Below are 228,222 nucleotides of genomic sequence, written 5' to 3' on the forward strand. Positions count from 1 at the left end.
AACCAAAGAGTTTTTAGAAGTTTTACACTTTGTGGAATTTAATGTAAACCTAACAAAACACTATTCTTTGTAGAAATTCAGAAGGGATTCTTCTGGAACTACTACTGAAGTGCTTGAGAAGCACACAGAGACTTTAATTTTTGACTAGGATACAATATTTTTCTGGCAAACAAGAAGTATGTCAGAGTTTCAAACTTTTGAAGCTCAAATAGCACAGTGGGGAAATTGAGCTGTAGATGAACAGATTATTCAGATAACACAATATCTAAAATAGCTAAAATGTAATATTTAATATGATAATTTATACCTGTAACTAGAACTACTTCCAATTAGGAAAAAAAAAAAGAAGAAAAAAAAAAAGGTAAATAAATTCTTAGAAGAAACACGGGGGAAAACACCAAACATTCTTTAAGAGATTCAAGCTGACCAAGCAAAGGCAAGTAAAATTTCTGATTTTCATTTGATGTCAGCATAGGAACCTGCTGTATGCTGGTCAATATGACTGAAACACAAAATACCCTCCAGCAATAGAATCACCAGATAAAGAAATTTCATTGAGACAAATTATACTCCAGCACTAGGTGATTCTGTTGGACTTCATGCTCATGCTTCTGTCATTTACCCTCCACTCTGCATCCCCTCCTTATAGGTCCTGCACAGGTTCATTACAGAGGTCACAGCTGGCATTGCCAAAACCAAGATATGAGTACAAAAAGTATTTTTTAATAAGAGCTAATGCAAGCTCTGGTTTGGGAGAGAAATGCTGTTCTCTTTGTGACCTTTTGTCTTCTGCAGCAATTGCCTAAAAGAAGGATGAGTTATACAGTGACTGCCCTGAGACTGAACCAGCAAGGATGCTTTTGACAGTACAAGCCACTGTCAGCTCTCATTTCAAAAACTGAATTTCGAGAAAGACAGATTTGGCTTTTATGAGAGATGTCATTCTATTGAAACTAAATTTATTTTCAGAGGCTCCATAAACTGGCTGAGTGAAATCTTAACTGCATTAACTTTTTAAGATATATTCAAAAAACTGTATTTCATGGAACTGCTGCAAAACCCAGACTTAGTGCCTATAAATCATCTCCCAAAAAGGAATCCATTCTGACATTTTTTATTGAATGTAACTTAATAATAAACCCAGACTCTCCAGACTGCACATGGGATGCCCAGCTGTATTCGTCAGGATTCTCAATGCACTACCAGATTAGGATCTGGCATGACAAATTCAATTGGCTGCTTGTGGAGATTAGGGGACTACAGGTCATATTTTTTGTAAAACTATTAAACATTTAGCCTGATCTTTCCAGCAAGTCTCACCAAGGACAATCTACACTGTCATTAACTAAAAGGAAGCCCCTGTCGTATAAATCAGTTCATGCTTCAAAAAGTTTAAATATAGCATCTTATTCTCCAGAGTATGGAAATTCATTATTCTACCCATATATTATGGTGGAGCAGCAGCCTTGAGACATGCTCTTCAGAGACCCTTGTTTTTCTAAGCCCAGGGAATTCCTCAGGTATCAGCCAACAGCACCAAAAAAATGATATCTGAATGTCAATCATGGCCCACGTGCTTTTTCTAACTCAAGCATCTTTACTCTAAAGTGATTGGTCTTTTCCCTCTGGTGTCAGGTTGAGTGATGCTATAGCAGCTCTCTCAGTTGTGGTATTAACATTTTAAGTCAAGGCTCAACTCACATCTCCATCTGAGAGACAACATACGAGACCTTAGGCCTGCAAGCACTGCAGGGAAGTTTATTTTGATTCTAAAAATCCCCAGTGTTTTACAGATTGGAAGTAAACCAAGAGGCCACAAGTTAAAAATTCCTCCTATAGAACACAGAAATGTGCTGTTGAGATTTCAAATCAGCATTGCTCTGGGGAAGAATGCTGAAACTCTGCTGCTTTTTGGGAAAACCCTAGCAAGCACATTCCAATGGCATGTCCCAAACCTGACCAACAAAAATCCACTCCTCCCATATCCCAGTGACAGCTGCTTGCCCCTGCAGCTCTCACAGCAGAGCACATTTCTCCACAGAGATATGAGGCTGTGTGTTGACTATCCATGGGTCAAGACTGTGGATAGGAGCCTCAGGACTGCTAGCTTTCTTTTTCCTGTTTTTTCTGAGCAGCTGCAGCAGTCTGTGGTGGCAGCTGCAGCAAAAAGCTCCAAAAGTTTGGGTCACTTTCCTTGGTAACACTTCTAGCTGATGGTAGCAGCTGCAAGATGTTGCTCAACTGAGTGGGTCAGAGTTTTGCCACGGAGAAAATCAAAAGATTTTTGGACTACTTTTTTTCCACAGGTTGATAGTGGAGCCCTGGAAAAAGTTAAAGATAGAATCTAAAATGTTAAGCTTTGTGTTTTCCCAGATCAACTGCACCTGCGTAAGCACTATGATAAATTATATAATTGTTAGATGTGATGATTGTTCAGTAATTAAATATAATTATTATATAACCATAAGAAGAATAATGAGAAACTATGTTGGAAATTCAGAGGGGGGCTAAATCTATGTATACAATAGAACAATATAAGTTTAATAATTAACATGAAAGTTATATAATGTTGGAGTATAAAACATGATCATTTCGAATGTATGGTCGGAGTCAGATTTGGTTTGAATATACTCCTGGCACCCAGAGCTCTTAATAAAAAGCACCGCATATAATCCCCCGTGATTATGTGTTTTTGAACGCTAACAAGGTCACTCAAATCTACTTTTTAGCATGGCTGTAAGCATGCTAAAAAATAGATTTTAGCATCACTTATGTTGTTTCAAAAGAAAGTTTTCTTCTTGAACTGGTTCCCAAAAACAGGCATGTCCTAGAAATAGCTACATCATCTTTATAATATTTCTACTTTCTCAGGATATGGAAAGCATCAGAAAGAAGACTTCTGTTTTCACAAACACATAGATTGAATTTTGCATGTTCATATTTCACTCTAGTTTTTTTAATTCATTTCAATACTGAAGAAGCTATGCAGGAATCCAAGAGAAAAAAATCAAAATAACTTTTCCACTGCATAATCTCTGCAAATTTGAGGAGTTATGGAAAGTTAAGTGCAGTTAGAAATGTAAGAAACAAAAGCTAAGAACCCTTGTCATTTGCTTTATTTTGCTTAGGAAAGAGAAGGAACAATGTTTAGATTCTCTCTCCTCTCTTCTCTACCAAGTACAATTTTAAATTTCCACATTTTCAAGTGGTATGGCCAAAGCTGTAAAACCAATTGTCTCAAAAATGTCACAATAAAAAGATCTGAAAAAAAAACACCTCTATATAATATTGGATAGATCAAAGAAGTGTCTTTCTGCTTTAAATCATGTGAAATAGTGACAACTGAAATAGATGCCAGAGCCACAGAGTTGGTTGGCTGTAATTATTTATAGTGTTCTCTGAACCAGAAAGACAACATGGCCATAATCAGTGATAGTTGTAGAAGGCTGGAAAAAAAGGAAAACAAAAATAGTAGTTACCACTGAACAGGTTGTCGCAGTGCAGTGCTATGGGAACCTGGAAGAAAAATAGCACAACATTCTGAAAATCTCTAGTACTGAAATTCAAATTCCAATAATTAATCTTATTATTACTACAGCACTTCAAAACCATAGCATTTAGCATTCAAATTTCATTTTACAGGTGACATCATCAAAAATTAAGTCCCTAGTTAGAATTCTACCATTTAAAATCCACACTTTTAAAGAAACTTATTGAAGGAACCAATAGATACAAGAAAATAAAATATCTAAAATGGATGGTAATCTTACAATGTCATTCTACTTTAACAAGTTGTAAAAAGCATACAACAACAATTCACCTGGATGGCTTTTATGATTTGATTTCTGCTCACCTGTTATAAATGTGCATATAGGAAGGAAATCTTCCTCATCAAGTTTTCTGTGGGACAGGAAACCTCTTGAAGAGAGGAAAGGTAAGAAGAAACAACTCTTCTTTCTTCCTACACTCCCCCTAGCACCTGGAAATCTGGATTTACATCCCATTACACAGTCAGGAAACACACATAAATAAAAATAAGTGTTGGCAGGAAACAGGTTCACCTGGGTTTAAACTCTGTCACCCAATGTAAAACATATTAGACAGATTTTGGCTTCACTGCAGTCAGTGAAAATGTTCCCATGAATGTCAAAATGGGCAGGATTAATTTAATGTCATTCACTAGGATCACTGATGTCTACAGAGGCAAAGAGAAACTGTTCTCTAATATTTTTCTGTAAAACACAACCATAGTTGTGGTTTCTCACATAGATGCTGAATAAAAGAGAACTAGCTTTAAATATAATCCACATTCTTATTTACAACTTAATGAAAAAAAATTCACTTTTGGAGCTAAAATATTCCACACTTGCCTCAGTTGCACTGCGGGGTTTTTCCTGCAATTCTTTGACACATAGACATCAAAGCATTATGAATAATAGAGAAAAAGAGAAGATCATCTTCAAATTACAAGTGTATGAGGATATTATAAGAGTGACGTGAATCTGCTTATAACATTTAAAGGAGTAGAAAAATAATATTGACTCATGTCTTATTTCTCAGATCCCCAAGCTATTGTATATCATCCTGAGATTAGCCCAAGGAAAACAGATATACACTTTAAAATTATGATTTCTTTTTCTCAGTACAAGCGATCCTTGAAGAAAAAATTAACCATAAAAATGCAAAGTCTAAAAATTGTAAAAAGCAAATTGGAAGGAGGGCTGTACCTTGACTCCACTTCTAGTGCTTGGCCTCAGGGTCAAAAAGAAAGGCTGTTCTCCACCGGAAACCCCCAGTCTAACAGCAGCAACCCAACATTCTTCCATCCTATGGACATTACTCTGCCTTCCTGTTCTGCCAAGACCACCCAAACACATCTGAGCTTGTGACAAGGCATCTCTGAACCACACAGGATGGGAATGATTAACAAGCACTGCAGGGGTGGCTCCTGTGCAAGGACAACCTCCCTGAGCACCAGGAATCATCCAGATCCTCAAGCATGGAAAGAAGCAGGAAGGGAGATCACTGGGGCCAGCATAACCCAGCACTAGTCATGTTCTGCACACCCAAATAAGCTCATCCTAACCCCACCAGTGGGGTGCCTGCTGTGTCCTGGCCATTTCCCACATGTAGGCAACCTCAGAATTTGCCTTTTTTCCACTTTCCTCCCTCTGGTAAGCACCAGGTGGCACTTGCTCATCTGAATACTTTCGTACCAGGTCGCCAGGCCTGGTAAGGTCAGTACCCAACTTTTCACACCCAGGCCTTAAGGACCAGAGAGGGAGACTATTAATATTTTATGCACGCTGTGGCACTACACAGGATAAACAAAAAACACTACTAGTAGGTTCATAATGATACCTTGTGAAGGCTGACCTAGAACAGAGGTTAGACAGAATTAAAGAATAAAGTAGGGATTTATTAAAAGGCCTCAGTAGGCCTTTTAAGAGCTGTGCAGATATGTTTTGATGGCATAATTAAATCAACCTACTTGATCTCCTAAAAGACCTTACAATTTCCCCTTCTTTCACTTTGAAAACAGGAATAAAATCACCTCTGGCAGCCTGTTATATCCTCATTGAGCCCAGCATGCTGTACATGAGTTTCACAACATCACCCACCCCTCTGTGTACACAAAAAAGGGAAATTAGAATAGAATTGGGATGTAGTGCATGTGGGTGTTTTAGTCATGTTTTTGGACTGCACCACAATCTGTGCAGCCATGCCAGAAAGAGGAGGAAAAACTAAGTGCAGAAATCTATATTCCCTGTCCAGAAAAGGCACTGAAACAGTATTTGAAATCCCAGTGAAGACAAATACTTCATACATCACTACAATACATCTCCTAGTCATAAAGAGAATGACAATTGAAGAAAATTAGCTGAAAAATGCAAACAGCACTATCATCCATCCTTACCCTCTAACAGTAAACATCAAGTTTTTCCAAAAAAGAAAAAAAAGTGCATCAAAGCTGAAAGGCAGAAAACAAAGTAGACACTTAAATTAGAAATTATTTAAATTGAATTTTAAATGAAGAATGCCCAGAAGCTGGCCTGTTTATGATAAACCTCAGGGTTTCTGCTTGGCTGGATTCACATTAGCAGAGGAATGATAGCCTCATGTATTCACTAATCTATTACATTCCAGTTAGAAATGGAATATTGCATTAGCATGCAGAAGGGCACAAACCAGCACTACAGGGGAAATCAGTATTTCTGTGGTAAGCACCGGAGAATCACAGTGCACATCTGTATAAATAATGAGGTAAAGGGAAAAAATGAGCTTGCAGTGTTCTGAGGCTCATTTGCCTTGATTAGAATACTGACGTTCATTTTAACATGACAACTGTTCTGAACAGCCAACCAAAGGCCAATGTTCAGCACTGTTCTGTTAGAGGCTTCTCCTTCCTTCTCTCCCATTTCCCTAAAAACAAAAAAAAAAGATAAAATAATGCTCAGATATGCTGAAATCTTTCATCCATTCATGACTTCCAAGTTTCAGACACAATTCAAAGGGTTTACTGCAGCACTCAGTTTTAGATATATAGTTTACTCAGAGTTGTTCCAGTCTAATTTGCAGTTCAGCAGTGACATGAACTACCTGAAGCTTTTATTCTGAAGAGCAAAAAAAAAAAATTCAACTTTTGACAGCAGTATCTTTCCCTTGGAAAATGCTCTAAGAGATGTTAGCAGCAGATGGTCTAGCATGCTGATACAAGCTTTGTACCTATCTCTTCTCATCATCTTTAACAGAAACAAGCCAAAGATGCTCATTCCTGCATCATACATGTTTCTTATGCTGAAGTATTCCATTCCCCTCTAGTAAGCTCATATTTTTCCAAAAAGGTATCTAGAAATATTTATGCATTTCCTAGTTTTTGTGCCTTTGGAGCCAAAACTCTGCTGGCTTGGGCTAGACTCTTGAAGAAGACTGTACAGGAGGCACTAGGATACATTGGTGGGCAACTTTTCAACCATGTATTGTGCCCCAGAAAATTCTAGAATTAAGGGAACTAAGACTACGGATGAACACCAAATCTGGCCAATCATTTTGGCTGAAAACATATTTTGTGTTTAAAACCTTTTATTTTGACATCATTGAAATACTTGGAAGCATCTAATTCCTAAACACACTGAAATGTAAACACTTCAAAGCAAAAATATTTCTGAAATATAAGAGTTCTCAAAGACTAGTTTTGTTCAAAAAACACCCCACTGTCTCCCCTCAGCTATCTGATTTTTTCAGCAGAAAGTTAATTTTTCATTGGCCCCCTTGGGGATCTGAGGGAGAATTCAGAAAAAAATGAGAGAGGGGAGACAGGGAAAAATACTCAGGCCTCAAGGATTGCCTTGCCCATGTTGTGAATGTGTGGGGGAGTGGGTTGGAGACAAAGACAACCACTCCCCTGATGTCCATGTGGAGAGTTTATTCCTCAAGCCCCTCTTTATTAAGGGGGGGGTCTCAGAAACCCTGTCTGGATAGCTCACAGGTCTGATCTTTTATGCACCCCAGATCCTGGACCAGTGAGATGCTTAGGATGGAACAGAATTGGTTGAGATTCCTGTCTTTCAACCCAGAGGCTGGCTTTATGGAGCTGGCTGGGTTTCTTATTTATAGCCAAATGAATTGCCCAGTACAAGCCAGCTCGTACTGCGACATAATGTGACAGCACCATGCCAGTGAAGGCAGAGTGGAAAAGACCAAATAATGAGCTAGCCAGTATTGCAGCATTTCCAGAAAGAGAAACTGAAGAGTACATGGATCCCAAGACATAGGACCTAAATAAACATCCTGCTGACGGTCCAAGCAGAAAATCTGCTTTGCTCTTCGGTTCTAGGAACTTCACATCCTCTTTGTTCCCAGGATAAATCACTCCTCCTTTCATATAAATATTACAAAAGCAGAGATCCTCAATACATCAGCTAATATACATATGATGATGTATAATACATACTCAGATTACCCGAAATATTAGACCTAATGTGCAAATCCCAGAGAGGCAAGCAAACAGGAGATGCCTTGTTCAGAAGCCACTTCGCCAGCTGTCAGGAGGTATGTCAGTACCTCAGGCTGGTTCAGCCCACTGACTTGAAGGCAAAATGCTGACAGATTTATGTTATAGCAATCACTCTGTTATTAATAAATTTCAATCTGAAATACTTTCAAACAACATCATTTGAAGGGCTCAAAACCAAACAGAAATTATTTCATTTTCCCATACTTGAATATATGGCAGGTTAGCTACATTCAGTCTTGCCTGAAGGAGAAAGAGATATTAGCATAGCAAAAATCAGAGATTTTAACAAATCTATTAGAAGATTAGATCTGTTATTTTAGGAGGTATTTGGCCTCTCATGCATGTGTGGTTAGGCACTAAATGATTGTGGTTGAACAATGGTTCAAAAAGGCAATCTCCTAGTATAATTCTGCTGGATTAATGTGTACAGCATTCGCATTCAAATAGACAATCTGTGAGTGCTCAGTAAGGAGGTCTTTTTATACTGAACATCTTCATTTCAGTATTGGCAGAAAGGAAAGAGAATTGAATAACACCAGACATTTTAAATCCCAGTTCCCCGATCTACTTCAATTATCCCCTTATCACTTCTTGAAACTACAGTACCTGTTTTCTCAAAAACTTTGCAAGACTTAAGTTTAATTTGCCACCTCCACTGCTGGCTATTAAACTGTGCATACCCTACAGGGGTGTAATTAAGGAAGCATTAAGATTCTTTCACCAACGGACAGTTCATTTGTTGCTGCTGCACTCTTTTTTCAGGAGATTAACATCTTGGCAGCCCTTGTACATCCTAGAATCAATCTGCATCCCAAGGATGGAGGTTCAGGACTGAGCAGTTTATCTTCTCATTTCTCACTTATTACCACATCACTTGGCAGTGCTGCTGACCTTTCTCACCTTGGAAACAGGGGCCACACACTATTGGGACCATGGGAACAGGGACAAAATCCCTCTGAAATAATATACTAACGATAAAAATATTAACAGCACGACGATACCCTAAAAGTTCCAGTGTTAAAAGCAGGCTGTTATTGCATCCACTCTCCTACTTGCCTTCTTGTCTCCCACTAAAAGGTTAAGGTACTGATAATTGTGCATCCAGACACAGTTATTTGTAGTTACAAACAAAATACTACACTTTGTCTTCTGCTGGGAGCAGCAGTCCCTTCAGGAGGAAGTGCTGTCCCACTCTGTCCTGCAAAGAGGACCATCCCAGTTCAGAATCCTCCTGTGTGGCCCTACATTGGTATCAAAGGCACCGTGCATCCTGTTGTACCATTTAGACACTTCTGCCACGATCCTGAAGCAGAAACAGGATGCCTTTGGGAAAAGAAGGAAATTAAAGAACTGAATGAGCAAAACATTCGAAACTGCAACCATTAGGGAAGTAGCGATGGAATTAGCCTGAACTGATGGAATTCACTGCAGAAGATCCTTAAGGACACTTCAACCCCCTTGTGTACCCAGAGAGAGATTTGCTGCCATCACCACTGCTGGCTGTGCCTGCTGTGCATGGCTGAAAGAACCAGCATTAAAAAATCCACCAGGCAGCACCTGCAGCAAGAGAAGCTGGACAGTGTCAGGGCAGCTGTGAGGGAGAGCAGCAAAAACTCATCTATGACACTGCAGTTCCCTTACTCTTCCCATTCAGGTTTCTGCCATGCTTCCTACTCTTCTCCCCGTGCACCCAAACTCTACCTCCTCCCTTTTTCATCAAAAAAACAGCAATCTATTCACATTTCCCTTGAGGGAATCACACAGACCCCCACTTCCTGGGCTCTCACACAGCCCAATCCCCCTGCAGGGCAACCTTTTGGAAAAAGCAGCATGGCAGATATGACAGAGAACAATTCAGTAAAGGATGGAGCTCTGTGTACAAGTTGATAAACTTGAACTAAGTAATAAATTGCCCTGACTGATGAAGACATCACAAAAAATATTCTGAAAACCCACTCACTAAGTCACACATCCATGACTGTGCAGTAGCTAAATTAGCAGGCAAGTCAGTCTAGTAACAGCTACTTTGGGAAAAATATTAATTTTTATTTTAAAGAAGCAATGGTTGCGATGCATAGTTATTAACCCATTTTGATTTTAATGTGTCTATCATCTGAAAAATTACTTTCAAAAATACCTTGAAAATTAACCTTTCCTTCATTTTTATTCAATGAACAAAAACCCGAGGAGAACAGAGGGCAGAAGGTGATTTTAAAACAAAAAACATGTCAGCACTGATGTCACTACATATGATGAAATTGAATGTTGTTTATTTAAACCTTTTCTTGCCTATAGTTTGATCAAGTCGAAATCCCATGCGTAGCATACCCCAAAAACAGTTTTGAATGCCAGACAAATCATGCCAACTGAGTTAAAAAGAAATAGAGGGAGCAGATAAAGAAAGAAAACATCACAAACCTGACGTGTGAGCTGTTCTTTTCAATCAAGAAGTGGTTTCACAATTCCAGTTCACTTCCTTCTACTTCTTAACTTAGCAGGAATAAGAATTATCTTAGTGCAACCTCTGTAGCAACTTGGCTGAGCTCTCAGAAAAGCAGGAGAGACGGCCTAGAAGCACAGCCTTCTTTGCTATAGTGGCTTTATAGAGCATCAAAATACTTCTTGAAACAAGAGAACAACTTGGTTTTTATCCTCAGGTGGGCAGCTAAGAGCCAGTGAGTATTCTGTGAGGAAGCAAAAGGAATATGTGCACATATTCCCTGGCATTTCCTTAGTGGCATTTCAAAGGAGTTACAGAGGTATAGAATGCGTCAGATTGGAAGTGAACACATCTGACCCAACCACCCAGCTTATGAATAAATATTTACAGAGTCCTTCATCAAGCCATTACTAGCCTTAGATTATATAACCATCGAATGATAAGGAACAGCTCCACCAGCCATTATTTATCTTCTTTACTCAAAATTGTGCATACTATTTGCTCCAGGAGTATGAAAGCTTTAAATTAAAGCTGTGCTAATAATGAATAAAATGCCCTGTATTTCCTTCGATTAGCATCCTAAAAGAGATTCCTCTTAGCCTTTTGGCTAAGCCTCTTAGGAAACTTAATTCATTATTGTGAGAAATTGCAGAAACAAGTTATTTCTATAGAAATTCTCCTTTATATGCAGATAGACTTTATTGGATTTGTTTGAGGTTTTTTTCCCCCCTTGCTGCATTATAAATGCTAAACTGTGTGGAATACACATCATAAAGCACCAAGCAGTCTGCAAAATGTTTGCCAAATATCACACACTATGGACTGGGCACAATAGCACAGCAAGGACGGAAAGGAGAATGATGACATGGCATGAATAATACATCCTCACTTCTGTAATCTCAGTATTTGTTTTCCCTTTTACCAATGGATGTAAGGAAGAAAAAATTGTAGCATTTAGCAAGTCTATATTTTGGGTTGTGACTAATGTAAACCAAGCTGTTCTTTCCAGGGGGCTGGGAAATTAAAAAAAAAATTGTGAACCCCAAATAAAAGCAAACTGTCCTTCACCTAAAAAAAATTAACTAATTCACATATATGATCCTGGTCCCTGAAAAAATCATATTTGCCCTGAAGGGCTGGGATAAAGAGAGAGACCAGGCCTGTAAAGAGAAAAGGATCTCAGGGATTATTTCCTTAGGGGAAAAAAAAACCCAAACCATTTTGTCTGCTTTTTCACCTCAAAAACAACAAACAAAAAACCTCACAACAAGAACATTCCTCCAAATAAATAAAAAAAAAAAAAATCGAGAGTAGAAGCAATCACCCAGCATGGAAAATAAACTAAAATGCTGGAAAATTACCAAACAGATCAGAAAATAGCTTTATAATGGGAAATGTCAGGCAACCCTTGTAAAAACTGAAGCTTCCATTCCCACCTGTAATCACCAGCATTGCACTCTTAATAGGTAATCCGCAATTAGACACAGATGGTGATAGAGATGGTGCAATTTTCTTTTGATGCATGTGGTTATATATTTTGTTTAACTAAATGCTCAGGAAAATTAAGGGTGCTACTGGAGATTTCTCCTTTAGGTCTCCAAGATCACCTCTCAAATCAGAGGGCAAGACTTAACAGATGAAACACACAGTGTAAAGACAAACATTTAATAACAATAATCTGGATTATTTTAGAATTTTGCATTTCCTATTGTTCTAGTGAGTTCTGAGTGATGATAGAAAGTCTATTCAACATAAGCCTATTTTCTCAACAAATGACAAATGTATTTACTAAGAATTCTATTTTGGATAAAACACAAAGAAAAATGAAATAATTTTATGCAAAAGTGCAGGCTGAGAGGTAAAAGCAGAATTCTATTACTGAAAGAGAATTTAGTAGGGTATTTTAGAAAAGCCCTTTTCTGTTTTTAAAATAAATTGCATTGTGTTCAGAATGTTTCAAGGTGGTGTTTGGGTTGAAATCCAGACTTCAACAGGCTTGATATGTAAATATTAAGTTAAACCAACTTATTTTATTCCCCATAAAATTCCACTGAAAAAAAATCTTTTTCAATAATTTTTTTAAAGTTTTCTCCTCTTGATATCAAAGAATATTAAAATACACAGAGAGAACTTATTTAATACAGCTACCCTGTTTTCTATTTAACCATGAAAACATTGATTTGCTTCTTTGGCATTTAAAGGTGTCTTAACTACTTTAAGACCAATTTGCAAGTAGATTTTTCTGTTCATGAGAAGAGAAAACTAGTAAGGCATATGCACAAAGGTTCTCAAGGAGGGAAAGATGCCAGCAGCATGTTTTGAAAGCACAAAGATATGTCTTCTATCTTAATTAAATATCCGGGAAGAAAAAAATTGAAACATTTTCCCAGAGTAAGCAAGCAAGTGGACTCTGAACATCCTTGCCCTTATTACTTCTTTTTTAGTCTTTCTGTGAGCAAACAACTAATTAACATATTCAGAACAAAGAGCTAGAAACCTGACCTGACTGAAATTTCAATTCAATTCTGTTCCTTCACCATCACCAGCAAAATGAAGTTAGCTTCAGAAGAGGCAAATCATTATAACTGTTAAAAAAAATAAATTTTTTCCAGATATTGATGTCATATAGTTTAAGATAATAACAGTTTCTCCTGACAAAAGCCCCTAATCTTACACTACATTTTCCCAGAAATGAGAATAACTCACATGATGAAGAAACAAATTTAAAGAAAATTTATGATTACTAGGACTAGCTAATTTACTAGTCTTAAAACTGATCTCAGAATGGAGAAACATCTATGGAGTTACCAAACTTCAATTTCATAGATCTTGGTTAAGATCAGTCCCTTTTATCCACTAGACTTTGCACAATATATGTGACAGAATGTCTTTAGTCTCAAAATTCCTTTGACAATTTCGAATCAGTTTAGTGTCGCTGTGAACTCATGTTAGAGATGGACAAGACACACACCTCCTCAAGCAGCGAAGAAAGGTCCCTTTATTACCGATCCACAGCCTAAATTTATATCCTGTTCTAAAACATCACTCTGATTGGTTGGTACCTAGTTGTTACCCCCTTTGATTGGTTGGCACCTAGTGTTACCCCATTTGATTGGTTGATATCTAGTTGTTACCCTATTTGATTAGTTGGTATCTTAGTTGTTACCCAGTTTGATTGGTTGGTACCTAGTTGTTACCCCGTTTGATTGGTTGGCACCTAGTTGTTACCCTGTTTGATTGGTTGGCACTTAGTTGTTACCCTATTTGATTGGTTGGCACCTAGTGGTTACCCCCTTTGATTGGTTGGTACCTAGTTGTTACCCCCTTTGATTGGTTGGTATCTAGTTTTTACCCCATTTGATTGGTTGGTACCTAGTTGTTACCCCATTTGATTGGTTGATATCTAGTTGTTACCCCGTTTGATTGGTTGGTAACTAGTTGTTACCCCATTTGATTGGTTGGTACCTAGTTGTTACCCCCTTTGATTGGTTAGTTGGTTAGTCGTGGCACGTCCTGGCTCAAGTTTCTTTTTTTGGATAGGTTTGCATTCTTCTCTCAGCCATCCAGGATAGCTGTCACAGAAGGCTGATTTATTATTATATGTTACGTTACGTTATGTTACGTTACGTTACGTTATATCACAGAATCACAGAAATTCTAGGTTGGAAGAGACCTTTAAGATCATCGAGTCCAACCCATGTTCTAACACCTCAACTAGATCATGGCACCAAGTGCCACATCCAGTCTTTTTTTAAACTCTGCGAGGGATGGTGACTCTACCACCTCCCTTGGTAGATGATTCCAGTATTTGACCACTATCATATCATATCATATCATATCATATCATATCATATCATATCTTATCATATCTTATCATATCACTACATATTGTATTATATTATATATGAATACTATAGTGAAACTATACTAAAGAAAGAGAAAGGATACAACAGAAGGCTTAACAAGAATGAAAAATAAAAACATGTGTTTCCTTCCAGAGCCCCAACACAGCTGGCCATGATTGGCCATTAAGGTAAAACAATTCACATGGAACCAATGAAACATTCACCTGTTGGTAAACCATGCCCAAGCCACATTCCAAAGCAGCAAAACAGGGAGAAACTAATCAGATTATTACTGTTTGTATTTCTCTCTGAGGCTTCTCAGCTTCCCAGGAGAAAATCCTGGGCAAAGAGGATTTTTCAGAAAATATCACAGTGACAGGAAAATACCCTAGCCCCAGGTATCTTGTCTCTTAACATACATCATTATACCAGCCAAATCTGTAAGATTTACAAAAAACAGCTATCAGACTTTTAACCTGACAGCATTTGCTAAACAAAACCCCAGAGGCAGAGCTGCAACAGCATCAATTTGGATATTTTGTAGCTGTGGCAACTCTGAAAAAAGTTAATTCAAGCAGAAAACCAGACACTCTCAGATTATCATATTGCTTTAAGGATATTAAACTACATATGTGTATATATCTATAAAATGCATATATTTTTACATATATATATAAAATTGAGGGTTTTGTCTTATTTCCATTGTGATGTCTTACACCAATCTGGTTGTTGCAGTCAAAAACCTCTTTCTGACATAAACTTTCCTATCTAAAGGAAAATAGTTGGTTTCATACAGCTTTGGGTTTAATTAGGGAACCCTCTGGGACTTTTTTTTATCCAGAATGAAATGCCTTCTAGGCAACCCCAAGCATTAACATACTGAAAAGCCATGTCAGCCATGAAGAGCAATCAGCCTCAGCCATAAGGAAGAACATTGTGCAGAAATGCCCAGGCTCAGGCTGGGGGGCTGTAGAAGAGTCGTCATGAGTGTAAGTGAAAAAAAAACATGAGGGGAATGCTCCAGCTAATTACTGAAAGAGAGACCTGAGTAAGCAAAAAAGAAATTAAAGAGGCCATTCTCCACTCTCTTGGGACACATGCAGGCTAGTCATAAGCATGACACCAGTAATCCTCATGCCAGATTTCTTCAGATTATTATGCAGAATGAAGAGAGCAAAGGGAATACAGGCCCAAGTTTCAAAAAAAATTTTTTTCTGCAAGGATTACATCTGTAATGATATTTTAACAGTGGTTAAAGAGGACTATGCACTAACCAGAGATCAATTTGCTGGCTGAGACTTTGCTAAATATGTATTATGAGGACTGTTGAAGTATTGAATCCCTTCAACAGAGTATTAATCTGTGACACAACTTCCTGGAGACCCATTCCCAGAACCTGTTATAAGCAATAGTTCAGGTCCCCCAGTGTCAGACAGGTTTTCGATTCATTATTCATCTTTGTTATAAAAACTTCCAATGAAAACATTTTATTCTGTGAATTTAGGTCACAGGGAGGGAGGGAAGGAGGAACTGCATAAGAAAAACAAAGCAAAGTAACCCTAACCCTAACCTTCTTCCCAGGCATACCAGCTGAACTGAAATAAGTGTCCTCTTGGAAAAAGTGGGCACTAGGGAAGCATGGCAATGCAATAGCTCTTAAAAGAAAAAAAAAAAAAAATTATTCTAGATTTTTTTTTTAATGGAGAGTCCACACATGCAACACCAGAAATCTCCACTCTGATGGAGAGCCAGATAATGTCAGTCTGGGTTTCAAACTAGGGGCAAACCCACATCTCATTTATGCTTGATTTATGCCTCTTTTCTTTAGCCTGTTCTTCAAATGCAGGGACTGCTAATTGCTGATTTCATGGAAGAAAACCCCTCGATGTCTTTCCCAGGAGTCACACAGGATGAAGCAGAACAATGACTGCTCTAGCAACAAGTGAGAAAGCTCCTCTCAAAGAAGAACAAACAAGTTTTCCCCTCATTCACAACACAATCACTTACCACAGTTACAAAAAAAAAATAAAATTATCACATACAGTTCAGTATTGGCCAGCCTTTACAGTGGCATTGTAGAAAGACAAATATTAAATTTGCTGAATGTACTTTGAATAAGGAAAATCATTCAAAGGGAGAAAAGTTGACCTACAAAGAAGATTCATGCAAAACTCATTGATGTTGAAGGAGACAAAAAGAACTTCTCCACGTAGAGAGTGGCAGAGCACTGGAGCAGGGAGGTGTTGGAGTCTCTCTCTCTGGAGACATTCCAAATCCACCTGGATGTGTTCCTGTGTCACCTGCTTAAGGTGAGCCTGCCTTGGCAGGGGGGTTGAACTGGATGAACTGCAGAGGTCCCTTCCAACCCTACCTATTTTGTAATTCTGTGATTCTGTGATATTAACGGGATACTTTTATCTTAAGGGCAGTCTCTCTTACTCTTATAAAGTCCACAGAGCCTACAGCACAGTGCAGGGTGTGCCTGAACCTCAGCAGCCCACACATTGCCCTTTCTGGGCTGGTCACATGCAATGAAGGATGCCCAAATGCCCAGACAAGCACTGAAGATAGAGAGGCTATCTGATTAAACAAACCATTACAGATGAAACACACTTTAAAATGCACCAATTTATCTCCTGACTGCAGCTGCTATTTTTCACCTGGAAGCTGGGAAAAGATCAGGCTGTGGCCCCCAGCAGTCACAGAAGATGTATATTATTGGGAATATGCTTGGAATGACACTTATAGTCATACTTTCTCCAGAAAAGCACCTAATTTACAAACCAGATTTGATATTTCAGTTTATTAGTAATTCAGAGCACTCCTCCTAAACACCCATGTGGCCCTATGAGCCTTGATTACCTTTTTGATGCTAGATCTTCCTTGCAGAACTCTGAAATGAAAGTGATGAATGAGCTCCTGTCAGGTACCATTCCTGGGTGGCCTTGAATCCATTCAGTTATCTCTTACACTGCCAGCCCCGACAATGATGAACACAAGGCAGGTAGCTGACAACACCTCCACAGACTACAAAATAAATTAAAAAAAAAAAAAAAAAACAAACAAGCAAAAAGAAAGATAGATGGAATAAGGTATGATTGTCACCATTGGAGGCTTCGCTCACCCACACTGCCTTCAGAGGAGCTGCTTGGGGAGGGAATTATGGAGTCTGTTCATGCAGTTATATGGAACAGGATATCCAACATCCCTCAGCTCCATTCACTAAAGCTGAGCATTAGACTGCTCAGGTGCACTGCCTTTCTTTTGTCTCGTTACCTGTCTGTGGTTCACATTTATTGCTGACAGGGATTCCAATGGGTTTGTCACACAAACAGTGACCACAGAGCAGTCTGATGACACTTCTGTTTTCATGTGCCATGGATGTAACTCTGCTAGTCAAGGAAGAGTCTCCCAAAAGGATGAAGGCTAGGAAGAGCTGCTAGCCTGGATTGTTGCATTTACGGCAGAACAAAAAGCAGCCTGGTTTTCTCCCTAATCCTAACATGTAAAGAAAAGATTCTTACACAAGAAGTGCTCCTCTGGGGATTCTCTATTTTTTTTGTCTCCAGCAGTCACACATGCCTGGTTTTAGACCTTAAAACAAAATGCATGCCACTGCACTTCCATTCCAGAGCCACAAGAGCTTCACCCTAAAAAAAGTCTGTTTAAACCAGAAAGGTGTGAAAGAAAAACAGGGAGTTTTGCTTTTAAGCTAAAATCTTTTTCTGTGGCATCTTTTCATATTCCACCTCTAAAATGTATAAAATCTAAAACTTAGAATTCCTTTCCTCCCCACGTGTCTCTTCAGTGTTTTATTTTAAAAAGACCAATATGATTAATTCCTGTCCTCATCATGACTCAGATTTCCCATGCTCTCTCCTACATTTTGCACCACAGAAAACTTGTATTACACTGGGGAATAAGGAGCTGCAAAACAATTCCAGAACAAATACCTTTTCAAACAAATGCTTACACTCAGATGTTGCTCAGAACTCACTGCTTTCATAAAAAGTTTAATGAAATCCTTTTGTTCATTTTCCCAGAAGGGAGAGCTTTCATAATGTCGGGTTAATCCAATTGATACTAACACTTTAAACAAAGGCATTTACTTTTAATCAGCCAGTTGAGTTCTGCCTATAGCCACTGAAAAGAAACATCTGAAAAAAAATTCATCTTAGAAGTAACTTCATCTTAGAAACCTGCCTTTAGATGGGCAGATCCCTCAAAGTGCTTCTCTCTTGTCACTTACTATTGAAAGAGTGAAAGTATCAACTGTGGATGAGATATCAAAGTTTGGTTAATAGCAAGTGAGATATCAATGTAATGAGTAATATAGTGCGGAGGCCTTTCCTTTGTTTTCTCACATCTAAGTACCAAAACTAGAGCTGACTAGACACAAGGGAAAATTTATTCAGGAAACAACTGCCCCTTCATTAAAAATATTATTACAGCTCTTGAAAATTCTGTCTTAAAACAGAATGCACTGAAAGTAACAACTCTGCTTCTCCTGTTCATGTAGGATAGCACTTCAGGCATTGAAAGAAGCACAACACAGAAAATACTGCTGACAAAAAAATTTTGCAGAGGCAATGTAAAAGATTCAGTGGAAAAATTATCTGTACATTTGCAGCTTTGATTTTATTTCTTTTAATTATTATGTCAGTTTAATACAACAATATATACTGATTTAGATATACTTTATATGCAAGATATTGTCATCCTTGTGGCCTTACAAGTTCAATCCTCAATGCTTAGAAAAAATTTGCCATAATCTGTAAGGAACTTTTGTGTTTCCCGTAGGCAGCTCCCAGGCTGCTCAAGCCTGGGACAGACTGATCCTACAAATTACATTATTCTCTCCTATGTCCACAGCAGACACTCAGTTTTCTGCACACATATAAAATCATCTCTTATTTAAAGTGGGGAACAAGGGGAAAAGCAACAATCCACCAGATGGGTGCTGCTGAAAACATAGTACAGAGGCTGTTCACCACTGGATTAATATCTGGCAGACATTGCTCCAGAGAGAATACTGAGTGCTTCTGAGAGAATACTGAGAGAATACTCTCTTTATGGCAGAGGTAATCTTGGTGCTCAAACTGTAAGTGAAAGTAGTAAATAGAAATGCTAACTCTTTTTTTTCTAGTTGGAAGGCACAGGAGAAATGGCTCTGCTGCTAAGTTATTGGATGGAGTAGAATTAGAAAACCAAGTTAATTTCTGTTCTTTCAGCCTAAAAAAGGCAACCAATCAATATTTATATCTGTATCACCTGGAGAAAAAGAACATTATAAAAAAGAGTTACATTTAAAACAACTAAATCTTTACCTACACAAGGCAATATACTGCAAGCAGTTACTGGACTTGCCTGATCAGTAATAAGCAAACAGGGAAAAGGCAGGAAAAGGGAAAAATAAATTTTAAATATGAGGTTTTTGAAATGCTAGAACCATAAATAAATGTTAGGTGCTAATGACCTCAAAAATCACATCCAGTCCTGACACTCAGCATCTTGAAAATGAGTAATGGTTCTTTGGAGGTCCTCCCACAGGGCTAAATGTACAGACATCTCAATCTCTCCTGTCCAATTCCTGAACAAAAACACATCAGCAGATGCTGACAGGAGTAGAGAGCTGCAATTACACAAGAAAATTACACCTGCCTCAGACTGGTGGCACAGAGAAGCAGAGGAACACATTCAGGACTTCACCTTCAAGCCCGCCCAGCCCCTTCCCATGGTCCATCCAAGGCAGGGCTCCTCTCTCCCTGAGCTACTCCCCCCAACTGTGTCTCACAACTCCTCCTGGAGGCCTCCAACGTGGAAGAGTTCCTGACGCAACAGTATTTACCAGCGATCTACCATCATTGCCTTTGGAAAATATTTCCAAATATTTTATTCAAATTTCAGGGTATTTTATTTTATCCAAATTTCATTTGAAACAAAGCCAGAACAGAACTCACTTTTCTGTTCATTTTCCTATCAAACCAGTTATAAAGTTCTTTTACAATAAAAGACTGGCAGAGTGAGGCAGTGTTTCACTCCCAAGACAACACCAATGGGTTTTTCATACTCCCACACCATAACCTATGTGGTCTGAAGGATTGCTCTGACAAGCATACTGCAGAAACCCATATAAACTTTCCAACCACAAAGCTATGTAGTCTGGGATTCCTAAGAAATACAAAACCTTACAAATTCTAAAAAGAGAAGCTCTTTTTGGCCCTCAGGGAAGATTTTGTGCTCTGACAATCCACTGAGAGTGACTTCTTCTAAACTTGGGGCCAACTTAAGCCTTTATGTAATTCCCAGAGACAAATCAATGTTTGGTGTAAATATAGAATATAGGGATGAATGGTTGTTCCATCAGCATTTAAAAAATAAATCAGATTTCTCACTTCATACCTCAGAGCTATCTCTTAACATCATATCTTTTTGCAAAAATAGTCACTGAAGTCTGACTAATCCACACCTCTTTCCATCACCTTGCTATCTACTAGTGACAAATAAACTTCTTCATTTACAATTTTTCTGTGAAGTGTAGAGCTGATGTAAAATGAAAAACAAACTGTCAGTGTCAACACTGTAGATAAGAATTCATCATCTGATAGGACTCTTCTATTTGAGCTAATCAACTCACACTGACATCTTAAACTCTAAGAGTCTGACCCAAAAGCTTCCACAGCTTCCCCAAAATTATTCTAATCAATGGACCAGATTAATTAAAGAATGGAGAAAGATTCCCAGCTTGCTGATAAATTACAAGGATGATTCACTTCTGATACATGGGGTCAAGGGTTGGAGACAGACACACGACACACCAGTGGGTCACCAGCAAACAGAAATGCGTTTAATATGGATTTCCTGGGCTCAGGTAATGGGTTGGATGAGACCTCTCTGCCCAGCTCTCTGGCTAGTGGTTTATCTGCATCTAAGCTAGAACAGGGCTGGCTGAGGTCTTTGCTTGGGTTTGAATCCAACCTATCCCCACTGTAACTGGGGACTTGTTTTCTTCTAGGTTGGTTGAGTTTAGGGGGCAGCCTCAGATCAGCTGCAATGCGACAACACACTTTGAGGAGTACAAGCCTTTAAAAATGAAATTAATCCCAGCAAAGGAAAGGAGAAAAACCAAAGCTCTAGGAAGTGTCCTGCCAGTGCAGAAGAAGGGTAAGGACAAGAGTTATTTTTACTCATTTCCAACTGAATGCAACTCCCTCAGAGGGGGAAGTGTTTAAATGAAAACACAGGCTTGTAGCTCCTCCTGACAGGAACACATGGTGACTCTCTGCAGCATCCTAGTGTGTCAGCCATCCCACTATCCCTCATGCAAGGCCAAAGAGCAGCAAGAGCCACCAGCAATTCCACACCAGAAGCTGAGCCCCTGAAAGCTACAACCTGGGCTGTGCAGAGCTCCTTACACCTCTTTTACTTTTTGCAGATTGTATATTAGGCCTGAGAACCTGCTTCATTAGCCAGGCAATGATCTGCCCTTGTTTGGAACTCATTGGGCCTGCAAAGGTTAGTGTTCCTTTAAAAACTGCTCAGCAAGGGAAGATTTGGAGACTAAAAGGAAACTGTAAACTAGTTTGTTGTTGGTTTGGGAGATTTTGGGGGGTTTTGTCATGCTTTTATCCCCCCCTCATTACATGGAACTCTTCTGTCAGCAATTGCCATGTGTCTGATTGCTACTTATGCACACAGAGGTCTAACTACAGCACTCCTGCTGAGGAAAATCCCTTACATTAAAAAAAAAAAAAAAAAAAAAAAATACACCCACCCTAGACTCAGAACAAAGCTCTTGTTTAACTTGATGCCCAAAGTGCCCTTCTTTTCTCATCCTGTATGTGCTGCTGTTAACATCTAGCAGAGGAGCAGATATTTTAGGAATCACTTCAGAGTTAGTCCCACAATGACTGAAGACAAGTCAGAAGAAACATCCAGAAAGTAATAAGCCGTAAAAAGGGAAATGCACTGAGCTTGGTTCAGGACTTGTTCCTTTCAAATTTCTTTCATCACTTCTGTGGCTGGAAGCATGGCAGGGTGAGAACAGGAGAAGACTTTGTGCAACATTTGGAGGTGGTGATGGGTAATCCATATTGCCATCACTACTAACCTAAGGATAAAAGATTTAAAGAAATGGCAACACAGGGACTCAGGTGTGGGGGGTGTGAAAGGAAAAAAAAATCAGAAAGGACAGTGAGATTTATGTAAACCCTCTGGGAGTGCACTGGAAATTTCTGTGATGAAAAATTGAGATTGCTCTGAGTGAGACTTTATTGAAGAAAAAACTCAGTGTTGTGTAAAGGGAGAGAGGTTAGCTGGGTCACTTACCAGTCTGGCCTGATTTTCCCTGCTCTTTCCCTGAAAGTGCACGCATTGCCGTACAAGCCTCTGCACCTTGCTCTGAAGTGAAATATCATACGGATGGGAAAACCTTTTGGGATTTGATTAACATGTGCTGCTGTTAGTGTCAAAACCTAAGGCAGTATATGTATGCAAGGATGAAGGGGGAAAAAGACCCCAGCACAGAAGAGACTTAGCTTATGTGGAAGCAATTAGACAAATATGCCTCATTACAGAAGTCTGTGCTTCAGTTCAATACTGATACTTGCAGAAACAAGACTCAGCCCAACACCTGCTAAGCAAATGCAAGATAGTGTCCTTATATTCCTTCCATCATTTCAATACAGGCAGGTTTTATTCCCAGCCTTCATCCTGATTTGAGTGTAGTAGAAACATTTATCACTGTGGAAGATACAGAATTGAGTTCTGACTAGATATAGCTGCCACTGAGGATATAGAAAAGCAGAGAAACAGCATCATGAGCTATGAAAGCAATAATGGAACTTTGAAACCATAAGCCAAGCATGTCTGAATTTAGTTACTTAACAAATACATCCCCAGGACTCTCTTGTCTTCTGGTGTGTGTTTCATGTAGAAGCACATATTTAATGTTTCTTATATTTTCTCGCTGTGGATCATTTTTCTAGTCATGAGAGGAAGGTACACTTTGCACTGGTCCTTTTTCCTTTATGCCAGAAATTGTTGGAGATTTGAGTTAAAAAACAACAACATTTGGTGTAACACTGAGCAATTTTGATGCTCTTCTGCTATACACACCCACTTCCTGAGATGGCATGAAAGCATTTCATATCAAACAATGTCAAAACCAGAAACACCTATAACCACTATAAAAACTTTAAAGCTATTTGGCACTTAAAAGCAATTTGATCCCTTTGCTGCACTACTAGCCATTAGTGAGCTTGTCCAAAGAGAATCAATTTCATTTCCACTCTGCCTAACCTACTGAATCTCTCACTACACATTATTTTGGCCATAAATACTACATAAAGACAGTATGGTTGATGCCATGTCACTCTATGATAAGCATAAATCCACTTGCATACAAGTCAGCATGGGCTAGTTTTTCCCATGTATAGCTGGAGACTGCTTGTCATCTTCATTATTTGGCCTGAACTCATACAATGCTTAAAAGAAAGAAAGCCTTCCTTACCCTGGCTTGGAGAATAATGCTGATAGGAAGCTTGTTTCAACTGTTTGACAATGTCTACTGAAAAATCAGCACATCTCCCTCTTATTTCCTAGCAGTGTCTCAATCAAGCTGTGTCTAACAACTATAGTCCCAGTTTCCCAGAAGACTGTACAGCAGAAGACAATTTCTCAGAAGGTGGTCTCTGCAAGATGTATTAAATACATTTTCTTCTGACTTACTGCAGAAAAAACCACATATTTAGAAGTTCCTGTTTGTAGTCATTTATCTGATACACTTCCAGTAATGTCAAGTGTGATATAACAACACTATTAAACAAGTCCCAGTCATTAGTGTGATTCTGGGACTGCTGGATTCAGTAGCAGATGTCAGTAGAAGCAAATCTAATCCTTTTACACCGACTTCAATGGATTTGGCCTCTTACTGTTCTGAGAACTGGGTTTTGCAAAAAGCTTGGCCACCTTGTGTGACCCCATGGAACATGACCCCCATAGCCAGGCAATGCAGGAACCAAATTAGCAGGATTTACCCCACTTGTCCAGGAGATTTGCTTTCTAATACAAAGACTTTGAATGCAAATACAGGTTTCTCTGAGATACAATACTGCTCTTTTGAGGCACACCAAAAAGGTATTTTATAGACTCCATGTGGTAATTGGATGGATATATCTCTCCCAGCAACGTCTTAATTCTTTCAGCATGTAGTCATATAACAAAGGGCAATGGCTTCAAACTGGAAGATTGATTAAACATTAGGAAGAATTCCTTTACTGTGAGGATAGTGAGGCACGGGAACACATTGGCCCAGATAAGGTGTAGGTCTCATCCCTGGAAGTGTTCGAGGCCAGATTGGATGGAGCTCTGAACAACCTGGTCTAGTGTAAAGTATCCCTATCCACAGCAGTTTGAACTAGATGGCCTTTAAGGTGCCTGGCAACCCACAGCATTTAGTACTCCATGATCCAGCTGATTTCACTGGTACCTTTTACCACATGACTCCTATGAGGCTACTTTCCCTTTTCCAGGCAGATTGAGAAAAGCCAGGTAGAGGTTTAAGAAACAAAGCACCACTCCTATCTAGGAATCAATGTTTTGCAACAGTCCCAGCCAGGAGAAGAGAAACAGCTGAAAAACAACAATCAATCATGGTATCACGTAAAGAGAAACTAAAGGATAGTTTACCATAGACATAAACCAAAAATTGTGCTTTAGAGAGCCTTTTTTTTCTTTTTGTAAGTTGTAGCAATCAAATACAAATTTACACAAAGAGGCATCTCTGCCTAATTCACTGGGAGAAGACTGATTAGCACTGGGATGAAACAGGTTGGCTCAAAATCCCAACAATCTTTTGGTGGAGGGTCTAGGACTTCAAGGAAGGTTTGAAGATTAGAATGAGAGACACTTGGAAGAACATTCTGAAGACCCAGGACAGCATGTTAAAAAACACAAATGGTTAGAAATTCCTAGAATGTGGACTGTAACACTTTTGCTCTCTCTGTGACACAAGAGACTGGCTACCATGCATGAGGCAGTGTCGTAGACATCTTTTACGAAAAATCCTTTCTTTAGGATTTTTCCTCCTGAGAAGCTGAGAGGCCTCAGGAACAAAATGTAAACATTGATTATCTTCTGCTGTGGAATGTAACCGGTGGATCTTTGATTAGTCTATGTTGGTTGTTTTTAATTAATGGCTAATCACAGCTTAGCTGGCTCGGACAGTGAGTCTGAGACAGAAGCTTTTGTTATCATTTTTTCTTTTTTTATTTTTATCTAGCTTTTTGATGAAATCTTTTTTTTCCATTTTTAGTATAGTTTTAATGTAATATATATCATAAAATAATAAATCAAGCCTTCTGAAACATGCAGTCAGATCCTCATCTCTTCCCTCAACCTGAGATCCCTGTGAACGCCGTCATAAGTCAGGGCAATAAATACATTAGCAACACATCAACATTTGGAAGGGCTCTTTATTAAATTGTATTAATATATATGACTTGCTCAGAGTTGTGGTTTAATGTAAGTTTGGTTTTTAATTGGGGAGGGACTCCACGACCTTTGGTGCTTTTGCCCTTTGGTCTGCAGCATAGCTGGCTAAACCACGAAGGGGTTCCCTGTGGGGACCTGGCAGAACCAATCAGCTGCCTAGGTTGGAAGATTGGCCCCTGGTTAAACCACTTAAAAGAGCTGGATGTGCCTATATGAAAACACATTTAAGGATGGGCATGCCTGTGGGAAGCGCTCTTGGGGTCTGGCCTTTGAAGAGGTAAGTGGCCAAGCCAGGCCTGCGCAGCCACAAGGCCGGGTCAGGCCGGGCCTGGTTGGGCCAGCCCTGCATGGCCAGGTCGGCCTGTGGCTTGGCTGAGATTTCTGCCACCACTGGGCCGTGCCACCAGGACTGTCCCAGCACCATGATCACCCACACAGTTGGGTACCAGCCCTACATGGCCAAGGCAGCACAGTGGGGCTGCAGCTATCTCAGCATTGCTCACAAATGAATTTTGTTTACCCCAGGACCAGCACTAGGAGTGATCCCATGGCTGGGACTGTGCGGCTGAAATCGGTGTGACCCGCAGCCCTCAGCCAGTGCAGCACTGCACATCTGCAGATATCTCAGCATGATGACTTCCAATGAACTTTATTTGCTTACCTGCTTTTAGCCAGCTATGCTGCAGACCAAAGGGCAAAAGCAGCAGCAGCAGTTTTTCTTTCTTTCCAACACCCCACATGAAGGAAAGGCACAGGGGTGGCACTGGCATCCAGCACAACTTGCATGGTGCCAGCAGTGAAAGACACAGCAATTCCTCAGTTCCAGAGCCTGGATGAGATCAACCTTTCAACCCTGCAGAGCTCTATAAAAACTCTTTCAATCGATAAAGCTTCAGAATAAACAAACCTACGAACATCAATTCTCTCCTGAATCAGGAAAAGGAAAGGGTGAAGGCATGTAAAGAAAACAACATGGGACACTGAGGTCAGTGAAGAAGGAGCCAGATTCTAGATGGGAGTGGATTAAGGAGATACTATAGTTTTGGGCTGAAATTATTTTGTAAGGCTATGGTGAAGATGTATTTGATATATATTTTTCCCTGTAATTCATAGAATGCATTATAGTGTTCTAATCACAGCCATGAGCAGAAGCGCCAGTGTTGGAATAAGCAGATGTTGTAGTAGCTGTTATCCAATAAGAAGCTTGAACAGAAAGAGACGAGAGAGATGAGAAACTTTGCCCCAGGAAAATAAGGAAATCTCTGTTCCCAGAGATGGATGAAAAGAACTTTTGTTTTTACGCTAGTACAGCTCATGCTTAAAATAGCGCCCCAATAATTTGACACAGCCCATGAACTTTCCCTGTGAGAAGGCTGCAAACAACGGGAGGGACTTCACAATTGCAGATTACTGGGTGACTGTTATTTGTGGAAATTAAATGCCATGAGAGAACGGTTTCTTGTAGAGAAGTCTCCATGGCAAGAGAGACTCCTCTCCCTAAGAGAACTGAAGAAAAACTATTTTAGAGGTGGTAAACTGACTCAAAGTCCCAGGTTTTGTCTCTTTATGTTGTCAGTGGAAAGAAAAGAGAGTGATGGAGGAGGATAAGTGTTCTGAAAGTTTTATTCTGATTTCTTTTAATTTTTTCTTTTAGTTCTGTCAATAAAGTTTTCTTTATATCCATTAAAGTTTTGAGCCTGTTTTTCCCACCTCCTTCTAATCCATATCTCACAGCAGAAAAATTAGTAAATATATTCTAGTGGGTGCACTGGTGATTTGGTGAGCACTAAACCCACTACACTCAGTTCACACAGTTCTTTCACAGAGGGATATCATTAGCTTTTCTAGAGACACAAAATAGAGGGCATCCCTTGAACCTGAATCAGTCCAGCAACATAAGGATTTTTCCATTATCCACAATAATAATCCATTTTTTCCTGAAATCTCAAAGGCTACCACTTGCTGCTCAGCAGGCAATAATGGGAAACCTTTGTAACTTAACAAAGTCTTATGTGCATTTTCCATATTCTACATGATCCTCTACCAAGTTATATTCTTTTTTAAAGGCTGCAGCTTTCCAGTTACTGGCAAATTTTGATAACACCAGCCAATACCACTAAAGAAATATCTACCAAGGAAAACACAGACAAGCTAGTGAAGGAAGCTTACAAGGTCTCCTGAAGTACAATTCCAAGTCATGCTCTGGAGTCACATCACCAGCTCCTACCAATAAACCTGGCTGCAAATGGCTACAACTCCATGCTTCCCGACTCAAACCTTTTCAAAATGCCTTCGCTGTAAAGGGCTCTGGGGTTACCCAAGCTCGGGCAGGCAATGGACTGACTAGACATGAGCAAATTTAAGTCACTGGATGTGGTCCTTCAGTCTGCTATTTCTTTTGTTGCAGAGGATGAGACGCTGAAAAAAGCTCTTAGTGCTTCTCCCAGCAGGCAGACAGCCTTCAGCTGCAGGAGGCATTAACACCCTGCTATCCAAGGCAAGAAAGCATTAACAATTTACAGAGCTCTGTCCAGAGGCCTGGGGCTTCCTGCAGGGTTATGGCCCAGATCTTCCTTTTTTTCCTTTTTTTTTTACTATTTTACACATATCCTCTTCTTTTTCTAATCCTCCAGCAAGGAGTACTTTTGCGTGTGACCTCTATTTTTTGCAATGTCTAGAGAAATCTAAATAGAGATGTAGAAAAAAAGGCAATTATTGTCTTCACACAATATCAACAAGAAGAGTAAGAAGAGATAGATTTTTGGCTGAAAGCCAAAATGCAGTCCTACAATGCAGTCCTAGAACTGAGCCCAAAGCACAGGTGATTCCATAATATCATATCTACACATCAACATCATACTCTTGGTATAGGGAAAGTGTAATGATAATAAAAGTTTCTTCCTAATTCATTCTGGAGATATGGTTATTAGAGAAAGGGGATGCTCTTCTCTGGGTGGCTGTGAGACGGACAAGGACTCTCGGCATTATGCTGTGAGAATGTGGGTCAGTTGCATTACCTTAAGTGTCTGTAGTTTACACTTCTCAATTAGAAGTTAATCAAGATGTCATTATCAATAAAAATTGTTGGAATGACCTGTGGACTGTTTTTGTCTTGTAAATCTCCAGAGGCAGCTTGACTGAAGGAATGAAAGGAGAATGAGCTGAGGTAGGCTCGTGATAAATAGGAACAATTATCACACTTATTATCTGATAAATAATGTATTATGATTTGCCATTAATCCATGACAAAACACCTACTTCAGGTAAAAGCCTGCAGCATGACTTCCTTTTATGCTTCCCTACTTACTGCCTGGTATTTGCACTAAAAGAACATAAAAGGAATATTTACTTGGAAGCTGAGAGTTGTCTCTGAATCCTTGACCTTTTCAATGAGGGAGGATGAATTATGCCCCTCATAGAAGCAACAAATTGATTCTTCTGACTTGCTGCTGCATATTTAAGTATCAGAGCTCCATTAGAAGAAAAGGCTTTAAACAGTCTGTCTCTCTTGCTCAGAAAAGACTTCAAAGGGCTCCAGATATTGCAGAGATTATTCTCCTTTTCGTGGCTAAGTGCTCTAAGAGACAGGACAGGTGGACCAATATTTTCTAAATTCAGTGCCTGAGCAGCAGAAACCCAGACTCAGGAGCAGGACAGCCCACCCTGGATTTTCTCCAGTGTCTCCCATGTTTGCTGCTCCCTGACTTGTGCATCCTCCCCTCTGCCACAGACACAGATCAAGGTATTATATTGCACTTATAAAGGAAAGCAGCCCTGATACCCATTTTCCTTAGGGTACATCAGCTGCTGCTGCACAACCAGCTCACTTGTAATTGATGTGGGGATAAGGGGCACTGGGCTATAGCAGATTATTTCTCTTTGTACCCAATTTTATTCTGTCTGCATGTGTGAACTGAAGCTGTTTGCTTTCTAGAACTCTAGATGGACCCCTACTGAAAGTGCTCAGACTTTGCAGTTAAGGATCACCATTCATATTAGACAACCAATCTTAAGGGAACCAGCTGGACTAATATCAAACAAGTCAGTACTAAAGCCAGCACAGAACCAAACTGTGAAGTTCTGCTCCTGTCACAGTTATCTGGCATACAGATTTTTTAGAATTACATTTGCTTGAATGAAGTCAGCATTCTGAGCCTAAGCCCAGAGTAAGAATTAGGTAGAAGTGAGGCCATTTTGCCCTGTGTTGACTACTGAAGAAAGAAATCAGGAAGCTGAAGGCAGACAACTTTGCAAAAGCAGATTGGCCTGTCCTGGTTGAGAAAGACATTTCTTCTGTTGCTTGTAGGATTATTTTCACATTAAAATCCAGCTGGGGAAAATACTGAAGCAGAATGAAACAGACATTGCTAAAAGAAAAATGTGGTGAGGAGAAGACCTGGAAAAAAGGTCTTTTTCTGTTAGAGCACTTAAACCTGATCTGGTAGAGCACTAAAACATGAGCAGTTCCTACATAGGACACTCAGTGTCTGCAGGGAAGGTCTGTGCTTCACAGCTCACTCATTGATGGAGCTCAGCTGTAGCTGGGATCTGACAGCATCTCCTGAGAAATTTCTGTCACCCACACAGTCGAGCTGGGAAGTAAAGAGCATGAAAGCCTCTTTTTTTGGTGTTACATGCACACACACACAGAGGAAGCATAACAAAAATGCAAATTAAAGGCTAAAGTTGACTTTCATATAAAGATGATTAAGACAAATTTTTAAAAAGTATATGAAATAAGGAAGCAGGTGCTAGTCGTGCTAAACTGCTTAGGGTCACACAGTTTTTAAAGACACAGTAGAAAGAAGAGCTAGTGGAAATAACTTCCTAAAACTCTTTGAGAACAACCCCCTTCTTGAAGGACTGCAGGGCAGGAAATAAACTCTCCACCTTTAGGAAGGAAAACTTGAAAATTGAAAACACCAGAAAATAGAAACTTATATTACAGTAAGTGACATACGTGTGGCTGCAGCAACTTTGACATATATTGGGCAAAACCAGTAATAACAACCTGAACAGAAAAAATATATGAACAATGTTGCTCAGTAGGGGATGGGAGGTACCCAAACCCTTTTACTTTGCCATCAGGATTTCATCAGTTGCATTACCAAAAATATTCCCCATAATTCATTATGGTAGAAAGTATTAAGACACCAGACGTAAAAACTATAGAACTCTATCTCTTTATTTTTCTACCTCTCCTGTATAAGCCACTGAAAACCTTGGGATTATTTAAGTACTTTAATATCAATTTTCAATGTCAGACCAGGCCACAGCACTTCCACTTTTATCCTCAAAATTAATGATGCTGGAGAGCTGATAATGCTGTCATCACATGCTCAGCTAGCAAAGAGGTTGGAACATTCCCTCAGATACTTTGGTGTTAATTTGAAGTTTAATTCTAAATAGAATATTACCAGCAAAAGAAAATGAAAAGAAACTTGGATTATATAAACCTCCAAAATTATAGATTAGACTTGACGTTATCCTTTCTTACAATGGACTGAAAATTAGAAGAAACCTAAAATTAGAACCTTTTTTGTAAGACTGGAGCTTGCAGCAGCTCTCTGCTCCAGTATGCAATTCTAAAATGGGAGACATACCACTTGTTTAAATCATAATATTGTGTTGGAGAAACTATCATCAGATGCTAGCAGCTGGGCAATGGTAGGTGTTCCCTAGCTCAGCTGGATGTGACCCTCAAGACTGCAAACACTGAAGTAAAAAACAGGATTTGGTCTGATATGCCAGCATCCACCTGGTATACTCCTGACATCATCTCCTCAGCAACCCCATCAGCACAAGCTCCTCCAGTGACTTCAGGCTGAATTCCTGATTGCTCTTTTACTCTTACATGCTTGGACAGAACTAAATGAAAAATATCTATACAGATCTAGAAGCACTGCAGGTGACAATTTTGCAAGCCAATTGCACTTTTTGCTTCACTGCATTTTTCTTTCCCTGTGGTCTTTTAACCTGCATGTCAGCCAGTTTGCTCGGTGTTTAGCACAATGTGCAAAAGAGGACTTTGAAAAACTTCTGTCCAAGCATGGCAGCTTTCAAATAATGAAGGAATGTAAGACTTGCAAACAATATTTAATAAATATCTCGATTATTTAACTAACACATAAGGCCAAATAGAATAGATGTCGAGTGAGAGACACTGTACATTTGTGGGTTTCTCCCAGATTGCTGATGCAACACCAAACTTATACACTCCTAGTTTTCTGTGACAGCTTAACAGAAGAATCTTGAGATCTGTAAAGGGACAGAGGGAGAATGGAAGCTACAGCTCTGCCCCTGTTTGTTTTTAGGGACCAGTGGCCAAGATTGGCCTGCTGGCTCCTGAAAATCCACGATACGCAGGATGGTTCCCAGAGCCAAGGTGGCACCAGTGCCAAGTCGGGCTGGTTTGACAGTGCCAAGTGGCTCCTGCAATCTGCCATCCAGAAGCGGGGCAGGTGATATTGAAGTGAAGGGGAGACGACCATCCTTTAATGCATCAAACTCCCCTTTATTGATCCATCAGCAACTTTAAATAATAGTGTTAATGAACTTCATGCATATTCCAAAATCCAAGTTCACAATAGGCTAACAGAGAAAACTCTAACCACTCCTTTTGTTTTACAATATCTATAATTGTTTATTAAAAACAGAACCAGTGTTCCCACTGTGATATGAAAGGTTCCCAAAACTTCTATATCTGTTCCCAGGGTGCCATCTTTTCCCAGAGAGGGTGTTTTGCATGTTATGGGAAGACTGGCTGAGAAACTTATTGCTTACAAAGTGATGCATGAGAGAGCCTAATTGTTTATAGAAATCAGCCTGGGAACTGCTTTTGGAACTGCTTTGCAACTAGCATTTACTGTTCTCTCAACTGTATGCCTTCATGGCATTTTTCTTTAAACCATGCTTGAACTAAACTCTCCACAAGGTGAGTTTTGTTCACCAGGGAAAAGGGCCGTGGTTTGTGTTTGGGCCCTGTGGCCAGCAGTGGCCAGCTGCCGTGTGAAAATCCACGACACGCAGGATGGTTCCCAGAGCCAAGGTGGCACCAGTGCCAAGTCAGAGTGGTTTGATAGTACCAAGTGGCTCCTGCAATCTGCTATCCAGAAGCGGGGCAGGTGAGTTTTTTTTGCCAGGGAAAAGGGCAGTGGTTTGTGTTTGGGGGCCTGTGGCTTGGAGGGGCCACCTGGGTCTTGAAAATCCAGAATACGCAGGATGGTTCCCAGACCCAAGGTGGCACCTCTGCCAAGTCAGACTGGTTTTATACTACAAAATGGCTCGTGCAATCTGCCATCCAGAAGCGGGGCAGGTGAGTTTTGTTTGCCAGGGAAAAGGGCCAAGGTTGTTGTTTTGGGGCCTGTGACCGAGAGTGGCCGGCTGGCTCCTGAAAATCTTTGATATGCAGGATGTTTCCCAGACCCAAGGTGGCACCAGTGCCAAGGCTGGTTTGTTTGATAGTACCAAGTATCTCCTGCAATCTGCCATCCAGAAGCAGGGCAGATGTGTTTTGTTTGCCAGGGAAAAGGGACGAGGTTTGTGTTCGTGGGCCTGTGGCCGAGAGTGGCTGCTTGGCTCCTGAAATTCTTTGATATGCAGAATGGTTCCCAGATACAAGGTGGCAACACTGCCAAGTCGGGCTGGTTTGACAGTGCCAAGATTCTCCTGCAATCTGCCGTCCTGAAGCTGGGCAGGTGAGTTTTGTTTGCAAGGGAAAAGGGCCGTGGTTTGTGTTTGGGGGCCTGTGACAGAAAGTGGGCAGCTGGCTCCTGAAAATCTTTGATATTCACGATGGTTTCCAGACCCAAGGTGGCACCAATGCCAAGTCGGGCTGACTTGATAGTACAAAGTGGCTCCTGCAATCTGCCATCCAGAAGCGGGGAAGGTGGGTTTTTTGCCAGGGAAAAGGATCGAGGTTTGTTTTCGGGGTCCTGTGGCCAAGAGTGGCCACCTGGCTCCTGAAAATCTTTGATATGCAGGTTGGCTCCCAGACCCAAGGTGGCACCAGTGCCAATTCGTGATGGTTTGACAGTGCCAAGTGGCTCCTGCTTCTGACATCCAGAAGTGGGGCAGGTGAGTTTTTATTGCCAGGGAAAAAGCCCATGATTTGTGTTTGGGTGCCTATGTCCGGGAGTGGCAGTCTGGCTCCTGAAAATCCACGATACACAGGATGGTTCCCAGACCCAAGTTGGCAACACTGCCAAGTCGGGCCGGTTTGACAGTGCCAAGTGGCTCCTGCAGTCTGCCATCCAGTAGTGGGCAGGTGAGCTTTGTTTGCCAGTGCAAAGGGCCGAGGTTTTCGTTAGGGGGCTATGGCTGGGTGGGGCCAGCTGGCTCTTGAAATTCTTTGATATGCAGGATGGTTCCCAGAGCCAAGGTGGAACCAGCGCCAAATTGAGCTCGTTTGATAGTACCAAGGGACTCCTGCAATCTGCCATCCAGAAGCGAGGCAGGTGAGTTTTGTTTGCCAGGGAAAAGGGCCGTGGTTTGTGTTCGGGGTCCGGTGGTCGAGAGTGGCCGTCTGGCTCCTGACAATCCACGATACGCAGGATGGTTCCCAGACGCAAGGTGGGACGAGTGCCAAGTCAGGCTGGTTTGACGGTGTCAAGTGCCTCCTACAATCTGCCATGCAGAAGCGGGAAACGTGAGTTTTGTTTGCCAAGGAAAAGGGCTGTGGTTTGCATTTGGGGCCCAGCGGCTAAAAGTGGCCGGCTGGCACCTTAAAATCCACGATTCGCAGGATGTTTCCCAGACCCAAAGTTGCACCACCGCCAAGTCGGGCTGGTTTGACTGAACCAAGTGGCTTGTACAATCTGCCATCCAGGAGCGGGGCAGGTGAGTTTTGTTTGCCAGGGAAAAGTGTCTAGGTTTGTGTTTGGGGGCCTGTGGCCGAGAGTAGCCGGCTGGCTCCTAAAATTCCTTGATATGCAGGATGGTTCCCAGACCTATGGTGGCACGAGTGCCAAGTCGGGCTGGTTTGATAGTACCAAGTGGCTCCTGCAATCTGCCATCCAGAAGAGGGGCAGCTGAGTTTTGTTTGCAAGGCAAAAGGGACGTGGTTTGTGTTTGGGGGTCTGTGGCTGGGAGTGGCCGGCTGGCTCCTGAAAATCCACGATACGCAGGATGGTTCCCAGACCCAAGGTGGCACCAGTGCCAAGTCAGGCTGGTTTGATAGTACCAAGTGGCTCCTGCAATCTGCCATCCCAAAGCGGGGCAAGAGAGTTTTGTTTTCCAGTGAAAAGGTCCGAGGTTTGGGTTTGGAAGCACATGCCTGAGAGTGGCCAGATGGCTCCTGAAAATCTTTGATATGCAGGATGGTTCCCAGACCCAAGGTGGCAACACTACCAAGTCGGGCTGGTTTTATAGTACCAAGTGGCTCCTGCAATCTGCCATCCAGAAGCGGGACAGCTGGGTTTCCTTTGCCAGGCAAAAGGGCTGTGCTTTGTGTTTTGGGGGCTGTGGCCGAGCGTGGCCGGCTGGCTCCTGAAAATCCACGATACGCGGGATGGTTGCCAGACCCAAGGTGCAACCACTGCCAAGTCAGGCGGTTCGACAGTGTCAAGTGCCTCCTGCAATCTGCCATGCAGAAGCTATGCAGGTGAGTTTTGTTTGCCAGGGAAAAGTGCCGTTGTTTTTGTTTGGGGGCCTGTGGCAGGGAGTGGCTTGCTGGCGCCTTAAAATCCACGATTCGCAGGATGTTTGCCAGACCCAAGGTGGCACCAGTGCCAAGTCGGACTGGTTTGACAGTAGGAAGTGGGTCCTGCAATCTACCATCCAGGAGCAGGGCAGGTGAGTTTTGTTTGCCAGGGAAACAGCCCGAGGTTTGTGTCTGGGGGCCTATGGCCAGGTGTGGCGGGCTGGCTCCTGAAATTCCACGATGCTCAGGATGGTTCCTGGACCCTAGGTGGCAACACTGCCAAGTCGGGCTGGTTTTATAATAGCAAGTGTCTCCTGCAATCTGCCATCCAGAAGCGGGGCAGCTGATTTTTGTTTGCAAGGGAAAAGGGCCATGGTTTTTCTTTCGGGGCCTGTGGCTGAGAGTGGCCGGCTGGCTCCTTAAAATCTTTGATATGCAGGATGGCTCCCAGACCCAAGTGGCAACACTACCAAGTCGGGCTGGTTTGGCAGTTCCAAGTGGCTCCAGCTATCAGGCATCCAGAAGCGGGGCAGCTGAGTCTTGTTTGCCAGAGAAATGGCTGTTGTTTCTATTTGAGGGCCTGTTGCTGGGAGTGGCCGGCTGGCCCCTTTAAATCCACGGTATGCAAGAGAGTTCCCAGACCCAAGGTGGCACCTGTGCCAAATCAGTCTGTTTGATGGTACCAAGTGGCTCCTGCAATATGCCATCCAGAAGCGGGGCAGCTGACTTTTGTATTTCAGGGAAAAGGGCAATGCTTTTCTTTGGGGCCTGTGGCTGGAGTGGTTGGCTGGCTCCTGAAAATCTACGACACGCAGGATGGTTCCCAAACCCAAGGTGGCACCAGTGCCAATTCGGGCTGGATTTATAGTACCAAGTGGCTCCTGCAATCTGCTATCCAGAAGCGGGACAGCTGAGTTTTATTTGCCTTTGAAAAGGGCCGTTGTTTTTGTTTGGGAGCCGGTGGGAGGGAGTGGCTGGCTGGCTCCCGAAAATCCAAGTTACGCAGGATGCTTCCCAGACCCAAGATGGCACCAGCGCCAGTGTCGGGCTTGTTTGATAGTAGCAAGTGGCGCCTGCATTCTGCCATCCAGAAGAGGGGCAGGTGAGTTTTGTTTGCAAGGGAAACTGGCCGAGGTTTGTTTCTGGGGACCTATGGCCGGGAGTGGCCAGCTGGCTCCTGAAAATCTACGATACGCAGGATTATTCCCAGACCCAAGTTGGCACCAGTGCCAAGTCAGAATGGTTCGATAGTACCAAGTGGCTCCTGCAACCTGACATCCAGAAGCGGGGCATCTGAGTCTTGCTTGCCAGAGAAAAGGGCCGTGGTTTCTGTTTGAGGGCCTGTGGTTGGGAGTGGCCAGCTGGCCCCTTAAAATCCACGATATGCAAGAGAGTTCCAAGACCCAAGGAGGTACCTGTGCCAAATCGGTTTTTTTGATGGTACCAAGTGGCTCCTCCAATCTGCCATCCAGAAGCGGGGCAGCTGGGTTTTCTTTGCCAGAGAAAAGGACCATGGTTTGTGTTTGGGGGCCTGTGGCTGGGAGTGGCCAGCTGGCTCCTGAAAATCCACGATACGCAGGATGGTTCCCAGACGCAAGGTGGGACGAGTGCCTAGTTGGGCTGGTTTGACGGTGTCAAGTGCCACCTATTATCTGCCATGCAGAAACGGTAGAGATGAGTTTTGTTTGCCTGGGAAAAGGGCCGTGGTTTGTTTTGGGGGGCCTGTGGTGTGAAGTGGCTGGTTGGCTCCTTAAAATCCACGATTCGCAGGATGTTTCCCAACCCATGGTGGCAGCAGTGCCAAGTTGGTCTGGTTTGACAGTACTAAGTGGCTCCTGCAATCTGCCATCCAGAGGCAGGGCAGGTGAGTTTTGTTTGCAAGGGAAAACTGTCTAGGTTTTCATTCAGGGGCCTGAGGCCGTTAGTGGCCGGCTGGCTCCTAAAATTCTTTGATATGCAGGATGGTTCCCAGACCCATGATGGCACCAGTGCCAAGTTGGGCCGGTTTGATAGTACCAAGTGGCTCCTGCAATCTGCCATCCAGAAGCGGGCAGCTGAGTTTTGTTTGCAAGGCAAAAGGGCCGTGGTTTGTGTTTGGGGGGCTGTGGCTGGGTGTTGCCGGCAGGCTGCTTAAAATCCATGATACGCAGGAGAGTTCGCTGCTTAAAATCCATGATACGCGGGAGAGTTCCAAGAAGTAAGCTGGCACCAGTGCCAAGTTGGGCTGGTTTAATAGTAACAAGTGGACCCTGTAATCTGCCATCCACAAGTGGGGCAGCTGAGTTTTGTTTGCCAGGGAAAAGTGCCGTGGTTTGTGTTTGGGGGCCTGTGGCTGGGAGTGGCTGGCTGGCTCCTGAAAATCCACGATACGCAGGATGGTTCCCAGACCCATGGTGGCACCAGTGCCAAGTCGGGCTTTTTCGATATTACCAAGTGGCTCCTGCAATCTGCCATCCAGAAGCGGGGCAGCTGAGTTTAGTTTGCCAGGGAAAAGGGCCGTGGTTTGTGTTTGGGGGCCTGTGGCTGGGACTGGCCGGCTGGCTCCTGAAAATCCACGATACGCAGGATGGTTGCCAGACGCAAGGTGGCACCAGTGCCAATTCGGGCTGGATTTATAGTACCAAGTGGCTCCTGCAATCTGCCATCCAGAAGCGGGGCAGCTGAGCTTTGTTTGCAAGGGAAACGGAACGAGGTTTCTTTCTGGGGACCTATGTTCGGGAGTGGCCAGCTGGCTCCTGAAAATCCACGATAGGCAGGAGAGTTCCCAGACCCAAGGTGGCACCTGTGCCAAATTGGTCTGTTTGATGGTACAAAGCGGCTGCTGCAATCTGCTATCCAGAAGCGGGGCAGCTGAGTTTTGTTTGCCAGGGAAAAGGGCCGTGGTTTGTGTTTTGGGCCTGTGGCTGGGAGAGGCCGGCTGGCTCCTGAAAATCCACGATACGCAGGATGGTTGCAAGACCCAAGGTGGCACCAGTGCCAATTCAGGCTGGATTTATAGTACCAAGTGGCTCCTGCAATCTGCCATCCAGAAGAGGGGCAGGTGAGTTTTGTTTGCCAGGCAAAAGGGCCGTGGTTTGTGTTTTGGGGGCTGTGGCTGGGAGTTTCTGGCAAGCTCCTGAAAATCCACGTTACGCAGGATGGTTCCCAGAACCAAGGTGGCACCAGTGCCAAGTCAGGCTGGTTTTATAGTACCTCGTGGCTCCTGCCGTTTGCCATCCAGAAGCGGGACAGCTGAGTTTTGTTTGCAAGGACAAAGGGCCGTGGTTTGTGTTTGGGGGGCTGTGGCTGGGAGCGCCGGCTGGCTCCTGAAAATCCACGATACGCAGAATGTTTCCCAGACCCCTGGTGGCAACAGTACAAGTCGGGCTGGTTTGATAGTACCATGTGGCTCGTGCCATCTGCCATCCACAAGTGGGGCAGGTGAGTTTTGTTTGCCAGGGAAAAGGCCGTAGTTTGTGTTTTGGGGCCTGTGGCTGGGAGTGGCCGGCTGGCTCCTGAAATTCTCTGATATGCAGGATGGTTCCCAGACCCAAGTTGGCACCAGTGCCAAGTTAGGCTGGTTTGATAGTAGCAAGTGGCTCCTGCAATCTGCCATCCAGAAGCGGGGCAGCTGAGTTTTGTTTGCAAGGCAAAAGGGCCGTGGTTTGTGTTTGGGTGTCTGTGGCTGGGGGTTGCCTGCAGGCTGCTTAAAATCCATGATACTCGGGAGAGTTCGCTGCTTAAAATCCATGATACGCGGGAGAGATCCCAGAAGTAAGGTGGCACCAGTGCCAAGTGGGGCTGTTTAATAGTAACAAGTGGATCCTGCAATCTGCCATCCACAAGTGGGGCAGCTGAGTTTTGTTTGCCAGGGAAAAGTGCCGTGGTTTGTGTTTGGGGGCCTGTGCCTTGGAGTGGCCAGCTGGCTTCTGAAAATCCATGATACGCAGAATGTTTCCCAGACCCATTGTTGCAACAGTGCCAAGTCGGGCTGGTTTGATAGTACCAAGTGGCTCCTGCAATCTGTCATCCAGAAGCGGGGCATGTGAGTTTTGTTTGCAAGGTAAAAGGGCCGAGGTTTGTGTTTGGGGGCCTGTGGCCCAGAGTGGCCGGCTAGCTCCTGAAAATCCCCGATACGCAGGATAGTTCCCGGACCCAAGGTGGCACCAGTGCCAAGTCAGGCTGGTTTAATACTACCATGTGGCTCCTGCAATCTGCCGTCCAAAAGCCGGATAGGTGAGTTTTGTTTGCAAGGGAAACGGGCCGAGGTTTGTCTTTGGGTGCCTGTGGCCGAAAGTGGCCGGCTGGCTCCTGAAAATCTTCGTTACGCAGGATGGTTGCCAGACCCAAGTTGGCAACACTGCCAAGTCGGGCTGGTTTGGCAGTTCCAAGCGGCTACAGCAATCTGCCTTCCAGAAGCGGGGCAGCTGAGGTTTTTTTTCCAGGGAAAAGGGGCCTGGTTTGTGTTTGGGGGCCTGTGGCTGGGAGTGGCCGGCTGGCTCCTGAAAATCCACGATACGCAGGATGGTTCCCATACCCAAAGTGGCACCTGTGCCCAGTCGGGCTGGTTTGATAATACCAAGTGGCGCCTGCAATCTGCCATCCAGAAGCGGGGCAGGTGAGTTTTGTTTGCAAGGGAAACGGGCCGAAGTTTGTGTTTGGAGGACCATGGCCGAGAGTGGCCAGCTGGCTCCTGAAAATCTTTGATATGCCGGATAGTTCCCAGACCCAAGTGGCAACACTACCAAGTCGGGCTGGTTTGGCAGTTCCAAGTGGCTCCAGCTATCTGACATCCAGAAGCGGGGTAGGTGACTTTTGTTTGCCAGGCAAAAGGGCCGTGGTTTGTGTTTTGGGGGCTGTGGCTGGGAGTTGCCGGCAACTCCTGAAACTCTACGATACGCAGGATGGTTCCCAGACCCAAGGTGGCAACACTGCCAAGTCGGACTGGTTTTATAGTACCTCGTGGCTCCTGCCGTGTGCCATCCAGAAGCGGGGCAGGTGAGTTTTGTTTGCAAGGACAAAGGGCCGTGGTTTGTGTTTGGGGGGCTGTGGCTGGGAGCGCCGGCTGACTCCTGAAAATCCATGATACGCAGGATGTTTCCCAGACCCTTTGTTGCAACAGTGCCAAGTCGGGCTGGTTTGATAGTACCAAGTGGCTCGTGCCATCTGCCATCCACAAGTGGGGCAGGTGAGTTTTGTTTGCCAGGGAAACGGGCCGTGGTTTGTATTTTGGGGCATGTGGCCGGGAGTGGCCGGCTGGCTCCTGAAAATCCATGATACGCAGGATGGTTGCCAGACGCAAGGTGGCACCAGTGCCAAGTTGGGCTGGTTTGATAGTACCAAGTGGCTCCTGCAATCTGCCATCCAGAAGCGGGGCAGCTGAGTCTTGTTTGCCAGAGAAAAGGCCCGTGGTTTCTGTTTGAGGGCCTGTGGCTGGGAGTGGCCGGCTGGCCCTGTTTTGCGGAGAAAAGAAGAAACCTCACAACTTTATAAAAGTTGTAGAGCCCGGTATGTTTATTTACGGCGCGCGCCGGACGCAAGTCCCCCAACAAGACATGCGTACTTCTGAAGACCTCGGGTCTTCTTTTATCCCCCTTCCAAATGCATATGCATACAGTTTCACAATAAGTTCATACATATTCATTCCGTGTGACATTTAGCACCAGTTCTTCTTTATCAAAGGAATTTCTAAGTCGGGGGCAAATCGACCTTGTGGTCTTTTCTGTTTTTCTTTCTCTGTCTCCTTGCTGTCTCGGCATGCGAGTTCTTCCTTCAGCTTTGGCCTCAGACTTTTCACCTCTCTTAGACACTTCACCTAATTCAGAATGGATCTTTACTCTGTCTCATTCCCCCCTTTCCTAGGAAATAAGTAAATTCTTTTACTTAATGAAACCTTCACAACAGTAAGTGTCTTTTAGTGCTTCACCATGTGCTTTTGACAAAGATGTTAGTACAGCTATTCATTGTAGCATTCTCCAGTTCCAAATTAACAATATAATAGATAATCCTAAGCTTACCCCAACTAATAGTAGTAAAACTACAATGGGGTGGCACAACTTATTAAAGATTCCATTTGCAGTTGGTGACCACCCAAAGATCACATCCAATAATCTTAACAAAATTACATATACAGAGATTAGAATGGTTTCTACTAGACAGAATAACATCATTGCTATCAATTTGTACAGCAGCACAAGCAGTTCTCAAGCATACACCCTTTTCCAGTATATACAAGCACAGTTTTCTGGTCAGTGACTGGATGAATTTCAAAGTGACAAATACTCTGTTCAGTGTCCAAACACACATCCTGAGCATTAATAGTATTGCTTTCACAAATGAATCCCATCTGTTCTCTAGTAATGCAGGATTCCAAGTTTACTGTCTGCCACTTTCCATTCATCTTTTGTGCCCACACTCTATGTTCTGAAGGATAGAGTATTGTTTTTTCATGGTTTAATCCTAGGGCAATGATGGGATGGATAACATAAACAGTGGCATTATGTATGGAAGCACAAAGGCAGTTGCCACATTAGAAACAGGATCACAGGTTCACCATAGTCTGCCAGGATTGAAAGTTCCTTTCAAAATCAATTGCCTTATCCAACACAATTTCTTGAATTTCAGCTGGAAAATTACCTTCACCCCTTTCCCATATGATCAGAGCTGCTGTTGCTTGTATCCATAACTGTGCTTGTATACAACTGAAAGCTAAAGACACATTATCTTGTACTGTACTAAATGCTTCTACTATCAACTTGTGGTCTTGGTCCCCGGCCTTTTCATACTTCCTTACTTTGGCAGTACTTTTGAAATCTGTCACTGGCTAGTTTCTAATGCCAATAGAGATTACTATAAAGGCTGCTTCAATTTTGTTAGGCTACCTGCTGCAGTGGCCAGTTTATTCACTAGTATTTCTGAATCAATTCCATTTAAAACTCCTAATCTTGTCCCTAATATGCCAGTTAGATGTTTGTTATGGGGAACAGGAACTGCTTTCTGTTTATGACCATCCCTCCCTGCCAGAGGGATGTGCTGGGCTCACACTGCAAATTCAGACACACTTCACAAGTGTATCTGACAGAGGTTTAGGTCATATTTGAGGCAGATGTTTGTTCTGAAATGTAGAGACCTCAGGAATCTCCTTCCCCCTCCAGAGCACCTGATTTCCCAGATGTGTGGCAAGCAGGAATGTCTCTCCTGGTCTACGAAACCTCACCCACCTTGCCCCTAGCTTCAGGTCCAAGCCTCAAGTAAATAATGAAGGGGAAGTCTAAGAGAAGAGCCTAAATTCATTGCAGTTCCTCAGAAGAAACTGGGATCAGGTTTCTGCTACTTGAAACACTCAGCACAAAAGTGATGCTCAAAATCCTACAGCCTGCTGCTGAGCTCTGAGGGGGGGGTCTCTCTCTACCTCTTTTAAGCAGAATCCAACCACCTCAGACTGGGACAATCACTGATCCAAACCTCAGTAGGAAAAGGGATAGCTATAAATAAAGAAAATCACCTTTCTTGCTTGGGTTAATTTACCACCTGCAGTTCAGCACCCTTTACCAGCCATTGCCTGAGTGTTCAGCCAACTGGCTTGGAAAATGACCTAAGGAGCTGTTGTTCAGTCACCTTCTTTACTACGTTAGGTTCAAGTTTGGAGTTTGGGTAGGGTCTGAACTAGTATGGGGTGTATAAGGCCCTACTGTGGTAAAAAGTGCAGTGTCCACTTTGAATTCAAATGAAAGTCTGATAGTAATTCGAGCTCAAAGGCAGGTCACTTCTACAGGCTGTATCAAGGTGAAATTACACCAACAGTCTGATTCACTTAGGTTATCACAGACTTCCTGGTGTTCATATACACCGGGGAAGGTTCAGACACTAATTACATCTGGTCTCTCATAAGCTACCCTATTGATGACCTGGCACCCTACTTTGATTTCTTCTCCTCTGATTCCTTGAAGAGTCCACAGTTCCTGCTCTTGCCATTCTTGCTCCTCACATACCTGATTCTCGTGGATTACTACAGTAGATATGTTTAAATCTTTTATCTCAGAAGGTTTTCCTATGGATCCAGTATACTGATTAAATGCCAGGGACCAAGGCCATTTAGCATTACTTTGAACAGAGGTACTCTCAAGTTCTGAAACTTCAGTTATGATTACACACAATACAATTCTACAAACTAAAATATGAGCTACTCCCGACCGCAATGTACTCATTTTGCCCGAGTAAGTTTTAATCTCAGTTCATTGTCTCCTGGCATCACTCCTTAAGGGGTTTCTGGGCCTTCTTCACCCGAGAGTGATGGATCCAGGCATTCTGCTCCTTGATTTTGATTGCAGTGAAGGTGGTGAGAAGTACTCGCAGTGGTCTGTCCCACTGTGGTTCCGAAGTCTTCTCTGTAAGAGACTTAACATATACATCATCCCCAGGCTATCTAACTCCCTGCTCTGAGTTCCAGCCACATGTTTCTCAATTACTCTGAACTGTTTGCTTAATGCCACCATGTAGGTGGACATTCTGGACATTCCCTTTGTATTCTATATGGTCTTCTATAAGGCATTCCAAAAGGACTCAGCATTCCTTTAGCTCAAGGTTTAGTTTGAATTTGCAATAGTGCTAGTGGAAGAGCTTGGGCTAGGGTAGATTAACTTCTTGCCCCAGTCTTATGATTTGCTGCTTAATCAAATGATTCATTCTCTCCACCTGGCCGCTTGATTGGGGGTGGTATCGGGTGTGAAGTTCCTGATCTATGCCCAGATGGCTACTAATCTGTTGCACTATTTTGGAAATGAAATGTGATTCTTTATCTGAGGATATCGTGGCTGGAACTCTGAAGCGTGGTATTATTTCTTGTAAAAATAATCTGGTCACCTCTTGAGCTTTGACAGTTCTGGTGGGGAATGTTTCTGGCCACCCTGAAAATGTATCTATCAATACCAGTAAATACTGATACCCCCCTTTCCTTGGGAGTTCTGAAAAGTTAATTTGCCACTGCTGTACAGGCCCATGGCCTCTCCCAGTCTGACCGAGTTTTGGCCGGGGGCGTATTTTGGGGTTAGTCTGGAGGCAAGGATCACATTGTCGGCTTACCTGAGTGATAGTGGCATATAAATTCCTGACAACGATACAACGATTGTTTCAATCAGATGTGTGTTCTAGAAAGCCTGTGGAAATTACTGCTTCAAAGTCAACACTTCATTTCAATGCACTCTGTATCACTCGCAGCCTTGGTCATTTTGAGAAAGGAGCCACACTCTATAAAAGGCTTCTAAGTAGTTAGGCCCTAGTGTGTTTTCTAGTGCCCTTCCTTCACTAGTAACCACGAAAATGGGAAGGGATTACTAGCTCTCTTTCAATGGTAGCCCACCCCTTGCAGTTGTACGTCTCTTTTGGTTAGTATTATTGTCTTATGGCTTACCTTCGAGGAAAATCTGTACTTCACCCTTTGCTGCTTTCTTTGCCTCTCCATCCGCCAGCTCATTTCTTTCCTCCAATTTTAAGCTCACTCTCTAGTGTGCCTTAATATGCCTTTTCAGGTAGCTGAACTGCTTCCAGCAGCTGGATTGTCTCTTCTTTCCCTGTGAGGTCAGCAGTCCCCTCTCTTTCCAGATGGCTCCATGTGCATGTATGACTCCAAATGCATTCCTTGGGTCTATGTAGATGGTTATTCTCCTCCCTTTTGCCCTTTCCAGGGCACGGGTCAGGGCAATTATCTCAGCCTTCTGCGCAGAGGTACCTGTTGGTAAGGGTCCAGGCTCAATTACCTCTCTGCAGGTAGTCACCGTGAACTTTGCAATGTCGCTTTCCTGTCAGTGAACCAGGTCTCTGCATCGTCCGGAGGAGTGTCTCTTAAGTCTGGGCGGCGGGAGTAGGTAGCTTCGGTGGTCTCTAGGCAACTCTGGTGTCCATTGAGAAAGGAAGCTGAGTTGACAATATTAGTCACCACTATCTCTACATCGTCTTGCTCTACCATGATTGCCTGGTATTTCAGAAACCTCTGTGGTGAGAGCCAGTGGCCACCCTTTACTTCCAGTGCTGCGGACACTGTGTGGGACACTAGCACAGTCATTTTTGTCCCAGGGTAAACTTGCGTGCCTCTTGAATATTCAGCATGACCGCTGCTACAGCTCTGAGGCAACCTGGCCATCCTTTGGCTGTTACATCTAGTTGCTTAGAGAAGTAAGCAACTGCCTTTCAGTAAGGGTCCAAGTCCTGAGCCAATATTCCCTGGGCAATTCCTTGCGTGGGAAAAATAGAAAGAATGGTTTACTTACATCTGGAAGTTTCAAAGCTGGAGCTGACATGAGGGCACTCTCTCTAGCTGGCGAAAGGCCCATGTGGTGTCTTGTGTCCACTGGAGATCTCTGTTTCCATTGGCAATAAGAGCATAGAGGGGTCTGGCGAGCAGTTCATAATTATAAACCCACAGCTGGCACTACCCTGCCATGCCTAAGAGGGTTCGGAGTTCTTTCGTTGTCTGGGGTTTCAGGGTTTGGCATACAGCTTCCCTGCCTTAAAGTCTGCTGCTCAGCACTCACTTCTTACCCCAGGCAGATTACTTTCTGTTTCACTACCTGTGACTTTTTCTTTGAGACTCTGCGTCCTTGGAGTCCTAGGAAATTCAAAAGGCTTACTGTCCAGGCTTCTCTTGCTTCCCTCGTCCGAGGGGCTACTAGAAGATCGTCCACGTACTGCAACAGCCTCCTTTCCTCTTGTGGAGCTTCCCGGGACTCTGGGTCTTTGCAAGCTGTTCTCCAGTCGGAGTGGGGAATCTTGAAGCCTTCAGGCACATGGACTATGTGAGCTTGAGTTTGAATGCAAAAATTTCCTGGCTGGCTTCGTGGATAGGGAGGCAAAAGAAGGCATCTCTTAGGCCTAAAACAGTGAACCAGGTTAGCTCAGGTGTTAAACAAGTCAGTAAGGTATATGGATTTGCTACCACAGGGTATAAATTCTGTGTTATCTTATTGACAGCCTTTAATCCAGTACTATCAGTTATTGGGCTGATTCCTTCTTTATTTTCCTTTTGAGGGTACTACTCAGTTCTCACTAGTTGTGTTCTTTCCTCAAACTTGATGCTCATGGGGGAGCATCTTTCACTCTCCCTGGTACAGCAGAGGCCCATACCCTTGAAAACACTTGTTTACTTATTCTAATATCTCCTTACTAATGTCTTTCTTAATTTCAGTGTCTGTTAATGTTAAGCCTAACATCTTTATATCATTTGCCTCCAGAGTAACCTTTCTCATTTGAGAATGTTTAGCAAATTGAGCGAATTCTACAAAAGCTTTTAGGTACACACAGTACACATATTACTTTAAAGGTTTGCACAAGGATGCCTTCTCAGACTGGCCAGTTGTTCAGTTGTTCCCCACACTGCAACATAAACATTCTACACAGGTACTAAAGTTTTATTTAAAACTGAATATATGGCTCTTGTGTCAACAAAAATTCTTCCCTTTTGGGGAGGTCATCTTTACCCTTCCTCCCTTACTTTGGGAGGAGCCTTTAGCAAATCATATGTACTCATTTTGTGAACTGTGATTGCTTTGCATTTCAGCACGATAATCCTTGCCTGATTTCATACGTCGCTATCTTATGCTGCATGCTGAACAACATGTTTGATTTGCTTTCTCTTTGCCTTGTTTTCCCTTTTCAAGAAATCTGGGTGATTTCTTAAAACACAAAGACATTTCAGCATACAAAACTCTATCCCATTTATCCTCCTATTTTAAAACAGTACTAACAGCAATGAAGTATTATAAATCTTTTTATTTTCTGAGCTGCTCCTACTGGCAGCCTTCTCCCAGTGAGCCCCTCCCAAAAGGGGCTAATTTAGGAACCTTTTTGCTCTGGTCAGTTCTCATTATTTATTTCTCCTTGCCCTATCTCGCTTCCACTCAAACCTTTTTACAGACCTTCACAGTAGTTTCTCAACTTTCCTCCTATACACACAGCTCCAGGTGGCAGGTATCAGATGTGGTTCCCACACACAAGTTCTAAGACCTTAGGTTCTGAATCCGCTTGACCAGAAACCTCTAATTTACATGCGCCCTGACACTTATTAGAACAGCAAAACCAGTGTTTCTCATAAACACCGCACTGCAATAATAACTGCACATCCAGCTTTCGCTCACAGGCCATTCCCGTGTTCCCTGGGGAGACGGGGCAGCCAGAGCTGTCCCTGTGCCCAGGGGACAGCCACTGTCACCTCACACAGCATGCTAATCAAAAACGTGACATAGACACTATATTCTGAGCAAACAAAATATCAGTCTTTTCTAGTTCTCTTCTTGCACAATCTAATTAAGCCCTGTGTCTACTTACACTTGTTTTAGTGCTTTGCAAAAAGGCTGTGCTAGTCACAGCCGAAACTCTGATATGCCCTCAGACACAAACACTCGCACCCGCACCCCCCCTTTATCTCAAATTCGCTAGAGCCAAGGCTTGAATTGCTGTGAGGGGAGGGGAATTCTTGGAATTCCTTTAACTCTATCGTAATTAAGCATAAATCACCGTACTATAGTTCTCCTATGTAAAATGCCACTCTTGTTGCAACAAAATCTTAAAATCTCCACAAACACTACTATACAATCTGAGAATCAAATTACCACAATGCAGAGGAAGAAAATCACCACACAAAACCACTGGGAAAGGGCATATCTCTCAAAGTGCTCGCTTTTCTCAACACAACATAGCATACCATAATTCAGCATTTACTCACATCAATTTTCTTGGACACAATCAAAATCAAACATCCAAGGCAAAGGAACTCTCTGAGCTCATACTCATACTCATGGTTAAAATGTACCAGATCTACACAAATCACTACATTTAAACACGATAAATACCATCACTGACATTCTTCCACTCGCTTCTCTGCGGGGCACTTCTCTCCCTGCCCCTGTAGCCTGCTGCAGCCGGCGCCTCAGGCCTCAGTCAGCTGCTTCAAACACGGGTAGTACTGACCCCCCCGCACTGTAGATTTATTCTCTTTTATACACCATACACTTATACACTTGCACGATTAGAAACACAGCTCACCGACCACACAATGCACACATTAACCATACAGCAACACAGTGTCCGGACATCACACACACACAAACAAAACACACACGGGCTCAACAGTTCTGCTCTATCAGAACTATGAACCCCCAACCCACACATACACGGGTTCACCCGGCTCACCCCCAGAGCCTCTAGCGGTTCTGCTCTATCAGAACTATGAACCCCATCTCTAATACAGCTGCTCCATCAGCTATACCCAGACGTCTCTGGGTGGTTTACTCCCTTGCTCTCCTTTCCCTCCCCTGGGGGCCCCTCAGTACATACCGTACCTTCCTCCGCAGGCCAGCAGGTCCTTGTCTGTCCTCGCAGGTGGCAAGTTGAGAGGAGCGGAGCCCCACCAGGAAAAAATCCTAGGGCGCGCCTTGGAGGTCCGTCTATCCCCCCTGCCCCTGCGGGGATAGAGATCTCCTGGCTGGCTCGCCATAATGTTTTGCGGAGAAAAGAAGAAACCTCACAACTTTATAAAAGTTGTAAAGCCCGGTATGTTTATTTACGACGCGCGCCGGACGCAAGTCCCCCAACAAGGCATGCGTACTTCTGAAGACCTCGGGTCTTCTTTTATCCCCCTTCCAAATGCATATGCATACAGTTTCACAATAAGTTCATACATATTCATTCCGTGTGACATTTAGCACCAGTTCTTCTTTATCAAAGGAATTTCCAAGTCGGGGGCAAATCGACCTTGTGGTTTTTTCTGTTTTTCTTTCTCTGTCTCCTTGCTGTCTCGGCATGCGAGTTCTTCCTTCAGCTTTGGCCTCACAGACTTTTCACCTCTCTTAGACACTTCACCTAATTCAGAATGGATCTTTACTCTGTCTCAGGCCCCTTTAAATCCACGATATGCAAGAGAGTTCCCAGACCCAAGGTGGCACCAGTGCCAAATCGGTCTGTGTGATGGTACCAAGTGGCTTCTGCAATATGCCATCCAGAAGCAGGGCAGGTGAGTTTTGTTTTCCAGGGAAAAGGGCAGTGGTTTGTGTTTGGGGGCCTGTGCCTTGGAGTTGCCGGCTGGCTCCTGAAAATCCCCGATACACAGGATAGTTCCCGGACCCAAGGTGGCACCAGTGCCAAGTCAGGCTGGTTTAATACTACCATGTGGCTCCTGCAATCTGCCGTCCAAAAGCCGGGCAGGTGAGTTTTGTTTGCAAGGGAAACTGGCCGAGGTTTGTTTCTGGGGACCTACGGCCAGGAGTGGCCAGCTGGCTCCTGAAAATCTACGATACGCAGGATTGTTCCCAGACCCAAGTTGGCACCAGTGCCAAGTCAGAGTGGTTCGATAGTACCAAGTGGCTCCTGCAATCTGCCATCCAGAAGCGGGGCAGGTGAGTTTTGTTTGCAAGGCAAAAGGGCCGAGGTTTGTGTTTGGGGCCTATGGCTGGGAGAGGCCGGCTGGCGGCTGAAATTCTTTGGTATGGTTCCCAGACCCAAGATGGCACCAGTTCCAAGTTGGGCTGGTTGGATTGTTCCAAGTGGCTCCTGCAATCTGCCATCCAGAAGCGAGGCAGCTGAGGTTTTTTTGCAAGGGAAAAGGGACACGGTTTGTGTTTGGGGCCTGTGGCTGGGAGTGGCCGGCTGGCTCCGGAAATTCTTTGATACGCAGGATGGTTCCCAGACCCAAGGTGGCAACACTGCCAAATCGGTCTGTTCTATACTACCAAGTGGCTCCTGCAATCTGCCATCCACAAGCGGGGCAGGTGAGTTTTTTTGTCCAGGGAAAAGGGCCGTGGTTTCTGTTTGTGGGCCTCTGGCCGAGAGCAGCCGGCTGGGTCCTCAAAATCCACAATACGCAGGATGGTTCCCAGACCCAAGGTGGCACCAGTGCCAAGTTGGGCTGGTTTGATGGTACCAAGTGCCTCCTGCAATCTGCTATCCAGAAGCGAGGCAGCTGAGGGTTTTTTTGCAATGGAAAAGTGCCACAGTTTTTGTTTGGGGGCCTGTGGCTGGGAGTGGCTGGCTGGCTCTTGAAAATCCACGATACGCGGGATGGTTCCCTGACCCAATGTGACACCTGTGCCAAGTCGGGCTGGTTTTTTAGTACCAAGTGGCTCCTGCAATCTGCCATCCAGAGGCGGGGCAGCTGAGTTTTGTTTGCAAGGGAAAAGGGTCGAGGTTTTTGTTCGAGGGCCTGTGGCCGAGAGTGGCCGGCTGGCTCCTGAAATTCTTTGTTACACAGGATGGTTCCCAGACCCATGGTGGCATCAGTGCCAAGTCAGGCTGGTTTGATAGTACCAAGTGGCTCCTGCAATCTGCCATCCAGAAGCCCGGCAGCTGAGTTTTGTTTGCCAGGGAAAAGGGCCATGGTTTTTGTTTGGGGGCCTGTGGCCAAGAGTCGCCGGCTGGCTCCTGATAATCTTTCATATGCAGGATGTATCCTATGATGGTCCCCCTTGTACCTGGGGCCATGCTTGGAGCACATTTGCCTCCATTCATGCCTTGTGGGTCTTCATAGCCTGGCTGCACTGGAGATCCCTGTGGTTGAGGGTGAAGAATGGCCCCTCTAGGTATCATCTCTCATTCACCTTGTCGCTATAAAATTAGGACAATCAAATTTTCTGACAGCCTAGTAACACCCCAATGCACTTCATCAATCCTTCAAGAGGCTTGTGTCAAAACAAAATCATTGCTTGGGTTAACACTCTGGTTGAGAAAAGTCAGAATCTTTCCCTTGAGCAGGACTCAGACACAACATCTGCTGAAAAGGAAAAGATAAGTACAGACCTAATGCAGCTGCACACATAGATAGAAATATAGGATTTTCATGACACTCTTTTGTAATGATGCATCACAGAAAAACTAATCCCAGATATGTGCAGCACCTAACTGGGGAGAGAGAGCCTTGGACTTCTCTTTACTGACAAAAGTTATTGGAAAAAGTAGATGGAGAAGGGAGCAGCCTCTGCTTCTTGTGTTGAAGACAGCTGAAAGAAGCCTGATTAACCAGTTAAAATGTTAAACATTTGAGGATGTGAAAACTCTGTTTTCTGACAGGATGTGGCAATAATCAGACTGTTTGCATTGTCCTATGTAAATAGATGGGGTTGTCATCCTTGATCCTGCAGAACAGCAGCATATAAAGGCTTAGCTACATATATATAACATAAACCTTTGACCAAGACTGGGACTAAGATTAGAGGCAATCACACCCAGATTTTCCTCTGAGAAGGAGTTTGGAAAGCAAGGCAATCCTTTCCTGAACCTCATAAATCAGCACGATGGTCTCCTTGATAAACCCTGTCCAAGGGTTCCATTCTGCCCATGAGATCATGCAGAAACTGCCCTGGTGTCTTCTGCTCTGGTCTTCTAGTAATTACATTAGTAATCACATTAGCTCTAACTGCTGCTTCCCATTAACTACATGTATTACATCAACTGCTGTGTTTTACAGAATAATTTATCTGTTATGTCTATATTGTTTGCACCTTGAATCTGAGAGTATAGGCCAATCATCTCTGGAAGCCTAAACGTGATTATTCTATTATCTCTCCATTTTTAACAAGGCTTACCAGTGTAAGTACACACTCTCCTCCATAAGTATATTGAATAAGGTAGAAAAGTTGTCTCCTTTTCAGTGTGACTGTAAAAAAAAATGCATGGGATTTTATTTATAGAGTCATTGTTGTTGGGTTCATTTTTCATAGTGCTCTCTGCCTGTTTGTTATTGAAAACAAACTGGCAGAGCAGAGCAGAGCAGAGCAGCTGCTGGATCACAAACTGTGGAAAGCCTCTCACTTGGTGTTTGATGTGCTGTACCCCACATCTCCAAGATTCTAACTAAGCACCTTCCTTTGATTCATGCAGGTTGTTCTGTTTTGGTACTTTGTTCTGGACTTTGTAAAATTAAGAATCAAGCATGTAATTCATACAGGCTGTAGAGCTTGTTTTCATTAGGATAGGTTTTCATTTAAGACTTTGTATGATTCTATGCATATATTACATCCAAAATATATGCAGAGCTCTATGAACAGACTTGATTGCTTCTGTATGTGTAGAGAACACCTTACTAAAGCACAGGGGCACTACAACTGTAGCCACACAACCAGGATTTGGAAGACCTGCTTGCAAGCAGAATCAGCAGATGCCAACCTCTCACTGACCAAAAATTGTTTGACTGACAGACCCACTAGTTACTGCAGCACAAATTAGTGGTCTCAGATCTCCCTGGAGCTGCAGACAGCCTGTTTTCAGCAACTGAGCTGAAGTGATGTGTTCACACCACATGAAGGTGCAATCTTGCCCTCAGGTGTACCCCACTGCTTTGTAGTAAGAGCTTTTCATTGCTGTCTCACACTGTCCTCTGTGGCCAGGAAGGAAAGGAGTCTTTCCTCCTGAATCCTCTTACCTATCTCACACACCTGGAAGAAAGGAAGAAAGGCATCCAGCATTTCTGAATCAATTCCCCATAGACACTGCCTCCCACTGCAGGGCTGTGCTTCAAAGCTTAAAGGTTACGCCCATCCCATTTATTTTCTTCAAGAATGAAACTTTTTTTTATTGCTTTTTTTCCTGAGAAGAAAAATGACCTTTGATTGCAGAAAAATATACTTGTTGCACCATTACTGCTGAGGAGTCAAGTCCTCAGTGCTTTGAAGAGGTGAATGAACAGCTGGCCTCTTCTGCTGCCTCATTTTGTGCTGCTTACAATAGTTGCTTGCAGCTGCTCCTGATGCTTATGGTGCATATGCCAGCTAATGTACATTGTAATATTTCCTTTTATTTAAGAGAAAGATGCCTTTCCACCCAGAAGCCATTTAATATTCTTCACGAAAAAATGCCACAGTTCTCTATGTACCTATAGCTCCAGTTGTCCACAAAAAATATTTTAAAACATATAGTATGCCTTCTTTATTAAAGTAGTTAATGACCTTTTTTATGATACTTGATTTAACTGATGTAGTTCATTATTATTTTTGTTGCTCTGTTCAGAGATGTTCTTCCTACTCCAGATACATAAGATGTTTGGTCAATTAATTATTTTGAATACCCAAGTATTCTTTAATGTCTGTTCATATACTTGCATGTCTTTATTCATAAAATAAAGCCCTGACTACATAGGGGTGTGTGGGAATACTGTGTTTCTATATTCCTTGTCTTTATGTAACAAAAAATGGGCACTGGATCAATTAATAAGTCTGTGTGTTGTGATAACATGTTGTAAAAAGAAAATAATTGTATACTGTAAGGATATAGAGGCTGTGTTTGGCTTTGGCTTAATGATTAAAATTTTGAATAAACTTTTAAAGGTAACCCAGAGTATAGAGAGCATTTCACAAACAATAACAGCCTGGACATTCATGGCAGGTGTTAATCCTTCAATCCATCTGCTTTATAAAGGCAGGTGTCTGTATCAAAGCAGATGCCTGGAGAAACCCATGGGCTGCTGGAGTGTGTCAGGACTGGAGGTTCCTGCAGAGTAGAGTTACCCACTCCTACCACACATCTGCTGCAACCTCAGTTACAGCAGGGATTTTAAAGGAAATTTAAAGCCTGAGGTCAAAAAAATTTTATTATCTGCTCCCCAAAAATTACTTTTATTCTGTGCTTCAGTATCTTCTGCTCCCTCTCCCTATCCTGTATGATTGCCACACCAATGGAAAGGGCCCCTTCTCCAACTTGGATTCATAAAAGTGACAGTTCTACTCAACTATTTTTCTAGCTACTGTAACTCACATCAAATTTTAAATCATATTTTACTCAGGTCGGCCTTAAAAATCCTACTGGAGTTCTCTAAATGTACCTGCACAGATATCTATATATTCTGCTTTTCATGATGACATGATTTATTTTATATTTCATTTCTCCTTTTAGTTATGTCTCTCTTCTTTAATCTGGCTGGCAATTCCATGAAGCAAGCAAAGGGTAAAGAAGAAAAGTCTATTAGCTACAAAATGTGAAATAATACGTAAATATCTCAATTTAAAAATAATTTTCTTCCGTATGTCCTCCAAAGTGTGGATTCTGGAGAGCTTGACCTATTATTTTAGCTTACAGTTTAAAAGGAGACTTCTCTTGCCAGTTGCTGGATGGCCAAGAGTTCAAAATTTATTGACCAATGAGGAGAGCAATAGCATAAAGCAGCTTCAGGTGCCATGACCCTGTTTCAACAAAATGGATTCTTTTTGAGAAGCCCTAAGGATAATAAATTATATAGCAAAATAGACTCATTAAAACCCTGTGGCTGAAAAGAAAGGACCAGAAAGTGCTGTAATGATGATAGGTCATGTTTTTACTGTATAATGAGCACAGGTCAGGTAGTGGTGTCTAATTTACTTGGAACACAGTTTTTTGCATATTCAGAACTCACTTTCTCCACCAGGCTAAATACATGACTCCAAGACCTCCTGACCATTTAATCCCAGCAAAGTCCCATCACACCAATTACAATTAATTTGAGGACAAGGTCAAGAAAATAAACATACAAACAAAAATCAAGCAGGCACCGCTGCAGCTTTTCTGTGGTCTCTCTTGAAGAGGAAGGAGATAAATAGGGAAGGGCTACTAATGGACTAACAAAGTAAGCAATCTTAAATGTTTAGGAAATTTCCTAGAAGCCTATATAAAAATGCAAAAAGGAGAAACTGCTAACAGAGAGCACAATAAGGAGCTGCTTTCTTTCCAATATCAAGACTTGAGCACCAGTGCATAAGTGGAATGGGATGCATTTGATCTTCAGAGCCAGGGCAGCTGGAAAAAAGATAAATGCTGCAGTGGCTTGGCAGAGAGAGAACAGTTTGTGATGGCTTCACCAATCACTTTTCCAGGCATCAAACAACTTACTTACAAAATGCCATTTCCTAATCCTTACAGTACCCTAATTAGCACTGCAAAGCTTTTTAGATTAGACAGGAGAAAAAAAGCAGAAAGACCTCATAACCTACTATTCTGGGGCAAGAGTTTGTATGACAGGGCTTTTGGCACACAGAAAAGCATGGCCAAACTTTTTCCAGAAGGAGCCAACTTCATTTCTCAAACTTTGAAGCAGGTCCACAAGAGAGAGGGTCCGAGAGAGGATCCAAGAGAGCCTAAAACAAAGGATAAAAACAAAAGAACCAGTCAAGGTTTTGTTAAGAAAAAGACATGGCCTTTTTCATTTCTCCAAACTTAAGAAGTCTGTAACGTTTTTCATTCCCTCTTCATGCAGCTCAGGGTGCCTGGATCTTAGTCACAACCCCTGAAACAGGCCCCTACAGTTATTTTGTTTTTCATAAGATTTTTTTTTCTGTAAATGCACAGAAGCTCCTTTCAAGGAGCAACAAGTACTATGGATTCTTTGAGTTTGTTAACATAAATTCCTTCTGCATCCATCATCCACTCAGGCAAGTGCATGAGAATCCTAAAATCCACTTACTTCACACAGTCAAAAAATTAGGATTATTAGTTTAAATATAGCTTTCCAGGTGTAGGCAAATTAAATGCCAGACTAAAGAGTTTTATATTAACAGTGATAGCAGGATTGTATTCCCTAGGGATGGGTGTAGGAGTTTGGCAGCTCAAGACACTCAGACAGATGTTCTTCTGCTTCCTGCTTTCAGGAAGTGCTTTCCAAGTACCTCTGCTAGTCTGCTATTCCAGCCACCTGTCTGCTTTACTGATATGACAAGGCTTGCAAAAATGAAGCAACATAGAAGCACACTTTATCCATTTTCTCCAGGACTGGTTTTGTCATAGTAAAAAGACAGTTTGGTTTATTAAATCAGGGGGGGAAATAAGACTAGTCATCAGGGAAAATACAGAGAAGACATCTTACACAGCCTGTGCAAGACAGAAGAAATAATACATCCCAAAGTGCAGCAAAGTAATGACCTGCGATTTCAAAACTCAAAGGCATATTTGGATTTAATCTTCAGCATTTAAGGTCACTAAAGCAAGCATCACTACAGAAGATGCCTCTCCTGCAGCTTTTCTGCATGCAGTTCACATATGGTTTTTTTTTGATAGGGCATGTTTTTTCTCATTATTATGAACAGCATCAGTACTCCCTGTTACTTGCATGGTAGCTGTAACTCAGGTGATTTCAGTGGAGACAGAGCACATAACCATGGTAATAAGTCCAGAGGTGCCTGTTACTTTTCTTGGCCTTATCCTGTCTGTATAGGCATAAGAAGCAATGAATGTCATCAGTATTTACTCATCCCCCTCATGGTCACACCTCAATACCTCATAATCTTTAATGCACTTGCCCTCACGCTCAGGCAGTTTTGATGGATCTGCCCCATGAGGGGCAGAGAGGTGTGAACTCAAGGGGAGGATTGGACACAGGCTCTGCCTCTCATTACCTCTCTTTACCATTTGTAAGGTGGAGAAAAAAATTGCTTCAGACCTGACCTGTAGCAGGTTAGGAAATAAAACCCAATTCGCTCTCCCTGAAGCCAGGGCTGTCTCCAGGCTCCATGAGCAAGTTCCATGGCAGGAGGCTCCCCTAGATCATGGCCAGGCACAAGGATGGGGTTCTGAGGTTTTCTGAGGGAAGGAACCAGGATTCCAATCTTACCTCCATTTTACTAATCCCCACAGGCCACCAGGTGCTGTGCAAAGGGAACAGCTGTCAAAAGGAAGCTGGCATCACAGAGCTCACTGATACGTTTCTCCTCCTTTAGCACCTTCTCTCTTACTTCTTGATCTTTTCAGACAAAATTCTTTAAAGCTCCACATGAAAAGTAACCAAGCAGCCCCAGCTCATTTTGCCTTCTAACAAAAGCTGTAAATACCACATTCCCAATCATGTGTATTCTCTGACTTGAACTTTATGCTGAAGGAGTTGATTTGCCTTGGCACTGCATCTCTAAGGCAGACCATGTGTAGTAATTAACACTTCTCTATTGACCACCTGGGCTGAGGAACCATTATACTCCCTGCAAGCAGTTCAATAGTTACCTATAACAATCCCATTACCAGGAAGTTATTCCAGTTTTAGACTTCAGACTTCAATATTTCTTGAAGGAGAAAAAGTATACAAAGGGAGTTAAAAACACCACTACCTCAATCAAACTCTGCTGCTGGCCAGCATAAATAGTAAAAAGTATTATCCTCCATATACTGTCTTATCTGGCTTCAGTGTCTCAGTCCATCCTTAAGATTGGCACCAGCTGCTTCCCAAATGTGTTAGCCAAGCGATATGGTGAGGTTTCCTTCAGAGCGGTCCAAACGCAGTACTGTTCCTGCAGAGGATGTTCTGCCAAGGTTTTCCTTCCATTTCCAAGCACATACTTCCCATCTCCTTCCTTTTCTGCCCTCAGTTTCACCCTGAGTTCTTTTATGGATAAATTTAAATTCTCATCACTGATTCCACACAAGGCAACTGAACTGGGTTGAGAGAGACACGCTGAAAGCACTCAGAGGACATGTATTCCCTCCTGTACCTGCAAGGTCATCTCCTACACACAGAGATCACAGACTTTATTCTATTTATTTGTTAAACCAAACATTGCTTACAAATCCAAACATAGCATTGTTTTGGACTTCCCTTGAGTGAGTGATATCCCCACAGGATCCCCAGCAGTCAGGAAAATCACAGCATTCACAGTTGCAGTACACCACCTTAGCCACATCTCTGACTTCAGTAACTAAGTTAATTAATTAAAGTTAATGCCACATTTGCATGCTCTCAGCAAAATCCCCACATGAAAGCAGGCCTTTTCTTCCTTTTGCTCTTCTTTTTTGTTCTGGAGCCTGTGACAAAGACTGCAACAAGAGCAGATGGCAGTGTGAAACAGATTCATTCTGATGACACAAATAGTAATGAGAATAAGGCAGGGCACTCATCAGGTCTTTTCATGACAATCTCAAGATTGGAATTGCAGAGAGACAGGAACTACCACATCCATCATTCCTGAGCAGCAACACATATTCATTGGCAGAGAGGCAAACATTTGTGCTGTGCTCCCAGCTCTTTAGCAGTAAAAATGCAGACAACTGCTGAATACAAATTCCAAAATATTGCTTACCTACTAAATTAATCAAAACCCATTTATTTTAGAAATAATCTCAGAGAAAATTAATGTCTCACCTGTAACCCCAGACAGATGTTCTTCTGCTGTAAGGACACTTGGTAGTTTTCTACTCAAGCAGATAATGACATATATGAAGTGCTGCACATGAGTATATTTGTCTAATCTGGTGGGTTCTTGGCTTGTTCATCTCTTTAGGACTCTTTTAGAACTTCAATCAGGAAATAATAAGTAACCCGAATTGATTCTGGCTTCCCCCACCTTCAGTTTCTAAGCTCCTCAGTTTCCTTGCAGTCCTGATAAGCCAAAAAGCCAGGTTTGGTTACCATCTGAGCTGGGTGGAATCAGGCACCAAAAGAAAATGAAGAAATTTTTATAGTTTATTTGTGCATATTGGGGGAAGGGGGGAGAGAAAGGGAAAAGTAACATAAATCAACTAGCTATTGTGAAAAACTGGCAAAAATTAGGGAAGAAATGGTAAAATGGCAGCTAGGAGAAAAGTACATGTAGAAATCATACCCTGACCTACTGCAGCAAATGCAGATACATTCTTGTGCCTTCAGCTTCGAGGTGGGCATCTTTTGGCACAATTTCTCTTGTTACTTTCAACTAACCAAGTAATCTGCCAAATCAAAAGCAGCATACCCATCCCTATTATCTCATCATTCTCAGTACAGCAACTGAACCTTTCAGTCAGAACTGAAAGTCCTAAATATAACTAAGGGAATCTTAGAAAATTTGATTACAGGATCTCCTCATTCTATCCAAATGTTGTAAATTATATGATGTCTTTGTGAGAGGATGTGAGGAGCTGCCTCCACAGTCATTCAACAGCATCAGGGCTGGTCATGAGCCCCACACATTGATGTGGAAAAAACACAGTAACAGCACCAAAGGGGAGGTAGACCAGGGTTGTTGGAAAGGTATTCCTATTTTACCATAGGAATAGCCATAACATAGACTGACAGTGGCTGAAATCTGTGTTGCTAGGATTGAGCAAGTCAGACTTGCATTTTCAGCTCTAGTGTACACTCACATCATTGTATTGCTTTGGCTCAATGGTGTTTAATTATTTATTCATACAACAATGCCTTCATTATTTCCCTGGGAAGGAAGACTGGATTGCCAGTATATATGGCCACATCTTTGTTAATTTCTGTTAGGTGCTTATGCACTAAAGCAACACAATAATCATCGCTTTCCCCTGACAATTTTTTCCAACTTTACACAGAAAAAGGCTGGCTGACCACCACCTACAAATCTTACAATCTGTATTTCTATTTACAGTTAGCTCACATTCCATAGAAAGTAGTCACAAATACTCTGATCAGAGTAAATGCAATCACCACCAGTAGAATCTAATGCAGTGCATTATTATAATCTGTCCTGCTCACTGTAACCCACAGTTCATTTTATTCACTTGTGCATTTTCTTCTTTCAGGCTGAGATCAAAACATGGAAGAGGGAAATTAAGTGTTTTCATCTTTCATTAGAGATGTAGTAATAGAGTCTGCAGCTTCTCATTCCTTCTGTGGCTTACTTGCTGCAGGTATTGGTAGTCATTAGCCAAGGATGCAGCACCCAGCACATGGAGCATGTGTAAAGTGTTGCTGCAGGGCTTTTCCTCCAGTAGCAGACTGCATGTTATAATCAGATCTGCAGTTTCTTTAGAGAGTTTATTGCAGGCAGAATTAAATCTGCATTATACCTATGTCTGTTGAAATTACACCTTTGTTTACTCCATAAATATGCTTTTCAAATATTCCTATTTATAGGCTATAAACATTACTTCAGCAAGGCAACACAGATTGCCTCATCCCAACCCTTGGTCAGCCTAAGGATATTGCACAGCCCTTGCCTTCTTTTGAGATGATGTTGGAAATACCATCCACTTGGTTTCAGAACAAGAAAGCTTTGCTAAGGGCAAAGGTCTATCCTTTACAGTGTACACATCTATCTTTCTCTTATTTTTCTAATCCTATACCTAAATCTGCTTTATCTGTTAAACCCAAGCTCAGCTGTGCTCTTACTTCATTAAAACCATCCAGCAGTGTATCTGTAGCAATCAGGAGCTCACTTCATAGTGCTGCTCTTTGAGATTTGCACTCCAAAGTGCCCTTTATATATTCTTTTCTTCAGAAGCTTTTGCTGCTCTTCTGGATCCCTTAATGATGTGAACACTCTTCTTGGAGTCTGTCAAGCAAAAGCACTTTTTGAGTGCCTGCATTCATTACCTGAGGAAAATAAGTTGTGCATGCAACAGTGGAGCCTTCTTAAGTGAATCCCTATGTTTCTTTGACAGATTAGACTCCTTTAAAAGGTAAGATCTGGTGCAGCAAATCTGTGTACTCTTCACTAATGACTTGTTTAACATGAGTTAAGGCAGCAGTGTGGTGATCCTCGTGGAAGCAGGACAGCACTGTAAATAATATGCACAATAGCACTCCCATTAAAGTTGCGATTATCCTCTGGGTATCAACCATATGTATTATTAGTCTGTGCAGAACCATCAAGCAGTAAGGAAAGCATATGTCACATGGCAAAACTATCTCTAATGCACTCAGCTGCCTCCATCAGCACTCAGTTTTGCCTCATTTCAGAAACATTTGCTCTCACATTGATACTTGGACTCCTTAGCATAAGCAAATCCCAGTGAACATATCACAGAATAGAATACTCCTCTACTTCTTCCCCTTTTTCATCTTCATCTTTCCTATCCCCCCACACATGCTTACAGAATGTTTTATCCTATAGTCCTACTATTTGTCTAGATTGTTCCAATACCAAGCTGATGACAGATTGTTTTTTTTTTTTCTGGTTTGTTTGCTTTTCCCAGGAAAAACATGTCCAACACCTGGGCATCTTTAACTGCAATATCTGAAAAAAACTTAATTCAGCAGAAAAGTTATAGTCCCTTTGACTTGACTATTCTTTGCACACAGTGTAACAGCAATGGGTGACTTTATGGATGTTTTGGGGTGACTTTATGATGATATTGAATCCCCTGTCATCTACTTTATGCCCAGCAATGTGTTCTGTAACTTTAAGCTGGGTCTGAGAGTGGGGGGAAGCCGGTGGAATTCTTTCTGCAGTCTGTGTTCAAACACACATCCTCCTCTGTGTTCTCTCAGCTGTGCTGTGCAGCACAGAGAGGGAGTACATCTTTGCTTTTAGCTTGCTGCTTTTTTGTTAGCTGAGGCAACAAGTTTTCCTGGGACTGCATCCAGCAGGACTCAAAAACCCACCAGCTTTCTCTGCAGCAAGATTTTCATATCTAACATTGTTCATTCTTTTTCCCATGCCTGTGTGCACTCTGTGTGTTAAAATAAACAGTATTTTTCACTTTCCTCCAAGAAATTCCTATTGTAGCAGTGGTGGAGGGAGGGAGTGCTGAAACCTTCTTTAGAGGGGATGTTCCATTCAGGACACTTCTCCTAACTTGTCTCAAACCAAGACAACGGGGTAGACAGTCAGTGTATCTCAGGGTAGAACACATAAAACCAAAAGCAATCTTCTCCAAGTTTTCATCCTTAAACCAAAGGATGTAAACAACCTTAAACCAAAAACAGTCTTCTTTTCTTTTTGCTTTCATAGCCCAGAGCCAACAGAAATGCAGAGCAGACTGGGCATTTCTGCACTCTGTGAAAGTAAAGACCATCAGCATCAGGAATATTAGTGGTGGCAGAACAAAAGATTTTTAAGCAGTGTATGAAAAGAAAATTATTCACCTAAATTGAATTTTCAGCTGAGGGCCTAAGAGGCCAAATTTAATCATCCACCTCAAATTGCCACACAAGTCAATGTTCCCTGTTTTCTCATTGCAAGGGAAAGCTGCTGATTCTTCTCCTTGCCTGTGAGCCTGCCAAGCTCTGTTCTGTTCTGCCAGCACGTGGCAAAACTCTTCAGAGAACTTGTGGAGGTGCTCCCAAACACCAACCTGTCACAGACATCTTTTTTGGAAAATCCTTTCCTTAGGATTATTCCTCCTGAGAAGCTGGGAGGCCTCAGGAACAAAATGCAAACATTGATTATCTGCTGCTGTGGAATGCAACAGGTGCATCTGTGATTGGCCCATGTTGGATGTTTGTAATTAATGGCCAATCTCAGCCCAGCTGGCTCGGACAGAGAGCCGAGCCACAAACCTTTGTTATCATTCTTTGCTATTCTATTCTTAGCCAGCCTTCTGATGAAATCCTTTCAAAAGTATAGCCATAAGCAAACCTGCAAACTCCGGTACACTCTTCAGTAATTTAACAGGAATACAGCCTACAAGCCTGATGTGCCCTGCTTGTCCCTGGGGGGTTATGGCACTATGGAACACAGCATGGAAAACCAGGGCCACATAACTGAATGACCTTAACTCTGCTTTTCAGATGTCGTTCCATTCCCTTCCAGGACCACAGACCTTGTGGAAAGGACAGAAGAAAGGTCTTGGGGCTCCTGTGTCCAGTCTTAACACAGAGAAGGTTCCTGGCTATTTTATTTATGCCTCTGTTTTCAAGCATGGCTATGGCAAAAATAAGGCATGACATGAACATTAGGAGAAGAATTAAGTGTAAAATGAACAACTCTCAAGATGCAAGTTTGTTTCTCATAATGTCCCTGTCAATCCCATCCTTCCATCCCAGCCTGCTTTTCATTGCCTAGTGTAGGGGTTCCCATGACTGCTACCTTTGCCTCTGCAGGCAGGAATCACACCACCTTCCCTATATCATACCATCAAATGTTTCTGAACATTTCTGGAGGCAAGAGAAGCTCTGCAGAACTTGTGCTGCAGGCACAGGCTAAAAGTATTCATGAATTACAGGAACATTGTTTGAGACTGAGGAGAGGTGTGCCTGAGGTAAAACATTAAGAATCAGCTGGGAAGTGGAAAAGGAAAGGAATTATTCTTTCTACAAGAGATTATTCAGCTGTACTTTTGATGGGCTGTTAACTGGGATGCACATGAAGAGAAAATGTTTAAAATACATATTGTTTCAGCTGTGAGGTGGCTTTCTTCCCTGTCAATGCAAATCTTCAGAGGAAAAAAACAGATATTTTTGCAGGCATGTATAACAAATGTGTAAAGCAGGATTTCCTCACTGTGTCAATTTATGAAGAGATAGAGAAGGTCAGAGGGATAATGGGAAGAGACTCCATCCAACAGCTATAAATGCATGTCTGATTAGATTCCTAATTCCCACTCCAAACTCAAATCTGAGTCTGTTCATAAACTAATCCTTCTCCCCCATCCCTCTCTACAGGATCGGGCCCTACAACAATATAAAAGTCAATGAATGGACAGGGGTGAATTATAAAAACAGTTTTCACAGAGAACAAAATGCCTCAGGATGATGGAGCTGAGAATTCACTGTCTCATACCAGTGAAAATGAATTCTCTCATACCAGCTCCCTTACTGTGTCACAGAAATGTTGTCTGCTTGGTTTTAGGTTTAAAATAAAGGCAAGAAAAGAATACTTCAATGAAACTCTATGCCACTCATGAAGTTCCCTATAAGTGCCCTGTTATTTTTCTGTTTTACAAGGGGAGCCAGAAAAATATGTTGGGAATGTCAGAAATAACACAAAGGGAACTGAGAATTTATAGTGTAAATAATGGTGCTGGATTTTGTGCACATCTCTGACCACAACTGTATGCTTTAGCTTTGTCCAAAGACATGATTGGAGCCTGTGCCCAACGGTGCAAGCCTTGATTCTGCTCAGTGCAGGGAGATGGCATCCTTGCTATTACAGAGACCCAAGCAATTACTTACAAACTTTTAAGAAAAGAGGACAGAGAACTGATCAGACTGTAAGACAGAGCCTCTAGGATCCAGGAAACTTGTGTACATCCCTCTGGCCTTAGGCACTCTGAAGTTGCAATATTCAAACCAACAGAAATCTTCCACCCACTTGTCTGCCCTTCCCCTCTAGGCAATACATCCAGGCGCGGCATTAATATTTGCCACAACTCTGTGATGAAAGGGAGCTGGGTACAGGTTCAGATGAAAACTCCCAGGGCAGAATAAGACCCAACCAAACAGTTCCACATCTTCCTGGATCCATTTCACTCTGCAGAAGCAAAAAGCAGCTCAGCCACACAGCAGAAGGTGGAAAACAGGAGCAGGGATTTTGTCTGCTGCTGCTGCCCCCAGACTGCAGACTGAGCAGCCTCAGTGATAATTTGCAGGACTCAGACACCCACTGATGAGCTTAGCCAATGATAGCGGCAAAAAAAATTAACAGAAGCCTCTAATAATTACTTGCTCGTTTCTAATAAATTATTTGCAAAATACCTAGGACTAAATATATTCAATTCTTCTTCTATTTAAAGACATTGTATTTGAAGACTTTTTGAATGGACTTTCTACAAGGGCATGTAGTGAAAGAGTTTTGACTTTAAACTGGCAGAAGATAGGTTTGGTTTAGATTCCCGGTTGTCCATCAATATGAATGAAATGGCAACTGCCTTTGCTACATTGTCCCTCATCAGCTTCATCACCAGCATGTCACAGAACCAATTTGAAGGATCCTACATTGCTTCCTGCACTGTAGCTCTGCAGTTATAACCAGTTCTTTTTGGAAAGGCTGTTTTTGAGCAAGACATGTACAACATTGTCTTTAAGAACATTTTGCTGTAAGACGAAAAGGAGGCAGTTTTGCTAATGGCTTTTCACCTACTTTTCATTGCTTTGCTAAGAAGAAAGTTCTAAAAGTAATCCCTGTGATAAGAACAGGATGAAGAGTGGGAGGGGGTGGCAGACAGAAGTCTGGTTTTCCTCACCTTCATGAATATCTGCCATTCTTTCCATATCACATTATCATCAAGGGTGCATATAATGTCACCACACGGCTGAAAAGAACTTCTGTTTCTCTACCCACAACTTTTTTAGTTCCAAATTTCTACCTGACAGCTATAGCTGATGACAAAAAAGAAAAAGTTTCAATTTCCTCCTTAACTATTTTCCCATAACTAAACAGATCTCTGCAAAAATGGTTTCCTGCATGTGGTCTCTCTCTCTCTCTGTGGAGCATAAATACATTTGACAAAGGTAATGCTCATTTTTTGGCAAGGAATGACCCACTGTACTGGCACTGTTTAACATCTTTGTCAGACACAGACAATGGGATTCAGGGTACGTTCAGCAAGTCTGCTGACGGCACCAAGCTGTGTGGTGGTGTTGGGGTGGCATCCAGAGGCACCTGGATATGCTTGAGAGCTGAGTCTGTGCAAAACTCATGAATTTGAACAAGGCTAATAAGTGCAAGGGGCAATGCCAGGCACAAGAACAGTCTGGGTGGAGAATGGACTGACATTAGCCCTGGGAACAAGGACGTGAGGATGCTGGTGGGTGAGGAGCTCAACACAACCTAGGAATGTGCGCTTGCAGCTCAGAAAGCCAGTTGTGTCCTGGGCTGTATTCAAAGCACTGTGGGCAGCAGGAAGAGGGAGGGAATTCTGCTCCTCTGTTCTGCTCTGGAGAGAGCCCTCCTGCACCCAGCTCTGGGGTCGCCAGTATAATGTGGGCCTGTGGGAGGAGGCCATAGAGGTGACCAGGGGGCTGCAGCGCCTCTCCAAGTTGAAGCAAAAAAGGCTTCAGGGAGCTCTTATAGCAACTTCCAGTACCTAAGAGGCTACCAGAGAGCTGGAGAGGGACATTTAACAAGGGTATGTAGCAATAGGATAAGGGATAAAGGCTTTCCACTGATAGACAGTGGGTTTAGATGAGGTATTAGGAACAAATTCCTCACTGTGATGGTTGTGGGACAATGGAACAGGTTGTTCAGAGAAGCCACAGATACCCCATCCCTGGCAATGATCAAGGCAAACACTAAAGGCTTGGAGCAATCTGGTTGCTAGTGAAGGGTATCCCTGTCCATAGCTGGGAGAGTTGGAATGAGACAATCTTAAAGGTCCCTTCCTACCAAAACCAGAGGCTGGTAGGACAAGAAACTTGTCCATTTCTTTCCAATAATACTAAACAATGGTAACACTAGATGTGAAAAGAAGAAACAGAATGAAGGGGGGAAGGGCCTTCTCTGCTGAAAAAGAAACCTTGCATTTCAGGGAACAATACAGCATATGCTCTGTAGGATGCATTATAAACCATGGATTTACGATCAAGTTCTCTTGCAAGAATCCCGACAAACTACAAAACAATTTGAGGTACAAAATCATTTCAAAAGCCTTTGCTGCCATCTCATGGCATATCTGGAGAAAGCCAGCACAGCTCTAGCTTTGAGAAATGCCACAGCCTCATCAGGCATTCTCAGCACCTTCCTAATGCATGGATCAGCCCAGCGTCCTTGAGGAGCAGAGCTGGGAAAGAACACCAGGCAGCTGCTGCAAGGTGATTAACCACCTTCGTTAATGTCTTTGTTAATACGTTCAGACTGGGGGGAGCATGAGTGAAATCAGGCACCCTGAATGACCAAGTCAATGTTCAAATAAAGAAAATGGAGGTGGCTAAAACACAAGACAATGTAGTGCATTTCCAAGCTCTGAAATGAATGACCTAAACACACAGTAAAAAATTGCCATCATGTAGACATATATACAGAAATAAGAAATTAAGACATTCAAACTAATAAACGTTCCAAAAACCAAAATAAAAATCACTAGAGGAAAGAAGGTACTCAAAAATCAGCTGTCAACTTATACCTAGGGTACATGTACAAGACCCTGTCCTTCCCTTGTCTGCCACTCTGGCATTCATTAGTAGGTAATTAAGATGTTTCTGTAAGGTGCTCACTCATGGAATCTCCAAAGGATCTTAAAGCATTTTTCTAAAATAGCATCTGCCATTTATGGACAACAGGCACCATGTCAGGGCAGCAGACAACTCAGATTTCCATGCACATTGCAACATTTTAGTCACTACCTCAGCCCAGAAGTTGTGACTGAACGTGTTGGTGAATTAAGGGGATTTCTCCTTTAAGTATACACACCTCTCTGAACACTCAGCTCTCACAAAGAGTTCTGCAGTAGCAGCTGGTTTTGAAAACCTTTTCTTCATGTGAACACTCACACCCCAATGTGACAGTCTTGTATCTGCTGCTCATCTGCCCCGTGGCACTGACCACAGCTTCAGCAGCCACATGCCTCCTGGTAAAACCCTACCCACCTTTTTCCCAGGCTAAAGGTTTCTGCCACTAGAACGCACTGTAAACAAATTTCCCAGAGAAAATGCCATCTGTAGAGTTTTACCACTCAGCTTGCCTTACTTGAAGCTGAGACTTGCTATTTTAGTTGTTCCTTCAAGGCTCACTGTATTTTGCTAAAGGACACCAGTGGCTGCAAATCCTTTCATCAAATAGGCATGACTATTTAATTTTACACTTGTGCCTTATTTCTACAAGGAATACACAGAATTCATTGGTCATCACACACCAGAGAGTGCATCCACCTGTTCTCCTTTGGCAATTGTATAATTCCACAATAATTTCTTATCAAAGCAACTTTACCCTTTAACTTCCACACAATAATTGCCCATGACTTTCTGCCATTTTTCTCACATCAAGAGAAGGAAACACTAAAAACACAGTTATGTAGAGGGTTGCTCTGGTTTCCTTTAAACAGCAAGACACAGGATATGTGCAGAGAGAAATGTAATTGTAGTCCTGAAAACATGGAAAATAAAACTTCAGGAAAAAGTATTCCAGTTGGCAAATGACAACCACACACTACAGGAGGGAGAAGTTGCACATTCCAGGTGTGCCTGCTCTTGCTCTCTCTCTCTCTCTATATATATATATATATTTATATATATATCTCAATCACTCCTTCTCTCACTTTTTAAATTCCTGTTTGCTATTTTCTTATTAGTCCCCACACAGTAAACAACACGCTGCAAATTCTGGCAAATTGAACTCCTGAAAGGGTTATTCATCCCTCTGTGAGATTGATCTGTGCAAGGAGAGCTACATGTTCTGCATTCTGTGACTAAGATACAGCCCCATGTGTTTTCCCTGTTCAATCAAGTGTGCAAAGAACTGTCACAACAGTTCTTGATGCCAAGGAAATAAACTTTAGGGTAGAATGGAAAAACATGAGTTGTATATTAATGGCATTGTGCTTGCACCTGGGTTTTTTATACTCTTGGTATTTTATTCTTTTTTTAATCTTTATTGACAGTTCATGAAAACCTCATCTTCCCTCTCAGCAGAAAAAGAAAAGCAAGTCGTTAGTTGTTACTGTTTAGATAATTGTTACTGAATTGTCAAACTTAGAAGTGGCCATATATCTTTTGTGTCTGACCAGTGGGATTGATACAAAATGATTTCCAGGCTTCTGCATGGTTTGGTGACTTGGATTTTTTCCCTCACATTTAGAAGAAGACAGAAAAAGAACAAATAAGTCAAAATGATAAATTATGACAGGAAAAAAAAATCAACATTTGAATTGCTTGTCACAAGAAAAACCGTGGGGCTTGAGGAAAGATTAGAGCAGCATCAAGCAAGTACAGAACTGAAAGTTATTTAAAAGTGATAGAAACCCTCAAGGATCTGCAACCCCCTCCATTGTTTCTGTATGGAAAATCAGTTCTCAGAAGCCCCAATTAGCCTTAATTGAATTCTGCATTAGCAATACCTAGAATTTTAATTGACTGGGAAGGCGATCATAAATCTCTGCTCTAAATACAGCTGGGTCATGAACAATCCCCAGTAGGCCCAACAAAGTGCCACAGAGATGGACCTGCTTATTCTGCAGGCAAGGCTGCCTCTAGAGCACGAAACAAATATTCAGAAGGGGAAATCCAAGTAGAAAAAGCCAGCCCTGCCGACAGTCATATCCTCCAGTGCAGATATCTGTGAATTACCAAGGAGTCACAACATGAACATATTCACGTAAATACTGCCAATGCCCTAAAAGGCTGGTTGTTCCATCTTACAACTCTCCAGTCTTTTCCATTTCCATTACCATTCGAATGGAAGGAGTTTTGGAAAACTTTCTTTTGCTTCTTGCTAAACACTCTGCAGACCTCCGTGCAACCTCTAGAACACGATCGGGGATGTTTTCTGTACAGGCACAGTTTCTCCTTGCCAGACATAGCGGAAAAGGTATTTGCTAAGATGTAGACGACAAGAGACGCTAAAGACGAAGGTACGGAGCTCCCCTTGGCTAAGCGCCACTCCCGGGCGTCTTTCGGCAGAGACCGGCACAATGCTCTGTGCGCAAGAAGTCCCTTCTTCTCCTCCAGGGATCTGAAAGAAGAAGCACAAGCTTAAGACCTGATTGCCACAATTGTCTAGTGGTTTGGGCAGTCCAGGCGGGTTAATAATGCCATTCCTTACGGCAGGTGTTGCTGCTGGTCAAGTTTTGACTACACCTAGTAAGTTGGGATGCTGGATGGTCAAACAACTAATGGTAAGGTCAGCTATTTTAGATCAGTTTCTCACTGACGTAGATACCATTAGACATGGCACATTGCAAAATTAAACTGCTATCAATTTATTGTTGTTAGCACATGGGCACAAGTGTGAGGATTTTGAAGGAATGTGTTGTATGAACATCTCTGACCATTCTGCAGTCATTCACAGGAAACTCAAACAACGACAAGATAACATGAACAAATTGATTGAGAATGGGTGGGGAATGCATGAATGGTTTGAGAGGTGGGAAACAACTGGATGGTTGAAAGATCTCGTAAAGGGAGCTTTGTTATTACTAGTAGTATTGCCTTTTGTTATTCCATGCATCATGAAACTGGTGGGCCTCTTGGAAGAAAATATGGTGGAAAGGGTTTGGCTGGTGTAAGAAGAAGAAGGGGGAATTGTAGAATTGTAGCAATGTATCTGAACCACTCAGACTACAGGGTGCACCAGCCATCTAGCTCAGATCTATTCTTATTAATTTTCTCAGGGCCCTCTGGGATTCATCAAGGTTACTAAGACATAAGCCATGCTAAAATAAGACAGAGAAGCTGAGAAACCAAATTCCAAGACCACAAGAACTCCATAACAGGGGCAGCAAAGTGCCTGGACAGTAACCAAACGCATCTTCTGAGAGGTGCACGCAGAATGAGTGGACAAGACAAAGGCACCAATAAGAAATGAGGGACTAGCATATGCAGAGGGTTAGAACATGTAAGCGCTTCATGTCAACAATCAACAGCTTCTGCTTAATCCTCTTGGTCCGTTGTCCAGGACTCCTGAATTTCCCACAAGGGATACTTACTAAAAGGGCTCGGATTTTAATGATAGAGGTACTGTCTAGAAGATGATTAATGGGAATAATTCTTTCAAATCCTTCCCTTGCTGACATCAGTAAGTTTCGTCTTTTCCTGATTGTACTTGTGGCTCTACATTAGTTATGAATAGAAGGGAATGAGTTTTAGGGAAATGTTGCAAGGAACTAGATTGGTAGCTCTGCTTCCATTTCCATTGTCTAAGAAGAACTCAGAATAGTTTTGGACTTTTCATAGACCTCTGACTAGATTAGCATTTGTCTTTCGTTGACCCCATAAATTTTAAGCTACTAGGCTTGACGAATGAATAGAAAGGGGAAAGTCATAGAGTTTAGGTGGTTCCCTTGTCAGCAACTTCTCAGTAGTAGGGAGATTTCTGTCCTCAAGTTTGTTACTTCAGCTAGCAGATTATGCTCATTCCAAAAGAAGGTGAGAAGTTTGCTTCCCTAAATGGTCCAATAATTCTTCCTGCTTCTTTGTGACCCTTTTGTATTACTGGAGTTTGGTAGAAAAAGTTGGACTAAATTGCATGCGTCTGTTCTTGGGGGAAACAGAGTATTTAGCCAATAGCATCTAAGCTTTTATCAACCTGAGATTGTTTGGACCGGATGCTTTAAACACAGTAATTCCTGCTAGTTCCAATTCCATTTCCAGGCTCAACAAACTGAATGGTAAACCTGCACCAGTAGGGAGGGACATTGAATTGGACTTTCTCCTTTTTCAAGAGAAGCTAATGAAAAAGTTTCACCAGAATCAGAGCAGGCTGTAAAACAAGAAAAGCATCATGAAAAGAGGCCAATCCTATCCTCTTAGTATTGCTATTGTGATTGGACAAGAATGAAATGCGTCAACTCTGTGTTCCTGGATATCACATCAGTAACAGGTACTTCAGCTGCTGTACTTCTCTCCTAAAGTTAAGAACAGAATCCAAAGAATTGTGATTCCATGGTCTCAATTCACCCTATGGTGCTGAAAGGTGAAAAAGGAGTGGAAGGTGCACGGGTCAATTAACTTGAAAGGCCTATCTAAATCAGCAGCCACTGATTTCCTGAAGGCTTCAACAGGTCAGTTGCCTATGTTTTTCTTGGAATTAATTTAATCTTTGGTCATGTTTTTCTTAGAATTCTTTTAACATTTCCCCATTAGTTCAGCCTCTGCTCTCAAGCCTTTGCTGACATTTCAAGTATCTCAATTGCCTGGAAAAGTGTTGTCTTTATTTATAATGTCATTATTCCCTTCAAAGGGTTGTTTGCCTCAAGTCTCAGTTTCGCTGGTTTTCTGCTAGCTCATTGTCAGAGGGCAGCAGGTGTTTTGTAAGAGCAAGTACACAATCCCATAGCTTGCTTTTCTTTTTATGTGGCCTGTCTAGAAAATGGAATGACTGAACATCTCTGAGAGGCTTTTCTCTCCCCATTAGGTTTCACTGGAAGGGCAGATGCAAATCGTCTACCTAAAGTCTTGGCACAGAAGAAAGTAGTGGTTTACTGCTGCATATAGCTAGAAGCTTACAAAAGGAAGGCCTTGGGCTGAGGCCCATTACTTTGGCTAAGTAGAAAAGGACTGTGGGAAGGTGAGGCAGCTGAATTCGAGGTAGATCAACAAGTTCTAGAACCATCGTGTGTTCACAGCGTGGTGCATGGTGGTTGGTTGAATTGTGTTTCTTATGGCTTAAAGCTATGGAACTGATAAAGGCCTGAGTGTTTCAAAAGCCTGGTTTTTGCAAGAAAGCAGCTCTCCTTTGCATCTGCCTGGGGACTCTGCATCACCACAGACCTTCACTCCCAGTTTGCCAAGGAGATGATCAGTAGGAATGTTGCAGAGCTGCTGTGTGCATCTGAATGGAATGGCAGAGAGTGAAGCACTGGACCTTTCTGGCTTTAGTAAAATGCTGCTGCATTGGTGCCAGTTGAGTTGGTTTTCCATCAGTGGCCTTTCTGTCTAGAAGTACACTGCCCAGAGTCTTTCTAGCATTTGATGCCATTTCCTTCCTGTTGTTTTCATACCTTCCTTCAGTTGAAAGGATGATACAACCTTTCCATTTTGAAGATCCCTGTTAGGACACACTATGCCAGAGGAGTCATCACTCCCTTTTCTTCTGCCTCCTTTGTAATTTTCAGACACTCATTTCAAATTTCTGCTAATGTCAAGAAGAATACTGAGACTACTTAGCAGGGTTGACGCTCTCAGCTGCTTTCCTCTTTCATACTGCTTCATACTGGATGTGACTTAAAGGCCTCGTTTTGTCATCTGCATTTTGCTGTGATCCAAAGCTAAATATTCCAGGCCTGTGAACACAAAAAGAACTCTTAGTCTTTTGCAAGAACTACCCCTAGGAGGATTTGTGTTCAGTTTGATTTCTACAGTGTTTCAGAAAAAAGGAGATTGTACTCTCTTCTTGTGTACTCTCTTCTTGTGCTCTCATTTCCCTCTCTCTGCCTTGCATGCCCTAGTTAATCCACCGGCGTGACTCATTTGGCATCATCTCACGGTGCAAATTCTGCATAGTTTCATGTCCTTACAAATGCCAGTTGCCAAGGAGCCTATCTAACCATTCAAGGGGTTATATAGAATTGTAGGGCTGGGCCAGTTCAGGTGCTGAAACTGGAAGTGGTTAAGTCAAGCCATATTCAAGTGACAGAGCAAATCAATTGATCTAGGACTTTCAGCTGGACACTTCTGAGAATAGCAGCTTGTCAGCAATGACACAGCCATCTTCCTAGCTGTATTCCAGAAAGAGAAAAGGGACACCTTCAATGGTTAATATGTTTGGCATGAGAAAACAGCAAGAAATGAACCACAAAATACTTGAGCCAGATAAAGTGAATTTCTCTAGTGAGAATTTTGCACTTGTTCTTTCTTGTCTGTGCCTTTACTTTGCACATAAGACAGGGGAGCACTTAATTATTATTGTTCTTTTGTTTGCCTCCCTCTTTCCACCTGCAACCAACAATTTTGCCTTTCTTTACTGGCTTCTCTTTCTTTACTTACAGAAGGTTACATGAGGTCCTCCAACCTTGTCATAAACATTCTCATACAGTGGAAAGAAGTAGAAGGTACAGCTAAATGGATAAAACAAACCCACAAAAATAGAGGTTTTTTACAGTCTTCCGTGAGAACATTAGGACACAAAATACCTTTGAACTGAGTTATGCTGTATTGATGTAACTGTTAGCCCACTCATTACTATTATTAAATGTGTTTGGCCTTTATTACAGAGTTTTTGAACTAATCCAGCCCAATATTTTGGCTAATTTTGTTTTCTTTCTAGCAAGGACTTTGTTTCTTAAGGAATAGTCCAGAGAAAGAGCGTCCACGGTAGAGTTATGGGTCATAAATTCTGGTACAGTTTGTGCTGGTAATACGTCTAGGAAAGAAAGGTTTGACATCTTTTTTGACTTTCAAATGTAACCATTCTTTGAAAAACTTAAGAGTTGGGGTTCCCCCCCCCCCGCCCAATACTTCTCTCTGCAATATTACTCAGGGATTGCACATAAAAGCCCACCCTGTAAAATACGTTGCAGATACTGTGCAATAAGTGCAGCTTAGCAGCTAGAGATAACATGGGTTAAATAACATTGCTTCTGCAGTGATGGAAACTCTGTCTACGCAGACATACTCAACAAAGGTTACGATGGCTTAGCTCCTGTCCTAAAGTTAATGTGCATTTTAAAACTTCCCAAGAAGGTGAATTCAACCTCCTTCATTGCTCTCTGCTGGAGTCCCAAGAGAATTTCAGTCTGCTTTTTGTCATTTACAGCTGTCACTGCTTAGCTCTTGAACATGAGACTCCCTCATGACTGATGAAAGTTGTCTAGTTAAGAGTGGGTCAAAGACATGGTCTTGCTCTGGAAGGAGGTGAGAAGGTTTCAGTAGTCTTTGTCATCTCTACTGCTTGTGATTTCTATACAAAACCAGTGGGAAGTTTTCTGAAGGCAGTCCAGAAGCTGGCAATATGGACAGCTTACGACCCAACAATTGCTGCAGTGCTACCATGGTGATACCATAAAGGACTTCAAAAAATTTAAAAGGGCAAACCAAGCATTTGGAAGGAAAAGAATATTAACCATTAATCCAATCTTTAATCTATCCTTCTTTAAATCATCATTTTCATGCAGTTGCATGGCTTGCATTGGTATCCCCCAAAAGGATTCTGAGACAGAGTAAGCTTTTTAATGGAGTAGATGTGACAAACACAGGACAAGTTGCCTTTTTTGCCATCAAATACCAGTTATGCTTGAGCTACCCTTTGCTTAAAGTACTTAGCTCACACTAAGAATTTTACTCATGATTGAGCAAATTTTACTGTCATGATTGTGTCAATTTTATTCATGATTGAGTAAATTTTACTGTCACTCCGAATTTTACCGTCATGATTGGCATTGAAACTTTTCAAGGAAAGCTCTGAATAGCAGTGTTTGGGAAAAAACAGTATTTTACCTTCTGTCTTTGTGTGAAGCAGGTAAGCCTTTTGCTGTCAGCAGTGTTGCTTTAACCTTTCATGTCATATCCCTCTTCACATCCATCTTCTGCTTAAGGGTTATTAATCTACTTTAGAATTGGCATGTGGAATAAAACAACTTTTGCTTTTTGAAAGCTAATGTCATTTGACCTACTTACAGCAAATAATTCATTAATTGCAAGTCCCCAGCTAGCCTCTTTCATGCATATTCTAGCCTTCTAAAGAAGTAAGAAAAGCACTCTCCAATTCTTTACTTTCTTAAGCACACAAAATGCTTTCCTCCTTTGCAGTTGGCATCTCTGAAATGAACCTCGTCTGCAGTATTTTAATGTGTGCCATATTTAGCCAAGTAATTCAAACAAAAAGCAGTCCCTTCAATTTGGAAATATTTTTAAATTGTTTTTGAATATACGAAATATACCCTTACTGTACGCATTGCATGCAGATTTAATGGTCGTGAAAGCAAACCCTATGTTTCTGTGGGGATAGCACGGTTTTCCACAGTTTTCCACAATTGTTCTTGGCACCGTTTTACACTTATGTGACTGTTAGGACACTTGAAGGTACTTCTAAGGTACTGTAGTAAGCAGAAAAGGAGGAGAGGTTGTGCCTTATTTCTGGCTTCCTTTGGTTTTGTTTTTGGTTTTCTTCCTCTTGCTCTTTTTCATGTCACCTTTCTAGATATTGTGATTTAGATTTGCAGTTCACTAAGCTGTGTTTTCTGTCTGGAATTCTTGTAAATTCCGAAAGGAACCCAGCTGGTGAATAGGCATCTTTTTATGATTTGCTAGCTACATAGACAATCTTCCTGCTGCTCTAAAATGCTTTTATTTGATACGCATTTTTATCACCATTCCAATGAAAAGAGAACGGTTCCTCTAGCCACTGCTTTTGTATTGGATTCAGTTCAGTGTTCGCTAACGGTGCAAAAAAGTCCTGCTGGAAGAAAGGATCTGCATAGAAATTGACCAAGACACGTGCTACATGGGTCTTGGAAAGATTTGAAGTTTCTCTACCTTTCTGGCAGTCTGTCTTCTCAGCAAGACTTCATGAGGGATTTCACTAGCATTTCTTTGACAGAAAGCAATAACAAAGCAAGCAAAATGGAGCAGCAAAAGAAGATAGCAGCAAAAGGCACATTATCCCCTCTGTTATTTATCATTGTCAAAACAAATTTTTTCTCACCATGTTACATAAAATAGCTTAGTAGAGCTAAAGACTAGAAAAATGTAATTCTGTTCTGGATTCATTAAAAGCAAAGCCATCTGTGGACAGAAGTGCCCAGAGTGATGCTGGGAACTCCCAGCTGGTTTCAGTAAGCTGTCTGGAGAACTGCATTTTTGGTGGGCTTTAGCTGCGTGTCTGTAAGTTGGGGAGTATGTGCTCCCTTGAGTCCTGAGAGTGCCATGGGCACAGAGACCCATCGTGTAGCTCTCTGACCAGCCACCGCACACAGAGGCATGATGAATTACTCCCGGAGTTCACGTGGTAGAAAGGTTTTCTGCTCCCATGAAGGACGACACGTCCATTTTCTTGCATAGAGCCATTCTGTATGTTACAATGGTACCTTGAATTCATCAAGTGCTATTTGCACAATGGCCAGTGAGCTTGAATTCTTAAGCTTCTCGTGTTTGATCTGTTTACTGCTTCAGTAAACAGCAAAACTTCCAAGGACTGCAATGACAAGAAGATGAAGTTGCTTCTGTATTTCAAATGTTTGCCTAATAAAATGGTGATTCTTGCACATATTTGCAACGGGAATTTCAGGTACCGAAACACCAGCTCTGCTCAGGGCAATTCTGAAATTGACTTGAGCTGTTTCCCATGTTTCTTAAAAGGTGAACTGAGACACTTCTTGCTTTCAAGGCAAGGTGTTTGACAGCAGCCTCAAAAAGGCTCAGGCTGTTGGATGAAAAGGTGAAAAAATTGAGGTGAATGGGGGGAAATTTCACTTCTGGTTTATGTCATAGTTTCAGCCAGATGATCAACAATCAATAATTTAATGAGGTACCAGTGTAGTCTTTCACTCTCACAGATCCCCAAAAGCTTAAACCATTCAGCAGCTTCTTCCTTGCAACAAGCGCCACAGCCAAAAGCCAGGCCTGTCACCTTCTCCTCACAGCCTACAAACTCTGCCAGATGTACTGGTGATTCTCACTTTTCTTCTCAGCTACATGGACAAGCCCATCCTGTCCGTGTCGCTGAATCCTTAGTGAAACCAAACAGCAGTTCACCTTCAAACAGCTCAGTGTGCCAGGACAGAAAGCTTTCACGGACCTGTCCCCTTGCCTTTTCCTTGCAGCCTTTTATTTTCAGAGCACGCACCAAGGCATTGCGTTTTGCTTCTCAGCTGAGTGCATTGCCATATTGCTGGAGTCCCACGCGTCCATCTCCTTCTTGCACAAACTGCTTCTGTTGAAACATGCTCATGTGATGTGCTTTCCTGCTCAGCTATTCACACCGTCACATTCTATGTCCTGCTTGCAGTCTGAATCTAAACGGAGAAGTTTCTGGCTATGTCTCACACACACAGATGTACCAGGATGAAAAGGTTGCTTGGACCTTGCCACTTAAGTTCAAAAAAAATCCATTCACTCCACAATCAAGAGACAGCTTTCTTCGCTTTACATCCTGCAAACTTCACACACACACACACACACACACACACACAAGAGCTATGCACTTTCTTCTTTCTTATCTGCAATCACTCACTCACCTATTTCCCACCTTTCCCACCTTGACCTCTCTACCACTTCTCTCTTGGCCTTGCTGTGGATGGACATTTCCTGTTAAGATACCCATTGTGTTGCCTATCCCTCCCCCACACTGCCTTGCCTTTCCTACCCAGTCTTGCATTTCCTTGTCATTGCTGACCATTCCTTTCTTTTCCTTTGCCTTCCTGACCCATGCATGTCCTTCCCTTGCCCTTCATACCAACCCAGTGCCTTGCATTGACTTGCTCACCTATCCTTCTTTTGCTTCCCAGTTGTCCAGCTCCAATCTTTCATTTCCTTCTCCTTCTAGGACTCTTATTGCCTTGCCTCCCTCTCTTTTCTGTTGCCTGGCAAAGCCACCACTTGTCTTGCCTTGCCCTTGAACCCCTTCCTTGCCTTGCATTACCTTGCTCACCACTCCCCCACCTGGAATTCACCACCTCTCTTTTTGTGGAATTTCTTCAACTTGCATTGCCCTGCCTGCTTCTCCTAGGATTCTACAGGCTTCCACTGGCTTTTTTTCCTCAAGGCCCCAGTGTTTCAGGAGCATGTGAGAGGAAGCCTGGAGGAGGTCATGTGCAAGCACACTTATCTGTCCTGACAGCTTTCTTCTGACATCTATGCTTACACGTCTTGAATTTTGGACACAAATTTCACCTTTCACCCTTGGGATTTAGGAACAGAATGACAGTTCTTTTGCATACAAAGGAAAGCAGGCAACCCAAGTGTCTTAGGTGCAGATTAGAAATGGCCCATGCAAGATCAAGGCTGGACAGACCAGTCTGTCCGGGCCACTTTTGTGTACCAGCAATCTTTTGACTGGACCTGCCAGTTGCCTTGCTTCGGCAACCCAACAGTTTCCTTGCCTTGTCCTGCTGATTCTCCATTGCTTTGCATTCCCTTGCATACCCATGCCTCACATTTGACCTGCCTACAGTTTTCCTACAGGCTTTGCCTTGCCTAGCCCTTCCTGTTACCAGTACTTCCTATGCCCAGCCTTGCCTCTAACTTCTGGGACTTCTCTCACCTACCATTCCATTGGCTTCCCCTCACAGCTTCAGTCCTGCCAACATCTCCCTTGACTCACCTACAATTGCCTACACTTGCTTTGCATTGCCTTACCTGCATGGAAGGCCAGGCAAAGAGTGGTAGGCAAGGCAAAGCAAAGCCAGGAAGTTATTTGTAAGGCTAGGCAAGGCAGACATAGGCAAGCAAGCAAAGCTAGGGTAGGGTAGGCTAGGAAAACTAGGCATGGTACCGGAGGCAAGGCAAAGCCAAGTGACTTGGAGTGCCTTTCCTTGCTTGGAAAGTAAAAGATATGGTGGCAATTGTCGCAGACATCTTTTCATTAAAATCCTTTCATTAGGATTTTTCCTGCTGAAGCTGAGAAGTTTCAGCAACAAATGTAAACAATGGTTATCTGCTGCTGTGGAATGCAACAGGTGGATCCATGATTGGTCTGTGGATTTTTGGATTTACTGACCACTCACGGCAGAGCTGCTCTCCCTCTCTGCTGAGAGACAGATCTTTGTTATTCATTCTTTTCTATTCTTAGCTTAGCTAGCCTTCTGGGAACCTTTCCTTCTATTTTTTTTAGTATAGTTATAAGGTAGTATATATATCATAAAATAATAAATCAAGCCTTCTGATCATGGAGTCAACATTTCCGTCTGTCTCTCATCCTGCAAACCCTTGTGACCAGAGGCACAACTGGTGACCCCTGGACTGAGGAGGACAAATCATCACTTGGTGAGAACCCAGAGGAGCATTTGCTGCACTGGGTAAACCCTGAATGTGTGGCATTGATGGTTGCTTCACAAGTGACCACAGAAGAGGATTTCTAGCCAGGAGCTGAAGAACTGAAGATCCTGCTTTGGACAGAGTTCACAGCAAGGCTGACCACAAAAAGAACCTTCTGAAAAGCCTCCAGGAGGATGGCCAGAAAGCTCAGCACCATGCAGCTGGCCAGAGCATGCTGGACTCTGTCAAAAGGTACTGTTTGCTTTTCCCTTCCTGATGATCCTGGCCTTTGCAGGTTATGGCTGCAAAGGTGGTGGGGTCTTCCCATCAAGGCCATGGTTCCTTCCTCCCCTTCAGAGGAGAAACTTATTGCCCTGTGGCAAAAATGGGATGAAGAGGATGGAATTCTTGGAATTTTCCTGGCAGAGAGACACTTATATGAGTTTATTCGATGGGCAAAGCTCTTTGGGTTTTTTACAAATGTGCTGTATGCCCTGGATGTGTTTGTACGGGAGTGTATGGAATCCATTTTCCAATTCCTTTTGGACTGTGGATTCGGACACCCCCGAATTTACCTAACATTTAAGGCACTCTTTCTGGTCTTGGAACAGAGAGGAGCTGTTTTTCCCTGGATTGCTAACTGCAACGGGCTTGCTCCATTTCCCCCGACTCCAGCAGGAGAAGATCCTTTGGAGGGGGACGATTTGCTGCTTCCCAACCCCCTTGAATCGCAGCAGGGTGGGGGAGATCTTGCCCGGAGCCGACGAAGTTTTTTTCTCTGCATTTTCAGAGCATGGTCAGACGGAGCCGGCATTTTCCCCTCCTCGCCTCTCTGTGGGGGATGATGAGTGGGCTGAGCCGCCCCTGGCAGCCCCGCAGGCCCCGCCACCGCCGGCCTCCTGGGCCCTGCCCCTCTCAGAGCTGGGGGCGGCACCAGCCTTCAAGGTCCCGCCTGTCGCGCCTTCGGGGCCGCCTGCCCGGGCGGTCCCGCCCGTAGCTCCACCGGCTTCCACGCCTGTGTGCGAGAGCTCAGAAAGACCGCCGGGGGGGCTGGCTCCACCGCTTTTGCCTTCTGCGACCGCATTCTCTCCGGCCTCGCCGCCTCCGCCAGCCCCCCCCCCGGCGGCTTCACCGCCTTCCACCGTGCCAGTCCCTGTTCAGGGTGATGCTGAAAACGGCGCTGAACCCGCGGGACCCTCGGAGCAGCCCGCGGTCCCGTGGGCCCCGGCGGCGGCAGCTGTCGCAGCGGCTCCTGCACCCAGCGTGATTTCCCCCCCGAGTTTCTCGGGCTGTCCCGGGGCTGCCCCTGCGGGGGGAGCTGGGATAGGGGAAGAGGGTGTCGGTCTCTCCTTCTGTGGAGGAGGCATGGCCCGACAGCTGAGTGTGAGGGCAGCCTGGCTGCCGGCGTTCAAGATCAGCATTCTTGGTGGGTTGGGAGGTGTTTGGTTGCTTGGTCCTCCTTGGGGGTCCAGAAGTCCCTCCCGCCCCTCGCGGGATTATTTTCTGCTCTATCTTTATTTTCTTGTATTCTATCCCCCCTACAGTTAAAAGTTCTAACAGCAGCTTAAATTGTTTAATCAGCATCTTAATTGGGGTGGTGTCACAGACATCTTTTGTGAAAAATCCTTTCTTTAGGATTTTTCCTTCTGGGAAGCTGAGGCCCCAGAAGAAGAATGTAAACACTGGTTATCTGCTGCTGTGGAATGCAACAGGTGCACCTGTGATTGGCCCATGTTGGATGTGTACAATTAAGGGCCAATCACAGGCCGAGCTCTCTCGGGGACAGAATCAGAGCTCCTTTGTTTATTCATTCCTGTTCTATTTTTAGCATAGCAAGCTTCTGAGACTTTTCTCTCTATTCTTTTTAGCATAGTCATAATGTAACATATATATCATAAAATAATAAATCCAGCCTTCTGATCATGGAGTCAAGATTCTCGTCTCTCTCTTCACCCCTGAGGAGCCCTTGCAAGCCCAGAAACAGGGTGGGAATGTTGTACAGTTGTGATGACTCTATTTTGGTTCCTGGTTCCTAATTGGAGCTCTGTTTTAAGAAGAGTGATGACATCAGATAGATGAGAATTCAGATGCAGGGGGTAAACCTGCAGTTCTGAGTTCAGGCACCCTGGGTTCACATCCTTGGGTTGTGGCAGCACTTGTGGTCCCCTTGAAGGGACAGATCCCTTCCTGACCTTGGTTTGCTGCTTTTCAGTTTTCTTTGAGAAGCTGAGCAACACAGCAAGGCTCCATTTTAATGCTCAACCTTTCCTGTTCTCCAAAGAAAGTTCTTTCCTTTCAGACTTCAAACACAAGTGCCTTCTCCAACACAGGTTACTTCTGTTTCTCAGCTTTGTTCCTTCCTTTCACTGTCAGATCTCTGCTTTCCCCTTTGTCTGCCTGATTTTTCGCATTTTTACCTCAGGCCTATCCAGACAAAGAAGCTGATTCTGTGTTTTGGAATGAAGATAAACTCAAATCCAACTGGCAATGTGAGTGGAGGTTCCCTGTGTAGCCCTAGGAATTTTCTCTGGAAGCACCTTTTGAATGTTAGTTGATGACTGCAATCCCTTTGATACCATGCAGAGCCTCAACATGTTTTCTCTCCTGTTATTTTCTCTTTCAGATGCCAGACTGACATTTTCCTGCGCTGAGGAGATGGATAAGTTACAGTCAACCCCAGCTGATTGTAGGTAAGTATAGGAAAGCCATATTTTTGATTTGTTTGTTCCTGATTTTTTTTTTTTTTATATAATAAACTTCCAGGGGAATTGCTATCCCAAGAGGGAGTTGTTCATTCCTGGAGGAGTCCTGGGCTGATCCAGGAGAGCTGTGCCTTTTAACACTTGTGTTTTGTTCCATCCTACTGCAGATTGAGGTGAATGGCTTCAGGACTCCAGGGGAGAGGAAGAAGCTGGGCCCACTGGTGCCTGAAGGATGTCCATTATTTGAAATTCCTGACACTCCTCCACTTACATAAAGCCCTGCCTGGAAGGAAAGGAGAAGTTCTTCAGTGATAAGACCAGGAACTGAGGTAAAAGGAGGATTTCTTTTTCAGCCTTTTCATGCTTCCTGTATGGCCATCAGCAAGTCACATGCTGGGTCTCTGTGAAAGGTAGGAGGGCCCACGTTATTTCATAAAATTTCTCTTTAGAGACAAACTGGGCATCTGCTTCCTCTCGACTTCCAGGGTAGAACTAAGCAGCAGGTAGATTTAAACTAAACCTAGTGTTTAGTTTTCCTGCCAAAAAAGGCAATAACAAGTGTGTAAAAAATGAGCTGAATTTCCTGGTTTTGATCAGGTCAGTCACTCTGAACACACAGAACAGATTCTGCTTCATTTTTGAAAGGGAAAAGCGTAGTAACTGCCTATTAACTAAGGAAAATGTTGGCATGTATGTCGATCAGGTTAAACTGTGTCAATTTCTGGTTTCAGCACACAGGGGCAGTGTTGCACTGACGAACTTCATTTCAGAAAGAAAGCTGGACTATTTGAAAGAATCTAGGAAAAGACAGGGCAGTTGCCAGCTGCCTTGACTGATGATAAATACAGGGTTTGATTGGGACCTCTGCAAAGTGAAATCAGTGGTAACTTTTCCTGCTTTAGCAGTGCTCGATGAGGGAAAGTGTTCTGGCATGACTGTTCCTAATTTATTTTCCCTTACATGGCAACTGTGCAAAACTTCAATTATATTGTTCTGTGTGGAAAGCCCTTTTCTGAGCCCGGGTTCTTTTGGTTGTATCCCATCAAAGAGTATGTCAGCTCTGTCCTGAGTGGAACTCCTGTGTGGAATAAGAGCCTGCTGAGGAGGTAGCACAGCTACCTCCTGCAAAAGCAGCTCTTTTGAGGTGATTGATCAAACCTCTTTCCTTAGCTGGTTGTGAGTCTCTGATACATGGAAGCACCTGCTTGTGACCTTTTTAGAGCTGGATTAACAGCATGAAAAAATGGCAAATTTGAGGGTGGTAAGAGGAGAAAATTCTGTGCTTGCAATGGTGACAAATCTGATGGAGTTTTGGCAAAAATTATGTTGGATTCAGCACTTGAAACAAACCACAGTGCTGGAGGAGAAGTAAAATTCTCTCTCAGAAGTATGTTGATAACTTTAAATCATCAGATGCAGCAGACCCCGTGAGAAACAGAGCTCTCACTGGAAATCTGGTGTCCAAAGACAGCTGTGATGACAAACATTTCCTATGGGAAATGGATGCAATCCAGAGAAGTGCCTCGGGCTGTTCACAGGCTGCTGTGTCCTTACACAGCCTTACCCACTCCTGCTGGCTGAGGGGAGCAGGAGGCACGGCCTCAGGAGAGCTCCCAGAGGCTTTTCCTGTCCCTGGAAGGGCTGTGCAGAGCATGGGCATGAATTGCTCTTTGTGGTGCCTTGGAGCGAGAGTTTTCACACTGAAACATTAGGAGTGTAAAGCCTCAGAAATCTGATTTGAGTCAGGCTAAAGAGTGAGTTCTGGATAATAGCAACCTGTGAGCCCTGACCAGGTTGTGAGGCTAATGAAAACTCAGCCCCTGGGAGGGAAGCTGAGGGGGCAAAGCTCAGGATAAGCAAGGATTGAGGAATCATCTAAAATGAAAAATAAAGTGAGGGGCCTCTTTCCTGCATTTGTCCCCAGGGCTGTCAGGAATGAGACCTGGGACGTGTGGGGCAAATAGAAGGCTCTGGGAACCTGCAACATCTTAATGGCTGGAATGGGAATGGGGTGGCACGGACAAATGCAAGGAATCCTGGGTTTAGAGTCCCAGCTCCAAAGCTTTTTCCCCACTGTTCATTAAGGTTTTGTTAACACAAGGCCCTGAGAGCTTGCAAAACCCGAAGGAGAAATAATGCACATTCCATGCATGGTGAGATCAAAAGCTGGGGGTGCCTTAGAGGCAGACACTACTGTGTGTTTCCTCAGCTCTGCCAACAGGAAAGGCAGTGGGCTCTGGTCTCCTCTCTCTATTGTCCCATTTGAGATCCAGTTAAAACTCAGGAAAGGTTTTGCACACCTTCTGTGACACGTGCTGTGATATATGTTAAGGGATGAGCCAAGTTGTGAAGTCTGTGTGCACATACGGAAGAGCAGATCCACCCACAGCCACATGTTCTACAATAGGTAACTGCCTACACGAATAAAAGTATCCAGAGTTTTGGTGTTGTTTCTTATTCCATTTATTGGGAAAGCATTGGCATTTTCTGGCAATGTAAATGGGGAAAAGAAATATGTCCTGGGAAGCTGGTAGGCTCCACGCAGAGGAAAAGCACTTTATGAGAGCAGAATTATTAGCAGTGCTCCACTGAGCTGATTTGGAACAGGTCCATTGTGTTTTCAGCAACTGGCAGTTTGGATTGTTACAATTCCTTGGCAAGGACAATAGAAAGATGGTGGTTTCCGGGGGCATAATAAAAGGGTGAGCCCCAGCTTTGCACACTGCATTTTATAATTGCATGCTTGATGTGCACAATTGGGCAGCACTGCCTTACTTGCCTTAATCCATCTCTCTCTCTCTCTCTCTCTCTCTCTCTCTCTCTCTCTTCCCCCTCGCTTCCTCACCCTCCTTCAGAGCAGCGGTAGCTGCTGCAGCTCTGGCCGCTCATCGGGGAGAGCGCCGAAAATGAAAAGAGCTCAGCTATCGCCTTAACGTTTTTCCCAGAGGATTCATTTCACCTGCTACTCCAGCTTTCCCAATGGTTTCTTTTTCACTCTTTAATCCAATAAGTATGGAGTTATTTCACATTTTAAACCCCTCTAAAGGGTTTTAGGAATGGACTTGCTCTCTCCCTCCTCCTCCTCCCCTCGCCTTTTTTTTTTTTTTTTTTTGACAAGTCAGAAAATTGTGAAGTAAGCGAGCAGAGTAACTGAGAGCTGAGAGGGAGAAGACACTTCCATTCTTTTAGTGCAGTGGGCTGAGGCAAAAAGGCCATTGTAATGGTAAATCGCATGCAGAAAGGAAGAAAAGACTGATAATCAATCACAAATGAAGCATTCGTTTGGATTTTGGCAATTTACTGGCCGGGGGCTTTTAAATCCATAAACTTTTTCTATTTTTTTTTTTTTCTTTCTTTCTTTCTTTTTTTGCCCCCATCTTTGAAAGTAGTTTTGATCTGCCTAAGGCAGGAAGAGAAATCTTTCCTGAGCTCTCATGCCCAGAGTAGCTGGGAATGGGGAGAGCTCAGTGCTGAAACTAAAATCCCAGTGGAGAAGCGGCGCGGTGAAATGTGGATGGGGCTGTTTTTAACCCATCACCTTGGACTCCAGCTCTGAAGCAGAACTTTCCACTTCAGGCTCTTCTTGTTCCTCCTATTCAGGCATGACTTGCAGTGGACTTCTGGGGACTTTGATTTCCGAGCTGGTCGTTCTGTGACTGCCTGAGTGGGTTTTGTGTTTGCCTGAGTATGTGATTAGGACAGATGAGGATGCTGGACAACATTAACAGCAGCATATCCCCTTCAGAGTGCAGCATCACCCACAAGGGAAGATACATCTACCTGGAGGCACTGCTGCACGGAGGTGCTCCATGGGGATTCACGCTGAAGGGCGGGCTGGAGCATGGAGAGCCATTAATCATCTCCAAGGTAATTGTTCTCATTTTCTGTGCCATGCAAGCAAGCTGGGAGTGGTGCCCGACTCAGAGGGCAAGAGTTGTGGAAGTAACACCGAAATGTTATAGCTGGCCTTGTATTTAGTTGGGTTTTGAGTGCTGAGCACCTGTTTGAGTCAGCAGCTTTGCTCAGGAGCTGCATATTTGAGAAACACAGGAGAGCTCTTGGCATTGTTTAACTATCCAAGTGCAGGTTTTGTCCCACAGGAAGTGGCTGTATTTATTTCACTGCCATCAATGGGAGGGAGCAGGGGACTCTGGTGAAGTGATCTTGTGTCGTGAAGCCGTGCCATATCTGAGCACGGTCAGTAATCCATCCATCCCCGCCACTCCTGAGGTAAAACACCGAGTGCTCCCAGCCACACGGAGGAATGTGCACTAATTAGGAGTGTGTGTGTGAAACTGTGCAGTAAACACTTGCACCTGGTTGGTAAGTGGTTTGCTCACCCTGGTTAGTAAATATCTGTCAAGTATGGTACACCTTCAAGATGTTTACTACTTAATAATTGGGTATTCTCAACAGGCAACTAGAGGCATAGCTCTCAAGGATGTTTTGAGGGGGAAAAATGGGAGAAGGAATTCCTTGTTCTCATCAGAACTGGTGCTGAAGACCACGGATTTTCAAAAGCATCACCCTAAATCTTTGAATATCTAAAATATGTTTGACCTATGACTCTAAAACTGTTCTGAAAATAGGATATAGGTAATTCTGAAATTTCACCTCTAGTGGGTCCTAACCATATGTGTCCTGTGTCATCAATCTGGTGCATTCTGTGTTTATAGTATGTATGTTAAACTACCAGTGCACAAACGGACTTTTGTCCAATCCTACGCCCTCCTGCAAACTGGGATGTATGTGGGGAATTCAATGAATCACAACCAGCAGCAGATACAAGAAAATGCTGATACTCAGAATCAATGTTGTTGAAATCCTTTGCATTTTCAAATCCCGTTGCAATTCCCTGTGCAAACACAATCACATGAAGACTGTCAGTCACTGACATAAATTAGTTATGATTACTACATTTACATGTTGAAAATAAAAAAGGGGGTTCCTATTAAAGTCTTTCCAGCATAAAGGGATTTTAGAAATGTCACACAATCATCTTTCTTGCATCTTTCATCTTCTTGGAGGCAGTTTGGCATAGCCACAGACACAAAAGCCAGCCTCACTGAAATGGTGTTTTAATTTTTCTTTTATAAACACTTGGGACTAACACAGGCTGTTCACTGTTCCTGGCAGTGTTCTGCAGTTGTGAGGTTTTCTGCAGTTTTCTTTTTCCTCTGACATTCCTCTGTGATGTAAAAATTGCACTCCCCCCTTTTTTCTTTTTTTCCTTTTTATTTTTTTTTTAATTGGGGGCAGGGAGACAGAGAGGATGGGAGATGGCTCTGGCTGCTGAACATTAATTAATCTATGGGATTTGGTTTCCACAACAACCAAGCCCCTTAATGTCAAACATGCCCGGAGCGTGCACAGTGCCACTGGGAGCTGTATGACTTGTGCCTGCCTTTCCTGAAACAACACTGCAAAAATGTGCTGGGTTTTATTTTTGGTGGGATTTTCCCTTTTTTCTCCTCGTAGTCCCTGCTTGGTTTGTGCTCAGTGTCAGCATTTCAGTGTTTTGCTCATGCATGGGTGATGCAGAGCTGGAGAATGGCTGCATGTGAAAGCTCTGATTTCTGGAATGCAGGCAGCTCCTGTTTCCTGGTTTCCAGTTTCAACTGAGAAATTCCTCTGGTCCTTCAATTCACTATGTGCTCCTCAGAATTAATTGCATATTACTCATTTAGTTAATTCGATGTTCCTTGCCTGAGTGTACTGTGAAGTAATGAGGATCTGTGGGGAAATGATGAATTATGTTACAGATTTAATTCTGTACAAGAGTGCTTGGAGAATCATAAAAAGTTTTAGGTTGAAAAGGACCATTAAGGATGCAGGCACTGGGAATGATCCAACAACAGTTCCAGATAATACTACAAATGCTTTTTTGCAGCAAATCACTTTACACTGTGGGAAAAAAAAAAAAAAAAGAATCATGCATCAGTTTCTAATAACAAAGTAATTCTTAAGATTCTTAAATGTTTCCCTGAGAGAAGCCTCAGAATAAAGCTTTGTGGAATCCTCCCAGCATGTTTTTATTGTACCAGCAGGAAAGAAGGGGAAGGATGGCAAAAGGTAGGCAGTTGCATGTTCCTTTTCTGCTGCACCTCAAGGAAATGCCCAAAACTCAGCAGCTAAAGGAGCACCAGAATGTCCCTGGGTAGCAGTGGGACAGTGCCCAAAAAGAGGCAAATTAACACCATGTATTTTCCTTTTTATATTAATTGTGTGGTACAGAACATGCAGTCAATGACGTGTGGTCAAATAGTCCTTTGGCAAGAAGGTTCTCACGTTTTTAATTACTTTCCTTTTATAAAAAAACAGGACACTTGCTTGTTTTGGTTTTAGTGTTTACACCCATTGGTGCTTAAAAAGTAACTCAGTGTCCTCAATGTGTCACTAAGGCTTCAAAATGAGTAGAAGTCAGATTCCCTGAAGTGACCTCCACTCCTCTGTTTCTAGACCTTGGGTCCTACAGCTGAATTTCTGATTTTTTGTCATACCTGTTTAGTAATTTAGAACCCTGTAATTGTTGCCCAATTTGAGGATATTTGCTTGCAGTGGAAATTTCATTAAACAAGTGTTTTTTTCATCTGGAAACAGAACTTCAATGACAAATGCCACAGTGATACCAAGTGTTTAATAAGAATCCAATATTCTGTGGCCTCAAAATCATGATAATACCCAGAAGTAAACCCAGATTTCTATTTCCAAATTACTTTTTTGGCTCACCCTTAGCTGCAAAAATGCAAAAATGAAAGCCCTGACTGTTATAGGCAGTAAAGGCAAACTGGTAAGGGAAGGTAAGGTTTCATTCCCTCTCAATTTTCTCTAAGAATTTTTAACCTTAGGTAATTAATGTTAATCAGTCTGAACCATTTTGGAGCCAGGAGAGGTATTTCTGTGGCGTGTTTCTCCTCGCTACACAAACCTTTGGAACAGTTCTGGCTGTTGTAGGCCTCTGAAATGCCCTTTTATTTTGAGCTCCGTGTTGACAATGTTAACAAAGGAGTTGTTTCTCTTGCCTAGGAATTAAAGCATCCAAAGCCTTCTCCCTGGGATGGTGGCTGTGTGGGAACACTTTTCACATGCTGTGCTGGAGTTCATGGGTTCCCTTCACTCAAAAGGGCAGGTCGTTTGCAGGGACCTCATGCCAAAAGCATGACACAAACTCTGAGGTTTACGTCTCAGCAGGGATGTAGGAAGCAATAAAAGTTTAATAATAATGGGAATTGTTTGGGGCAGAGCCTGAGAAATAATCTGGAATTCTTGTTAGGTGTTTAAATCTTGTCTGGAGCCTGATCCAAACTCTGATGGTTTGTGCTCTCAGTCAGTGCTTGCAGGGGCTGGACCCAGCTGCCTTCACAAGGCTCCCTTGCCTGTGCTACTTCTCTGGTATTTTTGGTTGAGGGAGCTCAAAGAGCACTTAGTGATGTGCAGTGGGAATTGTTCCACCATTCTTGACAAAACAAAACTCAAAAGGCCATTCTGTACCCAGCTGGTCCACAGACACTTAGCCCTGTCTGATCCAAACATTGTTTGTGTTCTCCCAGTAGCAGGAGCTCGTAGCTTTCCCTTCTTGAATGTCCAGAGTCCCCTTAAACAAAATAAAATTATCTTATGCACTGACAGGCAAAGTTCCTGTGCACTGTTCCCTGCATCCCTTGGTGTGACAAGTGGCAGTTTAGGAACTGTTACCCTTTTTGTAGGGCTGCAGGCACAAAACCCATGGCCCATGCTCACGTTAGGGAGGCTTCTCTGAAGCTGGCAGAGTCATGAGAGACTTGTTGGCCTGGGCATTAGGACATGAAACTGAGCCAGAGGCACAGTGACATCTTCTGTGATTTATTTGCAATTTATTGTAATTTCTCTTTGGACATTTCCACCCCTGTTGCTGTCAATATGGACTTTGTTTTTCTCCTTGCTGCTGAGGAATAGCTCAGTGTGTTGTTAATTTTTGACAAAACCACCCCTTCTCACCCTTTATCTTTGAATATTCTGCAAGTGGGCCGGTGATGGTGAGGGGTCCACGGTGCAAAATCATCTGCTGGCACATCTGGCTCCTGCTGCAGGCAGTGCACAAGGCAGAGGTCTGATCCCAGAAACCAAGGGGATGTGGATGCTGCAGACTGGCAGCTGCCACAGTAACTGTGAGGAAGCAGCAGGCAGTTCCTCACCCCTCTTCCTGGCTTCCCAGGGCTCACATCAGGGCCTCTCCAAAGACTGCTGATGGCAGCACAAGGGACTACCTTTGCTTAAAGCGAGGGAGTTGCTGCATGAAAAGGCTTCTATTGTCAGCCCCCCCATCAGGCTGCCGAGCATTCTCCAGCACAAAAAGACTTCTGTTCACTTCCACAGCACTGCATTAGCAGCCACAGGCAAGCCCAGAGCCTGACATGGGCAGGGTCAGGGCAGCTCTCAGACTGCTGAGGGGGCACTACCAGCTTGCTGTGGTGCATCCCAGGGAGCCTGGCTGCAGGGAATACCATACTTGTCCCAGGCTGTGAATCCCAAGGGGCGCAAACAACTATGTTGTGAATGTGTCTGTGGAAGGAAAAGATGATGAAAAGGATTTCTTTGTGCTGAGAAGGGGTGGGGATGGCAGCTGCCAGATGTTGGGGTCCAGCTGACCAGTCATGCTTTAGTTTCCTCCTCAGCAGAGGTCAGCCCAAGCTGTGAGGTTTTGGCCTAAATCCACTAAATCCTCTGAAAGATCAGGTCTCCACCCCTCATGGCTGCCACAGGAGTTACTGAGTGTCATATCCTCCAAAGTCACAGAAAGGTATAAGGGAAGAAATGTTTTCCTCTCAGGACAGAGAGGAATCCTATGTGATTAAACATAACACATAATCTTTAAGGTCCAGAAATGAAGCCTTTGTGAATCCTGCCCTGGCTTTACCTTGCGTGAAACATTAGACAGAAGAATGCCACATATCCTTGGCTGTAGCAGATACAGCCTTTACCACAGTTCTTGGGAGCCCAAGGCATAGGATGAAAACCCATCATTGATAATAGAGCTGGAGCTGAGCTAATCTCATCTCAAATTTCATCATTGTTTCCCTTCAGGAACTTTTGAGGAAGCTCAAAATTGGGAAGCATGAATCCAGCATAGGTTTATTGCACAGGAAGTATTCACCCAGTGACAGGATCCCAGGGAGCAGCTGGAGCTGTGTCAGGAGGTGTTTGGCTGAATATTAGGAAAAGGTTCTTCACCCAGAGGGTGGTCAGGCACTGAACAGGCTCCCCAGGGCCTGCCAGAGCACAAGGAGTGCTTGGAAAATGCTCCCAGGCACATGGTGGTCTCGTGCAGAGCCAGCAGTTGGACTTGATGATCCTTATGGGTCCCTTCCAACTCAGAATATTCTCTGAACCAGTCAGAATTGGGAGGGAAGTGAAAATGAGGTGAGCTGTAATTTGCTTTCCAACAAACTCTGATAGTCAAAGGAACAAGTGCAGAGGCCTTTGAAGATAGACTGCTAAGGCAGAAAATTTCTGTAACTCATTTGTGTACTTCCAAAGCCTGGAGTGAATCCCCATTCAGTGGCAGCAGAGAGCATCCAAGGCAGTGCCAGGAAACCCCGAAAGATGTTGGTACCCATCAGTACCAACTGAGTACACCCAAGAGGTGGAAAAAAACTTTCCAAATGTTGTTTGTTTTAAGCAAGAGAAAGTTTGTGTCCACTCATTCACACAGCTGAACCAGAAATAGAATTCCCATCTTTCCATTTTTAGCCAACCACTGCCTAAATCATAAAAAAAACCCCAACAAATAAATGATTCCAGGTTTCTTGGTCAACTGAAATTAGGAGAAGAACAACAGGAGGAGAACAAGAGCAGCTTATCCAGGACACAGCTTGTTAACATCCTAACTGGTATTCAAGCATAATATTAATTTTTCACACTTGCATTAAAAAATCCCACCAAAAAAAAATCGAACCCCAGTGAAGAATGATTCCTGCTGATAAGAAAATCACTGTGCTTAAATTCATTAATAGAATAGGCTGTGGGATACATTTCAAAGCACGGGGTGAGAAATAAGCTCCCAAATCCCATTAAGAAATAACAGGATTTATGTGCATTCCTCCCATATATTAACTTTCCCCTCTGGAAACGTCTTGTGGTGAGCTGGTGCCATTTTCCAGGCAGATGCAGTGTTTTGCAGTTCCCACAGACTCGCCAGATAATCTGGCAGCCTGAAAGCTATTGCCCATTCTGCCCAAGAATGGGGATTTTGCGAGGCCCGGCCGCATGAGGAGCTTGGCTGGGTCGCACATTCTGCAGCGCTGCCGTCAGCAGCTCCAGCCTCTGCAACCCGGCCAGCGCAGATCCAGCACATCCTGGGGCTTACAGCCACTCTGGGTAGCAGAGCATTTGCTGAACGTGACATGCAGGGTGCCATTTGTGAGCTGAAGTCTTCAGGGGATTGGTTTGTAGGATCAGCAGGGTCTGAAAATTTCCCAATACCTGTAGAGAACTGCTGACCCCCTGAGAAGGAGTGTTCACTGTAGCCCTATTACCTTGTTTTTCTGTTGAGTTTGTAGGCAGTATTTATTTTCTCTATCATGGTAGTGGCAGCAGGATAAAGGTAAAAGCTAAAGAAATGTGCTTCCAGGTGGTTGGAAGTTATGATACAGTCACGAGATGTAACTATAAAACCCCAAATGTGGGGATGGGTGAAGAGTGAAGCAAGAGTCTGCAAATGCAGCAGCAAGTTTACTACCTCATACAAGAATGATGATGATGTTGCTTCAGATTTATGCATCATTTAATACTGGATTTTAAGATGTTTACAATGGCACGTAATTGCTGGAATAATAGTGCCCTTGAAAACTTGCAGTAGTGCCAGATCCATTATTGCTTTCTTTTAAAATTTTTCTGTAAAAATACGTGTTCTTTAAAGAAACGCCGCATTTAGAAAAGTGGATTGGTCCCCAGTGTCAGACCTCATGTTTTCATACACTGATTGATGCCCACTCTTGCCAGTGGACTGAGATAGACCCACATTTCTCAAATACAGTCTCATAGAAACTGGGAAATGAGCTGATGGAATCCAGACCAAAGATCTGGCTGTTTTCCAGGGGCAAATACACGGCAAGACAGATTTCAAGAGAGAGGCTTGAAATGGAGAGAGAAATGTGAAACATTTGGGCAGCGAGGGGTGAGGTCATGGGGGGAATCTTCATTTTCTCAATGGTCCCTCTCCCCTCCCTCCTGCCCTGCTCCATTTGGTGTTTGCTTAAAAGCAGTTGCCAGTGTTTGTTGAATAGTGTCAGCACAGAAGGGATGCAGCCACTGACCTGACTAAAAGGCAATAGCAAAAGGTTAGCAGAATTAGTCTTGTACTGCAGACTTGTATTAATAGTTGTATTGTGGGGTTGTTGGCACCAACTCTGCAATTAAATAAGTTGTTGGCACTCTTCCCTAGGTTAAATTGCTATGGCAGTTCCCCCTGCTTGCAAGTCAATGAATACAACACTTTTGGGGAGGCAAGTTCAAACATTTTTGTTCTTTGCGGATTCTGCACATTTGTGGTCTCAAGCTAAGAGGTTTCTGCTGGCTTTCCAAGCAGACCTCTGTTGTTGTTCTGTCTCTGCAAACAGCCTGTGCAAACTAATGCTGGAACAACCAAGCAGGGAAGGAGGTGGCTGAGGGAGACACCACAAAAGACTGATGGAGAAACAAATGCCCTTAGAAGAGGTCCTTGCTTTCTCTCCTGCCCAGATCCACAGATGTTTCTTAGCACTGGGCTATTGTTGGAGAGGATTAGTTTTCCATCACAGCTTCATCAAGGGCAACTTAGCCTTTTTGCTAGGCCAAAAACACAGCCACAGACAGGGGAGGGGAGGGACTGCCTGCTTCTCCTTGCCCATAAGTGCAGAGCAGCCCCTTTGCCAGCCTAAGGCCCTACTCCCTCCTGCTTTAGTCAGTGGCAGTCAGGCTTGGCCAGGTGTCCCCACACTCCTCTGTGCCATTCTGCAGGAACCACTCTCAGCAATACACCACCACAGCTGGAAAAACTTTGGATTTTCAATTTATTAACAGTTCCTTCTACTTTGGGAACAGAAGTTCTTGTGCTTCTTTTTGAGCTGCCTCTAATGTAGCAACACATTGACCTGCCAGCAGCACCTGTGTCCTCACCTGCTCACTAAGGGGTACATCCAAAAATCACTCTACCCTCCATGTAGTCCAGTCCCTGTAAACTCCAGGCACAAGAACTGCAGGTGCTTCAGTCTTTCTTTTCCTGTAGACAGTGTGGAAAGGCAGCAAGACCATGGGGAGACTGTGCTCTGTACAGTCTGAGCTGAGAAACCTGTAGAGAGAACATCCAAGATTTCTAAAAAACTGCTGCTATGCAAAAAAATGTCTAGGCACAACTTTCATCTGTGCTTTCCTTAAGACTGGCTGTTATTTAACCAAGTGTTGGACATTAATCATGAACTGCAGTTGGAGGTTTCCCTGCCCAGCAGGCACATGGGCTTTTTCTGGTTCATATCACTGTTTGACGGAGACTGATGGAGAGTGAACTGTGAACACACCAAGAGAAGCTGGAGGTTTGGAGGAAGGAGTAAGCAGAAGCAACAGTAAGTACGCTTGGGTGACTCAGTGTTTCTATGACTTGTTGTGTATCTCGTCAGCTGCTGAAACAAAAGGTTCCTGTGCTGCTTGGAGCTGAAGAGAACCAGGGTGAGCATCTATTGTTCTGTAGGGTTTATTCTTCTCAGGTTGGGATCTTGTCAGCTCTCATTAGCTTAACAGGATGGACTGTGTCCCCCCTTGGATGGGGGAGTTTGCAAGGCAAAGAGAAATGACACAAAGTGGCTCAGTCTGTGGTCCTGCTCCCGCTGAGTCAGTGCTGAATCACTGACCCCTCGGGGTTTGTGGGGAGAGGGTGTGATAGCCCTGCTCTGGGAGACCTCCTGCCTCTGGTGATGAGATATTAGAGAAGCTCAGGGTGGCATATTGTACTAGGGGAAAAATGTGATGCCACAAGCTAAATTCTGGTCGGGATAAATCACATGGCAACAACAGCATTATCATCTTGATTTTTCCTGAGTCACATTAAGCCCTCTTTGTAATTCACAGGGGGGTGTAGTCTGCCCCTGTACTTTTGGTGACTAGTTGTGGACCAAGCACAATCCTCAGTCAAATGTCTTTGGTTAGTTGCTGACTCTTCAGCACTCCAGAGTGAGTCTGCTTCTCTTTAGGGTAATTTGAAAATGGAGGCAGTATCCTGCCATTTCCAGCAAAGGCATTATCTTCCCTCGTGCCTGTGGCCGTGGCATTCCCCAATGACTGGAAGGGAGCATATCAATCCAGTGGCAATTGGAGCTGAGTTGGCCCCTGCATCCCTGTGAGATGTCACAGACCAGCTTCACAGCAATACCTAGAAATTTGCGAGGTGAGATTATTGTGCCAGAGGATGGCTTTAAAGTACTTCCTATCAAGGGAACTCAAGGCAATTACCTCTCTATGTGCTAAAAGTCGGGAATGTGGGAGCTGGGTAAGGAAGCCAAAGTTAGAGAGATGCCTTTCTGCAACGCGAGATAAGAGACTGGGCCTTTCCAAGCTCTGTAGCTATCCCTGAAAATTCCCAAGCCAAGACAAAAAGAAAGGGAAAGAAAAAACCAAGATGGATAAAAGGAAAAGGATATGGCTGTCTCATAGCTGCTCAACAGGCAACCCTGAGATCCCTCTGGCAAGAGCAACTGAAGCTGAATTTGTCATTGTTTGGCTTGTGTCACCCAGCTGGTCGGGTCAGAGAGCTTCTCTGACCTGAGTCCACGAGTGATGGACGGGTCTGTAGCAGGCATTATCACAACATAATCACATGGAGTGAAAGGAAAACCCTGTGTGCCTTTCTTAACTTCTCTCCCTGTTCTCCAAATCTTTAGGATAATACATCTTTTCTTATTTTACTCTGAATCCGTTAATGCTTCTGTTGTGTAATAAGGTTTTCACAGCAAAATATGGCCTGGAGAGTAGTAAATGGAATTCTTCCAAGGATCCCCAAAGATCTGCAAAGATTCTGTTGCACTGCTAAAGGAAGCATTAATCATGGCCAGAAATATTTCCTGCTGGGTTGTAGTATGCTTTCTGATTTCCTCCTTCCCTCAGGCACTAGTGGAAATTCCATCTGATAAGAAGGTGCGGGTTTTGGGGGTTTTTTTGCTGGTTTAAGTTAGCTAAATTGGTTATGGAATGGAACAGGGGGTCTGTAACTTCTTAGTGGTGTTACTGCTCTTGCCAAAACTAACAATGGCCAGGAAGAAAAATGCTGGAAACCCAAAGATCCTGGTCAGGAGGAGAACAGAGGAGGAATTTTCTTGGCCTGGTGGCTTATGAAATTCCTTTTCTCTTTCTGAATATCTGGATATATGTGTGTTGCTGGCTTGGGGGCAGCGTAGGAGATTTGGATTTGTGCATTTGGATCAGGCAGTGTCAGGAGTTTGGTTGTTCACTTGGATTTACAGTTTTTATTTACTCACAGCATATTGACCATGGCATGAATACTAATTTTTAATACAAGCAAAGCTTAAAGAACATAGAACTATGTAATATTCTTGGTTTGGTGGTCTGTATAAAGAGACTGGTTCTTGTGGACCCTGAAACAAAATCATGGCAAGATGCGAAGAATAGAAAAAAATGAGGGACCAGTGCTGAACTGACAAGTTTTGTTTGACCCTGTATAATAAATGCAGGGGAACTTGGAAATGAAAATGATCACCACAAGCAAACCTGAAGTATTCTACTTTAAAAATGTCAAAGCTAAAAGTTTCAACCCTTAAAAGCTATTCCTGCTTTCATGCCTGTTGGGGAGCAACGCCCCTTGCTGCATTTAACCTGCATGTGGAAGCAGCCTTGTTCTTGCCACTGGAATCACTGTAGTTAAATGAGGGTGCCCCACTCTTGTCTTTTAAACTAAAGCTCTGCTTGAATGTGGAGTAATTTAGCTCTCATCCCACCTATGAATGACACTCCTTATTATCTTTGGGGCTTATTTTGACCTTTTGTCTTCTGGTGAAATGGAGCTGAACCTTGCCAGAATCCCCCTTTTAAGACCTTTTCTTAATAGTACAAGGGATATCTTAAGCTCCTAGGAAAACTTAGGTAGTGAGGCAGAATTTTCATAAAGGAATGGATGTGATAATATCACTGGATATTATTCCTGTGCATGTAATATTTCTAATGGAGAAAGATATTTTCCCTTATTATTATTGATAACTGGAGCTGAGTGAAAAATAGATTTTCAGGTCAGTGGATGTTAAAAAAATATTTGCACTGGTTTCAGATGGTTTGTTTCAATAACATTTTTAGTTTTGACAATTCCCAGAGATAGCTTCAGCTACCAAAATCAAATCAAGTAATGACACACTAATTTAAATTGAAAAATTGTACCTTTTTGTTTTAAAAATAGTGACCTTCAGGCTGTTTGGTTTTTAATTAATATCTTATGGGAATCAGTATGTGTTGGGAAGTGTTTTCACTATTAACATGACACCAATTGGATTTAATCACTGTTATGGTTTGGGCCTGGCAAAGCCAGAGCCCCCATGAGGACACCTTCTCCCCGGTGTCTGCTGCGAGATGTGACCAGGAATAAACAAAGCAGGCTCCAACTTCAACATACAGAAAAGTTTATTAACTAAGCTACATACAAACAATTACTAAACTACACACAAACACTAAACTACACATACACAAAGGAAAAAAAAAAAAAAATCATAAGGAGAATGAAAACTACACAGAAACACTTCCCCCTCCTCCTCCAGATCCCCGTACAATTCATCTCCCAAAATTATCCACACTCCCAAAATTATTCACACTCCGTCTGGCACCACCCTTTAGATTGGTCAAACTTTCAACTCCTCAAGAGGAGAGGGAGTCCTTCCATGTGTCATGGTGGCCTTTTCCGTCCTTGTTCCGGTGCTCTCACCACCGAACAGGGATCAGGGCTGCTTCCAGGGTTGTCTTTTTAAGGATGCTATGTCCAGTTCCAGAAAAGCACAGTATCTCACCTTCTCATCCTCTGGGACATCCGTCCCCCCCATATTTTATATACCCCCTGGGGCCGAGGGGTCCACACACTGACTCTTCTTTGGCTCTGGGACATTTCTCCCCCTGGACTCAGTCTCTGTATCTCACGGAAACATAGCTCTGTCCATGACTACACAAAAGAGTCCAGCATTAAATGCCACTCCATCTTCTCCATTCTTTCAACATCTCTCACTCTCTCTCTCTCTCTGGTCCAGACCTCCATCACTCGTTCATTACCTTCATCCTCCTCCTCTCTTATCACTCGTCTGGGAAGGGTTAATGTTCTGTAAGGCCTTCATTGTCCAAAAAAAGGGTTAAAAACCTCCTCCAGGCGGCTGGACTCCTGGCTACACCCCCCCCCCCCCCCATCTCCTCAGCTGGGCTGCCTGCTGCCAGGACATATTTACTGAGTTTCAAGGTAACACAGGCTGCACTCTCTCTCTCTCTCTGTCTGTCTCCAAAAGGGGGGGGGGGGGGGGGGGAATGGCTGCCCGATGTCTCTTGTTGCTCTCCACCCTTCCATCCTCCAAGGCCTTCTCACTCCCATCTCTGTCCAGGCCCAGGCCTACCGCATGGCTGCCCCTCCCCCGCCCAGCAGCAGCGGCTGGACAGGGGAGAGCTCCGACCTGCGTCCCTCGAACCCGAAGCTCTGCTTTTAACCCCTGGGTGTTCTCGGAGGTGTGTCCTAAAACCCACTGGTTATCCCAGGTGCCAATATCAAAATCCAAGCACCCATTGGTTTGACCACAACATCCCAGAATTCCCACTTCTTCCTGGTCAAACCACCACAATCACCCAAGTCACATAGGCATTAGAAAAGTTTTTGGGCAGTCGTTAAAGCAAAGTAGATGAGAACTGGATTTGCAGGAGCACTCAGTGTCCAGAGAAGTTTCCCTGGTTCTTGTTTGAATACCCATAAAAAATCTGGCTTTGTCACTCAAGTTCCCTGTTGGCAATTGCTCTTGTTTATTCACCCAGGGGTCTCACCCGTGATGCCTTTCCACCTTTTGGGAGGGGATATTGTGGCCCTTTGCCCATGAATGCTCCAGTGCAGAAAGGCAGGGAGAGTCATCCTGTAATGACCACCATGCCCAGGCGTGTCAGGGGCACTGGAGTTCCCTCTGCCTGAGCTAAAAAGCTCAGCTCTAAGCAGAAGCTTGGATGGAACTGGGTAAGGCCAGGAAGGAGGCACTGTGTGCTCAGCATCTGTGCTTAACCTCCCCACACAGCCCAGGCTGCCCAAAACTTGTTATTTCAACTATTCCAAATCACTTGTGAGATTTGTCTCTAAGTCTAGAGACAGCACTAATCCAGGCAAAGAGGTTTTCGTAGTGTAAGGCTTGGCAATAGAGGAGCTTGTGAGGGTGAGGCAGCTTTTCTTAAAGCTGGTGTATGCACACCAATCTGGTACTTGTGTGCAGTGTGAGCCACTGGCTTTGTGCATCCTGCAAGTGTCTAAGGCTGGGCTGGACAGGGCTTGGAGCAACCTGGGATAGTGAAAGGTGTCCCTGCCCATGGCAGGAGGGTGAAACTACATGGTCTTTATGGTCCTTTCCAACCCAAACCCTAGGTGATTGTAAAATGGATATACCCCATAGGCTCCATTTGCATGGGAGCCATAGGTTTGGGTTACAGTGTCCCAGGCCTCCAAACATGCCTGTAGCTAGCTGCTCCTTGCTGGGCTTTGCTGGCCTGGTGGAGCATGCTGTGGAGGTGGCAGCTACAGTGAGCCATGCAACCCAACGTGCCTGTAGCTTGCCGCTCCTTGTGGGGCTTTGCTGGCCTGGTGGACATGCTGTGGAGATGGCAGCTACCTGTGTGCTGGTGAACCCTCCAGCAGCAATGTCAGCTGGAAAGTCAGAGTCTTGGTGTTTGTGCCCACCCTTGCTCTCAGCTCAGCGTTGCTCGGGCTGTAATTCCCAGCCCGTGAGGCCTCGGCCCCAGGAGCGGCCCAGGAGCCGCGGTGGTGGCTGTGTCCCGCCCGGGCCAGGCCCGGGTTAGCTGAGGACAGCTCCGCTGCCCGCGGCCCACGGGAACGGGCGGGCGGCGTTGGAGCGAGCCCGGGATGGGTGCGTGTGTGCGCTAATGAGGCCCAGGGGTGCTGCCAGCCGGGCCTCTGCGAGGGCACTGCGCGCATGAGTGCACCAAGAATGCGCCGGCTATTCAGCAGTAATAAGTTTTTATAAGCACACGTTTCTGACCATGTCAAATTTTGTACCCATTCAGCTGCTAAAATCCATGGAATTTGACACTGGGGAAACAATCACATTTGAGAGGAGCTTGTACAAAGGGGAACTCACATTGCTTCCCAGCTAGAGCCTGAGCAGTTGATTGGCTTTTCTAACACAATATCACACATTTATTCCTTAAGCAAGATTAAAAGTTTAGAAGAAGAAAGATTAGTCAGCAAGATTAGAATAGAAAACATTCTTAGAGAGTTGTATTTTCCGTAAAGAATCATCTGCTCTCCGCAACTGCAAAAAAGTAAAAGGACATTTTTTTTCTTCCACAGTTTTGAATAGCACAGGTCTACAAACACAAAAATGGGGCCTAGTCCATTCTCAGCTCACAAGTCCCATTATTTTCTCTAATATTACCTATGTGGGTAAAGTAAAACACGCTCAAGGGTATGATTAAAGTGAGCAAACAGGAAAGAGTCATATTCCTGGAGGTCTTGGTGTCCCAATACCTAGAAAACAGCAGCAGATGCTGATGTGCCCAAGGGGTTTCCACACTGACATGAGGGGAATGCAATATCTTCTCCATTAGAAAAAAATACACAATTTAAATAATGGAAAATCACTGGTGAGAGAGACCCAGTAAGCATCAAGGAGTGACAGCCACCACCACTGCACTAGCAACAAGGTGTCATCCTTGTTAAAAACAAAGAAGGTTCTTAGGTTGCTCTCTTTGCCTTCCTGGATGAAGTGTTGAAGTACAGGAGATGAAGTCTTATTTCCCACACTGCTGGTGTGATATCAGTTTACCACAATAACTGCTCTCTGGAAAAATAAACATTAGCTCAGCAGAAGGCAAACTGCAAAACACAAAGAGATGGAATATTAAGGAAATGGTGAGCAGTCACTTGAGCTTGCAGAGGAGCACTTAACTTTCTCACCCCAGGGGCTTGAGCGAGGTGAGAGGAGTTCCTGGGACTCACTAACCACAGTTCATTGGAAGCTTTTGCTGTGGGGTGATCGAATCTTAAGAACCTGCATGGGAACTGACCGGAGATTAGGAGCAAATAATAAAAGTGAAACCAGCTTACAGGCCTGATCCTTCTGGACTGTGCCTTTGGGTAGGTTCATTCCTGGGCAGTGAGGAAAGCAGAGTGCTTCAAGAGAAGGGGCCCTGCAGCAGGACCAGGGAGCTGCTGCTTACAATCCAGTCCTGCCTCGGGCCCTCACTTGTGCCCTCTGTTACCTAACTTCTGTTTTGGGGCCGTTTGAGGTCTTCTTGCTGGCACACAGGAGGTGCAAGAGAAGAGCAGACATATAACACAGTCTTAGGTGTAGGTGATGGGCCACGAGAATAAGATGGACACAAAGGGCTTTTTGGGGTGTTGCACAGCAAGGGCTTTGAAGAAATACCCTTGAGTGCCTCTGTGAGGAGCATGATGAACCGTCAGAGTGGGAATCTGCTCTTGGAATTTCCTGTGGTAAACCTGGAAAGAATGAGTGAGGTGTCAGCAGTGTTTCCTCTGCTGTGCCCTGATGTAACTGGGGCAGAGTTCGGTTCTGGCTATTTAAGTGTCATGGATGAGCATTATTATCTGCCTGGAGAAATGGAGACATGACAGCAAAGTCATCCAAGGACACCCTTGGGAGCTGGCCAATATCCCAAATCTGTGCTATGGCATCAAAGAACAACATTTTTTATCTGGGCTGCTTCTCTCCAAGAAGCAGGGGAAATAATCTTTCCTGCCCTGATACTCCTTTGCTTCACACCTCTCCTGCTTTTCCCAGGCCACACGGGACTTGGAATTAGCTACTGATGGGAGAAAGAGAAGTGAGTGCTTTGTGTGAGCTACAGAGAGGGGATCTTTCATAGGACAGTGTGGCCAGGCCTTAGGAAATAAATTATGCCCTTTTTCTTTTGAGTTCTGGAGAAAAACTTGTATGATGCTGAAGAGCCATGAGACCTCTTTCTTGGATCCTGGTTCAATATTGCCTTCCCCATCATTCCCAAGAAAGCTCCCTGATTCATAAAAATCACCAGATATAACGCATGGAGCAATGATTTCCAGAGGCCAGTGCTTTTAGCTGGTGTAAATAAACACATTTGTCATACTGGAACAGCACCAGGATCTCAGCTGAGAAATTGCCCTGTGTTTTTCTTTCACTGGAGTGAATAATGTGTCCCTAAGGAACAAAACAAATTACTTAGGCATATTGCTCTGTCACAAGGAAAAGACCCAGGATTTAAGGTAGGCAGGGTTAGGCATAAAGCTCAGGCACAGTGTTCAGCATCTTAGAACAGAATTTCATGTGCTGCTTCAGCAGGACATTCAGCTGCTGAACTGACATTTTGAAGAGAAGGAGACAAGGAAAAAATGCAGAAAAACTTTAAAAAATGCATCAGGTTATTCAGTCCTTGTGCTGCCCAAATAGCAAGCCACACAGGTTTTGTTCAGATTATATTCCTCAGGAAAGCATGAAGAAAACTTCTCATCATCCTCCCAAAAGAGAAAAAAGAAATATCTGTTGGCAGACATTTGCTTCAAGATCAGCCACTTCCATCTTTGCTTGTGAGACTGAAAGGGATCTCAGAAGAGTCTGATTAGGCAGCAGGGTAGATCCTTGCAGAGTTGGAAAAAAGGTCTCAAAACTGAAAGTTTCTAAACTCCACCATGGATGTATTTCCACAATAGGAAAATCTGCATAATGAAGGGTGTTAGACAAAAATATTTTGGGGAGCTTTGACTCTATGTATTTCATGGCTTTCATTCCCTCCACACAATGAACCATCTGCATTTAGTGAAGTCTTCTAAACCTTCTGCTGAGGTAATGGAGCTAGACCATGCCAGACTACTAGATATTAAAACTTGGTCTGTGTTTTTGGACTGATAAGGGAAATGTTGTGTTAACTGCTTTAATGCATTTTCCTATCACATTACGTCATCTATGTGCATTTATTCATTCATTGTCAATCAAATAGTCAAATTCTGGTTTAAAAAGTAGTATTTTAAAATCTGCAAAGAACTGTATTGACATGTCATGCTTCAGTACTTAACTCCAAACAGATTTCACCTGTGCGCATTTGGGCACCTGGGCCTTTATTGATTTCTTCTTGAATTAAATAAGCTTTTATGGGACAAGTAGACACCTAAACGTATTGCAAGCATTTCAGCAAAAGCCCTTGTCTGAAACAGTAGTTTTTAACCCAAAGGACAGGGCTGCAATTTTGCCAGTGTTGTACTTTTTTTTATTGGGCTAGGGAGAAGCCATATTTGGAGTTGCACTAAACCTGCAGGTTCTCTGGCTGTGTTTCAGTCTGCCTTCCAGTCAAATTGGCATTTGTCTCCCAGTTCCAGAAATGTTACTGTGATGATGATGTGTGAAATGGAAACAAGACAATTAGCGTTTCAGACATGCCAAGCTGGCACTGGAACCAACTTACGTGAACTCCGAGGGAACAAATCTGACGTGGAGCCCATTCAGGGTAAACAGCAGTCTCAAAAGAGCAGCACGCCTTTATTTTCTGATCACGGTGGGTTAACGACTGCTTGTTAGTCCCAAGGTGTTCTCTCCTTCCCCACATCCATTCCTTGGGAGAAAGGAATGGGGTTTGCCCTTATTACTCAGATTACGAGTTTTGACCATGAAGTGATGAAGCATATGCAGGGAGCTATTACAGCTTCATTGGCAAGTGGCAGGGAAAAATTGTTCAGGGACTGTGAGCACAGGAATGGATGATAAGAGCCTTTTCATTTATTAATCACTTTAATTCACATCTAAAACTCAGCCAGCTGAAAAATAACCAGCTCTGGAGAATGGGCACGTAGAGTGCAGCACGGTCAGCTCATAGCTCGGTCATGACATCCATGTTTTACTACTTGTACTTTGGGAGGCTGTGCCAGGATTAATGACTCTGGACAATGCTGAGAAAGTGTTCATTATATGAGGAAGTTTATTAGATTAACTGACTAGGAGACATTTTGTGGAGATCTTCGCGGGGATGCTGCCAATCCCATGTTTTAAATGGAATATTAAGTGTTTTCAGTTGAACTACAAAAAACACATCACCGGTAGCTGGATGCTGAAGGGAAAACATTAAACTGAAGGTGCAATTTTTATTTTTAATTCTTTTTCCCCCAGAAAAGGAAAGTTTCAGATTGGTTTATGCAGGAATTACCTACTCATGAACCTGTGTTATCATGCTGAATGTTCACACATTTAACACTTTTTTAGCTGTATTCTAAAAATCTTCCAAGGCTTACATCCCCTGTAGTCCATGGAGGTGGCAATAGATACTTTGGGTAGATGGGATAGCTGGTGCTGGGAAGCTTGTAAGCTCCCACAGCCTTGGAGGAGGAGGATGTTCATGGTGATAGACACCGTGATCATTCTGTCCTTGCACCAGGGTTACCCTTGCTGCTACTTGGAGTCGAGGGAGAAGGAGAGGATTTAAAACATTTTCGTTCATTAAAGTATGACAAAAGACCTCATTCTGCCCAGGCATGCAGCCCACAAAGCTGTTTAGGGCCTGAAAGAATCAATTGAGGCGATCCAGCGGCAGCAGGACAAAAGACCTGGGGCAGTGTAATTAGCTAAGTACTGCATGCTGCTCCTTCAGTCCCCTCTCAGTTAATCAGTCAGGACAGGGATGGCTGGGTGCAAAACATCACTGAGATCATGCACTGGCCCCTGTCGCCTGGGCTCCTCTGAAAGCCATGGCTGGCTCTGGGGTTTGTAGATTTTATCAGTGATTGAAACCTGCTTCCCCCACAGATGGACATCCAGACTTAGCAGTTCTTGTGACACATGGTAACAATGCCAGCGGCAAGTAGAGAGGAGAGACTCCATCCCTGCATTGCACGCTGTTTAGCTCTGAAGACAAACACCAGCACAGAGTTACATCTGCAATTTATAGAGATCTCTAGGATCCAGCAGGAACAGCCAAGAGGCCACCATAATCACTGTGCTGTTTTTGTACTCGGTATTTTGTCTCTCCATGCAGTGAAGGCATTAATCCTGACCTCAGTAAGGGCCAGAATGCAGGAGAGATCAAACTGCTCAGGCTTTGTTCAGATCTGGGGGTCTGTCCTGTCAGCAAAAGGGAGATTCAATCAGCTGGCTCTGATTCTAATTCAGCTTGAGGAACAGATGCTGGGATTTTACTGGAACTGGTGCTCTGTGCAACTTTTCAAAGGGCCAGCACTGTACATTTTTAATTATTATGTTGGCAAGGGTGAGAGCAAACAGCAGCAGTTCAATATCAGTGCTCCTCAAAGTCTCTGCTAGGACAGCTGGAAACTCACACTTGCAGCCTTAAGGTTTGTTGTCCCATTTCCAGGTGGAAATCTCCTGCCAGGCCCTTTGAACCTGAGCTGGCCTTCAAAGCTCATCCAAGCTTTTCACAAGTTCACCACAGTCTGCTTTGATACAGACAAGGCAGTGCTTGCTTTTCACAACTGTCATAAAGACACTTCCTCAGACAGTAGCTTTAAAAATTTGGAAGCCTGGAGGAAGGGTTGCAGCTGGCCATCTGTAGCCATAGCAAAGGAAATATCCATTCCAAGCCCTCTTACAGAGGCACATTTTCCCTGAAGAATCCTTCTGTGTTGCGATAATGAGTGATGCAGGGACCCCAGGCAGTGCAGAGGAGGGCTCTTTATTGCCAAAACCATGCCAGTTCATGCAGTTTCAAGGCACAACAAGCCCAGGTGAAGTAGCCAGCATTCACCACGATGTGGACATGCAGCATATCTCTCACATCCCTCTATTCCAGCTGAGTCACTCCCTTCTCCTTAGCCTAAGGAACAGGCCAGAGCCCTGTTGCAAGGCCTTCCTTTTATAAAGCCTTACCCATCAGTAACACTTCTGTATAGGCTTCATCCTAACCCCATGAAATGAAAAAGGCATACACTGAATTTAGCAATGCCTGGTCAAATCCCTGGAAGGATATTAATAAAACTAATTCCAAACAGAGCAGTGTCTGCCACACTATTTCTGCTTTGAGGTTTCCAGTGAACTTTTTGTTCTTTCCTCTTGGAACTTTTACGCAATATTCAAGTTTTCTGCAGCTTGTTTGTCTCAAAGCTGTTGTTGCAAAATTATTTGCCAGAAAGGACATTGTCATCATTCACAGGACCTATTTTTAAATTCCACCAAGATTCCTTAAGTGAGAATGTTATCCCAGAGAACTGTACATCCCAGAGATGCTGTGGAGCCTCTTGGAGCTGAAACAATTGAGCACATTCACTGAAGTGGCGGGGAGACCATGGGGAAACAGTGTCGTTACCTACACTGGAATTTGGCCAGCTGCCCAGCTGCCACTAATGCCTCCACTCTTTCAGGAATGTCCTGGGATTTTCATTAATGTGTAATTCAGCTTATAAAAACGTGTGCCTGCTGCCTTATCCCCTGGAGCTATGGCAAGTAAAGAAATGCTGTTTGGCCTCTGTGTAGTGGCTGCCTTTAGCAGGCACATTCCCTTCCTTTCTAGTTATTCCTGCTCCTCTCCTTCCTCCTTCCAGCCCAGGATGCGAGGGTAAAGCTTCCAGTGCATTGTGTAAAAACGTGAAGCAGGAATATGATTTTTCAATGCTTAAGGCTGAAGCTAAGAAAACAGAAGGGCTATTTTTACCCAGAGGTTCATCATCACCACATTTGTAACAATACCTCCAGAACCTGGCACTATGTTCAAGAAGAGAGGAGGCCGGCCAGCCAAATGGCCTTCTCATGATGCAGGAGTTGGGGCTCATTTTGAGCCAGATATAAAACTGGAGTATGAAATCTTTGTAATCCAATTCTTTCCTGACATTGGGGGCCTTTCGCTGCTGAGAGCTGAACACATCATTTCTCATTGCCCTTGTTAGTGGGAACCTCGGAGCTGTTTGTCCTGTCAGTTTATTTTCAATGACATTTTTGGAAACAGAAGAGCAGCAAAAAAAACCCTAACAAACATGAAGAGAACTGTGAGAAATCAGGAAATGGGGCCAAGTGGAGGAGAAGGCAGGAAGGGAATGTGTGTGTTCAATTTGTGTTTGCAGTGCTTGTGTGGGACTTGTCCCTGGCACAATATGGTAAAACAACAATTTGAAACCCTTCCTCTAGAAAGGAATGCCCATGTCATCCTGGAGATGCAGGGCAAGGTGTAAATCCAAAGCAAGCAGGAAGGAGGAAGACAGCAGGCAATGTGCCTGGTGTTTGTGCAGGTCTATTTACCTCATCCATCTCCATGGCACCTGACAGCGCTGGAAACTTGGACCTGCCTCAACCTGAACTGCAGCTGAATTAATCTCTGTGTCTACTGCAGCTAAAAATAGTTTTGCCAAAAAGTGTTTGGCTTGGTAAATGAATAAGCTTGGAAATGCAGGTATAAATTCCCCTCCCTAAAATGTCTGGATAAGACATTTCCAAGCAGGATGTGGCCACTTCAGAGGATACAGGCTAAGAGAGGGAGAGGTGCTGCATGTGACTGTGAGAGTGGCTTTAGGGAGCACCTGTCCCTGCCACCCATATCTGAAGGGACTGTTTTAGAGGCAGAAGAGAACAAATGCCTTTCTTCTCTCACCCTGTCAGTTTCTGCAGGATTATGTCTGTATCTGCAGTATAAAATCAACACGAAAGTTCCCGGAATGCTCTGAAATGCCTTGTTAATCACTAGCTAAGTCTGCTCTTATCATCTTAGTTTCCAGATTGCTCCAGCATTTCTTGAGCTGGTGAAAAACCCTCCCATGCAGGTTAAAAACATTTCTGCTAACATGTGGACAGGGAATTTCAGGGGCTTTTGGGCAGTAGTTAAAGAATTGACACGGAGCACGAACAAAATTAATTCAGTGCTTATTAACATGAATGTTCAATCATTTTTAGCAGCATAAGGTACTTTCAGGACAAACTCATAGGGAATGTGCTCTGAGCCACAGGGTGAACGATACTATCAGGAAAAACAGACCTCAGAGATCATGTCTGGCAGAGTGGGAAGCACTGAAAGATATCAGCCAGGCAAGCTGAAGGGGTCAGGACCCCTTCCCTCTCATTTTGTACGTGGACAGAGGACTGCAGCATCTCCTGAGGAGCCTGCCTGGGTTTTCAGAACTGAAATTGAGGAATAAGGTAAATACCACTTCTTAAACAGTTTATTCTCGCTTTCCCACATAATAAAATTTATTCAAGCCTCTGCCTTTGAACCTTTCAGATACTTTCTGTGGCTTAAGTGCAGCACTGCTCTATTTTCACAACACCAGTAATAATTGAAAAATTATTTCCACTGAGAAATGAGTTCCATGGAGAAGCAGTTGTTCCCTGGAGCAGCCGCGGGGTGACAGCAGAGGACAAGGAAAGTGACTGCAGGCCGAAGCGGCCAGGGCTGGGTACCCCTCACAGGGAGATCCTCCTAAGTGCCTCTCCATCTCTCTCCTGCTCTCAGGAAGACCAGGAGGCACCTCAAGACATCCAAACGACCAGAGCAAGAGCAGACGTTTTATTTCCCGTGCTCTTTTTCCATTTGGATAGCCTGCTACACAGAAATGCCCATTCTATTAAACTAGCTGCTGCACTTGGATCTGTGGAGCTGACCATCCCTGGAGATCTCAGAGGACGAGTCTGCCTTGGAGACAAAAGAAATGGAAGAAGGTGGAAGGGAGGAGGGGTGACAAGCTGATCTGCAGGCAAGGAAAAGCAATCTCCCAGGCTGCGAGCCTGGCATCTTTCATGGGCACTAAATTCACTTGAGAAGAACTTACAGTAATTACAGAAGGCTGGGGGAATGAAGAAAGGGTTTGCCAGGAGTGATGTGATGACAATGGCTCGGGCTGTGAAATTCCTCTTTTGTCGCGGCACCGTGGCCCTGAGCCGTGTGCTGTTGTCTGTCCCAGGGCAGCTCTGGCTGTGGCATTGGGCAGGGATGTGACCTGGCACCGAGTCAGGATGCTGGGTGAGCCGGCTCAGCTCCCTCTGCAAAGTCTGTTAGCTTTGCCTGCTCATCCCTAAGGGTGCCAGAGGTACTCTCCTGCCCTGAAGGACACCTCTCTGAATGTTCAGCTGGGTTTTATTTGCTGTTGGCCGCTCTAAGCTTTGATCTTCAAAGTGTGACTAAAAATGTTGATGTCTGATTCTCATTAAAATGAGGGAGAAGTGCATCCCTAAATCCCTTCAGCAACTATTGAATCCTGGCAAGAGCTCCAGTTGATTCATCAAGCATGGCTCTGCTGCATGATCTATTTTTATTTCCTCTCAGATATATACTGTTTAGTGGTTAATGGTTTGTATCACTGCGCTCAGGGAGGAAGAAGAGCATGATAAAGAAGGGGAAAAGGTAAAAACGCACATGATAGTATCATGAGGGAGAGGACAACCACAGCAAACAGAGGAGAATTAAACCTGTGGAGACAAGTGGGAAGCCAGAAATAATGATGGAAGGACATCCAAGAGCACTTCCTCATGCTTGTAGGAAAGGGAACGGTGCTGTGAGAGACAAATGCCCCAGTGCTGGGGACATGGATGGAATATTAAAGGCAAGGAGTCTGGCTTGGCATCAGCACAGCATCACCTCAGTCAGAGCAGGGGCTCCAGAACTGCTGTGTGGTGCTTTCTGTGACCCTGGAAAAGTTACATAAACATGGCTCCTGTTTTTATTCCTCTCTAATTTAGGAACAATACTTCCTGCTGTCTCCCTATGGTGTTGAAAGGCCAAATTAGTTAATGGAAGGAAAGTTCTTGAGGATGATTACTGCTGTTTTCATTACTATCATTATTGCTATTTATAATAGGTATAATGGAAGTGTTAATATTGGGGAAGGGAAATAAGGGAAAGAGAAGTGGCAAACATCAAAAGCAGTAACTGGCCATGCTGGGGCCAAGGATCTGTCTACAGGAAAGATAAGTACTACCTGTTCCAATAGCCAGAAAATCCCATAGCTTTAGATTCACCTAATTTATGGAATTACCTGATTGCAGGGTGGGTTTTCTTGACATTTCTGCTTTGAATCCATGTGAGCAATATGCCAAGGCAGGAAGTTCACTGCCTAATCCTGTGATGAAAAAGAACCTTGACAACTGTCCTTTGAGAGCTGCTGATTGTCTCCTTTCTCCTCCAAACTGATCCCAGGTATGTACATCTCAGCTATATTTTCTTACCTGGGAGTATTTTCCAGTTAACCCAAAATGAGACAATCCCAAACAAGTCTCCTGGCACTTTGTCACCCTGTCAAGCCTCAGGGGGTTGCATCAATATAGGTCATAAAAGCAAGTATAAAAACAGTAATACAAAAGTCTGGGAAGACTTGTTAAACATCCTGTAGAGAAGGGCACATTGCCATTTGTGCCTTGATTTTAGAACAGCCAGGAGATTAAAGCAGTGACTGAATTTCCTTCTATGGCTCTTCCTGTGATGCTAGGGTTGGCTTTCCCAAACCTTGGAAAGTTGTCCTTGGAGTAGGGAACAAACACAATTTTGAGGACACATCTCCAACTGGTCTGCTTTCCTAGATAGTGAGGACAGCCAGAGGGAGGGGACAGAAGGTACAGAAGGCCGTGCAGTGCACAGCAAATAATCAGCCAACAGCAAAATATAATGACATGTGCCTAAACTGATCCAATTGCACTCAGTCCCAAAGGGGGCATTTTGAGGTGGGCCAATTCTTGCACCTTTAACCTTTTTGTGAGTGGATGGTAGTCCATAGCATCCCACAGTTTGAGGGATAGGCTGCAACCACAAGGGCTGTTTGGGGATGGTGTGTGTGCTCTGTGGGAGTGGCTGTGGGAAGGATAAGGGAACAGCTAATGCCACTGACTGTATATCCTAAGATTCATAGGGCTCAGGCAGTCCCTGAACAGCACCTTACCTCAGTTTTAGTAATTACAGCTGCTTCCACAGGCCCATGTCCATTTTTGAGGAATGTGTGGCACTGAGTGAGGAGCACTGAGTGCCACAGACTCACAGTTGTGAGGCAGTGCTGTCTCCTGTGCTGGGTGGCCACAAGTTTGACAGCCTCTTGCCTAGGCTAAATGGGCTTGCTGTCAAAATGTTCTAGGAACTGGATTTTAATTGCTGAAACCTTGTGAGAAACGTGAGGAAGGACTGTAAGGTTGGGGGCAGGATGGCAAAGCAGGGTGAAAAAAAAGAATCCTTGGGTGTGTTTGGGGCACAGCAGAAGACCTTTCCAGCAGACTCTTTGGCAGACAGCTATTTTTAACTCTCCCCTTGCAAAGCAAATATTAACTCTCAGCCATGTGTAGCCACTGGCTTTGTGTGCTCTGGAGAGTGGCGAGCTGTATCAGCTATAACAGAGGAACAGAGAATGAGTTCTTGTAGCCCCTTGAGCTGATACCAGCCGATAATCGCCGCAGACCAAACAGGATCAAGTTAACGTGCTCCAGGCCCCAGTATTTGTGTCACCTGGTGCTATGCTCTCTGTGGCGTGCTTGGAATGGATTGTTTGCAAAAACCAAACAGTGAGCAGAGGAGTAAGGCTCTCTGATTGCCAGGAGCAAGGGCAGGGCGTGTTCTGCAGGCTGGGATTGGAGCTGGAAGCAGGAAGCAGAGGATGAACAGGACGAAGTGGTGCCTCACAGGGCAAGAACTGCTCTGCACCTGCACTGGCATCGCTGTTCCATAGCTGACCCAGGTGTGCCTCAGTCCTTCCTTGCCTTGCCCACTTCCAGTGGGCTGTAAGCAACAGGAGGGAAAGGCGGGAGGAGGCTGTGGTGATGGATTTATGCTGGCTGAGAACCAGCTGGCTTTGCCTGTCCTGCAGCTGCTCTTCTCCCTGCCCAGAGGTTCAGTCCATGTGTCGCCCATGTGTAGCTGAGAGCCGACTTTGGTGCTGCCTCTCTGCTCGATCATCACAGCTTTTCCACATCTGTTTTCCATGCCTCTGTTTCTCAAAGCTGCAGGGCTTGGGGCAGGAATTGTCCATGATGAGGTGTTTGTACCAAGCCTTTGAAGGTGGGACCATATACAGCTCGAGGCGTTGCCCACAGCAAACACAGATTAGTTCCTTGTCTTGTATAATCCAAGAGGGGTGGAGAAAATGTATTGTTGGTTTTGCCTCCTGCTGCAGAAAAGATCCTGGATGCTTCTTGAAGGCCTGAATCCAAGCTGCATCACAGGCCCATCTTTCTTTGTGCATTAGTTGAAAGAAGACTTGATTTTCCCTGCCCCTTCCTCTTTTAAATGTAGAAATCTCTGTGGGAGCCTAGCAGTTTTGTGCTTAAGAAGGTGGAAAATTATCTTAAGAGCTAAGCCTTCTTTCCTCCACTGGCTTAGGAATTTAGAGTCACCAAGAGGAGTCAGACGCAAACTCATCCAGGCATGGCTCCTTATCTCTTGGAGCCCAAGCCAGCAATCTGTTTTCCATTCACTTCTTGCCACTTTTTGCTGAGGGGCTGGCTGCTGAGATTAACCTTGCTCCCAGGACAGGAAACAATCACACAGGAAATGGAAAGGTGTGGAAGTGTTGGAGCCTGCAGGGCAGTCCTGGGAATGACCTTGAATCCTCAGCACTTGTCAGTAACTTGCACCCCTCCTGCACGGATCCCACTGGGATATCTGCAGCTGGATTACAGCTTTGGTGCCCACAGTCACTGTACCATCTGTGCCACTTGCACTCACATCCTGGGTGTTCATCAACATGTTCAGGCTGAGTGGGGGAGAAAATGCCTTCTTCTGCCTGTGTTAAAGAACAGATTTACTTTAAAGTATTGCAAAGGTTTCAGAGCACTGCTAACCCTTCAAAACTGTGGAGTTTAACTTGTTCTTCCACTGAATCAAGTTCGGCCTCTCAAGGTGCAGTCATTCAATATGAACCTTGTATGATCACCTGGAATAAATTAGTACACTACTATGCTTTGTACTTGGGAGCAGAAATGTTATTGTAGAACAATGCAGAACACTATGAGAAAAAAAACCTTCCTTGCTCAGCTGCAGCATAAAACAATAACTAATTTGGAAACTCTTTCCTTAGCTTGGAGTAAATGGCAATAGCTGAATTCTCTCCAGATGCATCAGGGATGGGGAAATCCAACAGAGACATGGCTCCAGGGGGAGACCTTTGACTTAACTATTTCTTGATTGAATTGTCTTAACTGCTGTCATGCTGACACAGAGGTTGGGGACAATGGGGAGGAATTTCTGTATGCTGCATGTCACTGCCCCCCAGTTGTGACATGGCATTAAGGTTGAACGAGGGGAGCAGCATATCCTCTGGAGACATTCAGCAGCTCTGCAACTTTGTTTTTGGGTTTTGAGAACCATCTCTGAACTCCACAGGGGATTAAAAATCTCCAACACAAAGCCCACATCAATTCAGCAACTCAGTGAGTTTTCTGAGCAAGCCAAAATATGCGTGCCCTGCTCTGCACTGGGTGCAATGCACAAGTGGTCTGGTGTGGCTCTGCTACACCTCATAGTGCACAGGGAAATGAAACATCCCAGTCTTCCCAGTTTGAAGCTCCAGTCTGGGCTCTGAAAAGTGACTAAAACCTTGGCTGTTGAACTTGGAGTGAATACAGTCAGATTTTCTGGTTCCACCCTTTCCCTCACATTGCACTGGTGCTGATGACCTTGTGAAGAGATGAACCCCAGATTCAAAGGAAACACATCTTACTACTGGAAAGAATGGAAATGGTTCCAGTGAAATACTTGAAAACAAGAGCTCTAAAGCAGAGAACATTTTTCTGTAATGCTGCTCCTGGGAAAGTCAGGGATTCCTTGCATCGGAGAATGCTCCCTCTCTCTATTCCTTCATGGGGGGAAATTGCTTCCTCTTTCCCCCTGTCAGTTCCTATAAAATCTTCAGCAGCTCAGGAATTCTGAACACCCACCTCCAGTGTTCATATGTGATTCTTCTCTTCCCATCATTATAATACCTGACACAAAAAGGGCAGCAGTTTGTCATAGCAATTGCTGCTGCTTCTGTCAGCACCCTGCTATGCTGGCTTGCTGCTTTTTCCAGGACATCTCCAGGTGTCCCCCAGGAACTGTCCTGACCTGCTGCATGGCTCTGCTCTCACCTGTGCAACTGCATACATCAGTGTGCACACATCATTGCTTGATTGCTCCTCTTTTTTGTTGAGAAACTCAAGCAAGTTTACAGTTTCAGAATCACATGTACTATTCACCATAGAAAGGACACAAAGATGGAATAATCCATCTTAAGAGCTGCAGAGAATTTGTTTTTACAAAAGCTCCTAGAAGAAAGGGAAGAGAGGGATAAATAAAGAAAACATCTTTAAAATAACCAAGAAAGCCTCTCAGTTAGCCAGTGTTCTCTGAACCTACAGTAACCATAGTGAGCCAAACAAAAGGCAGCAGTACTAAGTCTTATGTATCCTTGGTGATCTGCTTAAGCAACTTCTTGCTTTTACAGTAAGCCAAAAAAAGGGGGAACACATGGGTTTGAAGTCTCCTGCAGGATCTATTGAGTGACAAGAAGCCTCCTCTAATGCAAGAAAATGGTCTGGAATGTTCATGCAAAGCAGGACCAGGGGTGGCCTTTGGGATTTTCAGCAGAGGGCAGTGGGCATGGAAGGCTTTGCTGCAGAAAAGACAACAGCGGGACTGGAGTTTGCATCAGCCCAAGGAGACTCTGGAGGCCTTTTCAAGTGGGTGCATTTTAGGAGAGGCCAGCTTGGCAGGGAGCTCCTTGTCTTCTCCTTCCAAAAGAGCCTGACAGAATTGGCTAGATGGCTTTGTGATAAACAGGAGAAACGAGGAGGTGTGGGACATGCTGGAATCATGGAAGTTTGTTGGGGTTTCACAAGAAGTGGGAACCATCCTGTCTGGAACTTCCTCAGGAAAGGAACACTTTGCTGTTGCATGTTTCTAATTGGCATGAACTCTCCCCAGGGCCAGGGCCTGGGAGCTAGGGATTTGCAGAGATATCTGGAATAAGAGCCAGGATCTGGATCATCACCACACACAGAGCACTCACACATTAATTAGACAGGACAGAGGAAGTAGAACAATTGTGTCGATTCCCGGGGGGAAACTGAGGCATGGAAAACAAGAGTCTTTATGCTATTGACATGTTTTGCTGTACAGATGTTCCTGCTGATTTCAAGGGCAAGGGATTGTTCTCCCCTCCTGGCACTGCCTAGGCTCTGGTCACAGCACCTGTAGTAAGCACCAGCCATTGAATCCAGCCCCAAAGGTTCAAAGCCAGACTGATTTTCAGGTATTCCTCTACCCCATACTTGTCAGAGTCATCTTTCATAACTTGACTTGGCAGAGCAGTGGGCCTAATTCAGCCAAAAGGAAAAAACTCCAATCCCTGGCTGGCTCCCACTGGCTCCTCCTGCTCCTGACGGATGAGTGACTATCATTACACCCACAAGGTGTGCTGGCTGCATTTCACCTTGTTTTTCTCAGCTTAAATAAACTGTAAGAGGTCTTGCTGGCCACTGATTGGCCCCTTGCACGAGGCCCTGTAGCTTATGGCCATCACATTTGTGACACAAGTGACTACCGAGGGTGGTTTTGGCAATGCTGTGTCTGCTCCACTTGCACACTGAAAACAACAGACTGCAGTGCTGGCTGTGCCCTGGCTGAGTGACAGCACTGAGATCCACTGGGGATTTAGGGAACAGTGGAAAGCTCACCTTCCCACTTCCACTCACTGGAGATCTGGCGCCCAGGGTGAGTCAGAGCAGGGAGCCACAGGCAGAGGTGGTCCCCACGTGGTGTTGCTTGGCTGCTGTGGCTGCATGGCGTGCACACATCTCCTATCCTCTGCTCTGTGCCTCCAGCACATCCCATCCTGGGCTCCGTGCACCCTCCTACAGCAAAGCAGGTGTTCATTTAACCAGGTTACCTGCATGGTGAGGTTTGTTTGCTTTGTTGATAATTGTTACACTGTGATAGAGCTTTGTGTTTATAGTGCAGCTCGTTTTGTTTGAATCACTCAATCCTCCCCAGGAAATTTCACCACTCCTTAAACACAAATATTTTCAGAGGCATGCAAAAATGAAGAATGGACATGGAGCATCTGAGCTTTGCTTTGGACTTTTGATGGAACCTTATAAGTTTTGATGGAACCTTATAAGTCTTTTTGCCTTTTTTGCTCCTCTGAGCAGTAGTACCAGGTCACAGGCCTGTTGTTAATGTTTTCTTCCAGGAACTTTCAGGGATTTGTATGCAGGTAACCCCAGCTGGGTAGATGAGAGATGAGGATGCTAACAGGTTCGTAATAGATGAGAGTGTCAACAGTAAAATGTCAGTCCACATCTCCATTTATATTCTCTCCAAGTCCGTAAGTAATACAGGTTTGAAGCTGCCATCTAAACCTTCCAAAGGCAGCATGTGGGTCTGGTTTTAGGTCTTGCTCATGGACAGTTTAAGCACACAGGAGCAAAGCAGTTCACTTCCAGCCTCTGGAGTAACTTGCAGATGACTCTACCCATGCTAACAAACTTTCCTTCAAGGCATCCTTTACTCTGGTACTGTGGCTGGCTGCTTGGCCTTATAGGCTGCAGTTTAAGAGCCCTTGGGGTAGGGATAAGCTGGAATGCATCAGGATTTGAAGATTTCTTTCAGATCGGTTAATAACGTTATCAGCATGATCAGAAGTATTGCAGGGTTTAGTCTTCCCTGAAAGTGTTTGATTTCACATTCTTTATAAAGGTGAAAATGGAAGAATCCAAATATCCATTTTCACTGCAAAAGGAGGAAAAGGAAGGTCTAGCCCCTGTAGTTGTAAAGACAACCTTAAAAGTGTTCCTGTGAAGTGAAAAACCTCAAATATATAATTACAATTGGAATTATTAGATGATAAATCACAGATCATAATTCTGCTGATATTTTAAGGTTAGGGTTCCTCCAGGCACAAATGAATACAAATGCTTCTGATGAGTATCACAGCCTTTGAAGTAGCTGGTATTTGTTACAAAACATATTTTTCCAAGCAGCACTTTTCTCCAGTATACATGCTGTAACATAAAGCAAAACCAAACATAAAATCCCTTCTGTTGACTATATCACAAGTTAATCTAACCCCTAGTACCCCACTATTGTATTTCATTGAAATGATACCCACCTGTTCTGCTTTACAGCAGCAATAAACTGCAGCAATACTGCATTTTTCGTTTGTTATTTATTTATACTGGCAGCAAGGGCTAATGTTTCATCTCTCACCCTTCCTGGTAATTGTGATACAAGGCCCTTTATGGGAAGGCTCATTCCTGTGGTTTTATTCATTCTTAAGAAGAAAAGAAAAAACTCATTCATCAGTGGAATGACTTCCTGGTAAAATGAATGACAATGATTTTTACCTCCCTTTGTAGGGGGTTTGGAGACTTTATTGACTGATGTTTGGGGAAGTCAGATTTTACATTTTAGAAGGTACCTGGGCTGGAATTCCTTGGTTAGGAGGAACAGACCAGCTTTGCCAGTGAGAAACCACCATTCAACACCGAAACTAATGCCCTGGTAAAAACCTGGGCAGCGCGTCTGCATGTGCTGAGTTACATGTCTGGGGCATGGCTTAATTACACACTACTTGGCCTGACTTGAAATAAAAGCAACTTCCAGAAGCATGCCTGCAATTCCACTGCCCTGGAAATCTCACCCCTGCACACAGCTGCCCTTCCTGCCTGGATCTGAGGCAGAACCAATGCAGCCACATCTCTGTGTCAGCAGGATGTCTGGGGAGGTGAGTGCCTGAAGGAAGTGCTTCTACTTCTGCTGTGCCAGGAGATGTTCCACAGGAGGGAACGTGTGGGTCCTGTGGCATCTGCTAACACAGGTCACAGCCTCTGTTGAGCAGGGACTGCAGGGTGCTTTGAAAAGCAGGTGTTGTGGTGGCAGGTTTTGCAGCCAAAGTAATTATCAGTTGCACTTGGAGCTGCTGGCACTCCCGAGTCTCCTGGAACTCAGCATTTGCAGTGCCTAACCTGGCCCTCTGCTATGCTAGTGTATGCATTTGCAGGGAGAGTGCATCAGTGCACAAGGCTGCAATTCCCAGATCCTGGGCCAGATTTTCTTCTCTGCCTTGTGTATTTCGACTGGCACACAGATGGGGAGTCACTACACTGTGTAGATGATGGGCCGTACAAAGCAGAGGCAAGTGCCCTGGGACTCTGCTTCTAGCCTTGCCACTCCATAGCCTGGATCAGACTGCTTACTTTCTCATAAAATTCAAATAATCATCTACTTTCTTTATATCCCTAGCTGAAAAACCCTACAAAGATGCTGCACTTCATTAACTACCTACACCTGAGTGCTCCTGCTTTGCTGCTGGCCAGTAAGAAAGAAACTGTTGGTCATCAGGCATCTGGGTCCCAAAGGGGAGCTTGAACAAACAAAATCACATCCAAGCTCTTCTAATCCTGGCTTTGCCCTTGGGCTGGTGCCTGGGTGCTCTTATCAAGAGGCGTTCCATGGCTGTTTTGCTGGAGTTCACTGCTTCCAAATACCAAAGACTTTTCAGGCTTATTCTAAGCAGCGCTTCTTGGCAGAGCTCATCTGGCTGCTGATTCCAACTCACTTCTATAAGAAATATAGGGGTGGCAAGCACAGACCTTTGAGTGAGCTGGCTGGCAAAGGATTTTTTTAATCCAAGAGCAGAGTTTGGGGCTGGTAGATCAATTCTTGAACAGAAGCACACTCTCAGCTCTGCAGGTGAAAGCCAAACCGTGTCAGGCACGTTTCACTTTCTCCCTTCTCTTCTGTGCAGATTGAAGAGGGAGGGAAGGCAGATTCCCTGCCTTCCAAGCTGCAGGCTGGTGATGAAGTGGTGAACATCAATGAGGTGGAGCTGAGCAGCTCCAGGAGAGAGGCCATCTCCCTGGTGAAAGGCTCCTACAAGAAGCTGAAGCTTGTCGTCCGCAGGTAGGCAAGAGCCACAGTCATTCCCTGCCCTCCTCCTGCCCCACAGGCCACCCAGCCATGCCCCTCACTTCTCCAGCTGGAGCCCTATGGCTTGGCCTAATCTGAGCACAAGCCTTGTTTTGAGAGCACAGGCATGAGCCCACGGGCAAATGCTTGTTCTTTCACCAATATTTCTAGGGCTCCTTTGTCACTGACAAGTCCAAGCACGTGAAACACCCATTTCTCTTGCACTGCTCCCCTGCCATGTGGAGGGAACTCCTGCAATGTGCACATGACATTCCAGGATCCCTGTTCAGTGATGTACAGGCAGTCCCATCTTCCTCCCATGTCCCTGGGGCTCCCTGCCAAAGGGTGACAGTTCTGTACATAGCTCTTGCCTCATTTGCTGCACGCTGTCACTGTTGCTGTGGCAGCACAAAGATTTTCACTGGCCTCATCAAGATTTGGAGCTTTTTGGTGTTCTGCAGGTAAGTGATAGAGGATTTTGAATCCAAGATGTTTGGGTCTGGAATTTGCGTTGTTTTTTTTTTTAAACCTTAACAGAAATGCTACCTATGTCTTTTGCTGTGGCCATGGCCAGTTTCTTTCTGTGCCAGTTAAGTGATAGCTGGTATCACTTTATGGAGAGCTCTGTCCTCAAGCTCCACACTTGGGCAAAAAGAAGTCTGGGTAAAGATCAGCACAGCACCCTCCTGCTCTCTGGGCTGTACTTTGTGCTTTTGCTGACTCTCTTTGGTTGTTTAACTAAAACATCTTACAGCAAATTTTGAATATTCATGTACAGAACTATTACATGGTTTGTGCGCCCATTGGGAGAGGATTTGCAAAAGAAGCTCATTGCAATTTGAGTGTTTTCCAAAAATACCTTTTGGATTTGGTTTTTACTTTAAGCCTATGTAGATTGTAATCCAAATGTTTAATTCAAGCTACCTTAGCAAAACTGTGGAAACAGAACCTGTTTGTTTTGCAATGCAATAGTTTCTCTGCATTTTTTTTCCCCAATACCTTTCCACCTATTTTTCCCTCTTTAAAGAAATGCAAAGGGTTTTGATGCTTTTCTGGATTGAATTACTATAGTGAACATGAAAAAAATTTGGTTGGGAGTCTTTCATGGCTTCATTCATCACCAATAGAAGGATCAAGGACATTTACTTTTAGAGGTATTACATTCACATACCATCCCCTTGCCAAGGTACTTTGAATCCATTGTGCACATTTAAAGCTCAGTGATAATCCATACGTTTAGAACTGGAAAATTGCAATTAAGAGGTAAGAGCCCAGCCTTCAGGTAATTTGACCCAGTCTCAGCTCACCCTGCAGTGCTGGCATGAAAGCAGCAAAAATCAGGAAATGTGTGGTCCTGACTGCTCCCTGGGCAGTGAGTCACAAGTTTCTCTGAATTCACTCCATCACCACAAGTGGCCAGACTCAGCACACTGGCCAGGGTAGAAGAAGAGATTTCGTCTCCAGTTCTAGAAGGTAAGAAGAGATAAAATGGTTGGCTGGAGATCTGCAGTACTACATCATCTGAAAATAAAGTATTTTTGAAATTCGTGTGGTGATGATGCTTGTAAACTTGCCATAATGATTGAATTGAACTGGATTAGGGTTGCTTGCTGCAAATACCAGTAGTTTGAATACTCCCTGACCTGTTTGTAACCTAAATTTTTCAGTGCTCTCAGTAGTCACAGAAACTCTTTCTTATGGGGTGGCACAAACTTCCACAGACATGGACTTTACTCCTTACAAGTCATATACCAACAACAGCAAAGTCTGCTTGGTATATGTGCTTCTGGCTCTCTGCAGAGCACATTCCAGGTCAGCATATTTTTAAGGGTTTAGCTGTTTGTTTTCCAAAGGAAAACCTGAGTTGTCTGTAACTGTGTGGTGCTGACACCAACCATCATACCAGACAGAAAGCACACATTTTTAAATCATATGTATTGTGGCATAGTCCACACAGCATACTCAGATTGCTATTTAATCTTGGTTTTTATTTCAGGACAAAGGTGAGCTTTTCGTACTTAAAGGGTGAGCCTCTCCATGTGTTACTAAGCAAAAGTAGGTGTTACAACACCTTGCAGGTCTGCAAGCTGATGCAATGATGTGGTACTTCCCTTGGAATGTCACAACTGCTGTGTCATCATCAGTCTTCATCAACTCAGGTTTGATTGATCAGTGTAATGGAGGGACCGGGTGGGAATAGTTTGAAAGAAGGGAATGTGAAGGCAAAATTAGGGAAAATTCAGGGCAAGATAAACGGCTACAATAAGTAACAGTAAGAAAAATGATCTGTCTCACATGACCAGCACCAGAGTATTTAGTACATGAGGACCACAGTCTGCCTCTCACTCCTGTGCAAATGTCCTGCTGTTCCCAGGGAGGACCTTGCGGGAGGAGAGACATGAAGCTGTGAATTTATACGCTTTCTGCTTCCTTGCTTGCAGACTTATAGCAGGGCAGAGGCAGAGAATGCCCTAATGAGCCCCAGTGTTAAGTAAATCCTATGCCTGTTCCCTAAGAGGATCTTTATTTGGGACATAAATGCTGAATAGTTTTCACAGATGCTCTCTAGCTGCATTTTGTTTGTCTTGTCCCCAGCTCAGAGGCCCTCAGTGACAGTTTTCAAATGTTCCATTTTCTCTGCTTCTTTAGCACAGCTGCTCACACCTCCCTTGTTTCAAAGGCTGTTCCCAAAGCCAGATCCTGCCTCTCTGCCCATTCCTCACTGGTTTTGCCCATTCATTTCCAGGACAATAGACTCAGATATGTGTGTTCATTCCTGTACACCTCAGGCCTGCAGCTGGTGTGCTCTGAGGGGCCTTGCTGATGCTCACTCCATCGTGCTGAGGCCAGAAGCAGCTGGAGCAGGAGCTGCTCTGCAGCCCAGAGAGTGACTCAGTGTGCCTCAATCACTGCTGGCGACAAATGTCTCTCACCATGGGCATGACAACAACCAGTTTCATCAGGCCTGAGGAATTCACAGGCTGGTGCTGGGGAGGTTGCTTTGCTCAGGGTTTGCCCATTTGGAGCAGTCGATGTGAATCACAATAGGAAACTGGAGAGACCAGTTTGCTGGATTTTGTAGCACAAGGCTGGCCTACTGTCCTCAGCAAACCGCCTTACAGAGGTTTTGATACTCAGTTGATCTTTAACCAGGTGGAGAAAAAGCTGTTTGAAGGATACAGCTACAAAAGAAGTAAGACTTAGCTGGTTTGTTGTGAAATACATTATTTCAAACCTGGTTTTTTTTTCTGTTGCTTCCTCTCCAACTGCATCCAAGCAGAGTTGGATGCAATTGCAAAAAGACCCTTTTCAGTTCTATCAGTCTGATCTAATTGTGTTGTGCATGCCTTCATCAGCTGAAGATAAGGCTCAAACCAAGGGCAGGGCCTTCTGTGCTTTACAGCCCCTACAGTGGCCTGGAGCAGTTGCCAAAAATAGGCTTTAGCACAGGTCAGTGGGCAGGAATGGCTGCGGGAGCATCACACTGTTTACATGGCTGGACATGCAGCCTGTCCCTAACAGCGACAATCAGGGCAGCCAGGCGTGGTGGCACACGGGGCTGTGCCACCAAGGGGGCCCGGCCACAGGGGACAGGTCCCACACGGCCTTTGCGGCACAAACACGGCCCGGCCAAGGCCTCCCACAGGCCGCTCCTCAGCACACCTGATTTGCTGCCACAGTAATAGATGGCCTGAGTCCCAGAGGATCCAATCCCCAAATGTTAACAGGTTTTGTAATTTTTAGTATTTTGTTACCTCTAAATCCAGTGTTGTTCTGGAAGAGAGGATGGAGATTAAATTCTCATTTTTAAATCATTTGGGATGAACAGGAGTATTTGTAACCAGTGACAGAATTAAAAGCCATCCTAGAAACACAGGTGCTCACACAGTGATGCTTCTGAAACTGAGATTAAAGCAAGGAACTCTTCTTACAATTTCTACAGCTATTTGTAGACTTTTCCTGCTGTTCTTCCCTTTGTCTTAAATCAGAACCTAAGAGGAAACCCCCCTCCACTGCAGAAACAGCCAACAGCACATCACAGACACAAAAATACAGAGAAGCACCAACAAAGCTGAACTGGGCTGCGACAGGCAGCAAGGAGCCAGAGGGGTTAATGCTGCTGGTTTATCCTCACAGCACCCCAGGTTACACAATGTCACAGGGCAGCCTGAGATGCCCAGCTCAGCCCAGTGACATAAGGAGAGCTGGGCAGCCTCACCTCTGGCTATCCTCATCCCTCAGGCAAGCTCTCAGCAGCTGCCCAGCCGCAATTACGGCTCCTGGGGCTGCAAACAGCATCTCCACTGCAGTGCCCATCTATCTCCTGGCAAAGGACAAGCCCTCCTGTCTTCTCCCTGCTGTCAGGAGGGGGATGCAGAGCAGGGAGACACCACATCCATGCCAGGCACCCACCTTGGCTGTTGCTGTCCTGCTGGGCAGATCCTCCCGCTCTGACTGCCCGTGCAGTCCTTCTTGTTCAGGGGACAGTGCCCTGCAGAGGGATCCAGCCTCGGGCCGGGTTAATTAATGCAAAGCTCTATTAATATTTGCTGGTGGAACAGCAGTGAAAAATGTTCTGCAGAGAATTAACAGGGTTTTAGGCCCCTGCTCTACCCATACCAATGTGCAAGGGCCCTGCAGATCTCTTCCGGGGTGTTGTTTTCAGGGCTCAGGCCAGCACAGATTGGGATGTGATGGTGACACTTGTGTTTGCAGAGCCTGTGAGACTGGACAGAGCATAAATTTCAAACTAGCTGTGATTTACAACAAAGCTGCTTGCTCCGGGATGCACATGTGTGCTCTTAGCATTTATCCAGTCATTCTGACACCAGTGACTGCAAGAAGCCTGTTCAAGTATTATTTATGTGGTGTACACAATATTGTAGTGAAGATCATTATTCAAGGTGGTTGATTTTCTGCTTTCAGTGGTAGTGGTTTGTGTCTGCCTCAGGCTAAGCAGTGCCTGCAATTCTTTTCCTTCTCAAAGAACCTCAGACTAAAAAGTCAAATAAAAGAGTGGGGATAGAAAACATCCTCTTTTTCCTGTTGTGCTAAAAAACTGTACAAAAAGGAATTATTAAGCTTATCCTTGCCTATGACCATAATCTGCATGTTTGTTTTCACACTTCCCTACAGATTCCCTGCATCACTTGGGTTATTTGGTAATTCTCTTGGTACATCCCTGGCCCTGGGCCCTCTTGCCTGAATGATGAGACCTGGGGGAGATGCTGGGAGCGAGAAGGTGCTGGGCTGTGTGAGCCTCCCGGGGCCAGGGCTGTGTTTTCAGACAGATCAAGTTCTAATCAACTCCTTTAAACACCTCAGTGGCAAGACCAGGAATTAAACCCAGACATCCTGAATACTTGCACTTATGCCATAGCTACAGAGTTGTTCTTGGTTTGGCAGCAAATTGCTATAACTGAGGCTTTAGGAAAAAATACAGGAGAAAAGTCTTGCACTCCACCTAATAAATGACCCTGTGGAGGTGTGGAAGGACAGGAGGAAGATGTCAGCACAGCTGACATCTGCGGCTCAGAGCTGATTCAAGCCCATGGAAATCGGTGGAAAGATTCCCACAGACTCCAAAAGGCTTTGGCTTAGACCCTCACTGAGCAGTGATTTCCCTCATTGACCAGGAGAAAATGGGCTATTCCTGGAGAGAGGGGAAGCTGCTGGCATTTTTACAAAAAGACAAGTGCCAACACAATTCTTCAAAGAAGTCTGTCCACTAATCCTTTCCTCTTATGACACTAATGTAATTTTGTGCCGTATTTGACACTGTGCCAGAAAATTGCATCGAATAAATCCAAGGTTTGTGAATGAAATGAATGAGAACTGGCGCTGGCCCACGCCCCGCTCTGCAGCAGCGCCTTCCCAAAGAGCTGCTCTGCGGTGTGCTGAGGTTTGTTCCGTGCTGATGGCCGGGGGAATGGCAGAAAGGAAGGCTTCATGCACATGGAATGTTTAGCTGACAGCTCAGAGGCCAAAGCTGGCATCCGAGGGGCTGCCAGGGTGGTCTGTGTCTAGCGCTGGTTTCTGTTTGTTGTGAGCTCCTCCTCAGCTTTCCAGCGTGCCCCTGCTCATGTCTCCTTGTATCTCAGCTCTTTCAAAGTGCATCCTTTTATCGCTGAAAAAATGAGCCTTTGCTCGGGGCTGCAGCTCCTCATGTAATGCCAATGGGTGTGACCAGCCAAAGCCCACCCGGGGCCTCACCCACTGTTTGGATGGGATTTCCAAGCCCTGTACACCCTGGTAAGGAAAGGCCTTAACAATTCCTTGTGTCTTGGATCAAACTGGTCAGTCTTTAACATCTCAGGCATCAGTATTTTCATAGAGGAATTTCCCATGCATTCACTGAAGTGTTTGCAGTCCCTGTCTCATTAGGAAGGGACAGACAGCTGAGAGGGGAACAGAATTTAATTTTTAAATCCCTGGCAAATCCTTACTGTCTAGGATTTAATTAGCTACAGCTCAGGAATGATAGGGTTTTAGTAAATGTAAGGGAGATCTAGATACAATTTTTGAACAAAAGCTTTTAGGTCACTGATAGGAACAGTTGGCAAATGCCTTGGAAAGAAATAAATGCCAGCCACCGTGATGTGTTATGGTTGCTGGGATGTTACAGACTGACCCCCCAGCTGAAGCTGCATTAGGAACCCAGGAATTTCCAGCCACTGCCATTCCAATTAGCTGTTCCTCTCACCCTGTGCCTGTGGATTAGTTTGCCTTCTTCAGGCAATAATCAGCCTGGGGTTGTATTTGTCAGCAAGTGACTCTGGAAAAGCTGGGAAATCTCTGCCAGTGCCATACAAAGTACATTTACAGTGTGAATCTCCTTTTTTTGGAATTTCCCAAGGATTAGGTTGGAGCTGGATCAGATCACAATAATATGAAAACTCAGACAAACAAGCATGTGTTCTCCCAGCACTCCCTGCATTGTTCACTATCTGGGATGGTCCAGAGGTGACCTTTAGTCCACAGGGCAAATACTGGGACTGGCCAGGGGTTCTGGTTACCTGTCCAGGTGCAGAGGGGTGCAGGGTGACACCTTCACTGGGCAGCTGCAGGGAAAGCTGAGAATAGCTGCATTTCATCATCCCTGCGCTGTAAAGGAGCTGCAGTTGCATGGGAGCTGACTGTAAATACAGATTTATAAGGGGTTTCTTGCTTGGGTGACATTGATGTGGACAGATGTACATGTGTACACAGCCACAGCCAGGTTAAATATTTAGTTGCTCAGCTACTAATTTAAAATCATTTCACAAAATCTTTTCCTTGCTTTTCCTGCTTGGTCCAAGGTTTCCTCTGAAAGGGAGGTAGGGTCAGGAGAGGTTAATGAACACTGATGTAATCCTACTGATATAAATTGTGTTTGCCTGGATTTACTTCAGCAAAACAGATGTTAGGGTGTAGTGATTACTGTAACTCCTTTACATTTTTTATGAATGGGCTTGTACAGGTCATCCAAATCCCTTGGAATTGCTTGTCCCTTAGGGCTGGATACATGGAATATCTCAGGCAAAAGAACAATGAAGAGCAGACACTGCACAGACAGTATCAAATACTCTTTCATATGCACAGCTCTTCCTGTGTGTAGCGCAGAGCAGCCTGAATAACTCACCCAAACACAGATGGACAAAGAATATAGAACTTTTTTTTTTTCCTAATCCTCCTTTCTTCAGCTTCCTGCCTGACTTTGGTATTAGAAGGGAGGCAGGGCTGATCTTCAGTGCATGTATATAAAGCATTTTTAGGTACGTTATACCTGCATAATAAACCATAACTTTTTTTTTTCCTATTGAGAATGTGTAAAGAAATGAAAATCAGAAATAGTGGTTAAAAAATGCCTGTTTCAGGAGCTGGAAAGAGACTCAGCTCAGAGTTACCACTTAGGCTTTTGTGTTTACCAGGCTTTTAAAAACGATTACTATTGTCAGGTGAAATGTCAGGGGGTGAGTGGAGGCATTCAAAAACTTAACCGTGTGGAAGAGGATGATGTATTTCCTTTACTTGAAGTCAAGGGGACATTGGAGTAGAGAAAATGTGGTGAACAGTATGGGTGAGACTGTGAATGTTTTTTTTACAGCTGGCCTGGAAAAGAGAACTATTTAGAGTTAAATGGAAATGCAATTGTGTGTTCTGTTTGGCCCGAAATGAACCATTTTGCTCCTCGTAGGAAAAGCATGTTAATTTAATACATTTAATATATATTTAATGGAGGTTTTCAGCTTTCTCTTGGATGTTAAGGCAGCCTGGCTGGGTATAGAGCACCTGAACCTCCCATGCTGCATTAGGCTGCCTTCCTCAGTAGCAGGATGTGTCCCGTGGATTGAGGGCCATGTGGTTTTCTGGGATTATTTCCATGGACTTCATCCAGTTTCCAGAGCCTTCTTCTGTGTCACCTTTTTCAGCCCTGCAGTCGACTGCTGAGCCCCAATTTAGGGGCCTGTGAACAACAGGGACCAACATCCCTGCTGCACCTCTCCTCCGCCGCGTTTATCCCCCACCCTTATCCCCGTTACATTCTTCATTAGCAATGTGAGGGGCGAACTTCGAGAGAAACAATAGATAGTTCCTGGCCGGCTGAAAACACTTTTTTCTTGGATATAGTTTCTTTTCTCCTCTCTCTCCCCGCAAAGCCCAGTGTTAATTACAAGAGAAGCCAAGCCCAAACCTGCGGGGAGCCGGGGCAGAGCTGACTGGCACTTTCACTCAGCACATTCCCCCTTTCCTCACGGTCCCTGCTCCTGTCTGTCAGGCCTGCTGACGACTGCCGGGTAGGAGGGCAGTAATCCGAGCTGCCTGTGCCGAGCCAACCTCCTGCTTTTTCCTGCGGGATTAGCGCCGAGGTGCCTGCGAGCACAGCACCTGTAGCCGCGGCGCTTTATCGCGCTCCGGCCGCTGCTGCCCTTCCTCCCTTCCCCGCTGCCTCCTCCCTTCCCTTCCCTTCCCCGCCGCCGGCCCCGCGCTCCCCTCGGGCGGGATGGGGATCCCGAGCCTGCCTCCAGGGGCTCCAAAGGTAAGCGGCCTCTGCGCGGCTCCGTGCCGCGGGGCTGGGCACAACGGAGGGCGGGAGCCTTAGGGACTCTCTCTGTCCTAAACCTCCCGGGCAGCGGAAAGTTCAGAGCAAACGAGTGTTGGTGCAGTGCCGGGGGGGGGCATTTTTCGGGCGCCCAGCAAACGCGGAGCCGGGTGCTGTGCAGGCGCTCAGGGTCTGTCACCGGGAGGCTGCTGGGCAATCTAAGCAAAGCTGTCGGGCTTCAGGCTAGAAAAGTGCCAGGAGCTCACAGGAGAGGTGAACTTGGGAGAGCCTCCAGAGCTGTGCAGCGTGTTGGCATCCCCACCCTCGGCGTCCAAGGGTAATATCAATGCCGTGCACTTGGGATGCTGAGTCTTCGCCATCAGGGGCTCTGACTCACATCCGCACCACGATTTGTAGGGTGCAGTTTGCAGTTTCATAATCTGGAAGAATCCATGCTCAAGTTCGTGGCACTCTTCTTGGCCTTCACCTTTTATAAGTGGAGAGTCATTTAAAGTGGGTAGCAAACCGGGCACGAACTTCACGTCACTGCTGGACAGAGATGGACCAGCCCCACAATCTGGGATATGCTCTTGTTTGAACATTGCACGGAGCAGAGAGAGAATGTGAAAGAGGATGGTTCACGAGAGATGGTGATTAGTACAGCTCCAGTGCTGGCAATCACTGTAGCTCCAGGTGGCCCTGCACAAATTTGCATTCTTTGGAGACCTGACGTATGTTGTACACACACCTATCCACCCTTCTAGATTGGTCATGAATCATAAAACTAAGTTCATTGAACTTGGATTTGATTTTGAGTATTTCCTGACACATGAACTCCTTTAGTAAACCTATTAACTAATCTTCAAACTCATTAGCTGCCTCATTGCTATTAGGATATTTTTAGTTTGGAGTTTGTTTGGGGTTGTTTTATCTTTGAGTATGAGCCAAAGCTTTAGCTGTGCACTTCAAGGGAAATTGTAACTGTTTTTCTTATCTAAGCTGTGGTGATCCACTGTGCTTAGGGAAAGTTGGCAGTGCAGGTTGTAGTGGAATACTGGGACAAAACTAGTGGGCATGGGAGTATCCCTGAAGATTCCTGAGGCAGTGGAGCGGACAAGGTTCCAGAGCATGGAGGAAGAGGTTGCTTCACAGCACAGATCCCACCACCCTGCCTGGCCTGATGCCTACAGGGGTGAACAGGGTGTTCCCAGGCTGCAGCAATCAGAGGAACCTCCCATCTGAAATTTGAAGAGATGCCTGAATTAAAGAGCTTGGGTGGTCACTCCCTTCAAGCAAATTGAAAAAATTCATCTCAGGCTGATGCTACTGTTTTCTCTGTGTTAAAGAGAAGTCTTTTGGATGCCTTCAAAGGGCTGAAGGCAATACCTCATAGAAACCCAAGTGGCTGAAGAATTACCAGATATTAGCATTTACCTCAGTTGCCAAAGCTTGGACGTTTCTTTCTGCCTTTCATAAATTACAGCCTGCAGGGACCATTTAGTAATAAATCGCAGCAACTTGGCTTTTAGAGGACAACCCATGTACAGAGGCACTTCAGGGCTGTGCCAGCATCTCTTTTGTTCAATAAAAGTAACAGCAGGAATTTGATTAAAGACTGATAGAAAAGACAGGGAGGGAGAAACATAGCAAAGATTACAGAAAGAAAGAGCCACCTGGAAATTTCATTCCTCCTTTATTTCCAATTTAAGCTCATAAATACCAAATCTAAACCATTGTGTGTGTGTGAGAGGGAGGGAGAATTTCCTGCCTGCCTGCACAGAAAAGACTGCACGTGCAGCCACCTGAACGACTTTTAGCAGAAGTCAGATTCTTTCCTCCAACATGGCTTGCTCCGTGTCTGCACTGGAAAGAAAAGGAACTAGAAAATGACATTCTCTGGGAGGAGGGCATTTAGGGGGTCAGGCGAGTCCCATGGCCGAAGCGGAGCGGCGCTGGCTTTGGGCTGAGCGTGCCCGGAGCAGGGAGCACATTTCCCAGGCTGCCTCGGAGCAGCAGCCCTGCAGCTCGGCACAATGCGATGGCCAGCTGCACACGGCCGGCCCACAGCATCTGCCCCTTTGTCTCCAGCATCCTTGCTGTAACACCCCTCAGGAAAAGGAAAACCCGGTGGCTCCGGCAGCCAAATGCAAATTAGCCCCGAAGAGCCCGTCCTGTGTGATCAGCGAGCAACAGGCACATAGCATTCAGATTCCTCACTGCAGAGCCGGCCCCGCCGTTGTTTGGGTGTAGGAGAGCAGAACGCTGCCATTGAGTGTCCAACGGGAGCCAGGGTGCATTTTCCTTGGCATGCCTGTGCCCTGGGAGAGCTTTGCTGGGAGTCACGGGCACGCTTTGGTTCCCAGGCGGGATTTGCAGGGCACAAAAGAGGAAGTCTGTGACCGTGAACTCCCTGGGAATGGGGAGTTCAACCCTCAACAAGGTTTTGCATACTTTGGGGGCTCTTGCAGGTAATCTTGCCCTACTGCAACCTAGATGGAGCAGCAAGGCAGAATGCTGTACCTGAAGTCTTTGGCTGCTGCATCTGGTGTCCCTTTTCTATATACTTGGACATCTCTGCTTCTTAAACTGTGCTTTTCCCCACCTGCCACTTCTCTTAGTGCATCTTTACACTGGTTTCTCTCTGCTCACTTTCTCTCACGTTTCTCAGCTGTTTGTAATACCTGTTGGACACTGAATCCTTTCTGGCCGTGGCCTTGGCTCTGAACTGTGCTCCCCTCAAGTGGTTAGGATGCAATGATGTCTTTGCAGCAAAGAGGACGTCTCTGCCTCCGTCCAGCCCTCCCCACCTCAAGCCCTTGTCCTGAAGGCTGCTGCCCCCTCCACCCAGGGAGCAGGAAGATGCCTAGCCCTGCATCAGGGTCTGGATCAGGCCCTTCGGTGCTGTTTTCTCACTCCCAATCAGATCACTACAAGGACGCAGGAACAATGTCAAGGACTGAGCCTCTGGTCGGCAAACCACATTCTCCCAGGCAGTGAAACTCTCCAAGTACCGAAATCCCGTATCCCGACAGGATTTGTGGTCCTGCTGCTTCGGAGCGGAGAGGAGAGAGGGCGGCGCGGGTGTCCCGGGGACCGGCCGCCCTCGCCGGGGCCGCGTCCCGCCGGAATGCGGGGAATGCGAATGGCATGCTTGAGTGGACAGCTTCAGAGCCGGGCGCAGGGATGGCTCTCCTGCCATCTGTTGTGAGCCCCGCGGGCCCATAGCAACAGCGGCTCAGGAATGGGGCTGCTGCCTCTTTCTTGTAAAGAAATTCTTCCCGAGCCTCTTCTCTGCTCCTGCATGCGCGCCCTCATGAATAAGCGGGAGCGGGGCTGGGATTCCTGCTCCGGAGTGATGCCTGCTGAAGGAGAAAGGGCCTTGTAGAGCTCAGCTTGCGTTTGGTTTGGGGAGGCGTTTTCCTTTTTGTGCTAGGACGTGAGCCCATGTGTATAATTTATTGTTAATTGTTTTAGGGGGATAGAATATAAGTAAATAAAGGTAGTATAGAAAGTAATCTTACCCCTTAAGGAGTTGCAGCTGAGCCAATTATTAAAGATTAGGAGCAGGCCTGACTTTAACAGGCCACTGCTGTAGCCAATAACAAGAAGAGTGCTATAAAAGAGTGGGTTGGTTGGTTGAGGGGACCTGGAGGCAGCTGGCTGCTGCGAGGACAAGGAAGAGTCAGTGCTTGGAGGAGCTGCCTATGAGAAACATCAGAAACATCAAGGAGATACCAAACTCTAGCAATGTGGAACCTTTGCAATGTAATGACAATAGGACTCTTGCAATATAATGAAAACAAATTGCCAAAATCTAGTTCTATTCAAATCAAGTGTGCACCTGGGTTTGCCATGAGGTCAGTAAAATCTCCAGTGGATGTACAACCACTTGCTTGTCCTCAATGAAACAGAAATCACTTCTGCCATGTTATTACAAATACCAAGGTTATAACTGATGTAAATAGTCCCAGTGGACTGATTTGTTGTGCCCATCATTTTCTTCTGGCCCTGGAGCTCCTCTGTCATGGCTGAGGGGTTTTGCTGCATCATGAAGTGGTGGGACTGGATTCTCTGAGGTTACAGGCAACTCAGCATCACTGGTGGTACTGAGAGATGCCAACTTGCGTTCCAGGGAAGATTTTGCCACACAAGAACTCTGTCTTCCGTTCACCAGTGTGAGGTGGCATGCCATGGGGAAAGGTTAGTGCTGAAAGAGCCTTTATTCTGTCAGCAGGGGCAGGAACAGACTGTCAGTCTGTCTGAATGGTTTTACTCCTTCCTTTCCTCTGGAAATTCCCTTCTGAAATGCAGATTTCTTTTCTCCCCATACCTTAACCTTTTTTTCCTGCTGTCAAGCAGCTGAGGCCTCATTCCTGCACATTGCTCAACCTCTCGCTGTGACTCAGCGAAGTGGATTGTGTTTAAGTGTTTTAATTCCTTTAAGATGAGGACTTGTAAGTTGCAAATTTACATGACTGTTTCAAGAGGTTTGACGTGAGACATTCAGAAGTTAGGGGTATTTAACTCTCCCAGACAATATATTGGTTTCTTTAGTGTTCTTTTAGTATTTTATTTCTATGCCTAACAGCATGCAACAAATACCAAAATTTGCAGAGAATCCTCCATGGACAAGAGGGAATCACGGAACTGGCAGTTTTATGTCCTTTGAAAGGAGATGTCACAAAGAGGAGAGGGGAGGAAACTCAGTAGTTTTCTCCTCAGTGCTCAGGGCTGTGTTTGAAGCTGGGCACACAGCTACAGTGGCTTGATCACAGGGAGCAGGGTATAATTTCAGTGAAAGCTGATCTGTACAGGGAGGAGGGATAAAACTCTCCCTATTACAGGTATTTATTATCACTTGACAGCTGTCAGTTTGCAATAGGGGATTTGCCTTCCTGTCAGCTCTCTGAGAACCAGGTATATTTGCCCAAGGTTGTGGGGAAGGGTAGAAATCCTGCTTTCAAGCATGGGTATCATTTAACCGTGATAAGAAGGCAGGTAAGCATTTCTTCTGAAAGACGGCTGTGGAGAACAGAGGAGTCAAGTCTTTCTGGCCCTACCCAGATGGGAAAAAACAAGTCATTAAAATCTGATACCTACCTGCTTTTAATGAGAGAAATGTTGTTCGAAGAAATAATCTCAGTCCTATCACCACCGAACTATTTTCAGGAGCCATTAGCCTTTCACCTCCTCATATGTTTTATCTCTTACTTTTGATCTCATTCAGGGGAAACGGCAGTGCTGCTGCAACCAGAGATTTGGGCTTTAGTCAGGAGCTTACTCAGTCATAGCCATGCTCTTTGCAGCCATCCTTCCCAGTAAATGACCCCCAAAAAACCACGGGGAGTGGGGTGGGGAAAACAGCAATTAAAATCAAGCACTTGGTGTCTTCAGTCACATTTAGTTCTTCACTGAGCCAGTATGGGTGTTCTTATGGGTTCTGCAGCGCTCCCTTCCTCTTTAGCCTCTTCTCCCTCCCCAGAACTCTTGCACTGTGAGCTGCCAGCCTGAACTACAGGCACGAGGCAGTTGTGTTTTTGGCTGGAAAGAGCGAAGAGCAAGAGCCAGCTGTGGAGGGATGCTCTGAGCTGCACCAAGCAGTCACAAACTCTGCTTACATTTAACTGCACCTCAGTGTCAGCTTGTGTCTTTGCTGTGCTCTCTACTTGAAAGCTGTTCTAATGTAGAATAAGATCTTTGATCCAGGCATGGATGCTGTCACAATCCCCCAGCAGGAAGGGAATGAAGCCGAGTTGGGTGGTTTTGGTTTTGGATAGTGGGATCAGTAAAGGAAAGCTGTAGATGACTGAGGGCTGTTAAGGTTCAGTCTCCTTCTCTCTCTCTTCAGTGTTTATCACACTTTTTGTTCTTTGTACCATTCAGAATAACATTTCAAAACAAAACCAGCAATGTAGGCTTGAGTCTGCTGAGACAAGTCTGTGCCTTCTGCCTCATCCTGCCCAGGAGCCCACTTCTCCCTATAAAGTGTTGCTGCTGTTCCTACGCTGCAACACACCTCCTGAATCATCAATGTTCTTCAGTATTTTCTGCCTCAGCTCCAACATGCTGCATTGGATATTCTTTGATGCCAATTTTTTTCCTTGCATCTGTTAAATTCAGACTGAGATTCATTTTAGTGCCAGCCCAGCTTTATTTCAAAAGTTATCTGTCATCAGTATGTGAAGATAGAGAGAAATAAGTGAAAGAAGAAGGTCAATTATGAATGAGATATAATACCTACACATTTATTTCTGTGCTGCTTGTCCATATTTATTCCTTCTCTTTATCTATGGACATCAAAAGCACCCAAAAAATGCCAAGAATGCCACATCCCATTGAAGTTCTCCTGATGGGACATTCAGAGCAACCCACAGCAACAGCTGTACTGCCCATTTATCCTGAAGCAGAAAATTGTACATGGCCCGGGACAATGGCCAGCGTCACTGAGCGACACGGGGCCACGTCTCTGTCACGGTGGGAACGCTCCCTGCGCTCCCCTGGGCTGTTTGTGTGCACAAGAATCATGCTTATCATATTGCTGTAACACAGCACTTTGCATCTAATTTAAGCAATACTGGGCCTTTTGTTTGTCTCAAGAGGTCTAACCCGGGGACAAAAGCCGTGGTCCAGCCTGAAGGTTATGAGACGTTAGCAGACATTCATGTTCACACATACACGCTCCGTCAGAGGAATTTATGGCCATTACCATGTTCTCTAATGAGTACAAAATGAGACCATTACATATTCACATAATTAGTTTGACAGATTTTCATTTAAATATAAAAAGACTTCTAGTCTTCAGAGAACAAAAGGAGGGGTTTGTTTCCAGGGCAGTTTTTGACTGGGCTTTGCTGGAGCAGGAGGTTGGGAGTGACAACTGAGGGGAGACAATTTGGTGTGAATAATTCTCAGCTTTTGATTTCGTGTTGCCATTTCTTTGCTGTTTATCCAGTTCCCCTGGAGCACCTCGAGGAGAGTTGTGTGATGAGGCCTTTCAGGTGCAGCCAGGAAAGCCCAAGTGTCATTTTTTGTTCTTAGATATTTGGGCATCAGAGAAAAAGATGTTGGTTTTTTTTTATTAATTTACTTAAATGAATTTCTCTTTGGAAAAGTTAGCACCGGCTTGCTCTGTACCTTTTCCCATGCCTCTTTCACACTTCTTTTACCTGTGGTCACTTGTCCTTCAGGTTATTTATCTTTTTGTATTTCAAATGCACTGTTGGCATCGCTTCAGCTGTGGTTTTCCTGAATTGGTTGGGCTATGCAGCTTCTTCAGGCATTTGTGGAGGAGCACTTGCTTAATTTCATGTCTGGGTTTTAGAGGCCACATGTTGGCCATCTCAGCATGATGAACACTACATGTGACACTTTCCAAGCAGGAATTCTTAAAAGTCAACATGAGGTGTCCTCCAAAGACCCATGCATGTACCCAGTGTATCCAAGCCCAAACTCCTTGGATTATGGTAGATTTGGATTGCTTTATGTTTGGGTGATACAACAGTATAATTGAGAAGTTCCTTTGATTCATAGCGTGCATCTGTGGGGCCACTCACCTTTGTGTAACCAGCCCATGTCCTTATCAGAGCTGACAACGTTTGTTCCTACACAGAGGTTACATGCTGGGAGCCAGGACTAAGTGCACAGCTATTTTATTTACACATCCAAGTGCCTCTTGGATGATGCTGGTAAATTCCAGGACACTTGAAGTACCCTGTGACATTTCAAAAAAGAGCTTTTGTGGGAGAAGATCTTGAGCAAAATCCACACGGGCTCGGTTGTGACACTTGCCAGCCCTCCCTTTAACTGGGAAAGCTCAGGGCCCCCTTGTCCTTTGGTTTCCTGTGAATGTCCCCTCCTGGGATGTGCCTGCCACACACTGTGCCCAGCTGAGAGTAGGGAAAACTTTATTCACAGTTAACATGTAACCACACTTTGGAAATAGAGCTGTGAACTCATAGAGAGCACAAAGCATTTTGGCACTGGCAGATGCTAAATCCTCAGAAGGGCCTTATGTTCATCACCTGAGAAACCCCCCTGCCTTGTTCTTCTGGGACATTGCTAGGTAAAAAGTGTCCTTTTAAAAAGTGACCGAGTGCAAATATAGTACATTTGTGGTTTTTTCAGGATCCGAGCACTTTTATTCTGTGTTTTTTAGCTCTGTCTTCCTTAGTCTGGCATAGACTTTTAGAATGATGGCATGAGGAGGAGTTTGAGCTTAATGATGAATTAGTGCTATTGGAATTTGAACTGCTCTTGTTTTTCAAGTAATTCTTATCAGAGAGGCCTTGTTTCTGGAAGGAGAGCAGCGGCAGCTCCGTTCAGTAAAGCTGACAAAGCAGGAAATGATCACCAGCCCTTCACGAAATCCTAACTGAACATTTACTTAGAGCCACAGTGGGAGAGACCCAGACCCATAAATCAACCTATTAAACCTTCAGACATGAGTTTTTGGAACCTCCTAGGCATTTCTTTTTCCTGCTGCTCTTAAGAAGTCTTTTAAAGGCACAAGCTTCGTGATGTCATTAAGGACACGAGCAAGTGATGTTGTTCCAGGCCTGGAATCAAGGCAGTGAGTGACCTTACCCCTCCAGGAGCAAATCCCAGTGACTTCAGCCCTGGCTATTTATTAGACATAAGCACAAGCTGACACGAGGTGCCAGTTTATCAGGCAGGATAGGTGGTTGTTTCTGTGTAGAAGGGGTAGAATCCCCTGGACTGTTTTAAGAAGGTCTGTGCTGCCTTTTATGGCAGGGTGTGAAGGTTAAGCCTAGCCTGGGTGGCTGAGGGGATGCATCTATCCTGATCCATCTATCCAGAGCCAAGCTATCGTCTTCTCACAGTCCAGTTCTGCACTGTGGAGGACCAGAGGCTTTTTGGTGTGCCTGAAATGGAGCCCTTCACTAAGCCCTGTGTACGGTGTGACTACGTGGGAATACCTCGTGCTCTGCAGAGACACAGCAGCCCTTCAGGGCAATGTTTAGGGGCAAAGAAAAACACAAACTCTCAGCACTCAACATTTAAATTTGGGGGTAAGGCAGCTAGTATTATTCCTCACTGTTTATTCCCTGTGGAAGATTAAGGAAAGGATAATTAATATCTGCTGTTAAAAAATCAGCAGTATACTTCTTTCCTCATAGACAGCATTAAACTAAAGGCCTGTAGTTACATGTGTAAGGCCTGATTAGTAGGTGTGCAACTATTAGAGGGCCAGGATGCCTGGGTATCATTTCTGCCTGTGCCACATACTCACTGTGGGATGGGAGGCAAGGTGTTTACTGCTGTGTATTTCCATTTCTCTGTGCAGGCAGTACGTGTGACAGCCCTTCCTCAGGTGAGGGATGTTGTGAGGCTTGATTGCCATGTGTGGTGCACTTGGCAAAATACCCTGCACCACTGAAAGTACGAAAAGGCAATTAAAAGAAAAATACAAGGTCTTTCTCTCTAATTTTCAGAGGAATGTCTTTGTACTGCTTGCTGTAACCGCAGCCCGGATTTTCCTGCTAAGTAGATGGTGAGAACTGCTTCTTAGAAAAGAAAATATTGCCTTCCTCAGCTGCAGCCACCCAAGAATGAGCCTTTGGTAGCTAAAAAGGGGAACAGATTCTTTATCATTCTCCCTCCCATCCAAGGCTTGGAAGATGGGGCTCTCCTCACAAGCCCAGAGTATTCCTGCATCTTCCTGCTTCACCTCTGCCTCAGTGACTGAGCGCTTATTCTCTCTCTGGCGTGGGGCTGCCATGATGAGCACTACCAATGTGGCTCATAATTCCAGTGCCTCTGAAAGTATGGATAATAGAGACCCCAGGTGCCTGTAGCTGTCCCTAAGTGTGAGAATATATAGGACACTGGTCTGCTCCTGTCATCCCAGTAGGTCCTTGGCTGAAAGTTTCGCTGCTTCACTTGAGCTCTCTGCTGGAAATCACTTTTAATTCCAGCACTTTGCTGTCCCTGAGGATTCTGCAGTGCTTCTGAGCGCAGTGTTCACAGGGTTCCTCAGGAATAAAGAACACATGACAAAGAACCATAAAGGAGATACCATAAAGCAATTCTGCTGCAAAGGAGAGCCCAGAGAAAGTCAGCGTTGTGTCGTGCTTTATATCTTTGCAGTTAAAGATAAATCATAAGCCAAGGGGCTGGAAGTTCCTGGTGTGGGAATGGGTGTGGGCACATGAATGGCTTCAGAGTGAGCCAAAAGGGAGCTGTGCTGAGACAATATCAGTGAGGAACAATGTGGAGTTGGGTTTTGCTCTGCAAACTGCCCATTTGTCTCTTGGGGTATTTTGTTAATTATATAATTTACATACACAAGGCCAGCAAGTCACAAAAAGCAAGTTGCAGCTCAGACATGTCTGTTGATGGAAGTAGGGAAGCAAGAGCCTCTTCTCCTCCCTGTGCTGTTTGGGAGGGCAGCAGGAAGTGCTGACTGACCCTGTGAGTGGTGGTGCAGCTTGAAGAGAGCTGAACAGCCAGAGCCTGGGTGTCAGGAAGAATTTCTTCACTGAAAGGATTGTCACGCATTGAAATGGGCCACCCAGGGAAGGGATGGAGTCACTATCCCTGAAGTGTTAAAGAAACAACTGGACATGACACTCACTGCTATGGGTTAGTTGACAAGGGCAAGGTTGGACTTGATGATCTTGGAGGTCTTTTCCAGCCTAAATGATTCTATGATGATATTGCTACACAGCACATCCAGCCTGTGACATGTGTGGGACATCAGGAAACCTTTCCAAGAGCTTTTGCCTCGCTGACAAGATCAAGCACTAGAGGAAAAGAAAGGAGAAACAAAGGGATGGACTGGGAAATGCTGCTAAGTCCCAACAGGAGAAGTGGGTGATAAAATGTCCCCATGCATGTCTCAGCACAGTTTCCATGGCTAAGGGCTCTTCTCCTCCTCCTGCAGGACTGCATGGACACCCCCTGTCTCATGGCTGCAGTGGGACTAAGCAGACAGTGAGGACTACTTGTGTGAATAATGCTTGCAGGCCTGAGCTGCCTGCCCAGTGCTGCCCACACTCCAGCACTGATCTGGGCCATGAGCAGAGCACTGTTTTCCAGGGCCCTGGACCTTTTTGCAGCAAACAAAATGTTAATTTGAACTGTGTCTTATGACCTTGTGACCCACAACATGCTCTGGGGTGAAAGGTGCTTTGTTCCTTGTCCCAGTTTTGTCAGAGCCTCTGAGGGATGGGCAGTCAGATAATGGACACTGGTCCAGCAGTGTCAGCTGTACTTGGCACTAATGACCAGTCCCCAGTTTCAGTTTTAGCAGGTGACAGGCTGGAGCAGCTCCTTTGCAATGTCCTAAATCTATTTTTACAAATGGCTTGGTCGACTTCATGAGCTAGTTCCTGTCCAGAGGGTGCTTTGGATCAGGTCTAGTCCTGCAGTGCTGGAGTGAGGGGATTGAGACCAAACATTTTACAAGTAAGTGATCAATGCCCTGCAGAGAGGTGTGCTGGATGCCAGAATCAGGACTCTGGCTCAGAATTATTGCTCATTGTTATCTACATGGTTGTATCTCATACAAACAGGTGGGTTACAAACCAGCAGTGCTTGCTGCCATAAAAGCAGAGCAAAATCCAAGGCAGGCCCTCAGGCATCAGGAATCTCCAGGTATGGCATCAGGCAGGCAGTCAGTCGGCATCAGCCCAGAGGGCATCACAGGAACCTTTAGGGATGATTCAGCAAGTCACTGCTTACTGGTGACAGGGTGTATTGCCTCTGAACATTTATTTTATTAGTGACGTTCCATGTGAAGCCACTTCTGAAAACTGACTGAAAAATTGACTGAAAACTGACTGAAAAATTTTGCAAAGCGTGCTGGTGGGTGACAAACACCAGTAGCTCCAGTTCTGTGCTGGTCAGAGGTGGTGTGACTTCCTCTGCAGTAGTCCAGACATGGGAGATCCCATTGCACTCCCAGCTCTCTCCCTCAGCTCCAGGCTGGCACCAGAGCTTCACCTTTGCCTAAAGAAAAGGCCTAAGAGCTGAGCATTGTGTTTTCATAGTTAAGGTGTATGTAAGAGGGTCTTGCTTTAATTTCAAAGTTATTAACATATTTTCTGTCACAGAGCTTAACAGACAGACATCTTTCATCTGACTCACCCCTCTGTGTGTGGGGGGGGGGTGAATGAGAATTTGTGACAAATGGCTTTTTTAAAGAGTGAACAAGGGTTCCTAGTTACCATAAGCTGCCTAAGAATTCTGAAGGATCTTATCTTTTTAATGGAAATGACTCTGGGTTAAATCTGCCAGCTTGGAGTTCATGTTGTCACATTTCAGGTTCTTTACCAACCTTTGCTCTTAAGGGCTAGCATTCCAAGCTGGATTCACTACTGATCAGATTTGCTTGTTGAGAAGATTTTTATTTTTCAGTGTCACTGCCATTCCAGCTTCCTTCCAGGGAAATGAAGAGTGTGGTGTAATAGCTGCTGCTGGGATTGCTTGCTGTCAGTCACAGTCCATGCTGAAGGCAGGTAGTATGTGGTGATGCTTACATAAGGCAGGAATGAGCAAAGTTTACAACAGTTTTCCAGGAGAGGAGTACACTAGTTGCCTTTAGGAAGATTTCACTGTGATGATGCACAGCTGTACTGATCTTCCCAGTTCCTGAGCTCTGCCTCGGGTTCTTCTCCTTAGGCAGATCCCCAACTTTTTGCTAGTTCCTTCTTCTAGACTAAGAGAGAGGAATGGGATAGAGACTGGAAAGAAGATCCTTGGGATCTGTCCCCATGTTACACCCCAGCGTTTAAAAAAATCCAAACAACAAAATGCCTTGATTTGACTGCTAGCCTGTATGTTTTAAGGCTAGGCCAAGCAGGATTCCTGATCAAGGTCTGATCTCTGGCAGTACTGATTGCCTGCCTTTATCACCTGACACAGGCACAGGACAGGAGGGTGGTGGGGACATCTTTTCCCTCAAAGAAGGGGCAGTATTTGTTCCCGAGGTCAAGGGACCAGCTTGCCTCTGCCAGATTGGAAGCACAACCTTTCCAACCAGTTTGTCTGCTCAATTGTTTAGCAGCCTGCTTTGTTTATGCTATAAAACCTGGCTCTTGTGTTCAATGTGGAGTGCCAGAGGGCACAGGAACAACAGAGTGAGCTGCTTTAAATCTTGTGCTTAAACTCCATCAGGCCTTAGAAATGTAAAGAGAAGGTTTCTCTCTAGCTGATAGATTTATTTATTCCCAGCCACATTCCTGTGACCCCAGAGGGAACAGTCTGAGCTAATGGGGTGGAATACAGCTCCTGGGATGTGGCTGGAGTAGCCAGAGCTCCAGAGCCAAGACCCAAACACATCCTGCACCACTGGGGATTAAAGTCAGGCTGTCAGCAGGGCTTTAACTCCCTGCAGATCTTTCACCTGACATTGTCTTTAAACCCTTTTGGGCTCTAACAGAAACAAAGGTGAATTAGAGGAGATTTTCCTTGAAACCTGAGCTCCAGAGTTTTGAAGTTTTGTCAGTGCTCACCTTGCAGCATCCTGCGGTGTGTCCCCAGCGGTTCAGTGGGCTGCTCCAGGCCTGGAGGTCAGGAGGTTTCCTTTACTTGCGAGTACTGGTGTAGCCAAAGGCAAGCCAAAAATTCATGATTTAGGCTTTAGTGTAGCTCTGACCTGTCCCAAAGTCTGGCAATTGCTGCCCTCATGGTTTCACTGCCTTTATCTCTTACTGGGGGTGTTTGCTGGGCTGCTCAAGCTAAAGGGCTCGTAGAACATGAGTCACCAAAACAAGTGGTTCCCAAATTACCCAGTGCCAAATATTCTGGTTTGATCCAGCAAAGCCTTTCAGGTCATGATCAGCTTTAAGAGTGTGAGCAGTTGCACTGAAATGCTCTGGATTACCCCTGTGCTGGTGTGGGGACAGCGGGGCACAGCCTTGCAGGATCAAGCCTGTGGATAGAGGGGCCTGAGGCCATGTGCTGGAGGAAGGGAGAAGGTCACTGCCAGCAGCCCTGTCACAGAGTAGCACCCTGGAATTTAGGGCAAAAGCACATTGGGCTTTTTTTGTTTAATGCCAATCTGCCCGAAGTCCTCAAACTGTGTAAGCCAAGATCAACAAAGGAGGCTAAAACCTCTTAACACCGGTTTCTCTTCTTTGCTGACAGTGATGTCAGGCACAAAATCAAATTCTTTCTGGGTGTCAGGTAAGTCAAAGACTGCAGAGTGCCCCAGAAGGGGATTCTTGGGGATTTATGTTCCATCAGCAAGACAAATAATAATTAAAGCCTGAATATTTCTGCTAAGCTGGGAAACAAAAAAGAACCGTCTTAATTCCTTAAATTCCTCATGCCAGGCTGTAAAATATATTCCATTCATGCCTGTGTCTTGCTGCTTGTTCTCTCTGTGTGTCTTTCTTTAGCATTCAGCCACCTGTTTGTAAGGAGTGTCCTGCAGGTTCTCAGGGCACTTTCCTCCCCGCTCTGCCTGCCCTTGGACGTGCTGCTGTGACACTGAGGCCTCCTTGTCTACGGGAGACAGTCCATCAGAGCTCCCCAGCCTGCCCCGCTCCCATAACTTCATTCTTGGAAAGTTTCTGAGTTTCCCGGGTGATAAAACACGAGCAACGTTTGCTCTGACCCGAATCATTTCTGAAGGCATTGAGCCCTGTTTTGTTATGAAGGTTAGTCAGGGTGGGTGGTGGGGCATGAGAATTCCCAGTGATGGCAATTCCTGACAAGTGTCAGGAAGTCGCTGCCTGCACCTTTCACGCTGCAGGATTGTTTTGATTAGTTTTTTAGTCTATGCTGAAAAGTACATGTGACAAGCTGAGGGTGAGAGACGCCAGCAGAACAAATTGGCACGTTACAAGATTGTCTGCCATGGCTTGGCCCCAGCTCTCACCAAAAGGGGGGGAAAAAAGGGGAAAGGAAAAAAAATCCAAGCCCCAGCTCTGTATATACAGCAGCTATCAAACTGTCACAGATCACCAGTGCTACAGCTGGGGTTAAAATAATATAATAGCAGAGTGTTTGCTGGTCTTGTAAAAACCTCCTGGTATTCACTGGAGACCAAACTCATGAATCAAGAGGACAGTGTTTAAAACTGTTAAAAAAACTATCAAATGACAAAAAGCCCCACACAGTAAATAGCTCTGGAATGTTGTGGGTTGACTGTGGGCTTTTTTTTTCTTTGCTCTGCATTATTTATCCCCTTAAAATTAATACCGTCTGCATGATGGGTGGCTTGAGGCTTAGAGAGACTTACAGAGCAAGTTCACTACCAGTTCTCAATTACTGTGGAGTCTGATTCTGTTCTCATTTACTCTACAGTACATGGGAAACGGTTGTGTTCCCCTTGATAGACTATATGCAGGGCATAATAAAACCTTGAGAATCTGGCCTTTGCAAAGAGAGACCTAGGCCACACCAAATACTCTCAGTCAATTGATTTAGTTTTTACTGCATTTCTGCTGGTGATATGCTGCATCTCTGCTCCCAGCTCAGCTCACAAGACCAGCATCACTTCTCTCAGAAATTAAAAAGCTTCAGGTTTGAACTTTGGAAATAATCAGTAACATGTCCAAGCTTTAATAAAAAAGCCCAACAGCGTTTCCATCCCGAGGGTTGTTGCCTGGCCGAACCTGGTAACTGAGCAACCTGCACAGGACACTGTGGTGTCAATTCCCAGATCCATGGCAGAGGCTGGGTGGCACTGGCTTTCCTCCTGAAAGTAATAACCATTTTCTGCTCAAAACAAAGAGTTAACTTTTTAGCTTGAAATTTCATTTCCTCTTAGGAGCATGAAAGATTAGGAACAGGATCATTTAGCAGTCAGACACCCATCCTACACACTGACTTGGCCTTTCCTGAAGCTTCCCAGCACATTGGCAGCTCCTGCCAGTGTGGCTGAAGGTCATTCTGCAGCATCTGTGCCATGAGGAAACAGGAAGGTCATAGCTAATACTGTGCCAAATTAACAGACAGGGTTTTAATTCAACACCAGTTATGGATGAACACTTGCATAAGGAATCCTGGGCGTGCTGTAAGCAAGGCCCCTGGGCATGTACTTCAGGCTAACCTAAGTGCTTCCTCGTGTTGTGTCTTGGAAGTGATGAATGTGCTTTCATGTCCTCTTTCCAGAAATCACATTGCCTTCAAAGAAGGGGAATTTCGCTGTGCTGCTGTGGAAGGAGGTGGAATGTTAGATGGGAACCATTGTGCCCTTTCAGTTTTTCATCTGAGTAAACTACTTTGCATGTAGGTTGACTGAGTGAAAGTTGTACTATGAGGTTGTTAATTTCTCTTTAGCAATATTGAGACACTATCCAGCAAAGCATCTTGTGAAGTATTAACAAGGGCCTGGTTGGCATTCATGGGATCTTTCATCCAGGCTGTAGCTGCTTTCGGCATTAGCAGCTCTGGAGATGTATCCGGGGAGGAGGGAAAAGCCATAGCAGGCTAATTTGAAAGAGCAGCTGGCTACCTGGCAGTCTAGGGACCAGGTGTAATTAAAAACATTCCTGTCTCCAGCACAAGGCTTATAGATCTGTCCTGCCTGTCTGTAATTAGAGATGTGGAGTGAATATATTGGTTTGGGAGTGGGATTATTTACACTTTCCTTATTTCTGGTCCTCCTGTTTTATGGTGACACCTTCTCTGGGACATGCAGGGGAGTTGGACACCCAGAGTGATCCCAGAGGGAGCAGGCTGAAGATCAAAGAGGGAGCACTGCCCTGCTGGATGTGTACTCTGTAAAGAAAGCATGCTGGATTTCAGCACATGGTTAACGAAGCTGGAGGTGCCCTGATCTCCTGTTACTGATACAGTGAGGAGATACAGCCTGCTTGCATGGGGATGGGAAGATAATCACACATTTAGCAGACACACACTGTACCAGGGCACTGGAGCTGAGCCTGTGATGTGCCTTCATTTTGCTTAACCCTGTTTCCCATCCCAACCCTGAGTCACAAGCTTTTCATCAAAAGCGATCCTTATCTTTTTTCCTGCTTTTCCAAAATTGTGTGAATGGCCAAGAAGGACTCTTTGAAGTCAGTGGGGGCTGCAAACTGCTCTGTGCTTTGGAAACTCAGACCGTGAATTTAGACACCTGCTTTTTAAAGATCTTTATCTATAAATTCATCAGTGCTTCAGCTTCACTGTCCATATGACAGGTCAAGTAATTCCTGCTTCCTTCAGGATCAGAAATGCCCTTATTTAACTTAATGTGGATGGGCACAAGATATGCCTAACTGGGGCATTATCCTTCAGAATATAATAAGGTAGGAAATCCTTTTAATCAATGTTTTAATGTACTCTCTCTGAGACATTTAGTGGTTAATTTGATAGCATGGCACCAAATATGCACAGGAAAGTTATCATGTGTGATTCTGTTAGGTGACCTTTTCTCTAAGAATTGCCTTGTCTGCTTTCTCCATGTTTCTTTGTGGTTTCTCTTATTTCTTCTGGCGTTTCCTTACTAATTTCAGCCTACTGCTCCTTTTTCATCCCTTTCCCCCTGGGGCAGAGGAGAAGCAGCAGCAGAGGAGGAGCAGAGGGATACATGTGAGAGCAGCTTTTCCCCAGTCAGCCCTGCAGTATCACTCCACCAGGAAGCACAGGGCTTTCCCAGGACTGGTTCTCATTGCTGGAGGAGGAAAGGCAGTGTCTGAGCCAGGAGAGATCAGGCTGTTTCCCAACCACAGTCCTGATGCAAGGGCTGGGCTGAGAGCATCCCTAGGTGTGGTTGTGAAACTGGCAATAAAATCTCTTCCTGAACTCTCTTCATGGGTGTTGGGGATCACACAGGGAGCTGATGGAAACCAGGAGTGAAGGGACAACCACTGTCATTGCCTTGGCTTCCTTTTGTTATCATTTCCCAAGGAGCTGTGTCTCCACTGTGACACTGGAATGGGAGCTTGTACAGTTCTAAGATCATTTCAGGTTCTGGAAAAAAAGTGTCAGATGAGGCTGGGCTAAGCCATCAATCCTTTGGGCAAGCTGGTGTGTTGAGCTTGGACAACTCAGGGTCACTAAAACACAGGGTCCTGCCTTAGCTTCAGAGCCACGGCAGGGCCTTTCTGGGAGGTGACAAGAAGGCACCGTCTCCCTGCTGCATCCCTTCTGCTGTTGCTGCCCTGCTTTAGTCACCTGCCTCTGCTGTGCTCCTGTCTCATCAGCTGGGTGCCTGCAGCGAGGGCAATTACTCCAGAGCCGCGGCTGGCTGGCTGCTGCCCTGTCATTACTGCGGCCGCCTGTTAAAAGGGTGAGCGGGGCTGGCTGCGCCCTGCGTGCCCCTGGCCTGGCTCCCCTGCGCCGCCTCGCCGAGCCCGGCCCAGGCCGCAGCTGAGGCTGCCGCGGGCCCGCTGCCCATGCAGAGCCACCTGCTCGTCCTCAGGAAGGTTCTGGCCCTCTGGAGCGCGTCCCACCGGTGGGTACCCGGCTCCGCGGGGTCGGGGGCGCCCGGGCACCGGGGCCCGGGGAAGCTTCAGCTCCCTTCGGTGGCAGTGCAGAGCAAGGCGCTGCTGCTCGGTTTGTCCGCCTGCTTTGTAAGGGATGGGACGCTCGGAGACTCGGTGAGCTGGGACGCCGCGCTTTGCTGTCTCCTCTCGTTCTCTCTGGTGTCGTTTGCTTGTTCTTTTAGATGTGAATGGTGAGCGCAGCTGGATCTGTAGTGGTGACACAACCAGCCGGGCACAGGAGGTGGCACTCAGCTGTCAGGCAGTGCCACCCTGTCCCAGCCTGGCATGCTGCTGTAAGCGGGCTGCGCTGCTGGCTGCTTCGTGTCGTGCTCTGTGTGTGCTCCACATTGTGAGAATGTGTCTTTCTGATGGTTAGATGATGACAAGCTGATCAGAACAGCATTGTATCACCTGGGAGGTTAATCACAGGTGGCACTTGTCACTCAGACGAGTCCTGCCTTTGTGTGTTTGGTCACCGTCCCTATCAAGTGCATGGTATTTGCTCCTTTTCTGCTGATGTGTTTGTCCAGGGGTGGGGGTGAGATTCAGGAGTTAGAGGAAGTACAAAAGACTGCAGAGAGATCTGTTTTTGGAACCTAACTCTGAGTTGTCAATCCTTTTGATCCAATTATAGAAAACAACTTCTTTGCCTTTGCATGGGTGCATAATTAACTGTGGTGGCACTGAGGATTTTCACGCACCAGGAGTGGCTGCCTAATGATACCAGGTGTGCAGCAGCCTTGCTTTATAGCAACAGAGTATCTTATAATTTAATCTTGACCTTATGAAATTACAGGACATCTTCCTTTTCTGCCAGGGCACTGTGCCTGCCAGTGGCACCATTCTTAGTGCAAATTGCTCTGGGGTTTAGGCGGGGTGGCCTCTCTCCTTTAGAGCAGGTTGAGGGCATGGGCTTGTTTTCAGCCATTAAATTATGCCTCTTTCAGAGCTCTGTTGTCACATAGTCTTGAATTACTGTGCAATTCCTGATAGCATCACTGTTCAAGTGATTACTTTCCTTGCAGACCAAATATCTGGGAATTAAGATATAGCTGGCTTGGTTTTTGAAAAGTATTTCCCATCCATGACAATCCCAAGGAAATTATCATGAGCTTTAGTTTAGATATACTTCTATTGAGGCATTTTTATTGAGATATCTAAGATATTCGTTTTTACCTGTTTTACCCCGCTCTGGGTTATGTCATTCTGTACCACTTGGAGAGTCAAGTGTTTTTCTTTTGCTGTTGACTCGATAAGCATTAAGTGCAAATTCCTCAACTTGGCCTGTTCCAATGTAAATAGATCAGAATACGTTTTACTGATGGAAGTTAACAAGAGTTTAATTGACGTCAGCACAGGGTGAACAACATCATGGTATCACAGCATCAGAGTTAGGATGTGGAGTGGCTCCCTGGGCTTTTCCCTCTGCCACAGCTGAGGATACCAGCTGGGAAATGGCCAGTTCCAAAAGTGCCATTGCAAAACTTCTGGAAAATATGGATGGAACTGCTGCATGGAAGCAGTCAGAAAGGTTTTTGAACCCAGTTGACTTGCAGATAGTGACTTTTCCTACAGGGGAAGCAAAACTTAATCTGACTGTACAAGGGAGTTGAGGCACCTAAACATTTATTCGGCAGGCTTTGAAAGTTCAAAAAGCAAAGGTTAGTGTAAGTGTGCCTTCACACACGTGGTGGGCGCAGCTGTCACTGCAGGAGGGCGTTGGTGAGGTGTCCCTTTGAGGACTAATGACAGGGCAGAGCAGACAGAACCATGGCTGTGTGGAGCAGCCCATGTCCTCAGAGCAGCACAAACAGTAACTACAGCAGTGCCTGACACAGGTCTACCACAGGCTCCTTCCTGCCTGGTGCAATTAGGCAGCTCACAGGCTGCTGGGGCTTGGGAGAGACTTCAACAAGCTCAGCCTGTTCTGAGATAGGGTTCAGAGATCCTCCTGAGGGATCTCATGAGATAACAATTGAATTACTTTCATCAGCACCTTGACAATGTCTCAGGTTTAGTTCCTCACTTGGTGGGAGCGGTGTGGTGCAGTGGTTCTGTTCCAGTGCTAAACAACTGGCATTTGAGGTTCCTGCTTTGGCTTTATTGGTTTGCTTAGCTCCTGCTTGCTAAACAGCACGTGCAGGAAACGGAATTACTCTTCTTACCAACACTTTGGAATAACTGCACTTAATCCCAAGTGTATTTTAGATCCAAATATATGAAATTTGGACCAGCCTCAGGCATTTTTTCCCAATTGATCAAATAGTATTCTTCCTTCCAGGAAACAAATTCCAGTTGCCTTGAGTTCTTATCACAGAGGCAGAGTCCCTGTACATGAGGGACAGTTCTGACTAAGGACAGTTTGACAGAACTAGACCAGGATCAGAAACTTCACGCTCCTCATACTTTTGAGACGTTTTTCTTCATTTTCCCTCACAGCATTCAAACCTTTTATCTCTACTTTTGGGTCATATTTTCTGTGCTCTGGTGACCCTGCCTTTCTCTCCTGGTTTCCCTGAGCTCTGTCAGTAATTCAGTGTAAACCACCCCTCATTGCAACTGCGATTCTCAAGTGACAGCAGCTCTGGTGAGATGTTGAGCTGCTGCCTGGCACGCAGGAATGCAACCAAAACCTCCGCTTGTTTCTTAAACCTTTATCAACCCATTAAAGCAGGAGTGAGCACTGACCTAGAAATGTGGCAGCTGCAGCTCTGGCCGTGGCTGCAGAGCCTCTTGGTGACCTACTTTGTCCCAGCCTGGAGCATCCTGCTGCACAAGGGTGGGTCCTTCCCAGGAAACTCATCAACAAATGCCTCTCCCTGCGTTTGGTTTCAGGGGAGGTGGCAGCTGAAGGGGTTAAACAGCTTAGGAACCTTGCTGTAGCCCTCCTCTGTTACATCCAGCTGTTAGCCTGACCTTATCTCTGCAGTTACAGTGGGATACCTTGGACATGCACATAGGAAGCGCCTGAGGGAATTGCCCAATGTAACCAGCACAGACCAGGTCAGAGAATTCTCTCCTGTAACTTTATTTTGGTTTAATCACCTTTCTTTGCTTTCCTATTTTGGTTTGTGCAGAGCAACAGTGACATCCATTGGCTTATTAGGTGAATCCAAAGTCCTTTACAAACACCATGTATTTACTTAAGTGTGCCTGAGAGATTATAAAATGCTGAATTCTCTGAATAATGGTTAGCACTGCACAACCAACCCAGGTAGGGAAAAGTTAGAACACATTTGCTTCAGCTTTTTCACTCATGATAATACCTAAAATGTAAATTGCTACAATAGAAGTTTGTTCTATTTTAAAACTGCATCCTTTCTTGAAGGCAAGAGGGCTTAGAAAAAGAAGAAAATCAGTAGAAGTTGTGGGGAAGGAACTGACAGCCCGAGGCTTGTAAAAAACCCCAGTGAATGAAAGACTGAAAGTCTGAAATAGAAGATTCAGTGATGAAAAAAAAAAAATAAACAAAACAAATCATTCATGTGAGAGGCTTTTCTGGAGGATTCTCATTCCATTCCAAAAAACCTGAAAACAGTTCAATTTCTTTTTAACCATGTGAGTGAATCAGTGGACATTTCCTGCAGGTATTTCATTGAACAGAACAGTGTCTGCAGTAAATTTTTGACCTGCTGTGGTTACAGTCCCACTCCAAGGTCCAGCACCTTGGCCTGGCAGGGAGTCCCTGTGAGAAGGAGGATTGAATTCCAAGCCCATTGGCCCAGTTTTGTTACTCCACAGCCCAGCACAGCTCTTGGGGCTGTGTGTGCAGCCACTGCAGCTCCTCCCTGTGACTGGGACATCTGGGACTTGCACAGGCAGCACGGGGATCTTCCCTTCCAGAACCACCAGAGACAGAGGAGAAAGGGAGTTATGCTGGTGGACACCATCTGATCTGGAGTCTGGTTCATGGCTCTTAATTAGAAATTAAATTGTAAGTGCTGTGTAGAGCAATCATGACTGAGGGGAGCTACAGGTGCTCAGCAAAAGGTTTTCCATTCCATTCAGCAGCTTTGGAACAGGCATCATGTCCACAGCACCTAAAAGGGATTTTCCCTTGATTTAGATTTTTATTTCAGTGGGAGAGGTCATGAAACATTCCCAGCTGATGCTCAGTGTACTGGGGAATTTCAGACTGCCCTTTGTGGATATGTGCACAACAGAGAGGAGGGGAAGTTCATGAGGAAGTTTTGCCTTGTATCCCTCCAGACTCCAACATGCTGGAGATGCTTTCATCCCATTTATGTGATTTTAGCCCTTAGAGTCTCTCTGCTTTATCTTCATATGCCATTGTTTGCCTTTGGCTGGCTAACAGCTTGAAAATATTTTTTCTTGATATTTCAGACACTGACACCGCAGTCCAGCCAGAAGTGTCCCTTTGGAGACCCTCTCTTCTCCCTGCCTGCCTCTGGGGACTTCTCTGTGGAGATTTCCTGATACATTCCTTTCTTTCCCCCCTCCTGTGAAGTGCTTCCATGGCTGCATGTCTGCAGTTAATTCCAGGGCACTGTTGCTGTGCTTTCATGGACTGAGAGAAGAGCTCACAATTTCTTTTTTTTAATCTCTTAGTCATTCTCTGGCTGATCTCTCTCTCACAGCTGCTTTGCGGGTAAGCTCCACGCAGCACTGGGGTTTGCAGGCCCCGATCTTCCCGAGCCGTTGCCAAACGCTGGAATTCCCCTGGGTGTTGACTTTTTGGTGCCTGTTGAGCTCCTTTTCTCATGGCTGCAGTATGTGGTTTCACAGGGAGTGGCTGGCTGCCGGCTCAGGTTCCTTTGGCTATCCTGTGTATACATTTTCCATGATCAGAGAGGGAGGCCGGCGGATAAAATCCCGCTGTTTGCGGATAACAACGGATAGCATTGCTGTGCTAACAGACATTTGCAGGGCAGATATGAAAACAGCCCCATTCATACCCTCCTGTCCTGCTGCTGGCTCTTTCAGCTGCTTTGAAATTTGAGGTGAGCTGTTGCTCCATCGCATAAGGCTTTGCCACGGCTTCCCACAGGTGTGCACTGGACTTTCTGAGCCCTGGTCAGCCTGCTGGCAGCAGGAGGGTAAGCACAGCCCTCCTGCAAAGCTCCCAGCATCCTGGGGGGAGTTACAGACTGCTCGTGGCTGCCCTGTCTGCAGATTTCCATAGATGGAGGGGAAAACGCTCGATTTGCACTCCAGAGCAGGCTTAGCCCTGTTCTTACCCATACAGTAGGGATAATTCAGCAAAACACCACAAACATCCCAATTCCTTTTGGTAAGGAATAAGCCAGAAAGATGGGCTTCTCTCCAGAAAAGCTACTGACATTTCAGTGACACCCAGAACGCCCCCAAGCGCAGTTGCGTGTCTGGAGGCTGCACCAACCCGTTTGTGCCTGCGAGGCCGGCGCTCAGTCGGCCTTTATGGTGAAGACAAACAGGGTTATCTCCTCCAGTGTGCTTGGAGATGCCATGAAAGGGAGCCTTTCTTCCCCATTTCTGAGAGGAGCCATGCCTGATGCTCTCCTGTCACACCAGGACCTTGTTGTGCCTGTTTGTCCCCAGCTAATGACATCCGGTGCCGATTACTGGTGTCACAGTAGCTTCCTGCACTGCCCACTCTGGTACTTGATTTTCCTTGTGCTGCTACACCGGATTGCCAAAATGCAGCAGATTTGAGGCAAGCTTTAATTTGGAAAATTCAGCCTGACCTGGGATCTTGCTGGGAGCTCCTCTGAGACTTGCCCAGGTGTCTGAGGTGGCACGATGTGGCCCATTTCTCTGCCCTGCCTGGGTTATGGTGGGGCCAAGTCCCTGCCTGGGGCTTTTGTGGCTCTGCTGTGGCAAAGAACAGCTCCCACTGTTTCCTTGCTCTCACACACTGGAACTGTTTGCACATTTAGAGCAAGTAATGCTTTATTACTGTTTACATGAAAGAGGGAAGGCAAAATAAATTTTAAAAAAAGGAGAGTGAGAACATCTTGTGAACCTGCTGTTCTCAGATCTCTCCGATAAGGACGGTTCCAAGTGCGTGAGAAGTTTCCTACTCCAAGATTTATTTACTTCTGAAAGAAAAGCCACCTTCATCTCATTATTTTATTTTCAATACAGGTTTTAATTTGGTGAGAAAATATCTTCCCCTTAAAGAACCTATTCTGCCTCATTAACTCCTATAAAAAGCACCCCCCCAAGCTTGAAATGTTTAAAGAAGCATAAATTAAGGCTAAGTTTGTTGTTTGCTGCTTTAATCAACAAACAACTTTAAAAAGGACTCACAAAAGGTTCTGTACACTAAATTTATTAGTGAGCAGGAAAACAGGCCCTCAGCTGCAGCCTCCTCCCCTTCCCAGCCCCCTGGATTTGAAGGGGGGTGGGTTTTTGGAGTGACTGGTTTTGTTTACAGTGTCTTATTCTCTTGGGCAGGTTGTTGTGGTCCCATGGATCTCTGTTAAGCTTTTGTGATGCAGCTGAACTGAAGTGACTTGGGACAGTCTGTTAATTAGGTCTTCAAAGCCTTCTCCCTTTTTTCTTCACTGTACAAATGTCCTTTTTTCCCTCTTCTTTTCCCTAAGTCTTTTTGTCAGTAGCTCAGAAGGAAAAGAGGGTTGTTTTTTTTTTTTTAGAGAGGGTTCTCTCTGCCTTCTTTTCACCTCATGTTGGAGGAAAAGTGGATTCACATCTATTTTCTGCACTTCTCTCCTTGGAATGTTTAAGAAGCCTTCTACTATTTCCTCTTTATGCTGTCATCATGATGTTTCTCTCTTAGGGATATCTCACACACAGAGAGGTGCTCACAGTGACTGCAGTGCCAAGAACTGAGAGAAAACTTTGGGGCACAGTCTAGAAATTTTCAGTGCAGAGGAAAGGGTAGTTGAATAAAAACATCAGGAATTAACTTCCCAGAGTTGGCACGTGTGAATATGGGATTTCTTGCATCTAGACTGAGTTCAATCTTAAACTGATTTTTCATTGGGTTTATTTGGGTGAAGTCTTCATGAGGAAATTTATGGGTTTTATTCGTTGCTGCAGGATTTGGACTTCCTCATTTCTTAATTTTTTTTCACAGCTATCTTAAGTTCAGTCTGAGATATGCAGTGTAAGAGAGATCCAATAAAAATCCTTTTTGTTCACTGGAAAAAATGGCCTTGACCCATTAGAGAGAGATTTGATATTTATCTGAACACCACCTCACCTTCCAGGAGTTAATTTGACTTGGAGATAAGCCAAGACAGGGAGTTTCTCTAAACTTCTCCCAGCTTTACAGGCTTGGATTCAAAGAGACCTGGCTCTGAGCAACTCATGGTTCAAGTTTTCCAAACCAAAAGGCGAGTGGGCACGTTTTGGAAAACCGGAGCCTCCCGGGAGTTCTGTTCCCCCCTGATGGATGGCCCTGGCTCCAGCCCCTCTGTGTTCTCACTCTTCATGGTCTGTGGGTAGGTCAGCACTGCAAACACTCCTCAGAGGAAATCATCCTTCTCCAATGCAGCCCATAGTTTATGTCAAAACCCAATTTCCTCTGTGCATCCCACGCTTTCCCTTCCTCCCCCAGCAGACGTGCCAAGGGTCTCACATTTCACACCAGCTGCCTGGGCAAATGCAGGGGGGGCCCTGCTGTGCTGCAGCCTGGCATCTGCAGTGCCCAGCAGGCCACGGCCACAAGGAACAGCCACAGCACAGGCTCCCTTGGGGCTGTTTCACATCATCTTTTCATCCTTCAAATAAGAGCTTTTCTCCATCTCTGTGACCCAGCCACATCCCAGCCCTGTGTCCAGAAGCTCGTGTTGCCAGAAGCGAGAAAACAGCTGGGAAAACAGCAAAGTGTGGGATGAGGGGGAGCACAGGGATCCAGGGGCACTCTTCCAGAGCCAGCACTGTGGGCATGCAGTGCTCCTCCCCCTCATAGCTTCATTTTACTGGGAAGGGGAAACCTTCCTTGGTTATCCCGTGCCCCCAGGAGCACACTATTCATGGCAGTACCAGGAATCCAGCTGGGCAGCTGGAGAGCAGGAGCACTGGAGGAGTTTTTGTGCTGAATAGAAAAAAAGCAAAAGAGAAAGGACTCTTGGATAAATATCTGAGTCCTCTGGTTCCCCACAGCAGAGCTATTCCTGTCATCTCTGGGAAGGGATGGGATGTGGATGTGCATGGTCCTAGGGCATCTTCCCCTACTCCCAAAGGCAAACAAAGGCAGTGCCATCAGGTGGTGTGTACACAGAGTTTGTGGGCTCTCTGTCCCTGTTGCAGCCCAGCTGGCAGCCCGTGGAGCTGATGGCAGCAGTGTGTACACTGCCTGTTGGCTGTGATGTGGGAGCTGAGGCGAAACTACCTGCATGCTTTTGATCCAGGTGGGAAAGGGCAGGGAGATGGGCAAGGGCTTTACTGGACCTTCCTGACACTAACTCTGCCATAACTCACTCTGCTTCCAATGCAACTTGCTGCAGCTGGCGGAGACAGGTGAGGAATCCATCTGGGCACTGCAGGGTCTGGCTCTGATTTCTTCAGGTGCTCTTTAAGTCCAAGGACAGCCATTTTCTAAGCAGTGAGAACACCAGCAGGACAGAGGAAAACTTACAAAGACCCATGATTGTTGAGGGAGATTATATGACCTCTGCTCTTGTGCTTAGATAGGATTAAACTGCCATCGGAAGCAAACACCAAGTAAGGAAACAAAATCCTGAAGAAAAAAAAAAAAGAATTAAAACCAGCCCTCTGGTTCTTACCCCTTGCAGGATATGATATTTGATACTGGTGTCACAAGAGTCACCCAGTGGAGAAATCCTGCTTAGATACAGACATTCTTTCATTTTTTTGTATGGAAGGGCTTTTCTCTCCAGAATAAGCACTGAAGGTCATGTAGGCTGGTCCTGGTGGAAAAAGTTATGGATGTAGTTCAGTGGGAGTGGAGCTATGCTGTCCCATCCAGGACGTGCCATCTGGGGCTGCTCCACCTGAGCAGGGAAGAAACACAGGATCAGGAGGGAATTGCACAAAGGCCAAGGTGTGACCGGGATGGGTTTGGCTGTGTGGGGCCAGTGACATTCCAGGCAGGACACTGGCAGGAGGTGAGCTGAGAGCACTGAGCACCTCTGGGCCGTGGCTGCCATCGGGCAGAGCTGCCTGCAGCAGCTCAGCTGCGCCGTGTGGGTGTTTGGACCCAGCCCCATCAGTCTGCAAGGCAGGCCGTGCTCACTGCTCCAGGGCAGCAGGGACCGTGCGGAAGGTTTCGTTTTGTCAGCACTATGTGCTTGTTGTGATCCCTCCCAGTGAATTCCCACTCGGATTAGCTGCCTGTCATCTGCCTCAGGGCGAGTCCTTGTGCTATCCTAAGTGCTATTTTGCTTCAGTTAATAGTCCAAGGTTATGGGGAGCCTCAGGTTTATGCTATGGTGGTAATGTTTTTGTTGTTGTTTTTATGACAGAAGGACAAGCGTTCATGGGTTTTTATGATCTCATCCCAAAGCCGGACTTTGTTTCCTTGCCTGGTAACGTCTGTGACCCTGTTTGCCACTCGGTATCTTGCCAAATGGTTGGCCAAGATGCAAAGTACACTTCAAGTGTTTAAAATATCAATAAAACCATCTGGAGTCATTTATGGAGCAAATTATCGTGGGCCCTTCTGGGTCCTAATGGAATGATCCTGAGCAGGTGACATACGCTGCACATGCTGCTGTGGGAATGTACAGTGTTCCGTGTGGTTTTCCAGTCAGGGAGGGGAGAAGTCATGCCTTTGGGAGAGGTGATAGCAAAGGCCATGCCTCCAACGGGTGACATCTGCTGGCAGCAGGGTCACCCTGGCTGGTGGCTGCAGACACCAGCTCTTGAGCGGGGTGATGGCTGTGCTCAGCTTGGATCAGAAAGGGCCTCTTGCTGTCAAAGGGGACAGGAAGGCAGGCACCACCTGAGTCATCCTTATTCCCAGGCTGCTTAATCCTGCTTCCCAAACCTGCCCTTTTGTGTCACAAGGCAGGGATCAGGAGCTGTTGAAATTATTAACCCATCCTGATGACACATCCCCTTATACACATGCACGGGAGGGGTCTGTTGTTGTCCCCGGTGGAAATCCAGGTGTGGGAGCTCAAAGCCATGGCAAGACAGGTGTGTGACACCACCCCAGGTTTTATACAGACAAAATATCTTCCCCAGGAAGCACAAGTGAAAAAAACCAGGAAATGACCCTTAATCTGCTGAGAGAGGTGCCACCTCATGATGGGTTTCATCAGAAGTGATGCTCACTGCCTTTGTAATCTCACCTCTGGTGCTTTTCTGCATCTGCCACTCTAGTTTATCACTATGATTTCTGCAGCTGATGAAGTATGAAACATTTTGGGCTGCTGATTATGAGTGTGCAGGTAGGCAGAGAGACATTAACATCAAAAGTAGCACTGGCTGAGCATAATTTCACCTGACACAGATGTACCTGTTCAATATTTTACTTCAAATGAGACCAAGAGAAACCATTTTAAGCTAGGTCAGAATTAAGTTATATATAAACAGAAGTAAAATCATCTATGTAACATGTTGTGGTAGCTTAACAGCAGGTGAACAAATGGCTTCAGGGAGGCCTCTTGTGAAGAGCATGTTGGGAGTGGGATTCTTTCCTGCTCACACTAAGATCACATCCTTTTCCCTCACTCTATAAAATACCAGTCTCTTTCTGTATAAAACAGAGATATTTTGGAGTGATGTTTAGATATTCCTGGATAAAAGATCCATTATGATGTATTGTGAAGAGCAATTTTCCCAGCATCTCCTTCAGCCACCTCTCTGGGTATTTCGCCACCTCTAAAGGTGTTTTCTTTCCCTCACATTCCCCCATTTGCCATCCTCATTCTGCACCTCTCTCTGGTGCTGCCAGCAGCTTGCAGAGGAGTTTGAGTTCAGGGGTTGTAACAGGGCCAGGTGCTGTATTTGCATCCATGTGCAAATCCAGAAAACGGGGGTGAACATGGAGCCACCCCTTGAGAAGAAACAGCTCCCAGATAAAAACCCAGGAGGGTACAGAGCAGAAAGGGAGAGGCAGGTGTTCAGCATCACAAGGGCAGGAAGGAGGATGGCAAGTGGCAGGGTGGGAAAGCAGAAACCGATTTCATTTCACCTGCAAAATCTGTCACCACTGGGAAAGGGAAAATGAAATCCTGCAGTCCTCAGCCAGGAAGACTTCCAGAGCACCTGGCCACTTCAATTGCTAGGCACAAACCAGCTTGGCTCTGTCATAGCACCGTGCTTGTTTCGTGCCAGCTGAAAGCAGGGTATTAGGAGTACAAATTCTTACTTGAAACTTGAACTCCTTCCGTGTGTAACACAAATCATTGTGCAGCATGAACGGTTTTCTTGAGTTTTTCACAATATAAGAAATGGAAAGGGTTTATTTGTCTTGTCTCTGCCCGTCATCTTCCTTTGTGAGACACAACAGTTCAGATGTATATAGTTTTAAAATTAATTTAATACAACTCATTTGCTGGTTAAGTGTCCTGTATGAAACGAACCTAGCAAGTGACAGCAGACGCTGTTAAAGCCACCCCAGCAGCAACGTGGCTTTGCTGTGGTCCGTGACACTCGCTCCTCAGACAGGACATCAGCGGGCAGGCGGAAAGCACCCGCAACAGCTTCTGATTAATGGGAAGGAGCGACTGGACTATTTCAGGGACCAGGGAAGAGCGGCAGGGCTTGGAGGGAGAGCAGCTCTCTGAGCTCTGCAGCCGAGCGGGAGCTCGGGCGGAGCCGGCGCTGCCGGTGCGGGGATGCAGATGCGGCGGCCGCGCTGTGGCGGGATCGGGCAGCTTGCGGGGGCTCCCTCGGTGCGGGGCGGTGCCGGGGGCGGGCTGCAGCCGCGGCACCTGCCGGGGGCGCCCTCGCCCGGCGCGAGTGCGAGCGCGGAGCCGTCCGCGCCCCGGGGCACGGTGAGTGCGGAGCGCTGCGGCGGCGGGGAGCTGAGTGCGCGGGGAGCGGGATGCTGGAGGCGGGGGAGATGGACGAGACCCGGCGTGAGGGGGCTGCCTGGGCTGCGGGGCAGGCGCGCTCCTTCTCCGAATGCCGGGCAGGGCGGGCTAACAAAAGGCGGCAGCCCCGCAGCTCGGCCGGCACCGGCGGAGTCTCCCGGGGAAGGGCGCCCGCCCCCACCCCTTCGAAGTGGTGTTTTCTCGTTCGGTGTTCTCGGCGCCTCCGGATGCTGGGAAGAAGCAGTCGGGGAGGGAAGTGGTGTAGGGTGAGACCCGCCGTGCCGCGCTCCCCCGTCCGCATGTGAAACTCGTTGCTCGCAGGGGTTTCCAGGTGCGAGTTGAACGCCCTCGTTGTGCTGAGAGTGCACGGACGCGTCCGGGACTGCACCACCCGCTGTGGGCTGCAGTGGGCAGGAGCTGCGGGGCTTGAGGGTCCCTTTACTGCTCTTTCTCTGGAGCCGGGTGCCGGGCATCGGAGCAGCGGGAGGGTTCGTGTGCGCTCTCACCGTGTTACATGTTTTAGTAAGCAGTGTAGTGTTCCTGCACGGAGTTCTGCTGGCAGGCACCTTGCAACGAGATACTGGGACAGAAGCTGAGAAGTTTTATCACCTGGTTGGAGTGACCCACAGACTCCTTAAAATGGCTAGGAAGAGAATTGTATTCAAATTGAACACTATTAGCCAGTGTTTTTCTTTGTAAATTTGGGAGGAATGTGTCCCACAGACCTCATTTGCCTTCACTCCAACTTTCTCCCCTACTTCTTCTGCCCACAAGGTCCAAAGGTCTGCTTTTCTCATTCCCTGCAGTAATGCCTTTTAAACTCTGATCTCTGTATGTTCTTCTGCCTAAACAACCCAACCTTAAATTTAGTTGGGTGCCACCAGCAGCACCCATTAAAACACATTCATTTCTCATCCCAGCCTGAGCCCCCTGTAGCTCATTCAGGAGAGGGGTGAGGCTCAGCAGCTCACTGTGTTTGCTCAGCCTGACTCTGCTCCTACAAGGTGCTTGTCCAGATTTTCCTCGACACCAGAAGAAACAACAGTAGGGAAAAATCAATGCCCTAAAACGCCTTTGAGTGAGAGAGGTGAAGTCCAGGCCAGCCCAGAGCTGGGAGAGGGAGGGCTGCTCTGCACGTCTGTAATGGGGGGATTTAGAGGATTGAGAGCTTGTTGGCCCACATTAAATGGTGCTTGGCACCTCTGGCTCTTTAATCGAAGAGGGAAGTTCAGTTCGACTGAAATCAGGATTACTGTAAATTTTAAGGAAAGTTCATTTAATAATCACAGAGGCTTATCTTCCAGAGGTCAGCAGGCCAGAGGTTTAACTGTAAAACATTGCTCAAAATGCAATAAAGACATACCAGGCCAGCTGTGGGCTATTTGGCATTGCTCTGCAGAGAGGGCTGTGGCACGTGGCAGCCCTGCCTCTGGGAGATGGTTCTGCAGCAGCCAGGGGCCTCCATAAATGCCCCTGTGTTCAGTAGGCCTGAACAGATTTTTTTATGAGAATAAAAGCAGAGTGATGTAGAGCCTTTCTCCCTGTACAGAGTATCTCAGGTCTTGGCAGCAATGGAAGAAAAGCTGAGCTCTAGCAGGAGGATGCAGCTGGCATCGGTGAGCAGATGGACTTGGGAAGGCTGCTAAGGGAAGAGCAGTGATGGGGAAAACATCCTTCCTGCCTTTGTTTAGTTAGGGTGGACCCTGCTTTAATGGTCAGCCCTCTGGGTGAGCAGCCATCCTTCATTTGGTGTTTGCAGAGCAGCTGGCATGGTGGAGCCTGGTCCATCCCATCCCATCCCATCCCTGGGCTTCTTCACCCAGCAGCAGTGTAAGTAAATAAATCAGGAGGATATGACATCAAACAGGGTGTTTTATAATGCCCTGTGTGATTCCCACTTGGCTAACATTTGTTCAGGCCCAGAGTGCCTGTGGCTGGCACTGGCAAGCTGCTGGACTTTAGTGGGTGTGGGAGTAGAGAATGGCTCGTGGTCAGCAGGATCAGGCTGGAGCCACACTCAGTATCTCAAGGTGCACAGCACTCAGGTGCTCCAGGCAGTGGAAAGGAAACCCTGTGTGCTCAAAACCATGATTTAGGAGGTTGTTCCCCAGCTTAAGTGGAATGAAAAGCTTGGCTGCCCTTGATGAGCTGCATTGCTGCATGCTTGTCTCTGTTCTGACCAGAGCCACTTCCCTAATCCTTTACATTTCAGTTGCACCAGGGCTCAAATTAGTGGCAGTGTCCTTGGGTTTAAAGAAGCATGAGGAATGTCAGTCAGCAGTTGTTCAGAGGGAAGGGGATGGGGTGGGTTTTTCATGTAGCAGTAACTGTTGTATTGGCTCAGTTCTAGAGGTTGGGATCAGAAGGGTAAATTTATGCCTTTGAAAGGGGAATTTGATAGAAATGAAACCAGCCCACTTCACCCTGATTAGATTACATCGTGTTGTGCCTTCAAAATGCCTTCAGCAGCCTGGCAACAAGGGCAGAGATTTAAGAAATATCCAAAAGTTAAAAGAACACGGTTCCTCTGGATTATCAGCCTGTCTGTTATTTAGAAAAAAAAATCTCATCTTTACTATTCTTTCAGCAACTCAGAATGGTGTTGAAGAAAAGTATTCGGCGGGGACAATAAAAATAGGCAGGCCAAGTGCTCTCCAGCAGTGACCTGATCCTGTCTCATGTGCTGCAGAGGGCACAGATTCCTTTGCAGTTATACAGGCAGGCTCCAGGCTGAAGACAGACTCCATTTCAGCCTAATTTAAGCAAAGTACATGCTGATAGCTGGTGGCCAGTACAGTCACAGTGGGGACAGGGCCCCCCGTGCACGATGCATCCTCATCATGCTATGGCAGCTTGAATTTCCCGTGTAGATGGGAGCAAGTATGTGCTATAGTAAGGCATGGCTCTAAAAACTCAGCTAGAGCCCTGATGGAAATACTGAGAGCCTGGAGTGGGTTTGTCCAATTCTGTGTTTTCCCATCCAGGCTAGGCAGAAGTCAATGGCATATAGATTCCTGTCCCCAGGGGCAGGAATGATCCACAGGGAGAAGGAGAAGCTGGGATATTTGAAGTGACTCTGGCAGCCAAGGAGTTTGCCTTGTGAAATCATGGCTTGATTTGTTTGTCTTCCTGTGCAGACATTGTTTGCCTGGGAGCCCACACACTCTGCACTGGCTAGAGTGCTTAATGCCCTGCAGCCCAGACCTTGGGATGGATCTGCTCTGTGCTGGGCAGAGAGTGGTTAAGCCAGGCCAGAGAGAGATGTGTGCTGAGAGGTGGATTGAAAGGGAAAGGTTTTATGGGGCCCAGTGGCTCTGTTGTGAAGGTTGCCAAACCTCCAGGCTGGGAACTGGGGGCTATCACTGTTGAAACAAAAAGGGAACTTAGTTTCTAAGTGGTTGCTGAGTTTACTACATTGTTTCTGTCAAAGGTTTGCAGGGGTGATGCTGATTAATGTTGTGTCCTTTCCCCAAGTCTGCCTGTTCCCTTCTTCCCTCTCACCAGGCTCAGCCTGACACTGTTTATTAGGCCACTCGTCCCTGCTTTGTGAGGAATAAATATTGACACTGATGGCTGCTTAATAGGATTTGGGTTTTCTGCTTTCTCTCCAAATGAGTTTGGCACTTGTGGCTTGATTTGTTTTTGGGGCTGGCTCCTCCATTTGGGAGGAGTGTTGGTAATGACAGTGTCACCACGTGTGCTGCATGCAGGAGAGGCTGAGAGTGGGGGTGTGTGTTGCTCCCCTTTTCCATCTGGTATGCAGAGATCTCCAGGCTGGGACTCCAAATCACTGCATGTCCCTAGCAGAGGTGTGGCTTCCTTTGAGAGGGTGCTGCTGTTGCCACTGGGGAAGAAGAGTTTTTGATGTCTTGTTAACCTGTACGTGCTGTGAGGGTCAGGTCAGAGTGCCAGCTGGCAGTGATGTGGGTGCTCCTGTCCTCGCTGCTTCCTTTGGGGGCATCCACTCCAAGGAAATGCAGCCCATGATGTTTCAGAGGGCTTTGGGTGGATTTTTGAGATGTGTCTGAAGTGAGGAAAGGCCCATTAAAAGCTGATGGGCATTTAGGCTAAGTGAGGTTTTCTTGGGTTTCCCAAGAACTGTGGAAGGTTTTGCATCTACAGAGCAGCACCTTCATGTTCCTGGAAACCCAGGAGGATCTGAGACTTGTCCCTGGAAGTCAAAGCCATATGCTAAGCTCTAGTGGAATTTCTCTTGGCTCTTGCTGGTAGTGGTTCACCTCAGTGGTACTGGAGGGCAGCATCACTGGGGAAGCCATCTCATCCAGGTGAGATTCCCCAGGTGCTCATCCAGCCCTGCAGTACTTGCAGAGAACATCCCAAGACCCAGCCTCAGATCTTGCTTCAAGCCCAAGGAATGATTTGGCATCACCAGACTCAGGATCACCAGACCAAAACACAGTAGACAAAGGTGATGGGGAAGAGTTTTCCTGCTGACAGGGCACATGGAAGGGGTCCCACACCCAGGGCTGTGTACAGGAAAGATGCTTGTGGTACCTCCTCAGCAGAAGGATGGCAGATGACTCCTAATGCTGCTAAAATAGCTCCCTGCTGGGGGGAGTGGAGTCACGAAGGCCAGCTGCCCCTTTTGCAGGGTTTATGTGAGAACAATGGGGATGCACAGAGGCAGGGGACCAAGAGAGAGGAGCCAAGGATTCCTCCCTTATCTCATGTTCCTTGTGATGGTTGCAGTCCTCATCCTTTTCCAAGCTCATCTCTGCCAGACTGGCAGATGCTAAAGGTATTTGGAGTGACAAACAGATATTTATTAGCTTAGCAGCCAGCATTTCTGTCACTTGCCTCGGTCTCTCTCACTGAGCTGGCCAAGTCCTCATCTCTTTACTCAATCCATCATCACTTCTTACTTGGGCAAATCTCCTGCTGAAATCCCCAGGAAGTAAATGGAATGCTGTGTTGAGTAAGGTGCCCAGGAATTTGTCCAGGAAGAGGTTGTGGGATGGAGAAGCAGCTCAAAAGGTGTAGCTCATATTCTGGGGATTAGGTATTGCTACACTTTCAAAGGTGCTTTACATCTGCACGCTCCACCCGTCCAGTAAGTGCAATTAAAATCTGGAATACCAGGAAGCACTGCAGATAATCAGGTTAGAGAGGGCTGAGAGACAGCTCAGCTGCTGCAGACCTGAGTCCTTGGTGCTGAATGTCCACCGTGCCTGTGACAAATGGGAGTACAAGGCTTCCTTCTGCCCCCTCTGAAGGGATGCTCAGATTGTTACTCCTGTTAGTACAAATCACTGGGAGAAAACTCTAGCAATATGGAACCTTTGCAATATAATTACAAAAGAACTCTTGCAAGATAATGATGACAGTAGGAGAGCTGCAGTTACATTTTTAGTTTCCTTTAGAGCCAGCTTGTGCTTGGTGTGTGTAATGTAAGAGAAGTTAAATGTTATCATTTATCAGAAGGGCTTTAGATCCACATGATTCAGTGTGGGGATACCCTAGAAGCTGTCAGGCTGCTGCTTTAGCTGTGTGTGGTGGCCGTGGCCCTTACAGGGACAGGTGTGTTAAAGACCCTCCAGCTTACCTGAGCACTGCTGTGCATCATCTTCCTCTCAGGCACCTCTGCCCAACAGATCTGATGCACAGAGAGAGCTGATCCCATTGTTTTATGGCCAGCTCTGAAGGATTGTACCTCACAGCCTCCTGGTCCTGAACAGCCTGTGAGGAGAGGGGATGCTCTGATTCCCCAAGCTAATCCTGCAGTGTCCCCAAAGGCATCTCTGGAAGACCTCAGGAGATGCTCAGTAATGGTCAAGAGAAAGTTTATAGGATAGTCCTGTTAGTCGTGGGGTAGAAAAGAATGAAACTGTCATTTCTCTGTGGTTTTACTCCTGTCTTGACACAATAAGTAGGTAGATGTATTTTTGAGAGGGTTAAAGCTCTCTGAGCACAAGGTGCAGGTAGACGTGGGGTGCAGGATGGATCTCACAGCACTTTTTTGACAGACCAGGAGAGTTCTCACCTCTCAATTGTCTCCTCCTGAGAAGGTGAGATCTCCCCTGAGCAGGCCAAGTGCTACTCAAGTCAGTACTGCTTTAGAGTAATTTGCTTCCATTGAACTTGATCCCAGATTAGAACTTCAGGGAATGAAGCCACAGTCCAAGGAAGATGTGGCCAGAGCTTCACAGAGCCCACTTCGAGAACAGGCTGCCTGGATGCTAACAGCAAGCTGTGACAGAGTCTAACCATACACCACTAACACAAAAAGCCAGGAATTCACTAGGGATAAAAGCTAAATCCTGAGCCACCAGGTTGTTTCTCCCGGCCAGGACCCAGGTGGTTTTGGCAGGGCTGTGCAGGGAGCTGTGCGCTCCAAACCGGCTGGGCAGCACAAGAAAGGACTGTGGGCTCCAGGGCTCCGTGCCCAGCTGCCTCCGAGGGCCAAGTGCTCATGCAAAGCAGGGAAGGCCCCCGGTTGAGAAAGCGTGGATTTAGGGTGCCTGGAAAAGGGTGGCAGGCTCTGGGTCGAGGTCTGGGCGCAGTGGAATGCTTATTGTCAAAGCTAAAGACCAAAGAGAACGCTGCGTATTGTGGGCCTAAATGCAGCTGGCAGGAACCAAAAATGTGCATGTGAGTGCCTTTTTAAGTACCCAGTAATCCTCCAGGGCAAAACGGGGATTAGGGCTCTCTCCCAGACAAAGGAGGAGTTCATTTTCTCAAAGATCCCTTGGCCAGTGAAGTGAGGAACCCAAATGAATGCCAGGGCTCCTTTCAGCTCTGTGCTTGCAAACAGGTATGGTGCCGGAGCAGCTGGTTTGTGTGGGGCTGTGCAAACACAGCGTGGCCAGATTGTGGGATTGAGGTCAGGTCAACTAAAACCCATCCACTCCCAGAGAAAAGGAGAAGCCAGGAAAATGCTGGACAAGTAGGACTAGACAGCTTGCACAGGGGAAAAGTGGTCTCCTTTTTCCCGAGTTTTTTCTCGGTGGCCCTGAAGGTCAGTGCTCATTGAGGTTGTTTAAGTTGGAGTTGCCTGAGTGAAGAGCCCTCTGAGAAGGAAAGCTGTGAGTCTGAATAAATTCCAGGGGACTTCTCAGCCTCTCTTGCTTTGCCCTGAAATCCTGCATGCTCGGAATCTCCAGTAGGAGCCATAAGACTGAGAGTGATGGGTGACTGAATGGGGGGATGGATCCATCTAAAATTCACCATCCTGTGATTCCTTTAATTTGCCTTCGAACAATGGCTTGTGCAGGTAGAAAAGCACAAGCCCCTCTCCTGGGAAATATATTTTCTCTTTTGGGATTGGCTTATGGCACAAAGATCAGCTCTAGTAATCCTGTTTTACCAGATATCAAGATAGATGTGCTTGTGATGTGTACAGAAAATGTGCATTAAGTAGTCCTGTTTCTAAAAAGCAGCAGCCAGCAGCACTGTGAATGGGTTTGGGTTGTGTGGGTTTTTTTCCCTGGGTTTTACTGACCCATCTGAATCCTAGGCATGGATATTATTGTTTCTACTTGAGAACTTGGACCTTGCTGCAGATCTCAGGGAAGAATGCCTAATTCAGTCCCAAGATTCATGAGCTCAGTGAGCCTTACTGAGATTTGAGAGGAGTCTTGCTCTGCTTATGATGAAAATGTGCTTCCAGGAGTTACACAGGTGGAGCCTGTTGCGTTTTGGATTCATGAACCAGTCTTGAATTGCTCATGTGCCTAATTAAGACTGTGGAGTTAAACCTGGCTGTTCCCCATCTCAGGTGAATGTTGTTAGTCACAAGCTAGAGTTTTTACCCAAGGACTGAGACTTTTTCTGGCAAAGGTTTTACAGGTTATTAGTGTGGGAGGTTTTGGTGCAATTTATAAATTTTTTTTTCATGGTAAGTTTTGTCCACACGTTTCCTCCTGGTCTTGGTGTGGTTCGGGGGTCCTGTGCGCAGAGTAACAAAACAAACCTGTGCTGCTAGCAGGAGAGCACCTGGGCCTTTGTGCTGTGACACAGGGACACTTGCAGTGCAGCTCAAGGAGATTCTGGGAGCGTGACAGAGCTGTGGATTACAGGCTATTTCTGGGCCAGCCACAGGAGGTAACAAAATAAGAAATACGTCAGCACTCCAGTCAGAGCGGGAGGATCTGCCCAGCAGGACAGCAACAGCCAAGGTGGGTGCCTGGCATGGATGTGGTGTCTCCCTGCTCTGCATCCCCATCCTGACAGCAGGGAGAAGACAGGAGGGCTTGTCCTTTGCCAGGAGATAGATGGGCACTGCCGTGGAGATGCTGTTTGCAGCCCCAGGAGCCGTAATTGCGGCTGGGCAGCTGCTGAGAGCTTGCCTGAGGGATGAGGATAGCCAGAGGTGAGGCTGCCCAGCTCTCCTTATGTCACTGGGCTGAGCTGGGCATCTCAGGCTGCCCTGTGACATTGTGTAACCTGGGGTGCTGTGAGGACAAACCAGCAGCATTAACCCCTCTGGCTCCTTGCTGCCTGTCGCAGCCCAGTTCAGCTTTGTTGGTGCTTCTCTGTATTTTTGTGTCTGTGATGTGCTGTTGGCTGTTTCTGCAGTGGAGGGGGGTTTCCTCTTAGGTTCTGATTTAAGACAAAGGGAAGAATATCAGGAAAAGTCTACAAATAGCTGTAGAAATTGTAAGAAGAGTTCCTTGCTTTAATCTCAGTTTCAGAAGCATCACTGTGTGAGCACCTGTGTTTCTAGGATGGCTTTTAATTCTGTCTCTGGTTACAAATACTCCTGTTCATCCCAAATGATTTAAAAATGAGAATTTAATCTCTATCCTTTCTTCCAGAACAACACTGGATTTAGAGGTAACAAAATACTAAAAATTACAAAACCTGTTAACATTTGGGGGTTGGATCCTCTGGGACTCAGGTCATCTATTACTGTGGCAGCAAATCAGGTGTTGGCTTAGACTCAGCAATCATGGCTCCAAGAGGAGGAACCATTACAATATACCTATTCTGAAAAATTTTTAAAAAATTAAATGATTTCTTCCCCTAGTTCCAGGTGCTGCTTGTGGCTCACCTCAGGCATATCCTAGGACTCATCCCTGGAACTACAGGCAGCTAAGCCAAGAGTGCAGGATGGTAGTGCAGCCAGAAGAACTGTAACACTGTTGTCCTGGAAAATAAATGCTATGAGCGGACAAAACTTCCCAAGTTGGGTTTGTGCTGCCTCCCTGTGCAAAGTCTGTCTCCTCTCTGGGAATAACAGCCAGGCAGCTGAGCTTGCACTGCATCATTTCCTCAGTGAGAGCAGTGATTTATGCTGCTGCCATTACTCAGAGAGCTATTGTTATGAAACATGGGCTTTAATTAATTAAGAATATGATCTCTGCAGACTCTGATAATTGTCAGGAGAGCTGCTGGGCAGGGGCACCCACCTACACTTTCTGTCCAGGCTGACTTTAGAAAACTGATCTGTGCTGGAATGTGAAAGTTGTAAATAAGGATAAGGAAGACTGAAGAAAGTGAGGAGGAAGAGCCAGGAGCCCCAAAGGTTAAGATAAGTGCTGTGAAACGTTCCAAGCATGCAGGTAACAGGAGGTCAGCATGGCAAGCAGATAAGGGGCCAGAGGAGCTCGGAGTCAGCCCGGCTCAGAGGCAAAGGATCTCCCCAAAACAGCAACCGAGTTCTGCAAGGGCTGTGGCAGCTCGGGAGACGTCCAATGGCAGCAGCTGGCAAACCAGTCTTCTGGGGAGTTGATTAATGTAAAATAAGGCCGCCCATGTGTTCTTGAAGAGCTCTGAGGAAGGTGGTGAGAAGGAGCGAGAGTTTCACAGATGCCTGCTGTGGAAAGGCTGTGCTGGCTGTGTGGGGAGAGATGGATGTGGGGTCAGGAGGTTCTGCCTCTCTTCTGGAGGGGGCACTGAAACTTCTGAAGGAGGTTTTCCTTGAAAAAAGCCCTTAATCTCTAGCACTGTATTCTTTCACTGTCAAGCAAGCAGCAAGGAAAAAATTCAAGCAGGCCATATTTTTAGATGAGGGAAAAGCTGAGCAGAGTGTCCTCGTGGACATGTGTGGTATTAAATACCAAAGGCAGCATGGAAGCAGCAAGTATAAATAACAATTCATAATTAAACACAAACTTTGCAGAAAAGGAAAGATTTCAGAGGCAGCTGCCAGCCTCAGGTGGGAGGTAAAGGAGTTTTAAATAGACTGTGTGTGCTGGGTTTCCTGTCTCCCACTTGAGAGCTTTAGAAACAGCATGATAACAAAAGGAACAACTGCAGGCCCCTCCTTGCCAGGGATACTTTTTGGCTGTGGAATTGTGAAGCCCTTTGAAACATCCCAAAATAAAATGCAGCCCCAGGCTTTAAGAGCATCCCATCGGGCTGGGCGCTGCCACAGGGAGCTGGAGCTTCCAGAGAGGGGCCATTCTAAGGAGAAGGTGTGAGGACAGCCAGGAGGAAAGGTAGGCCCCCAGCAGCTTTGCACAAGAGTGGCTGTCTCCATGTAATGGTGGAAGAAGTGTCTTTGCAGAGATTAACACCCTCCTGGTTGGAGGCAGACCTAAGGAGCTGCCTTCCTTAGGAATGCCATAGCAAATGCTCTGGGCTAAGCAGCCAGGTGAGGCAGAAGGCTGCAAGGGCAGGACAGGTGTGGGCTTGGGGTCCTGTTTGGGGAGGTGTTCAGCTCTGCAGCCCTGGCTGGCCTCAGCTCTTCTCCCTGCCCTGCTGTCACAGGGACCCCCCTCCCTTGCATGGGGACCATCCCTCTGGCTGTGCTCTGGCCCTGAGGTGGGTGTGCTTCCCAGGTGGAAGGATCCTCATCTCTTGTGTTCCCCGCTGGGCCTGGTTAATGTTATTTCTGGAGTGGATGATTAGTTTGCCGTGTCTTACTGAGCCTGCCATGCACCACAGAGCTCTGCAATTACAGTTTTCTAAGAGGCTGGGGAAAAACTCTGTTGCATTTCCTTGTTCCCCCAACAGCACCTCGGGAGCCCATTGAGACAGTAATTAAGGTGTCTGTCTCTGTGAGGTAAAGCCCAAAGTGATGCATGCTGGAAGCAGGGGTTGCTCCTGTGAGGGGGAACACCCAAGCTGCCTCCCCTCCCTCCCTCCCTCTGCTTGGGGCTGCCCCTGGAGGGTCAGGCTGGGCAAAGGCACTTCTTCAGAAAGCTCTGCTCACAGCGGAATATAGGGTCTGTGGTGTCTCTCGCTTTCTCAGCATCCTTCGAAAGCTGCTTTCTCTTAAAAAAAAAAAAAGTCCAAGTGCTGAAAGATCTCTAGGCTGTGGTGCCCATCCATGCCGGGGGAGCTGTAGGCACTTACTGCTCCTTTCTATCAGTTCTTCAGGCTCTTGATGAGTCTTCTCTTGGCCCAGGGGCAGTTTCCCAGCCCTACACATTGTCCCCCAGCTCCCTCAGAGACACTGGCTGCATGGAGGGCGTGAGCAGCTTTGCCCACTGCCGTGGTGTGGCCTGGCACAGCCAAACTCTGCTCTCCAGGAAACAAGCAGGGAAGCACAGGGCTCTGTCCTCCAAACGCTGAAGCTGTGAATATGTTTTGCTCACAAAACTGTTAGACCTGTTTGTAAGGATAAATCGTTTATATGCAATCTTTTAAATCCTCACCTGTCGCAGGCCTTCTGTCCTTTCCGTGTCTTGCAGTGAAATCTCCTCTGGAAATTGGTAATTTTTCATGGCAAGCTTGGTGAGCTAAGAGAAATAGAGCATTTAAGGATATTGACACTTCCAGGGCTGCAGGAAAAGAGATTGTGCTCCTGGTGTACAGTGAGGCTGGAATGGGAACAGGGAAGGGAAACTTTCAATTTTGATCAGAGGCTTGACATCATCTCAGAGAGGAGTGGCAGAGACAAAGCAGGACGGGATTTGGGACATGGAAAGAAAAGGCAGCCAAGGCAGGATTTGGGGTAAAAATCGGGTGAAGATGAGCAGGGTGAGCAACAAAAGGCCGCTCCTGACGAGTCGCTTTCCCTGATGGAGGTGAAAGTGCTGCTGGCATCCCCGCTGTATCTCATCCGCAATGGGAGGCTTAACATTCCTGCCTGGCACGTGGGGGCGCGGGGGAGGGCCCGGCCGGACACACAGACGGCCGGGCTCTCAGCGGAATGGCATCCGAGCCATCTCAGCCATCCAAGGCCCCCGATGCCGGCATGGGGGCTCAGCGCACACTGAGAGGCAATTGCAGCTTATGCCGGGCCAGGGAGAGGCGCAGGGAGCCTTTCAGCCCCGCTTTTATTCGGCGTGGAGGCTCACTGAGCAAAATCTCAAATCCCTTCTGCACTGCAGGGCTCAAAATTGGAGCAAGTGGGAATAGTGGAGCCTTCCAGAGGAAAGGAAGGAGCTGAAGCAATGGTTACATTGTGTTTTTGTGACTTGGAGCGGGGTAAATATGTGTTTGCTGACTTGGTGGAAATATCAGCAGAGGTGTAGGACAGGTTTGTCCTTCTCCCTCTCACTGTGTGGAGTTTTCTCTTGGCTTTTCTCTTGTGTGTTCAGAGCAATCCCTGAGCTTTCATAAGGTGGTTACATGTGGAAAAAGCGTATCCCACAGTGGAACCCGTGACTCCATACCTGGGGGTTTAGTGTCCCCAAATGCAGCTGCAAGATAATGAGTTCTGTGCCCTGTGTACTGAGCTAATCTCACTCCTGTGTGTCGTGGGATTGGGCAGCTCCTCCAAAACACTCGTGAGGGACACTCGCAGAGCCAAGCATTGTCCAGAGTAGACAAAAACAAGGATACACGACCTGATGCCCCTGCCTCGCCCTCTGGGTCTGTGCATTGCCCTCTTTCCCAAAATCCTGTTGGCTAAGGGCTGAGGTTTTGCGTGCTGGTGTTTACCTGTCCTTGCTCTCCTTTGCAGGGACACCCATGCAGCACAGGGATGCTCAGAGCTGTCTCCCAGCCCGCTCAGCCCGGACTGCGTGACCACTGACTTCCAGCCCAGCAAAGCCACGTGGGCAGCAGGAGTCAAGCTACGGCTGAAGACCAGGTGAGAATGTGTTTGTGTGTGTCCCTGAAGCCTCTGCAAAGGCAGGGTGGAAAACAGTTACTGCTCTGGCTGCCTGTGTGCCTGAGGGGCACTCGCAGGGAAGGAGTGCTGAAATTTCTCCTTACAAGCTTTTGTCAATGCTGGTAAAGGTCATCAGAAATGCTGAACCCAAATATCTCCACACAAGTGGTGTTAGTCTTCTCTGACTTCCCAACTTCAGGTGCCTGCCATTCCAAAATCACCTGGCTTCTTCAGAGTTTGGGTGGTTTAGTGGGAGTTTGGCATTCATGACTTTTGAGCACCCGTCTGCATCTTAGAATGATTAAATGTATTCAGAAATCACTTTGCTGAACTGCTCTGGATTGGCTGGTACTGTGGCCGAGCCTCACTCCCCTCCTTTGGCCATGCAGTTTAGAATCAAGTCCTACAGCATTTACTCAGGCAGAGCTTTTGCTGGCATCAGAAGAACCTCTTACATCAGTCAGCTATAGTCTGGGTGACCTCATAGATTTTTGTGTCTCAGTCTTGTGAGATTTGTTCTGTGAAGCAGAAGCAGTGGCTTTTATTTGCAATATTGCATTTGGGTCAGACCTTGGCTTATTTGAAGTCAAGAAGCTACACTGATTTCCTGGAGCTGGTGGAGCTGTGGCCCAGTGCCTGTGAGTGAGCAGCTGAGAAGGGAATTCCACATTCTGATTTTATCAGCGAGGATGCATCTCTGGAGCAACCTCCCTGACCTTAGTGGAGGTGCTCCAGCTTCTGGCCACTGTAGGCAGTCATGGATGCTGACCCTGGCCCAGCCTTGGATGGAGCAGATTTTAGAGGCTGAAATATCTCCTCAAGCTGATTTGTTGAGAAGTTCATCTTTGACTGAGGAGTGGGACTCGGCATTTCCCCAGGTTATGTCACCCACAGGGAATTTGGGAAAGGAGCTCCCCTGCATTCACCACCTCCCTATAACGAGTCATTCACCATATGCCCTCTGTAAATCCTTCTTGCCAGTTTAGAACCAGATCTTCACAGAAACTCCAAAGTTTGGCATTTCACTTGGATTAATTTGCCTTTGGGTGTAGAGCCCAGTGTTTAACTTTACTTTTCCAGCAGCATTGGAAGCTGTGGCTGCAAATCTCAGTTTGACCCAGGCCGGAGCTTTAGTTACAGACAGGAAGCTGCTCTAATGTATAAGAATGTGCCTGTGGGAGGGTGTTTGAGACTCAGCAGCCTTTGCTTTGGCCCAGGCAATGGGTGCAGTTCCCTGGCACATTTGACTCGCCCTGTTACCCCACCAGCTGTGTGCAAGTACCTCCACATATCCTCCTGAAGGCCCTGCTGCTTCTGTCCCATTTATGGCTCCTCCAGGAGCACTTGGATGTGGAGCCCACACTTGGATGTGGAGCCCATGAGCATTGCCTGTGATTTGTAGCCCTGTAGCTCAGGGGAGAGCCCAGCTGCTGTCTGGAGCCTTGCCCTGCAGATCCCCTTGGTTACCTGCCCAGCCTCATTGTCCACGTTCCGGCTCACGGGGCAGGGTTCCTGCTGCCAGCCACCCAGCTCCTCCTAAGCACTGAAAACACATTCTTTCCTTTGTTTCCAAGTCTCTCCTGTTGCAAGTTGCTGTGTGTTGGGTATCGGGTGATGAAAGAATCTAAGCTATGCTTGGGTTTCTGTCTTTTTAACTAATTTACTGACTGGAGAAGAATGAGAAAAAATGAATTGAATTGAGCCTGTGGGGCCGGTTTATCAGTCTGGATAAATCAGTGCAGCTCTGAAGAGCTCTGGGCAGGGAAGCCACTGCAGGCTCTGGCTGTTAGGATTTTCCACACTTGCTCTGGGAGAGATAATGTGAATCCCTGCAGAGGACGGGGAATAATAGGATCCTCCTCAAAGACTCTAAGTCAGTTAGCTGCTTCTTTTCCATGTCTGTTCTTTCTTCCTCCAGTAAAGGAAGCAGAATAAAATTACAGAAAGAAGAAAGTTGCAGAGAGTCTTTAACCCAGTGCTCTCCTGCTCCTCATTGTATGCATGGTCTAGGTACCAGGCTGAAGGCTCTCCTGGCTTCTCCATGTCCAAGCTGCAGTCCTGTGAGAGATGAACTATCTTGGTGGCAAGCACCTCTCAAAATAGAGATCTGAAATACTCCTCGTTTTGAAATTTAAATCAAACTCTATTGCTTGATAATGCTGTCTTCAAAATAGAAAGCTGTCAGAAGATCCCGGTACGACAGAGTCCTTGAACTCAGTAATCAGGAAGAGTGAGGTTTGTGTACATCACCTCTGTTCCTGTTGAAACTGTGTCTGGTTAGTGTCAGGGAATGCCATGGGACCCTTTCTTTGTGTAGGGAAAAGTCCTCAATCTAAATATTGCCTGTCAAACCCGTGCTGGGGTGAAGGGAAGATGGAGCTGCAGCCCACAGCCTGGCTGCCAGCCCCTCACTCTTTGTTTTCCTTTGCTGGACACTAGATAAATGCCTCTTTCTTGGATAAGACAGCGTGGGGGTTCCCAGAGATATGTGATAACACAGAGGTGTGACTTGCAGGACCAATAATCATTAATTACAATGTTTGACTGTTCCTAAGTTCAAGGAAGGAGCGCCGTTGCTCACAGCTGCCATCACCTCTGAGCGATCCCAGCACTTCCATCTGCAGCCTGTGCCTGGGGGCACTTCAGTCAGGAAAAGCCTGCAGGAAAAAATCTGTCTCTAGATCCACATGGTTGTCATCTCTGCTTCCACAGAGGGATTTTCTCCCCAGTGGTATGGTGGGGAGTTTTTTCCCAAAGAGTTTGTGATAGGAATGGTAGGAATTCTGAGAAGAAACTTCTGATTCCCTTCTTCAGAGATTTCAGGGAGATTGGTACCTGTCTCCCAGTTCCCAGATGGTACCCAGGGCATGGTCTGATGCAGCCCAGACATCTTCAGTGATGTTTGTCAAAGGGGAAAAACAAATGGTGTCTGACGTGTCAGCTGGAAACACCACACAGGCACAGGAGCTGCAAAATGAACATTTTGTGGAAAAGCAGGTTGTGTCCTGGTATGAGAGTATTGAGAATATTGACACATTTCACCCAGCTGCTCTCAAGTGAAGGGTTTTTCATGTGTTTTTTACTCAGGGAAAGTTTTCATCTGAGCATTGAGGGGTGGGCAGTGTGGGCGTGATTCTCCCTTTCCCCTGTGGATGAGGAGACACTATTGGCCAAGATCCATGGTGTGAAATAACATTTCATAGACTTCAGGTCTTTCTAATCAGTCTTCTTTCTTTTTAGTCAAAATTGTGAAGGGACAGAGCTCACTCCACATCCTTTCTGCCCCAGAATTTACCAGAAGGGCTCAGTGAGCCTAAAAAGAGAGATTTAGTGAAAGACACACCAAGCTGATGCCATTCTGGTCCGACTCCTTTCTAATTGGCCTCGTTGCTTATTTTTAGAACCATGACTGAACCTTAATTAAGAGCGACGTTGCTTTGAGTAGATTGTGGCCTCGCTCTGTGGAAATCCTAATAGGCTTCTGAGTGCTTTACTTCTTCCTTCATCTCCTGTCTCCTGCCTAGTAGATGGACAGAGAGGCTGCAGCCACGTTTGGATGTCTGGAAAACATCTCCTTGTCATGCTCCTGCTCCTTTAGCAGTGTCTGTCTTGGAGACAGGTCTGTCCCAGTGAGAATTCAGATGGTTGTTCTGCTTTCTGTCGGTGCAGGTGCACACTCACCCTGGAAGGAGGGTACGGGTGAATTGCTGGGATCAGGATCTCTCCATGTACAAAGATCCTGCTGCTGCACGTACAGGATATGGCCCAGGATGTAGTGCCCCTGCCACGTGGATTTTGTTAGGTTAGAATTATCACCAGCTTGAAATCTCAGCTGCAGTGGGGATGACGTGGTAAGGATGGGCTGCTGCCCTCTTGGCTTTCTCTCTTGTGACTCAGTGCCTGGGATCAGATCCAGGAGGCACCAGCTCTGCACTTGCATCCAAATCTTTCATTTCTCCTGCAGGAGGAGGGTCTGTGCTGCAGGACCCCCAGCCCTTCCCACCTCCCCACATGATAGGCTAGGCCATGGCTGTTCCCTTCCAGCTCCAGCAGCCTCCCACACAGCCACCTGGCTGCAGGGCTGCTGGGGGAAGCACATCCACAGGGATTGTGGTTGTGAGTGATGGCAGAGTGACCTTCTCTCTTCTCTGCCCCATCCCATCTGCCCTGGACACAGGAACACCAGCTGCTAGTCAGAGCCATCCCCTCAGGTCATGGAGGTGTGTCCTGGTGACCTTTGCTCCTGCCTGGATCTGCAGGTAGATTCTGCTTTCCTTGAAAAGTTTTGCAGTCTTTATCTTCAGCATTCCCTGTGTCTGCTGAGGAAGGGTTTGGAGCTTGTGGGGACAGAGAAAAATGACCACAAGGTCAGTGGTACAAGAAGCATTGTTCACAGTTCTCTCTTCTAAGCCACCTGGATGATGTTTCTGATGGATGTGAGAATGGTGAACACAACTCCCCAGGAGCTGTGTGGGAGTAGAAAAAGATCAGTTTATTGGGGCACTGATGACCCTGAGTGGCTAGTTAATCAGCCACAACATCCCTCTCTGGCTTTCACTTATTAGCTTTCTAAGGATGTGGAAAAAATGCAAATGGAAATTTGAAGAAGCTGGGTTGTTTGCTCTGGTTGAGGATGGACTGCACCTCCTGAAGGATGCTGGGCTTGAGGTACTTTTGAACTTGCAGAGCATTCAGGTTGTATGTGTACTCCAGAAGTGGCAAGGAACAGTACGTGAAGAACAGCAGTCAGACTGACTACACTCTCCTGGATGTTCTCAGTTTGTGACCTTGAGGAGAAGATAACCTTTCAGTTAGACTGAAGAAAGCCTCAGATGCTGATTAATCTCTAGAGTTAGTGCCAAAGTGTCTCTGTAAAGTTCCATTCCTGTTTTGCATGCAATATAAAGATAATCTCCAGAGATTACAGAGAAGAGCACACTCAGCTCCTGCCAATAAGAGCGAGCTGCAGAGCTGTTCCTGGGGAGGGCCTCAGGGATGTGGATGTGGTCCCTGCAGCCCAAACTGCTCCCAGTGTGCCAGACTGTAACTGAGGAGCCTCTGCTGGCCTGGGTGTGTTTCCATCTGCAAACACTGGGGCCAGCATAGCAATGGGCAGCTCCCAGATGGCAGCAGCTGGATGAGATGAAAACTATCCCTTTCCCTTTGACTTTCCAGTCTCCAGTGTGAGCTGGCAGTTCCTGGTCTGTAGCCTGGGTTACAGCTCCATTCGGATGCCAGCCTTGCATCACATCCCACTGACTTCTCCAGGTATTTTCACTCCCAGGCACTTGTCATGATGCCAACCTGACCTGGATGCCCAAGTTATCTGATCACTGCAAGTATCCATGAGGAACCAGGAGTCTCCTTTTCCAGCCTTGGCATTTACAACACAGGGATCACTTAGTCTGTTATTTGAAGAGGAGAATTTTTTGGTAGTAAGGCTGTCCAGACACATTCACAAGTACAGTAGAGAATATGTAAAAGATAAGGTGATGAGGTTGGTTTGTTTTTGTTGTTAGTATTACAGTTCTGCAGTTTTAGATCCTACAGCCTTCTGTGCCAAAGTGTCACCTGTTGCTCCTGGTTTTGTTGCAGGCAACTTAGCTGCCCCAAAGTAATCCCAGTTAAAGATCTAACTGGTTTTTTGTCTTCATTCAAATCCAGCATTAGCTGCTGCATTTGCAGGTTGTGTCATTCTGCCAGTTTGTCTGGGATCAGTCAGGATCTGCCACATTTCCAAGACAGGGTAGGTATGGAAACAGTGCAAGGTTGTCCCACACAGAGCTGCTAAGCTGGTACCATGTGTCTTGTGACTAAAATTCACAGCTGTGCACATGTGGTATTATTACAAGGTTATCAGACAAAAGAGTTAAAATACCTGTGGCTCGGATGATTGGCTACACAGCTCCCTCACTGTTTCTACTGATCAAACCAAGGGATAACACATGCCTTGCACAGGATCATTCATTTTCCCAAGCAAAAAACTGGTGCTGATGGCTTGTACTCCACTAAAGTATTTACAGTCTTTAAAAATCTGCAGAGGAAAAGGTAAGAATGTGGGTTATTCTTAATAAACAGTTTTGTCAACTTCCCATCTGGCAGTGTCCAGGTTCTTTGTTTTCTGGGCAAGGAGCTTAGCAGAAGAGCTCTGTCTTAAACACACCTACACATGAAAAGGTAAAGTGGTGTTTGGTTCAGCTTGTCCTTTGCAGACCTCCGGTCCAGTTTCCCTTAAGACAATCCTGCAACAAGAGATGTTAAAGAGAAAAGCATGTCCCTTGCAGACAGTGAGGAAAAACCTCGCACTTGTAAAATCTGTATGGAAGAAATGCTGGAGAAATGGCTCTGCCTCTCACTCTCTGTCGGTGCTTTTCCATGCTGTCCAACATCAGCAGGTGCTGATGTTAACTGATACTAGGAAAGGACCTGACCCTAAAAAGCATTTTTAACTTTTTGCACTTTCCTGTACTGTTCCTTTTACCAATCTTAGGCAGTGCTCTCAGTGTCTGTGTGCTAAGGGCATTTTCATCTGTGTACTGATGTGTTCAGGACATGCTGTGCTGTGGATTTTTCAGTGAGACAAAGACTAAAGATGTGTCATATCCTCCTCTTGCATTTATTTAGTCAGAATTGTCCTGCAGGGTGTCACGTGTCAGTAGGACACAGGTCCAGGACTGCTCCTCGCTCTCCCAGGGAGAGAGTGAGAAACTGTGGAAATGAGTGCTAGATCAGGGGAGAGAGATCCCTCATGGAAAGCAGCAGGAGGATTAAGGACAAGCCCAAAGGCTGGGGCAAAGGAGAGTCTGTGTGGCCTCTTCAGGGGATTCGATCCCTAATCCCCTGCTTTGACTTTCCATTGCACCACTCTGTGCTTTAAATAAGGTGTCAGTGGGGCTTTTTTTCCTCGGGGCTGACAGACACAGGCCTTGGTGCTGGTGACTGAAGGCACCAAAGGGCAGCTGTGCCAGCGCCACGCCTGGGGACACACCCTGGGGACAGCTGTCTGCCGGGGTGGATGCGAGGGACACACATTGCTGGCACTTGGTTGTCACGTCTCGTCCTGCATTTTTAGCAGCCCCGAGGAGAGATCAAAAGTCCCTTTGCAGGCTTCCACCCCCTCATGGCATTCAGCGACTTGTGCAAATCCCAGAGGGAGCTGTTGTGGCAATGTGGGGACATTTACCTGTGGGACTTGCTTGGAATGGACAGAAACACAGCAGGGGAGCACAAATGAGCACAAGCAGTTTTAAATGGTGGTGTGAAGTTCACATCCATCTTCCTGGGGAGAGCTGGCCTGTTGCTGATGTGCAAACCCCTTCTGCTTTCACCTAGGCGGAGTGAAACTCCAGGCCGACCTCACTCCTGGCATTCCAGCAAACTCACGGAGAACCAGCCCGATCCCAGCATGATGCAAATATCTCAGGGTACACTTGGCACCCCTTGGCATCAGTCCTACCACTCCAGGTAAGTACTGCACAGCTGGCGAGGGAAGGGAGGGGGCAAAGGTGTAGTGGGAAAATGGTACCAGTCACCTCCATACACCTGGACAGGTTTATACACAGCCAGGGTTCAGATCGGAGTTAGGAAGGCTTCAGTTCCTGTTTGGTTTCCCAGATAAAGTGGCTTTGTTTTCCTCCTATAAGTGCTCTGTGGGGTGATTAGCAGCTAGGAAGTCCCCCTTCCTACAAAGATGGGAGCCCACTGCCAGGATGGTGGTAGAGCTCTCTGCGGATGATCTTCCATACAGAAACACAGCATGTTTTTTTTTTTTTCTGTTCCCAGCAAAGGAACAGAAATCCAAAGTCTAAATTGGCCTATTGAACAAAAAGGAAGAAAAGGGTGTAAGTGGCAGAAGCTGTCAGAGCAGCCAACAGTGCATCAGCAACAGTGCTGCCAGGGTGAGGAGTTCAGGGAGGGATTTCCTGCTTTGGCAGTGGCTTTCTGCAGGAGTCAGCTCTATCACAGCTGAACGTGCAGGGCAGCTTGAGGAAGGACAAGTATAAATTCCGCCCTTGAAAGATTTTACCCAGAGAGGCAGAAGGGTTTGAAACCCCCCATTATAGACTCTGGGATTGAAACATCACTTTCTTCTACTGGCTAGACTGATCCTTGGCAGAGGAGAGGAAAGAGAAAAAAGAGCATTAAAGAAAGTGAGGAGATGGGTGCAGAAAATAAAGTGTGTTGTTCTGTCGCCTCAGCACAGCTCATGCTGGAGCACACTCCTTTCCCACCGAGGGACTTTGCTTCCCAGGCAGTTCCTGGCAGAGCCTTTGGCAGCATGGCTCTGTCTCCTGGGTGCTTGAGAAGGAGCACGGGGAACATCTAGTGGCCAGCTGGCTGGGGCTGTGCTGGGCATTGCCAGGGAGATGGTTATTTGAATCCAGTATAGAGTGGTGCATTTAAATGAGCAAACCAGTTCTGTCCTGAGATTTGCCATATCTCTTCCTGCCCGTGTTCCTCTGCATCTCTCTGCAGAGCTGCTGTGAGCAGGCTTCCTTCTGCCTTTCCTCATCCTTAGCACCCTTCTCCCCTGGGTCTGTCACTTGTTTGGGATGTGATCTGGAGCCAGCTTCCAGCTCTGTGCCTTGCCCTGCCACAGCCTGTCCCTCCCTGCTGCTTCCCTGTGGCTCTGACAGGACAGCACATGTCGTTGCACAGGGAACTAGAGAAAGTGATACCTGAGGAGGGGAATCTGGGAAGAGAGGGAAGAAAAGTGAAATCCTCAGGCTACCCTCTCCAGTCCTCAGTGTACTTGCTTAAATCTGGAAGGGGAGATTAGCCAGGGCAAACTCTGCAGAAGTTTGTGACATCCCCTTGTGACTGGCATAAAGAGCTCCCTTTCCATGGATAGAAAGATCTCTGAATATCCTTCTTTTTTGATCACTTTTCTGATGGCCGTGAGTCCTCAGAGGAAGTGCCAAGGTGTACCTGCACCTGCTAAGCTACAAGAAGAGGTGGCAGTGCAGACTTCCTGGGAATTCTCAGACTGTTTCTGTGGTTGCACCCCACTTTCCTCCAGGCACAGGCACATACATCTCTCCTCTTCTTGTCAGCTTAGTTTTCTCGCAGCAAACAAACTATCCTTGGGACAGCTGAATTTCCAGGAAGCCTGCCAGGGCATAGCCTTCATCTCCATAAAAAGAAATGAACTGGGAAAAAAAGAAAGAGATTAGATCCCCCCCAGAATGCCCCTCGTGCTCCTCTCCTCCTCAGCGGCGTCGGTGCTCATTCAGCTTTCCAAGGGCTTTGGATGGGTTTGCCGGGTGGGGTTGATCCTCCCTGGCTCCAGAGATGGACGATCTCTCTGTCTGTATTTCCCTCCCACCCTTCTGTGGTAAATAAGAGCCATGTGTTGCAATGTCAAGCAGTTCCTCTTTGTGAACTGGGATGACTCCAGACAGGGGATGGAGCAAGGCCCAAATATGGGTTTTCATCTCAAAACTAAACATCTTGCTTCTGAGCTCACTTATAAGTTGTTGTGCCTCTCCTCTGCTGGTTTTCACTCTTCCCTCGCTGTCCCCCAGCTCCTCCACCAGCGATCTCTCGGCGTACGAGCATGGCTACCTGAGGAGGAGCCCCGATCAGTACAGCTCCCGGGGCAGCATGGAGAGCCTGGACCACTCCGCCCCTGCCTACCACCCTTGCCACCTGTCCCCGGCCAAATCCACCAACAGCATCGACCAGCTCTCCCACCTGCACAGCAAGAGAGACTCTGCCTACAGCTCCTTCTCCACCAACTCCAGCATCCCCGAGTACCCCGCGGCCCCGGCGGGCAAGGAGCACTCGTGCTCCGCGGACAGCGTGCAGTGCCGCGGGGGGCTGCCGGAAGGCATACGGCAGGCCGACATCCGCTACGTCCGGACGGTCTACGACGCCCAGCAGCGCATCTCGAAGGAATACGAGGTGAAGCCCTCGGCCCTGCTCCCCGGCAGCGACGGCCGCGGCCACGGCAGGCTCCAAGCCTTCGGCCGGCACAACGCCGCCTCCTCCTGGGCGCAGCCGGCGCAGGGCCCCTCGGACAGCAAGAGCCAGCCGCCCCTGCCTCCCGCTCGCAGCGACAGCTACGCGGCCATCCGGCACCACGAGAGGCCCGGCTCGGGCACCGGCCTTGAGCCCAGCAAGCCCGGCCGGGGCCAGCCCAAAGGGGCCTGGGCACCGCTCGTCAGCTCCCTGTCGCAGGGGCCACTGCTGAAGCCGCCCTTTGGAGAAGGGCACCTGCACACCGTGGTGGAGAAAAGCCCGGAGAGCAGCCCCACCATGAAGGCCAAGCAGAGCTTTTCCCAGGCAGCCCAGCCAGGGCAGCCCCTGCTGCCCACCGGCGTCTACGCCGTTCCCTCCCCGGAGCCGCACTACGCCCAGGTGCCCCGGCCTTCCGCCGGCAGCACCGGCACGCTTTACCCAGCTCTGGCCAAAGAAAGTGGCTACTCCCCAGCCCTCCCGGCCTCCTGCGACAAGGCCGAGGCCGGCAGCACCCTGCCCTTGGATGAGAATGGAAACCAAAGCACTACGAACAGGTCGACCATCTTCTACCAGCCCCCTGCCACTGAGAGAAAGCACGAAGCCAAACTCATCCAGCAGAAACCTCCCAGCGCAGCGGGCCCGGAGCTCGGCCCGGCTGTGTCGCGGAAGGAGGAGCTGCTACCCCTTTACAAGGCAGCACACAGCCACCGAGAGATCACCGGTACCACACAGACCTCCAAGCCCCTTTTCCAGGGTCCACAACCCCAGCCGAGGGATGCTAGTGAGAGGAAAAACCATTACCAGCCCAAAGAGGACTGGACACCTGGATCCCAGGAGGAGAAAAATGGTAACACACAGGTAAACGAGAGAGACACTGGTGCTGCGCATCCATGGGGTCACAGCAAGGCCAAGCAGTATGGCTTCTCTTCCTTACAGAACATCCCAGAGAGCTCCAGGAGGCAAAGCAGCTCTGACCTAAGGGAGACACAACCAGGTGAGGGTTATTCCAGCACCAGACTGTCCTTCCTGAACAGCAGCAGCAGAGAGGAGAAGGATCACAGGGAGCAGGGGCACAGACAGTGGAGTGATGTGGACCCCCAGGCCTTCACGAGGCAGGAGGAGGATGGCACAAGCATGGCTCTGTTCCATGCTGCTGCTGAGCCAAAGTGCAAAGAGCCCCCTTCTCCTCAGCTCCCAAAGCCCTCAGATTTCGGGAGGAGCCGGCTCAGCTCTAGCAGCACTCCGAGCTTTCCCTACAGCAAACCAGAGGCTGGCAAGTCCCGCTGCTCAGTGCTGGAGAAGGTCAACAAGTTTGAGCAGCGGGAGCAGAGCGCTCCCCGGCCCCAGAGCGCCGGCGTTCCCAGCTTCGGCCAGCACTATGGGCCGAGCAGGACGGGCCAGCCTGCTGGCATGAGGTGCTCTGTGCACAGCCCAGAGGACATGAGAAGCAAGCTGCCCAGTGAGCCAGGCAGGGTCTCCAGCCCCTCCATCAGGAACGGGAAGCTGGAAGAGGCTGACTGGCGCCCCGTCGAGCTGCAGATGGTGGCTTCGGTGAAGCAGGCAAGACCCAGCGAGTACTACGGCCTGTGTCCTGAAAACGAGGTGCAAATAAGGGCGCCTCAGCTTCCTCGGAGTAGGAGCACATTGCAGCTGGGAGGCGAGCCTGAGAAGGAGATCCTCTGGAAGGATAGCATCCAGAATGCGCACGGGTCACAGCTGGACACATCATTTAATAGGGCCTACAGGAACAGCATCAAAGATGCTCAGTCCAGGGTGCTGAGGGCCACCTCCTTCCGGCGGATCAGCCCCCCGTTCGGGAACACGCCCAAGAGGGTGCCCCAGAGGCCTGCCTCGGCCCATGTGGGCATGAGGAGCACTGCGGCGTCCCCGCACACCCCCAAGGAGAGGCACAGCATCACACCCACGGAAGGAGGCTTCTCCAGCCTGGACCACGCCAGGACACAGCAGGTGCTGCGCATCGGGGGCCGGAAGCGGCTGACGGCAGAGCAGAAGAAGCGCTCCTACTCGGAGCCCGAGAAAATGAATGAGGTGGGCATCTCGGACGGGGAGCCATCCCCTTTCTCCTTCCAGAAGAAAAGCATCCACTTTATTTTCCCAGAGAACACGGTGGCCGACCGGCGCAAGATCTTCGAGAGGGACGGCAAAGCCTCCTCCACAGCCAGCCTGTCCAAGCCGGAGCTCAAGCAGCTCCAGCAGAACGCCCTGGCTGACTACATCGAGCGCAAAATGGGGCGCCGGCCATCCTCACAGGACATGGGGCTGCTCCGGGAGCGCTCCCACAGCTCCTACCTGCAGCTGGCTGGCCCCGACAGCCAGAGCCTTTCTTCCGCCTCCAGCATGAATTCCCTCCAGGACCAGAACCTGTACCGCCACAGGGAGTCCATGGAGCGGATATCCAGGATGGGACGCATGTCTTCCACCCTTCCTCCTGGGCTGATGGACTGCTTGGACACGAGCGGAGATGAGAAGGTGCCAGGGCTCCAGGACAGCCTGGTCACCGGCCGGCCCAAAGCAGAGAGGTGCCGGGAGCACAGACCCAGATCAGATCTCACCAAAGGCACGCAGACAGACCTGCTGGGCATGCAGGGCCAACCCCGCTACAGGAAGCAGGAGCAGGTCTTTGAAACCCCCTCCACCACCAGGAAATCTGGGAAATCGGTGTCTGTGGAAGACTTGCTCGATAGGTACGACAATCAGCCGGTCCCCGTGCACGTGCGCTCCAGGTCATCTCCCACGGCGGATAAGAAACACCAGGTATGTGGGAACGGGGTCATGTGCACCCACAAGAGGGGATCTCACAACCAGGGAATGGGGGGGAATGTCAGAGAACAGGCTGATGTCCAGTCATGGCCAGGACTCCATTGATTAGAGACACATTCAGCACGTACTGAGGCAATTTAGTGCACCTTAATTAAAAGATCACTGGTGGGGTTCAGCTCTCTCCCTGCTGGGGAGTCAGGGGTGTCAGGGATGCTGGGATTCCAGTGCATGTGCTGCTCTGGACATCCTATCTGAGCTGTCCTGTCTTTACCTGCCAGCAGCACCAGAGATGCACTGAGCACTTTTCTAGTGGAGTGTTCCACTGAGATGGTGATTTGCCTCAGCCCATTTTCCTGGTGCAACGTAGAGAGGATTAGAGGCTGCTTGGAATTGCCTTGGCTCCCACTGTGCCTGACAGTGCTGGGAAGTGCTGGGCAAAGGCACTGCCAAATAACCATTATGTTTAGCCTCCAGCCCTGGAGGGAAACATCACAGAGAAGACTGAACAGAGACCCTGGCCCTTCCATGTCCCCTGCTTGGTGGTTGGGAACATCACACTGATGTCACAAATGGGGAATTTGACTGACTCTGAAGATGTTAAACAGTAGAACCAGGCTAAATTCTTAAAGAGCAACTGCCCAGGCCAGCTCTTCAGCTGGTTGAAATCTGTTCAGACCTATTTAGGAAACTGCAAACTGGTCGAGCCACATGGATTTGCAGCAGTGCTGGGTTTGCTGCCCCATCTCTATTTCCATGCCAGGCTCTATTCATCATGGAGAGAGGCAGCAAACAACCAAAATGTGTGGACAGGCTCCTAGCCCCAAATAAGCTGAGTGTTTGGAGAGGCTCACATGCTTACAGGGCAGTGGAGACCCAGGAAATCTCTTTCTACTCCTGCACTCACTCCTGGCCCAGAGCAGATTATCCAGGAGCAACAAAATGGTCCTGAGTCAAGTGACAAGAGAGGAGGCTCTGGGCAGCATCTCACAAATGGCCCAAACCAGGGTGGGGGGATGAAGCTGCCCCCCCAAACTCATTGTGTGCTTCATTCTACACATCCTCCCTCAGCAGCCATCAGCTCCCATGCCACATCTTTAAATAGAGTGAATTAAAAAAGCATCTTGTGAATATCAAGTGACCGGAATGCACTTCCAGAACCGCCCCTGTCTCATGCCACCATCAGTATTTTTCCATCCCAGCAGGCACCAGCCCCATCTGTGCCATTTTGTCACACTTGATGATCAGAGCAGCAGGAAAACCAGACATCCAGAAAGAGAAAAATCACCAAAGTGTACTTTACAGTGACAGGTTGGATGACAAGCAGCCCCAATTCATTTTGCCTTGCCTAACTCTTATCAAGCAGGAGGTACAGGACAGTTCTTAAGATCTTCATTTTCCCCTCCTGGTTAATTTTTAGTTATTCATACACTCAGCTGCCAAACCAGAGGTTCTGCCTCTTGGACGCCAAGTTGAGGAAGAGGGTGAAGAACATTGCAGACCTGAACACAGGGTCCTAAATCAGGCAGTGAAGAGGGAAGAGCCCTTAGGGCTGTTTCCCAGAGGGATTTAGCTGTAATCACCTGTGGAACAAGGATTAGTCCCATAGGCGGCCAAGCACTTGTGAAAATCCTGGTCTTAAATCCTCACTTGACTTCCAGTGTATATATTCCAGTATATACACCAATCCATAGGGTCTGTTTGAAAGGGAAGTATATGTTGAAGTGCTTTCTTCATTAGGTTTGTTTTTATCCATCTCCAATGCAAACCCACAGCTATAAACATGGGGTAGAAAGCCAAACCAACAGAATGAGGTTTTTTTTATTATTTATTAGATTTCTTTTGGCCTTTTCAGATATTTTTGTGGGAAATGTTTATTTCCAGTTTAGCAGCAGACCTCTCTGCCTCACTCACTGTTCATTTTTCAGGGCCTTGTGTACAGTGCTTAATATTCCTTTCAGGTTGCATACAAATCACATTGCACTGTCACTGCAGGAATTTGTTTGGAGCTAGGCAGGAGTGGACGGCCATGGGGAATGACTTGCTCTCAGGCTTTGGAAGGCATTCTCATCCATGTTTTGGTGTTTTGTTTTGCTTGCTGCTGGTGCTGTGTTGGTGCCCCAGGAGCTGCTGAGGAGGGAGAGCAGCGAGTTCAGCGCCATGGTGAGGGATCCCTGCTACGTGCTCAGCGCAGGAGCCAGGTGGGTGTGTGTCCCTGTCCCCTGTGTCCCTGCACGGCCAGCTCTGGCCATCCCCCTGCCTGCCAGCAGCAGAGCTCAGACCTGCACAAACATGTTCCAGGTGTGCTGTGCCCAGCAGACTGAGGAGGAGTTGCTACAAGCTTTTTCTTCCACCACGGACATTAATTTACTATCAAGTCCTCTTTGTGTCATTGTGAGCATGTTTGTGCAGCAAATTCCCACTTTTGTAACTTCAGAGTGTGTTTGGTCTGCTGTTGAAACTCACAGTGTATGATAGCATTAACTGAAGGATCCTAAAGGAAACAGTACCTCCATGTCCCACTCTGGGTGGTTTTATCCACCAGGGATGCTGCCACCCCAAAAGCAAGGGACTAAACCCAGGATATTTCCTTAATCATGCTCAACTGGGAGATGGCCTTTGGGCTGCTTCCCTTCATCCAGGCAGGATGTTGTGCTCAGCAACAGGGGAGAGAGAAATGTTTTTAAAAATAGAAGAGCATAAGCACAAAACTCAATGTCTTAGGGCTTATGTAAGTCTCCATGTAGCCCCTGATTGTTTTGAAGTTAATGAGAACTGAAGTTGGTCGTGCTGTATTTACATTTAAATAATAAATAGATGTTTGCCCTAAGCCCTGAGTGCCCAAACAGCTAACTCCCATTAAAGTAAAAGCCATCAAGAGGGAATAAAAGCATTGTTCACAAAGGAGCTCTGTTCCTCACAAACTTGCAGCAAATGCCAGCCCTCTCTGTGGTCACAGTGGGAGTTAACACTGCTGTGTCCAAAGGTTTCTTCATGCAGCTCTGGGTCAGGGAGTGACAGCTAGAAGCAGAGGAAGGTTTCTACTCTGGCTGATCCTACTTCTGGCCATTTTTGCCCCTAAGAACACATAAATGTTGTTTTAAAAGGACTCAATCTGCCTTCAGGCACATCCTTGTAGGATTATTTAAAACACACTTGTTTACTTTGATTCGGAATAACTTTTTCCATGTTTTTTCCAAAGAGAACAATGCAGCTGTTTCGGTTCCTCCTGCCCCCCTTCTCTCCTAGAGATGGCATTTCATCCTGCTGCTCAATCACTGCTTGTGCCTTCCTTCTATTTTTTATTTTCCTTTCCCCAACCTATTTTCCAAGTAATGGGATGGAACACCCAGACTGAAAACAAGTTTACTGGGACACGAAATGCAGGTTTCTCATTTTCATGCTTCGCTGCACAAAGATTATTTGTTATCAACAGTTTTATGGTGTTTGTGCAGCATAGGCATCCCACGTGCTCCACAAGCACATTTCTCCTGGGAGATGGGAGGTTGCTTTCCCTTCTTGCTTGGAATTGGACTTCCCAAAGGATAGAATAAAAGGACAGGAGAGGTGTTTTCCATGCATGGAGCCTTTAGGGAGGCAAGGCAGGCAGCAGGAATTACGTTTCTATGTTTCCTTGGGACACAGCTGCTCCATGTGCTGCAGAGGAGATGGGACCATCCTTACCACCTCTCCTGCTGGAGAGGAAAACAGTCAGATGGTTTAGTGAGGAAAACCTTGGTCAGCAATCACTTGGCCCAGCCACACGTGCTGTTCCTCTGTTCCCCAGGTGTCACAGGCCATTGGGAACTGCTCCACCAGTTTTAGAATGCACAGTTGCTTCCACAGTGGGAGAGATCTCTAAATTAGAGAATCACCATCTGGCATTCCCGACAAACACTGAGCATCTGAACAGAATACACACTGCTACTGTCCAGGAACCACAGACAATACCAAGAGCAGCCTGTCTGGGAAGTTTCCCCACCCCCCAGGCACAGGCTGCCAAATTCTATTCTCAGTCACACCAGAATAAAGCCAGAACGACCCATGTCTTTGACAGAGTTGTTCTTAATTAGTACCAGTACATCTGAGAACAAATTTGGGGCCCAAGTCTCCAGCATGACAAATTGGCAGGATTATTTGACAGTGCATCTCAAGAACAGAAAATGCACTGGCAGTAGAGCTTCGTTGTGTTTTAGTGTTTATGATATGGTCTCATGGTTCCAGGCCACCTTGTCTTGCCTCTGCCAGTGCCATTATTACTGCTCAGTTTGTTTTCCAGCTAAACACCCAGACAGGCAAATAGGTTTGGCTCTGTCTTCCAAGCAGAATCCTCAGTCCAAAGGCCAGATGCTGTTTCTCAGGCTCACATGTGAGCACCCTAAAAGACCTGGAAGGAATAATTCAATCTGCTGGCTTTGAAGCCTTAACATCCGCTTGCAGTTGGAATGTGCTGGCTTTGGTGTTTGTCACACCTGCCTGTCTGAGGGAGCTCTTCCTTCTAACAGGATTCCAAGGCTGCAAGAGCTTTTTTTTCTATAGTCAAAATAGTGCATTTTTTGGCCTTTCTTCATTCTTGGAGACAGTTGAATCATTTTAATGGCGCCTTTCCAAAAGGAGCAGATAACATTATGAGAATATTTGGCTCATAGAGCTGAAATTCTTAAACTTTCAAGCAATTGAGAATGGAATTTGGTGGTAGATAATGTCAAATAGTCTATCTTACAACAATTGCTACTCACTCCATGTGTAACAAACAAAATTGAAAGCAGAGCAGGAATGGAAGCCAGCCATTAGGTTCTCCTAATAGTTTTTCCATTGAGTTGCTGCTGTGGTGCATGCTATGTGTGTGATGTAGTATACACTGACAATGATGGGAGATGGTGAGAGGGAGTAGATCTGGCTCAGGATTTCATTTCCAGTTTCAAAGCTCAGCTGTACCTCACCTAGACCAGCAGGCAGTGATGCTGGCCTCTGGTAGTGTTGGTAACTTGCCCATTAAGGAGGTGCACAGTAAATTTTCCTGCTCATTGATGAGTTATTAATCTTACCATGGTCTGTCTCTTGGTATTCAGGTCTTTCAGCAAGAAAGAAAGAAGCCATTCAGAGAAAATGGCGTTCACCAGTTACTATCCCCATCCCCTCCGCAGCACAGAGCTTGTCGCCGGGCCTGCCACTCTGGTTGAGAGTCACAAGCTCTCAGAACTTTCCAGGCCAGATAGCAGGACTTCTGCATTTTTCCCAGCCCCAACAGAGGAAAGGAGTCACTATCCTGAGCAAAAGCAAGGCTTTAAACCCTTGTTCCTTAACCTTACTCCTTCTGGGCCTGGCCACTCTTCCCCTAATACACCCGGCCAGGCTCCCGCAGACTTGCAGAGCACAGGTGACAGCCAGGCTCCAAGACAGCACCATGCCAAACGAGAGGCTGCTCCCCCTGAGGGCAGCGGGAGCACTCAGGCACAGCCTCTGGATGCTGCCCAGGACAGATCCCCCGAGACTGCCATGGAGGAGATGATGTGGAGGAGGAAAGCGGGGCTGCTGCACAGGTCCCTCCCGCCCAAAGCAGCGTGGGCTCATTCGGCCAAAGACAGCGGCTACACCAGGGCCGTGGTGTCTCCTCCGGCGGCCGGGCCCAAGCCCTCCCAGAGGTGGCAGTCCCTGCCCACGCAGAGCAGCACTTCCTCCGACCCAGAGAGCCCTTCTCCCCAGGCTGTGACCCAGCTCCGCATCTCGGAGTCGGGGCTGCAGCTCACGCCCCCGCCGCCGCTGCAGGACGAGGAGGACGACGAGGTGTTTGTCGCGCCCTTCTCCCCACCGCCGCCATCCCGTCCTCTTCCCGAGCTCCGCTCTTGCACTTCTGCCAACGGCACGGAGGAATTGCCACCTCCTGCCCCTCCTGCTGAGGGGAACGGGGCAGCTGGAGACAAATCCCCCTGGCTCCCAGAGGAGGCCGGTGTGAGGTAAGGGTGGGCTGGAGCGTGGCGGCTCAGGCGGTGCCGGGCCATATACAGTAAGATATGCGGGGCTGGGACAGATGGGCTCGTCCCTCGGCCGTGGGAGCCGCAGCTGCTGGCCGGGCTGGGAGCTTGCACCATGTCAGGGGACAGGGAGTGACAGACTCACTGCTGGTCCACCAGCAGGTGCACTGACAGGTGCTCCCCAAAACCCCCAGGACAGGAGATTATGGGGGAACACTCCTGGGCTGGTTCTCCCGCAGATTTCAGTGTGGCTGCTTCTGACTCACTCCAGCACAGAGCTGGAATGGCTGCTGGCTCCTTCCAGTTACTTGGTTTTGAGAGACAGCTGTGAAAATCCATGATGGGTTTCTCCAAACAGTTAGTATTTCCCAGAATATATTTTGGACCTGGCACAAAATAATGCTGTCAGGAAGCGGTGACCGTCTGCCAAGAAACGACAATGCAAATATGTCACAGTCAGGCCTTGTATAGGGAAATTCTCCTGAAGGATAGGACTTTGGGCGAGGTGCTCAGGAGGTTTAACTCTGCACAGCTTCCCTCACTCCCAGGGAGCTGCTCTGATATCCATCTGGGAAGAATCTGGCCAGGGCTGTAGTAGTGACTGGCCTTCCAACATAGCAAGGACAAATGGGGTAGAGGCTGCTCAGGATGGCACTCCCAGGCGGGGATGTGCAATGTCCCCAGCCTGCCAGTGGAAAACAAAGTGACTTGGTGTTCACTAGTTCTTTCTGTGCTGGAAGGACAATCCAGCAGTGCCCAGGTTGAAGGGACAAAACAATTCTGGTGCCAGTGGCTTCACACTGTGGACCCTCCGTATTGGAGTGAAAAGCGAGACACAAAAACAAGTGAGAGAGAAGGAAAACTCACTCCTTGTAGGCTTTTACTGTGTGGTACAATGGGTGTCTCTGGGTGGTAGGTTTCTCTTCATCTCACAGAATGTTTCTGTCCATAGCAGCTTCAAAAGCTTTCCCAAAGCCCTGGCTGAGAGGGAGACCACAGGGTTGGGCACCAGTACCAGTGAAAATAACTGGCCAACCCCATTAAAGAGGACTGGCTCTCCATCTGCTGTGGATCAGCAGCACCAGTCCCCTGCTTCTCCTGAAGGGCCTCAGAGCACTGACAGACAGCCCATAACTCAGCCTGAAGGTAACTCCAGAGAGCCAGCATTGGAAAATGCCAGCCTGGACTCTGGGATAACCAGCACAGCACCCCCAGTGAAGGCAAAGAACAAGACCCCAGAGGATATTAAGTCAGAGGCTCTAGCAAAAGAAATTGTCCATAAAGACAAGTCTCTGGCTGATATCCTGGATCCAGATTCCAAAATGAAAACTACCATGGACTTGATGGAAGGGATTTTCCCCGGTGGAAGCAGCGTGCTGAAGGAGAACAACATGAAGAGGAAGATGTGGCAGACACAGGCCAGCAGGACGGCGGTGGCGGGTGACACGTAAGCACCGCTGGGCACAACTCCCTGCTCCCTTGCTTCTGAAATCTGGCCTGTGCAAATTTTTCTGCATGTCTGTAGGTGTGAGTGAGTTGTGCAGTTCAGAGGTGTGAGGCCTGACAGGGCATTTCCAAGCAGCCTTTCCCATGAGCTGGGCTCTGAGCTCACCTCTCTGGGCTGTGTAGAGAATGATGCTGAGCTTGGGAACAGAGCAGGAAATGAAACATCCCTGGAGATAGAACTGGGTTTTGCTATCTGAACCTTAGTAATCTGAAGCAGTTCAGTCCAAAGCAAAGGAACAGAGATAGTGAAGTAAAATCAGGATGAAAATAATGGCAGGCACAGAGATAACAAGAGGCCAAATTCTGGAAGGAGGGTTGAGGGGAGCTGCTTGTTACAAGATCAGCCCAAGTCGCCCAGTGTGGGTTTTTTAAGACAGAGACTTCCAGGTGGCAGCTGGACTACTGTCCAGAAGTCAGGTGTACTGCATGAAGCCAGGTAAGGGCAGTCTGGCCACCTTCAGCAAGGTAAATCCTGTGCAGTGCTGTGTCCAATCACCTTTAAACCCCTGGCTGTGCTGTGCATCAGGGACCCCCTGATGGCAGGAATCTGCCTTGTCCTGGTGGGTAATCACCTTGGAAGGTACCAGAGAGGGAGTGCTGGAAAACCATGGGTCTAAACACCAGGAAAAGTCAGGCTCAGACTGAACTTTTGCTTTTTCTTCACTCTGGTGTAGGAGAGAGGAGAGGGAAGCTCCTGTCACCCTGGTCACCTGTCCTGCTTACTACAGCGTTTCAGCACCCAAAGCAGAACTGCTGAATAAAATCAAGGACTTGCCAGAAGAAGTAGTTGAGGAAGAAGAGCTGCTGGACATCAATGAGAAAAAGGTAAATTCAGCACACAGTACTGGTTGCTGCTCACATTCCTGAAATAATAATAATCTCTGAAGTGCATTTCTATTTGATGTCAGCTTTTGGCAGCACCCAAAATTGCGTGGGAGCGGTTAGGCCACCCGTGAAGCTTCGTTAGAGTGACCCAAATTGTATAAGAGAGTTAATCTGAATTACTCACTGCAGATTGAGTACCAATCTTGCACCACCCTGAGGTGGGCCCGATCATACCAAATGCTGAGTGTACAGACTGTCAGGAGCCGTCCCTGTTCAGCAGCAAGGAAGGAAGAGGGAGAAGTGAAGCAAGTTGTGTGAGGCCAGCATGAGATGGAAACAAAAACAGAGTCCAGCAAGTGACTGCACTGAGTGCAGGAGATTTTTTTCCCCAGGACTTTCCTCTTCAGTGAAGTCAGTTTACCCATTTCACCTGCTGTCTGCACTCACTGCATCCAAAGAAACGTGGTTACTCTTTTTCCCGCAGACTATTGTTTCTCTGCCCCACTGAAAGCCAGGTGCACCTCAGTGGCTCAGTCAGCACAACCTCCCTGTGATGGCTTGGAAGGACAGAGAACAGGCAGGAGAGAAGGACACATTTTGCTCTCTTACTGAGCCTACATTTCACTGTGGAATGGCTCCCTGCTCTTGCTGCAGGCTTCCATGCTCTGCTTCCAGGGCATTTGAAGGACCTTCTCATTTGCCCCGTGGTTGTCTCACATTAGTTACCTGGTAATTACAGGTATGCTGCTTAGCTCCCACATCCTAGGGGCCACAGGCTGGTGTTTGTGACCTGTCTGTGCCTCTCCTACACATCTCCTACCTTCCTGTCAAAAGCTGCCATGCCTGCCTCTAAGTCTAAACCATCCCACGCTGCAATGGAGAGTAGCACAGCCCAGATTTCATTTTCTGTTCACCACCTTTTCTTTCTGTGGAACCGCACAGATTCTGGGTCACAAATACACAGGTGGGTCACTGATCAAAAGCATTTGCCCAGGGCCTTTGCCTGCTGGTTTCATCCTGTGGCCCAAAGCACTGGTTGTAGCACACCCAGCTCCAAAGGCAGCCCCTGCCACATCCATAGCATTCCTTGGGCTCCCTTCCAAATCTGCCTGCTCATACCAAGGTGAGAGGTGCAGAACAAGACAAGGGTGCTGCACCATGAGCCTGCCATGGAGGGCAAGTCCCAGCTTCAGAGGTTCCATTTGCATGGAAAGCCAGGAGGAGATGGGAGTGCTTAGGCCCAGGCAGCACATTCTGGCCCCTTTGCTCATGGTCTGTGTGCAGGAAAACTTGCACAGCCTTACCTGAGGAGGGGCTCCTGAGGGCAGCACCTGTGGGAAATCTTCTGGATAAACCAAGCACATTTCCACTGTAAGTGGAAAGAAGCTCTGTTGGCTGGTATTTGGGATTGCAGGAGAGTCACTGATTAATGAACACAAACCTAAGTCACAGCCCCTCCAGCTCCCAGGCCTTCAGAACAGAGGTACCTGACTCTCAGGAGCCCCATAGCCTGCTGCTGCAGTTGGAGGGCAGATCTCCTGGAGCAGGGAGGAGCAGCTGCCGGTTCCCAGCAGCTCCATCCACCTGAAAACTTGCTGAGGTTAGTGCCAGACTTTGAGACCACCCCATGGAGTCCTGCCACAGAGACTTCCCCACCTAACTGTAACCCTGGACATGCATCCTTCCTGTTGCTCCTCAGGATTTGGTACAGCAATCAACTGCTGAGGCTCTTTCTTTGGAAGGGGGCTTTAGAACCACAGGCCCTGGGAAGGGCAAGGGCTGGGTTTTGTCTCTGGGTACTTCTGAGGGAAGAATGCCCATGAAGGAGTTTTGGTTGGCCCTTAGGAAGTGGGATTTAGTATTACCTTTGCTCCCTCTCCCCTGAGCTACCCTGCTAGCAGTGGAGGTCATTCCAGGCAGTGGATGTTTGTTTCAGGGAATATTAGTGGCCTTTTGCTCAGCCTTTGCACGCGTGCGGCAGCGGAGGGCGGGCTGTGGTGCAGGCACAGAGCAGCGCACGTCCAAGTGTTCCATCTAGTGGTGCCTGGCCATACAGAGCCATGTGCTCCCTGCTGCCAGAGCAGCTGGGAACCCCACTGCCAGCCCACCCCAGTGACCCCAGCCTCACCAGTGTTTGAAAATCCTGCCTTCTGCCTGCAATGACACTCAGTTGTGATGGAAAGAGGACTCAGAGAGAATCTTTTTAGACCACCTTGTGATTGACTTGTTCCATGCTGTGGGGTTTGCGTGCAGAGCAGATGAACACACAGGTGTTTTGTGCCTCAGCAGTGCAGGAACTGGAGACATTGAGAATCCCCACCCGTTGTATGGAGAGCTGCTGCTGCTTGCTGTGCTCTCAGTTCCAAGTAAGCAGAAGTAGGAATTGCAAGCCCTAGGCCAGAGACTTGCTTCTGCATGTGTCTTTCCACTAAACCCTAACAGAAATTGGGATCTCCAGCACATGTGCAGCACTGCTGTTCCTGGAGTAACCAAACCCCGGGGGCCTCCTTTTATTTGGCAGGGAATAAGTGTCAGTGTTTCTGCAAAATGGGTGTGTTCTCTGTGTTCAGACACTGAGTAAATCCAGAGCATCTTTGGTGTGAAGGCTTCCTCGATGCCTCTGTGTGTGAGGCACTTGTTTGGAGCACTTAAAGGCATTTCAGGCTGGGTATGAGGAGCACATCAGAGACGTGGCTGCAGCTCTTTTCACTCAGAGGTTTTACAGAACATTCATCTGTAGGTAGCTGGGTATCAGAATACAGTACACCAAATCAGAGATCTCTTTTATAAATGTTCATGGAACAAATACATCATCATGCAACCTGATGAGCTGCTTGGGTTATTTCCAAGGTGGGGAATTTCAGTATTTTCTCTGTTTCCTCCCTTCTTTGTCAGCTGTTGCTGACCTGACCCTGCTCCTCAGGACCTGCAGCCATATCCTCTTGTTGTCATCACCCATATGAGCAGGGTGATGCTGGTAACAACCAATGTGGCAATGCTTCCCCTCCAACAGGCTGAGCTCATCGGGAGCTTGACCCACAAACTGGAAATCCTGAAGGAAGCCAAGGAGGGCCTGCTCGAGGACATTAAGATGAATAATGCTCTTGGGGAGGAGGTGGAGCTGTTGATCAGCACGCTGTGCAAACCCAACGAGTTTGACAAGTACAAGATGTTCATTGGCGATCTGGATAAGGTGGTGAACCTCCTGCTCTCCCTCTCGGGACGCCTGGCCCGCGTGGAGAACGTCCTGAGCAGCCTGGGGGACAACGCCAACATCGAGGAGCGGGTAGGTATGGGCACAGCCCCGGCCTGCTGGGGCCTGGGGCAGCAGCCACTGCCGCCACCACGGCATTACAGCGACCTCCAGGGGCTGCCAGGAGGGCAGCACGGGGCTCTCGGTGCTCCCATACCAGCAGTTGCTCAGGCATTGTCCCTGGGAGTCTTAATCCCCCTGTGTATAAATGGCTGGGATCCTGCAGCCCTTGTCTGGATGCAGAGCAGCTGTGTTGGGCACAGCCACATTTTAACATTTTTGGGGCGGCTTTGAAACCAGATTTTCCTGGTAGTTGTCGCTTTCAGGCGAGGTTTCCTGACTTTATTGCAGCACTTCATGCCTCCCATTGGCAAGGATGTTCAAAGTCCAGTACAGTGGGGGTCACGGTCACTCCGTGATGAGGAATTCATCCTCCTCTCCCAGGCTTTTAACTGTGCTCTGGGAGCTCTGCAGCCATCTGCAGAGGTGGTTTTGGGAGGCAGGAAGGGCTCAGGGGGTGTGGTGCTGCTGGTACTGAAGGGCTCTCTCTGGTGTGCAGAGTTCCCTGAACGAGAAGCGGAAGCTGCTGGCTGGCCAGCACGAAGACGCCCGGGAGCTCAAGGAAAACCTCGACCGTCGGGAACGGCTGGTCTTGGACATCCTGGGCAACTACCTCTCTGAGGAGCAGCTCCAGGACTACCAGCACTTTGTCAAGATGAAGTCTGCGCTCCTCATAGAGCAGCGGGAGCTCGACGACAAAATCAAACTGGGCCAGGAGCAGCTCAAGTGCCTGATGGAAAGTCTCCCCACGGACTTCACACCCAGGGATGCAGCAGCAGCAGCTGCCCTGGCTGCAGCACTTGCTACCTCCTCCAGGGCCGGTGGTAAAACACCTCCAGCAGCCTCTTCCTCGCTCTAACCCGGCCCAGGTGGAGCTGGGGTGCAGCCCTGCCCGAGTCCCTTTAGTCCCTTACTTGGCAGGTGGTCCTCTTCAAAGGCCATGGACGGAGACAGGTCTAAACCAAGATTTTAATGAAGGAAAAAAGAATAGCAATAATAGAGGTTTTATTTTCCTTTCCTTCCACCTCTACTTCCTGGAAACTTAAATCATTGTGGAGGGAAATCTCCTCCTGCCCGAGATGAGGAAGAATCTCACAGGAACTAAACACATGACCTTTAATAAAAAACATGACCTCCTCTCTTCCCTCCCTTTTCTGCCTACCTGACACCTCATTAAATAATGAAGGATCTAAGAATGAAGCCTTAAAAATAAAACCAACCCATTTTACTGAACATTGTTGATATTTATATTTTTAAAGAACAAGACCGAATGTGTAAGTTTTTGTACATACTCTAATCAGTTACTTGATTCTACTTTGTTCTGTATGTAGAAAAGACATTTAATTTTGTATTTTGTGAAGACCTTAACAAAAAGAGGGAACCCCAAAGATAGTCATGCAGTAGCTTGAAACATCTCATCGTGGTTTTGTTGCTGTTGTTGTGGTTGTTTTTTAATATAATAAAGGGCTACCAGAAGCAGCTTCACCCTGTTTCAACGCATGCTAAAGATACCATTAAGTGGCCTTACAAAGGAGATTTTGGCCACAAAAATAACAATTTTTTCCTCTTCTTGATCCTGTGATCCTCTGAGTCTGGAGTTCAAACTTCTTTTATGGTAAGCTACGTGTCAGGAGTCCAAGCTAGCACTTGGCAAGGAAGCAAGGAATTCCCTGCAGGAACGTGGGGGAAATTCTGTCTTTATTTTGAATACTCATAGCTGTGGCCTGTGTTTCTGTTGAAGCCTGAAAGATTTCCCTGAGGTGTGACAGGGATCTCTGCTGATGTGATCTATAGGCCCTGCTTTGAGCAGAGTTTCAGGGAAACAGCGGGGGGAGCTGTTTCAATCCAATCAACGCATTTCATTTGCCCTAAAAAAAATCCTACACACTGCTGCAGTTTAATTTATTAGATTTAAAAGCACTTTAAATCCAGATTACTTTTTTTTTTTTTTCCAGCCACCCTTCCATCTTATACTTAACAAAACAACTCACAAAGACATGGTAGATCTGGGAGGTGTTTGTGTGTTTTCCATTTAGCAAGTTCTTTCCTGAAAAATACAAGTCCTGCACTTTGTCCCCAGGTCAGGAAGAGGCTCCATCCAAACAGGATCTGCCTGTTTGCTCCAGGAACCCACATGGCTTCAGGGGGAGCACCTCCAGCAAGTTTGGGGTGGACAAGGCAAGTCCTGTGTGTGTTCCCACAGTACAGAGAAACATCAGCTAATGAGGCAAGTGATAGTCACTGATATTTTTATAACAGCTTATATTTTCAAGGGAGAAATGAGTTAAAGCCACAATTTTTGTTCTAAGTGCATAAAAACTCTTTGCAGTTTTGTTCAAAAATCACCTTCCTAACTGCAAAGTTTACTGAGTTTTGTCGAAGTACACCTTGATATAAATTTAAAGGTACTTACACGTCAGGCAAGCCTGAAGATTTACTTCTCAGCCAAAAATATTTACTTCTTTTACTTCTGGCAAAAAGTGGAGTGTGTTTATTTTATCCCACCTTGCTTTTCTGTTGTGGCTATGAAACTGGAGGATAAAGGAAACACAGAGTTTTCTGGACTGATTTTGTGGGACAGGAATACCAGGGATAAAATTTTACACTTACTGTCCAGTCCTGGTAAATTTACCGATACAAATCTGCATTTTGGGTCTGGCTACATGAGATTTTTAATACTGAACCTGTATTGAAGTGGCTGCAGTAAGGAAAGCCAGTACACTAGATACAGTGAGCACAATCTGCTGTGCTACTCCTTCCCCAAAATGCACGTCAGGGAAGGGGTTCTCAGCAGCCTGGCAATTTTTGCTAGAAATGAACTTTATAACAGAAACATCTGGTTTGGATATTGCTCTGGAATGCCCAACATCCCACCCTGCCCCAGGGATGACAGCCTGGCCTGTTTGCCAGCCTGGGGGGCTCTGTTTGTAGGTAACAATGGGTGGAACTCCTTCCCAAGTCAGTCTGTGGTACCTGGGTCAAGCACCTTCTCCAGAGCTGTCTCCAGGTAAGTCATGGACTGCTCAAGGATTGTGTGACAGCCTCCTTCAGCTGGCCACAGGCCCAGTGGGAAAGCAGGATCTCCCTTGGGTGACTTGAGGAAAACCCTAGTAAGGACAGAGCAGTTAGACTGCTACACATGGTGCCAGCTCCAAGTAAAATCTCCTTCTGCAAAACCAACACCGTTATGTTAGATTTGCACATTAGTTATGAACAGCCTCTCTCCTGGGTCAGCATCGCTGAAATTATTATCTCCACTCAAAGCAGGCCAGCTCTTAGTGAGGCCTCACGTGCTTTTAGCAACATGCATGTGATAGAAGGCAGGAAAATCTACTCATCCAACTTCAAATTGGCCTTTTTTTATCAGAGCCCTTGGGCGACTGGCGGTCACAAGGAATTCACATCAGATGCTTCCTTCAAGACTAAATCTAGTAAAGAGTGTTTACATACCAGGGTCTGTTGGTTGTAGGTTTACACACAAACTCTTTTGTGAAGGTTACCTATAAAACTGGTCCAATCCAGAGCACAACAGTTTATCCGTCATCTTTACAACTCAGCTGCTGTCCTGATTGTTTAGGCTGGTAATTAAGAAAGTAAAGCAGACTGGATAACACTCCATACCCATTCCACATAAATCCTGTCCTTTGCAGAACAGGAAACAGAGAGCTTTTCATCGAAGAGTCCCTGCTTTAAATCAGTGTGAGGCACACCTAGAGACCCCATCCCAAGCTTCTCTGTGCCTCATTCACTCACCCTGCAATGCAGTGTTTCCATAAGAGCTGCTTATCCCTTTACACCCCTCAGAGGGGACGTGTCCTGACTGGCACAGTGTTACGGCTTGGCTGTGTTCCCACAGGAGTGCTGCTCATGCCTTTGCACACCAACCAAGTGTCCTGCAGCTCTGCTGTGTGAGGGGGTTTTTCTATCCCTGTGTGACTGAACAATCAGCCCTTGTGTTGTGCAACTGGCTGTGTGTCTGTGGCCAGCCTTTGTGCAGCTTGGTGTGCATCGGTGCCAAAACCCATTGCAAAAATCTGCTTTCTTCTTGCCCATTTCAAGATGTTGGGGAGATGGAGCCAGCCAGGCTCAGCACCCTCAGACAAGCTTGAGAGGGGGGTCAGTGTGGCTCTGCCTGCTTTGAGATCAGGAAAAAGGGCTTGTTTTCTCCTCAACCATGTAGGGGACAGGGGACATGTGAGCCAGGCAGCTTTTTCCTCTGTGGTTTGCAGCCTGAGGCCATAGCCTTCTGCTAGGGCTGCACTGAGAAGCAGAGGCACTTCAAATGAGAAAATCCAGCCTTACTTGTTAAATTCTTCCTTTTAGCACTAAATGAACTTAGAGAACTGAAATGCAAAAGAAAAAAAAAAAAACCAAAAAAAAAAAAAAAAAACCAAACCAAAAACGAGGACATAATTCAGCTGGGGAGGATGAGAGCTGGTGAAAGCTTGATGGAGTATGGGGGAAACCACTCATGAGGTGCTTGTGGTTTTACTGAGGTAAAATAAAACTTTGATTAAACAGCAACAACAAAAATAATAAAAAAAAATACACACAAACCACCAGCTTAGAAAGGATGAAATTGGAATATGAGCAGCTGTGAGGGGAAGAAGTTTAGGGAGAGGAAGGGGGCCCTGAGCAGAAGCTGCTCATGGTTCTTCCCACCAAATTTTTCGGCAGGAAATCTTTTCCCTCAGGGACCCCGGCCGCCATCTTAGGGGGCTGCTGAGGGAAGGGCACCCTGTCCATGAGGGGCTCTGGACGCCCAGGCCTCACCAACCTCACCTCCAAAAATCTCAAAAAACTTCCAAAAATGAGAGCAGGGCTCGCTGCCTGTCCCTCCTGCTGTGTTTTTATTGCCAACACCTGTGTGGCCATCAGGGCTAATGAGGGACAGCTGGTCTGGGGCCAGCCTGACAGGAGTCCAGTCTGAGGGAGTGCCGGACAATGGACATCTCAGCCTGAAGCCTGCTGAGAAAAGGTGAGTAAAGCTCTATTCTTTATGTATATTTTTACTCTTCATGAGGCAGATTGGCAGCATGCAGCTGCATTGGAGGTTTAAGGGGAAAAAAAATTGCTGTTTGTTGGAAAGCAGGAGCGTCAGGTGTTTGGTTTCTGAAGGGAGAGAACATGTTGGCCTGTGGGGATTGCAGGGCACCCACACCATGGGGGTCTCAGCTCCTGCCCACAGCCTGGACAGGACAGTACAGGGTCTGTACCCATCTGACCCCAAGGATATTCCACCCCAGCACCATCCAGGCACATGCCCAGACCTCCACTGCATGCTGGGAAAGGGGAATGGTGTGGTTATGGTTGCCTGTGTGCTGCCCCAGAACAGTTGTGAGGTAACACAGCACAAGGTTTGGGGGTGACTTTGTGAAGTGAGTCCTGAAGGGCCCTTTGGTTTGTACATGTTGGAACTGGGGCTGAGGGAGTGGGAGGTGAGGGCACAAGGGAGGAGGAACAGGAGCCAGCTGGTGTTAGCCTCCTCATTTTGTACACGGGTTGTTGGTCCACTGCCTATGTTTATTGTTCAGAAGAAATTGTCAGGAGACATTTTGGTTGTCAATTCCACGGGAAGTGACCCTGCTGGCTTCTCGTGCCTCACCAAGGGCTGCCCCTCACCTTCCTAGCACCCAGCTCCTGGGTGCCCAGTGTCCTCAGCCTGTCTTTTGAGGCTGTGACAATCAGTGCCACACGCAGGCTGGTGCAGCCACAGTCACTTGGATGGCCTATTTCTGTCGAGTGAAGTTAATGTGAACTGCTCAGGGAGAGGTTATTTTCTGAGAAGACAAAGCTGCTGGTCTGTCTTAGCCCTCACTGCTCTTCTAAGCTGTGCATGAGATTTTAATTCCTGTCCAATCTATTGCTTCCAAACTCACCTTCTTTTAGAACTGGTTATTTGTTCTCATCTTCCAAGGTGTGAGGTGAAAGCACCTCTCACTTAATCTGTGTTGATAAAATCATTTAGATTAGAAAAGACCCTTAAAGTCAAGTGCAGCTGTGAACCTAGCACCACTAAATCCACCACTCTGCCCCAAGTGCCACATCTCCACCTTTCCTAAGTACCTGCAGGCATGGTGACTCCACCACTTCCCCGGGCAGCCTGTTCCCCTGAAAAAAATTCTTCTCACACCCAACTCAGTGTCCATGTTATAAGACAGCCTCACAGCTGTTTTGCAGAGGGTTTTGAGGTCCCATTTTCCCTGGCCATGACGCTGTAAGGAAATAAAATGGTGAGTGCCCACTGTGCAAGATTTAAACTCAGCAAAGAAAGAAAATCTGCACCCTTTGGCCATGTTGTGGTGCTTTCTGCTCCTCTCCAGAGCAAGCAGGGCTCAGGGTTCTCCCAGAAATCTTGACATGAGTTCCCTGTGCTTCAGGAGAGCACACTTGGCAGGGACAAATGTCACTTTCCCATTGACTGTGACCCTCTGCTCTTCAACAGGCCACAGAGTTCTGGCTTTCCAGATGGCTCTAGCAGGAGACAAAGCCTGGACAGGAGCCAGCCAGGGCACTCTGCATTTACTGGTGTCCCTTAAAGGGGCAGGATTACTTATAGCTCCTGGACATGGGAGCAAAGACTCAAAGCAGCAGGAAATGCTGGCAAAGGGATGTTTCCTTCCTCCCCTTTCTCCTGTTTTGTGGTCTCCTGAGTGGTAACTGCCGGTGCTCAAAAGCAGGATAAAGGGAATTAATTCTTGTGGGAAGTCCAGGAGGGGGGTGCCCCCAGGAAGGCGCTGTTTGTGCCCTGAGCACCGCAGTCAGGAACACTTGTGGCTAACCTAGCTGGCAATCAGGGCTGCCAGCTTAAGGAAAAAAAAGGGGATTAGCTTTATTCTTGTCAGTTCTGAGGCACACAGACCTCACCTGACCAGGAACAGAGACACTCAGCTCTAAGCTCTCCTGTGCCACTGCTACATCAGGGCTGTTGTACCTTCTCAGTGTCACACACCTGATTGGACTTACCTTCAGCCAGGTTATGTGACAGAGGGAGAAGCAAGGCAAAAAGTGCTCTCTCTTCCCCAGCTCCCCACCCCAAATACCCTGCAAAACACAGAAATCCCCAGCCTTACCTGACAGGGCAAAGCACCAGCAGGACTAGTCTTCAGCCTTCCCTAACAAACACACCCAAGCCTCTAAACACGTAGCTTCCTGTGCCATAAATGATGCAGCAGATGCAGGGCAGGAATGAATCCCTCCATTATCTGCACCCTCTCCCCTGGGGGTGCCCAGCTCCAAGCAGCTGCTGCAGTGCAGGGGGGACAGTGCTGCTGGCATGAAGGCAGCCTGTCAGCCTGCCCACAAAGAGCCTGGGATGGCTCAAATGCTCCACAGAGGGCCGTGGCCCTGCCCAGGCTGGCTCAGCTGTTGGTGGAGCAGCTGTGCCTGGATTAGCCAGCAGGGATCACATTCCAGCACGGAGCAGCCTTTGGCTAAGGCAGCCTCACCTGCACAGGCTGTTGCTGACTGAGCCCCACTGGCAGCACAGTCACACAACCACCGAGCCAACCTGCCCAGGCTCCCCATTCCACACAGCGTGCAGCACTTCCTTACTTTCCATGGGTCCTCCAATGCCACAGCAGTCCCAGCTCCAGCCCTGGCTTGGGTCAGCAGGCTGTGGGGAAAGAGCAGCAACAAACACATTCCAAGGCATTGCACGAGTACAGAGGTTCTAAGCAGAAGAGACTCTTTACCAAGCTTTTTTCCTTCTTTGTCTGCCTAACTGCAGTTAGTTGTGTTCAGTGCACTGAGGATTAAATGCCCCTGGTAACTGTGTTGGATACAGCCCTGTAGCAGGGAAATGTTCCAGACACTGACCCACAGGCTGCCACAGGGTTTGTCACCCATACTTGACGTGTTGCTCAGCCCTTGACTGTGCCTGATCGTCTGTCTCTGGCAGTGTCCACACCTCAAGTCATGAGCACCAGGGACAGCCTGGATTCCCTCAAGTCAGTCCTAAGCTTTCTGCCAGGCTTCACCTTTCATTCCACATCTTGTTCCCAGCCTGCCTACTGTTCACTGCTCCTCAGGTACACACCAGTGCCAGCCTGCAATGCACACAACTGGGAAAGCAAAGCTCTTGGCAAGAGCACAAGCCATGCCCCGAGTTCCCTGTCAGTCCCCCATCCCCAGCAGAGCAGGGAGCATCCCTTCGTGGTCAGGGATGGCACTGTGAACAGCCAACACTCACTTGTTCCTGGCTGGGACTCATCCTACACTGGAGGAACCAGAGAGGGACCACACAGTGGAGCCAGCAGGGTGAACGCAGCAACTCCTGCTAAGGCAGCTTCGCTCAGTCAGGCTTTGCCAGGCTCGTGTCTAGCTCAGTACCAGCTGCAAGGCTGCAGTGTAAGGAGGAAAATGGCTGGATACACATCCCCTCCCTGCCCACCCCCCTGCAGCACACACAGGAGCAAGCAGATTAGAGCAGGGAAGAGCAGCCATTGCAAGTTTTGGTTTATTTCACTACACAGGGGGCAGAAAACAAAACAAACCAAGCTATAGCTGTTAGCTGAACTTAATGGCTTTGACTTTGAAGTCACCCTCCACAGCCAGGTATTCAATTTTCTCCATGCCCAGCCGATTTGGGAACTTGAACTCTGCCTCGGGCAGCTTCACCGTGGCCTCAGCTTCATCGAAGGAGATGCATATCTGTAGAGAGCCATGAGAGAGAAGGAAGGAAGGGAGGGAGGAAGGAAGGAATGAAGCTGACACATCACAGCTCCCAGGCCTTGCTCACTCCCACTGCCTCCCGTCTGGGCGCAGGAGAGGTGAGGTGCTGCTGCTGCCAAGGCCGTGCTCAGCAGCTCAGCCCCCTCCCTGCCAGCAGAGGCATAGAAGGGAGGGAGCTTCTGCAGCCGTGGGATGAGACAGACCCAGTCTGAGCTCAGTGCTGTTGCTGCTCTGAGGGGCACAGCTCAGCCCAGAGTGGGGCACTGAGCAGCTGGGCTTGACTTGGGCAGTGCAGCTCTAGACACTTCCTTGGCTCTTCCCCTGGGGCTCGTTCCCCTTTCCATGCTGCTCCTTCTGCCCCACACAGGCACAGGGCAGCATAAAAAGCTGTGCCATTGGCCACTCGGTGCCTGGGCCCAGTGCAGCCCCTGGGGCCTCACCTCAATCTTGTCACCATGCTGGAAGGGGAAGTCAGCCTTCCTGTCCTCCTCCCCCCACACGCCATCCTCCTTGGAATTGCACACGATGGTGTTGACATCCCCGTGGCAGTCAAAGCGAGGGTTGAAATGCAGCATGAGGGTGCTGCTGTCCTTCCCCATGTTCACAGCAAACCTGGGCAAACAGAGCTAGTACAGAAGGTGCCAGTGCAGCAGCTCCAGCTGCCAGTGCTGGCAGGCTGAACACAGCAGGAGCTCTGGCTTCCCCTATCAATCCATTCACCACCTCACTCACCCTTTGGCATCAGACTGGATCTTCCCTTTGACCTTGATGCACTCACCAGGCTCAACATCCAGCTGAGTAACAACCAGTCCCTGCAGGGCCAAACCACAGGAGTTAGTCTATCCCAAGGCAAGGCTTCCAATCCTGCTTGGGCCAGCAGCTCTGGCACACCCAAAGATGAGTTTTGTGCTAGGGGAAGGGCTAAGTCAGGCCTCTGCCTGTCCCAGCAGCCACGGGGGTCTCCCGCTCCCCTAAGCAGCATAAGGTGACAAGGAGGTGGGGTGGGGTGGCCCTGGCTGGATGCCAGGTACCCACTAGAGCCGCTGTCACAACTGCACGGGGGGAGAAAATACAACAAAAAGCCCATGAGTTAAAACAGAGACAGGGAGGGAGAGGTCACTCACTGATTACTGTCACAGGCAAAACAAAGTCAACTTGGGGAAAATAATTTAATTTATTACCGATGAAAATCAGAGCAGGATAATGAGAAGTAAAACAGGCTTTAAAAATGCCTTGCTGCCACTCCTTGCCGGGCTCTACCTCTTCCCCATCAGTGGCACAGGGAGGCAGGGAAGGGGGACGGTGTTTGTGCCCCTGCTCGAGGAGAGGAGTTTTCCCTTGCTCGGTGTGGATCGCTCCCACAGTGCTCCCCTCCAGTGAGTCCTCCCCGTGAGCTACAGCTCTTCACCACTGCTCCGACGTGGGTCCCTTTCCACGGGGTCCCAGCCTTCCTCGGCCATGCCCCTGCTGCAGCACGGCGCGCTCCCTGGGCTGCAAGTGCGTTTCTGCCTGCCTGTTGACATCCATGGGCTGCAGAGGGGCAGCTGCCCCCCCACGGCCTTCACCGCAGGCTGCAGGGTGTTATCACAGAGCCACTCCTGCCGTCCCTGATGGGCTCGGCCTTGGCCAGCGCCGTGTCTGTCCTGGAGCTCTGCCGACACGGGGGAGGCTCTGGCAGCTTCTCACAGCAGCCACCCCGGCAGCCCCCTCTGCTACCAAAGCCTGGTCACACAAGCCCCGTACTGAGCTACCTAACCGTGAGCAGGGGCAGGTAGGGGGGCAAAGTGCGAATCAGCTGGCTTGGGCGCTGCCCCCCAGCCCCCTGACGGCACCCTTGCCCTCATGCCTGCTCCCCGCTCTGCCCGCACACAGCCTGCCCAGCTCAGGGTTCCTCGAGTCCCTGCGCCCTTATTCCCGCGGCACGAACTCTGCTCCCGCCTCTGGAATGCGGCCGCTGCGCCCGGGGGGTCTTTCGAGGAAAGGAAAGCTGCGGGAGCAGGGGCGGGTTAGAGTACACTGCCAGCCTGCTTTCCTCTCCTGTTGCATTGAGTTAACCCACTCCTGCACCCAAAAGGCATTTTCCAGAAGAAAAATACACAGATTAAGGGAAAAAAGTATAAAGAGTCGGGAAACAGTAGAGTTGCAAACGGACCCAAACCTTTAGAGTACTTGAGAATAAAAACATTCCTCAGCTTCCCCACTTAGATAACAGAGAAGAGAAGAGAAGAGAAGAGAAGAGAAGAGAAGAGAAGAGAAGAGAAGAGAAGAGAAGAGAAGAGAAGAGAAGAGAAGAGAAGAGAAGAGAAGAGAAGAGAAGAGAAGAGAAGAAGTACGGCTGGTCAGCCCTAACTGTTCTTCCCAAAGCCATACATCAGCTTTACATTTCCTCCTCTCCGCCCATCTCTAGCACCACCTCAAACCCCACAGGCCGCCCAGGCGAAATCCCAGTCCTGCTTGGCACAGCAGCCCGGCTCGCAGGCGGCACTCACTTTCTCCATGCTGCGGACACCGGCCCCGGCAGGCAGAGCAGCCCGAGCCCCTCTCCCGGCACGGAGTGACGCAGCGCCCTGCTCCGGCAGCTGATCCCGCGGGCAGGACCATCACATGCTCGGGGGGGGACGAGCAGAGGGGGATTGATAATCGCAGCTGCTGGGCTGGGCCCCGAGCCTCGCAGCCATTGACAGGGGGCGGCGGGAGACCTCTGTCGATACTGTTCTTTGCGGGCAGCCTGTGTGTGATACTAAGAACTAGTGATTGCTTGCTTCTGCGTGATCCGTGCTGTAAGCTCTCCTAGCTGCTGTGCAGGATCCCAGGAGCCGGATCCCGGTGCTAGGAGCCAGGTGGCTGCTTTTTGTTCGGCGATCCGTGTCTAAACTCAGGGCTGGGAGTCCCCGTGTTCCTGCTGCCAAGGGGCTGCCTCTGTGGATACAGGTGGATGCGCTCTCCCAGCCCAGCCTGGTGGGAGACACCGGTACAAAGCCTCGCTGCTTGCAGTTAAATGAAAGCTAAGGGCTGTAGCCCGTGTCAGCATTTCAGCAGCGCCTAAAAGGTTAAGGTTGGTGGTGTGGGGCTCTTAGGTAGATGTGAGAATTCAGGCTGCGGCTTTTGAAAAGTAGCACGATCTCGCTGGTTCCATTCCAGTTGCAGAAGGCTCCGGAGGGAAAAGAGAAATGCTTTGTTGGGGGAGGAAGAGGCCGGGCAGGGCTGTGTGCAGCCGGCAGGACCGGAGAGGGGGCTGATATCCCCGAGGGTGCCCAGCGCCTGCCATTGCCCGAGCACGACTGCCCCGAGGGGCTGTGCAGGGGCAGCGGCTGCAGTGCTTGGTGGGGCCGTGTCCCTGGATCGGATTGTACCTCTCCATGTGCTTTAGCAGGGTCCTCAGGACTCTGTGCCTCAGTTTCCCTGAGGCCTGAAGTGACGCTAATGACACGCAGCTTCCCTATGCTGCCTGTAAACCCGCTGCGAGAGCTGCTCTATAAGAACAGGGTGCTGCTTGCTGGCTTGAGCCATGACCACTCTTGGGAGGGCTGCACCGGGCACCTCACAACGCAGAGCAGGAGATTGTGGCTGGGTGGAGGTGGGAAACACTCTGCCCTTCAGGAGGCTGCTGGAACTTCATTAGAGCTGGTACAGGAACAGCATCCTGCCCCAGATATCCCCCACACCCATTTCAGAACATTCCTGTGGCGTTTCAGCAAAGCTGAGCTGCCTTTTTACTAAAAAGTCACAAGCTCGGATTGCAGCCCTGTGAATGGGGTGCATAAAAGAGGACAGAATGCTGACTGAAAGTGCTGTGGTGAAAATGCTGCACATGCCCTCACCTCCAGCTAACTCCCTGGCACACACAAGAGCCATCCAGAAGTCAGGAGTTAACTGTGGGAGCAGAGTTCACACAGGTAGCAAATGCCACTGAGAGCAAACCCCCTCCACAGAGAGTTTGGAGAAATCCCAACTAATTCCACCTTAAGTTAGCCCCATTCTCCAGCAGTGTTAGCCAGGATCACGTGTTAGAGCCAGGCTTTAGGCCCTACTCTCTGAACCTGAGTTACTGTTCCCCTGGTCGCTGGCACGGGGGAAGGATTGAGCAAATTCTGTTTGGTCAGTTGGGTTTGTGTATTTGTTTTCCTTTCAGCCCTGTGAAATCCCTGGAGACTTCTCTCCTCCTTTCAGTGCTGGGCCCTCTGTCTCCCGAAATGCACATTTCATGTGAGTTGCTCTTCTGGCCTGGTTTCCTCCTCTGACCCTTCAGACAGTGAATTACCTTTCTAATAACACCTGGAGACTGCTCTGTTTGTTTTCCTTGAGTGCTCTGCCCTGGCAGCCTGGTTGGTTTAGCAGCAAAGCCTTTGTCTTTAAAGCACTCCCTGTTGTGAGCCCTGTGATATCAGCAAGGTGTGTGTTCTGGTGCTACAATGCTGAGTTGCCTCACTGTCCTGCATCTTTCTTGGGATTAAGTGGGAGAAAAACAGAGGACACAGTGGCCTTTCAGAGGGCAGGCTGCAAAGGAAGGCCACACTGGCCAATCCCACCCATCAGGGAGGATCCTGATGGGAGGCAAAGCACACCTTGCACCTCCCGCAGGGAGGGACTCGGGCCCCATGCACCCACAGCAGGCAGGCGGAGGATTGGGGTGTGTTTCCAAGGCCTGGGGGAGAAGGGGAGAGGCAGGGCCCTGTGCAAGCCCATCTCATTGCCCTGGTCCAGCAGGGGATGTTCTGAGAAGAAACCCTAGGCAGAAGAGCCCGAGTGAGCCCCACCTGGGTTGTTACAAGGGCCTGCAGTCAATACAGGCCCTGAGAGAGAGTAGCAGGGCACACACAGTGCAAGTGTCCCCATTTCAAGCATCACAGCTCTCTGCCTGCTTTGGAAGAAGTGTTGCACCCATCTGGCAGCTCTGGCAGAAGCTGGGAGACAAGAGTCATCTATCTCCTGCTCATCCAGAGGTGATGCACGGAGGAATTTTTGGCTCTGGGGAAAATGAAGGCTGGCCTCCCGATGCTTGGCCGTGCAGGCTTGCTTGTGGGTACAGTGTCCTGCCCAGCACCAAGTCTCCAGCCCAAACTCTTCATTCCCCTCTTGGTTTGCACAGGCTGAAGGCAGACACCTGGCCAGTCTGATTTCCTTGTAACTCCCTAGAAATGTCCCAGATTTGCTTCGGAAGAGAAGGGTGCAGCATGCTGAGTGTTCCTCTTTTTAATCTGATGTGAGATAATGTACACCCTAGCCATTGGCAAAGTCGTATCCCTGGCTAATCAGTGCTGTCATTAGCGATGGCTTTGCCCCGGTTTGGGAGGTCTGAGGGCACACCCTGCTGCTGGCTACCTCAGGGAGCAGGGTGTGACCCAGGGCCTGCTGGCTCCCCACCGCCCCTCCTGCTTTGTGGCGCACGGAGCCCACACACGCTGCCGGCTGCTGGTGGGACACGTCCCGAGGGGCTCAGGGCTGCAGCTGAGAGGGAGCCCCCAGTTGTTGCCGAAAGAGTGAGCAGAAGCTTTCTCCTCCTTCAGGGAAGGCATCCAGCCCCGGAGCCAGTACAGGAGTTCTGTGCATGCACCGCCCTGGGGGGGCACCACTGCTTCAGGCACTGCCCCTCAATCACTGACGCTCACCAATGCAAGGATTGTGCTGCTAAAATAATGACAAGAGAAACCCCTCACCCTTTCCTAGAGTGAGAGAAAGCTTACCGTTTGCTTTAAGCTTCATTTTCTTTGGGGAAGATTTGTTCTTGTCTCTGAGTTCATTCTCAGTGCATCAGGCAAGGGCTGCATCTTTTTCTCACGCCGGCTTTAGGGAATATTTGTGTCAATACTGTCTGGATGGGATTCTGTTCTCAGCAATAGCCCCTGGTTACTCTTACAACGTAAATATTATTCTGTTACAGCATAACAGACATACACATTGCATTTCTATATACACTCCCAGGCTGTTTTCTCTCCCTTGGAATATCTGGGGACTTGAACTTAAGCAATCCTCTGCTCTTGCTGTTGAAGTGTCTGGTTCTCTGTTGCTACCACAGCCCATCAGTTTGTCTCATCTGAGAAGTTTCTGTCTTTTGGCTTGGGCAGTGATGACTCCCCTGAAGAGTTTAGTTGAACAGAGTTTCCCTGGCCCCTCTGCGGAGCTGGCTAAAACAATGCTCTCACTGCCACAGTATCTTCCAGCCCTGTGCTATCCTTGGGGGAAACTCTAGGGCTCGGCTGGATACCACAGAGGAGTGGAGCCAGACTCCCAGGAGGAGGCTTTAGCCTGCTCTCAGAAAAGAGAGTGACTCGAGGAGCCCCAGTGCAGTGTGGCAGGAGGGTGAGAGGTGCTCCAGAGCCTGCTGGCACTCAGGTTCCCCAGGCACTGCCTCAGAGGGAAGTTTGTGCCAGGAAGGCCCAGTCTGCCCTGGATACCAGCTGGGCTTGCGTGGCCACACCGCAGCGTTTTTATCCCTGAGGGCTTCCTGATTTCAGCTTTCCCTACATTCAAAAGGAGGCACCTCTATTCCAGGTTAATTATAAATTAAGTTAATTATAAAGAACTTCTCGCACTGTCACAAAGTGATGAATGGAGTTTGCTGATTGTGTCACTGGAATTTAAAGTATGTCTCCTCATTTTATTTCCCTCATTAACATTGACCCAAGCTGATAATCTGTGTGTTTCTCTCATCTCTCAGTGGATTAGATTTAACTAGAGCAAATTGTTAACTACCCTGGAGAACTGGGCCTTTGTTTTGTTGGACTCACTTCACTTCAGCACCTCCCTCCTTCACCTTTTAAGTTTGAGGGTGGCAAACGCCTCGCCTCAAGAGTTTACTGCCTCCTCTGAAAGGAGCTGCTTGCATTTACTCCTCACTGGATCTCCCTGCTGTTATGAATAAGAAGCTTGACTAGGCCAATATGCAAGCAGCAATCAATTTATTAATTAATATGGCAAAGTATGAGCAATACAGCACTGCGTACAGTGGGGGAAGTTTTCCCTCCAACTGCACACCGACAATTGATGGTTACAGGTATTTATAGGGGTACTCATCAGTTTTTTTCAGCAGTTTCTATTTCCAATCTTTTACTCATCAGCAATTTTTATTCCAAATTATTACATCACAATTCCATACACTATTGTGATTTTAATTTCTCAGGATGTATCTCAAAGGAGCATCCCCAGGTGGTGACGGTCCAGTTTCCGAAAGAAGAAAGACGAATCCCATCTGGTGGGGTCCAGCTCCCCAGATGTGTGTCCACCTTTTAATTGCAGAGACTATAAATCTCATAACAGTGATGTCCAGCTTCCCTTTGGTTGAAACCATAAATCCTTGAGGTGATGTTCATCTTCCTTTCTCAAGCTGTTTTTCTCTGCTTCAATAAGGCGTGAGATAAGCATATTTCCTTTATATATATTCCAAAGTTATAGTTTCAAGATACAAGTAATATTCTAAAATTATACTTCAAAAGGTTATCATTGCAGAGCTTTCTATGGATTAAATGCAAGCAAAAAGCAACATCTTTAACACCTTAATTCCAATGCTCCTAAATCAACCAGGGTTAATTGCAAACAAAAGATAGATTAAAGGCCTTTTTCCATGCTTTGTTTTCCTCAGTTATTATTAGAATTCACAGCTCTCCCATTGTCAGGGTCCACACATTTCGCATTCACAAATACACACATCACCTGTTTGTACCTGACACGAAACACAGCTTTGCATCTCACACTGCTACTCTGAAATTAAGAATCCTATCCATCTTTCCCTCCTCCTTGGGGGTCACCATAGCTCTTAGTCAGGCAGCTGTTACAGTGGGAGCTCCATGCAGAACCCATGGATTAGTGACCCTTCAGGTGTTTTCCTCGAGGTCTCTCAACTCGCGCAGCACTAAGTACTCGTTTTCCTTAGCAGCACAGCTGTTTACTTTACATCTCTGACTGCACTGCAAACTTCTGCAACAGGGAGCAGACCCTGGAACACTTCTCACCGGGATGTCACAGCAGGATAGCAGCACTTCCCAAGCCTTAGATATTCCTGTGGTCTAGCCCCAGGCAATCTGGGTTTGATTGGCACCTCATGATCCTCACCTCCCCTGCAAGGGGACTTGTGTGGTGGCTGAAGATGGGGACCTATGGATTTTCCTATCCCTAACCTGCTGAATAAAACCTGTACAGCCTTGAAGGGTCCACGTGGCGAGGGAAGGTAAAAGGGAGTGCAGCTGCATTGCCCTCCACAGAGTAACTCCAGCAGTAGAGCTTGTTAGCTGGGTCTGGACCCCGTGTGGGTGAAACAAGGTGTCAGTGAAAAAAGGATCATCACTGGAGCAAGCCTTCTCAGCCACTTTCATCTTGAGTGGAGGTGTCTGCACCAGGCTGGGGTTCTAGTCTTTGTTTTGTTCCCTCTTCATAAATCAGCTTTTATCACATCATGCCACATGTAAAGTTAAAGCTCCCAGGGTTTTGCCAAGTAACTGGGAATGCTCTTCTGAAGGATTTGCTGCATTCCAGTCCACAGGAGGACTGCATCTGTGTTGTCATAGTAGATACATCCAGGACACAGTAGACACCTCTGTTGGTCCTTTTATATTATCTCCTTAGCATTATAAGGCTTGATTTTCCTTATGTCACTCTCATTTTGCAAAACCTGTGAGGCCGAGATTTTCCTTGGACTGAAAGACTGTGAAGCAGTTTCTTGTTTTGGGACTCTAATTGTTGGAGGAAAACCCCTCACAGTGACTTTGGACAGGGTGGGACCAGTGTCCACAAAAGCATTTCAGCAACCTTAGGTTAGACTGGTTTAGCAGAGCTCTTTTCTAGCCTGACATAGCACATAGAGCATGCCAGGATGGCTTAGAAACTCAAGCCATCTGGAGTTCTTTTCCACAAAAACATGTGTGTGCCAGAATTGGTCTCATTTGAGCCACCCACAGTGAAAAGGGATTGTATTTAGGCTGGCTCAAGTTTCTTGAATTCAATTTTAGGCAAGAGAAAATGGTCAGCACGTATTTGGAAAATGCCTTGGAAAGAACACGCTGGTTAAAAATGTAACAGTCTTTGAAGGAACATTAACATTGTCCATTCTGAGCCATGAGACACTGAAGAGCCATCAAAATGATGATAGGTGGGGAGAAGTTCCTTCCCCTTCCTGCCACCTTCTCCCCCAGTGATTTGTCAGCCAGATTTAGGGCTTACCCAAAATTCACAAAATTTTCAAAAAGGGCTTCCCTTAGTTCACAAAACAGCCCTGAGCTCTGGCTGCTGAGGTGCAACAAACAAAGAGACACTCAGGTTTAAGACTGATGTGCTTTTATAGGGTACAGCAGCTGTAAAAAGTGCAGGCAGCTCATTTGGTTGTCTCCCATAATTCATGAGGGGCCATTTCCCAGGCTGGCATCTCATCTGGTAGGTAAAGGGGAAGGACCCAGTTAGAAATATTCACACACAAGTTTGGAAATACACTTAGAAGTGGTAGATGAGTAAGTTCTGCTGGAAAGCAAGAGCATCATTCCCAAGCACTGTGGGCAGATCAGAATCCCTGCTCCTAACCCCACTGAAGGCTGTGGTGATCCTGGCTGGATTAACGAAATTATTCTTGTTGTATTTATATTGTTCTTATCACATTTCTAGAGTCCCATACCTTCTGGGTGGTTTTCTCACACACAGCTCTTCACAGCACTGTTGCTCCTGCTTCTTCGTCAGGGCTCCTTCAAGGCTTTCCCTGACTGGCCAACCCACCCCCTTTTATCCCAGTTACCTTCATTGGCCACAGCTGCTGCCCAATTAAGGACATCACAGCTGCAGCCCATTTAGAACAACTAGGATTGGGGCAAGGCCACTTATACAATACATAGGTTTTACTAGGACCCCTACTATAGATTCTGGCACAGTGTGGTGAAAAAAAGCAGTGGTTCAGAGCCCTGCAAGGAAAAGGAAGGGCAGGTGGGATTTGTCACCCTGACAGGAAGGACTGGGAGAATGTGAGTAATGGCAAAGCCCCAGCCGTGCCTCAGACCCAGGGGACAGCACAAAAGCAACTGGCTGCCACAATGCAGCCACCAGTGCAGCAGCCAGCAGGGGTGGCAGGCTCCACTGAGACTCTGCCCTCCCATGACAAGTGACAGTGTGCCCAGGGTGTGAGGAGCAGCCTGGCAGCTGGGCTGCATGGAATCCCACAGTGCCTGGGGACAGGCAAGGGGCATGGCATGCCTGCCAAGTCTGCAAGGTACCAAAATCCGAGGGAAGCACCACTGCACCCGCCCTCCCCTTCGGCCACGGGCAGGAGCAGGACTGTCCAGATGCCATACCGGATTGCATGGACATCCAGATCCATGGCTGACTGCTGCTTGCCTCCAGCAGCTATAAAGTCACCCATCATGAAATCTACAGGCAGCCACTATGAGGAACAGCAACCTTGGGCTTCTTGTGAGGCAGCAATGAAAAACCATGGAGAGGGCAGAGTTGCAAGGTCTTGGCTGTAGATTTTCATGTTTCTCTTTGCTGATTTATGTCCGGAGATAGCTCAGGGATGCCACTTGCTCGGTTTCTCGGCTGTTTCAAAGACCTGGAAAGGCCCAGAGTGGCCTTGGGCAGCCCGCGCTTCAAAGGACGAGGAGAGACTTCTGATCTTGTTTCGGTCTCGGTGTTTATTAATCGTTTATCTAAAAGATTTTCTTTCAGCCCGACAGAGGTCTGCACAGCAAGTCAGCCATGGGCACACTCCGCAACCCCTGGAGCGGTCACTTATCTTTATACCCGAAGTTACGTGTACAATATTTATAATTTTTCCCTAATACCTTCTACTCTTATTAACCGGTGCACTTCTAGTAAAGACCAATCCCAAAGTGCCACCATCACCACAGAAGATGGAGGCCAAGAAGAAGAAGAAGAAGGACAGGACACGCCCCAATTCCTCCATCTTACTTCTCTAGACCCCCCTGTACAGAAATCCTAAACCCTGTGTTTTACACTCTAATTAACTTATCCCTTCACCATTCACCCAGTAAAATCCTCCCAGTCCTCATACAGGTGTCATCTCCTGTGTAGGATCAAAGTCCAGCCACCAGACACTTCTGGCAACATTCCAGGACTCCCGAGCCCCCCAAGGGTGGTCTCGGTCTCTCTGCACCTCAGTCCTGAGGTGCTGAGATCCCACACTTGGCTTAAATCATCTACTCACTACTTATAAAGCAAACAGACAAAGAATCCAAATCACATGCAAATACCTCCTGAGCTCAAGCATCTGCATTCCCCCTGAGTATGCCACTCAGCATATGACTAAACCAGTTCCAGTGCTTATGCAAAGAAAAATGTGCAGCTTCCCTTGACTGTGCCCATCTGTGCGTCTCCAACCTGCAGGCGAGACTGCCAGGCTTAGTGACCTCCTGGGGATGCTGTTTATTAAAGCCACTTGCCTGGAAGCCTCCCTGCCTTGGCAAGAGCATTTCATTCCTCCTTTTTCCCTCTAAAACACTCACACCTGCCCTGGTACATCCCTTGCCCTTGCCTGTGGACTGTAGTGACCAGCACTCGGATACTCGGATGGGGAGAACCCATAGCAGCCTTGTGGCTTAGAAACCTCCAGCAGAAAGTATGTTAGGACAAGAGTCAGGCTTTACATTCCTTGCCACTGGTGATACGACTCAAGCAGAGCTGGAAACTCAGGTTAAGTATTTGAACACAAGGAAGGAAAATAACAAGATTATTTCCTTAATGCATTGGGCTGTTCTACACACTTTTTCTTATGCAAGAGTTAATCCCCTTGCAGTGTTTGCATTTTACACTCTTCAGTAATATTCAGCACGTGCCCAGCAGAGGTCTTCCTGCCTGCAGGGTGACTTGATGCCACTTGGCACAAGCACAGAGGCTGGTAAGGGACCCAGCCTGGCTCAGACACAGCAGGCAGTGTGACATTGGGTGTCAAACCAGGGTGACAGCACAGGCTCCCACCTTGGTTCCCCAGCCTGCCTGCGTGGGCTGAACCAGGGGCACTGGCATGGCCGGGCAGGGAGGTGAAACAATCCACAGTGACAGGCAGGCTTTCCCTTGGGTGAACTCACAAGGATAGCAGAGCTGCAGGACTGGAAGCCAGCAGTGGTGCAGGGGAGGGACAGCTGCTGTCCCCAAGCTCGGCACAGTCCTGCAGGCTGCAAGTGAGCAGCAGCATCTGCTTCTCCCTTGGCCACTAGCAGGCTTGCAAACAGCCTGACTCTGAGGACAAACCCTGCCCTCATCCTTATCAGCTGCCTGTTTTGTTCTAGGGTCACTTTAGATACCATCACCAGGCAGTGTGAGAAGCACTGGGGAGATAAGGAGGGTGCAGTGTTTGTGGATGGAGGAGCACAGCTCTGCATCCCTGTAGCAACAACACTCCCCACTAAGGCCTGGCAAGTGCCTCTTGTCCTCTCTCCAAGTGAGACTCAAGCCCTTCCTATTTCCCTGACACATTCTCTGCTCTTTACCAGTGCCATGCACCTCCCATGTGGACTTTGGACAACCTGCAGCAACACCTGCCCGGTGCCTGGCTGTGCAAAGCTATTTGTTCCCTGTGGAATTACCACGGGGCTCCAGGTCTGTGACACACACCAATTCAAATTCTTCTGATTCCCACTTCTATTGAAATATCCTGGGCTTCATGAAAGTCTATAAAATACCTCTTCTGGTATCAAATTCTTCAGAACATTCCTTCACTCTCAAGCTGTGACTCAGAAAGGCCAAAAGAAAATATTTAAACCAAGATCACTCTTTACAGAGGCCCCTCAGCAAGGGGGAAACTGCTGGGACACATCCTGAAGGATTGTGGTCCTTCCTTGCCACGGCAGCATTAGAAATGCAAACTGAGGCCAGTCCACATGGACAGACATGCTTGTGTGGAGGACCTTGCCAATAGTTTTGATGGGCCTTTCCTTCACAACAGAAACTAGGACTTGTTAAGCAATTTATTTTAAATAGCTTGTGGCTTTTGAGCACATAGAGCATGGCTGCCTATGAAACATTATCACATAGCAACAAAGGCGGCCAAAATCTTTATCAGACCCATCTGCCATGAGCAGTTTTGTGCTTTCCTCCAGTACCATCAGAGCTAAAAAATCTTAAAAGCAGTGTAAAGATATATCTCACAAACAGGTTCTGGGTTACTTTTTATTTTATGACAGCCTGTACTGTAGGGGAGTCCAGATAAGTACAAGGAGCTTAAGTGCCTTTGCTGCAATGCTATCCAGATTTAAAATACCATGAGCCTTAGGCTTATTTAAACCATCCAAAAAGTAGTTTGCTCCACCAGATCAAATTCACAGCTCTAGGAGAAAGCCAACCTCCACAAGATCACCCATCTGTGTCTTTACAGACAAGTATTGCACTATGGGCTCAGTTAGTATTTAACACAATAGTGCCTCTGTACCAAGCTTTTCTTGGTATCCTAAAGTATATTTATTTTAATTAATGGTAAAACACATTTTCTGTGCTTAAATAGACTCATGATAGGAATGAGGGGTATTAATTTAACTAAACTAAGAACTCTCCTTTTAGAGCTTTCCAGTGTGACTGAGTTTTCAAAGACAATATTTGTATTTCCCTGAAAAGCTAATAGTTCTCATTTGCTGGGGAAATTCAGGCTGTAGTATTAATTGGGAAGGGGTGGGAGGGGGTTTCTTATACTAAACCCCACTCTGCTAACCTGTTGTTATTATATTGCTCTTATCATATTTCTAGAGCCCCATGCCTTCTGGGTGGTTTTCTCACACACAGCTCTTCACAGCACTGTTGCTCCTGCTTCTTCACCAGGGCTCCTCCAAGGCTCCCCCTGACCAGCCAGCCTTTTATCCCAGTTACCTTCATTGGCCACAGCTGCTGCCCAATTAAGGACATCACAGCTGCAGCACATTTAGAACAACTAGGATTGGGGCAAGGCCACTTATACAATATATAGATTTTACTAGGACTCCTACTGTACTAACCTACATCTGGTGCTACCTGTAGTAAATGTAATTATGGGAAATTCTAGCTTTAACAGCATTTAGTAGTATTTGTGATTGTTTCATTACTTGGTAGAAGTGTGCAAGACTTTCTTCTCACTGTGGAGTTGTATACAAACTATTTAATTCAAAATGACATTTGTCATAGTAAGAAAAAATGTTTTGTGTGATGGACTCTCCTTTTTTTTTTTTTAATTCTTCAAGTTCTGTTTGTCTGCTTCATAAAGTGCTGTGATATAAAGGGTCCTATGGCCACTGGTTTTGGTTTGCAGTGTTCTGTTCTCTTGCTCACCTGCCTTGCCCAGGAACACTTTTTTAATTGCACAAAAGCCTCTTGGGCGCTTTGAGCTGGGCTCCCAGCGTTGCTCCACCTTTGGTCCTTGTCCCCACCTTGAGGCGTGGATGCAGCTGAACATGGGCCGGGCCGTGCCGTGCGCCCGCTCTCAGCCGTGGTGCTGTGGGTGTGAGGGGTGGTGAGGGCTTACCCCTGCCAGGTTTGACAGCCTGTGCTGGGCAAAGGCCGAGGCGGGGGAACACCCTCCCCCTCTACAGGACGCGGGCTTTGGAGTACAAAGCAGCTGATCAGAGATAAGCGTGACAGAGGGGAGGGGTGGACTTTGCCAGCAGCAGCCGCCGAGTGGGAGGTGTGTTTAAATGCAGCGAGAGGAGAGGGCAGAGTCCTGCTGTGCGTTAATCCTGCGTTTCAGGGCGGTGCAAAGTCAGATGCCTGCACTGGGTGTGAGGCAAGAAGCCACGTCCAGCTGCAATGAGGAAACAGCAACGTGCACAGGTGTGGAAGGGGCCAGGCAGGCTGACAAGTAAGTAGCAAGGAGATGAGGAGAACTTGGAAATGCTCAGGCTGCATGTGTGTGTATCCAGTGGTGGATTACTCCTGGCTGGCTGGATCTGTGATGCACCAAGGCAGCAGTGGCTGAGGGAACCCTGCCTCCCACCATGGGCTGGACATGGGTTTCACCCTGTCCACTGCTTATTTCACTCGCAGAAAACTTGGGAGGATGAGGCTTTCTGGGAGTTAAAAGAGTGGTTATTCCCCCAAATAACTGTGTGGTGTACGAGCTGTGCAGTATTAGCAGTATGAGCAGTCCTAACACCACTGAGCTGATAAACCAGAGTGAATGCACACTGAATCCAGAATGGAAAGGTTTGAGCTTCCTAACAGTTGCTCTGTAATTCAAAAAATTGGAGAATCCAGCTTATCTGTCTCATTTCAATAGGCAAGCAAACAGTGATCTCAAAATCAGGTCACAACTTATTTAGTTCAGCAGTCTGACAACACTGCCAGGGAGAGAAAAGGGCTCTGAAAAAGGTGACAGGTGAGGGCTGAAACAGTGTGCAAGAAAAAAAAGCACCACTTTGGTTTGCGTCACGGAGAAAGGTCAGGGAAAGGGTGTAAGATGAGAATCCCAAGGTAGCAGCATGGAAGATACAAAGAGGAAAACCTTGTTCTTTGGAAGCTGTCTTTGGAGAAAAAATATGCCCCCCCACCCCAGTTTTAGTCAGCTCACAAACTTCATTTATTTGGGGTTCCTTCTGAGAAGCTCCCTGTACAGGAAGGCTCTGATGTACCCTGGCATCTCTGATGTACCCAGGCATCCCTGATGTACCCTGTCCAACAGGGTTGCTTTTAGGAGCTCATAGCCAAGGCTTGTGGAAGGCCTTAGGTGTCCCTTTCCCCAGGGAGCCTGCTGCATGATGTGAGTAGTGACAATGGCTCTAAATGTGGTGGCAAAGGCTTCATTGCTTCATCAGACAGCAGACACTTTGTGTGTTGGTGTGACCTAGAGTATAAACCCCAGCTGGATTGAAGAGGAAGGGGGAATACACAGGATTCCTCCTGCTCTGGGAGGTCCCAGAGGGCCCTCCACGTTCCCCTGCTGGTGGCTCAGAGGCCACTTCAGAGCTGAATTTCTTATGCGTTCAAGATGGTGTTTCATCTCAGAGAGGAATGATCATTGACAGGACACTGCTTTGGTTTACTGAACTCTTTCCCTGTAAAAGGAGAAAAACAGGCTGGGAAAAGGCCTCAACCTTCTGTGGCCCGAGAGTCAGGCAGAGTAGCTTCCCTTGTGCAGGAAAAAGTTCCTCCCTCAAATAAACCCCAAGCAAAGCAGAGACCTCAATTAGTGCTTGAGCAAGGACTCGAGGCATTCCCTGGCACGCGTGTTATGCAAGGGTCAGGTTCTGCTGCCCTCGTTGCTGTTCCTCCCTGAAACTGCAGGCACTCACACACATGCCTCAAATGCATGAGCGCTCCCACCTCCTGCTCTGCTGTGCCCCAAAGCCTCCCACTGAGGCTGAGACAGCAGGCCCAGTTTCACTGCTCCTGCACCCGGGGTCACCCACCAGCAGCATCAGCATCAGCCTGGCAGCTCTGGATCCCTGGCTCGTGTATGTCAGCTCTCTTCCTGCCTCCACAGAGCATCTATAGGAGGGACAGATTAGGTGCAAGATGAACTTGTTGCAAGTTTTGACACTTTAGAAGCTCGTTTATGCTAAAGCTGAGAGCAGAGTACATTATAGGACCCACACAATCCACTGAGATTCCTAAAGACAGTTTGATTTTTGTAAACTCTGAGGAATTACTCCACTGGACATCTCATGACTGCACTTGGCCCCCAGTCCCACCTGCCCCCACCACATAAACACCTGACAGGCAGTTTGGGGCTGGTGTCTCTGGGAAGATGCAGCTCTGGTTATGAAACTGCCTTTCCTGCCTTTCCTCTGGGACCCGTCCTACAGCCCAGCTCCTTTTCTGCCCAACACAAAATCCTCCCGGAATGCTTTCTGTGCTGGGGCGTGGGAACAGGGCCCTAGCCACAACACAGGTACCACTTCCTAATCCTGTGGTGTGAGGAGAGCAACTGGAGGTGCAGGAATGAGGGAGCAGCAGGGATACTGCTGGGCAGCCCCGGGCAGCTGTGCAGGGGAGCAGGGCTGTGGTGCTACCCTGCATTCCTTTCAGCATGGAATGGTGGGCAAGGTGGCCTGGGAAACGCCCTTCCCTACTCGCTGGAAGGCTGGATCTTGATCAGCTGCATTTTTAAAAGAGGGACTCATCCTTAATCTGCTGAGATTAAAAAGGGATGTCATTTTACTGCTCCCCAGAATTGAGGTGGTGTAAACAAGTGTTTTGCAAACCCCGGGACCAACAACAATCTGTCACTGTCAGCAAAAGCAAGTGCTCTGCCTGGATTGGGGCCAGACTTGAGCCTCCCCCCAAAGCCACGGTCCCACTAATGCTGGTGGTCGTGGCTGCACGCAGCAGCTGGTCCTGGCCCTGTGCGCTGCGCCGGACTTGCCTCCCGAGGGTTCTTCCTGCTTCCAGCACACTTACTGCATCTTTTGCTGGTAGAAAAGCAAGAAATGGGAGGGAGGGCAGAGAGGCTCAGAAAACAGTTCATTGGAATAATTTAAGAGTACATTCTCCAGTAGGTTCAGTCTGTTTCACGGCTTTTGTTGTGCCTGCGTGGCTTCCTCTCTCAGGGTGGCCACCAAGGTCCCATCTCCACTGGCAGGGATGCCGGGAGCTGTCTCAGTCGCTGTCGCTGCCGGATTGGTTGGACACTGCCCCACGGCCGAGCTGCACCCTGAGGCAGGCAGGCAGCGCTGCCCTGCCGGCGGACGGCGAGACCTTGCTGACAGAGGACGCGCTGCGGGCCAGGGGCTGCGTGGGGAACATGATTGTGCCGCGGGGTGCCTCCAGGAGCTGCCAGATCTCCCCCGAGGTGGAGCTGCCCAGGTATTCCCAGGGCCGGCGTCCGCTGCCGTCCCGCACCTGCACCTGGCAGCCCAGCTGCAGCACCAGCACCTTGATGACAAGCTGGTGGCCGTGTATGGCAGCCAGGTGCAGCGGCGTGTACCCGCAGCCCGAGCGCGCGTCCACGTCCAGGGCCAGCCCGAGCTGCCGCGCCGCCGCTGCCAGCTCCTGCAGGCCCGGCCCGTCGCCGTGCTTGGCCAGCCAGTGAAGGACCGTGAAGCCCGATATGAAGTCCCTCTGCAGGGCCAGCTCAGGCTCTTCCAGAAAGAGCCCCCGCACCTGAGCCCAGCAGCCTGCTGACATTGCCACCAGCCAGGCGTGCTCCCGCTGTCCCAGCGGCACCAGGGGCCCCCGGCTTGCGGCGTTCCTAGGGGAGCTCTTGGCGAGCACGGAGCGAGGCTGCCGCCCACAGTCATCGTGCGCTGAGGAGGGGGTGCCCTGCGCCTCCGACAAAGCGAGCTGGCGCCTGATGCTCTGGAAGACAGGCAGCGGTGCTGGGAGCTGGCTGTCTGCGGCTTGGGACACTGCGGGGCCCTGTGCTGGCAGCAAGGACTGGGATGGGGGTGACCTGGCAAGGGGTGGCTGCAGGGGGCGGCATGGGGAAGGGAAAGTGGCGGACGGTGGTAGGGATTGGGGTGGGGGGGGCCTGGTGGGGGGCAGGATCCCAGGACCTGACGGCAGTGTCAGGCTTTGACACGGGCGCAGTCTCAGGACTTGAAGTTGGGTTGGTCCCTTGGGGGTCAGCCCCCTGGATACCCTCGGCAGGTCTGGGGACGGCCTGGTGGGGAGCTGCTGCAGGGACCTGGACTGCGATGGGGGCAGCCTGGTGGAAGCGAGCGCCTCGGGGCCCGACAAAAGCAATAGCGATGAGGAGGGGCTGGCAGGGAGCGCCTGCAGGGAGCGGGACAGGGGCAGCACCTCCGGGGCGGACAGCAGCGGCAAGGATCGGGAAGGGGGCAGGTCCCGCGGGGACAGCGCCCCGGGGCCCGGTGACAGCAGCGGGGACGGGATGGGTCCGGCGGGGGTTCGCCTCTCCGGGCTTGCTGAGGGCCGTGGAGCCTTCAGCAAGGGCATCCCGGTCGCGGGCTGCGGCAAAGATCGGGGCTGAGGCAACCTGTAGGGAGGCGGCATCCCCGGGCCCGGTGGCGGCGGTGGCGTCCGGGCCCGGGACGCTGTGGCAGAGGGCAGCCCGGCGGCAGGCAGCGGCGGCGATCGGGACCGGGGCGGCACCGCGGGGGACAGCGCCCCAGGACCCGACGGCTGCGTAGGGGGCCGGGGGCGCGCTGTGCCGCCGGGGCGAAGCGCCCAGGGGCCCGAGGACAGCGGCTGGGTCCGGTACGGGGGCGGCTGCGGAGGGGGCGGCGGGGAGCGGGAGCGGGGCGGCCGGGGGGTGGGCGGTGTCCCGGGGCCCGGCGCGGGGACGGCGGCGGCAGCAGCGCGGCGCGCCCGGCGGCACTCGCAGCACGGCCCGCCGCGGCCCCGGGCGGAGCAGCCCCCCGCCCCGCCGGGCCGCCCCTGCTCCGCCGCCTCCCCGCGGGGGCCGCGCCGCCCGTCGGGGTCGCGTCGGGGCGGCGGCGGCGGCTCGTTCTTTTCCTCCTCCTGCTCCCGCTGTTCCTCCGGCGGCGGCAGCTCCTCATCGAGGAGGTCGCGGTACCTGCGGCGGAGGACGATGTCCTTGGAGGCGCCGGGGGCGGCGGCGGGGTGGACGGTGGCCAGGGAGTTGACGAGGCTCTTGAAGTACTCGCGGCGCTCCCGCCGCTGCTGCTCCGTCAGCGCCGGGTCGCGGAGGAACCGCTGGAAGTGGCGGAGCAGCGCCGTGTTGGGGGCTCGCCCCCCGGCCGCCCAGAGGAAGTCCAGCACAGCCTCCTGGCTCAGCTCCCGCGCCATGCTCCGGGCCGGCCGGCTTTCGGTGCTCGGTGCTGTGCCTCGGTGCTCGGCGCTGCACCCAGGTGCGGCGGGGAAACCCGCCTCCCGCCGCGCCGGGCCTCTCCGCCTCCTCCTCCTCCTCCGTGGCCGGGCCGCCACCCCACGGTCGCCTTTGCCCCGGGTGGCGGCCCGTGGTGGTGCGAGCTGGTGTGACAGCGCTGAGGAGAGGTGACACCGAAGGAGAGAAGCAGGCTAGGGGGGCGGGAGGAGCTGAGAAGTGCGAGGGTCCTTTGCTGGCGGGCAGCGAGACCAAAGAGCTGCTTATCAGTCATTGTGTCAGTGAACGGACAGGAGATGATAGGCACAAATTGAAATGCAGGAAATTCCATTTGTGTGTGAGGGAAAACTATTTTGCAGCGAGGGTGGTCAGCTGTGGGAAGAGGTTGGCTGGAGAGGGTCGGTCTCCATCCTCAGGGACGTTCAGTGCTCCATGAAACACCCCAACACCAGAGGTGCATCCCATCCTGAGCTGCCCTGTGGCGCCGGACTTAGGAAAATTGACAGTAAAGACTCACAAGTGTGCTGTGGTTTGGGGTAGCTGTTATTACAACATGTACAACAACCCCTGCACAACAACCACACACAAACACCACGAGTGTCTGCAGTCACATCGTATCTCACCACATCTCATCTCTGTATTTGCTGCGTGGCTGAGAGAGGTTGGACACACGATGTGCTGTTGTGGGGATCTCACTTTGTTCTGTACTGCCCATGCTGATACTACAAGTGTGTACATAACAGCTGAGAGGGATGGTAAGATCAGTGCCCCCATGGGCAGTGTGCCCTGTGCACACCGAACAAATGACAGCCCCTGTCCCAAGCAGTTTGGGGACTGAATAGTGGGCAAAAGTGTGGGAGAGAAGGTGTGCTGGATTTTCTGTCTCGCAGTCAGAGAATGGAGGGACTGAGCTCAGTGTGGGCTCTGTGGCTTTAAAGAGGTCTGGATCAGGCCCTAAGTCACACTTCAGAAGCCATCTCTGCTGCAGGCTCCCAGCTATCCATAAATATTTTTAGCTGCCTCTCATGTAAGCAGCTGGCATATCCTGCAGCCTGCTGCAAACCCAGAAGTGTGTGCAGCCCTCACAAACCACGGACAGAGATTGCAATAGATGCTGCGTACATGTAGGCACACAGTTTGTGGTCATTGGGAGTGGGCCTGTGGCCGAGCATCGTCCCCAATGGGCTACAGCTGTGAGCAGCAGGTGAGCATTGCTGAAGGAGCAGCCATGGAGTGCCCAGGGGCACTGACCAATCACCGCGGGGTGCAGAGGGCACACAGGTGCCATGCATGAACCGTGAGGGTATAAAAGGCTGGGCTAAAGAACAAGACTGGTGCTTGAAGTCTTTGGCTGTGGTGTGGTGTTACTGGGTATAGGCTGAGCCTTCTGAAATGGTATGATGATACTCTGTATATTGTGGCTTTGCAAAGTGTATGCCTAACATCTTTGGGAACGTTGAAACAATTCCTGTGCGGTCTCTGGAATGAGGGGCTGGGAATTCCCTTTAGAAACATTGAAACAGTTTCCATGGGGTTCTGGAATGAAAAGGCATTGATTTGTTAGCATTGATTTGTTAGCAATGGGTATGAAATTTTGAGGAGCAAGGTACCGAACACTATCAGTTGCAAAGAGCTGCACTAGCTGAGCTCGGGGAAGGTGGCAAAACGTTTCTTTGTGCTGGTGTTTTTCTCTCCCTGCTCTTTCAGCATGGATGGCCGTACCCAGGAAGGTGTCTGTGCGTGAGTATCATGGAGGAAACGCGGCCACAGCTCTCCTAGCTCCAGGCCAAGGAAGGACACGGTGAGTCACATCAAGGTTTTGTGAGCACAGGAGATTTTCATGTTGGTTGAGTTATGCTGATGTGGGAGTATCATGCGTCTCTAATCTGAATGAGGGGAAGCTTTGTGTGCCTCACCCACAGGTACCACGAGGGCAGCCCTTCAGATAGGATCGCCAGGTTTCCACTAGAGGCTGCACTGGTCCGGGTGCCTTTCCCGGTGCAGGCTGGCTCAGCACCTCCTCACTGGAGCTGTGAGTGCAGGAGGAATTTGCTACAAGAGCAATAATGAGTCTAATGCTGAAGCCTCCCTCGGATCTTGGCATTAACGCCTGACATGTTACAGTGATGAAAGCACTGCACCAGCTATGTTTGCCAAATGTTCTTGACAGACACCTTTGCATGTCTGTTGGTGCAGCAGCTTTGCTGGTGGGGGCTGCACCTGTACCCAGCTGAGGGCACTGCCCAGGTGCAGATCCTCAGCTGCTGGGGGGAGGAGGGTCTGGTAGTGCACTTCCATTGGTTCTGGTTCAGGCTGGGGGTGCAGGAGCTGGTGTGGGTGACCACTCTCCAAGATTAGCTCCTGAGTTCTTCAAAACACAATCATAAAAGCTGCAGGGAGGAGATACCTGGACACTGTAGCCTCTTCAAACAGCCATGTGTTACTATATAGCCATACAGAAACCGCTTTTTTTGGAGGGAAAGGTACGAGCCTGACGTTGAAGGGACTACAAATGGTAAGTGCACTGCAAAGGTCTATTTGGTTATCACTACCTTGGGTCATTTACTTGTGCTTTCAGTTTTTATTCTGCTGGCTTTTTTCTTTTGATTCTGTGGATGTTCTTATATAGGGGTAGCTCTGGTTTGTCCATAATTCAGTGTGTCCTTCAAGTGTGTAGCAAATAGGGTCTCTTGTCTTCTGTAGCCCTTTGGGGTTTTATGTCTCACAAAGCAGTGCAGGGCCTTTTCTTCATCCCTACCTTGGCCATAGATTTGCAAGCAGACATGTTTAGCTTAGCCCTAAGAGTCCCCACTTTTTAGGTAAAGGGATATCACGCTCAACACCAGGATAAATGTTTGTCAGCTGGAGTGGCAAGGAGCCAGCTATGCTTCTTTTCAGCCCTAGAAGTCATTTAGGGGAGTGGGAGTGTGGGCACACAGTTTGTGGTGATTGGGAGTGGGGCTGCCGAGCCTCATCCCCAGTGGGCTCTAGCTGTGAGCAGCAGGTGAACATTGCTGAAGGACCAGCCATGGAGTGTCCAGGGGCACTGGCCAATCACCACAGGGAGCAGAGGGCACACAGGTGTGATGCATGACCCATGGGGGTGTGAAAGGTTAGGCTAAAGAACAAGAAGGGCAGATGCTTGAAACCTTCTCAAGTGGTGTGGTGACACTCTGTATTGTGGCTGTCTCACCGGTGACATGCTGTGACATGGGAGAGCAAGTGGCCACCGTGGCTGCTGTTTGGTATACCAAGTTTGTTTAGAAACTATGTTTGTGTATTTGACAGAAGTGCTCAGAGAAACAAGAGGAATGAGGTAGCATGTTTTGTCCTCTGTGTTGTTATACAAGGCAGTTAAGGGCTCCTGTGTGCCTCCTTGTTAGAAATACCTCTCTGCTGAATCCCTGCGCTCCTTCTTGCTGAGGAGGATCTTGCTTGGCTGTCTCTTTGCAAGGGTCTCTGGAGCAGATGTGTCAGTATGTTCATCTGTGGTACTGCCAGGGTGGGCAAGAGAGACCCTTCGGGCTTAAGGGGACGGGTACCGCGGCTGGGCGTGGGCAGGAGAGAGATTAGCGGGGGGTTACCGCTGGGCACTGACTGCCGCCCCCCGGGACTCCCGCCGCCTTTCGGGGCTCCCCGAGCGGCGGAGCGGCGCCGGCCGCCTGCCCGCGCTGCCCGGTGGCCCCGGGGGAGGGCCGGGGGGGTCCCGCCTCGCCGCCCGGCCCCTTTGCATTGCGCATGGGCCCTCCCCGCCGGGTGGCCATGTTGCAGTGCTAGCAGGCAGCGCAGAGGCGGCGGGCGGCAGCGCAGCGCAGACACCGCACCGCGATGGCCGTGGCCGTGGGCAGACCGGCGGTGCGCGGGGCCGGGGGGCGGCGCGGGGCCGGGGCGGGATCGCCCGGGCGCGGATCGCCGGGGCGCGGCGGCGGGATCTGCCGGGGGCTGCAGGGGCGCAGCGCTGGGGATGCCGTGCCGGGGGCTGTAGGGGAGCGGTGCTCGCGGGGGGCTGCGGGGGTGCGGTGCCGG

General features: G+C 46.8%; 3 protein-coding genes across 3 annotated transcripts; 1 reads left to right on the forward strand and 2 right to left on the reverse strand.

The window, feature by feature from the left end:
- Positions 1-85,907: 85,907 nt before the first annotated feature.
- SHROOM3 (shroom family member 3) lies at positions 85,908-197,285 on the forward strand. The gene is made up of 11 exons (XM_058024443.1): positions 85,908-86,072; positions 119,074-119,228; positions 171,384-171,512; positions 178,866-178,997; positions 181,058-184,268; positions 186,396-186,472; positions 189,344-190,228; positions 191,199-191,693; positions 192,427-192,577; positions 195,591-195,863; positions 196,390-197,285. The coding sequence occupies exons 1-11, from the start codon at positions 85,908-85,910 to the stop codon at positions 196,747-196,749; spliced, it is 6,033 nt and encodes a 2,010-aa protein (XP_057880426.1). The 3' UTR covers positions 196,750-197,285.
- Positions 197,286-204,337: 7,052 nt separating this feature from the next.
- LOC131083544 (16 kDa beta-galactoside-binding lectin) lies at positions 204,338-207,139 on the reverse strand. Its single transcript, XM_058024333.1, has 4 exons — positions 207,053-207,139; positions 205,296-205,375; positions 205,004-205,175; positions 204,338-204,542 (listed from the first exon to the last, which is right to left on the reverse strand). Exons 1-4 carry the CDS (start codon positions 207,059-207,061, stop codon positions 204,399-204,401), a joined length of 405 nt encoding a protein of 134 aa, XP_057880316.1. The 5' UTR covers positions 207,062-207,139; the 3' UTR covers positions 204,338-204,398.
- Positions 207,140-222,047: 14,908 nt separating this feature from the next.
- SOWAHB (sosondowah ankyrin repeat domain family member B) lies at positions 222,048-224,159 on the reverse strand. Its single transcript, XM_058025164.1, has 3 exons — positions 223,355-224,159; positions 223,029-223,228; positions 222,048-222,746 (listed from the first exon to the last, which is right to left on the reverse strand). The coding sequence occupies exons 1-3, from the start codon at positions 224,157-224,159 to the stop codon at positions 222,048-222,050; spliced, it is 1,704 nt and encodes a 567-aa protein (XP_057881147.1).
- Positions 224,160-228,222: the final 4,063 nt, after the last annotated feature.

Source organism: Melospiza georgiana, chromosome 5 (genome assembly GCF_028018845.1).
Source record: "Melospiza georgiana isolate bMelGeo1 chromosome 5, bMelGeo1.pri, whole genome shotgun sequence".
Taxonomy (NCBI): domain Eukaryota; kingdom Metazoa; phylum Chordata; class Aves; order Passeriformes; family Passerellidae; genus Melospiza; species Melospiza georgiana.

Coding starts and splice junctions, on each gene's coding strand:
- SHROOM3 (XM_058024443.1), top strand. CDS start 85,908: ATGAGGATGCTGGACAACATTAACAGCAGCATATCCCCTTCAGAGTGC. Junction 184,269..186,395: donor CGGCGGATAAGAAACACCAG/GTATGTGGGAAC, acceptor TTGGTGCCCCAG/GAGCTGCTGAGGAGGGAGAG. Junction 192,578..195,590: donor TGGACATCAATGAGAAAAAG/GTAAATTCAGCA, acceptor CCCCTCCAACAG/GCTGAGCTCATCGGGAGCTT.
- LOC131083544 (XM_058024333.1), bottom strand. Junction 205,176..205,295: donor ATCCAGTCTGATGCCAAAGG/GTGAGTGAGGTG, acceptor CTGTTTGCCCAG/GTTTGCTGTGAACATGGGGA. Junction 204,543..205,003: donor AGCATGGTGACAAGATTGAG/GTGAGGCCCCAG, acceptor GGCTCTCTACAG/ATATGCATCTCCTTCGATGA.
- SOWAHB (XM_058025164.1), bottom strand. CDS start 224,159: ATGGCGCGGGAGCTGAGCCAGGAGGCTGTGCTGGACTTCCTCTGGGCG. Junction 223,229..223,354: donor CCGATCTTTGCCGCAGCCCG/CGACCGGGATGC, acceptor CGCGGGACCTGC/CCCCTTCCCGATCCTTGCCG. Junction 222,747..223,028: donor CGTCCCCAGACCTGCCGAGG/GTATCCAGGGGG, acceptor CCTGTCTTCCAG/AGCATCAGGCGCCAGCTCGC.